Below are 288,358 nucleotides of genomic sequence, written 5' to 3' on the forward strand. Positions count from 1 at the left end.
TGTTACCGTCGCAGTCCTGAGTGTAAACAGATCATGGGAGAGATCCTTGTATCGTCCCCTCATGTATTTATACATAGTTATTTGATCACCCCTTAACCGTCTTTTTTCCAGGGTAAATAATCCCAATTTGGATAGCCTCTCTGGGTATTCCAGTCCCGTCATTCCATGTATTAGTTTAGTTGCCCTTCTTTGAATCCCCTCAAGCACTGTGACATCTTTCCTGAGCACCGGTGTCCAGAACTGTACACAGTATTCCATGTGAGGCCGGACAAGTGCCTTATATAGTGGGAGGATAATGTTCTCGTCCCTCGCCCCTATACCTCTTTTAATGCACCCCAAGACTTTATTAGCTTTTGCAGCAGCTGACTGGCATTGGTTACTCCAGTTTAGTCTATTATCCACTAATACCCCCAGATCCTTTTCCATATCACTTTTCCCTAGTGGTACCCCAATAAGTGAATATTGGTGACATCCGTTTCTCCTGCCCCTGTGCATAGTCTTACATTTATCAACATTGAACTTCATTTGCCATTTTTCTGCCCAAGCCCCCAGCTTATCTAGGTTCGTTTGTAGCCGCACATTGTCCTCCGTTGTATTAATTATATTGCATAACTTCGTATCGTCTGCAAATATTGATATTTCACTGTGCAGCCCCTCTATCAGGTCGTTGATAAATATATTGAACAGAATGGGGCCCAATACTGAACCCTGTGGCACCCCGCTAGCGACGGTGGCCCAATCAGAGTGTGAACCATTTATTACCCCCCTCTGCGAGATCCGTGCATAAATAGAGAGCTGCCAATCATTGGCTGGAGGGCGGAGTGGGTGTGGCTAGCCTGCAGCTCATGAATATCCAGGACTACTTAGTCCTCTATACATGTGCTGCTACTGATAAACGACAAGTTTCTCCCAAACTACTGCACAGATTCACGTAGCAGATGTATCACTGTAATCAGTGTGACAGGCACTACCTTATGATGCTCCCAGTGAGGGAACAGTGACAAAGTCACTTTAATTTGGGCCTTAAAGCTAAACACATTTAGATGTAGATTTAGATGTAATCCCTGTAAGAACCCTGGGATGTAAAGAATAATGAGATGTGATACTGACAAGGGTTGCCACCTTTGTCACCCAAAAAAACCCCAGCCAAGGTAAAAATAAGGGGTGTGGCTAGAGGCAGGGCTTATCATAATATATGCATTCACCTCTATTATTTCAGTGGCTCCAGTACTAATGGTGCCCCCTCTTAGTGGCGAAAATAGTTAAAGTGCCCTCTCTCAGTGCCCCAAAAGTAATAAAGCCCCTCTCAGAGGCCCCAATAGTAATAGCACCCACTTTAGTGGCCCCAGTAATAACAGCAACCCCTTTATTGGACTTAATAACAATAATACTGTTTAAGTGGGCTCAGTAATAGGGCCCCTTTTGGTGCTCTCCCCTCTGGCTGGGCAGTAACCCTGTGATCGAGCGCTGTAGTAATTCATTGTGAAGCTCCAGTCAGGACGGGACACTGCAGCGCTCAGAGGAGATCCTAACGCTTCCCCTAGAGTCTGTTCTGTGTACAGCATATGCAGGGCCACAGACGTCAGTGCAATGGGTGAGGATCTATGGAAGAATGTATCAAGTGTGGTACCACAAGGCTCTGTTCTAGGCCTGTTGTTGTTCAACATTTTTATGAATGATCTGAGGTGGGAATTGATGGGAAACTGATCAAATTTGCCGATGACACAAAGCTAGGAGGGATAGCTAACAATAGGGAAGAGAAAGAGAGGATTCAAAAAGATCTAGAAAAGCTTGAACAGTGGGCGGCGACTAACAGAATGGTATTTAACAAGGAAATGCAAGGTCCTACATCTGGGCAAGAAAAATGAAGAAAGCGCATACAGAATGGGAGGAATTGGGCTAAGCAGCAGCACATGTGAAAAAGACGGGTATACTAATAGATCACAGACTGAACATGAGTCAACAATGTGATGCAGCAGCCAAAAAGGCAAACACAATTCTGGGATGTATTAAGAGAAGCATAGAGTCTAGATCATGTGAGGTAATAATCCCCCTCTACTCTTCCTTAGTCAGACCTCATCTGGAATACTGTGTCCAGTTCTGGACACCCCACTTTAAAAAAAGGCATCAACAAACTGCAGCAAGTTCAGAGAAGAGTTACCAGGATGGTGAGCGGTCTGCAAATTATGTCCTATGAGGAACGGTTAAAGGATCTGGGAATGTTTAGCTTGCAAAAAAGAAGGCTGAGAGGAGACTTAATAGCTGTCTACAAATATCTGAAGGGCTGTCATAGTGCAGAGGGATCAGCCCTATTCTCATCTGTACAAGGAAAGACTAGAAGCAATGGGATGAAACTGAAAGGAAGGAGACACAAATTAGATATTAGACAGTGAGGGTGATCAATGAGTGGAACAGGTTATCACGGGAGGTGGGGAGTTCTCCTTCAATGGAAGTGTTCAAACAAAGGCTGGACAAATATCTGTCTGGGATGATTTAGTGAATCCTGTACTGAGCAGGGGGTTGGACCCGATGACCCTGGAGGTCTCTTCCAACTCTACCAGTCTATGATCTACTGTGAGCTGCCACAGTGTCCTCTCCCAACCAGAGCTTCACAATGAGTTACAGCACTTGATGACAACGTTGCTGCAGCCGTAGGAGCTTACATCAGCTAATTATTTTTTACTGGCATTTGTAGTGGCCCAGAACACCATACTGGTCCCCTCCATAAATGTCATACATGTTTTGTCCTATGTGGATGTGCTGTGCAAAGCTGTCATGTCATTTTCTGTATGCTTGTTGTACAGCTGCAGTGTCTGAAGGGTTAACTTCAATAAAATCATTGCATGCCTTTAAATGTAACAGTTTGACTTGTCATGTGGTACAAGTCAGGATATAAATGAGAGAGATAGAAAGCGGGAAGAGGAGTCCATCTTCAGGAGGAGTGTGTGCTAACACAGAGTCGCATGGAAGCACCTTCAGCTTCCATGTAGGTGAAGATGGAAGAAGAGGAACTACATCCCATAGTGTGTGGAGAGTGGATGTGAAGGAGTAAGCCCCCAGAGTGAGAGAGCCCTACCAAAGTTCTTAAAACAGGTACCCGTTCACAATACAGGCATTTTCCTGTGCAGCCATCCAATGTTAGGATCACCGCACAGAGGTACTTGATTGTGACACCCATGAGTATGCTGTGCAGAGTGTATCTTGGCTAAGCCTTTCTTGAATAATTGCCTGCCAGAGAGTCTGTGGAGTGACCCCTACCCCCTTCCTCCTCTGGAGTGCTCCCAATCCAGGACCCGATGACATACAGATGACGTGGACTGTAGGACTGTATTCATCCTGTGTATCCTCCCTGCCTCTGAGCTATAGCCTGTCATTACGTAAAGTGAATTGTACCTGTATTGCCTGTTATACCAATTGTTCTTAAGTAAAAGTTATACCGGGCCTTAACCACTCCTAAGGACCCTCTGAGGTACTACACACAAGTATCCGTGTTTATTACTCCGCCACATAGAGTATCGGTGTGTGGGAACGGTGGCATCACGAGTGATACATACTACTACAACCCCCCTCATTCCCTTTATTGGCACTCACTGCCAAAGGAGTGTCGAAGCTGGCTTGCAATCTACACTGGCCTTGGCTGCGTGTCATCCCTCCGGGACCAAAGCATGGTAAGTGCCACCGTGATGAGACAGCACTTATCCCTCCCAGCTCTTCGCGTTAGCCAGGGGCCCAGGGTCACCCCTCTGGGGTGTTACAGCCTTTAATAGAGTAAATAGTAAATTACTGGCCAGTTGGCAACACTATACAGACCCCAGACCAGACCTCAAAATACATACAGACCCCAGATGAATACAGACTCCAGACTTAACCTCAAAGTGTTTTCAGACCTCAAGTCCATTTTCATTTTGATTAGATCCTTGCATCTCTGAATGGAGATGATGTGAATTTACCTGCAGCTCTATGCAAAACCAAAAGTACTAAACAGCTCAGCTCTGCCTCATTTTTTCCTATTAACTTATATTAAAGTCTTGCTGTTTCTTTATGAAGGAATCGTAAAATGGTAGAGTTGGAAGGGACCTCCAAGGTCATCGGGTCCAACCCCCTGCTCAGTGCAGGAAGATACCACCTACATTTATCCTTAGTCACCAGAGGCGTAACTTGAAGCTTCTGGGCCCCAATGCAAAACCTGTAACAGGGCCCCCAACTATAATGCTTTATTCATAGTACTGGGCTCCCTATATGGAGAAGAGAGGCCTTATGGGCCCCCTAAGGCTCCTGGGCCCGGGTGCAACCGCATCCCCTGCATCCGCTATAGTTACGCCCCTGTTAGTCACTCATTATCAATCCCCCCCCACCCAGGCAGAGATGTTAGAATATAATGAAACTTTCTCTGTGCGATTGTAAGGCTGCATTCAGACGAACGTATATCGGCTCGGTTTTCACGCTGAGCCGATATATGTTGTCCTCGTGTGCAGGGGGGGAGGATGGAAGAGCCAGGAGCAGGAACTGAGCTCCCGCCCCCTCTCGGCCTCCTCTCCGCCCCTCTGCACTATTTGCAATGGGGAGAGGCGGGCCGGGGGTGGGGCTAAGTTTCATGAATTAGCCCCGCCCCCATCCCACCTCTCCCCATTGCAAATAGTGCAGAGGGGCGGAGAGGAGGCCGAGAGGGGGCGGGAGCTCAGTTCCTGCTCCTGGCTCTTCCATCCTCCTTCCCCTGCACACAAGGGCAACGTATATCGGCTCGGCGTGAAAACCGAGCCGATATACGTTCGTCTCAATGCAGCTTAACTCTGATATAAGTAAGTGATTGAAATATCAGAGCAAAAAGACCCCTTGTAGGGAGGCTCTAGTACCCTGTTCTACCGCCGCTAGCTTGGATACAAGAGGCGTTACTAGCAGGCATGGAGGCTCTAGTACCCCCTTGTGCCGTCTCTACCGTGGATATAAGATGTGATATGGGCGGGCATGGAGGCTCTAGTACTCTGTTGTACCTCCTCTAGCTTGGATACAAGATGTGATACAGGCCGCCATGTAGGCTCTAGTACTCTGTTGTACCTCCTCTAGTTTGGATACAAGATGTGATACGGGTGGGCACGGAGGCCCTAGTACCCCGTTGTGCAGTTTCTAGCTTGGATATAAGATGTGATACGGGCAGGCATGGAGGCTCTAGTACCGTTTTACTGCCTCTAGCTTAGATACAAGATGTGATACAGGCCACAATGGAGGCTATAGTACTCTGTTGTACCACCTCTAGCTTGGATACAAGATGTGATACGGGCGGGCATGTAGGCTCTAGTACCCTGTTGAAGCCCCTCCAGCTTGGATATAAGATGTGATACGGGCGGGCATGTAGGCTCTAATACCCTGTTGAAGCGCCTACAGCTGCGATACAAGATGTGATACAGGCGGGCATGGAGAATCTAGTGCCGTGTTGTACCGCCTCTAGTTTGGATACAAGATGTGATACAGGCGGGCATGGAGGCTCTAGCTTGGATACAAGATGTGATACAGGTGGGCATAGAGGCTCTAGTACCCTGTTGTACTGCCTCTAGCTTAGATAAAATATGTGATACGGGAGGGCATGGAGACTCTAGGACCCTGTTGTACCACCTCTAGCTTGGATGCAACATGTGATCTAGGCGAGCATGGAGACTCTAGTACCCTGTTGTATCGCCTCTAGCTTGGATACAAGATGTGATACAGACAGGCATGGAGGCTCTAGTACCCTGTTGTATCGCCTCTAGCTTGGATACAAGATGTGATAGGGGAAAGCATGGAAGCTTTAGTACCCTGTTGGGCCTACTCTAGCTTGGATGTAGGGTGTGATACGGGCAGGCATGGAGGCTCTAGTACCCTGTTGTATCGCCTCCAGCTTATATGTGACAATCTTTCATTGGTTCAGTGGTCACTCCATTTGCTGTGACATCATTTGTCACAACAATCACAGCGCCTCCTACGGGACCACAGTGGGGCTGCAGCGCTACATCCCGCAGGAGGCGGGGGTTTAAGTATACTTGACTTTATTATTTTAATACAGAGGGTCCTATTGAAGCGGAGTAATTCAGTAACCAGGAAACCCCTTTAATTACAATCTCTTCGGGCCGCCACTGGCGAGACGTCGAATTTCTGTGGATAAAGCCCACCATAAGTACTGCGCTGTGTTCTCTTAGGCTCCTTTAAGATGGCATGTTTGTCGTTTGCACACGATAACGAGCTGCTGACGTCATCCCCAGGTCGTTCGCACTCGTACAGCCGGTTTAGACAGGCAGATTCAGCGTTGACTCATTCAACGAGAATCGTTCACTTCTCATTCAGCGTTTCACATTCGTTATGGGAAACACTAAACGATCAGCGGTTAATTGGAACAATAAGTGAATTTCAGGTGTGATAGAGACTCGGAAGTGTTACCCATTGATTTAAATGGGAAAACCCGGACTCACATCACACGGCATGCGATGCATTAAGGGTCCCATATGACTCTATTCAAAAGAATGGGGTTCATATTCACATGAGATTTGTGTGTCTCACACTACACAAATCTCGCGTGAGTTTCTCGGCCGTGTGAAAGCGTCCTTAGAAATAGTTTGGCAAGATTTTGGCGGCAGTTATACTACCAATATCCACTAGATGGCGACATTGCTACACCTATCAAAGACATGCAATAAGAAAAAAATAATGCCATTCCAGAGAACAAAGGGTGTGCCCGGGGTTAATGTAGAGCAGCGGCTATTAGTAGTCGGGGTTAATGTGGAGCCGCGGCTATTAGTAGTCGGGGTTAATGTAGAGCAGCGGCTATTAGTAGTCGGGGTTAATGTAGAGCAGCGGCTATTAGTAGTCGGGGTTAATGTAGAGCCGCGTCTATTAGTAGTCGGGGTTAATGTAGAGCAGCGGCTATTAGTAGTCGGGGTTAATGTAGAGCAGCGGCTATTAGTAGTCGGGGTTAATGTAGAGCAGCGGCTATTAGTAGTTGGGGTTAATGTAGAGCCGCGGCTATTAGTAGTCGGGGTTAAAGTAGAGCAGCGGCTATTAGTAGTCGGGGTTAAAGTAGAGCAGCGGCTATTAGTAGTCGGGGTAATGTAGAGCAGCGGCTATTAGTAGTCGGGGTTAATGTAGAGCAGCGGCTATTAGTAGTCGGGGTTAATGTAGAGCAGCGGCTATCAGTAGTCGGGGTTAATGTAGAGCAGCGGCTATTGGTAGTCGGGGTTAATGTAGAGCAGCGGCTATTAGTAGTCGGGGTTAATGTAGAGCCGCGGCTATTAGTAGTCGGGGTTAATGGAGAGCAGCGGCTATTAGTAGTCGGGGTTAATGTAGAGCAGCGGCTATTAGTAGTCGGGGTTAATGTAGAGCAGCGGCTATTAGTAGTCGGGGTTAATGTAGAGCCGCGTCTATTAGTAGTCGGGGTTAATGTAGAGCAGCGGCTATTAGTAGTCGGGGTTAATGTAGAGCAGCGGCTATTAGTAGTCGGGGTTAATGTAGAGCAGCGGCTATTAGTAGTTGGGGTTAATGTAGAGCCGCGGCTATTAGTAGTCGGGGTTAAAGTAGAGCAGCGGCTATTAGTAGTCGGGGTTAAAGTAGAGCAGCGGCTATTAGTAGTCGGGGTAATGTAGAGCAGCGGCTATTAGTAGTCGGGGTTAATGTAGAGCAGCGGCTATTAGTAGTCGGGGTTAATGTAGAGCAGCGGCTATCAGTAGTCGGGGTTAATGTAGAGCAGCGGCTATTAGTAGTCGGGGTTAATGTAGAGCAGCGGCTATTAGTAGTCGGGGTAATGTAGAGCAGCGGCTATTAGTAGTCGGGGTTAATGTAGAGCAGCGGCTATTAGTAGTCGGGGTTAATGTAGAGCAGCGGCTATCAGTAGTCGGGGTTAATGTAGAGCAGCGGCTATTGGTAGTCGGGGTTAATGTAGAGCAGCGGCTATTAGTAGTCGGGGTTAATGTAGAGCAGCGGCTATTAGTAGTCGGGGTTAATGTAGAGCAGCGGCTATTAGTAGTCGGGGTTAATGTAGAGCAGCGGCTATTTGAAGTCGGGGTTAATGTAGAGCAGCGGCTATTAGTAGTCGGGGTTAATGTAGAGCAGCGGCTATTAGTAGTCGGGGTTAATGTAGAGCAGCGGCTATTAGTAGTCGGGGTTAATGTAGAGCAGCGGCTATTAGTAGTCGGGGTTAATGTAGAGCAGCGGCTATTAGTAGTCGGGGTTAATGTAGAGCAGCGGCTATTAGTAGCCGGGGTTTATGTAGAGCAGCGGCTATTAGTAGTCGGGGTTTATGTAGAGCAGCGGCTATTAGTAGTCGGGGTTAATGTAGAGCAGCGGCTATTAGTAGTCGGGGTTTATGTAGAGCAGCGGCTATTAGTAGTCGGGGTTTATGTAGAGCAGCGGCTATTAGTAGTCGGGGTTAATGTAGAGCAGCGGCTATTAGTAGTCGGGGTTAATGTAGAGCAGCGGCTATTAGTAGTCGGGGTTAATGTAGAGCAGCGGCTATTAGTAGTCGGGGTTAATGTAGAGCAGCGGCTATTAGTAGTCGGGGTTAATGTAGAGCAGCGGCTATTAGTAGTCGGGGTTAATGTAGAGCCGCGGCTATTAGTAGTCGGGGTTAATGGAGAGCAGCGGCTATTAGTAGTCGGGGTTAATGTAGAGCAGCGGCTATTAGTAGTCGGGGTTAATGTAGAGCAGCGGCTATTAGTAGTCGGGGTTAATGGAGAGCAGCGGCTATTAGTAGTCGGGGTTAATGGAGAGCAGCGGCTATTAGTAGTCGGGGTTAATGGAGAGCAGCGGCTATTAGTAGTCGGGGTTAATGGAGAGCAGCGGCTATTAGTAGTCGGGGTTAATGTAGAGCAGCGGCTATTAGTAGTCGGGGTTAATGTAGAGCCGTGTCTATTAGTAGCCGGGGTTAATGTAGAGCAGCGACTATTGGTAGTCGGGGTTAATGTAGAGCCGTGTCTATTAGTAGCCGGGGTTAATGTAGAGCCGCGACTATTGGTAGTCGGCCTTGGTAGACTATGAAGATACTACAGGGCATCAGGAGGGGAAGGATACAGACGCCAACCTGAGGCACCAAATAAAAATCCAGGAGCATGTGCCCATTTTGCTAGGGGTTGGCAATGTACCCATCACAACCATGCAAAATAATAGCCACTTTATTAGAGCCCCGGCCCTCTCACGATTCGCGCTTCCCTATGTGGTGATTCTCCCCGTGACCCCGGAGTGCGGCATAAAATCTTGGGACAAGTTTTCCGTGGATCAGTTTCATGTGAGAAATCTCTTAAACCTGCGATTTTAACCTCCGAGTGTAACATGTTTTTCAAAAAAAATAATGGAATTGGAAATAATGGATGCAGCCATTTTTCTACCTCGGACTGTCAGTCCCAGAGAAAAATCACTTGTTAGCAAAAAAAAAAAAATTCAAATCGAAGCGTTCTTTCCACGTGCGAGTTCATATCGCAATTGGATGGAACGTCTGTGTGAAACTTGCCCATTTGATTGCACTCTGAGGGCTTATTCCCACGAGTGTATATCGGACGGCATTTTCATGGCCGGCCGATATACGCTTCTATCTGAGCAGTTCCTCCCCTCCCCGATTCTCTCCTCCACTCCGGCGTTTGCAATGGGAGGGGGCTGAGCTAAGCTCCTCCCCCATCCCACCCACTCCCATTGAAAACCGCTCAGAGGGGAGGAGAGAGGCAGACAGCCGGTGAGGGGGGACTACTCAGATGAAAGCATATATCGGCCGGCCGTGAAAACGCTGGCCGATATACACTCGTGTATATAAGCAAGAAAATCCACCGATCTGAGTGACTTCCAGCGCGGCCGGGTCATCGGTTCCAGACTAGCCGGGCCAGGATGTCCCTGCCAGCCTTGTAGGGTTTTTTTGTGTAGCGGTATAGAGTATACAAAAAATGGTGAGATCAGGTAAAAACATCCAGAGAAAGGGGATCCTGTGCATGGAAACAGATCATGACTAAAAGGGGTCCGAGGAGGATGTCAGGAATCATTCTAATGAACAGGCTGTGCACAGGCAAGCAAATTGTGACCAAATATAATACTGGTGCTTCAAATAATATGTCCAAACTCACAACTCAACGTTCCTCAGCCCGGATGGGCTATAACAGCAGATGACCGGTCCCAGCGCCATTGTGTCTTAGTGAAGCAGAAAGATGAGACTCCAAGGGGCAAAAGAGCGCAAAACTTGTGTCACTGAGCAGCGGGACAAACATCCCCTGGCCAGGTGAATCCAGATTTCTGTTGCACCGTGTTGATGGGAGGTCAGAATTTGGTGCAAGCAGCATGAATCGATGACCCCTTCCTGTCAGCTGGTCAGAACATGTCAGCACCTCTATCTAATCTGCAGTAACTACAAGATGCTTCCTGTCCGCAGGGGCCGATATTCCTGCAGAATGATTTCAGACCGTAGTGGGATCTACACCATGAGGAATTTCTACAAATGCTGAAGGCCAACAGAGGTCCAACGCGCTACTAGATGCGGGTCTCTAATAAAGTGACCATTTAGTGTATAGCACATATCTAATACAAAAAAAGTACTGTAAAATGTATGTAAAAGCGCCATTCAGTGCGCAGTACGTTGTGCAGCATTTGCATATGCTCGTTTGAAACTGCCCTAAAGGAAGGACTTTGACTTCTCCTTCCGTCTGGATTCATGACTGGCGGTGCGATTCCAGCCCAGGGCGGCTTCACAGGGAGCGGATTTACTACAGATTTTGTCGCAGATCTAGAAAAGATCTCACCCTTTCAACTGGAATTCGATTGAAAGGATGAAATCTGCGGCAGATTCACTACATGCAATCACATGGATGGTGATAAACGCTTCCACCCAAGATGGGCAACTTCTTCCAAACCATGACGACCTTGGAGCAATCCGAGGACCGGTAACTGTCTGACTCACAGTCCAACCAGTCCCAGTAATGGCAGAAAGTGCTGCTGCAGGGACGCCAGGCTGTGCCTGCTAAGAGCTTTTGGGTTGCAATGTATTATGTTTCTGGCAGCTTCTTGCTGCCTCCTGTTGTTAGATGTAGGGACTGCATTCCTTGAGCATCAGACACTTGCAGAGTATTTTTCCCTATGTGAGTTCATGCACATCTTAATGGTGAAAATTGGACTTTCACTTTCAATCAATCCTATGATGCATCAACTTGAGGCTGCATCAGCTTGAGGCTGCACCATTTCTGCCTGCTGGGGTGAAGACACTTTAATTATCATTACTTTTTATAGTCACCTAAATAATATACAGAGCGTAAGTATACAGTCTGGAGGATGATCTCCTCTATTATAACTGTGTGGTCATGAGTAACTGACAGGAGATTCAGTGTCCCCCTTCCAGGCAGCTTCTGTGATAGATTCACATGACAGCATCACACAAACTGAGACATTGAGTAGGAACTTCACATCTAAAGCCAAGTAGATCTGAGCTGGTGAGAACTGAAATCACATGGTCAGCTGAGGAGAAAGTTTTAGGTAGAAAGTAATAACTAACCAAAGTAACACAAGCTCACTTGTATATACACTGGGGCGAGTGCTGCAAAATAAATAGAGGGCAGGGGGGAAAATCACCGGACTGGCCCTTTAAGGCAATGGAAAGACACATGACCCTAGGCCAGATGGTTGCATACCAGAGATAGGCGGTAAATAGTTGCACAAGCACTGCAGTCTGTTCACTGAAGGCTGGTTTAGACAACAATTATCGCTCAAAAGAAAAAAAAATTTTGAGCGATTTTCGAGCGATAATTGTTGTGTTCTTTAACAGCGCAATGTGCGCTCCGAGCGGAGGATACAGAAGACAAGTGGGGCCATTTGGCTTCTGCATCCAGGTGTTCCCCGTTCGCAACGCCCGGGTGTTATACAGCCAGGCGCTCTGAGCGAAGGATACAGAAGACAAGTGGGGTGGCCCCGCTTGTCTTCTGTATACAGCCGTTTTCTGCACAGAGCTCCCGGCTGTTATACAGCCAAGCGCTCCATGCATGGTATGGAGAACAGAGCTGGACCGTTGTGTTCTCCATACCCAGCCCGTTATCAGGGAGCGGGATACAGCTGAAACAATGGTATCAGCTGGATCCCGCTGAGAATCCGATAGCTGATCTTTCAGCACGCTGAAAGACAACAATGAGCGACGGCATAACGAACACTGCACGATGTCAGTGCAGTTACACATGATTATCACTCAAGAGACGGCTTTGAGCGAAAATAGTTGTCTAAAAAGGGCCTTAAGGCTCATTAAAATGGGGCAGAAACAATTTTGGGTCATGTAAAATAGACCCGTTTCACCGCATACGCGCGTTTGTAGAAACAGAAACAAACGACGTGTGTCATCCGTTTTTCACCCGCACCAACAAAAAAACGTTAAAGCCCAATTGAGGTCACTTTTTTCACTGGCTCCTGGCAACGTGTGCAAAATGCATAGTGCCCGCCCCTGTAACATCTGTTTGCGCCAACTGTTTTATAAATACAGCCATACTTTGTCACTGGTGAGTCTGGTCCGTTAATATGTACCACAATAGGGATTTTTTTTTTTTTTTATACACAGACCATTGTTTTTTGTAACATTCATTGAGCTCCATATTCCACAGCCATAACCCTCCACAGCATACTATGGAAAATGATTCTTCATGCACACAAGCAAAAACAAGTTGTGGTTTCCGCTTGCAGATGAAAAAAAATCGTGGCCTACTCCATCTTACTGTGGTTCATATTTGCAGTCAATGGAAGCCGTCCGATCCGTGGCCCCCTAACGCAATGGTCATTGTGGACAGGCCGCGGATTCTGCAGGAAAAGCAGGGGTTTGGGAAAAGAAAAAAATAAATCTGTACTGCGAATGTGCGCAGGCTGGCACTGACATATGCAGGGTCACCGGCAGAATTCGTGTGTGTCCGTAGACACGAGGCCTAAACTGAACAGATTGTGCAGGCACCCCGCCCCTCCATTCACCCAATGCCAGTGATCACCAAGTTTAATTGCTTCAGCACTCTTTGCGGCCGTCATTGAAGTGACTGGATCATCAATGTGTGACCTCCGCGCCATTCACTAGGGGAAGGACTGGACCCCATTTCACGTTATAGTTCCAATAACATTGCATGCAGTTGGCAGTGCCCTCTGGCCCCGGCCCGTCCGCCACCAATGCTTAGGCTCTTGGGAAGTCGCTCAGAGCGACCGATTTTCCCATCTAATGTGGATTCACATGAAAATGAGCCATGGAAAACTTGTCCCATGACTTTATGCCGCACTTCGGGGTCACGGGGAGAATCTCCACACAGGGGAGCTCCAATAAAGGGGCCAGTGTGTATACCATGTTGTGTAATAGAGATTTTGGCTAAAAGCACCTTTTAATAGAATGATCCAAATGAGGGAAGTTAAACAAAATAATCATTTGATCTAAAGGCAAGCCAACAATGAATGAGAATCCTGCGCGGTTCATTGGATGCAAACATAAGAGTAATCCTTGGCTCATTCACTGCATTAAACCGCACTTACAGATTTCTCCTATCTGCCCATAATAAACTGGCCGTCCAAGAACAAACGAGATCGCGATGACAACACTGCTTGTTCAAATGGTAATCGGCTCCCTATAAGATATGAGGCCGAGGGCGTTAGTATGCAAACCGCTGATTGTTTCCACCCAGTCTTACATCTCAGACCTCTACCTGCTGTCCTTCCAGATGCTAAACAGGTGAACAATAGGGAGCAGTGAAGGCCACAACTGGTTGATAAAGAAGTGGCACTGTAGGCTTTGTATGAGGGGAAGACCTAATCTGATTATCAAAAGTTCTTTCAACCCCTCCAAGGGCACAGTTTGTATACAAAAGGCATCAGAGACTGTTGCCTTAACACAATACAGTTCTCCAGACCGGCCTAGAGATATATTGTGCCCCCACTGTCAGTGAAACTCCTGTGTTTGTTACCCCAATGGGGACCAATTAAAGGGCCATTTACAAGGGATGATTAATGTTCAGATTCCCACAGAAATCTGACAGATAGTCGCCCCACGTAAACACATGCCGCAGCGACAGTTTAAGGCCGGGTGCACACAGCAGGGCCGGCCCCCGCAGGCAGAATCCACCCTGGGCGCAGCGGTATTTGTGTGTATTAGTGTTCAGCTCCCAAATGTAAAAGCTTTTCTCCTCCCTTTAAAAAAAAAAAAAAAAAAAAAAACTATAAATGGCCAAAAACTTTTCTACCCCTTCAGCACATTCTGGATAACAGATGCCCGAACAGCACAGTGTCCCCACATCATACAGACTACAAGCTGCCCAGACCACAAATAGTCAGCACTCAACTCCCGTACCATTGGGCACAGATGCCAGGGAAGGGAGACAGGCTTAAAGGGAATGTGTAATCAGAACATGGCGCAGTTAACAGTTTTGAAATGCGAGAAGCTGGAAGGTTGGGCAATTCTTTGCTACATCACTTGGTTCTGACCAGACTGGTAGGAGGTGTTGGGACCAGTGGATGTGTGAGGGCACACAAGGTGACCGGGCTCAGGACGCCCCCTACAGACCACCAGTAGAGAGTAACGTCTGACAAGCCTAGGCAGCTCCAGCTGTTTTGTTGTCCACCATCCAGAGACAGGGGGCGCCATCGTTACAAGCTTGATTCAAAGAATCTTATCTAAACCAGTGTTCCCCAACTCCAGTCCTCAGGGACCGCCAACAGGTCATGTTTTCAGGATTTCCTCAGTCTTGCACAGGTGATTTATTTGCAGTGCCTCAGGCAGAAGGGGTGTAATCTTACACAGATCTGCCCCAAAACCCAGAGCAAACCCGCTAGCCATGAACACACCCCAGGCCTCGCATATCATCCCCATTCACTAGCGATTAAGGAAATCTTGCAGACAACATTTACTTTTGTTTTTCCGTTTTTATTTTTTTGTTTTTTTTTGTTTGTTTTTTTTAATTTGTTTTTTGTTCTCCTTTTTACAGGCAATTTTATAACCCTTTCACGGCCAGAGGGAGCTATGCCAAGCACCGCCCTGTCCCAGTGGCTGAGAGGGTTGAAGACTTCCCCCAGCAACAGAATGAAGAGAAGAGAAAAAAAAGTAACACAAATAAAAGACAAAGTAAACAGTTAAAAAAAATAATAAAGTTGGGAAAGCAGTACTGTTGTGGGAGAAATAACCTTGGGAAAATTCTGAACTGAAGCCGGACCGGCAAATGGAAGGGCGGGGATTGAAAAAAAAAAATGGAGGGGAAATATAGGGGGTCCCCATGGGGTCCTCTATAGCTCTGCATCCCCTCAACCCCCTCAATACAAAATCCAGGAACAAAGACCATTGTAGGAAGGGGTTGAGAGGGACTAGTCCGGAAATAAAAGCTACCCATACCACCCTGATCCTCCCCCCTGCTTGCCCCCATCCCAATGTCGACCACCCCTTCCTCTGTAGCTCTTCGCACAGATCCCACCATGGTGGAATAAAGAGCAGGTAGCGCAGGGGCAGCCAGGCCGACGCGGCAGAGGGCTCAGGAGGACGTGCTGGTTTCCTTCTGTGATGGTTGGATTGCATTTCTCTGCTGCCCCTTCTGATTTTCCAAATCTCTAAAGTGTTTTTCAACCTAAAAAGGTAGTAGAAATGCAAATTAGAAGGTATCAAGTGTGCGCAGAACATGTGCATCATGTGGAGCACTATGGGGGCCAGGAAAAGGAACCAGGGTATTGTATGTATTGGGCCCAAACACCAGATTTCAGGCGTACAGAAGTTGCAATCATGGTACCAGAAATTGTGCGGGTTTGTATCGTTCACCAACACTGAAAGTGGGCAGGGGCTAGAATTAGGGGCAGGCCATACACATGCCATTAGATTTACTGGCATTTTAGTATTTACACTGGAAACTGGCCCAAGTTAAAATAGAAAACGACTCTGCTTGTAACGAACGTACATATAGCCGCCCCCCCCGGGGGCAGGGATCTGCCGCAATATGTAAAGTGTATTTAGCAAGGAATCACTTCTTAAGGAGAGCTCCTACAGGGTGAGTGAAGAGACTTTAAGGCCATGCAAGCTCCTCTGGGAAATGTATGCAAATAAGGAAGATGTTGCAATACCTCTGCAGCGCCACCTATTGGATGGCAGTATTCCTGCAAATCAATGTCCGACCCTTTTATACAGGTCTTTGGAACAATGATTGGTTTTCTGGCTTTTGGTCAACTCCCAATCATTGTTCTAAAGACCTGTATAAGAGGGCCAGGCATTGACTTGAAGGAATGCTGCCATCCAATAGGTGGCGCTGCAGAGGTATTGCTCCATCTCCCTTATTTGAATGCATTCAGAGGCTTTAACCTTTGGGGAAAAAATATACTCAGTCATTTGCTTCGTTTCAGTGAACTGAAATAAAGATACAATTAATGAGCAATTTCTCGCTCAGTGTACAAAGGAAAAGCCCTCTGATGCGCTCCGCCTGACAGAATGACTATCGGTCCTGTGAGATGGCACAGGAGGAATCAGTCTTTGGGCGACTGTCGGCCACCCATGTGCCCGACAGTCCTGTGTAAAGCTGCCCTCAGGTGGCCCGACAGTCGTCCCAGCAATCATCACTGCTGTGCTTTCACATGGGAGGGATGACTGCTCACTGAATGGAGGCGGAGCGCGACGAGATCTGGTCCAGCCAAGAGTAGACTGGCAGCTTATAGATGGACCGTTTACACGGCTTATAGAGTCGCCTGGTTTGTAGAAGAGCTAAAACCAAGTGACTCCAACAACTGAGTGATTCTTGCTCTTGGGTCCCGTGTCTACATAGAGGGACGGTCCTGTAATGACCCTTTTAAGACCCTTGTAAAAGTACCCTTAGGCCGTTGTATGAAATGCCCTAGGTAAATATATTGTCTGCATGCAGCAGCTGTGAGGGAATGGGAGGGGGACAGAAGGCACCTTACGATAAGCCATTCATGGTAGGTGGGGATGCACAACCCCCACCGCTCAGCAGAATGAAGGGGCTGCGGAACCACTACAGTAGGGTAGGAATCATTGTGTGACTGGTGGAAGGAAGGGGCCATCAATGTGTATTCCCGCAACCCCTACAGCCAGAGGTAAACAGGCTGAAACAAAGAATGGCCATTTACATAATCAAAAAGTAGATTCTTGGAAACAAGTGTGATCAGGTGGGAGTTACTCACTATTTTGCGGACATGGCTTAGTGCGCTGCCTTCCTTTCCTTTGCAGTGCTCCACTTGGTAGGGTGGAGAGATAACTACCTCTTCCATAACTACTATATTTTTCTCTTGCCATTTACAGTCCTTTATCCTGTAGAGAGACGAACAGTCATTTACACAGATCACCACAATACTAGGAGCCCATTATAGACGGGAGGAGGGCGGATTAATGCCCCTCTGAACCTTAAGCTACCTTTACACAGGACGACCGCTGCCCGAATTCACACCAGAAACAAATCAGTGTGAACTGCCAACTGCCATGGCAGCCAGCGATCTAATTGTGGTGGGCAGTGCAGGACCTCCCAAACATTGATCAGGGCATTTAAAGAGTTAATGGCTGATCAGAAGCGAACCCCTGAACCTGCAGGACGCAACTGTACATCTTGTAGCATTAAGGGGTTAAAGCAACCCTCCAGTGCCGGACAAAAAGACGGCCACACCGCTGCTCCGACTACACGATGCACAACACATGGTCAGGCCAATAGTATACACACGGCTTTGATTGGCCGGTGCTGCCCATGTGAGTACGACCGGCCTGTCAGAGCTGTATCTTAGACCGACGAAGCAGATGTCTGTCCGTTTGCAATGTGGGGCATAACTTTCACTCATACTGTACAAATATGGCCTTCATGATCCCCCAACTTGTGCAGAACTATAACTCCCAGCATCCCATCTCTTGATTAGTCAGGGCAAAGGGAACTTATTCTGCTGTTGGCACCAAGAGGATTCGGATTCCTCACCGGCTGCCATGACCTTAGGAGCGCATCCACACATAGTGGCATTGGTGCAGAACTGACTGTGGCCCCGCAGCGGACATCACCCCTTCAATTAAGTCTGCTGTGGATCCACGGTAAAAAGGGTGCAAAAATCCACCAAACTTTGGTGTGTGAACTTCTGTCTTAGGCCGCCTGCAGACGGGCGGGTCGGATCCGACGGCGAGGATTCTCGCCGCGGGAGCCGACCAGAGCGCCTGCAGGGACCAGCTCGTACTCGCCCGCTGGCTCCGGCTGTTTGATGTGTCGGTTTGCCAGGCAGCCAGCGCATGCGCAGACCGGAGCAGGCGGCGGGTGAGTGACATTTCTGTGCGGGGCTCTGCGAGCCCCACACAGAAAGAGCATGCCGCAATTTGTTTGCCGCGCGATATTTAGCGCGGCCGTCTGCATAGGATGGCATTTGTTAACGCAACCCTATGCAGGCTTCCAGCAGCGGAAATTCCGCGGGAAATCCCGCCGAGGAATTTCCGCTCGTGTGCAGGCAGCCTTAGTCATCTCTTTATATAGTGAAATTCTACAGTTTTCCAATATTACTGCAGTACAAAATCCTCCGGGCTTTCTAAACCTCTGCTTGCTGTCATTCAATAGGGACCTTCATTGGATTCCAATCCATCATGTGACCGATATTCACACACGGCTCGTTACAAGACAACTGATCATTTCGGGCTTTGTTAAAAAAAAACAAAATTTTGCATTCTGGAACACTGCAGCCCTACAAGTGGATTTAGAGTCATTCAACAGGGCGAGTGTGGGCGGCCACCAGCGGAATGCCGAATCAAGAGGTGACATGTCGGTTCATTTCGGTCACCCCTGTAAGTGGATTTAAAGTCTGCAAAATATGAGCTGTGGGGCAGAATCACTCTGAAAATGGGACGTGGAAGCCGAGCGGATTCTGTCCCCGCCGTGTATGAATGAGCCTTATTGTAATACATGTGGAGTCCCCACTCCAGATATCACCGCATTAGCCAGAACCACCAATGGTTACATTGAGTCATTCCTCTGAATGGTCACCATGTAATCCTACATCTTGGGTTTTCCTTGGGGGTTCTGAAGCCTCAATATTGGGAAGCCATACTGAGACAACCCATAAGGTTTAGTGCAGGGCGAGTTCAGACATTGCACCAAACTACAAGGTAAGTGAATGGGGATTTAACGAGCCCCATTAATACACAGCAATGCATGAAGTCTGCAACGAAGTCAAGTGCAGATATTCAGATAGTGTCTCCAAGGTCCGCACATACCGCAGCTGATTCATTCCACTATATCGGTCAGATGAGAACAGTCATCCGATCCCTCTGGGTTACAGTTTATTAGTACTACTTCTTACAAGCCCGCTCTCCCTCAGACAACTTACGTCTTGTGGATGGTCTGGAATAGCTGCTGTCCTTCCACGGAGACGCCGGCACTGATGGCATAAGCCTGGCTCATCTTCTCTTCCTTCTCCAACCGAGCTCTGCTTGCCAGCTGCAAAAGACAGAATGAAGACTCATGACACTGGAAGCCTGGCACTAGTGCCCACCAATGCCCACAGTGGGTACAATGAGGATGCCATTACTAACTCCACCGCATGGCACAACTACACTGATCTCCATCCTGCCCGGACTAAAAGCATGCCAACACGGGTCAGCACAAGGTCCTCCTGACAACACTGCAGCCTCTCAGTACTATCGGTGACTTCTAACTGCGTAATTCTTAATGGGTTGTCAGAGTTTAAGAAATGAACACCTTAACAACCTAGGAAGTATCTGTGAGGCTGCAGAGTAAGGTATGGAGTGGGCTTGGGAGCCGTGCTTGTGCCATACCTGGCTGCCATAGAATTCACTCCAATGGCAGCAACGTAATTGCTGATGACAGCGCCCAAGCAGCTGGCCTGAGGAGGGGGCGATGGGTCATTATGGCAGCCTGGGGAAGGGGGCGATGGGTCATTATGGCAGCCTGGGGAAGGGGGCGATGGGTCATTATGGCAGCCTGGGGTCTTGTGAAGTCTGAAGGGCTGGCACAGATTGCAGACCATTAAGCCCTGCCTACAGCACAGCTTAATAGGCCGCCAGTAGAAGCAATATATATTACGATACTGAAGTATTTCAATATGTTGAACATGTCAAAAAAAGTTGGAAAGAAAAAAGTTAGAAAAGAGGTATTAAAAGTAAAAAACGCACACAGTCAAGTCAAAAATCAAATATCGCATTATTTAGCCCGTTCAGCTAAATAAAGTTTTGACTCCTACCCGTCGAAGCGCCGCGCTTCTGCTCTGATATTCCAACTTTCACTGCGGCAATGATGAGCCGTACGCAGTTACTGCAGCCAATCGGTGGCCTCTGTGGTGCTAGCATTTCAAATATGTGACTGCGATTGGCTGCAGCCGTTACATATATGAACGGCACATCATGGCTCCAGAGAGACCAGCAGAACAGGCAAGACTTTTTTTAACCATTTCCTGCAACCATTTCTTAGTTTCCAGACACTAGATATAATCAGGGCTTTAAAAATGGACGACCCATCCTCAAAATAGGTCATCAATCCCAGATCACTCAGGATCTCCACCGATTGAAGAACCCGCGGTGCTCGAGAGAGTACTGCAGCCTCATTGATGTTATATCCAAGAGTGATCCCGTCAATCCTCTGAACGCCATATTTGTAGCGGCCGATCCGAGTACCGCAGCACCAGCGCTAGTATCCAGTCCTGTAGTACTCAGAACAGCCACTATTGAGAGAACTCTAGGGTGTTCAATGCGCTCATGGGCTGCAGCGCTCCTATGGGCACCGGGTCTCTTCAGTCAGCTGGGGTCCTGAGCACCAGAGGCCGCTATCCTGAGGCTGGGACGGCCATTTTTAAAGGCCAGATAACCCCATTTAATACATTTCCCTGACAATACACCAGGCGGCACTGACATGCCACCAGCGGACAATAGATCTACTCTGTGGTCATTGCAGACTGGAGGACATGAAGGCACTTTTCACACAGGACATATTACACAACAGCGCTGAGGAATCTGCAGTCCCTGAAAACCACACCAAAGTCCACACGGCCCGCTCTAGTTCTTTGCAAATTGGAAGTTCTATGTCAAGAAAATGCTGGAGCTGCACAAGAGACATTCACACGGAATATACCGCACAGCGTTGGCTTCCTCCGGCACGGTCAGCCCCGACATCTGTGCAGCTAATGTGCGGAATCGAAAATGGCAAAATCCAGCAAGCATTTCCGCATCAAAATCTGCACATTAGCGTGTGGACTTTGGTGCGGATTTCAGGGACTGCAGATTCCTCAGCGCTGTTGTGTAATATGTCCTGTGTGAAAAGTGCCTTCATGTCCTCCAGTCTGCAATGACCACAGAGTAGATCTATTGTCCGCTGGTGGCATATCAGTGCCGCGTGGTGTATTGTCAGGGAAATGTATTAAATGGGGTTATCTGGCCTTTAAAAATGGCCGTCCCAGCCTCAGGATAGCAGCCTCTGGTGCTCAGGACCCCAGCTGACTGAAGAGACCCGATGCCTATAGGAGCGCTGCAGCCCATGAGCGCATTGAACACCCTAGAGTTCTCTTAATAGTGGCTGTTCTGAGTACTACAGAGTGGATACTAGCGCTGGTGCTGCGGTACTCGGATCGGCCGCTATAAATATGGCATTCAGAGGATTGACGGGCTCACTCTTGGATATAACCATCAATGAGGCTGCAGTTCTCTCGAGCGCGCCACGCCACACAGGCGAGTGGGCCGTGCCACGCCACACATGATCCAAGGGTGCTCAGGTCCCGTTCTTGAGACAATTGTGGGACACACATACGATGCTCCGAGTTTGGGGTCATAGACCCGCGGTCAGGCTAGGACTACTCACGAATTTCGTACGTAGAACAGATGCTATAATAGACAGTGTGGTTAACCCCCTTATGGCGCATCCATAGGATAGGCCATAAAAGCTCAGATGTGCCTACCCTTTTATAACAGGACGTCATCTCCTATGAGGCTCATAAACTGAGGTAATGGGCTCAGGAGACGTGGCAGCACGTCTGGGGATGCCCTTCCTATACTTCCCTCCTTTGCACCATGCAGACTACTCAGGCACACGCTCATTACACGCACACGCCCAAGTAGTCTGCAAGATGGGAACGTCTAACAGGCACCCTGCTGCTGCACATTGGTTTATGGGGCTCACAGGCGATGACCTTTCCTGAGGGCCTCAGTACGTTGTGGAGGTTCTCACGGAGCTGCAGATCGTGGGACCAAATTGTGTGGATTTCAGATTATACATTGCAGAGAATGAAATCTGCATCGAAATTCAACCCAAATCCAAACCAACTTGGGTGGATCTCCCGCAAACATCATGCACCCTGCGGGCAACGGTGCGCTAGAGGGACACTACTGTAAATGCTGCAGAAGATCCACAGCGGATCGTCCGTATTAACGGACCCTCAGAGGGCATCACCCCTTTATGCAACGCTTCATAATCTATCGATAAGCCCGCCCATAACGCGAGGCTCATGGAGGTCAGACGGCTGCGGTCCTCCTGGTCCTGGAAACGAAGGTTTTAGAACCGCTGAATGAGGAAAGTGGTTCGCACACGTTCCGTCTGTCCCGGGGAGCTTATGGTCACCAAGTCAGCCGCACGCGTCCCGTCCGTCCCGGGGAGCATACGGTCACCAAGTCAGCCGCACACGTTCCGTCCATCCCGGGGAGTATTGGTCACCAAGTCAGCCGCACGCGTTCCGTCCGTCCCGGGGAGCATATGGTCGCCAAGTCAGCCGCACACGTTCCGTCCGTCCCGGGGAGCATACGGTCACCAAGTCAGCCGCACACATTCCATCCATCCCGGGGAGTATTGGTCGCCAAGTCAGCCGCACACGTTCCGTCCGTCCCGGGGAGCATATGGTCGCCAAGTCAGACGCACACGTTCCGTCCGTCCCGGGGAGCATACGGTCACCAAGTCAGCCGCACACATTCCGTCCATCCCGGGGAGTATTGGTCGCCAAGTCAGCCGCACACGTTCCGTCCGTCCCGGGGAGCATACGGTCACCAAGTCAGCCGCACACATTCCGTCCATCCCGGGGAGTATTGGTCGCCAAGTCAGCCGCACACGTTCCGTCCGTCCCGGGGAGCATATGGTCACCAAGTCAGCCGCACGCGTTCCGTCCATCCCGGGGAGTATTGGTCACCAAGTCAGCCGCACGCGTTCCGTCCGTCCCGGGGAGCATATGGTCGCCAAGTCAGCCGCACACGTTCCGTCCGTCCCGGGGAGCATATGGTCGCCAAGTCAGCCGCACACGTTCCGTCCGTCCCGGGGAGCATATGGTCGCCAAGTCAGCCGCACACGATGTCAGACTTTAGCCAGTCTCACACGACCGGATTTGGACTGCACGTACGATCCGCGGTATTCCGCATCCAGTAACCAGAATAGAGCATTGGAACGCCCGCTCACAGGACTGGACAGCGTTTCCGATTTCTGCTTACGGAAATAAAGTCGCAGCATGCTCTATTCTTGTGTGGATTCTGCACGGTTGGCTTCCATTGAAGTCAACGGAAGCCGTCCGACCCGCGGCCCATCTGCAACGGACATTGGGACGGTACGGGAAAAACAACGATTTAAAATCTCTATTGCGCATGACAGATGGCGAGCCACCGGGCCCATCCGCAACACGGATAAACATTTCTGAGCGGACTCTGGCTGCAGTCGCCTGCATGCAGTTTCCGACCCGTTCGTGCGCGACTGGCCTTTATGTAAGAGGAGAGCAGCGGCGCCATCTGTACCGCTCCATCATGGAGGGTACTCAAGGTAAACAACCTCCTGCACCCTCTACGGAGGGACGGTTCATTACTGACGAACAAGCCCCCTCCCCAAACTGCAGATCACTTCTTGTCAGCGCTTCACATTGTATGGAAAATGCCGAGCGTTTAGACGTAGCGAGAAGTGAGCGAACCAGCGAAGATCGTAAAGGCCCGTTTACACGCAACTTTTGTTGCTCAAACAAAAGTGCGCAATAATAGTTACGACTAAAACACAAGACATCGCGCGCTTTTATTTGCTCGTGCGCTCGTTTAACACAAGAGGGTCATTATGGAGGCAGAAACCGAGGGGCAAACAAGAAGTGCGCGACTGCTCGTGTCTAGAGGTAACGAATATTGGGCACTTCTGTCTAAGCGAATATTGAGCGACACCAATTACGTGTAAATGGGCCACTACACCGCCCCTGACATATGCCATATAGGGGACCACAATTTGAAGGAGACATTCGTTCATAAACTGATCAACAATGGCGCCTGCTGAAGTATCCTTTACACAGCGGTCCGCCTTGCGACAATGTCGGAAACGTTACAGCAAAGAGCGCGGCGTGTGTAAACGGTAAGACTTACTTGAACAAGTGGCGATTCCACGTAGAAGACCTACCTTGCTAATGTTGAGGGAGGCTAGAGGAGGGGGGGTCTGCGTGTGGTCGTTCAGCACCTCTACGTCCGACACGTACTGCAGGTTCAGCAGGAGGATGTCAGCATGGTTGGGTTTTCCGCTAGTCGAGGGACACTCTGGAGACATGTGATTAAGGAAAGTACAATGCGCCAATCTGCAGACCCGCGTCGTACCAGCCACGGGGGGTTACAAGCGATCAGGAGCGTGCGCCGTAATGCAACTTTACCCAAAGCTGAACCCGCTGGAGTTTTTGCAATTGACGGTTCTCCGTTGCGGCAAACGATGAGATGCAAAGCGACTGCGTTGGTTTCCGTTATTTTGGAATCGCTACAGCTGTGCAACCCTGCAGTGTTACGGAGGCCCAGGGACAGTCATCGGGATTAGGAAACCATGGTGGCTTCCATCCCCAAACAGCGCCACACCTATCCACAGGTGGCATATGGTACAGCAGTTCAGCCCCATGCACTTTAGGCCGGGCTCACATGGGCGCATATTGAAGTGTGCAGGCTGTGAGATATACGCAGCGCTGTGTACGGGCCGCTCACCGCCATGTACTAAGTGTCATGTAATAAGCGCCACGACAGAACACGCTGCGATATTAGGTTACCTATTTCACACAGGTACGATGCGCGGGTGGGTCATGTGGATTTCCGCAGCGGATGCACTGCAATGTAAATTGACCTTATTGGTAGCAGGAAGTCGCAGATTGCGGTTTTCCCCACACGGATGCGCTGCGGATCGTCTGCGCTGATGAAAGCTGCTACCCCCCCCCCAAACTCCCATATAGATGAATGGCGCCCGTCCGCGGTAAAACGGAGCGTGCTGCGATTTATTATCCGCCAGTCATCTGTAACACCTGCGGATTTGATTCATTTGACGTGCGGGCGCCCCATGCCTCCCTAGGGGCAACTCGATACGCGGACCACAAATGGTGCATCAATGCACACGCTCAACTGCCCTCCACAGGGGCTCCGGACCCCCATTCCAGAGGTCAGCGGGGTCCCGGTGATCAGACATGTATCACCCATCCTGTGGATAATGACTGGCAGCCCGACACCCCAAGACTGAACCCCATCCTTTATATACAGGACAGCGGATCTCAGCAGACCCCAATCTACACAGTAAAGCTCAATGGCAACACCAGCAGGTTACCTGTAAATGCCTACTACACCAGTTTACCCGCAGTGAACTGATGCCAGTCATACAGAGACCTCTCAGAAATCACTTCTCTACCAATGATGGATCCCGCCCGGGCGACGGGCACAGCAGCAAGATCCCTTGAAGGAGAGAAGTCACATGCCAACGTATTTGCCAGCAGAATTACCACCCTCATCACAACCCCCAGTGCCAACACCCCATGGGCACCTGTGCATCACCTTGTGCCAGCTGATAAGAGCGGGCATCACCCCTACGATAGGTTCCACACTAACATGTTTGCTAGCAAGATTACTACCTCCAGTGCCAAACACCACATCATGGGCACCTGTGCCTTACCCTGTACCAAACTGCTGACTTATCAGTGGGCATCACCCTTATGAGAGGTGCCACATACACACCAATGCATCTGCCAGGAGGATTACCCCTCCCATCACCACAACCAACACACCGCATGGGCACCTCTGCATCACCCCGTGCCCAAGTCAAAAGGTGGGCAACACCATTGAGAGACGCCACACAGCCAGCAGGATTACCGCCCTCATCATCACAGCCCCCAGTGCCAACCAACCTCTGCATCACCTTGTGCCCCCTGCTGAGTCAAGAGCGGGCATCACCCTTAATAGGGCTGCCACACACCAATGTATCTGCCAGCAGGACGACCACCATAGCCCCCAGTGCCAACACAGCAGGAGGCAAACCCCATCACGTGACCAACACCTGAGCCCAGCAGCATGGCACAGCGCTCCCTGTTACCAGCTCTGCCGGGCACCTCCACCATGTGTTGTGATGCAGCACCCCCCGGTGGTCACCTCCCGCAGCTGCAGGCTACACGCTGTCAGCTCTCCCACAGCCAGCACTTCCAGTGAACTGCCCCCCTCCCCCCGCCGGCTCTTCCTGCCGCTGCTCCCCTCCGACCTCTCGGTACTTTCAGGATACTGAGCGCCAACATCTTGCTCTGGTAGTCAAACGCCACCACCTCGCCCTGCAGTCTCGTCTCCTGGCAGGTCCTACACGACACCTGGGAGCCGATGCTGAAGTATTCTCCAGGAGCGGCCATATTCTCGCCGGCCTGTGCGTGACGTGCTCTATCGCCCCGACCTCAGCGCGCAACCTTAAAAGCCAGCGTCAGGCGTGGGGGCTGCCGGGAAATTACCTTGGTGACGCGGCCTGGCCACGCCCACCGCAACGGAAATAACCGTCGCCATGTTGGAAGTGGCAAGCTGTTTACCTCAGGCTGTTATAGTCGCGCGCACTTCCGGGTGGAGGCTGGTATCGCCATGTTGAAAAAGGGCAAATGTTTCAATAAACTTTATTGAGAGAGAACAAATGCTAAATATATATTTCTGGAGGCTGTAGAGGGAGGTGGACGTGCATGTCTGCATGTAGTAGTTGGGTTAGGTCAGGGGTTCTTTAGCTGCTGCTACCAGTTGTGGCTTGTACTGCTTGGAAACACCTTGTTGTCATGGCAACACATTATTACAGTGAAAAGCTGAATATTAGCCATATTATTATCCACATGTTGTTGTGAAATGGAGTTATTCATACACGAGCGATGGTTTTCCGCATGGCACTGCGGGAAACAAAACGTGGCATGTCCTATATTCCTGCGCTCTCTCACAGTGCCCATTGTCATCGATGGGGACGGCGGCGGCAGCATTCGCGGCACCATATGACGCTCGCCTCAGTGAAGATAGCCTAAGGCCGGATTCAAAGGGTTGGTGCACATGCACGTATTTGGCGTGTGCATTTTGATCGCGCAAGAAAATACGCAACATGTTTTATTTGCCTGCGAATTTGCGCAGAGAAAACGCATCGACAACTCATTAAACTAATCGGCCATTTTAATAGCTGAGGTGCATTTTTTTTCGTACGCAGAAAATACAGTAAAAACCGCTATTGTGCATGCAGATATGCAACACTCAGTACGTTCCACGGCCCGATAACGCACTTACCTTTGTGAAGTTAGTCTTAGGCTTCTTTTTACACGCCATATATGTTTTTACGCCCGTCCGATCGTGGCTAAAAATCGCATGAATGAAGAATAGCTGTAATGCACCAGATACCATCCGCCTACTGCAGCGGAAGAGAGTATCCAGGGGGGTTTCAAATCCGCAGAATCAGGGCTCAATTATACGAGGGAATTTGCGCATAAAAAATTGCGCCTATTAGAACCAATGGCTGCCTGTGGAAACATTCAGACAAAGGGATTTTAGGCACAAAAAAAAAAACATCGCACCTAAAAAAAAAAAGGACATAAGCGACTGAAATTCAGCAACTTAAATTCCCTGCTGCGCAAAAGTATAGGTCTTGATCTTTCTTTGGTGCAAAAAACGCAGGGGTTTCCATAGACTCCTAAGGGAGCTGGAAAAAAAAGAGGTGGAAGCACTTTGTCCCCACGGGGATGAAGGGAAGCCCCGTGGAGGGGCACTCCCTTCATCCCTGCAGCCGGGCTCCCTTTCATCTACTCAGGGGTTCCCTTCATCCCCGTGGTGGGGCTCCCTTCCATCTACTCAGGGGTTTCCCTTAATCCCCGTGGCAGGGGACTCCCTTCATCCCTGCAGCAGGGCTCCCTTTCATCTACTCAGGGGTTCCCTTCATCCCTGTGGCGGGGGACTCCCTTCATCCCTGTGGTGGGGCTCCCTTCCATCTACTCAGGGGTTTCCCTTAATCCCCATGGCAGGGGACTCCCTTCATCTCCACGATGGGACTCCCTTTCATCTACTTAGGGGTTCCCTTCATCCCTGTGGCGGGGGACTCTCTTTATCCCTGTGGTGGGGCTCCCTTCCATCTACTCAGGGGTTACCCTTAATCCCCGTGGCAGGGGACTCTCTTCATCCCTGCAGCGGGGCTCCCTTTCATCTACTCAGGGGTTCCCTTCATCCCTGTGGCGGGGGACTCCCTTCATCCCTGTGGTGGGGCTCCCTTCCATCTACTCAGGGGTTTCCCTTAATCCCCATGGCAGGGGACTCCCTTCATCTCCACGATGGGACTCCCTTTCATCTACTTAGGGGTTCCCTTCATCCCTGTGGCGGGGGACTCTCTTCATCCCTGTGGTGGGGCTCCCTTCCATCTACTCAGGGGTTACCCTTAATCCCCGTGGCAGGGGACTCTCTTCATCCCTGCAGCGGGGCTCCCTTTCATCTACTCAGGGGTTCCCTTCATCCCTGTGGCGGGGGACTCCCTTCATCCCTGTGGTGGGGCTCCCTTCCATCTACTCAGGGGTTTCCCTTAATCCCCATGGCAGGGTTCTCCCTTCATCTCCGCAACGGGACTCCCTTTCATCTACTTAGGGGTTCCCTTGATGAAAAATTGCGGCTGAAGCTCGGGACTTAGGTGCTGAAAAGTCATCTGTTTATAGGATTTTCAGCAGCTACAGTTGCGATTTCTTGCGCAGCCAACAGCTGCGTGGATTCCCCGCCCGTGTGAATGAGCGCTGACTTTTTGTCACCATGCAGTTAATTCATTACAATGGGTGACTTTAACTGATAATTCACATCAAAATCTACACACTGATTTCGGGACATATCTCGGCCTGTGTCACATGGGCGTCAGCGCACATTCATGCGACACAGGCCTTAGACCTTAAGCATGTACTATCTTGGCGCATATTACGCGCACATACCCGCCAAGGTCGTACATGGCGGTGGGCGGCACGTGTATATATGGTATCCAGCACTCTGCGTGATACGTTCATGTGAACCAGGCCTATTTTTACTTGCGCAATACACAGTCCTGTAATCCCATTCAATAACATCGGCCACAGAGACCAGCATTTTTCTCATTTGTGTGAAAACAAACTGCAACATGTCCTTATGGCAGTGCTTATTACACATGTAATAAGTCCATTGTAGGCTATGGGGGTGTAAAATACGCAGCAAATACGCATGCGTATTTTCTGTGTACTGAGTATCATGTGCGTGCAAATACGCCCGTAATACGCAGACCACATACGCCCGTGTGAGTGAGCTCTTGCCTTATGCGCAATTATTATCAGGCGCACATTATTTTGCAAGATGGACTATCCCGAGCAAACCTTACCTGGGAGGAAGGTCGTAGCTTGGATTATCAGACTGCGTAAAATTAGTTTGGTTCATCCAGTGTTACCATAACGTAGTGCATGTTCATACGGCGGAATTCGCCATGTTCATGTGACGCGGGCTTAACCTGTCGTTCACACGATTTGGCCTCATGTCTACGGCCGTATCGGTAAAACGCTGCGGTTCTCCCCGCAGCGTTTTACCGATTTTGCAAACTCTGGGTCTGCCAGCAGATATGGCGTATGCGGGACTTTTTTTCTTATAATTCCCCGCTGTGTTTTAGAGCAGGTTGGCGTATAAAAGCTCCGCTCATACGCAATGTTTCATAAACTGCCTACACAAATATATGTCTGACGCTGCGCGTTACTCAGACCATGCTGCGATCTACTTCTCATGCGTATTAGCACGCAGTGTCCACGAGCACATGTGCATGGATGAATGAAAGTCCATTGACTTTCATCGACTACATTCACTATTTATCACACAGCCGTGCGACGCAAGCGCCATACGTGGTGAAATTTTTGTCATTTTTGCCCCAAAAGAGGCACAGTGTCTTATTTTCGGTGGGTGTCTTATACTCACCTGGCCCACTGCGTCTGGGTCCCCCACGCTGGTCTCCGGCTCTGCGGCAGGCTGCAGTGTAATCCTCAGGGTTGACACAGCAAACTCCTTCTGGTAACAGGGCTTTGAATACCCCACCTCCAGCAAGCGAGTGCTGTGATTGGATCACGAGCGCCGCTGGCTCAGCCAATCAGAGCCAGCGCTCAATGAACCAATCACAGCCATTCAGTGTGGTAATTCACTGAATGGCTGTGAATGATCAAGCACCGGCTCTGATTGGCTGAGCCAGCGGCGCTCATGATCCAATCACAGCACTCGCTTGCTGTAGGCGGGGGACTCAGATGCCGCCGGTTAGGTATTTCTGTTTTTTTCATGTAGTGTAGTTTGGGCTTATTTTTGGGGAGGGCTTATATTTCTAGCCTCTGCCGAAAATTGGGCTAGGGCTTATTATCGGGGTAGGGCTTATTTTCTGGGAAACACAGTACTACTTTATACCCCCCATAATACACTGAAACCATAGTTATATTTTGTTGGATATTTTGGCCACAGCAGCCTTTTTATTTAACAAATAACAATATATTAACTCTTTATATACGGAGTGGAGGTCCTAGGAGCCACAACAAAAAACCACACATAAAACCGAACCTTGCCGTCAACCTGGCATTGAGACACCCGGCTTTGAGACACCACTAGCTGCCCCCCAATAGGGGGCTAGAATATCAAAAGATGATCCAGGCCACCCGGGATCCCCTCCCTGGCCTTACCCAACGCACCAGACCCAACCACGATGAACCAAAAGGGGAGGGGGGAGTCTTAAAGGTGAGGCCGTACCCACCAAACTTCCTCCACCCAATATAAAAAACCCGGCTCCAAGGACCCCCACAACAGGAAAAAACACAATTCTTACTCTCCATACTCGTATGTCTTGGACTTCTTGAAGCTCCTGTAATGACTTTCTATCACTCTGTCACTTCTCCAGAGAGGGGGGGGGGGGTTACTCTTCTCACTTTTCTTTCCTAAAATCGCGCACCCGCTTAAAACTTCCACCTTTTCTAACCTGCTCTAGCTCATTACCATAACCCCATCTCCACTAGCAACTCTGTCATGTAGGGCCTCCCCTTGGGGCCCCATGGGCCCCCGTTTCGACCGTATACTTTTCAATGGTGATCCGCACCAAATGAAATCCGCTTGGCGGAAAAAGGTGACGTCACTTACTTGACACAGATTCGGCATAAAACTGAAAACCCACGTAAAATCCACTTGTTAAATAAGAAATACGCGGTTCCACACATTGATTTATGAAGCGGATTTGCCTTAAAATGTGTGTCAAATTTTTCCTACAAAAGTTTTTTTCGTGTGATCGCATTTCTGGTTATATTCGCACGCGATAGAATTGCTCGTGCTTCTACTTTTCATTCACCAACAATTGAAAATAACAAAGAATGTGACGTGCCCAATCATAGAATCATAGAATAGTAGAGTCGGAAGGGATCCTCCGGGGTCATCGGGTCCAACCCCCTGCTCAGTGCAGGATTCACTAAATCATCCCAGACAGATATTTGTCCAGCCTTTGTTTGAACACTTCCATTGAAGGAGAACTCACCACCTCCCATGGTAACCTATTTCACTCATTGATCACCCTCACCAGATCCTTTAACCGTTCCTCATAGGACATGATTTGCAAACAGCTCACCATCTTGGTAACTCTTCTCTGAACTTGCTCCAGTCTATGTCTTTTTTAAAGTGGGGTACCCAGAATTGGACACAGTATTCCAGATAAGGTCTGACTAAGGAAGAGTAGAGGGGGATAATTACCTCACATGATCTAGACTCTATGCTTCTCTTAATACATCCCAGAATTGTGTTTGCCTTTTTGGCTGCCGCATCACATTGTTGACTCATGTTCAGTCTATGATCTATTAGTATACTCAAGTCTTTTTCACATGTGCTGCTGCTTAGCTCAATTCTTCCCATTCTGTGTGTGCTTTCTTCGTTTTTCTTGTCCAGATGTAGGACTTTGCATTTCTCCATGTTAAATACAGTTCTGTTAGTCACAGCCCTTTGTTCAAGCTTTTCTGGAACGTTTTGAATACTCTCTTCTCTCTCTTCCCTAGTGTTAGCTATCCCTCCCTGCTTTGTGTCGTCGGCAAATTTGATCAGTTTCCCATCAATTCCCTCCTCCAGAGTATTTATAAAAAATGTTGAACAACACTGGGCCTAGGACAGAGCCTTGTGGTACCCCACTTGAGACATTCTTCCACTTGGATCTGCAGCCATTTATGACCACTCTTTGAGTATGATCACTCAGCCAGTTGTGAATCCACCTAACAGTTGCCTTGTCAATCCCATATTTGGTCATTTTTTCAATATGTATAGTATAAAATACTTTGTTGAATGCTTTACTAAAGTCAAGATATACTATATCCACTGCATTTCCCTGATCAACCCAGTCAGAGATTCTGTCATAGAAGGAAATTAGATTTGCCTGCTATGACTTGTTTGTCACAAACCCATGCTGGCTCTGGTTAATTACTCCATATTTATCCAAGTACTTGCATACATGCTGTTTAATATTTTGTTCAAAGATCTTTCCTGGTATAGAAGTCAGGCTCACAGGGCTGTAGTTTCCTGGATCCACCTTCTTCCCTTTTTTGAAGATAGGGACAACATTGCCCTTTTCCAATCTTCTGGGACTTCTCCTGTTCTCCAGGAATTATCAAAGATTATGGTGAGTGGTTGAGCAATTACCTCCGCTGCTTCGTTTAGTATCCTAGGATGTTATTCATCTGGACCTTGAGACTTGAATTCATTTAAGTTAGCTAAGTGTTCTCTCACCATCTCTCTGCTTATAGATAGCCTGCATTCTTTTATTCCCCCAATAGCACAGGGAAGATCAGTTGATGTTTCATCTACTTTCTGAGAGAAAACAGATACAAAATAGGAATATAAAAGTTCGGCCTTCTCAACATCATTCTTAACCAATTCACCATTTTCATCTTGTAAGCATCCAAGAGCACCTTTGACTTTTCTTTTGACATACCCCCAAAATCCTTTTTTATTGTTTTTGGCTTCTGTTGCAAGTCTCAATTCATTATTAGCTTTAGCTTTTCTGACCCTTGCCCTACAGTTTCTGCAGACCCCATTATATTCTTCTTTAGGTATTCCCCCCTCTCTCCATTTGATAAACATATTTTTCTTCCTCTTTAACATGTGTGCAAGTTCTGTGTTCATCCATCCTGGTCTCTTTAAATGCTTCCCATTCTTCCTTCTTTTAGGGATTGTTAACGATTCCGCTTTGAGAATCTCATTTCACAATATTTCCCATTCTTCTTGGACATTTCTGTCCTTAAAAACATCCAGCCATTGGGTCCTTCTTACCCTCTTTCTGAGTTCATTGAAATCTGCCTTTCTGAAATCCAACCTTGAGGTCTGAGTTTTCTCAGGTCGTCTACCCCTTTTTATCCAAAATTCAAGGACAGAATGATCCCTGCCTCCTAATGCCCCAGCCACCCTTACTTCCTCAACCATTCCATCCCACCATTGCCTAATATTACCAAAATCATATATCAATCTAAAGCCATGGCACCATGCGATAAACGTGCTGCGCGTTGTCACTAGTTGTGTGGTGCCAGTAGACGTAGCATAGCATAACGGGGCAGACCATTCAAGAGTCTAACATTAGGGCTACATGCCCTTGGTCATGTGATTCCAAATCGCGCATCACAGTCGCATAACTTTGCCCAAACTTCTGACCGCAGGGACCCCGAGGGATGGAATGGTGGTGAGCATGTATGACCACAGCTCCATTCACTTCTATGGGGCTGATGGAGACAGTCGAACACAGCGCCGGGCTGTCACCATAGATAATGAATGGAGCGGTGATCACACATGTGGAACCGCTGATCCGTTTCACTCATGGGACGCGCTGTTCTCAGGATCCCTATTGGTCCCAGCGGTTGGAAAAATGGGATAACCTCTACAATGGTACGTCCTGCAGCAATGATAATCCAACTTGAATTGTTTGCAGTCTTTATTTCTATATAATTTGGTGATCTCGCGCACCATAAAATAAAGGCGTCTTTACGGCTCAGAAATGTAAAGAAACAAAGGGGAAAAAATGCTGCATAATGAAGGAGTTTAATGAGATTTTAAAAGGACTCCGGTCACGCAGGGGTTAATCACTCTCACTATACTCGCAGTCACCTGAGGTGTCCATAAGCTCCGCCCTCCAAGCGGCCGCCTAGGTCACGTGGTTTATTGAACACGTCACACGCTATTGGGCGTGTTTGACTGTGTGGAAGCCTGGGAGGAGTCAGCATGTTCGTGACGTCGTAGATGGGCGGGACTTGAGACGTGTCAATAACCAAGGAAGAGCGTGAGAGAGTCATTCAAACTGCCGGCAACTAACTGCCTGTCTGCTCCGCGAGCCGGGTGAGAGCGGTAGGTGGGCGTGGCTAGGGGCGGTCACGTGGCGCTGGTCCGTTTCTAGGAGACGGAGGAGACTGGGATTGCGCAGTTTAGGCAGTTGTGCGCGCGCACCGAGTAGTGCGGGACTACAACTCCCAGCAAGTGCTTCCACACACTGGCAGGACGTGCTGAGACCTCTACACCTGTTCCTCTCATTAAGGACCGGGAGCAGATAGTGCTAATTAGTTCTATAGAGCAGTGGGAGGCCATAACTGGAGTGTAATGGATAGCCTTATGACTGACCCCCAGGGGCCGGCGCAAAACATCACGGTACGGTGCCACGCCGCGGTTAGGGGGCCTTCCACGCGCGGCGGGATTAGCCCACCTGGACATTTTCGCGTCACATGCATCCTGATGGAGCTTGAATTCCGCACCTGTTAAAATTTGGCGCGTCTCGCGGAATGGTAGTGAATTTCTGGTGTACCGGAGATGTAGCTCTGCCAATGAAGGCTGCGGAAGAAACCGCCAGACGTTCTGCATTAAAGACTCTACGCAATCCGCACGAATTGACAAAACGCAAACCAGTGCGGCGGACAGATCCGTGCCGGTCGCTAAGCCGGATTCACACGATCGTATTTGTGCGCGCAAGATGCGGCGAATGGAACCGATTTAGTTTAATGGGTTCGAATAAGCGCTGCGGGCGAATGCGCATGATTTCCGTGCGCTAAAAGTACAGTAAAATGCTCGCAAGTAAGCAACGGGCGCGGTGTAAATCCGCTTACGCCCACGTGATGCCCAGCCGCAGGTTACACTGGGTCTACAACTGAAATGGAGCATGCTGGGATTGTTATCCCGCACGTGCGATCCGCGAAGACATCCGTACGTATCTAATAACCTGCAGATGCCCAATGAACGGGCGTACTGAGCTGCGGGTCATCCTCACAGATTCTACTGCCCGCGGACATGAGGCCCCAGCGTGCCACCTCACAGGCGGTTGCGTTTTTTGGGTGGGCAAATGCGTTTCTGCTTTGTAAAGTGCGTCTTTCTGCCTTTTTTCACCCAAATCGAACAAACGATGGCTTCATATGGAAACACACATAGGTGCAGGAAAAGGCGATAAAACACGGCGCGATTTTTTGCTGTCGCAGGAGTAGAGGACGCCATTGACATCGGTTTCATAAATCTGCTTTTTCACTCACCCTCGCATAGAGCAAAAAAAGCGCCGTTTTAGCGTTCGTGCGGTGGCGCCCTGAGGCTAGCTCTAAAATGCGATTTTTGCCATGATTTTCTTGCGCCGAAATCACTGCTAAATCGCATCCTTGTTCCGTTGACTTTTGAGCCCCAGCAATGCTTTCTTTTAGGCGTGATCCCGCATCGCCGCCGCGATGAAATTGGCGTGAAAGTCAATAGGACTTCTAATGTTCAAATCGCATCACGAAGCAAGTTTGTGCGCAATAAAAAGGAGGCTGCAGAGGGAGATAAGAACATCGCAGAGAGACGGCGAATGCCCGCCGCCGGGTCGGATTCCGACTGCCAGATCCTGCCCCCCGGCGATGACCCTTGGGTACCTGTCATGTTGTCTGTACACCGGCGATGAGGCGGATCCGCGGCGACCCGTAACGGGACGAACGGCTTTCATTGACTGCAATGGAAGCACTCGGTGCGAGGCGCGCAATAGAATAGGACATGCTGCGATTTTCCACCCGTGAGTGGAAAATCGCAGTTGATTTCTGCTCGTGGGCAGTATGTCCTGCGGGATCCCGTGGCGAACGCTCGCTCCGGATCCTGCAGTGCAGATGCGCCCGTGTGCATTGCGCCAGATAGAGCACGCCGCAATTTTTTGTTCTCGCAACATCGCTAATGTGAAGGAAACCATTGAAAACCATGGGGTTCATAAATCTGCTTTTTTGCTCTAACATCAAAAATCGCGAAATTTAATGAAAATCGTGTGAGGTTTGTGTGTTGCCAGACGCACAAATCTCGCACAGATATGAAACATTCCTTTTAATGGGGCGCATCCCTATTGAAAACAGTGGGACAACCCGGAGATCCTCCTGTGACGGGCGCCGCGGGGATTCCTTCATCCCTGCTGATGAAAACGCCTCGCATCCAGGGGTGTCACATGGATGGAGCGGGCGATATGGAGCCGTGGTGCGCCGACGTTCCTTATAGGAGTCTATGGGGTGACTCAAATGCGCACCTGCGGGTATTCGCAAAACATTGCGTAAATCCACGAACACAGACACCTCATAGGTCTAATTAGCCCTTTAAATCCGTGTGGAGGCGATTCCCCCACCGTGTGAACGAGTATTTGCGCAGGCGCACAGAACACTTCTTTGATTTCCATGACGAATTGAGTTTGATACGGGCTAATTGGCGCGTAATATGAACCACGATGGGATGCGCCATTGTTTTTTTCCCCGCAACCGAAATGCACATGACAGACACAATATAACAGAACCCGTTGGAATCGCCGCGTTCTCTGCTCTGCGTATTGCGCTCGCAAATGCATTCATGTGAATAAGCCTCACGGCCGCGTTGTAACGTGTTTTTCCTAGGCGAGGAAAAAAAAAACGTCACACACAGATGTAAAACAGCGGACATGTAAGACACATGGATGTCACACGGACGTACGCGGGTGTACAGGGCCTTAGTGGAGGGTCACAACTTGTGGAATTTCCATTGCAGATTTTGGCGCAGATCTGTGTTACATACGGATTTTGGCGCAGATTTCAACCCCTCGTTGGAACATCCACAGCATAAATTGATATGTGGGTTTAACCCCTTAGTCATACGGCCTGTTTTGGCCCAAAGGGCGCTCTGATTTTCGGGGGATTTTCATCTCTTTCCCCGTTCCGATGCCGTATGAGGCTTGGTTTTTGTGGGATGAACTGTATGGGGCGCATCTAATGGATTGTATAACGTTCATTAAATGGGTTTTCCCGTTCCTGTAACGGATCCCCTCTCCACTGGATAAGGAATAACCAGCTGATTGGTGGGGCCCGACTGCCAGGACTCCGGAATCTTCTGCGCTCTCATTGATATGAGTGGAGCGCAGTGCGACTGCCCAACCTGTACTTCAATCATCCCCCTGATCAGTGGTCAGACCCCAACCGATCAGCTAATTATCCCCTACACAGTGTATAGGAGATAACTTGTAGGAATTGGAAAACGCATTAAATTTTTTTTTTAGAGGGCAGGAAAAAAAAAACACCTAAATTCTGCTATTTTTGGTACAGCATTAGGGCTTGTTCACACGGGCGTATATCAGCCAGCATTTATATGGCCTGCCGATATATGCTACTATCTGATGCATTGGATTCCAATGCATCATATCACACAGGCGTATTCCCGTGGCGTAAAAGCGCCCGGCTGGGCGCTTTTACGCCCCTCAGGAAAGATAGTCCTGGAACTATCTTCCTGGCCGGACTACGGCCTCTGCCATAGACTCCTATGGGAGCCAATGACAGCGCCCGGAGAAGAGATGTGGGAGGAAGTTTAGCAGCGTGACTGCTAAATTTCATGCCCCTTCTCTTCTCCTCTCCGCCCCTTGCCACTGTTTGCAATGGAAGGGGGTTAGGACAGGGGTGGAGCTAAACCTCGCCCCTCCCATTACAAAAGCAGAGAGGGGGCGGGAGCTCAGCACATTAGCTCCTGCCCCTTCTGCCTCCTCCCCTTGCAGAGAGACAGTGAGGGGGAGGGAGGACAGCTTAGCAGAGCTTAGCTGTCGCCCCTCCGCCCGACGGCATATACGCCGAGCCCGTGCATCAGATCGTAGCGTATATTGGCTGCCGTTTTCACAGCTGGCATATATACGCTCCCATCTGATGCATGGGATTCCAATGCATCAAATCAGACAGGCGTAAAAACACCCGGCCGGCCAATATAGCGCCGGGCGCTTTTATGCCGAGCAGGAAGGATAGTCCTGGAGCTATCTATCCAGCCAGAATACGTCGGCCGCTGCATAGACACTATGGGAGCCAATGCTAGCTGCCGGAGAAGGGAGGTGGGAGGGAGTTTAGCAGCGTGGCTGTTTGCAATAGGGGGGGCGGGGCTAAGCTCCACCCCTTCCCTTCCCATTGCTAGCTATGGACAAGGGGAGGGGACGGGACTTTAGCTCTGCCCCAACCCCTCCCATTACAAACAGCCGGAGGCGAGGAAAGAGGCAGAGAGCAGGCTGAGGGAGAGGGAAGGGGGAGACAGCTTAGCACTTAGCAGAGCTAAGCTGTCTCTGACCGCCCAACGGCATTGCGGCCTCGCCGTATATGTGCCGGGCCTGTTCCGTCTGAACTGCAATGCATTACCGCTTATCATCATACACAGGCCATGGCAGACAAACGCCATTGACTCCGAATGGCATGGCAACCGCTCTGCTATTACATGGTGTGAGGTCCAATGACGTCACAAAGAGTGTGCCCTCCCTGGAGCAGGAAGGGGTTAAAATCCACGCTGCAAGTCAATTTCCTGCTGCAGGCTTTTTCTTCTACTATAATACGCTGTGGATTTTCTTAGCCAATTCGATTGCGAAAAATTTTCAGCTTTTCGACTACTTGTGAAAATAGCCTTATACTGGTCAAAAAGCAGATCCCGCAAGTGCGCCCTCTAGTGTTAATGGGTCAAATTCCCTAATGGAGTGGAGTCTATTCCCGTCATGTGACTTCTGTTTCCTGTGGATCGGCTATAGCTGACATGCTCATCAGGTCTTCTGTCTTCCAGATGGATGAGTTACACAGGGCCGGCGTGGCGCTGGCCGCTTACCTGCAGGAACACCTACATGGCACTGAGGAGTTCTGGCTGTGGGTGACCTACCTCGGGGATCCCGGCTTCATATTTCTTTTCTACTTTCCTCTGGCATATGCTCTCCAGCACCAACTGGGAGTAACTGTCCTGTGGCTGGCCGCCATCAGCGAATGGCTGAATGTAGTCTTTAAGTGGTGAGTATAAACCAGGGTGACCTGGAAGACTGGAGCAGTATATAAACCAGAGACTATACACAGCCGCAAAAAGCCTGGAATATTGATATTCTGGGATTTCTTTTAATCAATCACCTATCCTCTGGATAGGACATCTGTAGTTGATGGATGAGGGTCTGCCACTTGTCTCCTCAGGTCCCCGGCAGACTTGCTTGTAGTTTTTACTCAGCACTTCCTGGTCAGGAGTTTGAAAAATCCCGCCTCCAGGAAGCACTGCCTCTGAGTGGCTAAGCCGTGGCCTGGAGAACCAATTGGAGCCAGCACTCGAGAACCAATCAGAGGGATTCTGGCTTTGGATGGCTGGCATTGAATGACTCTGATTGGTTCATTGACCGCTGGCTCTGATTGGCTGAGCGTAGCGCTCAAGGAGACGTGCAGCGGAACCGGACAGTGCCTCTTAGGTGATGTTTTTTTTGCAGGTTGGGCTTAAACCCCCTCCCTAGCCCCCCCCCCCCCTTTACCAAAAATCCCAGCAAAAGAGCGCTACAAAGAGCTTTCTGAAGGCTCCCAGGGCTGCTACTTCAGATTGCCTTTTGGTATGGCTCGATAGACTGCCTGTCATATTATGGTATAATGTAATACTGCGGTGTTACATAATGCTGCAGGAGCGATCAAATAATCAGAAGTTCAAGTCCCCTATGGGGAATAGAAAAAAAATGTAAAAACAAGTTTAATTGTTAAAAAAAAAAATTATAAAAGTTAAAAAAAAATGTTCCCAGATTTCTAATAAAAAAACAAAAACATTTAGTATTTCTGCATCTGTAAACGTCCGTTCTACCAGAGTAGCACATTATTTACTCTGCATAGTGACCGGCTTTAGAAAAATAATACACATTGTCAGAATTGTGCTTTTTTGGTCACCCTGTCTCCAAGAAAAATGTAATAAAAAGCAATCAAAACTTCGTATGTACTGCAGGAGAAACGGACGGCGCACAGAGAATGAGCCTCACACAACTACGTCAATGGAAAAATAAGAACATTCTGCATGGCAGAAGAAAATATTTTTTTTCCCAAAGATATTTTTTAAATATCTTTAAGAAAGATATTTAAAAGCAAAAAAAAAAAATCTACATAAATGTTGTATCGTCACAATCGTACCAACCCACAGAGTAACGCTATCATGAGATGTTTTACTGCACTATGAACGCTGTAGAAACAGTGACCACCCCCCCCCCCCCCCCCCAAAAAAAAAAGATGGAGGAATGATTTTTTTTTTCCAGTTTTACTCCACTTAGGAGTAAAACTGAAGGTGGGGAAAAAATTGCGGTATGTCCGATCTTTGTGCGTGCTCTCGCATCGTAACTTCCACTGTTTTAAACGGGACCAGCAGTAGCATCTCGCCACGTTCTTGGTGCATGCGATGCGATGAAAGCAATGGGAGAAACTCCGCGCTTCACTGAAGTGATGCGAGGTGGTTTGGTTACAAAAACACCTTTCATCCGCGGAAAAATCATATGTTGGCGAGCGCGATATCAGGCTGTGAATCACAGCCCGATATCGTACTCGCCCGTGTGAAGTTAGCCTCAGTGCTCATGTCCATAACCGTGTTTTCACCACGTATTACGCCTGCGTAGCATGGCCGCATGATACGTGGTGAATGGAGTCAATGGACTTTCATTGATTCATATACGTGCATGTAGACACAAGAGAAATAAACTGCAGCATGTTCTATATCTCCGCAGTGCACACGCTACCATACATGGTCTCTGCCGGCAGAGCGTATGTTTCCAAAATGGGTAAAATGCTTTGGGTAAACCCACAGCGTTTTACGCATACGCCCGTGGGCATGAGCCCTTGGGCCAAGGGCACACCAGCGTAATTTCAGTCTGTGTGCCATCCGAATAGCACCCGGCTGTATGTAATGTCGGTCTGTAAAAACCGCCTCATTTTCCCTATGTGTACTACCTGCTTTTTTTGCTCCATATGTGCGTTTTTTTTTTATTATGTCGCAACCGTTTGTCACCCATTTTTCATGCAAGGAAAAATAAACAAGTAGGGCGCAAGTGATGCCACTTTTGCTACAAACCACGTAAAACTGGGTGTGCAAAGAAACCCTCGGTGAATAAGGATGCTAATGAACATGGTTTATTTTCACAACCAAAGACTTTAAAGGGGTTTTCCACACAAATACTATTGATAACCTATCCTCAATCAGCTGATTGGGCGCCCGCTGCAATACACAGTATGAAACGAAAGATAATGCTATGACCCCTGTGCAGTGGCCGGTCGCGTGTAACTACAGCCACATGTCTCATTAAAATCAGTGGGAGCTGCACCTGCAGTTGCAAGCACCAGCCACTACACTGGGGTCGGAGCAGCAGCTTCCACTCCAACCCCCGCGTATTGCATCGCTGACAGCGGGCGCCTGGTCAGCTGATCGGCTGGCATCCCAAGCGGCAGACCCCAGCCAATCAACTACTGATGGGCTATCCTGAGGATACGTCGTCAGTAGTATTTTTTTCCTGGAAAACTCCTTTAATGGGCGATTGTGATCCCTGAATACGGACCAAAATAAGACTGGTTGTGATTTGTATTCCACGCGCACCAACAGTCCACATAAAAAGGCCCATCTGAAGACTCCAATTTAATTCATTGGGTCAGTGTGTTGTCTGTATTCAGAAAATATGCTAAATGGGCTCTAAGGATGCCTTCACACTGGCAATAAAATCGCGGGTTTTTCGTGCAATGCGAGAGTGAATGAAAACGCAGAATTATGAAACCAATGATTTTCAATGGTTTCCTTCACATTTGCGATGTTTTCATTCATGCGATGTTGCGAGGATAAAAAGTCGCGACATGTCTTATCTTTCTGTGTTTTGCTCTTTTTTTAATCCCCCATATTATCTATGGAGCCTCCTTTTTATCGCATCGCAAAACCTGAATTTGCGATTTTCGTGCAATGCGTTTTTAACATTTAAAAAATTGCGGCAAAATCCCAAGTGGCAGCGATATTTTTGTGAGAAAAAGCAGCGCTGATGCTCAAAAATCGTGTGAAAAAAGTTGCGATTTGACCACGATTTTCTCGGAGCGGTACCACGATCGCCAGTGTGACGGAGCGCCTAGTGTGTTTACACTAGTAGAATCTGATTCAGAGTTTTCACCTTCAAAACCATGGCGTATATCCACCTGCATTCCCACAGATTCATCCATAGATTGAGCCCTTTAAGGCTGCCTGTCCACGGGCGTTTTACATTGCGTTCCCCGCAGCGATAATCCGGCCCCGGGGAACGCAGTGAACACTTTCCTATGAAAAGCGCAGCCCCCAGTCCATGAGCGGAGAATCATTGTGATTCTCCGCTTGCGGTCTGCAATTCACAGCATGCTGCGAATTGCCGCGATTCTCCGCAGTCAGCCTATCTATCAGATAGGCTGACTGTGGAGATCCGTCTGCTGGCTCCTGCTCCCGGGCTGTGGACAGGCAGCCTTAAGGTGCGTTCCATGACAAAATCCGCAGCAGATTTTGCAGTGTGGATTCGCACCAAATTTCATCTCAAAATCCACAACACTTGGTACAGATTGTGACGCAGTGTTTGCCACGGATCTGCAGCACATTTCACTCTTTCAATTGAAGGGGTGAAGTCTGCTGCGGATCCACATCAGAGTCCGCACCAATGGTGTGAAGTTAGATGCAGTTTTTGGTGCAGATTTTTGGATGCAGAAAAGCCACACTAATTCCGCCATGTGTGAATGTACCCTTCAATGGGCAAATTCATTCATGGATTTCCTGATGTGAAATCCTTGTTTAGAACGATTTAGCTCTAATAACAGCAGATACTCTCTGTGGCATAGTTTCTACTAACATCTCATACACTTCAGCTGGTTTTTCCCTCCATTCATCCTGTAAACGTCTGGCAAGTTCTCTCAAAGAAGATGGACGCTGTTTATATTTCCTGATCAACATTCCAGTTCTCCCCAAAGATGTTCAGTAGGGTTCAGGTCAGACTGCAGACAGTCCAATCATGGTACATCCATAGCCTCAACCCAATGTAAAATAGTGTTGGATTTGTGACAAGTCTTGTTGGAAGTATGGCCGACCATTCCCAGAGTATTACCACATTGTCAGCAGCACATTATTGTCTAGAATGTCAGGGTACACCTCCGTGTTTATGGTTCTTGTCACTACAACCAACAGACCGAGACCATGCCATGTAAGACATTCCCAGATTGTAACAGAACCTCTGCCGTACATAACTGTTGGCACAACACACTCAGAAGAGGTTTCCTAGGATCCTCCACATCCAGCTACCTGCATCTGATGTGAAGATGGAATAGCGCGATTCATCACTCTGTAGAACGTTCTTCTATTGCTCAACTGTCCAATGACAACGCTTCTTGCACCGCTGTAGACGGACTACTCAGCTACTTAAGAGTTTATTAGCATGCAAATGAAGCATTTCGCTGAATGCAGATAACAGCTGGAGGTCTGTCATCTGTATTCAGCTCCTTTGTTCTCGAGTGAGATAGCAGCTGAAAGAATACTATTAGTGCTATCCTGCTGAGAACTCAGCATGCATTCTGATAAAACATATCACTGACTTCAAGCAGGCTTTTGAGCGATAATGGTTGTGTCTAAATGTTCTTCAATTATATAAATAGTAAAGAGATAAATAATGAAAATGTTGGCCCCATATTAAAAAAATGTAGGAAAAATAGTAGCGGGTGATGAGGAGAAAGCAAATCTATTAAATAACCTTTTTTCCATAGGGGAAAATGAAATGCTTAACTGGAGCAACCAGTGTCAGGCAGCTGCTGCCAAGGCAAATAGGATCATGGAGTGCATCAAAACAGGTCTAGGGGCGCATGATGAGAGGATTGTTCTTCCTCTATACAAGTCACTGGTCAGACCACACATGGAATATTGTGGACAGTTTGGGGCAGCAGTACTCAAGAAGGATATATCAGAGCTTGAGTGGGTACAAAGGCAGCCAACTAAAGTAATAAATGGAATGGGCGGACTACAATACCCAGAGAGGTTATCAAAAATGGGGTTAGTTTAGAACAGACGGCTGAGGGGCGACCTAATAACTATGTATAAGTATATCGGGGGACAATACAGAGATCTCTCTCATCATCTATTTATACCCAGGACTGTAACAAGGGGGTGCACTCTTTCTAGAGGAAAGAAGGTTTCATCACCAACACAGAAGGGGGTTCTTTACTGTAAAAGCAGTGAGACTGTGGAAATCTCTGCCTGAGGAAGTGGTGATGGTGAATTCAATGAAAGAGTTTGAGAGGGGCCTGGACGTCTTTCTTGAGTGATACTTTATTACATCTCATAGTCATTAATAACTTCAGATGGGTCGGTGATCCGGGGATTATTCTGATTGCCAGATTGGAGGCAGGGAGGAATTTTGTTCTTTTAAATGAGGCTTCTACCTCATTGGAGTTTTTTGCCTTCCTCTGGATCAACTTTGGGAGGGTAATAAGCTGAACTGGATGGACATGTCTTGTTTCAGCCTTACATACTATATGTGTTTCACTGCACACATGTAGTTTCTGTACGAGCTCCAATGCACTCTGTTACCTTCTGATCTCATACTTCCCTCTAACTGTCCATCCACAGGTTTCTGTTTGGTGAGCGACCATTCTGGTGGGTCTATGACAATGGTCTACATGACATCTACAATTTGAAGCAGTTCCCTTCCACGTGTGAGACGGGCCCTGGTCAGTGCAGACAAGATTTTTTTCCACATCCTATATAGCTGAAATACTTGGCACTAACCTTATATTCTGTTCTCAGGAAGCCCCTCAGGACACTGCATGATCACTGGAGCCGCATTATGGCCCATAGTAATGTTCTGTACTGCCCGGTTACCGAGGTAAGACACAATGAACTAGCACTTTGCTCTATAGATTTTCTCAGGCTGTGAACACATGGCTTATTTATCCCATATGCAGGTTTCTTGTAAGGGGAACTCCAGCCACAAGCTGAAAACTTTGGGTGGAGTTTCCAGTCACGTATAACACCCTCAAATTCTAATTTACGTGAGAACATTACCTCCCATGTTTCTTCTGCCTCCTGGCTTTCTGCATAGTCACATTGGCAACACATACAGCTCTCTTGGGCCTTAGAGGGATTGTACTTGCTGATCGGTGGAGGTCTCACTGCTGAGACTCCCAGCAATCCAGAAGGGGATCCCAGATCTTGTTCACCCCCCTCTCTGCATTTAGGAGACTGAATGGAGTGCAGGTCACGCAAGCGAACTGCCGCTCCATTTTCTTTTGGACTGCTGCCAAGCACTTGGGTGTTTCCATAAGCCCCATTGAAATGAATGAAGCGGATCACTCGTGAACCTGGTACAACCCCTTTATGGCCCCCACATATGCATTAGACATCGCATTTAGGGCCGGTTGCGCCAACATTTTGATTGGCAATCAAAAAGAGGTGATCACTGATCAAGTACAAAAACATTGCACCAATGGTGTTTAGCCTATGATCTGGGTTCAAAGGCGGCGATCAAAGTACAACTGGCGAAATCCAACTCGGCGCACTAAGCTGACAGGCTTTTCTTGAGTAGTGAAATTACACCGTTTGCCGTTGGTAGCGGCCATCTCTTTACTATCGCTACGAATGCTGGAAGATCACCTGACTACAGTTACCAATCACCGCGCATGATACATTTCTTCTAGGTTGAGCCTTTGATAGAAGAGCAAATCTTAGATCAAGGGGTGTTGCTGCAACACTTTTTTCTTAAACCTAGTTCAACAGCTCATCACCGTTTACTTAAACTGGGATCAACATCTTGGTTGGTGCAACCGCCCATTAGTCATCCAAACTGCCCGATAACGGCAGGGCCTATGACTGTCTAATGTGTATGGAGGGAGCCCAACTTTTCCCCTATAGATGATGTCAGGAAAAAGAAGGATCGGGGACGCCGAATTTCACTGCCTAATCCTTTGGGTTCCCCAGGATAAAAACCGGCATCAGAGCGGTGTAGATGTGGCTTACCCCCCTAAACATTTGAACCTTCAGCCAAGCCAAACATTTGTGTGTATGAGGGAGCCATCGGTAACAGCTGGGGGTCTTTAGTCTCATATATACCACTTTAACCCCTTGAGTGGCACGCCCGGAAAAGTTCCGTGACGAGCTCCACTGCTCATAGCAACATAGCCCGGAAGATTTCCAGGCTGTGTATCACTATGGGAGCTGCAGAGCACAGTGCCACAAGCTGTGACAGTGTGCTCTGCCTGCACAGTCCCACAGAGAACAAAGCAAGGGCTTTGAAAAACCAGCAGAAGATATTGCCGACATGTCGGCAATGTCCTGCTTTGTTTACAGGTTGCCATAGAGACCATCGGCTTGTCAGAAGCAAGCCGATGGTCTCTGTGGCAGGGAGAGCTGGTTGTTAGCTGTCAGAGGACACCTAGGTACCAGCTCTTACAGCAGAGATCAGAGAAAACCTCCGATCTCTGCTGTGTTAACCCTTTACATGCTGCAGTCTATGTGACTGCAGCATGTAAAGGGCTGTCACTGCAGCATGTAAAGGGCTGTCACCATCGGACCCCTGGAATGTGATCAGGGGTCCTGATGGGTCCCTGTGGAAGTCCCCTAAAGGGACAAAAAAAAATAAAAAAATTTAAAAAAAAAAAAAGGAAAAAAATTATTAAAAAAATAAAAAAAACACTTGTCTCCCTTTACTTTGTAAAAAATCAAAAATACAATCACACATGTGGTATCCATGTGCGTCGTAATGACCCAGAGAAGGAAGTTAATACATTATTTAACCCCTTAATGACATGGCCCCTTTTTTCTTTTTTCCCCATTTCTTTTTTTCCTCCCCCCTGTTTAAAAAATCACAACTTGTCCCGCAAAAAACAAGCCCTTATATGGCCATGTCAATGGAAAAATGAAAAAGTTATGGCTCTTGAGACGCAACTGCAAAACTAGTTGAAATTCAATGATTAGACCATTTTAAAAAACCTGCCCTGGTGGGCACGACAGGGTGGTAGGAAACCTGCCACTCAAGGGGTTAATAGATGTTAACATACACTTTTCTCTTCAGGGGGATGATCCGCGCTCTGCCTCTCATCCTGTACAGTGTGCTGATGGGGGGCATCGCAGTCTCCAGACTCCTTATATTAGCACACTTCTCCCATCAGGTTGTCGCTGGCCTCCTTACAGGTAAATGGTAGCACTGTGTCGTTAAAGGGTTAAATTTAAACTTCAAGTGCTCTGAGCAACCGCCTCCTCTCTGCCTCCTCTCCACCCCCTCTCCGCCCCCCTGCACTATTTGCAATGAGGAGGCGGAACGGGGGTGGGGCTAAGTTCCTGGAATTAGCTCCGCCCCCACCCTGCCTCTCCTCATTGAAAATAGTGCAGTGGGGTGGAGAGGAGGCAGAGAGGGGGCGGGAGCTCAAAGCACTGCTCCCGGCTCTTCCAGCCTCCTCCCTCTGCAGAGAGAGACGCCGTATATCGTCTGGGCGTGAAACCCCAGCCGAGATATGGCCGTATGAAAGCACCCTAAGGGCGCCTTCAGACGACCGTATATCAGCTGGGTGCCTATATACGGCGTTCCTCTCTGCAGAGGGAGGAGGCTGGAAGAGCCCGGAGCAGTGCACTGAGCTCCCGCCTCCTCTCTGCCCCTCGTCACTATTTGCAATAGGAGGGGCACAGAGAGAGACGCCATATATCAGCACCCGGCCGATATACGGTCGTCTGAAGGCGCCCATAGTTTTATTTGAGATACAAAAAAAAAAAACTTTCAAAGTTGGGTGCTGCAAGGCTCCCTTCAGTGTTGTTTAGGCCTCATGTCCGCGGGCATGCACGGTTTCCAAGTATGGAATCCCGCAGCGGTTTCCACTTGTGCCCGCAGCCATGAGGCCTAAAAATACATTTTCCTACCTGTACAGCTGTCATGCGGGTCTTCTTCGTCGCAGACGGATTTTCTTTCTTCTGCACGCATGAGCCGAGCTTTTTTTTTTTTTTTTCAAATCTCCTGCTTTCCCACGGAAAGGATGCAGTGTCAGCTGCGTCTGTGCGGCAGATCGAATGGCTTCCATTGACCTCAATGGAAGCCGTCCGTGTGGGAAACTGCAGAAAATGGAGCATGCTTCAGGTGTTTTCCCACACATGCGATCCGCACACTTAGAGAAAATGACATCCGCAGGTATTTAATTACGTGCGGATGCCCAATGAATGTCTATAGGCATACTGACCTGTGCATCATCCGCAATTCAATTTCACACGGGTGAGTGCGATTTCCCCGTGAGAAAATCGTGGCAATATTACATATTTGCTCATGCAATGTCTGAGCATCAGCGATGCTTTTTTCTGAAAATAATCTCACATCGCTGCCGCCTGCGATTTTCTCATGGGCTTCATGTTTCAGCGATCGCAAGTGCTTTCACATCACTGGAAAAATCACCCATGTGAAACCGGCCTGAAATACGTCATACTGAATCTGGTAAGCTTCTCCAGATAGGTTCAAACAACAGAAGGTTCTACACCAACATAGAGGGGGGTTCTTTACTGTAGAGCAGTGAAACTATGGAACTCTCTGCCTGAGGACGTGGTGATAGCAAATTCGATAACAGAGTCCAAGAGGAGCCTGGACGGCTTTCTTGAGCAATACAATATTATATGTTATAGTCATTAATAACTTCAGAAGGGTCGGTGATCCAGTGATTATTCCGATTGCAAGATTGGAGTTGGGAAGGAATTTTTTCCATTAAAATTGGGAAATTTGGTTTCTACCGCATTGTTTGTTTTTTTTTGCCTTCCTCTGGATCAACAATGGGGGGTAATTAGCTGAATGGATGGACATATGTCTTTTTTTGGCCTACCATACTATGTAATTCTGCAGCTGCATCTCAAGTTTGAAGCGCCTGCCACTAGGGGGGTCATCCAGTAGCTTTGCAATCCACTGCCTGCAATTTGGCTTCTTTAGTAACTATTGACTACATGCAGCAGCGGGGCGGACATGCAGAGGCTGCCTTGCAGCTGATTGGAGCAGGGCTATGCAAGGCAGCATGGGAAGAGGAAGTCCCAGCCGGTACAGTACTGGCAGAATAGCTGCTTAAGACGCCCCCTACCTGTAAGTGGACTGCAAACAGCAGGGCAACTGAACAAAATAGGAAAATCGACATGGCAAATTGAATTGTTTGCACCCAATTTGAGCTCTTTCAACAGCGACCAATGAGAACCTGGGCTGCTTCTGAAATAGTTTTTTTTTTTGTTTTTTTTTAAACTCAGGTCCCCTTTAGGGCTGTGTTCACACATAGCAGACATGTTGCAGAATTTTCTGCTGTGGAAGATTGGGCAGAAAAATCCACCAAATTCCACATCGGAGAGTCAACCACTGCAGCACTCCCAAATACTGTCTGTACCCAGAGCACAGCGGGGACTACTGCTGGGCACCGCAGCTCCTGGAGCTTTACTGTGACACAATCATGATGTAATGTTAATCGCTCTCCATTTCTCTCACCTAGGTATACTGTTAGGATACTTCTTGCAGCGTAATACTCCCCTCGGCCGTAGTTTTGCCTTTTTCGCATGGTCTTCACTGTGTCTGCTCCTTGGGGCTGTCCTTATATACTGGGGGATGAGCGCTTTCGGACTGGATCTATCGTGGTGAGTGGGACATTGACATATACCATAGAAATGTTACTGATTTTCCTATGGTTACTTTACACTGTGACACGATACATTGCATTTCATAATTTACTTAAAGTATTCCCTCAAGGTGCTTTTATATGGAAGGATTATAGTTTGGATTCCTGCGATTCAGCGAGAATCTGAACAATAAGCATTCAGTTAAATACATGTATCGACTGAGCGACGAACGAGAATCGTTCATTTCTGGCTCGTCGTTCAGTCTCTGCATGCAGAAAACTGAACAACGGATTGTTCAGTGTAAACAGGCAGCATCAAACTACTAACAACTACTTGACCACGAGTATGTATGTTTTTTTGTATAGGTGCTTCTCATGCTCAAACCCCGGTGACGTCATTGCAGGTCCTACAGCGTATATAAAACACAGAGCCTGACTGACAGAAGAACAGCAAAGTTAGGGCTTTTGGAAGGGGAGGACAAAAATTACAAAATGAGAATATAACTAAGCCATTATTATGTCAGACACAACTCAGCAGTCCTGACAGAAGACACCGAGCTACCACCACAGAGATCTGGTGGGCTGAAGGACCTGCGGTGACGTCACTGCAGTTTGGTAAAAGAGATCCGGGGGGCTGAAGGACCTGTGGTGATGTCACTGCTGTGGGAGGAGCCATTGTGCAGTTTGGTAGAAAGTACTGGATAAGCTGACAGCAGCCACAAGGACCTGTGATGATGCCACTGTCATGTGATCACCTGTGTGGGTGGAGTCAGGGCTAACATGACCAGGGGCTGATCACTGTATCCAGGAGTCTGCTGAGCTGGTGATGTCTGGAAATCAGCATGGATGTACCACAGTTGTGTGTGTGTGTGAATCAGGATGCATGTAGCAGAGCTGTCTATGTGATGTGTGGGGATCATAATGGATGTACCATGTAGCACAGCTGTGTGGTGCATTGTGCCACCAGAAACACTGGTACTATAAATTTCCTACTAATTACTAGTCACATATGAACGACTGCTTGCTGGCTGTGAATGGAGGCGGGCAGGCCAGAACAATCCCCGGACCACTTCACCTCCATTCAGTCAGGGATACACTTTTCTGTGTAAAAGCACAGGAATGACTATTACTGGGATGGCCTGTCAGGCATTTGTTGCCTGACAGGTTGTCCCATGTGAAAGCACCTCAAGTGGGTGAAATGCCATGTGATACCATCTTCCAAGACCCACTGTATCACAAGCAATTCACTCTAAGTGGAGAGCAATGAGGGGAGTGAGGCAATCACTAATTACTTTATGTTCTTTGGTTGGTGCTAGGTCGATCCATCTAGCAAATAAATGGTGCTCAAAGGCAGAATGGATAAAACCGGAAACGAGACCCTTTTCATCAGTGACAAGGAGCGCAGGGAACGTTCTAGGACTGGGATTTGCCTTGCACTGCCCAATCTTCCGCAGACTGCCCAGAGACCCGCAGATGCCCCTTTCACGCCTGGTTGGTCTGCTAATGTCTTTTCTGTTACTCAAGCTCCAGCAAGGGCTCCCACTTCCATCATCTTCCCCTCTGCTCTACTACCTGCTGAACTTATTGCGCCATTGTCTCTGTCCTCTAATTGTCATCAATTTGTCCCCCTATCTCATAAGGGACTTGTATTTGGGGGCTGTGCGGAGAAGAGACTGAGGCAACCCCGACTGCTCCGAATAAGATATTGAGCGTTATATTTTGCAGTGTTTGAAGGTTGTACTTGAATTTTCTTAGTTTGTTCCTTTTTTAGAAGTTCAGGAATTTGAAACATTTCACTTTCTATTCTACTGAAACGAGAGTTTGTATCCTATAATTTATATTGACAATCACACAAGAGGGTACATACTTAATAGGTACCTGTCAGCAGGTGTTTTGGTGTAGAAAACAAAGTAGAGACTAACTGTTATATATATATATATATATTAGTGTGGATCACCACCAAATCAGCTGCACATGAATGCACCCTAACAAACAGTCAAAGCATCTCAGGTGTATTGTCTCACGTGTGGAACCTGCACTTCTCTCTAGTTCTTACCCCTATTCCCACCAACCTGACAATGCGGGGACCGCAGGGGGTCAGGACTTATTAAAGCAGCTGAGCGGGCAGCACTTAAGGTTGCCACCTTTGACACCAAAAAGTACCGGCCAAGGTAAAAGGGCGCATTGTTTTGGAAGCGTGGCCCATCACAACATTTGATTTTACCTCAATTATTCTGGTGGCCCCAGTAGTAATAGTCCCGGCTCTTAGTGGCCCCTGTAGTAGCAGTAGTGACCCCCTCTGTGCTTTCCCCACCCTTTTACCTCCAGCTGGGTAGCAACTACACTATGAAGTACTTTAACTCACTCTCTAGGTTCGGTCTGGCTGCTGCTTATGTAATCAAAAAATTCTGACCCCTCTCCCCAGCATCTGTGCTGCATACAGGATGTGAAGGAGCACAGATGCTGGGTGAGGGGTTAGAGTCTCAGATTACATAAGCGACGCCTAGACTGGAGTGTTGCTGCCCAGCTGATTATTTTTTTACCAGCTGGTAAAAAATAAACAAACATCGGCACCAAACTTTGGATTTAATTACCAGCCGCGCGTCAACCTCATCAGCGCTACACTATTTCCGTAATTCCCATAGGAGGCAATGAAAGTTATGGAAACAACGAAGCACAGCAGGTCCAGCCAGCGCATTCAGCCAGACCAGGACTGGAGGTAGGTGCTGGTCCCGCAAGGTGGGCATCACAGCTATCAGACATTCATGGCATTTCCTGTGGATAGGCCATGAAAGTTTCAGATGGCAGTACCCCTTTAAACACACACTTAGCACCATTTTCTTTACCCCTCACCCCAAATCAGACATACACAGAGTTTCCTGCAAGTCTGAGCACATTTTTATTTATACAAGGACAAACAGGACATATTACAAAATACTCAGATGAAAATTCATACCCACAGCATGTGAGGGAGACATAGAGACACACAAAAAAGGGAGTTTACAGTGGACCAGCCTTTCACGGAGTCCACCCAGAGCCCCCGACTCTGCACGTAATACTGCCGAACAACATGTGAGGTTTTCTTTATTAATTTAGAAAAAAATATATATATTTATTTACACGACAAATTACGAGACAGTTGCACAAGTCCACTGCGTGTGATGGTGAGAGGAGTCGAAGCCTTAAGACATCATTTTTTGTTTTTTTTTAAAGGTATATCCACCCGCACCTGATCCCATCTCCCACCCCCCCCATTCCGAAATGTTCTGGCCTTAGTAAGAACAAGTACGCTGTAAACAATGTCCAACGTTACCAAATCTTGTATTGATTTAATATGTTGAGAATCCATTAAACTGATATTGTACTTGGATCAGAACACTTGGCCTGAAGTGTAAAGTATGGCGCAAAATGTTGCCCAAAGCAAGCAATCCGATCAATCCTGTCCTTTTCTATCCTGCACTGGAAAATATGAGCCGGGTCTAGTTTCTATCAGCGACACTGTCCAGGTTTTCTGTACTAGTTTTTATACATGAGGCACAATATGTATCTGACGGGTGCCAACTTGATGACAGACACCAGACGGACCCGACCGGTAAGTAAAGTGCATGATTTAGGGCAAACCAGGACATGCCACTGGCCAATCAACGCTTCCCGTGTCATCTGATTGGTAGAGCCAGTGATCACCTGACATATGGCACCTAAGTCCTAATAAGTCCAATGCCCTAATAACAGTAAGCTGGTGGATGCTACTGTACTACTGAACATCCAATTAGGGGTCATACTGTCTGCTATTTTGTAACCACTCAAGAGTCATCTTGGCCCCGAATGAGCCATACAGTGATGTGATTATATAGTCAGCTAGCCAAGAGGGATGCAATACGTAAAGCGTTTCCCAGGGAAATACTATTGATGATCTATCTGCGGGATAGGTCATTAATGGCTGATCGGCCGGGGTCTACTGCAACACACAGGCATACGGAAAGGAAGCTGCTGCGCTGACCACTGTGTAGTGGTTGACGCTTGCAACTGCAACTCCCACCGATGTGATGAGAGCTGCACCGGCCTCGAGGATCAGACCAACAGCTTACACTCCGTAGCCCTATGTGTGGCAGCATGGACAGCGGGCACCCGATCAGCTCATTGGCCGGGTCCCAAGCCTATCAACTATTGATGACCGATCCTGAGCATAAGTCATCCAGTAGCATTTCCCTGGAAAACCCTCTTTATCGTACAAGAAGTGTCACGCAAACACATCGCAATTCCGCATGTGTATCCCTGTGGATGGGGGATAATTTGTAGGAACTAGAAGACCCATTTAAAAAAGGGACGTATGGAGCCATCTAGTCATCGTCCGGTCTAGTAGGAGAGCCAGCGGTGCTTTATGTTTGGGGACGTTCAAGGTCATGTTACAAAATATCCTGCCGCCTTGTTTGTGCAATGTGCATTTCATGTAAGACGCAGCAGAAGGATCCAATGAGGCTCAGAATAAAGAACCTCCAATAAATTAATAGGAAAGGAGTTAAATACAAAAGTGTTACAGAAGAAGCAGCGGTTGGTATATACAGAAAACTGTGTGAAATACCAGAAAGTTATATTCTGTCTGTGTGGCACAGTGGGACGGATTTATTAGTGTGCCCTAGACTGACAACTGGCACAAGAAGGTGCTCAAAACTCTTGAGCCATATGTTCAGCCTCTCCGAGACGTCTCAGATACTTCTGTCGGCTGCAGACAACACTTACACTTTTTCTTAGGACGATTTTGATGCATGAAACTCATTAGTGCAAATTAAAGGGGCTCTACCATCATAACCCCCCCCCCTTATTACATACAAGCACACCAGCAATCAGCTGGTGGCTTTGCATGGCACCCATTCTAATGAAGAGGCACCAAGTGCGGCTAGTCTAGCAGACCACAAATAAATTACGCCGTAGATCCACAATGAAATCCTCGCAAGATTTTGGTGCAGAAATAGCTACGGAATTCATTCATTCTATTGAAATGAATGAAATCTGAGGTGAAATAGTCGCAATGGTTCGCCAAGAAAAACAACAGTGCGCTGCGGACTTGGAACTCTGCTACATAACTCTAATCCACAGCGGATTGTTTTTCACGATTAGTAAATGGGATTATTTAAAATCCCATTCACTAACATTGTACTGTATGTAGTTGTGGGGTTTCAGTGCAGCCAGTACACAGTGTGTGAAACTGGCCTAAGGTCTCAATCACATAGAATTCAGGAAGAAATAGTGTTACACATAGCGTTATTTTGTCTCGAAAAATGTCAGAGGGCGAAACGGAATCAGGACAGATAATATAACCAATGGGATCCGTACTGCGCCGTTGGAGTCTGGCGTATGCCAAACACAACACTTCAGGTCTTACCATTGTTAGATTCCTAGAACAGGGCCGAACAATGGAATGACACAGCGGCATTGTGAACAAGCCTTAATAGATATGCTTTGCAATGGCTCATCAGTCTTGCTAATGGAGGCCCCTTAATGGGGGTCTTCTGGGACTTTTATTATTGATGACCTAACCTCAGGATAAGTTGTCATAGTTGATCGGCAGGGGTCCGCTGCTTGGGATTTCACCCACCGCTGTCGATAGTGCAGTGACCAGTTTGGTACTGCAGGCACAGCTCCCATTGAGCTCAGTGGGAGGTATGCTTGTAGTACCAAAATGGGCCACTGTATTGTTGACAACGCTATCTGCTCCCAGTAGAGATCCCAAGTGGCAGCCCCTTGCCAATCAACTATTGATGACCTATCCTAAAGATAGGTCATGAATAGGACAAGTCCCAGAGAACCCCTTTAACAGACACCCATACAGAGAGGGGCTTTCCTGTCTCTCGGTACACAGACAGCACCGAAATTACAATCTTTTCCCTCGTTTTTCTACCAATCTTTTCTCTTTTTCGATGGAGTGGTAGGGACCTAAACTAGGCATGTGCAAGTTATCGCTAAGGCGGACATAACATTTTGGGTCACTGGGACAGGAAGTGGTTGCTAGGCAACACAAAAGTATGCAAAAACAGAAATACAAATTGTGAGACGATACGTAATAATAAATAACGGCTACACTAATCCTATACACGTTTACTGACTCATTACTGTTCCCAGCCTAAGAAATGGCTGCATAAGAAATAGATCTCAACATATTAAATGGAAACCCAGGTGCCCATAGAATTGTGTAGTGTGAACAAGCCCAAAAATTCTAAAAATCGGAGCCCGGCATCCCATAGGGTCTTCTAAAATTGCTAGAACCAGAGGCACTACACCTGAAGGCTACATCATAGTGTCATAGAGGGGCCGACTTGCATAGCAGTCAAAGAGTTTCATTATTAACATAATATATGAATCAAGGGGGGAGGGGAGTGGGGGAGGGGGGGCGGTGAAAGTACAGAGAGAAACAAGAAATATCTCAAAGAGTACAAGAGCGAAACCCTTCGATAGACGCAACCGTTTCAATTTGGTCCTTGGCAGGATAATCTTCTCCAATCTATAGCTGTATGAGCTGTGTGTATATGTTCACATTAACACGAACACACATACAACTGCTACGTTTGTCAACCCCAGGACAACATTGTAAATGGATGCACATATACACACACGCATACATGCAGAGGGGCCCCAGCATTATTCTGATGCCCTGTAGGGATTGGCGTCAAATGGTCAGTTGGTTCATTATAGACTTGTCAGTTACAGCGGTTGCCTAGGTAAGACAACTTCTTGCCCTTTAGGGCAATTTTTTTCGAGAGGTGGAGCAGGGCCGGGACAAGGAGTAGGCACTCGCCTAGGGCGTCATCTCACCACTTAGCTTCATAAACAACCAGTGCTTCCATTACTGATAGAAACGTTCATTGCTACAGGAAGCCCGGGGAGTGGTGAAAGTGGGCATGATCTAAAGTATTACCCACCGCTTCTCCAGCTGCATTAAAGGGGTTGTACCAGAATGACAAGTCATTCCCTATACGCAGTATAGGGGATAACTTGCTGATCGATGGGAGACTCAGCGCTGAGACCCCCACGATCTTGAGAACGAAGGTCCCATGTCTTCGTCACAACGGGGTTACTGCACCTCATGCAATGAGGAGAGGACTGAGTGAACCGCTGGTTGTGCAAGCGCACCAGCACTCCGGTCACTTTTAATAGGACTGCCGAGATAGCAGCACCAGCTTGGGTATTTCCTTCACTCCCATTGAAAGCAATAGAGACCCCTACTGACCAGCAAGTTATCCCCTATCCTATGGATAAGAGATAACTTATCAATCTGGTACAACTGCTTTTGGTTCTGACGTCACCCATTGTCATGACCTAGTGGGTGGCACCCCTAGAAGAGGGCCTAGCATATTGGCGGCGGCTCCTCTTCAAGCTACTGCTTTCAGACCAGGACCCAGTGCAGTGACGCCAGTGCCTGGAGGAGGAGAGGGGAGTAAATTTATTCTTTTGGTCTAGTCTGAAGTTTCAAGTAACTATGGGATTAATTATGGAGGCTGTGCTGCCATGTGCATTTTTAGAATTTGAGGGGGTGCAATTTGCTTGATCTGACTAGGGCACCCAATCACCTCGTCCCAGCCCTGAGGATTAGTGTACTCCAATCAAGACTCCCCTTGAAACCCAGAGTAGAACTATGGCTTTCTGCTCTGGGGGGCAGAAAACAATTGCTACCCACCAGCTGATACTGGCACTTAAAACGTTGCCCCTCACATTCAGCTTGTTAGAGATCTACAATATCAGATGGTTTTGTCCAAACCAGTCAAACCCTTCAAAGTGAACCTCTCATGGCTGGAGATATTAATACGCATGTAGTAAACAAATCAATGCCTTTCAAGGCCTAAAGAAGAGGTCGGCCATGTGCAGAAGCACGACTCAAGATCCGTAGGTTCGTCAACATCAAAGTCTCACGCCATGACAGGTTCTCAAGTTCTGGAACATTGTCAAAAGTTGAAGCATGTACAATCAGTGGTGGCGGTCATTTTCTAAGCCTGCAAGACTATCTCAGTATAAACTTCAGGGCACTTGAAGATGGTGTCCCTCTATAGACTTAGCAGTCAAGTGGTTTCCAGTCCCATGTCTGATTGGGAACAGCCCGTACTCCAAATAATCCGGAGTCCCAGATGCTGGAGCTAGCCACTGGCCAGACTTGTATTGTGGGACAACATCTTTAAGGATATATTTGAAGGATAATTTGCCATAAACACAGGTAAGTAGTCAGAAATGTGGTCGCACTTGTCAGGCTTTGTCATTCCCCTGTCCCCACGTGTTTATAATACTGGGGGGAATTCATAAACAAATTTATGCAAGAATTCTGGGATGAAAAAGTTTCAAATTTTACACTCGCCACGTTTATTTTTTAAAAGTGGGTGGGGCTTGGAAGGTGGAGGCGTGTCAAATTCACTATAAATTAAACCAGAAATGAGCATAAATTATAGCCTAAGACTTCAGTTGGTGCACGGCCGGTCTACGATGCACCAAATGTAATAAAAAAGTTTACAGTTCTTATTAGATTTGGTGCATTTTACTCCATCGTCTCTTATAAAATCCGCCAGGGATTCCCCAGTATTTGATAGCGCAGCCTGCATCACCATTTCTGCAGGATGCTGCCACAAACCTGACCGATTCAAGATTTGTCGGATCCATTTGTAAAGGAATCCAGTATACTTGTCATAGCACTCTTATGGACAGAAGCCATGGCATCAATTTGGACGGAGCCCGAGGGCCCAGACGTAGTGAATTGCGTTGCAGATTCTGCACTGCACGAATTTACAGAACAATACAAGTGAGGGAGTGTTGGAGACCCCATCAGTATGTACCAGAAAGATTCTACATGGAAATCACAGCATGTTCAGCCTGATTTTCATAGAAGATTTCACCTAAAAGATGAAATTTGTGGCAAAAATCCACATATAGGGTATGTTCACACGTAGATGAAATGGCGCGGATTTGCAAGGTATCAATGGGTTTCCACAGCAGCTGAAAGTCTGACAAAGGCCTCCATGTCTGCCATGTAACTCAGCCTATTAGGCCCTGCCTCTGGCAGAGTCTAATAGGCTGCTATCATAGGCTTAGTAGAATGCAGTACATAAGTAATGCAGTGTACTATCAGGCTTCCGCTTGCTATGAGAAGCCATTGGTACGGTGCAACTGCACTGTGGGATGTCGAGGGGTGACTGAATGAGCCCCCTTCCTCTGTGATCGGCTTACATGCTGCAGTTGCTGTTGATAATTATGGCATGTAAGGGGCTCAACTACAAGGATCTGAGATTTCTCCGCATCTGGTGGTTAGAGCAGGATCCTGGCTGTCAGTAGTCAGCCAAGCCACCACCTCAAAAAGATAAATGTGCCGGTTTAAAGCCCATTAGTGAGGTCAGTAAAAAGGCGTATTGTGTCACAAAGGAGTTAAAGACTAGAAATACCTGTGTTTAGGCAGCACTATCTCCAAACCCCGAGCCGACTACAAATCTGCGTTAGTGGGGGAAAAAAAACAACAGTAATATCGATACTCTCACAAATGGCGATTTTTAGGAATCTGAGAAAAACAGCATCTCTGTTTTGGGGTCGGGGAGGTGTTCTATAGGTGGCAATAAAGTCAGGATTTAATGGAGGGTCGATACAGTGTCTGAACCCATTGGAAGTAACCATTTGGGGAGGCAAAGGGTATTCATTATGTTACTTCCTTGGCTTCTAGTCCTCAGTTAGATGGGATCAGATCAAAAGATGGCTGCCCGGACAGGTGATGGTACACTCCGAGATTTGTGGCACAAATAAAGGGACCTTATGCGTGCACCGGTGACGTACGAGGCACAGATCAATGAGACATTGGCAGTAGCATTTAGTGTTAACAGGAGACCAGACTGAGCATGGCGTGTAAGCTAAAGTGAGGGGTCCCCGAGGATAGGGAAGGGTGGGTGTGCTAGTCTTGCCCGCTGGGACACATGACATCTGACCCATTGAGTTTTCTTGTGTTTATGATTTTTTTTTCTTTCTCGTTTTTTTTTTTTCTTTTTTTTGTCCTTTTTCTTGGTTTTAATAGAAAAAATAAACCGATCACCATAACAAAAACTAAGAAAGGAAAATAAAAAAAGGATTGTGGTGTGTGGAGTCCCCAGGAGGGGAGGGGGGATTAGGCCGCCGGCTCATCCTCCATGGGCTCTTCCAATGGTCTGTAAGGACACAGAGGCTAAATTAGTACTTGCCAGGCAATTACAACAGACCATTATAAAGGGGTTTTCCTAAGTACGAAACTTATTGTTCGACCGCTGAGACCCCCAATGATCACGAGAAGTGGTGTTGTGTCTCCTCCTTTGAGTGGTCGCACTTGTTCACTACCACTCTAGTCAACTCTATAGGACTTGCGGAGATGGTTGAGCACGCTTGTTGCCCCTCCACTCAACTCTATAGGCCTACTGGAGATAGCCGAGTGCTATACTTGGCTAACTCAAGAAGTCCCATGGAACTGGAGCAGCAGTGGAAACGCAAAACCACCACTCTACTCCCAAATAGGGGACACAGATCCCCCACCCGTTCTCATGACTACTAGGGATCCCAGTGGTTGGACCGCCACCAATCAGGCACCATGGATAGGGGATATGTATTATTTGTGGGAAAACCCTTGTAAGAATAAGGTGCCATATATATATATATATCACCCTCCTTGTTACCTGGAGATACAGTCGGTATTGCTTTGCTCTGTATCTACGGATAATGATGCCAATGCGCTAACGGTTTCCGCGTCCTCCACCTCACCTCGTTGTGCTTCCAAAAAGGAGTGGCTTAGAGCAATGTTTTTTAAGGAGCTCCAGTGCTTGCCTATGGGGAGAAAAGATAGTATTTTTGTCTCTTGCAGTCCTCCCAGGATTCAGTTAATATACTAATACCAGTTGATCCATTAACTGCTTATGGTCCAAACCAATTTAGGCTTTGAAGGTTTAGTTTCATGAAGACACCTCTTTTTTTAAAAGCGATCAGGGGAGGCCACATCTAGGCACACGTTTCCCCCGCAGTGGTTACATTAAATACTGGCCATTCAAATACATGGCTACCCACATCATGCATGGAGTCACCAGGTCTGCTAGAGCAGCGCTTGGTCCTGAGACAATTGGGCATATGGAGACATGTAATTGATGTCATTGATTTCAAAGGCGCCGGCTTTATTGGGAACAATGAGCGATATTGCAAAAAGAAAGGAGATGCTGCGATTTTTTTTCCCGCACAGCATCGCAGGAGTGAAAATATCGCAAATGAGAATAAACCCATTGAAAATCATTAGTTTCATAATCATGCGTCTTCACCCACTCTCGCATCGCGAGAAAATCGTGTTATTTCCTATCCACCCTTCCTGAGAACAAGGGCCTTTGCATCCTTCTTCTTATCACTGTGGGGATGCTTCTGCTACCCGTATTGGCGTCACACTAAATGGAGTGCTGGCCGGGGCTGCGCAGTTTGTGCTCCATTCAGTTCAATGGGGCTGACAGAAATATCCGAGCGCTTGGCGATTTCCGTTGTTCTGTCCAAAATGAATGGCACGGCAGTGCGCTTGCATGACCGTCACTCCATTCATGCTCCTCCTCACAGCAAGGAGGACGGAGGACACAAGACCCCCTGTTCTTAGGAATGGTGGCATTCTCAGCGGTGAGACCTCCACAGATCAGCAAGTTATCCCCGACCCTTTCGATAGGGAATAAGTTGTAATTCTGATACAACCCCTAATATACCAAGCTTCACCCTTTACTTTTCTCTTTCCAAAGCAAGGCCCCCATGTCACCCCCAAAGAAGACACTCACTCTGGATAGTGATGACTCGCTCTAGAGTGGTCACTGCATTGGCGCTGGGTCTCTGCTGCAGGACACTGTTATCAAATGGTGCAGGCTAGAAGCAAGAACAGAAGGGTTAACAAGAGTAATCTCATCACCATGTCTCATGAACTTCCTCCATCCCACCATCCCGACTCACCTCCATACCCAGAAGAGCCGACACACAAGCCTCAGAGGCATCACAGATGGCAGTTAAGTCATGTCCTCCTTCTAAAGCCATGACAACCCTACCTCCGGCCAGAGTCATCAACTCTGTGGTAAGGTGACCAAAACCTAAAAGTGAAACACAAACATAATGGAGGCATTTACAGAATGGAGAGGAGTCTATGAAACTCAATAACAGAGCGTACTACTGGTCAACAGGCCAGTTGTCTCCATTCTTGGTTTGAAAAGATCATCATAGAATACTAATAACAATTTGTCATCGAAGTGAAGGATTGTTATCCTGTTCCATCGTAAGCTACATAATTCAGGTAAGAAGCCGATGGTCAGCAGCTGTTTTTGCACTGGTCTCAGGTTGGGTAGACTGTAAGTGGCATAGCTATGCATGTTGTACAGGTAGCGATGACAACCATTACCTAGACCTTGGTGGACCACATCACCATAAGTAGCAGGACAGAGTTGTGATAGTCACAAAGTATGTTAGGCTAAATGAAGAGAATGTCCATCTACTTCAGGCTGTTTCTATCCCTGTTGATCCAGAGGAAGACAAAAAAAACCCCAATGAGGTAGAAGCCAATTAGCCCATTCAAGGGGGAAAATTCCTTTCCGCCTCCATAATGGCAGTCAGAATAATCCCTGGATCAACGTTTGAAAGTTCCTACCTGACTCCAAGACCCGGATCAACAACCCCGCTGGTCCCTAATGTCTATATCCTGTAATATCGTAGCGCTCTAGAAAGACATCTGGTCCCCTCTTAAACTCCTCTATTGATTTTGCCATCACTACGTTCTCAGGCAGAGAGTTCCACAGTCTCACTGCTCTTACAGTAAAGAACCCCCTTCTGTGTTGGTGATGAAGCCTGCTTTCTTCTAAACGTAGTGGATGCCCTCTTGTTACTGTCGCAGTCCTGGGTGTAAGCAGATCATGGGAGAGATACTTGTATTGTCCCCTCATGTATTTATACAGAGTTATTTGGTCGCCCCTTAACAGTTGTTTTTTTTCCGGGGTGAATAATCCCAATTCGGATAGCCTCTCTGGGTATTCCAGTCCCGTCATTCCATGTATTAGTTTAGTTGCCCTTCTTTGAACCCCCTCCAGCACTGCAACATCTTTCCTGAGCGCCGGTGTCAAGAACTGTACACAGTATTCCATGTGAGTCCTGACAAGTGCCTTATATAGTGGGAGGATAATGTTCTCATCCCTCGTCCCTATACCGCTTTTAATGCACCCCAAGACTTTATTAGCTTTTGCAGCAGCTGACTGGCATTGGTTGCTCCAGTTAAGTCTACAGTCCACTAGTACCCCCAGGTCTTTTTCCATATCACTTTTCTCTAGCAGTACCCCATTTAGTGTATATTGGTGACATCCGTTTCTCCTGCCCATGTGCATAACCTTACATTTATCAACATTGAACTTCATTTGCCATTTTTCTACCCAAGCCCCCAGCTTATCCAGGTCCAACTGCAGTTGTATATTGGCCTCTGTTGTATTAATTATCTTGTATAATTTTGTATCGTCTGCAAATATCAGAACTACATGACTGCACATAGGAACAATTCATTTCCAGTTTTTGTGGTTGCCATACGGTGGTGGTCTTCATCTATGCCACCACCAGAACTAATGTTTTATGTGGCCAAACACTGACTTAATCATAGCAAGCTGCTTAATACTAAGACTTTTCAACTGCAAACAATAAGCCACGTAGCCAAAGCTCTTTGATAAGATATGGGCCTATTACAATAAATAGCAAAGAAATAAGACAAAAGTATATCAAATGACTTCATTGGTATTTTTTTTTTATTAATGAAACCTGTCTGATGTTCTCCTAAAATTCTGGTTCTTTCTTATTAGCTCTGGTTTAGAAGCTCAAGTTTAAAATCTCATTAGGTAGTAGATTTTAACATTTTTTTGACATTGATGCTTACATTTGGCTGTAACAGAGTAGCCTCCAAGTGGGCTTTGGTGCCCCTCAACTGCATCAAACCCGGCTGAGACTAGGACAAGGTCTGGAGAAAACTCCTTGGCTATAGGCATGACCACTAACCTGAGGAAAAAAGGAGGAGACATGTTAAATCCGAATGATAAATCAATTAACAAAACCAAAAATGGAAGTAAAATTTTGGGGGTTTTCTGTCATTAGGTCTACTATTTTATAGGGTTCTTGATAATTTCTTAACTTATTCAATCAACAACAATCAAGAATATGGATATGCTACATGGATGGAATCTGTAGCAGGTCTACATTAAAAGGTAATAATGGAGAGATGTTTTCAAGATGTTCACCGATGACCATAATGATGGACTGGGAGAAGGAGCCCCCACCAAAATCTTAGGGATAACCATATTATACTCCCTTTAAAATGGGATTGCAATATAATGACACCTGACTTAGAGAAATATGACCTAAAGAAGAGTCTTCAAATTTGTTACCATGGTTACCATGAATGGTCAATATTGGCCCAGCAATGGATGATTTCAATGGTCTACTGAACCAAGAAAGGGTATAGGCACTTTACAAGAAAAAGATGTGAAGCATTGAACAATACCTAAATGCAGCCAGATACTCTGCGTCCCCCACAGGCGGCTCCACTCCTCCTGTCCATGCGATGTTCACATTAAATCCAACTCCACAACCAGCACCCACCTGTGAAGGCCAGAAACATTGTATACAAAGAGATTTCATGCCATGAATCATTGTCTAGAGGTAATCCATGTCCACGTAACTCACCTCCTCCGGAGAGCCACTGCCAGGAAAGAAGTTGCCATCATCATAACGATGGAGAGACACATACAGGACATTGGGGTCACTGTAAAAGGCTTGTTGGGTTCCATTACCATGGTGAATATCCTGTGAAGGGGATACAGTAGAGTTTAAGTAGAGTCATCTCTCGTCATCATGATGGCTGGTCATATTGTTCTAACCTTGGCAACTCACCCAGTCGACTATAAGGATCCGACCCACATTCATCTTTTGACGGAGAAGTTTGGCGGCAATGGCTACAGAGTTGAAAAAGCAGAAACCCCTAAATCACAAAAGGAGAATAGGGTCAGTGAGCTATATTAACAGACTAATCCTCGAAAAACAAGTCTACAGTCATCTTCTGAATGGATTTCGCAAATGGCCACTAATGATCCTCCTGATTTTTTTGAGGACGAGGATTAGGCATGGGGCTTGTTCTACAGCCGAATATCAAAAGATTGTATGTTGCCCAATGTTGTATAACACTTCCCTCTGTCTAGACCCTCCATATGATACTTACATGGCAACGGACTCTTCTGCATGGTGTCCTGGTGGACGGATTACAGCAAATCCATTCTATGGGATTACAAAGAATGGAATTCAATGGTCTTAAAGTTGACTTAGAGTCCCCTCTCCTCATACTAGAACATGATTTACCTTCAGTTCTCCAGATGCTACTTTAAATGTCAGCTCAAGCAGAGATCCCACAGCCGTTCTGACTGCCGGTGGAGAATGGAGCTCATTCCATACGGTGTCACTATCTACCTGTTGTTCGAGAGATAATGAATGAAATCAAGAATACTAAAGTAGGGACTTAAGCTACTAAAATGGACACAATTGGGTATAGTCAGAACTTACTCCAATGCCACCGCAAGGCAGGACTGCATACATCTTCTGGGAGAGCGGACCTGTTGGATGGTTGGAAAAGAAAGTTGGAAAGATGGATGTTAAATACAGAAGAAAACAAAAAGTGTGACCCACCATTACTATGCTCTATCCATGACTATACCAATGTTTATGGATATTTTTATGTAGAAAGAGACACTTTGGTGCTCTGGTGTAATGTCCATTTAAGTCCCTTGTCCCCAATTTCCATAAAATGTTCAGCCCCTTCTCTGCATAATATCACCCACCACAACACCTTCTTGTCACTCTTTTGCCCTCCCCAAAATTTTACTACTCAACCCAGCTCTAAATTTTACTACTCCATTTGCATTCCCAGTAGCAGGTCCTCTTTCTTCAGCCCCTCACCCAGCAGGTTCTTGCTCTCCAGTTTGTGGCGGCTTTGCGGGCTGGTCCCATACAGGAGGGTGTGGTGCTCTGTATGTACCGTCTGAATCTCGTCCAACGTGGCCTTCCTGCCCCGCACGCGCTGTGAGAGGGACATCATGTCACTCTTAGTGTATTTGACCCCAATGATTGCCTCTAAGATATGTCCCCAAATGCTAAGTGACAACCATACTTACACACTTCTTGTGCACACAACAATACAGGTCTCATCATATGTACACTCTGAGCGATGAAAATCATTCTCTCCATGATCCATCCCATTGCACCCCTTTGTGCGATTATGTCCTACCCAACCATTCCCATATGATCCTCCCAAATATTACTGCCATGTAAATCACCTGGCATTTGCTTAGTAAACCAGTCTCCTGTAGACGGGACCAGATACTTTGTATTCTCCCAGCATGCTCTGGGTGGTTATTGGTGTCTCCACAAGTGCACTGGTGTTTCAGCATCAGAGTGTCGTAGACTAAACCTGTGAAGGGAAAAAAAAAAATTTAACTCCCTTTCTAATACCCTTTTCAGATAGAGTTAATATAAGATGGTACCTTGTTCTTCCATCAATTAGCTGGAGCAGAGAGCAGCTACAAAGTCTCTCTCTCTCTGGAGGACCTAGCATGTCTATGCATTGCATGGAAAGTCCATTGACTACAATAGGCACTGTGTAATACCTAATTTCCCCTGTGGTGGTGCTGTGGGGAAATTGAGCACTTACTGCGAGGTTCCACTGCAGATTACAGCGGATTGCTGCAGTAAGAGACTCTGTGATCAACCTGTTTCCTAATGAAAAAGGAATGTAAAAAGTGGACAACCCCTTTAAGGGTCTCTTTATTGGCTAGCAGTGGAAAAATATTCCCAATTACGAAGCGATCCCGTTCTTACATCTCTACTCAATATTTCTGAAAAGAATTTTAAACAACTTTACAGAAGAGGACATATTTACTGGGGGGTGACAACTGTACAGGGAGAACAAACCCAGGTGGATCCGCCAGAACAGACGGCTGAGTGGAAAAAGCATGACACAATAATGCGGCTTATTAATTAGCCAGGAATTCAACTATTCCTTAGAATTAGTCATTTCCTACTGTATTAATAGGCTTCGTCATGAGGTCATTGCTTTCTGGTAACTGGCTAGATTTCTCTGGTGAGCAATATTACGAACCACAAAAAGGGCTATAAAGGCTACACATGCTCTGGCCTCAAAAATCATCAATCACCCCTTTGTGCAAAAGTAATGACTGTTAAAGGGGTTGTCGCATCTGGGCAACCACTTCTCTAATTGGTCAACTGATTACTTTGGCAGCTGAATCTCCCAGGCATCACCTGTGATTTCCGGGTGAAGCTGCAGGTAGCTGCAGGTTTCTCCTGCAGTGGCCACTACAGGTGAAATGTGGCATTACATTGTGCTCATTGAAATAAATAGGCCATTATTTAATATGATTGCAGTGAGTCCTCCAGAGTGAGATGTGCCATTTGTAACAAATTTCCTCTATGGTTAACAGAGGAAGATCCTGAGTGGACAAACCTCTTTTATGACATTCATATACATATGGATATGCGCTGTCCTACGGCAACAACCAATGCGGTTCTGTTATAACATACGGTACCATAATCTAGCAGTTTCTGTTACAGACTCTGTGGGGAGCCCTACGACATTACGTTCAGGTGAATCCGAATACCTGTGGTGCTGAGAACTCTGCGTCGCGGCTCTGAACTGATGGCGGTGAGCGGAGCTGCAGGAGACGACTGAGTGCGACTTAAAGCTGAATGAGGAAGGGAACCTTGATACAGAGGCAGGGTGTCTGGGAACATCTGTAAAAGACACAATGACATGCTAAGATCAGTGACGATAGATGGGCTGATCAAATATTTAGATCACTGGTAACACAGGACAAAAAACAAATATATCAAATATATGGTAGTGGGACATAAGTTTGCAATACACAGAAGACTTCCTGTTATGACAGTTAGGACCTCCCCTGAGGTCTCATCGGAATCTCAATGAATTTTAGGGGTCTGACGTGCCGTCTCAATGAGTTTAGAGGACTGATCTGGAGTCCAAATGAGAGGTCTTCATTAAAGAGGTTGTGCCATCTCAGCTTTCGTTGGCAGGGATGAAACCCACGGCCATTTCCTGAATACCTCGCTAAGTGTGGGGGAAACAGCCAAGGCGGCGGCCTTACGAGGTTTCCATAACTCCTACTAATGTGAATGGGTAGACAACATGCAATGCTGTTTCCGTAACATCCGATGAGGTGATCAGAAAACAACTGCGTATTTCTCACCATGAAATGCTGAGATGGGAATACCTCTTTAATTTGGGGGTTTGACCTTAATAGAATAAAAAGGTACCTTTACACAGTATGACTGTTGGGCGCAAAACCGCCTGACAACGGTACCAGTGACTATTGCTCCTGAGTGAAAGGCAGTCATTCAAGTGAAGAGGCGGAGCGGTCTAACAATCGTTCCGACCAACTACCTCCATTCACAGTCAACAAGCAGTCGCTCATAGATTTCTCGCTCCGTGTAAACAGGAATCGCTCAGCCGATCAGCAGTCGTTCTGACTCAGTGTGCCGAAATGGAATGACTACCGACAACTGAGCAACTTCTTGCTCTCTGCCCTGTCGGGGGCAATGTGGCGTAAAACATATCGGGCAAAATATAGACACCTGTCCGATATTCATGGACCATGCACAGTGCATGGGCTACTCAAGTCCGTGAAAACAGAGGAGAAAAGGACATGCAGTGACCGTTTGAATAACCTCACAGGCTACCATGGGGCTGGGCGCGGTCCGTGGAATACTAGTTGAGTACACCTGTTCTAGCATATGTGCTTCATATCTAAGATACCCATATTGGCCAGCAGAGGTCCTCCCTTACTGCAGTTACGTAAATAGAGGAAACAGTGGGCTCCTTGATGGAAGGGGGCCTCACCGCTGAAGTACAGACGCCATTTTAACCCACTAACATCAAATATTAAGACAATGTTCGCAAAACCGCGACATTGTACTGCAGTTGGCGTATGAAGTGGGACTTCATACGATTTACAAAACAGCTGCTAACCTCTAACGCATATGCAGAAAATTCACAATATAAGATACGAGTGTTACAATGAAAAGGACGGTTCTAGCCTTGATGGTAGACCAATCTATAAAACTCCAATCATAACCTAAAAATGACAGACAGTCCAAGAAGTTGAGATACATGGACTTGTTTGACATGGTCCTCACATTGGACAGCTGAAGGTCACTAGTCATATTCGTTCTGATTAAAGTTGGTCATACATACCATATACCTACAGGTCAGAAGTGGTTGAGCAATAGTTATCACCCCCGAGTCTCTTAACTGCCAAGCAAGCTCAGCTTGGATGAACATGCATGAAGTACCTATGGAGGAAGCTACCAGATGCTACGCTCGGCGGCAGCCCAGGTTGATATTGCAGTCACTGTTCCATTGGCCCATGTAAAGTCTATGGAGTCATCAGCTTCTGACTCCATACACACTTGCGGCCCAGCAAATAGCTGGTCACCACGGGTTCCAAACGGTGGACTCTTGACGATCAATTACTGACGATCTATCTATCCTGAGGATAGGTCACCAATAGTTCCGAAATGAACAACCCCTTTAATCAAACATTCTATTCCTAAAGCTTACATTGCTATTGTATTCATTAGGGTAGCAAAACCAATGTTGAGAGCTAGCCCTCCACTGTCATACAACTCCCCATATCTCAGCTTCCTATCCCAATGAACCAAAAGATTAACCCTGACAAAGTCTCGTCATACTGTATCTCAGCTACTTGACCACTGGTGAAAGATTTACTGTTATCCACCAGCTCTCCGATGTGAGGACCCTGCAAAACCACTTCCTGTATCTCAGCTTCCTGACCCGTGTTGATCATAAGGTTTTCAGTGTGAAGACCCTGCCAAAAGCTGCACATATCTCAGCTACCTGACCACTGGTGAAAGAGATTTACTGTTAAAACCACCAACTCTCCAGTGTGAGGACTCTGCCAAACCACTTCCAATATCTCAGCTCTCGGCTCCTATTGACCACAGATTTTCGCTGTTGGGATCCTGCCAAAAACACCTTATTTTTCTACGACCTGACCCCTGGTGGAAGAAAATCATTGTTGACAGCTATCCCTGCAGTGTTAGGACCCAGGAAAACTACTCTTTATATCTTAGCTTCATAACTCCTGTTGACCACAAGGTTTCCAGTGTGAGGGTCTTTCCAAAAGCTCCTCATATCTCAGCTACCTGAATATTAGTAGAAGAAAAATATTGTGGACAACTATCTCTGCAATCTGAAGACTCTGCAAACCAAACATTTACAAATACTCCTTATATCCTAGCTACCCATCTACTAGTGACCACTTAGTCTCCAATATGATAATACCACAAGTCAACTTCTCATATCTTAGCTTCCTGACCACCAGTAACTAGCTTTTAAGTCTGAGGAGCAGCCTATTAAATCACTCTCAATATCCCAGTTTCCCAGCCCCTGTGGACCACAGGTTTCCAGTGTGATGACCTTCCCAAAAGCTGCTCATATCTCAGCTACCTAACCAGTGGTGGAAGAAAATCACAACTATTTCTACAGTGCGAGGACCTTGCAAAACCATTCTTCATATCTCAGCTTCCTTACTCCTTGTTGACCACAAGGTTTCCAGTGTAAAGACCTTCTAAAAGCTCATCATATTTCGGCTGCCTATCCACCAGTGGCCATTAGCTTTTCCAAGTGAGAAGACTACAAATAAACCTCTCATATCTCAACTTCCTGACCAGCAAGGACTTTAGGTCAAGACTGAGGAGCCTATCAAACCAATCCCCATATCTCAGTTCTCTAGAGTCTGTTCACCACTAAAAGCTCATAATAGCCCAAAGTACCTGACAACTGGTAGAAGAAAATCACTGTAGAAAACTATCTCAGCAGTGTGAGGACCCTGCAAAACCATTCCTCCTATCTCAGCTTCCTGACCCTTGCTGACCACAAGGCTTCCAGTGTGTCGAACGTGCCAAAAACATCTCATATCTCAGCTACATAAATACCAGTAGAAGAAAAACATTGCTGTCAACTATCTCTGCAATGTGAGGACCCTGCAAAACCACTCCCCATATCTCTATCTCCTGACCCCTGTTGACCACAAGGTTTCTGGCATGAAGACCTTGCCAAAAGAGCCTAATATCTCAGCTACCTGACCAGTGGTGGAAGAAAATCACTGTTGACAACCATCTCTGCCTTGTGAGGACCCTGCAAAACCATTCCTCCTATCTCAGCTTCCTGGCTCTTGCTGACCACGAGGTTATCAGAGTGAAGAACTTGCCAAAAGTGCCTCACATCTCAGCTACCTGACCACTGGTGGAAGAAAATCACTGTTGACATCTCTGCAGCATAAAGAACCTGTTGAACGCAAGGTTATCAGAATAAAAACCTTCCCAAAAGCTCCTCATAACTCAGCTACCTGTCAACCAGAAATTCTATGTCTCCATTATAAAAACTCTGTCAAACCACTCCCCATATCTCAGCTTCCAGGCCTGTTCACCAACGGTTGCCAGGGTGAGGATCTTCCAAAAAGCTCCACATATCTCAGCCAACTGACAACCAATGCTCTCCATTGTGATGACTCAGCCAACACACTCCACACATCTCATCTTCTAGGTCCCTGTTGACCACTAATTTCTACGGTGAGGAGCTTCCAAAAAGCATCTCATATCTTGGCTACCCATCAACCAAAGACTCCAACTCTCCATTGTAAAGCCGTATAGCCAAACCACTCCCCACATCTCAACTTCTAGGCTCTGCTTAACCACTGGTTTCTAGGGTGAGGACCTTCCAAAAAGCATCTCATATCTTGGCTACACGTCAACCAATGACTCTAGCTCTTCGTTGTGAGGCCGTATTGGCAAACCACTCCACGCATCTCCTCTTCTAGGTCCCTGTTGACTACTACTTTCTAGGGTGAGGACTTTCCAAAAAGCCCCTCAACTACTTGTCAACCAAGGACTATAGTCTTCCAATGTGAGGACACCGCAAATCAACTTCTCATATCTCAGCTTCCAAGAAGCAACAGGATCTTGTGTTTAACTGCAAGTACCAATTTTTAGAAGTATATGAGATGTGTAATTTGCAAATAATCCGATGTAGCAAAGCTCAGCCCGTCTCCTGCATCATTTGGTTACAGCTCATGATGCAGATCAGCGTGCGGTTGAATAATACACATTTTGCGCTCTGCAACATTTTTCATTCACAAAAACACTCTATTAGTTTCAACCTCCATCTAATAAATCTCCATCCTTCTTGGTACCTGCAGCCCCTGTTGCCTTTCACAGCAGGTCAAAAAGAGGGATGGGGTGGGGGGAGGAATAGAGCGGTCTGACTCACAGGAAAGGGGGGAGAAGGAGTAGGTGAGTCATTAATGAATGAGTCATACTCTGCTCTCCTCATCAATGAACTGTGTGCTCTGACATCAAAACACACAGCGTACATACGGCAAACATCGCTTCCTCCACTCGCCACCCGCAGAGCATTCTTCCTCCTACCCTGCAACTGCAGAAGCTTCCAATAATCTGAATGATCTTAATTCCTTTGTTCTCATCCACTGTATCACAGACTGATTGGGACGGAGGGTGCTAGACCGACCATATACATTTTAATTGCGGTTGGTAAAAATTGACCTACGGCTATGAACCCTGATTCCCCATAAACATGCATGCTTACAAAAAACGCAGCTTATCTCCCGATACAGTTTAATAGATTTCTAACTGGATATACCTGAGAGAAGAAGTCTAAAATTTACCTTTACACAGGGCAATTATCATCCAAATGATGGTTGGTAACCGACAGGAAATCACTCACTTATGCGTTTGACAGGTGACATAAGGCCCATTTACATGGAAAGATGATCGCTCAAACGACAGTTTGAGTGAAAGTTTTAAGTGAGGATCTTTGCATAACTCTAAGTAGTTAATTAGCTACTTAAGAGTTAATGCACGCAGAGCGGCATACCACCGTGATAGTGGCTTTTGAGCGATAATCGTTGTGTCTAAATGGGCCTTTAATGTGTATGGCCACCTCAGCAACAATTGAAGGGATTGTCCAGGGTTAGAAAAACATGTCTGCTTTCTTCCAAACACAGCGTCACCCTTGTCCATGGGTTGTGTCTGGTATTGCAGCTCAGCTCCATTGAAGTCAATGAGAACTGAGCTCCAATACCAGAGACAACCCATGGACAATGGTGGTGCTGTGTTTGGAAGAAAGCAGACATGCTTTTCTAACCATGGACAACCTATTTAATAGACCCAACTTCTGACAAAAGATTCTAAAGAGAAGTTTTGGAAGATAAAGTTTTGCCTTCCCCTTCCTCACATCCCCAAATCAAACCTCCTAAAATAATATACAGGCCAGAAACCTGACCTCTAAACAAGTGCAGACCCTATAAAAGACACACTAAACATACTGTATATAGACCTTAGATCGCTTAAATACATCCAGACCAGACTTCATTAATCCAGACCCTCCCCCAGACTACAAACCCCGTCAATCCAGACCCCCCAACTAGAACACCCATGAATCCATACCCTATACCAGACCTCATTAATCCAAACCTCAGGCTAGAACCCTCGTCAATCCAGACCTAGACCAGACCTCATTAATCCAGACCCCAGATTAGAACCCCCATCAATCCAGACCAGACTCTAATCAAATACAAAGTCTACATCGGAATCCTCAAACTAATACTTCCCACCCCGCAAACAGGCCCGAGACCAGATGGGCAGAAATTAAAGTGGTTTTCCAGGACTTTACTACTGATGACCTATCTTTAGGATAAATGATCAATATTTGATTGGCGGTGATCAGATGTCAGGCCAGCTGTTAGTGGAGACAGAGCCGGAAGATGATAGATCCATTCCCAAAGCAACGGCCCAAGTCAGTAATTGCAGGCACAGCTCACACTGAAATCCCCGGACCCCGTTAATCAACTACTGATGTCCTATCCCGAGGCTAGGTCATCAATACTAAATATCCATAGAACCCCTTTAACCTCTTCCTGTTCCTGCCGGCCTTTCCAGGGCCTTATTGTCTTCAGTGGTGGGTGGGAGTGAAGAGAGGTGCAGGAACGAGGAGAGGGTCTTGCTCTTCTGGGAGCCTAGGAGATATTTCGGGAGAGTGGCCAAGTATGTTCAGTAGTGACTCAATGGGACTCATTGAAACCGCAGGACAAAGTAGACAACACTCAATGATGTCAATGGTCCCGGTCCTAATAATTACAATCTTTATTTCTATAGCACCAAAATATTTTGTAGCAGTTCACAGAGGACCCATGTCCAGACAACAGATATTACATCCAGTACTGAAGAAAAGGGGTGAGAGTCCTGCTCACAAGAGCTTACAATCAATGAGGAAGTAGGGGGGACATAAGAGGCAGCAGTGCTTGTTCTGTACAATGGTCCGGCCTGGTCTATCAGTAGGGTAGTATACCTAAAGCTGTATGAGCCGCTCACCAGCCAGTGTCTGTGTACGGATATGAGGTGTGTTAGGGTCTATGGGGGAATACAGTGGGATGAGGGGGCTGAGTTATGTAGAAGGGGGTAAATGAAGAAAAGTTAGGGAATGTGATCGGCCTCCCTAAAGAGGTGGATTGTAGCACTGATACTGCAATACATACTCCGCATCAATAGACCCTTCGCCCCCAGACGCACGCACGTATACGCGGATCAATACCGTTTACATTAAAACAGGAATACAAAGAATGAAGAAAAAGTAGAATATTTCATAGCAAATTCAATAGGATGTCTAGTGCACACGCCCAGCCTAGGTACGCAGCAATGCTTCCCAATAAATGAAGCGTCTGTATCCCTATGACAACACTTCCTGGTACACATAGCAACCAAATGGAAATTTCTAGAAAACAGTAATATTTCATCATTATATAAAGCATCCAGGGCCACAAACAGGAGGTACCAAGGAAGTAAACCAGCCAAGCCAGCATCTTCCAGTATCTGTCCATACATGGCGAAGTGCCTCAGCAACACCTACAACAAGCCCGGCTCAGATACCGAGTCAGCAGCAGCACAGCAGTGGGTCCAAAGCTTCCCCTTTAACATTGGGCCACATATAGTTACCTTAAAGCGACCCTCCGATGCTGGACAAACAAAGATGGCCGCACCGCTTCTCTGACTACCTGATGTACATGGTGTATTAAGGTGCATTTACACACAAAGATGATCACTCAAAAGATGGCCTATGAGCGATCATTTTGCATAAACTACTACCTGGTACTAATGCCTATTAGTACCAATTAGTAGCGTGTGAGCTGCTGGGAGTTGTATGCAGGGAACAGACCACCCGTTGTTCTCTAAATGAATTCCCTTTGTTCTGCCACGGGGCTGACAGCTGAGAGAATGTAATCAGCTCTAATCAGCACTCCCAGGGCAGAACACAGTGAGCGGTCCTGCTTATCAGCTCTTCTGCTGAATGATGGATTTCATACCGAACTGAAATTTATCGTTTGGCAGAAAAGTGAAAGACGGGCACATTTACACCTAACGATTATCACTCAAAAGATGGCTTTTGAGTGAATTTTGAGTGATAATCATTGTGTCTAAACGGGCCTTTAGTATACATCATTAGTCTAAAACACTAAACGCTGCTTTGATTGGCCAGTGCTGCCCATGGAAGGCCAAATGCACACGGCCGGGTGGGATTCCGCATGCGGGATCCCGCCCAGAGACCCCTGATTACCTGTCCAGATCTGTGCTGTGAATGTGCCGGCCGGTTGGGCCGGGCACATGCACAGTACAGATTGTGCCGCTCCGTCGCTAGGCGATGATGCGGATTCTGCGGCCAGTCCGCAGTGTTAGCTGCAGACGGGCTGCGAAACGGACAGATTCCATTGACTTCAATGGAAGCCATCCACACGGAATCCGCTCAAATAGAGCATGCTGTGATTTTCCATCCGCAAGCGGAAAATCGCAATTGATTTCCACTGGTGGACAAGAAGAAGCATATCTATGGGCAGCATTTGCTGCAAAATATGGAGGCGGACGCCCGCCCCAGATTCCGCAATGCAAACATGCCAATGTGTATTAGGCCTTAGTGTGTTGGTCGTCCAGGACTGGAGGGTCATTTTAAAAAGGAACACAATATTTTTCAGTTTTCTATGTCAGAAAATGCTATTGCCGAGGGTCCGATGCTTCTCCCCCCGACGTCTGCCATCAAGGATGAGTTGGGCGCTCTCATACACGTCATAGTTGGCCCGTCGGTCAGAAACGAGCAGGTTCAGCCAACTAATGCAGTATTACATGTATGGACATCTTAAAAGTGACCCTCTGGTTTCAGGACAAAATTTTGTCCTGGGATTGGAGGGAGCGGTTATACTACCTGCTGGGGGTCTTTTGCACTGATGTCCCCCTGAGTTGTCGGTTCTGAATGTCACCTTCAGCTGTTCAAAATGGCCAATGCGATCTTCAGACTACCTAATCCACACATTGGTAGCATTAGACTATCATTGCACTATGCCTGCTCTCCAATTGGCCAGAGCTGATCATGTAATCCGTGCTGGCCAATCAGAAAGCAGTTCACGGTGTGGATTAGGTAGCTACAAAATTGCAGTAGCCATCTTGGATCCCGAACTGATGCATTGGAGGGGTGGCAGAGAACAACAACAGCAGGTAACATACAGGTTATTACAAATCATCTTCCCGATGTCAGACCCCATAACTCTCGTTTACTGACACTCAGAAATTTGATATCAATGGAAAAACTCAAAAAGTTTCATTTAGCAAAACCGTCTACCATAAGACGTCCCTGTTGCCCATAGCAACCAATCACAGCGCAGCTGTCATTTCTCAAGCTGCTGAGGTAGAATGAAAGCTGCGCTGTGATTGGTTGTTATGGGCAACAAGGACGTCTTATGGTAGACCGTTTTGCTAAATGAGGCCCAAAAAGTTTTATTCTAACGTAGTCATTGCTAGGGGATAGGAGATAATATGGCTGCCAACGAAGACAGGATTTCTGAGGACTTCTTGTGAAACCTGCAAGTTTCACAGGAAGTCCTCAAAAATCCACCGGCGGAGCAAGCAGAGAATTGGTCGTCCCACTGCTGACTGTGTGGAGGATTCTGCGCAAACATTTGTGATGTTCTCCCTACCCATTGTGATTATTCCCGGCCCTGAGAGCGGACGACAAAGCGCAGTGACGTTTTTTTCTGTGAGAGTCTGCAGACTGTAATGGAAAGCGATGGCTTCATGGAGTCTTTAGTGTTTAATGATGATGCCGCCTTCCAGCTTTTGGGCAACAAACGTAATGTCAGAATCTGGGGGGAAACCCACCCAACCCCACCCGTCTGCGTGGAGATGTGCGATTCCCCCGAGTCGTGCCTGGACGCTACAAAGATGGTTGTTCCGGCTGCGGCAGAAGCAAATCCCAGCTTCCATCTTCCAACAGGACCCCCCACCCCATTATCACAATGAAGGCAGCAGTGAGCCGCGACTACCAAATACATGGATCGGCCATTTAGGAGGTGATGATCGTGAACTTCCTTCTTGGCCTCCACGTTCCCCGGACCTTACACCTTGTGATTTCTTCCTCTGGTGGAGTGTTCGGAACAGAGGCTACATGCCCCTCTCACCACCCGCCATGATCTGCGGCATCCCAGAAGCCATTGCATCAGTCAATCATGATACTCTACAACATGTACGGCAGGAACTTGACTACAGGCTCCATGTGTGCCCAGTGACAAAGGGTGTCCCACCGATCACCTCCGATGGGGGAAACATGTTTGATGTTGTGCAACAAAACTTTCTGAGTTTCTGTTTCCATTTATATCAAATTTTTGTATCCGAGTGTCATTAAGCGGGAGTTATGGGGATTCCAAATCAGGAAGATCACTTGTAGTAGCCCTGTACTCTCCTCACTCCGGTCCTGGGAAAGAATTTTATCCCCAAACCGGAGAGGTTCTTCAAGGGTGTATAATCTTGCTTGCTCTGCAGTTGCCATGGCAGTGTCAAGAGACATTGTGCGTAGACTTTCTGACATGTGACTTCCACTTTCAGGAACAGAACCTCTTAAAGCTCTTTAAATATTACAAAAGAAGTAGCTCTGAGTTTCAACGGAAAAATCTACTTTTAAAGAATCCACAAATTTAGTCATTTTCCAGGATTAAGGGTCCTTTTATACAGAACAATTAGGTAATCATTGGGTTGTGCCAAACTAAACGATTGAACAACAAACGATAATTCGTGCACGCATAAACACCGAACAATTATCGTCTTGTACAAACAGGCAGTTAATTCATCCCCCCAGCCTGATACTAATGACCTATCCTGAGGATACGTCATCAATATCTCAAGGTCCATTCACACAGGAGTGCCAAACACTCAACCCAAAGATGATCACTCCTATGCTTTACACAGGGACTATAATATAGCTATGGTGCTCTGGTGAGCACTGCGGTCTCTTCTCAGGCCACTTAAGCCACATGACGAACAAAGTTGACGTAAGTGCAGTTCGGTCCCATTCAAATTAATGGGATTGAGATGCTATACAAGGCACCGCCATACCGAAATGTACGGGACTAAGCCTGGTATGCTGTAAACAGGCTCAGTACCGTACATTTGCCGCAGACTCTTCGAACGCTTGATCAAGTGGGGTTCCCAGGCAGTGGACTCCCACCAATCTGATAATGATGACCTGTCCAGAGGATAGGTCATCAACATCCCAATCCTGGAAAACCCCCTTAAGAAAATGTAGAAAAATTCTATAAAACACATGTCCTAAAGTTCCAGAGAAGTCCTTTTATGAGGAGAGTCTTTCCGAGTCATTCACCTTTTACCTGCTATTTCTGTGAATTGCGTAGACTAAATTTGGCCATGTCTATGTCAGTGTCTCTTCAAGAATTTTCCATGTGATCACTAAATGTTCCACTGGAGCCTCCAGATAATACCAAACTTTTGCCTTGACCAAGTAAATGCACTTGAGCCTTCTTTTCACACAAGAGAAGAACGAAGCATATTCTTACCTTCTTAAATGCAAGTTCTGCACCGTTGGTCCGTCCTTCTTCACTATCATCCTCCTCATCCTCTGCACCTTCTTCCTCCTCTTGCGTTTCTTCGCTCTCTGTTCCACCATCCAGAGTGAAGATGGCACGGCACCTCTCAACTCCATCCTGCTCTGTCAGTTCCTCCTCGGTTTCTTCAGGATGGGTCGGTGGCTGGCGTATTCCTTCCACGGTCTACCACATAATAAGAGGTTTATCAACAGGAGAGCCGACCAAGATTTAAACCAAAGAATGACCTCTCGAAAGCCCTACTTACTTTGCTGAGCTGTTGTTGGTCAAGATAGTGCTGGTGTTGAAGGACCAGTTGTTGGAGGGCCTGGGGACTTTGAGGGAGAGGGGAGGACTGTGTGCGGCTCAAGGGACGATGTCGTGGGCCCTTTGTGACTGTGCGAAGGGAAGTGGATACACGCTCTCCTCCCACTAGAGGTGATTGACCATGTAGTGGGACTAAAGCAGAAGCAAGAAGAATTTTGGAAACCTTAACACAAGCAAGTGTGAAAACCAAGAAAGACCATCACACCAAATATTACATAGAAGAGCAATAGGGAAAAATGAAGGAAAAGTCAAGAAAAGCCCAAAAAGAGATAACCAAAAGACCAGTAACCTGTTATAAGCGCACTCTGCTGCCTGGCTTGCTCCAATAATAATACATGCTGCAGAAGTGAAGGAGCCCCCAGACTTATCTCCCCTCCATCTAGTGTGGAGAGCGAGTTGGTGGTGAGGAAAGGCCCACCAGGTCGTAGGCTTTGGCGCTCCGCTCCCTCCTGTGGGGTGAACTGACCCTATAAAAAAAAAAAGATTCTACATGTAATACAACCATGTATCCTCCATTACAGCTTTTCTTTACTATCCATGTCTTTTAAGATGTCTCAGAGTCTAAAACCTCCCGTACGTTTTATGAAGTGGTACTCACACTGAGATTGCTGGCGCTTCCCTGCAGGCAGATATTGGGTAGTGAAGGAGATGTGTATAGGCCTAGCGGCCCTCCCGTTCCATCCAGAGTGAGAACTCTCTGCTGGGGAAGCATCTGGAGAGGAGCATGAAATAAAACATCATTCATCCCCTTCATTGCTGTATCCGTATCATTAAATGGGACTGAGCCGCAGTACCAAGAGCAGCCACCAACCCAACCTGAGGCAACGCAGCCCCTTCATCCACCCGACTGGCAGGGGTGTTGGGAGTCAGACCTTTGCCATCAGATACTGATGGTCTAATCTAGGAACCACTGCTTAAAGGCTCAGCCCCTCAATATTTTTCATCCCTTTTAGGTCTACCGGGCCAATGCCTCTTACCTCACTAGGAATATTGGGCACACTCCCTGTCAGTCCGTTCTCACAGATGGCACTATTTGAGCTGTTTGGAGAGCTGGGTCCTGATCCGGGGGCACTATTACATACAGAAGAAACTACAAGGGGCAAAAAATACATTCATGATGAGCACTTTGGGCAGCTACTTGGCCATAAGTGAACAGAAGGGTATAATGACAAATAGTGGGGGAATCCAAAAAGCATTCTACGAATAATGAGGGAAGTTAAGATGGAAATAGGAGGAGGCAAGATGGATGTATACCCTGAATCTCAATCGCTCTCTTCTTAAAAGCACTGATGACCGTGCCATCCTTCCTACGGAGAAGTGGACTACTGCGCCTTTCTGCAACCTTCTGCTTTAACCGCGAACGAACCTTCAAGTTTGGTTCCGAGGCTATATAAGTGAAACAAGCATGCAGAAAATGTTATACGCTATAAGGCATGGGTTCATCTGCAAACCCTGCACCCTTTATAGACAGGCCAATGATAATATGGTTTATCAGTTGACCATCCTCTGCCAGGTAAATTTTTAGAATAGTTACCAGTCTTGCGAAGGGGAAAGTCATCTCGGCCATCACAGGTTCCTAGAAGAGGCATCTTGTATGAAGGAGGTGTAGCTGGTGACCCAGCCTGTGGTGGGGAACTGTGGTCCAATGAGGTATGGTGAGTTCCCCTGGAAGAAAACCAAAAGTGGTGAAATGCCAAGAGGGTAGATGTAAGTGAGGTTTCTTCACATAGACCTAATCTGCTTTGCAGCTCGTGCAGATGAAGGACAATCTCAAATTGACTCCATCTGGTTTCTACATGGGTTGCATGGACCTTTACAAAGTTCCAACTTTCTGGAACTCATACAATGTTAAACAAAACACAATAAGGGAAGGAACAAGCTTGAGGGTCATTCCAAAATTCTCTCATACAAACAGTAAGGAAGTATGGACAACTACTTAGCAGTTTATCCCACAACATAGTAGGAGTGGGAAGGGTACCAGCTTAGAGTTTTGCCAATTCTCTCCTCAGCTGACCTGAATATCTATGGACTCACCAACATTTGGGGTGCTGTAAGATGGAATGGTTCGCACTCCCTGGTACCTCCTTAGATTTGCTGAGCAGAAATTCCTGAAGCTTAAGCTTCACCTCTGTACTGGCTATGGCACCTTGGAGGAACACAACCAGTTAAAGGCCTCCACAAGATGAAGGGTCTAAACATAAGATCACCACCACACTTCCTTGCCCCTTGAGTGTCTCTTACTTTCTTTGCTTTTCTCCTTGTTCCTCAGTATAAGGAGTTGCTGTTCTAGCCTCTGTTTTTCGGCCTCCTCTTGTCTCTGCCTCTCTCGTTTTCTCTGTTGCTCCAACTCTTGTTGTCTCTTGGCTGCCAAAATCTCCTGCTGTTGCTTCATACAGACAACAGAAAAAAATAAGACTCTTCCTTATTTTACCGGTGGGTAAAGTGTAGGGATAATATAGATTTCGGAAGGGGAAAGGAAATCTAATGAATGCATTACATGTCTTGATCAAGGAAAAATGTGATGTCATCAGTGTAGGAGTATTTCAATACCAGACAGAAGGAAAACCCCTCAGATTTAGACTATCCTTAAGCAGAGCACGCGGGCCCACATTAAAGGGGTTTTCTAGGACTCTATATTGATGACCTGTCCTTATATTAGGTTGACTAACAAAGGTCCACCACTTGGGACCTCCAGTCCTCCACCAATTAGCTATTTGAAGAGGCAACGGTACCTATGTGAGAACCATGGTCTTTTCTCAGGCCTGTGATATCATGTTCATCAGCTGTATGGCCTGAGAGCAGCTTAGTTCCATTCAAGTAAATTGGACTGGGCCGCTACACCAGGCATAGCTACTATACAATGTAACACGCTATGCCTGGTATGCAGTGAAGAGGCCATAGCACTCACGCAAGTGCTACAGCCTCTAATCAGCTGATCGGTGGGGTCCCAAGCAGCGGACCCCCACTAATCCGATATTGGTAACCTATCCTAACGCCAGGGTGGGCATCAACCGAGCCATTAAAATGTTGCAGCATTTTAACGCTCACAAATTATAAGAAAAAGATGTACGTTTGCTCATTGCCCACCAAATTTGGAGAGTAATGAGAAAAACAAGCCCCCACAGGAAACGTAGTTTAGGCCAGATTTATTTTTTGGTTCATAGATCTGAATTGACAATGTGTAGTGCTTAATTTCACCTGTGGAGGCAGTGCAGAGAAACTGAACACATACTGCCAGGTTTCTCCACAGATTACAGTTTCTTGTCAAGCAACCTTTCTAACAGCAAGGGTTTGTCCAAAGTAGAGAATCGCTTTAACGGGACTCAAGGACTGTAGTTCACTTTCTAAGTAAGCCATACATGACGGGGGTCCTTTAAATTTCTTAAATCACCGTACGGTAAATGAGGATTAAGGTTTAATGAGCAGTAATTTTCCTTTTTAATGAGCAGTAGATGACTCCGAAATAAATGTCATGTGCTGCTACTGGGACAGATTATGTCTTTGTGGTGAAAGGAATAAGGAAGGAATAACCACTATGGTAACGGGAAAAGAACAGAGGAAGAGCAACAAGAAGATGTAATGGAAGATGAAAAAGGGTATTGTTTCTAGCTGATGAAAGGCGTCAATAGTAGCATTCACTACAGCAGTTGCTGGATAATTCGGCAACCTAATATTAGAGGGGTTGTCTAAAGATATATAAACTTATCCCCTACCACCAGGATCCCCACCAATCCCCAAGTAGGAATGGAGTGGCAGTTGAGCATGCTGTTGCTCTACTTTTCTCTATGGGACTGCCGAAAAAAAGCAGAATGCAGCACTCAGCCATCTCTAACAGTCCTATGGAGATGGTGGGATCACTGCTCCATTCAGTGGGGTCACTGGACCACCATTCTCATGATCACTGGGTTCCTGCGGTTGGACCGCCACCAATCAAGCACATTCTTAATCCTGTGGTAGAAGATAGGTTTAAATCTTGGGCAATCCCATTAAAGCGAAGGATGAGGCAGAGTCATAGGAACTTGAGGATATCAACGTGTGACTTATAGAAGAACAAGTCCCACCTTGAGGTGCTTCTGGATCTGGACCTCATGCTGTCTTGTCAGGTTTTCATGTTGCTTTTGGAATTCGGCAAAAAGTAGTTGCTTCTGAAGTTGTTGCTGCTGTTTCAGTAGAAGAAGTTGCTGCTGAAGGTGCTGCTCCCGACTCAAGGTGTCCATGGGCACTCCAGGACCACTCGCTGCTAGTGGCTCTTGCCTCAACTCCCCGGGACTTGGGGGGAGGCTGCTTGGAGATGGCACAGCTGCAGAGAGGAGAGGGGTGACCTCCACTATTTGGAAGAGATGAAAGGTAGATGGTTAGAAAAGCTGCCACGGGGGAGTACAATTTAGTAGAAATAGCCGAATGAGCAGAAACACCACCAACCCCCCTAAGGCTACATCTGGTATTGCAGCTCAGGTGAATGGTACTGAATGGCATTGAGTGACACTGCATATGGTAGTACAAGATTTTCTATTCCCGTACTACTACCCCTTTAATTGCTGACCATAGCATGTGAATCCAGCGCAAATACAAGAAAAATGACCAGGAAATAAGGAAAGCTGAATGGATATTTCTTTTTGATTATACATCGATTATTGCTATTACATAGAGGGTTATAATGGCAAGGGCTGGAATGTTGGCAATCGATGGGTGGGGGAGATGGTCAATAGCGTGAGGATAATAATAAGGCCCCAGCATGCACTACAGCAATTCTATCCCCCTCACCCACGATGTGTGCTCAATATCACTGATTGCTGTGCCATGAAATGCTATGTAACACCTAATGTCATAATGGGTAAATTGATGAATTTTTGGGTCAGGGTGATATACTCCTTGAAAGATGCAGATGATTGTACCAATAAAAAAGTCCTAAAGTTGTGAGGAGGAATCCAGTTTTGAGTCTGGCATGACATTAGACAATATTAGTGGGAATAATTAAGATATGCCAACCAACAATTAAAGGGGGCTTCACTCTAGATAGTCTCTACTTGTTAGAAGGGTCCTTTAACAATAAGCTGATCATAAAGTGTCCTCCTGCTCGGACCTCCAGCGATCAACTGCAATCTGTGGGGAAATCTAGCAGTGAATGTTCAATTTCCCTGCAGCGCCACCACAGGGGAAATTAAGCATTACACACTGCCCATTCAAATCAATGGCTTGTCTGTGTAATACAGGATAGGATGGGTCCTCCAGAACAAGAGAGATGCTCTTAATAACTGCTTCAGCCAACAGATCGGGATCAGGAACAGAGGACTCCTTGTATTAACTAGTTAAAGTATATGAAAACGGGTTCTCTAAACTGGACACTTTAAAAATGTAAATGGCATCGCTGATGTTATCATGTGGAAAGTTGATATTTCAGTTACAATGATTTTAGATGTACTTCCCCTTTAAAAAAAAAAACAACCTCTTTCTTTACGGAGCTTTTGGTAGTCGCTGACATATTTGATCTTAAAACAAAGTTGATTCAGGGCTCGTACCCACTGGCAATAGACTTTACTGCAATGCGAGAGTGAGTGAAAATGAATGATAAGGAAACCAATGATTTTCAATGGTTTGATTCTCATTTGCGATGTCTTCACTCAAGGTTCGCAGCCGTAAGAAAAATCTGCGCTATCGCCCATTGTTTCCAATGGAGCCGGCGGCAGCAGCGTCAGCCCCATTAAAAAAAAAACATAGGGAGTATATTGCGTTCCCCTGACACATCCCTTGCAGCAATGATTTTCGGAGGTGGAGTGGGGCGACTTGAAATATAGCACTCAGCCAAAACAGAGCCAGAGCGTTCTGAAGGTGGGGATTTTTCAATCCCTGGCCACCAAAGACAGATGAAGACTGACTGGGACGGAGAGTAGAGCTGAACTGCTCTTCTAGGTGAGTTATTTTTTTTTTTTTTTTTTTTTTACAGCTAGGCATTATTTTCAGGTTATATTTTAACTCCCTCCCTGAAAATCATCGCTGCAGGGAATGCTTTCATTTCATTGCTTTCATTGGGGCAGCAGCAGCGCCGGCCCCACTGAAAGCAATGGGATAGTATCGCGGACCTCTGCCACAGCTGTGGTAGGGGATTCCTTCATCCCCGAGGGGATGAAGAAATCCTCTGCCATAGCCGTCACAGCTGTGGCAGGGGAGCACAATGTACTCCCTATGTTTTCAATGGGGCCAACGCTGCTGCCGCCGGCCCCATTGCAAACAATCCGTGAAAGCGCAAATTTTTCTTAGCGCTGCAAGCATTGAGTGAAGACATAACAAATGAGAATGAAACCATTGAAAATCATTGATTTCATAATCATGCGTTTTCACTCTATCCCGCATCGCAGGAAAGTCTATCGCCAGTGGGTATGAGCCCTCAGGGTCCTTTTTACACGGGACGACTGTTGAGCGCTTAAGCGCCCAACAGTCTCCCAATGACCATCATACAAGAGCAATAACCGCTCGCTGAATGATGGTTGAGTGGGCTGGAGATAACTTCAGGCAGTCCTTCATAGGCCGATTATCGTCAGGTTTTTATACATGCATAAACTGAATGATGACCGACTTTTGGCACTCTAGTAGAAATCCATTCGCGGGACGACCACAATATGAGTGCGTGAATATATAAATAGCTGGGCTAGTTTTCCGTGGCCCACCTTGTACATAGCTGTATATATAATATATGGTGCCAGACTCCTTTTCTTTGGCCTCCCCTGTAGATGCTATGGTGATGATGAGTGAGTGTGAGGCATAGCATGTAGTGGTACATAATGCATGCTTTGATAACAAACCGCACTACAGTGTGGGGTTTGACCACTGGGCCCCCACCGTATCCCAAGAACAAGGGAACCGATTCCCCGAGAAGAGGTGTGAAAGGGAACTATGGAACTCTTTATTTTGGGGTGTTACACCCCAGCGCCTTCTAATATCACACAAGTAACCTGCATGGCATAAAGGGCTGGTCATGTCCTCGGCCAATAGGGTGGGCTGCATAGCTTTGCTGACTCTATTGCAGATTTTCTTTTCTCTCCTCCCCCGTCCGTTCTGAGTACCGTTAGATTCCGCTCCCGACGCTTGAATCTGTCAGGCAGATGGTTTCCATGGCTCACTGTCAATCAAACTGGCATCATCCATTGATAATAAGTGGTGGAGACCGCCCACTTGACAGATTCAAAGCATCGGAAGCCAAATCTAATGGGACTCATAACAGGAGGGGGAGTAGAGAGAAGAGAAAAGCTGCAACAGAGTCAGTGCGGCAGCAGCTATAAGGTGGGCCCCGCTGACCTGGGGGCATGACCTGGGGTCCTCTTTAATCTATATGTGCATCTTCTTGTAACCTAGGAGCCTGAGAAGAGATGGGTGCTGCCACCATGATGTGATACAATCTGATGTGACAGGCGACGACTCAATAACAAAGACTGACATCAATGACAACAATCGGTGACAGTGTAAGTACGACATAATGACGTGGCGCTAACAGGCGAGGGACGGATGAGATATAGGACTTATAGAAGAGACCGGGAACGGAGGGAGGACGAGACGTGAGAGGAGGGCTGGCAGGAGAGGAGACACAAGAAGGCCTGTAGGGGGCGCTCATCCCCTTTTACCACTTTCATTGTACCACTCTGAAAAATAGAGCTAAATCTAGGTAGAAGAAATCAGCTGCACGGAGAAAGTGTGAGATGGGAAGAGTGCATGGGAATTAGAGAGCATCGCCGTCAGGAGAACAGCTACACAGATATACACACAACTACACGTATCTATAGGTGTGATATACTATTATTATATAATTATGCAAGTACATGGATACCAACATGTGTATGTACAGTATAAGATGCATGCATATAATGCATGCACATACAAATGGTATATGGGAAAGATAGAGCAAGCGAGCGCGATATCAGAGACAGAGAGAGCGAGCGAGCGAGCGCGATATCAGAGACAGAGAGAGCGAGCGAGCGAGCGCGATATCAGAGACAGAGAGAGCGAGCGAGCGAGCGCGATATCAGAGACAGAGCGAGCGAGCGCGATATCAGAGACAGAGCGAGCGAGCGCGATATCAGAGAGAGAGAGCGAGCGCGATATCAGAGAGAGAGAGCGCGCGCGATATCAGAGAGAGAGAGCGCGCGCGATATCAGAGAGAGAGAGCGCGCGCGATATCAGAGAGAGAGAGCGCGCGCGATATCAGAGAGAGAGAGCGCGCGCGATATCAGAGAGAGAGAGCGCGCGCGATATCAGAGAGAGAGAGCGCGCGCGATATCAGAGAGAGAGAGCGCGCGCGATATCAGAGAGAGAGAGCGCGCGCGATATCAGAGAGAGAGAGAGCGCGATATCAGAGAGAGAGCGCGCGCGATATCAGAGAGAGCGCGCGCGATATCAGAGAGAGCGCGCGCGATATCAGAGAGAGCGCGCGCGATATCAGAGAGAGCGAGCGCGATATCAGAGAGAGAGAGAGCGAGCGCGATATCAGAGAGAGAGAGCGAGCGTGATATCAGAGAGAGAGAGAGAGCGAGCGCGATATCAGAGAGAGAGAGCGAGCGCGATATCAGAGAGAGAGAGAGCGAGCGCGATATCAGAGAGAGAGAGAGCGAGCGCGATATCAGAGAGAGAGAGCGAGCGCGATATCAGAGAGAGAGAGAGCGAGCGCGATATCAGAGAGAGCGAGAGCGAGCGCGATATCAGAGAGAGCGAGAGCGAGCGCGATATCAGAGAGAGCGAGAGCGAGCGCGATATCAGAGAGAGCGAGCGAGCGCGATATCAGAGAGAGCGAGCGAGCGCGATATCAGAGAGAGCGAGCGAGCGCGATATCAGAGAGAGCGAGCGAGCGCGATATCAGAGAGAGCGAGCGAGCGCGATATCAGAGAGAGAGAGAGAGCGCGATATCAGAGAGAGAGAGCGAGCGCGATATCAGAGAGAGCGAGCGCGATATCAGAGAGAGAGAGCGAGCGCGATATCAGAGAGAGAGCGAGCGCGATATCAGAGAGAGAGAGAGAGAGCGCGATATCAGAGAGAGAGAGAGAGAGCGAGATATCAGAGAGAGAGAGCGAGCGAGATATCAGAGAGAGAGAGCGAGATATCAGAGAGAGAGAGCGAGCGCGATATCAGAGAGAGAGAGCGCGATATCAGAGAGAGAGCGAGCGCGATATCAGAGAGAGAGCGAGCGCGATATCAGAGAGAGAGCGAGCGCGATATCAGAGAGAGAGCGAGCGCGATATCAGAGAGAGAGCGAGCGCGATATCAGAGAGAGAGAGAGCGCGATATCAGAGAGAGCGAGCGCGATATCAGAGAGAGAGCGAGCGCGATATCAGAGAGAGAGAGCGAGCGCGATATCAGTGAGAGAGAGCGAGCGCGATATCAGTGAGAGAGAGCGAGCGCGATATCAGAGAGAGAGAGCGAGCGCGATATCAGAGAGAGAGAGTGCGATATCAGAGAGAGAGAGTGCGATATCAGAGAGAGAGAGCGAGCGCGATATCAGAGAGAGAGAGCGAGCGCGATATCAGAGAGAGCGAGCGCGATATCAGAGAGAGCGAGCGCGATATCAGAGAGAGAGAGCGAGCGCGATATCAGAGAGAGAGAGCGAGCGCGATATCAGAGAGAGAGAGCGAGCGCGATATCAGAGAGAGAGAGCGAGCGCGATATCAGAGAGAGAGAGCGAGCGCGATATCAGAGAGAGAGAGCGAGCGCGATATCAGAGAGAGAGCGAGCGCGATATCAGAGAGAGAGCGAGCGCGATATCAGAGAGAGAGAGCGAGCGCGATATCAGAGAGAGAGAGCGAGCGCGATATCAGAGAGAGAGAGCGAGCGCGATATCAGAGAGAGAGAGAGCGAGCGCGATATCAGAGAGAGAGAGCGAGCGCGATATCAGAGAGAGAGAGCGAGCGCGATATCAGAGAGAGAGAGCGAGCGCGATATCAGAGAGAGAGAGCGAGCGCGATATCAGAGAGAGCGAGCGCGATATCAGAGAGAGCGAGCGCGATATCAGAGAGAGCGAGCGCGATATCAGAGAGAGCGAGCGCGATATCAGAGAGAGCGAGCGCGATATCAGAGAGAGCGAGCGCGATATCAGAGAGAGCGAGCGCGATATCAGAGAGAGCGAGCGCGATATCAGAGAGAGAGCGAGCGCGATATCAGAGAGAGAGAGCGAGCGCGATATCAGAGAGAGAGAGAGCGAGCGCGATATCAGAGAGAGAGAGCGAGCGCGATATCAGAGAGAGAGAGCGAGCGCGATATCAGAGAGAGAGAGCGAGCGCGATATCAGAGAGAGAGAGCGAGCGCGATATCAGAGAGAGCGAGCGCGATATCAGAGAGAGCGAGCGCGATATCAGAGAGAGCGAGCGCGATATCAGAGAGAGCGAGCGCGATATCAGAGAGAGCGAGCGCGATATCAGAGAGAGCGAGCGCGATATCAGAGAGAGCGAGCGCGATATCAGAGAGAGCGAGCGCGATATCAGAGAGAGAGCGAGCGCGATATCAGAGAGAGAGCGAGCGCGATATCAGAGAGAGAGCGAGCGCGATATCAGAGAGAGAGCGAGCGCGATATCAGAGAGAGAGCGAGCGCGATATCAGAGAGAGAGCGCGATATCAGAGAGAGAGCGAGCGCGATATCAGAGAGAGAGCGAGCGCGATATCAGAGAGAGAGAGCTCGATATCAGAGACAGAGAGAGCTCGATATCAGAGACAGAGAGAGCTCGATATCAGAGACAGAGAGAGCTCGATATCAGAGACAGAGAGAGCGCGATATCAGAGACAGAGAGAGAGCGAGCGCGATATCAGAGACAGAGAGAGAGCGAGCGCGATATCAGAGACAGAGAGCGAGCGCGATATCAGAGACAGAGAGAGAGCGAGCGCGATATCAGAGACAGAGAGAGAGCGCGCGCGATATCAGAGACAGAGAGAGAGAGAGCGCGATATCAGAGACAGAGAGAGAGAGAGCGCGATATCAGAGACAGAGAGAGAGAGAGCGCGATATCAGAGACAGAGAGAGAGAGAGCGCGATATCAGAGACAGAGAGAGAGAGAGCGCGATATCAGAGACAGAGAGAGAGAGAGCGCGATATCAGAGACAGAGAGAGAGCGCGATATCAGAGACAGAGAGAGAGCGAGCGCGCGATATCAGAGACAGAGAGAGAGGGAGCGCGATATCAGAGACAGAGAGAGAGAGCGCGATATCAGAGACAGAGAGAGAGCGAGCGCGATATCAGAGACAGAGAGAGAGCGAGCGCGATATCAGAGACAGAGAGAGAGCGAGCGCGATATCAGAGACAGAGAGAGAGCGAGCGCGATATCAGAGACAGAGAGAGAGCGAGCGCGATATCAGAGACAGAGAGAGAGCGAGCGCGATATCAGAGACAGAGAGAGAGCGAGCGCGATATCAGAGACAGAGAGAGAGCGAGCGCGAAATCAGAGACAGAGCGCAATATCACAGAGATAGAGAGAGAGAGCGCGATATCACAGAGATAGAGAGAGAGCGCGATATCACAGAGATAGAGAGAGAGTGCACGATATCAGAGAGAGAAATAGAAAGAAAGAGAGCATGCAATATCAGAGAGAGAAAGAGAGCAAGTAAAATCAGAGAGAGAAAGAGCGTGCGATATCAGAGTGAGACAGAGAGAGAGAAAGAGCGCGCAATATCAGAGAGAGAAAGAGCACGCAATATCAGAGAGAGAAAGAGAGCGTGCGATATCAGAGACAGAGAGAGAGCGATATTAGAGAGAGAGAAAGAGAGCACGCGACATTAGAGAGAGGGACAAAGAGAGCACGCAATATCAGAGAAAGAGCACGCAATATCGAGAGAGAGAGAGAGAGAAAAAGAGAGAAAGAGCACGCAATATCGAGAGAGAGAGAGAGAAAAAGAGAGAAAGAGCATGCGATAGAGAGAGAGAGCGTGCGATATCAGATAGAGCGCGATATTGATAGAGAGAGCGCGATACAGAGAGAAAGAGCGCGCGCGCGATGTCAGAGAGAGAGAGCGAGAGCGCGCGATGTCAGAGAGAGAGCGCGCGCGATGTCAGAGAGAGAGCGCGCGCGATGTCAGAGAGAGAGCGCGCGCGCGATGTCAGAGAGAGAGCGCGCGCGCGATGTCAGAGAGAGAGCGCGCGCGCGCGATGTCAGAGAGAGAGCGCGCGCGCGATGTCAGAGAGAGAGCGCGCGCGCGATGTCAGAGAGAGAGCGCGCGCGCGCGCGATGTCAGAGAGAGAGCGCGCGCGCGCGCGATGTCAGAGAGAGAGCGCGCGCGATGTCAGAGAGAGAGAGCGCGCGCGCGATGTCAGAGAGAGAGAGCGCGCGCGCGCGATGTCAGAGAGAGAGAGCGCGCGCGCGCGATGTCAGAGAGAGCGCGCGCGCGCGATGTCAGAGAGAGAGCGCGCGCGCGATGTCAGAGAGAGAGCGCGCGCGCGATGTCAGAGAGAGAGCGCGATATCAGAGAGAGAGCGCGATATCAGAGAGAGAGAGAGCGCGATATCAGAGAGAGAGAGAGCGCGATATCAGAGAGAGAGAGAGCGCGATATCAGAGAGAGAGAGAGCGCGATATCAGAGAGAGAGAGAGCGCGATATCAGAGAGAGAGAGAGCGCGATATCAGAGAGAGAGAGAGCGCGATATCAGAGAGAGAGAGAGCGCGATATCAGAGAGAGAGAGAGCGCGATATCAGAGAGAGAGAGAGCGCGATATCAGAGAGAGAGAGCGCGATATCAGAGAGAGAGAGCGCGATATCAGAGAGAGAGAGCGCGATATCAGAGAGAGAGAGCGCGATATCAGAGAGAGAGAGCGCGATATCAGAGAGAGAGAGCGCGATATCAGAGAGAGAGAGCGCGATATCAGAGAGAGAGAGCGCGATATCAGAGAGAGAGAGCGCGATATCAGAGAGAGAGAGCGCGATATCAGAGAGAGAGAGCGCGATATCAGAGAGAGAGCACGCGATATCAGAGAGAGAGCGCGCGATATCAGAGAGAGAGCGCGCGATATCAGAGAGAGAGAGCGCGCGATATCAGAGAGAGAGCGCGATATCAGAGAGAGAGCGCGATATCAGAGAGAGCGCGCGCGATATCAGAGAGAGAGCGCGCGCGATATCAGAGAGAGAGCGCGCGCGATATCAGAGAGAGAGCGTGCGCGATATCAGAGAGAGAGAGCGCGCGATATCAGAGAGAGAGAGCGCGATATCAGAGAGAGAGAGAGCGCGATATCAGAGAGAGAGAGAGCGCGATATCAGAGAGAGAGAGAGCGCGATATCAGAGAGAGAGAGAGCGCGATATCAGAGAGAGAGAGAGCGCGCGATATCAGAGAGAGAGAGAGAGCGCGATATCAGAGAGAGAGAGAGCGCGATATCAGAGAGAGAGAGAGAGCGCGATATCAGAGAGAGAGAGAGAGCGCGATATCAGAGAGAGAGAGAGAGCGCGATATCAGAGAGAGAGAGAGAGCGCGATATCAGAGAGAGAGAGCGCGATATCAGAGAGAGAGAGAGAGCGCGATATCAGAGAGAGAGAGAGAGCGCGATATCAGAGAGAGAGAGCGCGATATCAGAGAGAGAGAGAGCGCGATATCAGAGAGAGAGAGAGAGCGCGATATCAGAGAGAGAGAGAGCGCGATATCAGAGAGAGAGAGAGCGCGATATCAGAGAGAGAGAGCGCGATATCAGAGAGAGAGAGCGCGATATCAGAGAGAGAGAGCGCGATATCAGAGAGAGAGAGCGCGATATCAGAGAGAGAGAGCGCGATATCAGAGAGAGAGAGCGCGATAGAGAGAGAGAGAGCGCGATATCAGAGAGAGAGAGCGCGCGCGATGTCAGAGAGAGAGAGCGCGCGCGCGCGATGTCAGAGAGAGAGCGCGCGCGCGATGTCAGAGAGAGAGCGCGCGCGCGATGTCAGAGAGAGAGCGCGATATCAGAGAGAGAGCGCGATATCAGAGAGAGAGCGCGATATCAGAGAGAGAGCGCGATATCAGAGAGAGAGCGCGATATCAGAGAGAGAGCGCGATATCAGAGAGAGAGAGCGCGATATCAGAGAGAGAGAGAGCGCGATATCAGAGAGAGAGAGCGCGATATCAGAGAGAGAGAGAGCGCGATATCAGAGAGAGAGAGCGCGATATCAGAGAGAGAGAGAGCGCGATATCAGAGAGAGAGAGAGCGCGATATCAGAGAGAGAGAGAGCGCGATATCAGAGAGAGAGAGAGCGCGATATCAGAGAGAGAGAGAGCGCGATATCAGAGAGAGAGAGAGCGCGATATCAGAGAGAGAGAGAGCGCGATATCAGAGAGAGAGAGCGCGATATCAGAGAGAGAGAGCGCGATATCAGAGAGAGAGAGCGCGATATCAGAGAGAGAGAACGCGATATCAGAGAGAGAGAACGCGATATCAGAGAGAGAGCACGCGATATCAGAGAGAGAGCGCGCGATATCAGAGAGAGAGAGCGCGCGATATCAGAGAGAGAGAGCGCGCGATATCAGAGAGAGAGCGCGATATCAGAGAGAGAGCGCGATATCAGAGAGAGCGCGCGCGATATCAGAGAGAGAGCGCGCGCGATATCAGAGAGAGAGAGCGCGATATCAGAGAGAGAGAGAGCGCGATATCAGAGAGAGAGAGAGCGCGATATCAGAGAGAGAGAGCGCGATATCAGAGAGAGAGCGCGATATCAGAGAGAGAGAGCGCGATATCAGAGAGAGAGAGAGCGCGATATCAGAGAGAGAGAGAGCGCGATATCAGAGAGAGAGAGAGCGCGATATCAGAGAGAGAGAGAGCGCGATATCAGAGAGAGAGAGAGCGCGATATCAGAGAGAGAGAGAGCGCGATATCAGAGAGAGAGAGAGAGCGCGATATCAGAGAGAGAGAGAGAGCGCGATATCAGAGAGAGAGAGAGAGCGCGATATCAGAGAGAGAGAGAGAGCGCGATATCAGAGAGAGAGAGAGAGCGCGATATCAGAGAGAGAGAGAGAGCGCGATATCAGAGAGAGAGAGAGAGCGCGATATCAGAGAGAGAGAGAGCGCGATATCAGAGAGAGAGAGAGCGCGATATCAGAGAGAGAGAGAGCGCGATATCAGAGAGAGAGAGCGCGATATCAGAGAGAGAGAGCGCGATATCAGAGAGAGAGAGCGCGATATCAGAGAGAGAGAGCGCGATATCAGAGAGAGAGAGCGCGATATCAGAGAGAGAGAGCGCGATATCAGAGAGAGAGAGCGCGATATCAGAGAGAGCGTGCGCGCGATATCAGAGAGAGAGAGAGCGCGATATCAGAGAGAGAGAGAGAGCGCGATATCAGAGAGAGAGAGAGCGCGATATCAGAGAGAGAGAGAGCGCGATATCAGAGAGAGAGAGAGCGCAATGTCAGAGAGAGAGAGAGCGCAATGTCAGAGAGAGAGAGAGTGCGATATCAGAGAGAGAGAGCGCGATATCAGAGAGAGAGAGCGCGATATCAGAGAGAGCGTGCGCGCGATATCAGAGAGAGCGCGATATCAGAGAGTGAGAGAGAGATATATATCAGATAGAGATATCAGAGAGAAAGAGCGCGATATCAGAGAGAGAGAGATCAGAGAGAGAGAGCGATATCAGAGAGAGCGCGCAATATGAGAACAAGCGCAATATAAGAGAGAGTGCGCGTGCACAATATGAGAACGCGAGAGGTATGTAGATAGGTAGCACACATAACAGAACCAGGGCCGTAACACGATGGTCTCTTTCCCACCCGTATTTCTGGAATGCTGGTGGACATTATAGATTTTTGTAACCACTTACAACCTATTTGGAGAATGGCGGCTTCATATTTCTTCTGGGCACACGCATATACACACATACAGGCGTGGGGAGGGGGATTAGTGGGGGATGCAGAATCTGTGCAGCATTCCTCCTGTCTGCAGACATCAGAGGAGCTAAAAATACACAGCTGGAATTATATATAGATCATCACACACAATCTCCAGCACACGTGTGTTGTGCTGCATACATGTGGTATTCATACACTGCGGACATGTGCACAAACATATACTACACGCCTAGCGTCATACAGAAATATAATACACATACATCAATAAGGTGTGCAACTACATACACACAGTATAAATACATACAAAGGTATGGTACAGCACGATACATACATATATACACGCAGTATTCAAACATTAATAGATACATAAAACAAATATATACACACAACCATCGTATACAAACACTCAATATAAACATACATATTATACACACTACAGAAAAGTACACATACATAAATACAGACGTACAGAAAACACATTCACTAATACATATATAGATAAAACTATGCATACAGCACATATACATATATACACACACATACATATATACAGTATACACACACAGAAATCCATCCACAGGCAAATGTCTCACTGGGAATTATGGAGGGAGAACGTATATGAATGGATATTTGGTATAGTTGAGAGGTGCATGTTCCAGGTACTGCTGTGACAGCTGCATGCCTGTATATAAAGAGGGGACAAGTGTATAAGGAGAGAGACATGTGTCCTAATGTCTGCATATTCGGAATTCTGTATATGTACTCAGGTACCTATAAGTAAGTACTGGGGGTTGTATGTATCCTTATGTGAGCGTATTAGGTTTATGTGATGGGTACATGTTATATACCTGTGTATTATGAGGGGGGGAGGTGACACATGTATGCCCTGATACCTGTGTATTAGCAGGAGGGGAGATGACACATGTATGCCCTGATACCTATGTATTAGGAAAAGGGGAGTTGATACATGTATGCTCTGATACCTGTGTAGTAGGAGGAGGGGAGGTGATAAATGTATGCCCTGATATCTGTGTATTAGGAGGAGGGAAGGTGATACATGTATGCCCTGATAGCTGTGTATTAGGAGGAGGGGAGGTGACACATGTATTCCCTGATACCTGTGTATTAGGAGGAGAGGAGGTGACACGTGTATGCCCTCATACCTGTGTATTAGGAGGAGGGGAGGGGATACATATATGCCCTGATGCCTGTGTATTAGGAGGAGGGGAGGTGATACATGTATGCCCTGATAGCTGTGTATTAGGAGAAGGGGTGGTGACACATGTATGCCCTGATGCCTGTGTATTAGGAGGGGGGATGGTGACACATGTATGCCCTGATGCCTGTGTATTAGGAGGAGGGAAGGTGACACGTATGCCCTGATGCCTGTGTATTAGGAGGAAGGGAGGTGACACATGTATGCCCTGGTACCTGTGTATTAGGAAAAGGGGAGGCGATACATGTATGCTCTGATACCGGTGTATTAGGAGGAGGGGAGGTGATAGACGTATGCCCTGAGAGCTGTGTATTAGGAGGAGGGGAGGTGACACATGTATGCCCTGATACTTGTGTATTAGGAGGAGAGGACATGACACGTGTATGCCTTGATACCTGTGAATTAGGAGGAGGGGAGGGGATACATGTATGCCCTAATACCTGTGTATTAGGAGGGGGGGAGGTGACACATGTATGCCCTGATGCCTGTGTATTAGGAGGAGGGGAGGTGACACATGTATGCCCTGATGCCTGTGTATTAGGAGGAGGGGGGGGGGGGTGACACATGTATGCCCTGATACCTGTGTATTAGAAGGAGGCGAGGTGATAAATGCATGCCCTGATGCCTATGTATTAGGAGGAGGGGAAGTGACACGTGTATGCCCTGATACCTGTGTATTAGGACAAATTATATGTCACAGATCTACAAATCCCTTTGTATTAGTAGGAGCATACACACAGCTACATATCACATTATCTATATATGTATAGCATAGTTGATAAGTTTTAGCCCTGATCTCTGTGTATTAGGAGGACCGGTCATTTTAGAAGGGTTGATATCCTGACATCTCTATACAAGAGACATGAGGAATGTTATCTAATGTGGAGACAATGGATGATAGTAAATAATGTCCTAATACCTGTGTATAAGGAACTAAGAGATGTGTGACCTAAACTTTGTATTATAAGGAGACTGGAGGTGTACGACCTGATACCTGTGTATTAGGAGGGTGAATACATATACAATGTCTGACACCTGAATATTTTAAGCAGCATATAGTTATACAATCAGATACCTGTGTATTACAAAGAGGATATTTTTATATAAATCTGAGACCCGTGTTTTAGAAGGAGGATGGAGCTATATGTCATGATAGTTGTATATTAGGAGGAGGATAGTTCTATATGATCGGAGACCTGTGTTTTAGGAGGATGATGGAGCTATATGTTCTGATACTTGTGTATTAGGAAGAGGATGTTAATGTACGGATACCTGTGTATTAGCAGGATGTTAGAGGTATATGTCCCTATACCTGTCTATTATGGAGGATGCAGGCATTCTGGATATCCTGCTACCTGTGTTAGGCAGAGGAAATAAGTATATAGTGTAGTACCTGTATATTAGCAGTAAGATACGGAACAATTCTGCAATACCTATATATAGGAGGTAACAGATTAGAGGTATATGACCCAATATCTATGTATTAGGATGAGGTACAGAATATGCTCTGATACCTGTGTATTAGGATAGATGCATGTGCTCAGATAACTGTCTATTAGGGCAGATGCATATGTCCTGATACCTCTGTATTAGCACAGATGCATGTGCTTTGGTATCTGGGTATTAATTAAGATGTGTGTGCCCTGATACCTGTCCATTACGACAGATGCATGTGCCCGATACCTGTGTATTAGGACATGGGTACTAAACTGCTGTGTATGCACCCTGATAACTGAGTATTATTCTTGATGCATATGCCTTGGTACCTGTGTATTAGCACAGATGCATGTGCCCAGATACCCATCTATTAGAATAGACACATGTGCCCTGATACCCATCTATTAAGACAACGGTCTGTGCCGATACTTATGTATTAACACAGATGCATGCGCACTGACACCTGTGTATTAGGACAGATGCATATGCACTTGACTGCTAGGCATGCACCCCGATACCAGTGTATTATTACAGATGCATATGCCTTGGTACTTGTGAATTAGTACAAATGCATGTGCCCCGATGCCCATCTATTAGGAGTGCGGCTGTGCCCTGATAGCTGTGTATTAGTACAGATGCATGCAGCCTAATACCTGTTAACACAAGATGCATGTGCCCTGAAACCTGTGTATTATTACAGATTCATGTGCCTTGGTACCTGTCTATTAGGTCACATGCATGCACCCTGTTACCTGTCTATTAGGATAGATGTATGTGCCCAGATACCTGTTGCCTGTGCCCTGAGTCATACCTGTGTATTAGGACAGCTGAATGTGCTTTGAACGGTGTATTAGGAGGTTAGCTTAGGTTCTGATACCTGCGTACTGGCAAGAAGATACACAATCTCCTGATACCTGTGTAGAAGGTTTAGTACCCCTCTGGTATCTGTATATAAGAGGGAATATAAAGGTATGCGTATACAGCAGGTTGGATGGTCTGCATACTAAGGCTACTGTCTGGAGAGGCTGCAGTATAGAACATAAGATGCAGCCGCCACCATATACAGATGTCACATATGTGAGCATAGAGTTATATGAGGATCCTGGCAAGACGTCACAATATAGAGAGAGATGGAGAAGTGAAGGCGAGGAGTAGCAGTACATCAGCAGGATAGTCTGAGACGATGAAGCTACATGGTGACCACTAGTGACAGGAATGTACTGTAGAATTTACATGGTGACCACTAGTGACGGGGACAGACTGTAGGGTTTACATGGTGACCACTAGTGACGGGGACGGACTGTAGGGTTTACATGGTGACCACTAGTGACGGGGACGGACTGTAGGGTTTACATGGTGACCACTAGTGACGGGGACAGACTGTAGGGTTTACATGGTGACCACTAGTGACGGGGACGGACTGTAGGGTTTACATGGTGACCACTAGTGACGGGGACGGACTGTAGGGTTTACATGGTGACCACTAGTGACGGGAACGGACTGTAGGGTTAACATGGTGACCACTAGTGACGGGGACAGACTGTAGGGTTTACATGGTGACCACTAGTGACGGGGACGGACTGTAGGGTTTACATGGTGACCACTAGTGACGGGGACGGACTGTAGGGTTTACATGGTGACCACTAGTGACGGGGACGGACTGTAGGGTTTACATGGTGACCACTAGTGACGGGGACGGACTGTAGGGTTTACATGGTGATCACTAGTGACGGGGACGGACTGTAGGGTTTACATGGTGACCACTAGTGACGGGGACGGACTGTAGGGTTTACATGACGACCACTAGTGACGGGGACGGACTGTAGGGTTTACATGGTGACCACTAGTGACGGGGACGGACTGTAGGGTTTACATGGTGACCACTAGTGAAGGGGAGAGACTGTAGGGTTTACATGGTGATCACTAGTGACAGGGACGGACTGTAGGGTTTACATGGTGACCACTAGTGACGGGGATGTACTGTAGGGTTTACATGGTGACCACTAGTGACGGGGATGTACTGTAGGGTTTACATGGTGACCACTAGTGATGGGGATGTACTGTAGGGTTTACATGGTGACCACTAGTGACAGGGATGTACTGTAGGGTTTACATGATGACCACTAGTGACGGGGACAGACTGTAGGGTTTACATGGTGACCACTAGTGACAGGGACGGACTGTAGGGTTTACATGATGACCACTAGTGACGGGGACTGACTGCAGGGTTTATATGGTGACCACTAGTGACGGGGATGTACTGTAGGGTTTACATGGCGACCACTGGTGATGGGGGTATAATGCATGGTTCTAGAGTGGGAACAAGTCTGGGAAATAACATAGAGAAGTCTATGAAGATGGCAAGGAAGCCCACTGTGCCACCATATGGGGCAGTATGGATAGGCATCTGATCAGAAGTTTGGTTCAAGACAGAACAAGCGGTAAGAACAGTACTGAAGATTACAGTAATGTGTGCGGATGGATGGCAGGCATGAACATCCCTATGAATGGAGTAAGGAAATGCTTCTCACCTGCAGCGGGCATCGCATGCCCCTGTGCCCGGCTGAGGAGCTCCAACGCTGGCTCTCGCCCCTTAACACCATCTGCAGAGGACACACAAGGCTCTGTCTCATAAATAGTCTGCAGCATGTCAGGCAGCGCCAGGGCTCTGGGAACCAGCAACATTCCCGGACCCCCCTCTGCTGCCAGCTACCAGCCGACCTCCCCTCCCCGCTTCCCGAGAAAGCACACCCTAACTCTCAACAACTCCTCCACTTCTGGGTCTTCTTTACGAGAGGCTCAGTGTGTGCCCACCGAGGGCAGATCATCCATATCCAGAAAGGAAGGAGGTGGTGGGCGACAGTGCCAGAGGGTGCTGGGAGGTTTAGTTAGGCCCGTACCCTGCCCTCCCCCTCCTGCCTAGTGAACGTTGGGCTGCAAGTGGAAGGCTCTGCAGCAGAGCGACTGAAATAGAACAGTAGAGGAGGAGTCAGATATAAATAGACAGGAGAGAGAGAACGAGGGAGAAAGGAGAGAGCTGGGGGGGATCAGGAATAACAGAGCCCGAGTGTTACACTAGACATGGGCAAATGTAGCAATATAGGAGAGAGAGCAGCAAAAGTGCAACATAATAACAGAACAGTAATACAAAGTAGCAAAGAAGAAAACAACACGGGATAAAGGAAGAGCAGCAGACAAGGATGATGAGACGGAAAGAAGATGTGTGAAGTGGAGAGGAAAGAAGAGTGCGCAGGGAATGATAAGAGAGCAGGGCAGGTGGGGGGCACTGGCACAGTACAAGCGGGCAAGAATGGCCATAGATGTAGTGATCAACAAGAATCGTTACAGTAATGGAAACCCAACATCAACATTTTCCCTATGGTGCCCACCATGCAAGCAGTTCTTTACATGGTTGCATTAAGACGTCTCTTCAGATGTATGCCCAGTGGGCATCAGACAGAAAAAGATTTGGGAATACTCATAAGATCTGGGAAAGGGGGGAGTAAAGACTACTCCTGTCTTGACCAGAATACTGAATTGCCACTTTATTAGAAACCCCCATCTAGTAGCATGTTGGACAACCTTTGGCTTGCAGAACTGTAGCATTTTGTCGTGGTGCCCATTTACAAAGTAGAGGACCCAGGGTCTGCCAAGAAAACCTTCCCCACACCATTAGGCTGGGTTCACACAGGGCAGTGGCCACAGTGTCCGCCTGTGGCCACTAATTCTGGGGTTGACCAGCCATGTGGACGAGATTTGTCAAAAATCTCATCCACATGGGATGGCTAATCCGTCACGGCAAAGCAGATGCTGCGGCGCTGATTCCTCGGCCGCAGCATTTCAATTTTTTTTTCTCCATGGGAGTGCCGGCCGCAACGGAAAAGCGTGCAGCCGAGCTGCTACAAAACCCGTGGCTAAGTGCCGTAGGTTTTGAAGCAGCGCTTTCCCGGCGGAAATCTTACTTTTTTGCTGCGGCCAAACTGCAAGATTTCTGGTGGGATTCTGCCCCGTGGGAACCCAGCTTTACTGCACCTCCACCAGGAAACGTTCATCAATTCATGCTACTTATGCCAAATTCTGACCTCCTATCAGCATGGTGCAACAGAAATCTGGACTCATCTGACCAACCAGGAGAGGTTTTTCCACAGCTCAGTGATCCAATTTTTGCACCCTTTTCCCACTGGAGTCTCGCCTTTCTGTTTCTCTTAGACACAATGGTGGTGTTATATCCCATCGGTGCTAAGGAACTACGAGTTGTGTGTTCAGACACGTTAGTTAGAGCACCACATTGTACTTGGCTGCACTTTACTTGACTGTGCAGAACGATTCCTTACATCCTCCTCTGACCCCTTTTGGTGATTAGCTGTTTCCGCCCACAGGATCCCCTAGATCACACCACTCTTGGTATACTCTCCACAACACTGCACAAGTAAAGCCCACACGGTTGGCAGTGAAGTCCCGGCCCCGGCTAGCCTAGCACTGATGACCCGGCCCCGTTGGAATCGCTCAGATCGCTGGATTTTCCCATCTAATGTGGATTCAGACTGACACTGATCCACAGAAAACTTGTCCCGTGATTTTATGCCGCATTCCGGGGTCACGGGGAGAATCTCCATACAGGAAGCTCCTATCATGAAAGAACAAGGGGGCTCTAATAAAGTGGCTATTCAGTGTATATTCTGATATGTCATAGAAACCAGGGCTGGCATCTGCATAGGTCAAAATTGGGCAGATGGCAGGGACAACCGGGGGTGCGCGAACAGGGTTGACAGTGGAGCCCATAAGGAGCAAGACCCTCTAGAGGCACTTCTGATGGGGATTCATGAGATTGGACCCTCAATGATTAATGAATGTAGATTCATTGATTTTCATAGGAAGAATGAGGAGCTGGCTTGGTAGTTAGACGATGTATGGGAGATAGGAGTATGCAGTGAGCAGGGGATGACGGCTACAAGTGGTCTCTAAGGGTACAGCTCGCAGTGGATAAGAGTAGACACTGTGTTGACAGCTCCAGTGGCAGGAGATGACAAGCGTATACAAGCCATATACATAGTAAGGAAAGCCGTATCTCAAGCTAGACAGAACTTGAAAAGATCAGAGCTGGAAAATGGTGAGCGACCGTGTGTTCAATGGCTATCCCCATGTGTGCATCTGCCAACAGGGAGAGTAATGCAGAGGTCGGAATTGCACCCAGGACCTTGTGAATGAAGGAACTCAAAGACACCAGTATTACATACTATCCTACCAAAAGTAATTGGACCCCTGAGCAAGAATCAAATGTAGTATTTATTTCCATATGTTAATACTTAGTGGGGCTCCTTTGGCGCTAAGGACATTGCATACGCTTTGTGGCAAACTTTCTACTAACATCCAATACATTTCCGCTGGTATTTCCCTCCATTCATCCTGTAAACTTCTGGTGAGTTCTTCCAAAGAAGATGCATTGGTCCATCTACAATAGTACAAACGGTCATTGGACAGTTGAGCAATGGAAGAACGTTCTATAGAATGACGAATTGCGCTACTCCATCTTCACATCAGATGGAGGTACCTGGGTGTGGAGGATGCTGGGGAATGCCTTTTGCCTGAGTGTGTTGTGCCAATAGTTATTAGGGTGAAGGTCTTGGGATGTTTTACATGGCATGGTCTCGGTCTGTTGATTGTACTAGCAAGAACCATGAATGTACCCTGATATTCTAGACAATAATGTGCTGCTGACAATGTGGCAATACTCTGGGAATGGTCGGCCATACTTCCTATAAGACAACGCGCCTTGTCACAAATCCAACAGTGTTTTACGTTGGTTTGAGGACATGGATATTCCATGATTGGACTGGCTGCACAGAGTCCCAACCTGAACATCTTTGGGAAGAAGTGGAACATAGGATCAGGCAGTATGAACATCGTCCATCTTCTTTGAGAGAACTCAGACATTTGCAGGATGAATGGAGGGAAATGCCAGCTAAAGTATATCAGACTTAGTAGAACGTATGCCACAGAGAATATCTGATGTCATTAGGGCTAAAGGAGCCCCACTAAATATTAACATATGCAAATAATACTACTTTTGATTCTTAACCCAACCGGGTAAATACTTTTGGTAAGATGGTGTAGATGGCACATGGTGGGGGGTCTGTTACAGATTTTGCATTGTGTTCAGACATTGATGACATATAAAATCCATGCGCCTTTGATTTTTATGGTGGACAATCTCTTTAAAGGAGATTCTTCAAATTTAAGCAAGAAAGGATGAAAAAAAAAATTAACCCGAGCGATGATATAAACACCTAATAAAGCTGCACAGTACAAAACACGTCTATTTATAAGCCTGAAGGAATCCAGACTGGTAGATAGGTAGAAAACAGAGCGCACGGACCTGCACAGTATCATTAAGATGTCACTCTGAATTCCCCACATAAATAGCAAGATGAACGTTATTATTAGACATGGTGGAAACATATATATAGCCGGGACCTCACTGTAGAGGCATCTCATTAACCAGAGCGTGACCTGCCGGCACTCCGGGAGCAGGGTTATCACAAATGGACAGGGCGCAATGTACTGCAAAAGTCGCAGAGAAGTGTAATCCCACCACCAATGTCATAAGGTCTTCCCATAGAAGCCACCCCATACTGGAGGGTTGAGGTTCTAGTTTTAGTGGCTGCATAGGTGGCGCCACCAGCAGGTGACAGTACCGGTCGGCGTAATCCTATGGGAGTCTGAGGGTGTCATACGTAACACAGCAGAAGGGCTGGTAAAGAGGTATAGATCCTCATGCATCCCAGTGCCCCATAATAGCAGTCTATCATGGGGGCTCCCTCTAGGTTGTACTGTTAAAGGGACCCTCCACAGTTTCATGTCAAAATTCTGTCCTGGGAGCAGAGGGGTGGGTGCCACGATTTTCTAGTTACCGATTGCATACTGTGCATGGCTCTCTGATTAGACGGTGCTGATCTGCTCCCGGGGCAGAATTTTGTCCCAAAAGGTCACTTCAATGGCAGAACTGCCCAGCTAGCACTGCCAATGGACACTCTACACCCAGTACTGTTGATGGGGAAAAGGGAGTGCAGCTCCCCTCCCGACACCGTTGATGGGGAAAAGGGAGTGCAGCTCCCCTCCCGACACCGTTGATGGGGAAAAGGGGGCGCAACTCCCCTCCCGACACCGTTGATGGGGAAAAGGGGGCGCAACTCCCCTTGACACCGTTCACGGGGAAAAGGGGGCGCAACTCCCCTTCCGACACCGTTCACGGGGAAAAGGGGGCGCAACTCCCCTTCCGACACCGTTCACGGGGAAAAGGGGGCGCAACTCCCCTTCCGACACCGTTCACGGGGAAAAGGGGGCGCAACTCCCCTTCCGACACCGTTCACGGGGAAAAGGGGGCGCAACTCCCCTTCCGACACCGTTCACGGGGAAAAGGGGGCGCAACTCCCCTTCCGACACCGTTCACGGGGAAAAGGGGGCGCAACTCCCCTTCCGACACCGTACACGGGGAAAAGGGGGCGCAACTCCCCTTCCGACACCGTTCACGGGGAAAAGGGGGCGCAACTCCCCTTCCGACACCGTTCACGGGGAAGGGGCGCAACTCCCCTTCCGACACCGTTCACGGGGAAGGGGCGCAACTCCCCTTCCGACACCGTTCACGGGGAAGGGGCGCAACTCCCCTTCCGACACCGTTCACGGGGAAGGGGCGCAACTCCCCTTCCGACACTGTTCACCTTAAATAAGCTACAGAGCATAAGTATGCAGTCAGGAGAATGAGCTATGATCTCCTCGATTATAAACTGTGTGACAGAAGCTGTGTGATCACCAGTAACTGTGTCACCCTGTAGGCAGCTTTTGTGTAGATCCATGTAAAAGCATCACACAGACTGAAAGATTGACAAGTAGATCTGAACTGGTCAGAAAGGAGATCACATGACCAGCTGAAGAAAAAGAGGCCAGGAGTTTCAGATAGAAAGAAATAACTAAGGTAACACTAGCCAACGTATATACTGGGGGGCTAGCTACATAATGAATGGAAAAAAACAAAACACTGAGTGTCCCTTTAAAAATAAAACCGCGAGAGGCCAGTCCGCCTTCCAACACAAAATCTGAAGAAGCCCTTAAACTCCATTTTCTAGAAAATTCTTAAAGATTGTGCAGTCAAAACAGAGTTCAAGGGCAGTCCTAAAAATAAAGAAATATTATCGGCCGCTGATAGTAAAAGTATGCATGCTGGAGGTCAGCAGTAAATGTCATATAGCGCTGCCATGTAATGGGTGCAATGACTCACTTAAAGGGATACAGCTGCCAAAAACACAATAGTCAGCTTCACCACCCCGGGCAGAGCGGTACACATACTATCCTACTATTTGTCTAGTACTGATTATAGGGTCATTTAGGCGGTAACTTAAGGCCCATTTGGACACAAGGATGATCGCTTACAATTCGCTCAAACGTCAGTTTGAGTAACAGTATTGAGCGATCATTTTGCATAACTCTTAAGTAGCTACTCAGCTACTTAAGAGTTTATTAGCATGGAAATGAAGCCTTTCGCTGAATGCAAATAACAGCTGGAGGTCTGTTACCTGCATTCAGCTCCATTGTTCTCCAGCGGGATAGCAGCTGAAAAAATACTCAGCGCCATCCCACAGAGAACTCAGCGAGCTATTATCGCTCAAAGGATGGCTTTTGAGCGAATGTTCAGCAATAATCGTTGTGCCTAAATGAGCCATTAGCGGAGAGCACTGCATTGCACAGGGAGCCACTGAAAAGAAGTCGGCACCACACACGCTTATAAAAACTTGTCTTAAAGAAAATTTGTCTATTGCCCATAGCAGCCAATCACAGCGCAGCTTTCATTTCTTCTACTACGGAGGTAAAAGGAAAGCTGCGCTGTCATTGGTTGCTATGGGCAACGAAGATTTTTTTTTTTTAAACAGCTTTCATACCAGTGTGGTGCTGCGCTACTTTTCGTGGCCCATCCTGTATACTAGTCCCCGCATTGTACAGTATACAACAGAATAGGCTCATACACATATGGGGAAATTTATTAAGACCGTCATTACACGCTCCGGTCTTTATGTGCTTGATACATCGTCAAAAATACTATAAGGAGGCGCTATCGCTTTGTAATGACATGCATATACGCCAGCCATACGCAATGTAATTGCATACGGGCGGCGTTGATTATGCATCCAGAGAGAACTACTGACTTCTGCGATTAAAAAAAATTGCGCAATTCTATCGCAGGCAGCAGCGATGCAATGCTAGATTATTCTAAAAAAACAAAAACAAAACAACAACATCACTGATGCTCAAAAATCATGGGAACAAAGACGCGATTTTCTCGCAGCAAAATCCCAATGGCCCGTGTGAAACTAGTCTAAAGACGACGTGTTGCATAAAAGTTGCATGACTTGCGGTCTATTTCAGAGCTGCGATCCGGCTATTTAAAAAAAAACAAAAAAACAAAAAACAAAACACAACTCACAGGAAAGACACGGTTGCATGCGACTTCCACTAACTTCAGCACCCCGACTTCCACCGATCCAAACATCTGACACGTCAAAAAGTTTTATAAAACTACTGAGGGGTCTGCATTAGTGCAGTAGTCTTACATCTACAAATAAGTCTCCAGTATATGTTCAACATCGGCCTCTAGTGGAGAACAAAATAACTGAGAGGTGCGTTATAATGGCGGAAGAGGGGAGATGTGGATAAAAAAGCAGCTATGCTATAATAATGTGCGTAGGTCAGTGTACAAAGGCACAACAGCACGATGCGGCGGCTTCTGTGTACAGAGCAGTGAAATCTGATATATACACATATAAATAGTATATATAAAAATAGAATGTGTGTATGTATATGTGTGTGTGTGTGTGTGAGAAGGGTAAAACTGGAAGCCCTAATGAGAATAGCGGTCCTTGTCGCTGGATCACAATACATTATACTCATGAATGTTCCATTATACTCCAGAGCTGCTCTTCATAGAATCCTAGAATGGTAGAGTTGGAAGGGACCTCCAGGGTCATCGGGTCCAACCCCCTGCTCAGTGCAGGATTCACCAAATCATAAAAGATAGATATTTGTCCAGCCTTTGTTTGAAGACTCATATTGAAGGAGAACTCGCCACCTCCTGTGGTAACCTGTTCCACTTATTGATCACCCTCACTGGCTAATATCTAATCTGTGTCTCCTCCCTTTCAGTTTCATCCCATTGCTCCTGGTCTTTCCTTGTACAAATGTGAATAGGGCTGATCCCTCTGCACTGTGACAGCCCTTCAGATATTTGTAGACAGCTATTAAGTCTCCTCAGCCTTCTTTTTTGCAAGCTAAACATTCCCAGATCCTTTAACGTTTCTTCATAGGACATGATTTGCAGACCGCTCAACATCCTGGTAAATCTTCTCTGAACTTGCTCCAGTTTGTCTATGTCTTTTTTAAAGTGGGGTGCTCAGAACTGGACACAGTATTCCAGATGAGGTCTGACTAAGGAAGAGTAGAAGTGGATAATGGCCTCATGTGATCTAGACTCTATGCTTCTCTTAATACATCCCAGAATTGTGTTTGCCTTTTGGCTGCTGCATCACATTGTTGCCGCATGCTCAGTCTATGATCTATTACTATACCCAAGTCTTTTTCACATGTGCTGCTGCTTAGCTCAATTCTTCCCATTCTGTATGTGCTTTTTTCATCTTTCTTGCCCAGATGTAGGACTTTGCATTTCTCCTTGTTAAATACCATTCTGTTAGTCGCTGCCCACTGTGCAAGCTTTTCTAGATATTTTTGAATCCTCTCCCTCTCTTCCCTAGTGTTAGCTATCCCTCCTAGCTTTGTGTCATCAGCAAATCTGATCAGTTTCCCATCAATTCTTTTCTCCAGATCATTTATAAAAATATTGAAGACTGGGCCTAGGACAGAGCCTTGTGGTACCCCACTTGATACATTCTTCCACTTGGATGTGCAGTTATTTATGACGACTCTTTGAGTACGATCACTCAGCCAGTTGTGAATCCACCCAACAGCTGCCTTGTCAATCCCATATTTGGTCATTTTTTCAATAAGTATAGTATGAAATACTCTGTCAAATGCATTACTAAAGTCAAGATATACTATATCCACCGCATTTCCCTGATCAACCCAACCAGTGATTCTGTTATACAAGGAAATTAGATTCGTCTGGCATGACTTGTTTGTTACAAATCCATGCTGGCTCTGGTTGATTACGCCATTTTCATTCAAGTACTTGCATACATACTGTTTAATAATTTGTTCAGAGATCTTTCCTGGTATAGAAGTCAGGCTCACAGGCCTGTAGTTTCCTGGATCCACCATTTTCCCTTTTTTGAAGATAGGGACAACATTTGCCCTTTTCCAATCTTCTGGGACTTCTCCTGTTCTCTAGGAATTATCAAAGATTATGGCGAGTGGTTCAGCAATTACCTTTGCTGCTTCCTTTAGTATCCTAGGATGTAATACATCTCTACCTTGAGACTTGAATTCATTTTGGTTAGCTAAGTGTTCCCTAACCATCTCTCTGCTTATAGCTAGCCTGTATTCTTTTACTCCCCCAATAGCACAGGGAAGATCAGTTGATGTTCCATCTACTTTCTGAGGGAAAACAGATACAAAATAGGAATATAAAAGTTTGGCCTTCTCATCATCATTCTTAACCAATTCACCATTTTCATCTTGTAAGCATCCAACAGCATCTTTGACTTTTCTTTTGCTTTTGACATATTCCCAAATCCTTTTTTATTGCTTTTGGCCTCTGTTGCAAGCCTCAATTCATTATTAGCTTTTCTGACCCTTGCCCTCCAGTTTCTGCAGACCGCATTATATTCTTCTTTAGATGTTCCCCCCTCTTTCCGTTTGATAAACATATTTTTCTTCCTTTTTAACATGTGTGCAAGTTCTGTGTTCATCCATCCTGGTCTCTTTAAATGCTTCCCATTCTTCCTTCTTTTAGGGATTGTTAACGATTGTGCTTTGAGAATCTCATTTCGCAATATTTCCCAACCTTCTTGGACATTTCTGTCCTTAAGAACATCCAGACATTGGATTCTTCCTCTCCTCTATCTGAGTTCATTAAAATCTGCCTTTCTGAAATCCAACCTTGAGGTCTGAGTCTTCTCAGGTCTTCATCCCCTTTTATCCAAAATTCAAGGATATCATGATCACTGCCTCCTAAGGTCCCAGCCATTCTTACTTCCTCAACCATTCCCTGTTGGTAAGAAATAGGTCCAAGATAGCAGATCCCCTTGTTTTCTCTTCTACCTTTTGGAAGATAAAGTTGTCAGTAAGAGTTGATAAGAATTTGTTGGACCCATTACTTTTTCCTGAGGGAGATTCCCAACAAATGTCTGGATCGGTACAATCTCCTATGATCCCTATGTTGTGCTTCTTTGAGAGTTTGGCCATTTGATGTAGAAAGAGTCCATCCATATCTTCTGCTTGTCCAGGTGGCCTATAGTAAATGCCTACAATGGTGTATTTTCTGTTGTTCTCTCCTTGTATTCTTGCTCTTCCTTCTATAACGGATGGCAAGACATTATAACCAAAGTCCAGAGTCTCATAGCCAAGTCTTTTGGACACCGGGACATCCACCTTCCATTTTTTGAATGAGCAAATAATATAAAGACAGCCAAAAACATAACTCAAAGCTCCTCAGCCCCGATTGAAAATGTGTAACCATTGAAATCAGTGGTTTTGTTTCGTACTGTTATGCGGCCGTGATTATCACTGACGCACAACGGGACAAAATCACTTCCATGTGAAGAAGCCCTTATCTGGTCTCCTAGCAACTTGCGTACAAATGTAATTGCGTATCTACTGTGGATCGAATGCATCCATAGAGATCAATGGAACTCATACGCTTGGACTCTGAGGTAAAATAGAGCATGTCGTGATATTTCTACAAGCAAGTGTGAGCGAAACGGCGAAAGTCAATGCATCTCAATGCCCGCATATCATACGCACGGATGGTAATCGCGAAATCCGCAATTAAAAGTCATTTATGTGAGACCGACCAAAGGCTGTGGCTAGAGGAAGTAATCAGGATAAGGTGCTGCCCGTCCACTGATCACCAAACTTACAAAATAGGGCGTAATAACTGGGCTGAAATGTACTGAAAAGTCATGGAATAGAGGTGCAACACTTATAATAAATTAATAGGAATATTGCAATGAGTGATTAAGCAGATTCTGCTTTATTAGATGATTAAAAACAGCCAATATTAGAGCCAATAAGAGAGGGGACCAAGAACCCAATGGTCCCTGACTGACCCCAAAATATCCTGTGTGCAGATGGAGAAACCTCCAGAAGGTCAATCATCACGGCATCCCTTCACCAGTTGGGGCTTTATGGCAGAATAACCAGAAAGATGCCCCTCCGCAATAAAAAAAACACATCAATGCCTGCCCGGAGTTTGCCAAAAATCCCCTAAAGAGTCTCAGACTGTAAGAAACAAGATTCTCTGGTCTGGTGGAACCAAGATTGAACTTTTTGGCTTCAATTCTAAGCCTTAAGTCAGGAGGAAATCAGGCGCCGCTCATCACCTGCCCAATACCATCTCTACAGTGAAGCCTGGTAGAAGCAGCATCATAGTGTTCAGCAGTTGGGATAGGGAGACCGGTCTGGGTTGATGAAAAGCTGAATGGAGAAAAGTACAGAGATATTCTTAATGAAAACCTGATCCAGAGCGCAAGGGACCCCAGACCTTCCAACAAGACAACTAAGACAACACCGGAGGGGCTCAGGGACAACTCTGTGAATGTTCTTGAGTGGCCCATCCAGAGATCAGACTTGTACCCAATTGAACATCTCTGGAGTGACCTGAATATGGCTGTCCACAGACGGCCCTCATCCAACCAGACAGAGCTAGAGAGGCTCTGCAGAGAAGAAATGTAGAAAATCCCCAAATCCAGGCATGAAAACCTTGTGGAATCATACCCAAGAAGACTGGAATCACTGCCAAGGGTGCTTCAACTAAGTACAGGGTGAGAATACTTATGTCCATGCAAAATGCTAGTTTTTGGGGTTTTATTTTTAATTACTAAGATTTCTAAAATTCTCTTTTCACTTCGTCATTATGAGGTATTGAGTGCAGAATGATGGGAAAACTTTTTTTTAAAATTTATTTACACAAGGCCACAACATAACAAAATGTAAAAAAGTGAAAGAATCTGAAGACGTTCCAAATGCATTACATATTTTGCACTGATATGCAGTCTGCCTGTATTTTGCTTGTGCACAGCAGTATAGTCACACTAGAACAGCTCAGTGGATAAATGCTGTGCCAGAACCAAGCACATAATATAAATACAGCACCAGAACCAAGATAAGTATATAAATACAGGCTCAGAACCAAGCTCATAATATAAACACAGTAGAAAAACAAAGCAACTATATCATAGGGGCGCCAATGGGCTGACAGCAGTGACTTGGAAAATCAGAGGGGACGAGACAGAGCCAGGAGAAGGATGATTCATGTAGCTTCCAAAATCCTATCACACGGAGAAAGAAGATAATCTAGCTAGGTGGACCTAAGGGTGGCAATTGTCCCCAGGCTACATCTGCACAGGTCACACATAGGTAAGGCTGGCTATGCGTCAACAGCGACCACCGATTGACTGCAGTGGTCATGTGAAGAATGAATGTCAGGAGCTTCTGAGAGCGGATAGATGTGGTGGAGTATAAGCACCATGACCCAAGGTGAAACTTCTACCTTTGCACCTCCTACATCTACGCCCCTGCAGGGAGCACTACTGAAGCAAAATAGTCCACAAGTCTGCTCACAGGATCGACAAATGTGAACTCCTCCAATTTGAATTATAGGAGGAATCATTAAGTATCTTTAAAGTGGCATGAAATAAAAGGGCACCTGCTCTACAAGCGCCTGGAATCTACATTAGTATCTCTGCGGCTATGCCAACTTTTGCCATTTTTCTACATAGCTTTCCATGCAAACAGTATATCCAGGGGTGTAGCTATAGGGGTGCAGAGGTAGTTGCACCACACCCTGCTGCCAGAGGCTGCTCTATCTCATACATATTATAAATGGTACATGGGGGACCTATTACAGATTTAGCACTGGGGACCAGAAAAGTTACACCTTAAATAACAGTTCTCCAGTAGGGAAAGGGACTTGTTATTTGTATAGCGCCAACTTATTCTGCAGCACTTCAAGATATTTTTTTCCTTCCATTTATTACCCCCAAGCAAGCTGGGTACTTATTTTACCGACCTCGAAGAAGGCTGTGTCAACCTTGAGCTGGCTACCTGAACCACGCGGGGATTGAACTTGCAACCTTCAGGTCGTGAGTGAGAGCTTAGGACTGCATACTGCTGCCTTAACACAACGCAACAATTTTGATCAGTCTGACGTTGGGGTTAATTAAACTCACCCTTTTGGCACAGATAGCCTTTAAAAGTGTTGTCTGCAATGTCTTTTGTTGGATGGGCCCCTGATGATAAGTGAATAACAGGCCATCCTACTTCTGGGAACCCTAGCGATCGGTTGTAATCAATGGGGGAACCTGGAAGCAAGCTTTCAATTTCCATGCAGCGCCACCACAGGAGAAATTAAGTATTACACAGTTCGCAGAGAGACTCTTTACTAGTAGGCGAGGATCCTAAATGATCCCCCACCTGTATTAAAAAGGCTTAACCACCAAAAACATTTATATCCTATCCACAGGATAGGGGATAAATGTCTAATTGCTGAGGTCAACCACTGAAACCCCCGGCAATTTTAAGGACCGTGTCCCCGAATGCTCTGTGAATGGAGCGACTATGCACATGTGACCACTGCTCCATAAACTTCTATGGGAAGGATGGAGATTGCTAAGAGCCTCAATCTCCACTTTCCCCGTAGAAGTGAATAAAGCAGCAATCAATCATGTGCACCACCACTCCATTCACAGGGCATTCAGGGCACACAGTTCTGAAGACTGTTGGGGGTCCCACCAGTTGGATCCCAGCGTTCAGACATTTATCCCCTACCCTGATAGGGGAAACATAATTTTGGTGGTTAAACTCTTTTAATACAGGTGGGGGATCATTCGGGACTCTGACCTACTAGTAAAGAGTCTCTCTTGCTCTGGAGGACTCACTACATCCTTGCATTACATACACCGGTCATTGAGTGCCCTGAGAATTGTGTAATACTCAATTTTCCCTGCGGTGGCGCTGCAGGGAAACTGGAAAGAGGTTTTAATAGGAAAACCCTTTTAACTCAGAAATCAGTCATAGTATAAGACCAGAGTTTAACGACTCATATTTGCAAAATCGAAGGCGGTCACCAAAATCCGTAGAGCATCCAAAATGGCGACACTCCGCGTACTACAGAGGTCTACCAACGTTAGTGGGGCTTGTGTCGGAGATTTCCAGTAGCGAGCTCTCCAAACAGCAGAGAAAGATGCTGTGGCCCCAAATGAGGGGTTCAGGGCCCCCAATGTCATCTCCGCAGAAGGGCTTGTGCTGGAAGTATACTTTAAACACCAAGTCTATACGTCTGCCTATAGTTAATTGTGTGGTCATACAGAACATATCGGCTCTGCCATACAAAGAAATCCAACCTAGGTCAACTGGGAACCGCATTTACCAATTGTCAGAACTGCAGGGAAGTACGGACATCAATAACATCCACTGTGCTAATAGATTTCTATCAGAGTCATGCGTTGCATCTGGGGGACCCAATCAAGAAATCCCCCCACTGCAAAAAGCAGATTATGCAGAAATCATATAGGAATAGGACCAACCTGCACCCTCTACCAAAAATTTCCCATCATCAACTAATAATTACCCCGGACTTACCAGACTGGGTTGGAAGGTTCATGCCGATGTCCACTGGTTGGACGGACATGTAGAGGGGACACGGACCCCCGCCCAGGATCTGCAACGCCCAGGACTTCTTTCAGGTGGAAACAAAGATGGCACCGCTAAAGGAATCAGTCCAGCGGGCGCATCCCTCGACTTGTGCTGCCCTGTAAGTGATACAGCAATGTCAGTGTGGCAGTAATAGCAAACCGTCTATGTCTTCATGGAGAAAAGTTGAAAGAAAATATCTCTGATTCATAAGCAAATCATGCTAGGAAGGAGCAGCGGTAATTATCCCCCTTGGGGTGAAAGTCTACATCACTAGAATGAATTATAGGGCTGAGGAAATCGCATAATGCAAAACCTAAACCGAGCGTCCAAAATAAGGGGAGGATATACGGAGTAATAGGAGGAGATATAGGAGGAGGATATATAGAGTAATAAGAGGAGGATATATGGAGTAATAGGAGGCAATATAAGGATTTTATATGGACTAGTGGAAGGAAATATAGAGGAGGTTATAAAGAGTAATAGGAGGAGATATGTAAGGGGAGAGGATATATGGAGTAATAGGAGGAGATATGGGAGAGAGGTTATATGGAGCTTTAGGAGAGATATAGGGGAGGTTATATGGCGTAATAGGAGAAGATAGAGGGGGAGAGGATATATGGAGTAATAGAGTAATAGGAGGAGATATAGGAGGAGGATATAGTAGCCAATAGAATGATTTTATATGGACTAGTGGAAGGAAATATAGGGGAGGTTATAAAGAGTAATAGGAGAAGATATATGGGAGGTTACATGGAGTAATAAATGAAGATTTGTAAGGGGAGAGGATATGTGGAGTAATAGGAGAACATATAGGGGTAGTTATATGGAGTAATAGGAGAACATATAGGAGAGGATATATGGAGTAATGGGAGGAGATATAGGGGAGGTTATATGGAGTAATAGGAGGAGATATAGGGGAGGTTATATGAAGTAATAGGAGAACATATAGGGGAGGATATATGGAGTAATAGGAGGAGATATAGGAGAGGTTATATGGAGTAATAGGAGGAGATATAGGGGGGGTTATATGGAGTAATAGGAGGAGATATAGGGGGGGTTATATGGAGTAATAGGAGGAGATATAGGGGGGGTTATATGGAGTAATAGGAGGAGATATAGGGGGGGTTATATGGAGTAATAGGAGGAGATATAGGGGGGTTATATGGAGTAATAGGAGGAGATATAGGGGAGGTTATATGGAGTAATAGGAGAACATATAGGGGAGGATATATGGAGCAATAGGAGGAGATATAGGAGAGGTTATATGGAGTAATAGGAGAACATATAGGGGGGTTATATGGAGTAATAGGAGGAGATATAGGGGAGGTTATATGGAGTAATAGGAGAACATATAGGGGAGGATATATGGAGTAATAGGAGGAGATATAGGGGGGTTATATGGAGTAATAGGAGGAGATATAGGGGGGTTATATGGAGTAATAGGAGGAGATATAGGGGGTTATATGGAGTAATAGGAGGAGATATAGGGGGAGGTTATATGGAGCAATAGAGGATATATAGATGGGGGTTACATGGAGTAATAGGAGATATAGGGGGAGGTTATATGGAGTAATAGGGAGGAGATATAGGGGGGTTATATGGAGTAATAGGGAGGAGATATAGGGGAGGTTATATGGAGTAATGGGAGGAGTTATATGGGAGGTTATATGGAGTAATAGGAGGAGATATAGATGAGGTTGCATGGAGCAATAGGAAGAGATAAAGGCTGGGATATATAGAATAATAAGAGGAGATATAGGGGGCAGATATATGGAGTAATTGGAGGAGATAAAGAGAGATGATATGGTAGGTTGTATGAACAGTGGCTTAATGATTGTAGTTGCAGGAGATGTGACTGTGACCAAGCCCAAAGAAGAAAGGCGGCCAACCACTTTCAACTCTTACTCACATGCTCAAGATGCAAATGCAGCTGAAAATTACGGTGGAGTAGAGAGCCACTTACCTGCGCACACGGAGGACTTCAGTGACCCGATGCAAATGATGCAATGGCGTCACTGCATCGCGCCACAGCCAGCATTAAGGGAACGCAGCTGCTCATTGTGAGAACGGGATTAGCTGAGGGGGGTAATTTGAATGTGGGGGTACACTTAAGATATTACTAACATTACTATTTGGCGACTAGTCAGTGGATGGGGAGATCTACGTGACATAAACAGCCATATGAATTAGGGCAGTATTCGATGCAGTCATCCTATGTAATAGCAGGAAACGAGTGAGAAGAAGCAGAATGACCGTCCCTCTGCAATCATTGTGCATTCATCTAGCAGCGGCGGAGGGTTAAGGCTGTCTGCACCCCCATACTGCTTGGAGATCACGTCTCCATGCGTCTGTGACCCTCAGCACCAGCACAGTCATTAACATTCAGAAAACGCAGCGAGTGTGGGAGGGAGAGCGCCGTATGAATGGAGCCGCAGAGAAGAGGGAGAGAAGGTGGGAGGGAGAACAAAGTATGAATGGAATATACAGAAAGAGAGAATCATGAATGGACCTGTATCACAAGCAGACCGAACGGAGAAATGACCGCGCCGCGAAGAAAATAAGCGCAAGAGAGCCTCTACCTAGACAGGCATGTTGAAATACGACGATAGAAGCGAGGATGAGGAGGGACAAGAAGAAGAAATTTGCTTTAGAGTGACTTACGCAGAAAGAGGGAGGCAATGATATATTACCGCCAGTCACCGCAGCACGGCTGTATACACGTCAGTGGTGCATATAAATAGATGTACACTCACTCATGTATGCCGCGCTGTAGTGCCGGATCTCCTGGCATTTTAAAAGTTCATGGTTTTAGGTAAATGGAAAAAGATTATAATACAAATGCCAGATGTACTTCCTTGTAGCGCGCCATCACTATCTAGATGCAAGCTCATTTAAAGGTTCTGCCATGACGGGTTTGCGGACATCAGCACGGTGGTAGGACATGGGTACAATGCCAGTATTTCATACACCTACACACATTGAAGTAGCGGAATCAGTTTATTTTTCGATGACAGCAGTAAAGCCCAATGTTAAAGGGGCTGTAAACCCTATATTAAGGAGGTCCTTCATCGGGGAGAGACAGACAGCTCCTTGGTTTCAATAGTCACTATGCAATGCTTCATTTCTCCTGTGGCAGCGCTGCAGGAGAATTTAAGAGTTGATGCCAGATCCCTCTGCGGATCTCTAGGGGGACTTTGCAGAGGAATAACCTGGGATCAGCTTGTGAAGGGGGTCTTTCATGTTGCAGAGTTAGTTGAGAGATAGAGCACAGATTGCAATCAACAGTCTTTACTTGTTAGCTGATCAGCGTATGGTCACTTTAACTTGGCACACCGTTTCAGAATGTTGCAACAGTTTCAGTTGAAACACTGTAACGGCTTGCCAATCCTCGCAGAATTTAGTAGTCTTTTTGCTATGCAGCAATTTCTTTGCGCATTGTCACAACCTTTGGTACTTATGATACACGCTTGACGTCACCACCCATGCGGAATACGTCCCAGTTGCTTTACAATCATAGTCTCTTCATAGTCATGGTCTCTTAAGGGTGTAAAGCCCCATTTACACGCAACGATTATCACTCAAAATTCGCTCCAAGGATGTATTTTGAGCGATAATGGTTGCATGTAAATGCTACTATCATTTGCTTTTTGTCCGAAAGATGATTTTTAGTTGAGTTTAAAATCCATCATTCGGCTGGAGAACTGATATCAGAGACCGCATGCTGTGATTCTCCACGGGAGCGCTGATAACACTGTATTCAGCTGCAGTCCTGCAGCAGAACAAGAGGGGCGGTATGCAGATAACATACCACCTGCTGTTTTCCGCATACAGCTCAGCGAGGCTCATTTACATGCAAATGGAGATAATAAGCTGCTAATGGGCATTAGTGCCCATTAGCAGCTTATGCAAAATGATCGCTTAAACTGTTATTCTCCCTATCTTTCGAACAAATTTTGAGTGATCATATTTGCGTGTGAATGGGGCTTAAGGCTCTCTCTCTAACTGAACACTTCAGGGGGTCACCAATCACAGTTACAATGGTCTGAATGCCGGGCACTCTTATCTTCAAACGGGAGGCTCCGAAGCTTCTCTCAAAGCTCACACGTTCAGGCTGCATCTAAACAGTTCCACGGGCATTTCAGGGCCCCTCTCTCAGCACACGACTACTAGCCACAGCCAATTTCTTCTCAGACCTCATGCACCTCTTGGGCACCTCATCAGCATAGCAAATACAACCATGACTGATCGAGACGGCTTATGTCCATGCAGGCCACAACAGAGACTATTACACTGTCCTGACCACACCGTTACACATAATGCTCATCAGCAGCTTGTACAGTAACCATCAGTCACCATCACATTTTCCTAATAACAGCATCATTAACATAAATCAGTAACATTATACACATTTACCATATCTCATATACTTCTGCAGTGAACATGCTAAACCTTAAAAGGGGTTTTCCAGCACTAAACCATGATCTATCCTCTGGATAGGTCACCAGCAGTTGATCGGTGGGGTTCTACCACTTGGGATCCCTGCCCGAGGAATAAAGAGGCTGCGATGCAAACCACAGCCTCTTCTCAGGCCTGTCACGTTCATCAGTCACATGGCCTGAGAGCAGCTGAAGCCTATTCAAGTGAATAGAACGGAGCTGTAATACCAGGCATAGCCACTACACAACGTACAGCACTGTGCCGGGTGAAGACTAATCAGATGATTGGTGGGAATTCCGATTGGTGGACCTTCAGTGATCAACTATTGATGACCTATCGCGAGGATAGATCATTACTTTTCTAACTCTCTACAAATACACTTTAGCAGTAACAGCATTTGACTAACCAGTCTAGGTTTATCTTTCTCATCTCCTTGCTAGCTTATTTTCAGGGGTCCTTCTAAAGAAAAAAAGTGATTTTAGTAAGAAAACCTTCTACCAGGAAAGTAATATTCTGGTGGTCCTATACCCCTAGCTGCCAGTGATGCCACACACATTGTACATGGAGAATTGGACCTATACATAATAGGAATACAGGCAGTTCTCTTTAGAACAATTACATCCTTCTGCCATTAGAATTATATATGTGTGCCCATGTGCACTATTGTGGGGTCTATGTGGCATGAGGCGTTAGGGTGGAGCTGGCAACAACTACAACCCCTAACCTCACCATGAACTATAATCCCCCCAACCCCATCACACCATCAACTATAAGGCCACACCAGCCTTATAGTTGCCTTCAAAGGGCCATTTGTAATTGTAAGATTGGATTTTAAAGGATATATTAAATGGGAAGGGGAGAACAGATGGATCAGAGCAAGGTACTGGTCCAGAAACATTAGGGCACAAGTCTCCCAACATAGACACAACTCTAAACTGCCAGGTAGTCAGAGAAAAGGACAAATCATGGGAGTTTGCAAAACTTGGGGAAAGTTCCTAAAAACTTCCTTAAAGCAGAGCTGTAACTCACTGCGTCAAGCAGCAGTAGAACACAACGGTCCTCTCTGACCCGGCAGCAGACTCAGGGGATATGGATAGGTAGGCTGGAACAGACTGTCCTCCGCAGGACGGTAACAAGCGCCAGCCGGGATGTACAAGCCGCCTCATGGTCTGAGCCCCGGCAAGCAGTGCTGTACTGCAGGATAGACTCAGCAGGAGAAGCAGACAGCGGATGACACACCAAAGTTTGCGGTAACAGCCACAGCACTTAGTCCGCAGCACCCAATATTGCAGTGTAGGGACAAGATGGCGACTGTAATCCGGATACTCAGTGGCAGGCAGCAAATGAGTCCAAAATATGCAAGAGCGTCTTCCCATCACAGCTCAGGACCCTCCAATCTAGAAGAGGCTCTTCTGTATTTGGACCTCGCAGGCCATATAAAATGACGCGGCGGTCTGGATTCGGCCCGCAGGCTTTTAGTTTGACACATGCTCTATAGGTATAGATTCAGTCCAACAGAACTAGGTATAGAAAGACCTAAGAAGGGCAACGAAGAACCATATGGGTGACAATAGAACAAAGGAAACCAATACGAATGTTTATACAAAGCAGCCAATTTGAACTAGCAGAGCTGCAGTATAAAGCATGGTGAAGGGACAGACCAGCTGACCATGAGGAGAAAACATGTGGATTTTAGACTCCCTTAAGCTGGCCTGCAAAACTTCAGCAGGATCAGCCAAGTATCTGATGTTTTTCGGGGCCTCTCAACTCCCCAACAGCAGATGATAGGAGGATCGGACATGCGGGATTTCAACATGCTCGATCCTTTAGCTTGCCAATAGTGGTGCGAAGATGAACAGCTGAGCTAAACGGGTTTATGGTGAAGTCAAAAGGAATGGCTGTCAGCTACTGCAGGTAAGCTTCTGAACATAGCGGAGCCCTAACGGAAGGCTTTACGGGGAGAAGCATCACAAGCAGACGCAAAAGATTATCGGCTTACGCTATTCGTTAACTAAAGCAGTGTCAGCGTGAACTAATTATCAGCATTTCTTTTACTGATGTCTCAGAATATCTTCTTGATAACAGCTCAAGACACAAAATGGTCCGACATTACAGCATCCAGAGGCCTGACTAGAAGGAAAAGCAGAGGAAAAGGTGTTCGGCTCTCTACTACCAGCTGGTGGCAGCTCACCATACTGCAGACACTCAGTTTTTATAATGCACTACTGCTTTTCATAAAATGTTGGATATGCCATTTCAAAAAGCTAAAAAGGGACCTGCAGGACATTTTTCTCCATCCACAAAAACAGAAACTGGACCGAGTGGAACTTACTGTTTTTGTTTAAACACCCATTGTTCTCTATGAGGGCGGACAGAAACAGAAACTAATCCATTTGTGCCCGTTTGGGCTTCCGTTTAATACCAAGTGTGCGGTTGTAGAATAGCGCTACATTCAAAACGCTGCGTTAATCGTGGTAAAAAGCATCAGTGTGAGAGAGGCCGAGTCTCCTCTCAGCCGCCTTCTTTGCAAGCTAAACATTCCCAGATCCTTTAACCGTTCCTCATAGGACATGATTTGCAGACCGCTCACCATCTTGGTAACTCCTGAACTTGCTGCAGTTTGTCTGTCTTTTTTAAAGTGTGGTGCCCAAAACTGGACACAGTATTCCAGATGAGGTCTGACTAAGGAAAAGTAGAGGGGGATAATTACCTCATGTGATCTAGACTTTATGCTTCTCTTAATACACCCCAGAATTGAGTTTGCCTGTTTTGCTGCTGCATCACATTGTTGACTCATGTTCAGTCTATGATCTATTAGTATACCCAAGTCTTTTTCACATGTGCTGCTGCTTAGCCCAACTCCTCCCATTCTGTATGTGCTTTCTTCATTTTTCTTCCCCAGATGTAGGACTTTGCATTTCTCCTTGTTAAATACCATTCTGTTAGTCGCCGCCCACTGTGCAAGCTTTTCTAGATCTTTTTGAATACGCTCTCTCTCTTCTATAAGGTTAGTTATCCCTCCTAGCTTTGTGTCGTCTTCAAATTTGATCAGTTTCCCCTCAATTCTACATTTACCTTTGAGTTTCCATTCTTTTGTTCCGTTACAGGAATGGAAATACGGAAACTATGCGGTAAATGAATCTGTCCCATGAGTTGAACGGCGCTGGATGGATACCATTGGCTATAAGTGTCTGCCCAGCTTTCGTTATGCCGTCTGGCATTTTCCTGGACAAAACTATGCCAGAGACCCTGAATGGAGCCTCCAACAGAGATGTGAACCGAGACCCAGTCTTTTTTTCTTCAATCCCAAAAAAATGGAAACCGGACAGAACAGAAGCCAAGTGATACAGAAAGCTAAGACAGTGTATGGAGTTTGTTGGCGCGCAGCAAGTCCACAATGCACTGTGCTCCTGCGTGGGAGATACATGCGCAGTGCATTGCCAAAAACGCTCGTGTGAGAGAACTCTCAGGCTAGTGTCACATGGGCGTAAGAACATTTTCACACACATTTGCGCAATGGGGGTTGCATACTTGCGCAAGCATGTGCGTGCTTTACTGTACTTTTACTGCATGCACAAAAAACACACAACCATGCTCCCATTCATTGAAATGGGCAATTAGTGTAATTAGTTCAATATGTGCTATATTTATGCGCAAGAAGAATAGAGTATGCTGCATACTTTTTTGCGCAAACTAAAACACATAAGCAAAATATGCTAATTTGAACAAATCCATTGAAGTCAATGGGTTCTATTTGTTACGTATTGCGCAAGCCAAATGCTGGGCAAATACACCTGTGTGACCGGCCTAAGGCTCAATTCACATCTGTGTGCGATTTACCTTCATGGGGTTCTTTTGCTTTCATCTGGATCAGCAGAAAAATAGGCTAATCTAGATGGACACAAGTCTTTTTGCAGCCTAAAATACAATGTTGCTATAAAATCACATCTACACTGCTCTGTACTGCAGTATAATATGAGCTATGATATGATGTCTGTGTGTGCTACAGAGACGTAGGGTGCAAAATCTGCAGTTTTCGCAATGTGCTGTGTATGTAGCCTTCAAAACAATCTATTTAAGTTGCCCTAAAAAACTGAGAAGTGGTAAAAGCAAAAGACATATTACTATTAACGTCTAATGAGACGGTGCAAACGTAGACTAGACTGTCAAGACGTAGGACTGTGCTGGATGATAAATCTGGTGCAAGAATGGGCATGGGTCTACTTGGGTAGTGCGAATGAGCATGAGCAGCTCCAGAAGACCCGAGGCCGCCCCACACGCAGCTCCAGAAGACCCGAGGCCGCCTAACTCGCAGCTCCAGAAGACCCGAGGCCGCCTAACTCGCAGCTCCAGAAGACCCGAGGCCGCCTAACTCGCAGCTCCAGAAGACCCGAGGCCGCCTAACTCGCAGCTCCAGAAGACCCGAGGCCGCCTAACTCGCAGCTCCAGAAGACCCGAGGCCGCCTAACTCGCAGCTCCAGAAGACCCGAGGCCGCCTAACTCGCAGCTCCAGAAGACCCGAGGCCGCCTAACTCGCAGCTCCAGAAGACCCGAGGCCGCCTAACTCGCAGCTCCAGAAGACCCGAGGCCGCCTAACTCGCAGCTCCAGAAGACCCGAGGCCGCCTAACTCGCAGCTCCAGAAGACCCGAGGCCGCCTAACTCGCAGCTCCAGAAGACCCGAGGCCGCCTAACTCGCAGCTCCAGAAGACCCGAGGCCGCCTTACTCGCAGCTCCAGAAGACCCGAGGCCGCCTTACACGCAGCTCCAGAAGACCCGAGGCCGCCGTACACGCAGCTCCAGAAGACCCGAGGCCGCCCTACACGCAGCTCCAGAAGACCCGAGGCCGCCCTACACGCAGCTCCAGAAGACCCGAGGCCGCCCTACACGCAGCTCCAGAAGACCCGAGGCCGCCCTACACGCAGCTCCAGAAGACCCGAGGCCGCCCTACACGCAGCTCCAGAAGACCCGAGGCCGCCCTACACGCAGCTCCAGAAGACCCGAGGCCGCCCTACACGCAGCTCCAGAAGACCCGAGGCCGCCCTACACGCAGCTCCAGAAGACCCGAGGCCGCCCTACACGCAGCTCCAGAAGACCCGAGGCCGCCCTACACGCAGCTCCAGAAGACCCGAGGCCGCCCTACACGCAGCTCCAGAAGACCCGAGGCCGCCCTACACGCAGCTCCAGAAGACCCGAGGCCGCCCTACACGCAGCTCCAGAAGACCCGAGGCCGCCCTACACGCAGCTCCAGAAGACCCGAGGCCGCCCTACACGCAGCTCCAGAAGACCCGAGGCCGCCCTACACGCAGCTCCAGAAGACCCGAGGCCGCCCTACACGCAGCTCCAGAAGACCCGAGGCCGCCGTACACGCAGCTCCAGAAGACCCGAGGCCGCCGTACACGCAGCTCCAGAAGACCCGAGGCCGCCGTACACGCAGCTCCAGAAGACCCGAGGCCGCCTAACTCGCAGCTCCAGAAGACCCGAGGCCGCCTAACTCGCAGCTCCAGAAGACCCGAGGCCGCCTAACTCGCAGCTCCAGAAGACCAGAGGCCGCCTAACTCGCGGCTCCAGAAGACCCGAGGCCGCCTAACTCGCGGCTCCAGAAGACCCGAGGCCGCCTAACTCGCAGCTCCAGAAGACCCGAGGCCGCCTAACTCGCAGCTCCAGAAGACCCGAGGCCGCCCTACACGCAGCTCCAGAAGACCCGAGGCCGCCCTACACGCAGCTCCAGAAGACCCGAGGCCGCCCTACACGCAGCTCCAGAAGACCCGAGGCCGCCCTACACGCAGCTCCAGAAGACCCGAGGCCGCCCTACACGCAGCTCCAGAAGACCCGAGGCCGCCCTACACGCAGCTCCAGAAGACCCGAGGCCACCCTACACGCAGCTCCAGAAGACCCGAGGCCGCCGTACACGCAGCTCCAGAAGACCCGAGGCCGCCGTACACACAGCTCCAGAAGACCCGAGGCCGCCGTACACACAGCTCCAGAAGACCCGAGGCCGCCTTACACGCAGCTCCAGAAGACCCGAGGCCGCCCTACACGCAGCTCCAGAAGACCCGAGGCCGCCCTACACGCAGCTCCAGAAGACCCGAGGCCGCCCTACACGCAGCTCCAGAAGACCCGAGGCCGCCCTACACGCAGCTCCAGAAGACCCGAGGCCGCCTTACACGCAGCTCCAGAAGACCCGAGGCCGCCTTACACGCAGCTCCAGAAGACCCGAGGCCGCCTTACACGCAGCTCCAGAAGACCCGAGGCCGCCTTACACGCAGCTCCAGAAGACCCGAGGCCGCCTTACACGCAGCTCCAGAAGACCTGTTACTATACATACAGCTCCAAGATATCGGACAACACCATATAGAATACCCGACAGCCCAATACATACAGCTCCAGAACTAAAGGACATCATATATAGAGCCACAGCAGGCGCACTGCTCACTACAAGACATGTATCCGTGTTGGTCAGAATAAAAGTTTTCTGCCTTTGGATATAAACAAGAAAGTTTCCATTCAATGACGGCAACCAAAGATCTTGAAAATTGTGAAAGACTGAGAAACAGAATCTATTGTAAAGTTACATAACAATTCACATTAAAGGGGCTTTTCTGGACTTTGTTAACCTTTTCCATTGATGACTGATCAATAGAGGATTGGTGGGGACCCGACGCTCAGATTCCCGCTGATCAGCTGATTCTCGGTGCCGTTGTCCCTATGGTCAGTGGAGGAAGCAGAAAGATCTGACCATAGCGCAGTGGCCCCGGTTGGTATTGCAGGCGCAACTCCTATTAGACTCAATACAATACCAAACCGGGCTGCTGAACTATGGTCAGCTCTTTCCCCTGACCATAGTGACAGCAACATCGGGGATCAGCTGATCGGCGGGGATCGTTGATTGTCTATTAATGACCGAATAAAAATATTAAGTCCCGGAATGCCCCTTTAAGTCTGATCAGACAGAAATCACAAAGCATACGGAAGAAGGATTAAAAATATAATAAACATATTAGACCACGTTTCAAACTCACGGCCAGCAGACCGAATCCGTCCCCCAATGTCATTTTATGTGGCCCACGAGGTCCGGGCACAGGAGGACCAATTATCCAGGAGGACGAAGCCAGCACTTGGCAAAGGGGGCAGTGCCAGAACACAGAGCGGGTGCATCTTGCACCTCCGCAGCGCTCTGTTCAGCAGTACACAAGCGGTGGCACAGCTCTGCCAGCCCTACCTGGGCCCCCCAGCAACCCTCCAAGACAGGTGGAAGAGGAGAAACCCCATCATAGTGCAGAGAGCTTCATAGTCATGGTAAGGAGGAGTTAGGGCTCACATGGATGGATGCAGTATCGGGCCATGAAATACACGTTTTACCAGTGTGTATTCACCATGCATTTGGACTTTCGGGTTTTTTTTTGCGCACGTATTCATTGTGCGTCCCATAGATATTACCTGCGTGAATACACGGTGTATAAGTATGTATCATGCGTATTCATCGCATAGTTACGTAATCCCATTGACTTGAATAGGGAATTTCGGTCCATAAGACACACGAAAATAGGATGTACTGTGATTTTTTTTTTCACATGCATAAAACACACGCATGAAAAACACATGTCCGAGTACCCCAATGCAGATCAATGGGTCTTAAGTGGTCTGTATTGCACACGCAAAAAATATGCGTATGTGAATGAGCCCTAAGGTGTCTTCTCACACCCCTTCTGGGTGATCTCCTTTGGGAAATATGATGCCATCCCCCGACCCACTCGCCCACTAGGTGTCTCCACACACTTTGTGGGTGCTCTCCTTAAGGAGAGGCGACGCCCTTCTTGACTCACGTCACAGGCCTCTCACCAGCCAAGCCAGAAACCAACTACACACTGATGAGGGGCAAACACCCTGAAACAGCTGTCTGTGTATGGATTCTGGCTTGGTTTCCTATTCCCAATCATTGTTTTACAGACTTATTATAAAGTCATGCATCGATTTGAAGGAATGCTGCCATCCAATAGGTAGCACTGCAGAGGTGTTGTTCCATCTTCCCCATTTGCATAAATTACCCAGAGGAGCGTGCATGGCAGTATAAGTCTCCTCTCCTCTCAGGTGTCTTCTCACACCCCTTCTGGGTGCTCTCTTTGGGGAGAGACGACACCCCCCTTGACTAATGAGCCCCTGGTGAAAAGGAGTTTGACACCCATGGTCTAGATCCACACTACTCAAAAAAAAAAAAAGACTATATACCGGAAAAAAAGGGACTGCTCTGCGACTGATAGCTAAGCAGTTGCATCTGCACTATCAGCGATTGTGGATAAGGCATTACTGCACCTCATGCCTCAGGGTTTCTCTACTCAGTATGTCGGGAGGGGTATCGCCTCTCCTTAAGGAGAGCACTTATAAGGGGGTGTGAAGACACCTAGGAGGTGAGCGAGTAGACTTATAAGGCTATGCATGTTCCTCTAGGAAATATATGCAAATAAGAAAGATGGAACAATACCTCTGCAGCGCCACCTATTGGATGGCAGCATTCCTGTAAATCAATGTCAGACTCTTTAAACAACTCTTTAAAACAATGATTGGGAATGGAAAACCAAGCCAGAATCCATACACAGACAACTGTTTTGTGTTTTTTGCCCCTCATCAAGGTGCAGTAGGTTACTGGCTTGGCTAGTGAGAGGCATGTGACGTAGGTCGGGAGGAGTATCTACTGAGTATGATAATGCCATGTACTTGTGGGCAACATTGTGGAGCTCTAGCCTTACAGACTGCTACAACTAAAGAGAAGCGGTCACCAGTTTTTCACCTACTAAAGGGAAGCAGTCACCAGTTTTTCCCCTACTAGAGGGAAGCAGTCACCAGTTTTTCACCTACTAAAGGGAAGCAGTCACCAGTTTTTCCCCTACTAGAGGGAAGCAGTCACCAGTTTTTCCCCTACTAGAGGGAAGCAGTCACCAGTTTTTCCCCTACTAGAGGGAAGCAGTCACCAGTTTTTCCCCTACTAGAGGGAAGCAGTCACCAGTTTTTCCCCTACTAGAGGGAAGCAGTCACCAGTTTTTCCCCTACTAGAGGGAAGCAGTCACCAGTTTTTCCCCTACTAGAGGGAAGCAGTCACCAGTTTTTCCCCTACTAGAGGGAAGCGGTCACCAGTTTTTCCCCTACTAGAGGGAAGCGGTCACCAGTTTTTCCCCTACTAGAGGGAAGCGGTCACCAGTTTTTCCCCTACTAGAGGGAAGCGGTCACCAGTTTTTCCCCTACTAGAGGGAAGCGGTCACCAGTTTTTCCCCTACTAGAGGGAAGCGGTCACCAGTTTTTCCCCTACTAGAGGGAAGCGGTCACCAGTTTTTCACCTATCAAAGGGAACCAGTCACCAGTTTTTTACCTACTAAAAGGGAAGCGGTCACCAGTTTTTCCCCTAGTAAAGGGAACCAGTCACCAGTTTTTCCCCCTAGTAAAGGGAACCCGTCACCAGTTTTTCCCCCTAGTAAAGGGAACCCGTCACCAGTTTTTCCCCCTAGTAAAGGGAACCAGTCACCAGTTTTTCCCCCTAGTAAAGGGAACCAGTCACCAGTTTTTCCCCCTGGTAAAGGGAACCGGTCACCAGTTTCTCTATCTCTGTCACATCACTAGAGCACTATAAACTAAGACATGGTGCTATTAGGGAATGTAACAGGGAATCGGGTGATACATTTTTTATATTCACCAGCTCCTACAATCAAGCAGTGTCTAACGCTGAAGATCAGGCCAGAACTGCAAATCTGACTCTTCACAGTGCAGTGTGCGCACTCTCCTATAGACTTGTATAGGAAAGAGCACACACAGCACTGTGAACAGACTACGATTTGCAGTGCCGTGCGATCTTCAGAGGGGGACATCGATGGATTGTGGGAGCAGGTCATTATAAAAAAAATAAATAAAAAAAAAACCCTCACCCGGCTCCCTGTCACGTCCCCAGCAGCACCATAACTTAGTTTACAGTATTGGGGGGACAAGACAGGTTCCCTTTAAAGCCTCGACACCATTTAAACAATCTAATGGGCATCTTTAACCCCTTAGTGACCAAGACTGTTTACGCAAATTTTGGAAATCTGACATGTATCACTTTTACATAGAATAACTCCGTAAAGGTTTTGCATATCCAAGTGATTCTGACATTGTTTTTTCACCACATATTGTACTTCATTTAGGTGGTGAAAATAGTCCGATAGAATATATGTGTATATTTATTAAAAGTGCCAATATTGGGGACATTTTGAAAAAAAATTGTCATTTTTTTTCACATTTTCAATTGTAATATATCAAATATGTGCAAACATACTGTACATATTTTTGCCAGGATATACATTTCCATCTGTTTACTTTATTCTGGATGCACATTTGAAAAAATTGTGTTTTTTTAACCATTTAGGAGACGTACAAAGTTAACATTACTTTTCAGCATTTTGAGGAACACTTTGTTTTCCTACATCAAGCCAAGATTGCAAAGGCTCACGGGTGTCAGAATGATAGATACCCCCACAAATTACCCTATTTTAAAAACTACATCCCTTAATATATCCACTGAGGGGGGGGGGATCAGGAGTGTTTTGACCTCACAGTTTTTTTTTTCAGGAATTAATTCAATTTAGAGGAGAAAAAGTAAAATTTTATATTTTTGCAAATATACCATTTTAAATACATTTTTTCCTATAGTTTACATGAAAATGAGGATTGACACCCCAAAATGAATACCCCTGTTTGTCCTGTATTCAGAAACATACCCATTGTGTCGCAAATCTTATATCTGGATACACAACGGGACCCAAAATGAAAGGAGTAGTCAGTGTCTTTCAGAACATAACTTTTGCTTGAAGCCCTTTGATGCCCCATAGCACACATGTAGAGCCATTGAGCGCCCAAAACCATAGAGAACCCCCACAAATGACCCCATTTTAAAAACTAAACCCCTTAACAAATTCATCTACGCGGTGTACTGCATATTTTAACCCTACAATTTTTGAATAAATCTAAGCAAAGCAGTATTTTTTCGGCAATTGTACCAATTTAAAAACAGGTTTTTTTTGTACAGCACACATATAAATGAAGACTTTCACCCTAAGACGGATACCCCTGTTCGTCCCGTGTTCAGAAACATACCCATTGTGGCCCTCATCTACTTACAGGACACATGGCCAGGCCTATAATGGAGGGAGCACCCGTTGGATTTCAGGGTACAACTGAATAAATTCCAAGTCTCATTGCCCACTTGTAGAGCCATTGAGCGCCCAAAGCGATAAGGAACCCCCACAAATGACCCCATTTTGAAAACTAGACCCCTTAACGAGTTCATCTGGGGGTGTACTGCGTATTTTGACCCCACAGTATTTGAATGAATCTAAGCAAAGCAGAAGGAAAAAATTACGATTTTCATTTTTTTGGCAATTGTGTCAATTTAAAAAGTGAGGGAGAGAGATGGGAGAGAGATGGGAGAGAGATGGGAGAGAGATGGGAGAGAGATGGGAGAGAGATGGGAGAGAGATGGGAGAGAGATGGGAGAGAGATGGGAGAGAGATGGGAGAGAGATGGGAGAGAGATGGGAGAGAGATGGGAGAGAGATGGGAGAGAGATGGGAGAGAGATGGGAGAGAGATGGGAGAGAGATGGGAGAGAGATGGGAGAGAGATGGGAGAGAGATCGAGAGAGGACTGCCACTACAAAATGGATAGCCCTGTTTGTCCCGTGTTCAGAAACATACCCATTGTGGCCCTAATCTACTTGCAAGGCCTATAATGGAGGGAACACCCGTTGGATTGCAGGGTGGCGCTCTGTGTGAGTGATCTCACACAAAAGGCGCTCAACAAGCTGCTCCTGGAGCTGCAGGAAGGCGAACGTTCCCGGGGCTTCTTATAAATTACGTATTACAGGTAGCGATCGGAATAACGCCGGGCTCACGCGGCCGTATGTGGAATCCGCTTGCGGAAGCTGGCAGTGGAACCCAGCTGTGAGCCAGTCGTGGCGCTGCATACAGACGCATAATGTACTGCGCATAACTGCGTACTCACACAGGAGGTCACGCATCAAAATGTTTGTATTTCCCGCATCGTCGCTTAGCGATGACACGGGTAATTTCTGCCCGTACACAATGTAGTTGCGTATGGGCAGCGGGTATATCCGCGACTATGGAGCACAATGGTCTCTATGTTGCGGATATCCACAGTAAAATAGAACCTGCTGCGTTCTCTTTTCTGCGAGTGGATTACGCAATTCCAACCCGCTAATGTGAGCGGAATTGTGTAATCCAATGTATTTGATTGATCTGTGTATTACCGCGGATCAGACGCATGCGGAATCCGTAATTCCTATCCGGTCATGTGAGACCGGCCAAAGGTAGATCGCTGCCTTTTTATCATGTGACCGGCGACCGCTCAACAAGGTCCCTGCTCCAGGCTCTCGGCGACCGTTGGTCGCTGGAATCAGGGAGATTCTAAATTTCCTGTGCTCCCCGACTCCTGCTCATGTGTCCGGTGTTTTCCCGGTGGTTGCATGTGCAGAATCTGGGTGAGGATCACGTCAGGGTTCAAATACGGAGGCCTCTGGTAAAAAGTTTCATCTCCTCTCACCAATCGCATCGGTAAGGGGAGAAGAAACTTCAATTTTTTTTTACTTTTACATGATCGCCATTATCCATTGGATAACATCGAACACGTGACCAGGAACCGCTCACCGCGGCCATCAGTGAAATCTCCCAGCTCTTGGCTACGTTTTGTAGCCAGGAGCACGGAGAATTTAAATTATCCTGGCAATCCACGGCTTTTGCGCATGCTTCTGCCGTCAGCGGATAAATCCGGGGGCCTTAGGTACGTTACTTCATCCTCCCTCACGGATCATATCCGTGAGAGGTGATGAAACGTAAGCTTTTTAAACTTTTTTAAAAATACTTTTTTACACTTTTTTTTTTTTTTACTTTAAATGGTCACTGTTGTCCGTTGGATAACAGTAATCATGTCACCGGGAACCACATGCAGCAGTCCCTGGTGACATCTCTCTGCTCCTGGCTACACATGGTAGCCAGGAGCAGAGGGATTTTGAATTTCCCGGGGCGCGAGCCCCTCTGTGCACGTGCCTGATGAATGACATCGGGCGCGTATGCGCAGAAGGGGACTTCAGGTCCCAGAAGACCGGGACATCGCGGAGGACCTGAGGTGAGTATTTTCACCTCCCCCATGGATCCGATCCATGAGGGGAGCTGAAACTAGCCTTTTTTTTTTTTAAACTTTTTAAAACTTTTTCATACCGGGGACATCTCCTGGTTCCCGGCTGCCTTCATCCTTCTGGTGCACATGCGCAGAAGGCCAGCGTCTGGTCCTGAAGGAGCAGATTAGCGGGGGACAGCACGGAGGATGGGGGTGAGTAATCTCAGCTGCCCCCATGGATCCGATCCATGAGAGCAGCTGAATCTTTAACTTTTTAAAAACTTTTTTGCACTTTAATACTGATCGCATTGCCGGGAGGGGGGGCTCCCTGCAGCCCGGGATGACAGCTCCAGGCTGTCAGCTACCTGCGGGCACCAACAGCATGGAGCTGTCATGTCCATAGCCCACGTGGCTTTAATCCCTGCAGGAAGCATGTTTCTACGTCCTAAGGGATTAAAGCCCACTTTGCTAAGACATAAAAACACTATGGGCTGGTCACTAAGGGGCTAAAGTTACTTGGTTGGACACCCAGTGTCAAGCATACCCGTTGAATTAGGGTTTTGAAGCTTCCCGCACCACATGCAAATTACCGGCGATTGGTCCAGTGGGCAGGCTGGACCATCTCTGGGTACCTCCCCAAAACTGCCCCCATCTCTGCCTTTGACATGTTCTCCATGTCATCAGTGCTGCAGTCAAAATCTTGCGCATGCTGCGTGAGTTCTGGCACCAGTGTAAGCGCAGTTCATAGGTCCCTGTTGTGGGCAGGTTTATTAACCCTTTCCAATCTTTTAATTTGTGGGACGAGTTCTATTTTTTTTATAGGAACCAATTTCGGGTCTATATAATATACTAAATAACTTTTATTAATTTTTTTTTTTTTGCTGGAGGCAATGGGAAAAAAAAAGCTAGCCCGCTATTGTTTTTTGGGGATTTATTTTATGGCGATCACAGTGTGGTATAAATATTATGTGACCTTTCTTCTACAAAACAGCACGATTATCACAACACCAAACTTATAAAGGGTTTATTAGGTTTTACGACTTTTGCGCAATTTAAACACTTTATTTTTTATAAAAATATTTTTAGGTGGCGCCACATAACATATTCTTCAGTCGACAGCTGTACCAGGGGGTTTTTGTGGGACACCCATATATGCCAGCTGTAGCTGTTTACATTGGAATGAGCTCTGTTAGTCCAAAAGTGTAATATGGTCTTCCTGCAGAACAAACACAGCTCGTGCCCAACAGTAGGGGGGTAAGGAATCTCCTTATATTATAGAGCAGCATCGATTAACATTATAAAGGGTCGGTGATCCGGGAATTTTTCCGATTGGAATCAGGAAGGAATTTTTTCCCCTAAATGAGGAAAATTGGCTTCTAGCTCATTGGGGATTTTTTGCCTTCCTCTGGATCAACATTGGGTGAGTAATAGGCTGAACTGGGTGGACATATGTCTTATTTTAGCCTTACATGCTATGTTTCTATATTAAAGCGACCCTGCAGTTCCAGGACCGGAGGGGGAGGGAGGTTTTATAACCTGCAGGTCTTCTCTGCTACCCCTTCAATTTGCTAGTTTTGGGGTCCTGTGTTCAACTATCCAAGATGGCCAATGCAATCTTCAGACTACCTAATCCGCACACTGAACTGGTAGCGAATGACTACCAATGCACTATACTATATATCTGATTGGCCAGATCTGTTCATGTGATCAGCCCTGGCCAATCAAAGCAGTGCAGTGTGCATTAAGTCGGTAGAAAATTGCTGCAGACATCTCGAATGCTAGAAAACAGGGTTCAAATCCACAGATCGGAGGGGCAGCAGAGAAGAACTGCAGGTAATATACCCCCTTCCTCATCTTAAAGTGACCATCTAATTAAAGTGACCCTCCCTGGAACCGGAGGGTCACTTTAATTACCCTTGTCTTTACTTACTGCAGTATGTGAAAAATAAATGCCTCCTAGAAACCATCAACAAGCAGGTCAGAGACTGATGATGGATCTTACATAGTACTGTAGTCAGCAGTTTTCACCAGCCCCATAGACATTGCATGGTGGGGCAGAGTGCATTCATGATCACCCCTCCATTCAACTCCTACTGTGGTCATGCACTGAGAAGAAAGGGGGTCTCGGGACCACATGATCAGTGGGGATCCCAGCGATCAGCCATTTATCATCTACTCTATGGAAAAGTGACAAATGTCTTGTGTTGAACAGCCTCTTTAAAAGGGGTTTTCCAGGCATTTCCTACTGATGACCTATCCTCAGGTTGGGTCATCAGTAGCTGATCGGCTGGGCTCCACTGCTCGGGACTGCTGCCGATCAACTGATCCTTAGGCCGGCTATCTGTGCAGCCGAGGCAAATGTCTGCATTGGGGTCAGAGTTGGATGTGTAATAGAAAGGCTTCCAGTGGGAGTGAAGCTCTGACCCCAACGTGGACATCCAGCTCGGCTGCACTGACAGTGCCGGAGGATCAAGTGATCGGCGTGGATTCCAAACGGCAGACCCCTGCCGATCAACTATTGATGACCTCTCCTGAGGAGGGTAAATCCTGGAAAACCCCTTTAAGTTACTAATCAGCCAATCAAACTCAATGCAATAATATTAAAACACAAACAGATAACAATAGGCTCGGCAGCTTGCTGATAGTTTCCACCTACCAAACGGTATCAAATGTTGTGAAAATATATCTACATTAAACAAATATTATATATACACACACATATATATATATATATATATATATACACACACACACACATATATACATGCAACATTACACAAACTATATATATATATCTACATTACACACACTATATATATATATATCTACATTACACACACTATATATATATATATACCTACATTACACACACTACAGTCTAAACCTACATTAACCAGAAACATAATCTAAAATTAAAGTTGGTAAGTGTAATCCCCGTCATCCCCGCTCCGCTTCCGCTGCTGAACCCTATAAAGCCCCTTTTATGTTAGGATTAGCGAGAGGACAAAACACTGCTCTGGCTTTATTCTCACCCAACTGGCATCCTCCACATCACCCTATACAGAACTTCTTTCATTAACCCCGTCCTTCCCAACTCTGTCCAGTGAAGTTACAATATTTCCATCCGCTGATAGGCTGCATCATTACACATCATCGCTTCCACCATAAATCCCCCCAAATGGGGAGTATTCCGTACATCAAGCAAATCTTTCATTCTTGCCATCTACAACTCCAAAGTGCTGCGTATAGCACGGTATACTCATGAGTGAAAGATATGGAAACCATATCGCCAGACCGTACGCCCAGTAAGGCAAATAGGACCATAGAGCCCTAGAAAGATACAGCATGACCTATAGGGCATCACAATCCTTGCAACCTTGCACCGTGGGCCTAGTCACATGGGCGTATATAGCCCCGTATTATGCGTGTAATACGAAGCGCCAAAGTTGCATTGGGGAAATACGTGCATGAAAAATAGGGGAGCGTATCCTATTTTGGCCCGTATTATGGACCCGAAATAGCCCATTGAAGTCAACGGGATTGCCTAAATGCGCAGTGAATACGCCTGCTACATGGGTATATTCACTGCATGTGTATGGATGTAATCAATGGACCCGCTTGCGGTTTTTTTTGACTAACGTGAAAATAATGTGAACATGCACGCACAAAAAAAGGCAAGCAGGACCATATATGTAGGGAATACATAATACGCCCGTGTGGATGAGCCCTGAGACCGCACTCAATATTGGACCGAGAAAATCAGACCGATATCAGCCGTAAACGTGCGTTTTTTCTGAAGGTATTTCTGCTTTTAAGACACATCACATGACACGGTTGTATATGTGATTTGGACGGACTCACAAGTGAGGAGAACACCTGTATATCAGCAGAAGAATTGGCGCACTTATCTATATTTTGACTAAAGAATCATCCTTTCTTTTCCAATGGAAGTCTGGGAAAAGAAATTAATTTTGGCGCGTCCCGCGGAACGCATCGCCTGTCGTTTTCAATGGGGCAGTGAAACACATCACAGGCAGGCCAGTGCGATGGGATGTTTACTGCTGAAATCAATGGGAAACGCTTCGCAATCCTCCATCGCGCGCAAAACAATTTCACAAAAAGCAAGAAAGCATGAAAAACGCCTCGCAACCAAGGGTTTAACGTACATTGAAAAAAGCGCGATATCGAAACGGGTTTCTCTCCAATGTGAAGGATATGATGTGAGGCGTTCCGAGGGAACGCCAAAAGATCGGACATGCCGCGATTTTTTTGCTGCGATGTGGGAAAAAAGAAAAAAAAAAAACGATGAGTATGACCTCATACCGCGCGTTGTGCTTGCGGGTGCGATACCATACTTCCTACTGAAGTCAATGGGAAACACTTGCGATCCTATCGCGCACATTGGCGAGCACGATATCAGGCCGCGTTTCTTCGGTGCGTGCATTTTTTATGCACATATAAAAAAAAAATCTGTATCTTTGTTCGCTTTTTTTATTTATGGTTTCCATGGCAGGTCTGTATTTATACGGACAGTTTAAAAGTTGCGCCAAAGATTCAACTTGCACTAGTCAGCACACAGACACCTCATCCGTGCGCCGTCTGACGAGCGGGATGCTACACATTTGTACGTACTCTTCTTGTCGGGAGTAAAAAAAAAAAAAAAGCCCTCGTGAAAACATCCATTCAAGTAAACGGGTTCTGTTTCCAGACGGAAAAACGGAAATATTGTTCGAATGCGAACAATCTCACCTGCCTTAAAATCGGATCCCAGCCCATCACGCAGGTGTAATCCGAGTTTTTATAATGCAGCCATAGAGTTCATTTCCATTGGATTTCGGACCAACTTCCGCCCGTTGGGGCTCATTCCCACGAGCGTGAATACGTCGCATATGATGTGCGTATTTTTGGCGTCTGTAATACACAGCGAATAGAGCCCTTTGTGCAATCATGTAAAAAAAACACGCGGCACGTCCTATCTGGGCGCGCATTACGCACCGTAAAAGCCTGCGTATTTGTTGCATAGTTACGTACAAACCCAATGAGGTTTTGCGTGTTCTTTTTTAACGTGCGTGTAAAAAGACGACCGACAGGCTGAGTAAGCAACATCGGATTTCCGAAATACGTATATGCCTTAATTGGATGGAAGGAAGTGTGCAGAACCCAATGTGTGCGAAAAATTGGACGCAAAATGGATAAATATCGCATCTAAAAATCTCAGAAATGCATAAAAATCACGCAAAAAATACCTGCCCGTTTCTTCAGGGCTGGAAAAAAAACAAAAAACACGGTGTGTGAATATACCGTAAACCAGTGAAATCTCCCTCTCTGGCTCTGATCATTTCTCATTACTACAGGTTAGCCGGTTTCACACAGCCAAGAAAAATCGCACAAGATTTGCGCGCTGTGAGATGCGCGAATATATGCCTGTTCTTTTGAATGGAGTTATGTACACGAAAGATGCGGGGGGAGGGGGAGGGGGATTGTGGCATGCCCTAACTTTTTGCTTTCCTCGGATCGCATCGCCCATTGATCTCAATGGGACCCTTAATGCCACACATGGCTCTCTGCAGGCCGTGCGATGCGAGGTTTCTCATTGAAGTCGATAGGAAACACTTCCGATTCGCCATGGCGTCAGAAACTCGCGCGAGAGGAGCGGAACTGCACCGATGAAAGTCATGTTTGCCTGAAAGAAAAAAATAAATAAAATCGCCTCGCATCCGCTGGTAATTCGCACATTCACGAGCGCGATATTAGGCCGCGTTTCACGTGTGTAGGTAGCCTAAGGCCGGCTTCACTCGTTGCGTTCTCTGTAGGTAGCACAGGCGTTCAGCGACATCAGCGGGTGAGATGGGGCTGCAGGCAGGATTTATATCACAGCTGATCGGGGGTCCCAGAAACAGGGAATCCTATTCTGGTTCGTCAACCAATAGTATCCGCGCCCTGCGGCCCTGATCATTCCCGCTGTCACACCTACGTTAGGGTCAGTTCGGGGCTTCCATTCTATCCTCTGTTTGGATGGAAACATAACGCTGCAGACTGCGCCATTTTTACATCCTATAAAAAAAAATAATTTTTTCTTTAAACCCCAATAAAATCTGTGTTGAAAAAAACTGATCATTTTTTCCCCGTTTTCTATCAGTTCCTCTCCTGCAAAGCAAAGAGGCGGCAACCCCCGAACTGACCCTAACGGAGGCGTGAGAGCGGTCTAATGATACAATGTGGCAACAAGAAGTCCCCACGGTGACAATGACAGGAATGCATCATAACAGGTGGCACCAACCTGCACTCTCTGGGAGGTCTCTGGCAGCAGCTAGCAGTCTCTTTCTGTGGCCCAGGGTCTCTCTCAGCCCTGTCTTGTGGAGGGCTGTCTCTAGTGGTGGATGGCTGCTCTCTCTTCTAGCACTCTCCTGTCTCCTCTGCTGTCTCCTTAGAGGGAGTGTCCATAGCCTCGTACATCAGCTGTCCTGTGACCGGGCAGCAACAGCTCCTCACTCTCACGCCGCTTCTCCGCCCATCCTCACTGCCCCTCACTCTCTTGCAGTCTCTCTCTCTCCGGCTGTCTCTTTCTCTCTCCCTTCCCTTCTTGCAGTCTCTCCACCAACAACAACATTCAGTGACGTCACCCGCATCACGTGACGCGACTGGGCTAAAAATAGAAGCAGTCAGAGAAGCAGGCGTGATATGCAAATAAAATGGGCGTGGTCGAATGAATAAAGAACCTGCATCACTTTAAAGGGGCCGCAGCCGACAAAATCTGCTTCCGACACCCGTAGTGCTGCCGAGCTGCGATGTCCTTCTTGTAAGATGCTGCCGTTCTTATTAGCGGCTGCATCTCTATCTTGAAGGCAGGTTTAACCCCTTAGTGACTCGACTTCTCTCGCTCCTAAGGACAGGATGATTTTTTTGTGAATTTTCACCTCCGCCTCTCAAAAACCATAACTTTTTCTTTTCTGTCAACATGGTCATGTGGGCAGTAGATTTTATTGGGATCATTTTGGGTACATATACCGCGATCGCCCATGCGAAACTACCCTATAATTTTATTCATTTTTTTTTTCGGAAGGGCAGGGAAAGAAAACATCAATTCGCTCAATACACAGTATAAATCACTTGATAACTTTTTTTCTGCGGGTCAGGACGATTGCAATGAACCCAAAAATATTTTTTTCCACTTTTGCAAAATAAAAACCCTTCTTTTTGGGAAAAAAAAAGAATATATATATATATATATATATATATATATATATATATATATATATATAAAAGCATTGGAAGACCCAGAACTCGTTTTACTTTCCCCCCGATAGACCAGCTTGTTTTTGCATGAAGAGCTCTATAGTTTTTAATGGTACCATTTTGGGGTACATATGAGTTTTTATCACTTTAAAGCTAGCTTCACACGGGCAATCGCGATTTGGCCGCAAAAAATCATGGCAAAATTGCGTCTTTGTTCCCACGATTTTTTGAGTGTTAGCGATGCTTTTTTTTGGAGAACAATCTTGCATCACATCACCGTCCCCACGATAAAAAGGAGGCTCCATAGGAAAACATGGGAAATGAAAAAAAAATGCACATCGCAGAAAGATAGCGCACGCCACGATTTTTTATTCTCTCAACATCGCATCATTGAAAACATCGCCGATGGGAAGGAAACTGTTGTAAACCATTGGTTTCCTAATCTGCTTTTTTACTGAGTATTGCATCAGGCAAAAATCGCACGATTTTCTCACTCGTGTGAAACCATCCTAAGGGCTGCTTGCGATAAAATCTTGCGATGCAGGAGTGAGTGAGAACGCAGAATTAGGAAATCGATGATTCTCAATGGTTTCCTTCACATTTGCGATGTTTTCACACATGCGATGTTGCGTAAACAAAAAATTGCGGCATGTTCTTTCTTTTTCCGATATTTCCATGATTTTCTTGTGGCTAAAACGCGATCGCCCATGCGAAACTACTCTTCGTGCTCCTTCACACTGGCGAGGGTGACATCAGGCCATGAATCACGGTCCGATATTGCCCTCGCCATCCATGTGAAACCCATGGATGTGAGTCGTTCACACGTAAAAACAGACCCAGATGACTCCAGGGCTGAAGGATTTCCCCGGCGTGGCTGTCACAGCCCAGGATCGCTTTTCCGCTTTTTTAATAGCATTTGCCACACAGGATAAAAAGTATGTTCAATTTATTGCACAGGTTGTTACGGATGTGAAGATGCAAAATGTGTTGTTTTTTTTGTATTTTGCTTAAACCGAAAAATGTGCAAAAAAAGTATTTTTTCACAATTTTTCTATGTTTTTAATTTTTTACATTTTTCGTCCCTGTATGGGACTTGAACCTGCGATCGCTCAGATAATACGTTGCAGTATTTCTTATCATAGCAATCACAGGCCAATGTCAGACCTGAACACCATTGAGTGGCATCTGGTTGCTATGGCAACTCATCGGCCCTCTGCAGTTTCATGACAGAGGGCCGATGATGTTACTGAGGGAGCACCCTTCCTCTGTTAACCTTGTATGTGCCGTGATCAACAGTGATTGTGGCAGTCAACAGCCGGGATCAGTGTTTTCGCCGTGGTGGCCGTAATTTGAAGTTTTCACCCATACTCTTGTGGGTGAAAACAGATAGATTTCCCAGTCGCAACTCGCATTGCACAGCAGACGGACACACATCCACGTCTGTCTGATCTATAGAGACAGTGGACATTGCATGTCCCATTCTTCTTCGTGATAGACAGTCAGACATTGACTTATAGGGAAGCTACCTTCCAATAGGTGGCGTTGCAGAGGCATTGTACCATCTCCCATTTGCAATCAGGACATAGGCCAAAAGCCCATCAACGGATTTGTAGCTTTTCTGCCAGCCAATGCAGACACGCGGAATTTTACAGCGGATTTCCGCAGCGGGAAATAAATCGCGGCATGTTCTACTTTCCGCAGACTTACTCAGCGGGGGGGTCTCCATTCATATAGTATTAATGAAGACTGCAAAAAAAACAAGCGTTTTTCTGCGATCACCAGCAGGCGCATTTTGTTTACCGCCACGGTACTACTGCACCGTAAATTCTCAGGTGTATCCCGCGACGGTCGTAGGCATGAGCCCATATGCTTATTGTCAAAAACAATCCCGCCCTTAGAAGAAGTTGTTTTGCTTCAGAACCCGGCATGCAGTTACATCTCAGCAAATATGCAAATGATTCGAGTTGCAGTGTGATTAGATGAACGGTCTAAGATAGACGCCTCTACGACGCACAGAAGAGGTGTCACCGCCTTACCAGGGTCTGAGAGGGGCGCATTATTGGGAGGTGAGAAGTACAATCATCGCATTGCCAAATTGTCCGCCACTTGGGCTGTTCTGGCCAGGCTGTTAAAGGTTTGGGACCAATGGATGCATAAGGGTGAACATACTGCTGGTGTGATGGTCTGGGGGGGGGGGGGGGCGCATATGACAGTAGGTCACCCCTAGTAGTGGTACAAGGGGTGATGACAGCTCAGTGATATGTTCAGGACATCCTGCAGCCACATGTGTGCCTCTCATGGCGGCTTCCAAGAGGCAGCAGGATAATGCCCGGCCGCACACACAAGGGGGTCACAGGAATGTCTCCACAACATTATTACACTTCCGTGGCTGCCCGGTTTATCACCAATAGAACATGTATGGGACCATCTGGGATGCCAAATTTGACAACATGCAAGTTTGCATGATCTAGAAGCTCAATTTCAGCAAAAGTGGAGCGATATGCTGCAGGATACCATTTGGAACCTGTATGCCTCCATGCCCCACAGTATCACATCTTGTATCCCAGCTAGAGACAGCCCAACAGGGTGCTAGAGCCTCCATGCCCCCCCCCCCCCCCGTATCACATCTTGTATTCAAGCTAGAGGTGCCCAACAGGGTAGAAAAGCCTCCATGCCTGCCCATATCACATGGAGGAATTTAAGAGGGGACTAGATGTCTTTCTAGAGTGGAATGATATTACAGAATATAAATTTTAGGTGACCAGCGGGTTGTTGTTTCGGGTCTTACAGACAGGTAGGAACTATCAGAGGTTGATCCGGGGATTAGTCTGATTGCCATTAGGGAGTCGGGAAGGAATTTTTTCCCCGAGGGGGCTTCTGCCTCCTGGGGTTTTTTGCCTTCCTCTGGATCAACAATGAGGTTAAAACAGGCTGAACTATGTCTTCATTCAGCCTAACATACAATGTTACTATGTTACATCTTGTATCCAAGCTAGAGGTGGCCAAACAGGGTACCAGAGCTTCCATGTCCGCTCGTAACACATTTTGCATCTCAGCTAGAGGCAGTACAACAGGGTACTAGAGCTTCCATGCCCACCCGTATCACATATTGTATCCAAGCTAGAGGCGGTCCAACAGGGTACTAGAGCCTCCATGCCTGTATCGCATCATGTATCCAAGCTAGAGGTGGTACAACAGGGTATTAGAGCCTCCATGCCCACCTGTATCACATCTTGCATCCAAGCTAGAGGCAGTCCAACAGGGTACTAGATCCTCCATGCTCACCCGTATCACATCTTGTATCCAAGCTAGAGGTGGTACAACACGGTACTAGAGCCTCCATGCTCGCCCGTATCACATCTTGTATCCAAGCTAGAGGCGGTACAACACGGTACTAGAGCCTCCATGCTCGCCCATATCACATCTTGTATCCAAGCTAGAGGCAGTACAACACGGTACTAGAGCCTCCATGCCTGCCTGTATCACATGTTGTATCCAAGCTAGAGGCGGTACAATAGGGTACTAGAGCATCTATGCCTGCCTGTATCACATTTTGTATCCAAGCTAGAGGTGGTACAACAGGGTACTAGAACCTTCATGCCTGTCTGTATCACATCTTGTATCCAAGCTAGAGGCGGTATAACAGGGTGCTAGAGCCTCCATGCCTGCCTGTATCACATCTTGTATCCAAGCTAGAGGTGGTACAACAGGGTACTAGAGCCTCCATGCCTGCCTGTATCACATCTTGTATCCAAGCTAGAGGCGGTACAACAGGGTACTACAACCTTCATGCCCGCCAGTATCACATCTTGTATCCAAGCTAGAGGTGGTACAACAGGGTACTAGAGCCTCCATGCCCGCCAGTATCACATCTTGTATCCAGGCTAGAGGTGGTACAACAGGGTACTACAACCTTCATGCCCGCCAGTATCACATCTTGTATCCAGGCTAGAGGTGGTACAACAGGATACTAGAGCCTCCATGCCTGCCCATATCACATTTTGTGTCCAGGCTAGAGGTGGTACAACAGGGTACTAGAGCCTCCATGCCCGCCAGTATCACATCTTGTATCCAGGCTAGAGGTGGTACAACAGGGTACTACAACCTTCATGCCTGCCTGTATCACATCTTGTATCCAACATAGAGGCGGTACAACAGGGTACTAGAGCCTCCTTTCAAGGGGTCAGTCCTCCACAATAAATGATCCTTTTTCTCTGATATTGTAATCACTTATAAAAATGTAACAATCACCCAAAGTTTCATTTCCTTCCGACAACTTCTAGGGGAGGGATCCTGACAGTGAGTGTACAGAGGTAATGATCCACAGGTGCAGTAATGTGGATGAAGTTTAACTCAAGAGCTTTCAGGTGTGCAAGGAAAGGCTCGGACAAGGAAGAGGTGGAGTAGGCGGCTGTCCTTGAGGGAAGCAGAATGTTCACACAGTAAAAAATGCTTTTAGGTTCCGCTGATATGCTGCAGTTGATCTTTCTCATAATCCCTTGGGGATCCAGCAGTCAGATCCACAATAAGGGTAAGGGACTTGTTATTTGTATAGCGCCAACTTATTCCGCAGCACTTTCATGTAATTTGTATATCACGGGCACTCATTTTACCGACCTCGGAAGGATGGAAGGCTGATAGAAGTCAACCTTGAGCCGGTTACCCGAACCGTGCGGAGATTTAACTTGCAACCTTCAGGTCGTGAGAGAGAGCTTAGGACTGCATTCTGCTGCCTTAAGACTCTGCGCCACACGAGGCTCAATTATTTATCACCTAGGTACATGATTTTGGTGGGATGACCCCTTATAATTTGAATCTAGGAGATCGTAATTAGGTGAATGATGGATAATAACTATTGGCACAGGTCTTTAGGGGATCTGGACCCACCAATACAGCACTAGCAGTTCCTATCTGCAGGATAGGTTATCAATAGTAGATTGGTGGGGGTTATGCTGCTTGGGACCCCTGCCGATCAAGTGTTTGCCGGGTCGGTGTGCTGATGCACTGAGCTGATTTCTGTAGGATGCAGACAGCTTTATTCTTAATGTAGTGGCCAGGCTTGGCATTGCAGGCTTTGAAGTAAACTGTAACTTTGTCTCAAATACCAAATCTGGCCACTACAGTAAGAACGGAATCTTGCTGCAGCAATCAGCTCAGTGCATAAGCCTTACAGCCCAGCAAACAGCTGTTTAGCAGGCTTCCCTGGCCATGAAAACCTGCCAATCTACTACTGAGGATAGGTCAACAACAGTTTACAACTGGACAACCTCTTTAAGATGTTTGAAGTCACAAGCCCTGAGACATAAGTTTTGCCTGAACCCACCCCCAAAAAATTCATACTGTATATATTGACTACTGCATCTTTGACACAACTTTTATAACACGTCAGGTTCACCTGTAGCATATCAGCTCTTGTATACTTGTAAATAATGCAGTTACCATATAACAGCCAGATACCAGCTGTAGACAGTGATAGTGAATGCAGTGCAGTTATCTCCAATAATCACAGGTGATGTCTTCTCTGATTGGAGCCTTCTCCCTCCCTTTTCTTCTCTATCTGGGCCAGACCACCATGAAGATTTCTTCGATGAATCTCTGCAGACTCTTCCCATCCTGTGGCTACCCCCAATGCACCTTCCCATGCCTCCACAAAGGAGTAATGGTCCTTCTTTCCCCAAAAAGACCCTCTGTGGTCCATACAGGTCTGCCATTGCCTGTGCCCCTGAGATTCCTTATAGCAAGAAGTTGAACATCCTTCTTCGCAGATCAACCTGACAGCATGACAGGGTACATATAGCATATTGCGACTCCTCCTCCTGTCTCAACTGTTTCAGAGTAGAGGAGTTGGGAAATGTTGTATGCACACCACTGTAAGGTATATTACTTTTGTAATGTGTATCTTCCTTTAAAATGTTGTCTGTTTGGTTCATGTTTCTCTATCTAGGGCAGCAGTGGGCGGTCTGAGGAACCAGAACGAGAAGTTGGTCAGTGCCATTTAGTATGGTGTACTAATGTTGTTGAGAAACATATGGCGAGACGTGGGGAAAGAGTACCCCCTTTTTATTAGTGTAGACGTTTGTATACCAAATGGCCTACTAGCAAGTGCTACATAAGGACAAAGTGAAAGAAACATACAAGCCCTGTGGAGTCACAAAGATTGTCTTCCAGTGTCCCAGTTGGCCCAATGGCGACCCTGCAATATGGACTTCTTCCGCAACCTGCTTGGAGAGAGGACTAATTTGACCTTTTAGGATATCGTTGCCCATCACATGCAAAGTGGACTTGCACTGCCAGAGGAGAGAGACCCTGATTCCACTCTTGGGGTTAGCAAACTGGAAAATAAACCATCTTGGCCTTTTTCTTGATCCAAGAAGGGTTACTGCTGTCAAGCATTGCGCTTAGCCATCATGCTATCAGAGTGATCTGCAAGTAAGGAAGCTCAACCTCCTTCTATAAGGCTGTGGTCATACAAGGCGTAAATCCTGCGGAAATCTCGCGGCTTGACCGCAGTGGGACTGCACTGGAATTGCACAAGATTTCCGCAGCAGAAAAGCAGCTTTGCTACCTGTATTCCGCTGCAGCCATCTCTCCCCATAGAGAAAAGAGAGCCCGCAGCAGAAACAGCAAAAAAAATTGACATGCCGCAGCTTTGAATTCCGTGTGGCATGTCAGTTTCATCACGGCTTGTCCACAGCTTTTGGATGAGATTTTCCAAGAAGGTTGGGAAATATTGCAAAATGATATTCTCAAGTACAATCGTTAACAATCCCTAAAGGAAGGAAGAATGAGAAGCAGTTAAAGAGACCAGGATGGATGAACACAGAACTTGCACACATGTTAAAACAAAGAAAAATATGTTTATCAAATGGAAAGAGGGGGGAATACCTAAAGAAGAATATAATGCGGTCTGCAGAAACTGTAGGGCAAGTGTCATAAAAGCTAAAGCTAATAATGAATTGAGGCTTGCAACAGAGGCCAAAAGCAATAAAAAAAGGATTTTGGGGGTCAAAAGCATAAGAAAGGTCAAAGATGGTATTGGATACTTACAAGATGAAAATGGTGAATTGGTTAAGAATGATGCTGAAAAGGCCGAACTTTTAAATTCCTATTTTGTATCTGTTTTCTCTCAGAAAGTAGATGGAACATCAACTGATCTTCCCTGTGCTATTGGGGGAATAAAAGAATGCATGCTATCTATAAGCAGAGAGATGGTGAGGGAAGACTTAGCTAACTTACATGAATTCAAGTCTCAAGGTCCAGATGAATTACATCCTAGGATACTAAAGGAAGCAGCGGAGGTAATTGCTGAACCACTCACCATAATCTTTGATAATTCCTGGAAAACAGGAAAAGTCCCAGAAGATTGCAAAAGGGCAAATATTGTCCCTATCTTCAAAAAAAGGAAGAAGGTGGATGCAGGAAACTACGGGCCTGTGAGCCTGACTTCTATACCGGGAAAGTTTTTTGAAAAATTATTAAACATCATGTATGCAAGTACTTGGATAAAAATGCAGTAATTAACCAGAGCCAGCATAGGATTGTAACAAACAAGTCATGCCAGACTAATCTAATTTCCTCCTACAACAGAATCACCAATTGGGTTGATCAGGGAAATGCAGTGGATATAGTATATCCTGACTTTAGTAAAGCATTTGACAAAGTATCTCATACTATACTTATTGAAAAAAATGACCAAATAGGGGATTGACAAGGCAGCTGTTAGGTGGATTCACAACTGGCTGAGCTATCATTCTCAAAGAGTGGTCATAAATGGCTGCACATCCAAGAAGAATCCATCAAGTGGGGTACTGCAAGGCTCTGTCCTAGGCCCAGTGTATTTTAACATTTTTATAAATGATCTGCAGGAGGAAATTGATGGGAAACTGATCAAATTTGCAGATGACACAAAGCTAGGAGGGATGGCTAACAGTAGGAAGAGAGAGAGAGTATTCAAAAAGATCTAGAAAAGCTTGCACAGTGGGCAGCGACTAACAGAATGGTATTTAACAAGGAGAAAGTCCTACATCTGGGCAAGAAAAATGAAAAAAAAGCACATATAGAATGGGGGAAATTGGGCTAAGCAGCACATGTGACAAAGACTTGGGTATACTAATAGACTAGAGAGGGGAATTCCGCAGCAATTCCATGCAGTGTGAACCCAGCCTAAGGAGTCTCTTACAGTGGTGAGGAGAGCCTTTAGACCCATTTAAGCTCCCATTGCAAATGAGACCCCTGCAAAGTGAATTGCATTGTCCATAACCTGCATGGCAGCTGTCCAGAATAAGTATAACCCAGAATATGTATTTTGTATGTAGTTCTGTTGCTCCCTCCCAGGCACAAAGCTACTACAGGGAAGCAGCCATCCAGTATTATATATATATATATATATATATATATATATATATATATATATATATATATATACATATAATACTGGATGGCTGCTTTCCTGCAGTAGCATATATATATATATATATATATATATATATATATATATAATACTGGATGGCTGCTTCCCTGCAGTAGTATATATATATATATATATATATATATATATATATATATATATAATACTGGATGGCTGCTTCCCTGCAGTAGTATATATATATATATATATATATATATAATACTGGATGGCTGCTTCCCTGCAGTAGCATATATATATATATATATATATATATATATATATATATATATATATATATATATATATATATATATATATATATATATATATATATATATATATAATACTGGATGGCTGCTTCCCTGCAGTAGCTTTGTGCCTGGGAGGGAGCAACAGAACTACATACAAAATGCTCAAATCCTCTTTAAATCTACACCCATTCATTGCAGATTTTTCCAGTACGTGCAGCAATTTTTTTTTATATACATTTTTTTCTTGTTCCTTTTATACTATTTTCACTCACACTCTTGTCTATCCCACCGCAGAAGGTTCTGGGAACTTGCTGAGTCCGAGAGCCGGTTTCCATGGTAACCAGAACAGTATTTTTTCTCTCTCATGAAACGCCCAGTCCTGCTGGAAAAGGAGTGAATGTGAGAAAGGAGGAGAGCGGACGGCTGAGCCTCCAAGGGGGAGATCTTGTTGAATAGAGTTGCTGCCAACTTGAAATCCTAATTTTTGTTCACAACACGTAGCGAGGCTGTGGATTGTTGCGGGCAGCCAAGTAGGATAGGACAGGTTAACGTGACACCGGGCTTCATTCATCATTGCATCATCACATAAGCCGCTACATATGCCATGGCTTGTGATGCCGGAACATAATAGCCACTCATTATGGCATCAAGCTTTAATTGTTTGTAGCATCAACTATAGTATGAATGCAGCCTGATGGCCACCTTATTGCAGGAAGGTAAAAACCAGGGCTATCACTATAATGGGTGTAGAGGATGTCACCCTGGAACCTTAGGAGGTCCATAAGGTCTCTCTTCCTGTTATTAGTACTACCCCATTTCCCTGAAAATAAGACATACCCTGAAAATAAGACATAGCATGGTTTTCCAGAATTTTTGAGGATGCAAAATGATTTTTCAGGCTTTTTGAGGATGCTTGAAATATAAGCCCTACTCCAAAATTAAGCCCTGCTAACAGGTAATTAAAAAAGTCAATTTAAATAGTGTCCAGGCAGCTATACATGTAAAAAAGTTAAACCTTTTTGAACAAAAATTAATATAAGACACTGTCTTATTTTCAGGGAAACACGATAGTACTGTAAATGAAGCATTATACACTTTCCTATCTTAAGTAGTATTTATTTCCACATGCTACTACTTAGTGGGGCTCCTTTGGCCCTAATAACATTGGATACTGTCCGTGGTATACGTTCTATTAATGCAGATACATTTCAACTGGTATTTCCCTCCATTCATCCTGCAAACATCTGGCGAGTTCTCTCAAAGAAGATGAACGCAGTTCATATTTGCTGACACAATGTTCAAGTTCGTTCTAAATATGTTCTGTAGGGTTTAGGTTGGACTTTGTACGAGCCAGTCCAATCGTAAAACATCCATATCCTCAAACCAACGTAAAATAGCGTCAGATTTGTGACAAGGCACGTTGTCTTGTTGGAAGAACTAGGGAGTCAGATAGAGGGCTCTGTTCCTCTTCTTCTTGCTAGGGTATGGTAGTTTGAATCATTGAAAAAGCTTACTAATGGAGGTTGGCGCATCGGAGTGCAGTAGTCTGTGGGCTGGATGAGTGTGCCAGTCCTGATACAGATACCTGTGTGGGAGGAGCAGTCAAGTCCAGGGTAAAGAGTCCAAGTCAAGAGTGGAAGCGGCTTCAGGGCAACCTATACCACATAGATCTAGGTTTTAAGAGTCAGTGACCATGATTATTGTGCAGCTATCAAGCAGATAAAATGACACTGCTCCCAAATTTGGCCGTACCAGCCCTATAATATTTAAAACAATATCTTACTGTTGAGCCCAGGGTAAAGAGTCCGAGCAAAGAGTGGGAGAAACTTAAGGACAACCTCGACCACGTAAATCCAGGTTGCCAGACTTAATGACCATGACCGTTGTGCATCTATCCAGCAGAAAAGATACAAACGCTCCCAGGCTTGGCTCTACCAGCCCTGTAATGTTTAAGACAGTTCAAGCCCAAGATAAAGAGTCCGAGTAAAGAGTGGGAGCAACGTGAGGGCAACCTATACCACATAAATCTAGGTTGTCAGAGTCAGAGACTATGACTGTTGCTTAGCTATCCAGCAGATAAAATACCACCGCTCCCAAATTTGGCCGTACCAGCCCTATAATGTTTAAGACAGTGCCTTGCTGCGTGACCAGTTTCCGCATCCAGTAAAGAACCACATTTGCAAGTTGCTAAGTTTCTATCATCCTTTGTACAACAACTCTGCGTCCAGCCCAAACCCCTGCATACAATGGGCTAGTTTGATAGTTCATGGCATGCATTGCCTAGTCTCATAGGGATCACTATCACCGTCAGCCCCGATGGAAGTCAGCAGTCTGTGTAGATGCACAAGCGTTGAGAGTGCCTGCTTTAGACATTCATCTCATGTCCTGAGCAGAGGTCTTGACGCTCGGCTGTTTGGCGGTGACTCACTGTGGAGTCTGACTCACAGTGTAGGGACAGGCTCTCACACTGGCATATACTGCATCATATTAGCCTGGCTGGAGAGTTTACAAATAATTGCCTATTATGTCAGACTATTATATGCCATTCAACCCAACCTGCAGAGAACGCTGGCAGGAGACGGGTCTGTAGTTCTCACTGCATGCTGTACTATGCAAAAATCATGATCCAAATGGTTTAGGTGCCGGATGATCACACGATATCTGTTAGCATAAGCTTTACAATAAGTTTCCATAACTTCCATGAACTGCAACATTGATGTCACCTACAACATTCATGTGACTTCTGCCAATCAGTGGCCTTCGTGATCTCTTGCCATACACATTGATTTCAACTGCCCCGGATTTGGCGGGAACATCCTGGATTCCGACAGCTGTCCCGGAAGGGCATGCCACTGTCCTGTCCATCACTGTATCCCCCCCCCCCCCTCTGCTTACTCCTTCCACCCAAAGTAAAGGCACCATGATCATATTCACAAAAGTGCCTAACAGTGCACCGCTCACAGCATAGCTTCTCTCGCCCCCTTCGCTCCTGCTGTTATTACTGTTTGTCCACAGCCATGGGAGGGGGAGTGAAGCTGTGTTGTAAGCTGCGTACTGTCAGGCAGTCCTACGAGGATGACCATAGGTGTAAGGAGTCAGTAGTTGAAAGGAGTCAGTAGAAGGGAAGACCCGGCGGTGGTAGTGGTGACATTATAAGTCTAGCCACAGGGACTTAATATGACTAAGTGGGACCACAGGGGGTCACTATGACTAAGAAGGGTCACAGAAAAGGCACTATAACTAAGAGCAGATAGAGAGGAGGCATTGTATCTAAGAGGGGCCACTGAAGTGTCACTGTAACTAAGAGGGGGCACTATAACTATTGGGGCTACAGAAACGTCAGTATAACTAAGAAGGGACACAGAGGGATCGCTATAAATAAGAGGGGGCCACGGAGGGGCACTATTACTTTGTGGTGCCACAGAGGGGTTACTAGAATTAAGTGGCCCACAGAAAAGGCACTACAATTAAGATGATCTAGAAAGAGGGCACTGTAACAGAGGAGGCGACAGAAATGGCATTAGAACGAAGAGGAAGCACTATAAGTAATGGGGCCACAGATAGGTCAGTATAACTAAGAAGGGACATAGAGGGGTCACTGTGAATAAGAGGGGCCACAAGAAGGTCACTCTTACTTTGTGATGCCACAGAGGGGTCACTATAACTAAGTGGGGTGACAGATGTGCCACAGAGGAGGCACAATGACTATTGGAGGTGGGGTTACTGAGAAGGGCATTGGGGGGTAGTTACAGCATGGGGAGAGTGTGAAGAGATGACTAGTAACTGGAAGAAGTCTACATGACGGTCTGGACCCAGAGAGGGGAAAGAAAACGCTAATCAGAGAAGATGTCATCAGTGATCACTGGAGATAACTGTGCTGCAATCCCTGTGTGTAACTGGTATCTGACTATTATTTAGAGGCATATTAGTACTGTGAGGGGTCCCTGAGAGGCACTATTACTGTGAGGGGAGCATAAAAGGCATGGTTTAGCACAAAAGGGGCCTAAAGTTGCCTACAAGTTGTTCCTCTTTTCCTTGTTCAAACATTGGGAGATATGGTTTACATGCAAATGTCCCAGCTGAGGCCAGTGATTGACAGCAGCAGTCAATGATATACAAGACGTCATCACTCCTTTATGCTCGGCTATCTCTGTCTGCCCCATTGAAATGAATGGCGCTGCAGCTGCGTATGTGTAGCCAGCAGCCCATTTGCTACTATATTATGGAAATAGAGAGAAGAGATCCTGCATTGCGAAAAGGGGGTTCTCTATTTTTGAGACCGTGGGGGTCCTAGCAGTCGGACCACCATTGATCTATCAGTTTTCACCAAAAATAGAATACCTTATGGCACTTAAAGGATATACGCATCACTGTGATTTCCTGCTGCCGCTTCCATCTTCACCGCTGGTCTTCGTTCACTTGGCTGCAGAAGTGATGTTCCGTATTCACATGTGACACTGCAGCCATCAAGACCACCGAGCTAGTGATTGCCAGCAGCAGTCATGTATTCATGCAGACACATCATGTCACGGCTGCAGTTTACAAACAAAGACCATCAGGGAGCATGAGTCTAAGTTGGCTACTTTTAATTGTTTCTTTCCCTCTCCAAACTTTTCATTACCTTGGAAAGCCCCTTTTAGTCCTGTTTTGCATATTGTAGTTTTGCAATCAGGAATGTTGGCATGTGCTCAGAATTGCAAAATATCTGCAGTCTGTCTTCATGGGTATAATACACTGCAGTCCCCGCTGTCCCAGCTGCTCGGTGCACTCTGTTCAAACATACCTGCATTGGCAGAAAAGGCAAAGAGTATGGGTAATATTTATGAGGCCGGGCTAATACGCAGCCTTTTACCGCGGTGTGAATCGGAGTATCCCCGCGTATTAAGCGGTCTTTGCCTACGCATGACTACACACACTGTCATGTGCAGGCTTCCTGGTTTCATTTTTTTTTTAGATTTCCCTCTCCTCCTCTGTAATTGCGTATGTACAGCGTTTTGTACGCACCCATAGAGAAAAATAGGGCTCTATGACACATAAGGACAGCTTTAGACGAGCATATCGCAAAATATGCTCATGTGATAGACATGATGATTAGTTAGTATAAAATGTCTATCGATTTGTACTAAACTAGACGTATTATGTGTGTTTTGTGACTTCAGCCTAATGTGGAACTCTGCTGCATAAGGAAAGAGTTAAATCACAGTGTTATATGTCATTGCTTGTGTTCATCTTGAGTGTTTTCCCAGTCCTTCCCCATCCCCCCACACAGAATCTTTTTCAACAAAGAGATACTTACTTTCAGTTTTGAGCACATGTTTGTAAGACAAAGACTTGCTTATACATTGGACTTGAGAGAAGGTGGGCAGGAAGGAGGGGGGATTCTATATGATCCGACAAATGAGAATCCTATATGTTACTGATGTAACCTGTTGCACGCCCATTGTATGCTTTACAATAAAAGGGGCTGTCTGGGTGTTTCTGACCAGAGAGCCATTTTGGATATGAGATTGATAGCTTGTGTCTGATCTGGTCGATGATGTGTGCACACTATACAATTTGGAAGCTACAAAATACCCCGAAACCTGCTGGAGAAAACCATATCCAGTTCACTCACTCTTGCGGAACTTTTTTGCACAGAGAATGAGAGTATTTTGCGCGTGTCCAGCAGCCTGACACGGATTTTGCGTTGGAACCGCTCTGGAAATTGACATATAAATTATTTTTTCTGCAATGCAGATTTCGGAATTTCCATGCAGAAAAATCTGCACAATATAAACTACAGCGCAGATTTCTATAGCATTCAATGGAATCCTAAAATTATGTAGATTGAGGGCTCTTTCACACGGACGTATTTCTGCGCATATTTGTGCACGTAATACGCAGAGATTAGAACCCATTGATATCAATGGGTTTGTTCTCATTTTCTGCATTTTGCACATGTATATCTCAGGTGCGCATTAAAATAGAGCTGCTTCATTTCGTGCGCATTTACGCACCAAAGGGTCCAATGGAAGTCTATGGCGGTGCGCAAATGTACACGCAATGCAAAATGGGATATGCAAAATTCCCTTTTAAATCACGTGGGGGGATGTCCGGCCCATGTGAACATGAGCTGAGAGCGCATAAAGTACAGTGAAATGCATTGATATGCGTGAAGAAGTACCTTGCTCACAGCGCAAATGTGTTGCGCTTCGGCGCTCGTAAAGACGTATACTCTTGTCTGAAGGGGCCCTTTAGTGCAGATAGATCTGCTGTGTGGACAAGGCCTTAGATTTCTTGCTACAGTTGCAGAAATCTAGCCACTCCTTATGATTTAAACAGACTGACACATTTTGCCTGCACTGATACATTGTAGCAAAATAGCAGGACGGGAGAGTTTTGTGCTCCTGACATATAAGAGATATCCCATAAGTGCGGCCATTGTTTCCCATGTACTTTACATCTGTTCATGAGTCGTATTATAACTGTCCCACAAAGAGATTATCCTCACACACTGTAACCATACCGGCAGGTTAATGCCACCGCTAATCCTACTAATCCACCGAGCCGCACTGCGAATTCTAGGAAAAAAAGCATTCCTGACCTGAAGTGATGGAAAATAACGAGAGCGTCCCAGGAAAATCAGGGCACGACTGCTTAAAGGAGCGCTATACGGGCATGCCATAAAAGCGTAAAGCTGGAAGCTTATCAATGTGCATCTTAGGAGATAAGCGGCTAAAGCCAGCCATACATGCATGGTAATGTCTCTAAAAGCTTTTAGAAATGGAGATGTGTGAAATAAAGAAGTGACAGTCGGGGAGGGATTTTATTCTGGATATCCTTTTAATTTGGTCAAACAACTGTCAGACTAACGATCTGTAGCTGCTCATAGACATTCAACAGCTGTCAGACTAACGATCTGTAGCTGCTCATAGACATTCAACAGCTGTCAGACTAACGATCTTTAGCTGCTCATAGACATTCAACAGCTGTCAGACTAACAATCTTTAGCTGCCCATAGACATTCAACAGCTGTCAGACTAACGATCTGTAGCTGCTCATAGACATTCAACAACTGTCAGACTAACGATCTTTAGCTGCCCATAGACATTCAACAGCTGTCAGACTAACGATCTGTAGCTGCTCATAGACATTCAACAACTGTCAGACTAATGATCTGTAGCTGCCCATAGACATTCAACAGCTGTCAGACTAACGATGTATAGCTGCCCATAGACATTCAACAGCTGTCAGACTAACGATCTGTAGCTGCTCATAGACATTCAACAGCTGTCAGACTAACGATCTTTAGCTGCCCATAGACATTCAACAGCTGTCAGACTAAAGATCTGTATCTGCCTATAGACATTCAACAGCTGTCAGACTAGCAATCTTTAGCTGCTCATAGACATTCAACAGCTGTCAGACTAACGATCTGTAGCTGCTCATAGACATTCAACAACTGTCAGACTAACAATCTGTAGCTGCCCATAGACATTCAACAACTGTCAGACTAACGATGAATAGCTGCCCATAGACATTCAACAGCTGTCAGACTAACGATCTTTAGCTGCTCATAGACATTCAACAGCTGTCAGACTAACAATCTTTAGCTGCCCATAGACATTCAATAACTGTTAGACTAACGATCTTTAGCTGCCCATAGACATTCAACAACTGTCAGACTAACGATGTATAGCTGCCCATAGACATTCAACAGCTGTCAGACTAACGATCTTTAGCTGCTCATAGACATTCAACAGCTGTCAGACTAACAATCTTTAGCTGCCCATAGACATTCAATAACTGTTAGACTAACGATCTTTAGCTGCCCATAGACATTCAACAGCTGTCAGACTAACAATCTTTAGCTGCTCATAGACATTCAACAGCTGTCAGACTAACGATCTTTAGCTGCCTATAGACATTCAACAGCTGTCAGACTAACGATCTGTAGCTGCACATAGACATTCGACAACTGTCAGACTAACGATGTATAGCTGCCCATAGACATTCAACAGCTGTCAGACTAACGATGTATAGCTGCCCATAGACATTCAACAGCTGTCAGACTAACGATCTTTAGCTGCCCATAGACATTCAACAGCTGTCAGACTAACAATCTTTAGCTGCTCATAGACATTCAACAGCTGTCAGACTAACGATCTTTAGCTGCCTATAGACATTCAACAGCTGTCAGACTAACAATCTTTAGCTGCCCATAGACATTCAACAACTGTTAGACTAACGATCTTTAGCTGCCCATAGACATTCAATAACTGTCAGACTAACGATCTTTCGCTTGTCATACACATTCAACAACTGTCAGACTAATGATCTGTAGCTGCCCATAGCCATTCAACAACTGTTGGATAAATCTTTTGCTTCCCATAGAGATTCTACAACTGTCGGACGAACAATCTTTAGCTGCCCATAGGGATTCAATAATTGTCAGACAAACGATCTTTAGCTGGCCATAGACATTCAAGAGCTGTTGGATGAATGATCTTTAGCTGCCCACATTCAACAGCTGTCAGATGAACGATCATTTGTCCGACAGCTGTTTCTCATGGTTGCCCAACACACGAATATTTGGCTTGGCCAAACATTCGTGTATTTAGGGAGGTAAGCCACAGCCAAACAGCTCTGGTAGTGGCTTATCTCCTGGGAAAATAATAGTATCAGCCTTCCAAAGTCAACAAGCACTATCCGACTTTCACCTGACATCTGTCACGGGAAAGTTAAGTCGTTCTCATACACATTAGACAGCCGTTTGGCCCTGCCGTTATCGGTGGGCTAGGACAGTTAAAGTCTTATCTATATGAAGACCCTTTTTGGGAACATTCTTTTAAAGGAAGGCGGTTTATGGAGAAAAAAGGTTTGTGAAAACAAAAGATCTTTCAACCAACTATTGGGCCCAAAATTCAAGTGCAGCCAACTGATTTCCAGGCTCATGTGGTGCAGAGTGTAAGCTCTCGCCTACAACCTGAAGGTTGCAAGTTCAATCCCCCCATGATTCAGGTAGCCAGCTCAAGGTTGACTCATCATCCTTCTGAGGTCAGTAAAATGAGAACTCCGCTTGGTGGTAAATAATAATTACATGAAAGTGCTGTGGAATAAGTTGGCGCTATACAAATAACAAGATTTATTTAATGTCAGTCTGTCATCTCTCAGATAAAATGATTGTACAAGTGTTACATTTTATCTGACGAACAATTGTTTTAGTTGAAATCATCCATTTCCATCAATTTAGTGTAATGTGTATGGGCACCTTAAAGGGTACTTTACATGGGGCGATTATTGCCCCAATTATCACTGGAAAAAGCTACTTTGAGTGATAATCCTCTCATGTACAGGCGGCCGCTGATCTGAGAATCACTTGGTTTTCAGCAGTGACTGTCCGGCCGTGTAAACAGTGGCTGCTCCATGTTTGAGCGGCTCCTGTTTACTATGAATGTAGGTGGGTGGTCCGGAACTATCCCAGCCCACTCTGTGATAGACATGATGATTATTTATAAAATGTCTATCGATTAATATAACCCAAATGTATTTTGTTGTTGTAATGACTTTTAGCTCAAGAGTTTAAAGGACACACACACAATCTAATCATAGTATTTGCTAGACAATGGATGTCTGATCTAATGTTAGTTAAGTACATAGAAGTTACACAAGTTGCACAACCAGCTTCTAAGAGTTAAATCACAGTGTTATGTTATTGCTTGAGTGTTTTCCCAGTCCTCCCATCCTCCACACACAGAATCTTCTTGAACAAAGGGATATCTACTTTCACTTTCAGATTTGGACACATGTTAAAGACAAAGACTTGCTTATACATTGGACTTGAGAGAAGGTGGGCAGGAAGGAGGGGGGATTATATATGATCCGACAAATGAGAATCCTATATGTTACTGATGTAACCTGTTGCACGCCCATTGTGTGTCTGTACAATAAAAGGCCCTGTCTGGCTGTTTCTGGGCAGAGAGCCATTTTGAGCATGAGACTGATACCTCGTGTTTGACTTGGTCAGTGTGCGCATACTGCTTCTACACAATACTCAATTTGGAAGCGACAAAATACCCCAAAAGCCTGCTGGAGAAAATTATAATCCAGTTCAGTGGCGTCTCCTGGGTGGACCGAGTTAAGAGATTTTGATTTCTTTCATTCTGGAAAAATACAGAGATCGGTGGATGGCACGCAGAACTCAGGGGCCCGAAAATCTACAGAACACGGTAAGATTGCTTTATGTAAATCTACCGATGTGATCTGGGTTCTGACTGCTTTTCTGCCTGTTCCTGGTCCAGAGTGATAAATCAATGAAAGGCAGGTAATATAGTTCTTTCTTACTCGGAAAAGACCACCGTTTTAACCTGCTTAAGGGGTATTTTGTATGCTGTGGCTGTTATGTCTGAGACGGTTAAAAATTGTTTATGCAAGACCAAGAGATAAATTCTGTGAGGGTTAATGTGTCGGGAGGGCGGACTCGGCTGTTTAAGTCTGAGGGAACACGCCAGTGACACGTGCTCCTAGGTAAAACTAGTGTGAGGTTAGGAAGATTTATGATACGTATACTTACCATATGATTGAGCGTGTTATGTTCTCATATGTGGAAAGGTATTTACGGGTGAATATAGCCGTGGTGTGACGGCTGATTTCTCCAGAATATTGTTGAAGTTTTGGTCATTGAAAATAATCGTCAGTCTCTGTGTATAGCTAAATGTCCTGTCTAGATCGTGTACAAGGAGTGCTCTTGGGGATTACTAGACGGTGGGTTGTTAAAAAAGGTAGATGAGATATATACCTTGGGTTGATATAAAGGTGGATATATATATATACCTTGAGCCGTTGTGGGTATTCTCCAGTAATCCCGTCTGTCTGCTATTATAGAAAGAATGTGCAGTGTTGATTATTGGGGGAGGGGTGCTGGTAAGAGAGTGGACTGAAGTTAAGCCACTAAGAGCACTTCTCAATTAACCCTTTCTGTTTACTTTGTCTTTCCCTGTGTTTTATAGAATTAATGCGTATTGTAATCTGAGTGGGAAAGAGGTTATATGGGAAGGATTTGAAGAAAGCAGATTTTACAAGAGAAACACTACTGTGTCTTCGAATAGAATGAATAGAAACTTTGAATAGAATAGAATAAGCAGGTAGCATAGAGTTGAGCAAAGTGAACAAGGACAAAGGTCATAGAGCTTGTGATTTGGTTGCTGATGGGAAAGGATCAGGAAAAGTTGCAGAAAGAAATGTCAGGTCATGGACAGATAAGATAGGCTGTAGAAAGTTTCAGAAGATGAGCAGGAAGCCTAGCAGAAAGAAAGGTGTTTTTAGATTGCTAGGAGAAGGTATAACGTAGTCAAGAGATTGAAGAGGGGAAAGCATGTAGGGGGGTATGTGTATTGCTAATGAACAATGTAATGTCTTTGTGTTGACTGCAGCCCCTCCTTGTAATGGCGGCTGGCTTGCAATGTTTACAATCCAACATAGTGTGACTCTGCAGTAAATGTAGTGAGGCCTGCCCCCACCCTGAAGTTACTCCCCCCCCCCATGTGCTCACTTTCAGGGTGTGTGATGTTACTTCCGGTCCCTCCCCATCCGGGACAGGACCTGGCCCCGCCCCTTCCTCCTCCAGCGGCCATCTTGCCTCACCTGGACGTGCTGCTACTCAGCAGCCATTTTGCCTCACTTGGGAGATTTGTAGCCCCGCCCCTTTCTGCCTCTGGCGGCCATTTTGCTGCATTTGGGAGGCCTATATTCCCCAATGCCACTGTATCCAGTGCTAACATCATGATTGTCTGAAGTAAGGTTTTGTTTGACCAGACTTTGTTACGCTCCAAGATGTGGCCACTTTGGATGTGTGATAAGTTCAGGGAAACAAACCTTTGTGAAGATGCAGCTTGGGACATAGTAGATGACTAAGCTGGTTTATAGTGCATGGAAGATTGGAGTTGATGCATGGGGGGCAGAGACCAGGAATACATGACAGGGGACGCTCTCTCATGTTCCCAGGGGCTCTGTTTTCCACTGCCCGCTTCTCCAATGGATACTCAGACAGATGATGTTATGGAAGGCTCCTACAGATGGAATAATTTCCCTATAGTCACCCAGCAAACTTTTTCATGCAATTTGGTGAATTAATTTTACTTTTTATGTGAAGAAAGAGGGACTGAATTGCCCAGAGTAGGATGTTAATTCATCCGTATTCTTTAGTTTTTTTTAAGTCTTTTGTATATTCTAGTGTCAGTCTACACTGAAGCTATAATTATATTCCGACAGGAGAGTAAAAGCTAAACGCTGGCCATACCCTGAAATACTATTACACTGGGTGACGTAAAATTTGAATTGTGTGGCGCCCCCTTGTGTTAAAAAATGCTAACTGCAACCTGAAAGGAAAAAAAAATTTTTTTTGTAAGGAGATTTTTGCTCAGACTTCGCTGCATACAATGTCACCTTGACCTACAAAGTGCTTGTTTTTGTGCCTCTTGGTTTACTAGTTTGAACGCAATGACTCTTTTTGCATTGAGTATTCCTGTTCAAAAGGGGGGAGGCAGAGGTGATCTGGGTCATAGATGATCTAGGTGTTGTAGATCAGCTATTGGGTTTGAAAAAAAAATAAATAAATGATTTTGTGCTACAAGATTCCGAGCCATGTGAAATAGAACATCAGAACGATTATTTAGTACTAATTCAGTAAGAAACTGCAGGTATGCAAACAGTTATCAGAACCTCTGTTGATAATGCATATGTTGAGCTTTTTGCAGATGGTATCAGGGTGAGGACTGATGACTCCACATCGGATATGCAGTGGTCACACAACAAGATGTCCTAGAAGCAGAAGCTCTGCCTCCGCATGTCACAGTACAAGAAGCGGAATTGGAAGCCCTCACTGAGGCGTGTAGAGTGGCGAGAGGTAAGACCGGCAATCCTTTACACTGACTCCTGGTATGCATTTGGCACAGCTCATGATTACGGCCCAATATGGAAGGCCAGACAGTTTTTTTACCTTAGCAGGACAACCAATTGAGTATGGTGCAGCGGTACAGAGTCGCATGGAGGCCCTACTTCTACCTGACAAAGTTGAGAGTTCGCACCGATTCCTACACTGGAGAGGCGAGAGACGACACCCTCGCTGACAGCGCAGCAAAGGCAGCGGCCCTCAAGCCGTGGAAGAAAGAAGAAAGGTACTGACAGCATGAGTCAGTGGCAAAAAACTTTGGACATTGACAAAAATTTGGACTTTGATATGCTAAAGACTTTTACAGTTACCAGCCAGCAAGGAAGGAAAGAATAAATGGACTAATATGGGAGCAGCAGAAACAGGACAGCGTGTGGTGACCAGTCAACAGCACTTGCCCACCACAGTTCCTGTATCCCATGATGGCCCAGCTGATGGACGGAAAGACCCACCTAGTAAAGCAGTAATGACGACGACGCTTGAAAGAGGTTGGGCGACTTCTAGATTCTCTGTAGCTGCTGCATCATTTGTCCGGTTTAGCATGATCTATGCCATAGGTGAGACAGGGCAGAAGTAAATTTGCCACATCACACTTGCCGGGACCACTCTACCCATTTCAGGGATTGCAAATTGACTACGTTCAGCTCCCACTTGTTGGGAAGTATGAATACGTGCTTGTTGATGTCTTTGCAGGTTGGAGGCCGACCCTGTTACCAAGGTAAACAAGTAGGTAACCGCAAAGAAGCTCATGAACGAGGTAAACTGTGAATATGGGGTACCAGAGGTGATTCAGAGTCAGACAGAGGTATAAACTTCGCAGGTGAATGTAACATGTCATGTCTGCTCTGGGTGTATCCCAGGCCTTTTACATACTGTACCACCTTTAGTGTAGTGGAAAGGTGGAGAGACGTAGTGGCACGCTAAAAAAGTAAGATACTTAAAAATGACGCCACTTTGGAAAGACTGTCATCCAATAGCCTTATACAGTGTTAGATATGAACCCAGGGGGGATTATACATTATCTCCCTATGAGATTGTTTGGGCTAGCCCCAAGGCTAGGTCGTTACTATCCTCAGTGGTTACAATTACAATCTGATGTGTTGACTGAGTATGTGATTTTCGTTGTTAAAGAACTAACCAAAGCCTATGCACAGGTGTTCTCTTCCAGACTCAGAGGCAGACACTGGGACACATATCTTGCAGCCTGGGGATTGGGTGTGCGTCAAGAAGTTCCTCAGGAAGCACCCTCCTGAGCCCCGATTTGATGGCCCCTACCAGGTGCTTCTGACTACTGCCACAGCTGTGAAACTAGCCGAAAGACTTACATGGATCCGTGCTTCATACTGTAAGAAAGCCTCAGATCCGGGAGACCAGTCTTAGTTGTGCCAAGGACATTACTCTGGTTAGGGCTAGTGAGAGAGGAGGGTGGCAACTGGAATCCTTAGTCGGAAGAATATGGGGGTATGGTTACCTTCTAGTATAACTCGTCCAATGCTCAAGTAGCCGCATATTCCTTCGACTATTGTACTGTGGTCCCGTGTCTAGGCGCAAGATCCCACCGCAGGCCAGATTTAGCTCAGTCCAGCTGGTTATATGACTTATATACCCGGGGAATACAATATGTTTGCGCCACTGATAACGTCTGGGGAGAAGACTGCCGTTATTGGGGATTAGTGGGATGTAACACAGGAATAGACTGGTCCTATAAACCGCGAAGTGCCTTAAATAAGAAAGATAAGAGCGGGAAATCCCTAATTAGTCGTATAACCCTCCTTGAGAATAATAAGGACAGCAGGTATTGGAAGGCTGAACTTAGTATGTTGCTTGGTTTTAATGCGGTTTTTACATTAACCATGGGAGATCCAAGCCCGGGGGACGGGGAGACTTATAGTCTGGGGACATACCAGTACGGGAGGACAGATCCCTTAGGGAAGTTTAAAATAAGGGATATGGTAGATGCAGCCGAATGGAAGCCTTCACTTAGTCCCGTGCCCATAATTAACCCCCTCCGCCGTAAGATAAAGACCTTGACGAACATGATGATCATAGCCGACCCTACCTTTTGAGGACACCTTGACAGTAGCGACTGGCTACTCTGACCAGAATCTCTGGTTGGAGTTGATGAGGTACAATGCTAATAGGAGCAACAAGTCTAACTGTTGCGTGTGCGGTAGTGCCCGACTACACTCGGGGATGGTCCCCCTAAATCTCCCTGTAGATGCTGAAGAGTGGTTTATTAGTCTCTTCACGAACATTTCCGCTAATTACACTGTCCGTGAGAAATGGAAGAAGGAATACTCTATAACTACTTAAGTGTTTTGCACCGGAGAGAGTATTACTGACTACCCTGGAAACTACACCTGCCAGGCAAATAGGCAGGGTAGAGGGAGATTTTTGGGGAACTCACCAATATTTCCCTTGTTTAAAAAAGATGAAGAGCCAGTTCCGATAATGCCAAACACATACGCTACCAAAGAAAAGGAGAAATGTACTAGTACTGTGCCTGCCCCGATCTCCTAAGATGGATTGTCAGTGGAATTCCCATTTGCCAAGGGATAGTGCAGAAGACCTTAGGTTCCGGCGAGGGCACACCCTGTGTGGTGTTAACTTGTACAGATAGAGGGTATGGATGCCCGGAAATGAGCCCAGGGAATCCATGGCCTCCCTCTGAGGTGAGGTAGGGATTCCCCCCCTCCTAGGAGTAGGGACTTACGGGCAGTGGGAAAACCCTGACGCAAGGGTGAGGCGACCTGGACGTGTTCACCATTAGGACTATCTCCAGGAGGGACATTGGTGTGGGTGAAGATTAGGGAGTCCCACGCCGTGCGTACCTGTGCATGCTACTAGTATTGTAACATTATACTAGAGCGAGAAGAGAGACCCCTGGTGGTAGTTTTGATCTACACGTATACATTGACATCATAGGATAGCCAAGGGGGGTACCTGACAAGTTTTAAAAATTAGAGATCAAGTTAAAACTAGATTCGAGTCCATTTTCCCGATCATTATGGTAAATAAATGTTGACTGGATTAATTATGTTTATTATAATTAGCAGCGGTTTATAAATTATACTAGAGACGCCTTATAGGGACTAGTCGACCAATAGGACCTACCTCGTCTATGACTTTTTTTTTTAAAGATAGAGTGACCTTAGATATGACTTTAGCTAAAAAGGGGAGTGTCTGTAAAGATGATAGGGGAGACTTGTCATACCTACATCCTAGACGACACGTGACCCGCGGGTAAAGACGCAGTTGTCATTAAGAAGCTGACTGCACTAACTAAAAAGAGCTAACTTTTGGGACCAGCACTCGCCATGGATGAGCGGGTGGTAAAGGATCCTGGCACAGACGGGCGTCGCTGTTGTATGTGAACTGATGGTTACCCTTTCTGTTCTAGTCTGCTGTGTTATCCCCTGTGTCAGAGAGACCTGTGAAACTGATGCTGGAAAAGCCGCTCCCACCATGAGTTTGCTGGATGCATCCCCAGAAGGAGTGGACAAGTCCTACACCCCCTTGAAGACTCTAAAACGAACCTTCAACGCGCTCCAGTTATAGGCTCACGCGCAGAAAACTGTGAAAATTAGATAGAGAATTAGAGGATAGACATTTTAAGGGGGGATTGTGATAGACATGATGATTATTTATAAAATGTCTATCGATTAATATAACCCAAATGTATTTTGTTGTTGTAATGACTTTTAGCTCAAGAGTTTAAAGGACACACACACAATCTAATCATAGTATTTGCTAGACAATGGATGTCTGATCTAATGTTAGTTAAGTACATAGAAGTTACACAAGTTGCACAACCAGCTTCTAAGAGTTAAATCACAGTGTTATGTTATTGCTTGAGTGTTTTCCCAGTCCTCCCATCCTCCACACACAGAATCTTCTTGAACAAAGGGATATCTACTTTCACTTTCAGATTTGGACACATGTTAAAGACAAAGACTTGCTTATACATTGGACTTGAGAGAAGGTGGGCAGGAAGGAGGGGGGATTATATATGATCCGACAAATGAGAATCCTATATGTTACTGATGTAACCTGTTGCACGCCCATTGTGTGTCTGTACAATAAAAGGCCCTGTCTGGCTGTTTCTGGGCAGAGAGCCATTTTGAGCATGAGACTGATACCTCGTGTTTGACTTGGTCAGTGTGCGCATACTGCTTCTACACAATACTCAATTTGGAAGCGACAAAATACCCCAAAAGCCTGCTGGAGAAAATTATAATCCAGTTCAACTCCACCTCCATTCACTTGAAGACTATCGCTCATGTGTAAGCACAAGAGCGATAGTTGGGCGGCAGTCAGTGGGACGGCTGTTGGGCGGTTACCTGCCCAACAGTTATCCTGTCTAGATAGGACCTTTAGTCAGCAGGAGGTTCAACCACTTCCCAGGCTTAGAATGACTGAATACAGGGAACAATAGCTTGCATATCATTGCCCTTTCTACATGCCACAGCTTTTCAAACTAACATGGCCAGGCCGCGCAGAAACTGACATGCGGTGCAGAAATTAAAGCCGCGGCATGTCAATTGTTTCACCGTTTCTGCAGCGGCCTCTCTCCTCTCAGATGACACAGCCGGTGGGGCCGCATATTCACGCAATACTTCCACTGTGCTACAGCGGAAGTATAGCGCGACGGCTGGCTTCCATTAACTGCAATAGAAGCCGTCTGCGCGTATTCCCGCGGCATTTATAACATGCCGCGGTTTATTTCACGCTGCAGAATTCCAAGGTGGAATTCCGCAGCGTGAACATTGAGCTATTGGGTTCAATAGAACCTAATATTTGCAGGGCAACGCCGCGGATTTCCGGCAGAAATACGGCCGTGGGCATTAGCCATAAGGGCAGCTTTACACTGGCATATTTGTGGACGCAATACATTTCCGTACTTTGTGCGCGCATTTGTCGCACACAGAAAAGAAAAAAAAAGAACATGCTCTATTTTTCTGCGTATTTGCACACCAAAACTCCCCATAGAAGTCAATGTGGGGTGCGCAAATGTGGGCACAACCCGGAGGGACATGCCAAACACTGCGTAATTCCACTAAATATAAGAAGACATCCGGCACCATTTCAATCGGTGCATCATTTTTGCCGTGCGCCAATGAACACGTCTTGAGGGTGCAAAAAGTACAGCAAAATACGCCGTTGCGCGTGCAAAAAAAGAGCATGGTTCATTCTGCAAAAATACTATACAAATCCGCATACGCTCGAGTGAAGCCGGTCTAAGTAATGGCGTGTCCTTGTGATTTTACGTTTGCGGCTTCAGTTGGTGGTCTTGCTGCAGCTAGTAGTACTAATGAGCGGGTTTACAAGCTCCATATATCTCGACTAGCCCTGAATTACAGTAAGTACGTGGCCAGCTGGATGCCCTGTAATAAGAAAAAAGGTAAAAACATCATTTTTTGCAGCCCTAGTATTTAAATGGAGGCGGAGCCAAACGGCAAAGTTTTGTATCTTGCGGCAACAGAATTTTGAATTCCAAATACCGGAAGTGTGCGTTCCAAACGCCGGAAGTGTGCACCCGGAAGCTATCTCCGGCCGAGCGAACAGCGCTGGAGTCGTCGTTCACTATTGGGCTGATGCTGCGGCAACTTACACATATGAAATATGGTGAATTTCCTTTCTGTCCTCTCTGACTGATTGTAGCAGTGGTTACTGTACTGCACACTGCTTTTCTGTATACGTTACTAGGAACCTTCTGTTCCTCTCTCTGGGACGGGACTGTAAAAGTCGCCGCCATGAATCCTCACCTACTGATATTAGCTTCCTTAGGGCTGCACATGAGATCTGCTTAAACTACTGCAAGGGGAGAAGTGACCAGAACAACCAATCAGAGTGCAGCTTTCATAGTTCAAGGGTCGTCAGTAAAGTGAAAGCTGCAGCCTGATTGGTTGCTATGGGCTACTACCCTGCTGTTGCTAAGGGCAGCTGCTTTGCTGTTTTAGGCTGTTTACAGATTGTCCCCTATTGTGTGAATCGTAACACCTGGGCGCCCCAAACATAATGCGCCATTTATAGAACTGATCTTCTCATATGCTTCACAGCAGCACTTTTTACGTAGGTCTCATTGCAGTGAATGCAAACTATGGAGACGGCGTAGCGTTGAAGCGCCCGTTTATTTTCGTGGTTATCGGCCAGGTGGGAATACGCCTTTAACTCTGTTTGAGTTTACAAAAAACATGGCTGCTTTCTTCTCGTAAAAAGCGCCACACGTGTCCGCAGGCTGTGTGTGGTATTACAGCTCGGCTCTATTCACTTCAGAGGAGCTGAGCTTCAGTACCAGACACGACCTGTGGATAGGTGAGGCGCTGGCTATGGAAGTAAGCAGCCATGTTCTTCTAATCCTGGACAACCCCTTTAAGGGTGCGTTCACACGATGCAGAAACGCAGCAAAACCGCAGGTTAGAGGTACAGAACAGCTGCCGCAGGAAATCCGCAGAATTTGCTGCAAGGCCCCTTCACAGGAGCGTAAATACGCAGTGAATAGAGCCCATTGATTTTGGGTTCTTTCACAGCTGCGTATTTCTCACCAAAATAGCCCATTGCAATCAGCGTATTTACGCATTAAATCAGTGGGATTTCATGTGCTTTTTTTTTTACGCATGTACATACGCTGCGCATTTACGCCACATAAATAAACTGCCGATCAGCAGAAGCGTGCGTAGAATTGGCTTATTTCGTTCTATGAATACTCTGTGTATTTGCACACTGAAATCCGCGTACCCCTGTGTGAAAGAGCCCTTAACCCCTTAAGGACCAGGCTGCTTTGTACCTTAAGGACCAGCCACTTTTTAGGGATTTTACCCATGTGGCGGTTTAAGCGCTTTTCAGCTACCAAAATTATTTATGCTGTGTTTTTTTTCAGTGACATATAGGGCGATTTTATTTATTTTTTAATTTTTTTAAATATCTTTTTCACTGACTTTTTTCCCCCGCTTTTTTTATTTACTATATTTACACTAAAATAAAATTTGAGAACGGGTTCCTCATTTTGTTTCGGATGTCTTCATATATAATATGTATGGTTTTGGATTACAGGGCGCATACTGCGACGGTTTGGGGTTATTTTCTTTCTTATGTTTATATTTTTATTTTATTCTGTAATTTTGTCCTTCTTATTTAAGTAATTTTTTTTTTTGCTATGTCTGTTCCCCATGATGTCATGTAAGACCTCTGGGGAATAATATCCAAGAAAGGCGGCAGCATCAGCGGTGTAGAAATAGTAGAAAAATTTTTTTGATTGCTCCATAAAAAATGGCGACGTTTCAACTTGTTCCAAGTCTTTCTCAAGCCCTTGGAACAAGTCGAAACGTCGCCATTTTTTATGGAGCAATAATTTTTTTTTTCTACAGCGCTGATGCTGCCGCCTTTCTTGGATATCATTGCTTATACCTGGGGTTAGGTTCATGACCCCATAGACGGCTGGGCATACTTTTGCTGAAACCTCTGCACGAATGTGCATGTATTAGATGTGCTGCGGGACTACTCTACAATTTTCTAGTAAGACCTCGGGGGGCGATTCACATGTTTTTGCGTTTTTTTTTTTTTATTTGACACTTTCCTACTGTAGCTAGGGCATCCATAGGACCCCCACTTACAGGGAAAACATCCTCCTGTAGTGACAATAGTCACTGGCAGAGCTGATCAGGGTCTGCTGTGCCCCCGTAGCTCTGCTGTGCCAGGAGCTCCCTGTAGTCACGTGATCGCTGACTCGCGAAGTGGAAGAAACGCTTTCCCTTTTTTAACTTTTTAGTACGTAGCGCTCATTGAGCGCTATGTTCCCGGGAAAGGAGAAGCGAGAAGCAGTTAAATACCGCTTCTCCCTTCTCATTGTTGAGACCCCCATGATCAGACTTTCATCACCCATTCTATGGATAGATTATAGAAGTCTATTCTGGGACAACCCCTTTAACAGAGTGCGCCATCCATAGAAATAAAGCGTCCGTGCATTGATCCCCCTCCCCACCTACAGCTGCAGTTTTTGAGGTTAGAAATGCGAAATGGTGTATGTTAAAATAATTGACGTTTTTACTGTAGGAGGAGGATAAGCCGCTGACGGACACCAGCGGGAGCGCCACAGCTTGTACACCGCGCAATTGTGAAATCCCCTCCGTGTTTTACATGCCTTCCATACTGATTGACACTTTTTTGTCCCCCCAGGCTTCCCTCTTCTGCTCCGGGTCGGATGATTTTGGGTTGGATGATTTTGACGATGAGGTAATCGTGGTCGCTACTCTTCACCGCGGTTTTTGCGCACTGATGTCCATGCCTAGCTCAAGGATCAGAAGAAGGCGCTTAACTAACGGGTGTGAAAATCACGCAACATTTGTGCATTGCGAGACGCACAAATATGAAGTCCATTCTTTTGAATGGGGTCATACACATGAGCGATGTTTTCCCATATGGCGATGCAGGAAACAAATCGCAGCATGTTGTATCTTGTGTGCACTCTCACATTTCACCGCCCATTATCTTCAGTGGCGCTGGCGGCAGCTTCGCCCCACATGCTAGATGTACGCGATGCAGTGCGAGGTCTCCCATTGAAAGCAATGGGAGAAACACTGTGATCCTCCCACCGTGCCTGACAGCCACAGCGGAGGATCGCTACATCTCCGAAGTGATGCGAATCGGTTTTGACATAACGCCAAGCATCCACGGGGAATTCACATGACGGCGAGCTGCTTATACACAGAACGACTACCATAAGGCGTCCTGACTCTTTCTCTGATGGCAGATCTTAGGTGAGATAAGGATCTGGCATTTGGATGTAAACTGCCTTAACCTTTCGTTCTAGGGAGATAAGCTGTTGTCAGAGGTGTCTCCTGGCAGTGGCTTTCTCACCTGTGTAGATTCAAAGCACATGAATGGTTAGGCGAGTGTGCATGTATATGAGGGTGACGGATAAGAGAACTGATGACTGCTGTCTCATTTGTATGGGTAGCTTTAGTGTTGCTAGGTCTGCATTGCAATCAGACCGAGCAGTGGAGATCAATTTGTGCTGCAGTGAGTTGACTTCTAGTTCTAAGACGATTAAGAACCTGCAACAAGTCTGTGTTGTATGGAAGGACAGCCTATTATATAGCAGATAGAACTTCCTGTGGACTCTTCAATCAGAGTAGTTATAGTACATGCACTACAGTAGTAATCAGCTAGGCAGGAAGTTAAATGCTCAATAGGGTTGTCCAATTGTGAACTATTGATGATCTACCCTCGGGATATATTATCAATAGTAGATTGGCGGGAGTCTGCAACGCAGGACACCCTCTGATCAACTGTTCACCAGGTCAGTGCGCTACTGCACTGAACTGATTTATGCAGGAAGCAAATAGCTCCATTCCAACTGCATTGGCCAGGCTTGGTACTGCACATAGCGTTCCCATTCACTTCATTGCCTGCAATACCAAGCCTGGCCACTACAGTGAGAACAGAGATTGCTTCCTGCAGAAATCAGCTCAGTGCAGAGAATGGTTTATTGGTGAGGGTCCCATGCAGCAGACCCTTGTCAAGCGACAGGGTTATTATAAATGATCTTCCCGATTTGAAATACTCACAACTCACATTTAATAACACTCAGAAACATACATTTGATATCAATGGAAACAAACTCAAAAATTTTCACTGAGCAAAACTGTCTACCATAAGGCATCCTTGTTTCCCATAGCAACCAATCACAGTGCAGCTTTCATTTCTCAAGCTGCTGAGGTAGTATGCCCCTCTTGCCACCCGCCATGATCTGCGGCATCCCAGAAGCCATTGCATCAGTCAGTCGTGATACTCTACAATGTGCATGTCAGGAACTTGACTACAGGCTCCATGTGTGTCAGTGACAAAGAGGGTCCCACCGATCACCTCCGATGGGAGAAAACATGTTTGATGTTGTGCAACAAAACCTTTCTGTGTCCATTGATATCAAATTTCTGTATCCTGAGTGTCGGTAAACAGGAGTTATGAGTACTATTGATGACCCTCCTGAGGATAGACCATCAATAGTTTATAACTGGACAACCCCTTTAAAGGATAACTCTATATGCTGTTCAGCAGCAGCCTCATGGGCCATAGACACAGAAGGGGACCCATTGACTTCTGTAGGAGAGAGCTGTGGACTTGCACTGTGACCTGTGCAGGGAGAGGAGGAGGTGAGCTGTGATCATCTCCTATAGTGAATTGTGGATCCTCTGTTATCTATATATAGTTATTACCTTCCAGTGTAATCCTGCCTGTGATCCTAACGAGATGAATGCTAAAAAGTAATCTTTACAGAATAGGAAGTGCTAGACTATTGGGCTCAGCGGTCAGTGTGAAAACTGCAAGATTCCAGTACAAAACTTCACTAAAAATTCTTAAAAATATATATTTAACATAAAAACTCGATGAAAACAGTGGGTAATTTTCTGGCAATGCAGTGAACATCATTTTTAAAGGCATTTATGAGATTAGAAAACAGCGCCACTGTTGTCCATGGGCCATATATGGTATTGCAACTTACATCAGGTGGGGCTCGCACCTCTGAGACCCCTATCTATCAAGAGACCGGGAGCTTTTTTTGGTTTTCTTTCGCAATACCCTGGATGCGGTTGCCGTCAGTTGTGAACCATGGGTCGGGGGTCCTCCGTAGTCTGAACGTTGGGGGGACCAGAGACCCGAACCCCACCTATCAGACATTTATGACCTGTCCTGCTGTATGTTATATGATTATTCATGTCATCCTTTTTCTTTTGTAGGATTTCCTGTCTGTAGTGGAGGGTATAGAGCGTTCAGCTACAGAGTCCAGTCATGTCAACCGCGAACCTGCAGCCGTCTGTCTCAGACCTATCCCTAAAACCACCACCGAAGACTCTGCGGCAGGAAGAGAGTCTCACCATACCAAATCCTTACTAGTGCAGCAGGCAGCTATTGCAGAAAGATGCTTGGAGTCTCCGGAAACTGTAAGTGCCCCCGCTGCACCCCAGGACATGGATGATGAGGAGCTGATGTCTCTGTGCAGCGAGCTGGAGGATCAGGCGTCTCGGGAGCAATGTCGGGCTCCACAACCTCATCCCAACCAGACTTTACCAAAGAATGGAAAAGACCTGAAAAGTTCTTCATTCCAGTTGCGTCCACCTCGAAGTAATCCGGACGTGCGACCCCGACATTGTCTGAGCGACATCACTGCACAGTCACAGCATACACATGTCAATGCTAACTTTCCCAGTTCTCATCTAGCTGGAGGAGCATTTCATTCACCAGAACCCACAGCTAAAAGGCCATGTTTAAGGCCTGGTGTGGAACCACAGACTGTTACTCCCGGACGAGGTGGAACCTTCACCAGCTGTTCAAATTCTACATATCCACGTTCCAGTTTATCGCCCGGTGCAAACATATGGCAGACAGGACCAGCCAACGCTCCACCAGCAACAAAATCTCCCCTTGCATCTCCCGGCCCGCACCCACCCAGTACTCTACAGACTCCAGTGGTAACCAATCATCTTATACAGCTAATGACAGCTGCTAATAAGACCCCCAAGAACTTGCCATGGGAGACGCCTCCACCCAAAGAGAGGAGATTTCCGGGACCGGCTGGACTCCTTCCACAGCAGGTGACCCATCCAATAGATGCATTAAAGCCCCATTTACACACACAGATGATCGCTCAAAATCCATGAGAAACTGACAGTTTTGAGCGATCATTTTGCATTAGGTACTAATGGGCTAATCAGTCCATTAGTAACTAACTAGCTTCATTTGCATGTATTTAGAGAACAGCGAGTGGTCTGTTCTCTAAATACATTGCTATTGTTTTCCAGCGGGACAGCAGCTAAAAGAATGTTATCAGTGCTGTCCACGGAGAACTCAGCATGTGGTCCCTCTTATCAGGGTGACTGATTTTAAGCTCAGCTGAACTCAGCGATGGGCACACATTTACACACAATGATTAGCGCTCAAAAGATGGCTTTTGAGCAATAATTGTGTGCAAAAGGGCCTGAATGCTTGTCAAAATGGATGCAACGTGACAGTCTGGTCCTGGACGAACAAGGAGGCCATACCAGCTTCTCTGACCGCCTGATGAACACTGTGCATTACTATGCATCACTAGTCTAGGACATTACACCGACTTTGATTAACCCCTTTGTGACCACAATATGACATTTTACTGACCTCACTGATGGGCTCTAAACATCATCTTTTTAAGGCGGTGGTTTGACTGACTACTGACAGCCAGGTTCCTGCTCTAATAGCCAAGAATGGAGCAACCTCAGATTCTGGCAGTTTAACCCTTTACAGGGCACAATCAGTAGTAACTGCAGCGTGTTATCAGATGACAGACGTAGGAGGCTCTTTCTGTCACCCATCGGCACCTTACAGTGTAATCGCAAGATACCAATGGGTTCCCATGGCAACTGCAAACCTGACAAAGGACTCGATGTTGCCATGTAACTCAGCCTATTAACCCCTTGAGTGGCACGCCCGGAAATTTTCCGGGACGAGCTCCACTGCTCATAGCGACATAGCCCGGAAGATTTCCGGGCTATGTATCACTATGGGAGCTGCAGAGCACAATGCCACAAGCTGTGACAGTGTGCTCTGCCTGCACAGACCCACAGAGAACAAAGCAAGGGCTTTGAAAAACCAGCAGAAGATATTGCCGATATGCCGGCAATCTCCTGCTTTGTTTACAGGTTGCCATAGAGACCATCCGCTTGTCAGAAGCAAGCCGATGGTCTCTGTGGCAGGGAGAGCTTGGTGCTTGGCTGTCAGAGGACAGCTAGGTACCAGCTCTTACAGCAGAGATCAGAGAAAACCTCCGATCTCTGCTGTCTTAACCCTTTACACGCTGCAGTCTATGTGACTGCAGCATGTAAAGGGCTGTCACTGCAGCATGTAAAGGGCTGTCACCATTGGACCCCCGGAATGTGATCAGGGGTCCTGATGAGTCCCATGGAAGTCCCCTAAAGGGACCAAAAAAAAAAAATTTAAAAATTATACAAAAAATAATAAAAACCGTTGTCTCCCTTTCCTTTGTAAAAAAAATCAAAAATGCAATCACACATGTGGTATCCATGCGTCGTAATGACCCAGAGAAGGAAGTTAATACATTATTTAACCCCTTAATGACATGGCCCCTTTTTTTCTTTTTTCCCCATTTCTTTTTTTCCTCCCCCCTGTTTAAAAAAATCACAACTTGTTCCGCAAAAAACAAGCCCTTATATGGCCATGTCAATGGAAAAATGAAAAAGTTATGGCTCTTGAGACGCAACTGCAAAATTAGTTGAAATTCAATGATTAGACCATTTTAAAAAACCTGCCCTGGTGGGCACGACAGGGTGGTAGGAAACCCGCCACTCAAGGGGTTAAGGCCGAGCTTCTGCAGAGTCTTAATGGGCTGCTGCCATAGGCTTAGTAAAATGCACTACATAAGTAATGCAGTGTATTATCCCAATCCCAATCGAATAATTGCATCCTTAAGTCTTCTTCGGGGACTAAAATGAGCATAAAAAGTTTAATACAGTTTAATTTAAAAAACAAACAAAAAAACCCTCATTTTTCCCCACAAAAACATGCTTTAAATGGATAAAATACTCCTAAAAAATGTTTTTAAAAAGCAACACATAACAGGTACTATCACATTCCTGACGACCCAATGAAAATATTTTAGGTCAGACAAGAAGTTATGTTGTTTTTACGGAATGGTGAACGCTGTGAAAAACCAAAAACAATGGTGGAATTTCTTGACCTCCCCCCCCCCCCCCCTCAAAAAAATGGAATAAAAGTTCTACAACACATTTTAAGGGCCCCAACTTGTCTTAGAAAAAAAAAAACCTCACAGGGCTGTCTCAATGAGTTATGCCTCTTGCAATACAACAGTGAAAATTGCTTTGTCCTAAAGGCACAAAATAGGCTGGTCACTAAGGGTTAACCAGTGCTGCCCGCACGAGCAGTGCTGACCAGCATGTAGTGCCTTAGACTAATGATGCATACTAATGCACAGTGCATCTGGATATAGGTTGATGTGGACGTCTGCTACATGACGGGTATATCTGCATCCGTAATGTATTGTGTAGTTTACACGCTGACAACCAGCACTTGGCGCTGCGATGTGAGTCACTCGCCCTCCTGTGTAATCAGTAGTCTGTAATTCGCTACCTTGCACAAATTGGCACATTGCCTTTTGTGAAGAGCGCTGAGCTGATGACGTCCATCAGTACAAGTGGCGGATAGCGCTTGCCTTTCACTCAGGTTTGATTAAGCAGAAAATTGCATCTGGCGGTCGCATACACTTGTGTTGGCGGACATGTTAAAAGGTCATTTAACCCCTTAAGGATGAGGCCCTTTTTTTTTTTTCCATTTTCGTTTTTTCCTCTCCCCTTTTTTTTAAAAAAAATCATAACTACTATTTAATGTACCATAAAATGTACTGAAAAACCGCCGCCATCTTCTGACAGCAATAACTTTTTTTATTCTTCCATGCGAGGGCTGATTTTTTACAGGACGTTATGCGGTTTCTATGGAACCACTTTGGAGTACGTACCACTTTTTGATCGCTTTTTATTACATTTTTTCTTGGAGACAGGGTGACCAAAAAAGCGCAATTGTGGCCTTATTTTTTTTTTTTCTGACGACATTCACCGCGCGTGGTAAATAATGCGTTACTTTGATAGATCGGACTTTTACGAACGCAGCGATACCAAATATGTTTTTTGTGTTTTATTATTTAGATTCTTTTATTATAAATATGGCAAAAGGTTTTTTCTAAAACATTTATGACTTCTTTTTTTTTAATTAATAAAACTTTTTAAAATTAATATTTACATTTTTTTTTTTTTTTTTTTAGTCCTCCAAAGGGAACAAGAACCCGTGATGCTTTGATCGCTCCTGCAGTATTATGTAATGCCATAGTGTTAGATTATAGCGCGATCTGACAGGAATTCTATCAAGCCACACCACAGGCATGGCTTGATAGGCGATCTGCAATGGCAGCCCTGGGGCTTTTCAGAAGGCCCTCGGCTGCCATGGCAACTGCACAGCAACCCACGATCTTATCGCAGGCAGCAGTGCGGGACTTCTGAACATCAATTGGGGCATCTAAATGCGCTGTCAGAATTGATGGCGGTATTTAAAGAGTTAACGGCTCCGATGATCGGCCGTTCTGATTGGAGCTGTTGCGGGCAGGTTGCCGCCTGTAAGAAACAACCGGCACCTACATTGTATCTAGCGGGATCGACCCACGATCCCCTTCTATACATATCCCGAACCTGCAAATTGTAACGCTACGTGCTGCCTCTCCACACTGCTGTATGAGAAAACCCCATAAGTAATGGCTGGTGCTTTACAATCTTGTGCCGCTAGTGCCAGTGGTCCAGTCTGCCATCTGCTGGTAGGAGGGATCATGCCAACACTGCAACCCGATAAACTTTATATGTCCTTGAATAAACTTTCAACTTCCGTCTGTCCCTAGGGCAGCTGCAGAAGGCTGGATGAAATCCTGGTGTCCACTCCTCGTCTCCCGAACCACGGGGCTCGTGCTAAGCTGCACAGTAAGGTAGGTCTTCATTCTACAACTCAGCTGATCATTCCTCCCTCTCTCCCTGCAGTTCCCGCAACCGCCATTCATTCTTCATCTACTTCCATCAGTCCAGGTATAATTCGGAGGCTCCTCATTTAATTTTTTTTTATTACCCGCAGGAAGGGGCTTCTTCACAACAGCCAGCAGAAGAGCAATTTATTAGGGGTCCCTGGGCCACTATGAAAGCGGAGCTGTTTTTGGATGAAAACGACCCCACGTGTTTCCTCCGGTCGTACAGCGTGGTCATGGTCTTGCGCAAGGTGACCAGAACTCCTCTTCCTTATTCAGTACGCTGATGTGCCAAAAGTGATGGGATAGCAGTATGTAAGTTGGTTATGAAGTGGCGTCACATCAGGGACGGCTTGGGAGCGTCTGCACCTGTATCAGTTGTGATGTGTTAGCTTGTGAGGCTGAACACCGGCCAGCGTGCTCATGGGAAGGTGATGTGAATCATCAGAGTGTGAACGAGGCATGACAGTGGGCGCCTGACGGGGGGACATTACTTTTCCGAAGTCGTGTGGATATTTCACATTCCTCGATCCACAATGTCATGTATATCAGGAATATATTATAGAAGGCATTACCACCCACAGTGGTCGCTCACAGGTACTTAATGATCACAGCCAGCAACGTCTGGCTAGAGTTGTCACATCCACATTCAATGCAGGAGACCCCACAAACACATATCCCGCAGGTTAGTGTATGGGATATGAGAGCAGAAGACCCACCAGAGAACCTATGTTAACACCACAAAACCTCACCTGGACTCGTGAGGCTGCTACCTGGACCCTAGAGAACTGGCAACATGTTGAATGGTCCGATGAGTCACGGCACCAGTTGTTTCAGGTTAATGGTAGGGTTTGTGTGCGGCGCAGACCCCATGAAGCCATGGACCCCAGTTGTCAGCAAGGTACTAAGAAGGCTGGTGGTTCCATACTGTTGTGGGGTTTGTTCTCATGGCATGGGTTGGGTCTGCTTGAGCGCCTAAACATGTCTTTGACCCGTGCCTCTACGTTTCACTGCTTGATGACCATTTTGCAGCCCTTCATGGACTTCATGTACCCCTACAACGATGGGATATTCCAGCCGGAAAATGCACAGTGCCGTCAGTCCCAAGTTGTGCAGAATTGGTTCATGGAGCATTCTGGAGAGTTTCCACTAATAGTGCGGCCTGCACGTTCCCCCAACATGAGCTCAATCGAGTATTTATGGGATGTGGTGGAGAGGTCCATTCGCAGCTGAGATTTTGCACCTAGAAATACCACGGAGCTGTGTGGGCTATCCAGACCATATGCCACGTTGAGTTACACGTTGGCCTAGAAGAAGTTCGACATATTAGTTCCTGTCCCATGACTTTTGGCATGTCATTGCATAATCTTACTTACCTCTGTGATCTAATAAACCGCTGTTCTTCTTCCAATATTTACAGGCAGCTCTTAGGCAACTGCCAAAGAACAAAGTCCCAACGATGGCAGTGGCCCTTAAGGTATTAACTCTGGCCAATGGAGATGCTAGCGCAGTGTTCAGAGACCCAACAGGTATTGTGAGCACTATTCCTGCAGTATCTTACTCTGCCTTTTGGTTCATTCCTATAACTTACTGATTACTCATTCATCTTCATCTTTGGTCTTCACGGTTATTTTACATTGAATGTGACTGTATTTGCTCTCTTCTAGGTGATATTCAGGGCACCATCCATCATCTGCTATTAGAGGAGCGGGAGAGTGAGCTGAAGATTGGTAGCGTCCTCCTGCTGCAGCAGGTAATTGTAAGACTGGGTTTCTTAGCCTAATGGGAGTATATACCATAAAAGCAGACCAACGACTGTTATAGGGCCCTTACAGAGTGGGGCCCAGCGTGGTTGTTCTATCTCTCTTGCCATTGGTTTGTGAAAACTCCAAGACACTCCTATATAGAGGAACTACGCTGTTACAACAAGGGAATGAGGTATTGGCCCAAAGATTTTAAAAAGGGTGTGGAGTGGGAAGAAACGCCCCTCTGTCCTGGGTGGCAGACCTCTAAACCACAATGTTTGCAATGGGATTCCTTTCCTTGTATGTACTCCAATCTGCCATACAGGGTTAAACAGGTTTCCCAGGCAAAAAACTATTGAGGACCTATCCCCATGATAAATCCTCAATAGTTAACCACCGGGGACCCACCGCTGTTGATGCGGTAGGCCAGACGTCATCATAGGGAACAGTAGTGCCATAGCTGGCTTCACTCCCATTGAAATCAATAGGCTTTCACACTTCCGGCACTTCTGCCTCTGACACCTGGGTCGGACTCGGAAATGTAATAGTCACTTCATCTCCCATTGATTTCAGTAGGAATGAAGCCAGCTATGGCACTTCCATTCCCATCCCCTATAATAACGTCTAGCCCCATTGCACCGACAGCGGGCTGGGCGATCAGCTGATCACCGGGGTTCCCCAAGCAGTGGGTCCCCAGCGATTAACCACTAATAACATATCATATATATACATACATACATACATTTTAGGAATTAGACTCATTGTCCCTTTCATGTGATCATTTTTAGTACATCATGCCATACAAATGTCATTTATACCAACACTATGAAGCAAGCAAGATGATAATGGAAGGAACTTACTTCACTGGGGGGGTGGTGGTGGTGGGGGGGGGGGGGTGGATGGAATTCAACTCCCAATCCCGACCCTTCAAGATTCAGGTCTGCAGAAGGTAGCAATAGGTGGATAGACGGAGCCGGTCTTCGTCCAAATGTTTACTAATAGTACAAGTAAAAACATACAAGCAGCGCATTTCGGGGTGCTCTAGACCCCCTTCTCAAGCTTGTTTTTTACTTCTACTATTAGTAAAAACTTTGACAAAGATTGGTTCTGTCTACCTGGATCTTGGGGGTGGGAGGGAGTCGAGTCCATCCAAACTCCCCTCCCCAGGGAAGTAAGTTCCCTCCATTATTATCTTGCTTGATACCAAGTAGTGCAAGGACTCGTGTTCTTGGGTCCACTGAAGTGACCCTGTGTATATTATTTTAGAAAGTATGTTTAGGATTCTGGAACCGGGCTTTCTGGAGGAAGACGTCACACGGGCCCTGAAAAAGTTACCGAACAGGAAAGCTTCGGGCGTTGATCACATACCAGCTGAACTGCTCAAACCAGTGTCAGTCAAGATCCTAACCGACCTATGTCAAAAGACCTGAAGCTCTAAATCGTGGCCCATAGCCTGGACAAGATCTGTCTTCGTTACACTTCCAAAAAAAGGTGATGCTTAAGAATGTTCCAATTACCGCACCATCGCGCTCATACCTCACGCGGGCAAAGTTCTGTTAAAGATCATACAAAAACACATCTCGACAATTGTTGAACGGGAAATGCTGAACGTTCAAGCTGGCTTCCGCAAAGGTCGTGGCACCACAGACTAAATCGCGAACCTGCGCTGGATCATGGAGAAGACCCGGGAGTATCACAAAAACGTGTACATGTATTTCATCGATTACAGCAAGGCATTGACTGTGTGGAACCTGACAAGCTTTGGAAGTGTCTGAAGCAAATGGGCGTCCCAAAACATATTGAACAGCTTATAAGGTCGCTTTACAACAACCAAGAAGCAACAGTCAGGGCAGTTTATGGAAACACGGATCGGTTCGGAATGGAGAAAGACGTACGGCAAGGCGGCATTCTATCACCAGTACTCTCCGATCTGTACGCAGAAACAATCATGAGGCGATGCAATCTGGATGAATTAGAGTCAAAATCGGTGGCAGAAATGTCAACAGCCTCCTATATGCAGATGACTCCACCCTGCTGGCGGAAAGTGAAAGGGACCTGGAATACCTTATCCAACGAGTGCAAAAGGAAAGCGAATGCATGGGACTGAACCTCAACAGCAAGAGAACGAGTCATGACCACGGTAGGCAACGGAACAGTGAACATAAACATTAACATCAAAGAAGTCGAGTCGGTCCGAGATTTCATCTTTCTTGGATCCCAAATCGATTGCAACGGACAATCTGGACCCGAGATCAAGAGGCGGATTACACTTGGCAGGAATGCAATGCGAGGAATGGAGAAGAGCTGGAAAAGCAAGGATATTAGCATTGCAACAAAAACCAGACTGGTCGATGCAATCGTCTTCCCCATAACTGCGTATGGCTGCGAAAGTTGGACTGCAGGGAAATAGACAGGTGGAAAATTGATGCGTTTGAGCTCTGGTGCTGGAGGAGAATTCTATGTATACCTTGGACCGCCATGACAATGAACAAGGTAGTGTTAGATCGCGTCAAACCGAAAATATCACTAGAGGGCAAAATCATCAAACAGCGGCTCTCTTTATGGCCACGTGATGTGCGCGAACTCACTGGAAACAGGACTGATGCTCGGCAAGGTCAGTGGGAAGAGAAGATCAGGATGACAAAGAACAAGATGGCCGGATACAATGAAGGCCGCCACCAACCTGTCAGTAGCGGAACTGAAAGAAGGTGAAAGACAGAAATGTGTGGAGAACATGGATCCATAGAGTGACCGATAGTACGGATAGTCATCATCATATTTGGGTTAAATCTTGATGTATACAATAGGCCATTTTCTGACATCTTTCCTTTAATAAGAGGGTGTTTCAGCAGGTAAGTTTTTTTTTTTGTACAGTGAAAAGCCATGCAACGTTTTGTTATCGATGTCTCACGGTTTCCAAGATCTCTGCTTGCTGTCATTAAAGGGGTTGTCCCGAGGCAGCAAGTGGGTCTATACACTTCTGCATGGCCATAATAATGCACTTTGTAATGTACATTGTGCATTAATTATGAGCCATGCAGAAGTTATAAAAAGTTTTATACTTACCTGCTCCGTTGCTGGCGTCCTCGTCTCCATGGTGCCGACTAATTTTCGCCCTCCGATGGCCAAATTAGCCGCGCTTGCGCAGTCCGGGTCTTCTCCTGTTCTCTATGGGGCTCCGTGTAGCTCCGCCCCGTCACGTGCCGATTCCAGCCAATCAGGAGGCTGGAATCGGCAATGGACCGCACAGAAGCCCTGCGGTCCATGAAGACAGAGGATCCCGGCGGCCATCTTCAGCAGGTGAGTATGAAGACGCCGGACCGCCGGGATTCAGGTAAGCGCTGTGCGGGTGGTTTTTTTAACCCCTGCATCGGGGTTGTCTCGCGCCGAACGGGGGGGGGGTTTAAAAAAAAAAAAACCCGTTTCGGCGCGGGACAACCCCTTTAAGTCAGAGGCTGTTTACATCCGGAGGCTGGAGGTCTGACCCGGCGATCACACTTGCTGCAGTCCAGTTATCTGAGCCGTCTGGTGAGACTGGGCTTCCGCTCTGCGGTAACCACCTGCCACGGGTGGGTGGAGTTTCAAGTCCATGCGGTTATGTAAATCAGGAAACCCAGCCTAATTGTGGGATGAATGGAGTTTATTGGGCCTTCACATTGCACACACTCAGCTTCCACATTTCCTCTTTTGCTTTCGCAGGTCGGGGTTTTCTCACCATCTCATCGTAATCATTACCTTAATGTGACGCCGAGCAACGTGGTGAAAATCTATCCCCCTCTGGAGGAAGGCGTGAACACCAGGGTAAGGAGTATTACTTGGGAGGATCCTAATGCTGGTCAGCGCCCCCTGGACCCCCATGTAATTGCCAACAGTGTTATAGGTGGTGTATATGGTGTCTTTATGGCCCAGAAAAGCAATAGGGCAGATTTATTATTGAGAAGTTGAGTTTTCTGATGCAAATTGCACCAAAAAACTGTTACCATGCTTTGCACCACATTTATGATGTGTTTTAGAAACTTTCAGACACTTTTTTTTTTTTTGTAACACTTCCGACAAAGGAGCATGGCTTCGTTAGAAAAGGGGGCATAGCCCACATGTATCGAATTGCACCAACATTTTGGCAAATTTTTGGCATAAGCTACTCCAGCTAATAGAAGTAGACCGGGGAGTCGAAATATGTCAGACTTATCATCCAACAGAGTCAAGTGTGTTCAATCTGACACATTTAAATATTGTCTAGTCTAAGTTTTCAATGTGTGACTATTAGACAGGATTAGTAAATCTGCCCAAATGTTACTTGTTGCCCCCCATTGATTTTATCTACATCCAAAAGAGACCGTATTAAATAGGTCCTAGCAGCTCTACTTACCCCTATGTTTTAGTAAATACTTGTATTCCCTCTAGAACGATTATGAAGCATCTTTTCTTAGAACTATGATTTTGTTCCTCAGTTACTCCTCTTGGAAATGTATGAAGAAATGTATGCCTTTGTGTTACCATTCACCTTGTCAATAAAGCATGTCACTACACCATCTGACATTGTGCAATCAGTGCTGATAGTCTCGGGCAGTGTGTAGACACATTCTGTTGTCATTGATAATGGTAAACATCTGTTTTTAGATTTGGGTATATTTCCAAGAGGAATTATAGAGGAACAGAATGATGCAGAAATCCGATGGAAAAAATGCAATTCTTATTGCTTGAGTAAGACATTAATGCTTATGTCTACATTCAGGTGTCCGCACCAGACAGCGAGGTGGATATGAGCAGCCCCCGGACACGGTCACCACTTCATCCCTCCTCCAGTACTCCATGGACATCCCATCCCCCTTTGTCCGGCACATCACATGTTGAAGTCCCGCATCCACCATTATCTCGCCCATCCTCAAAAAGTCCTCACCCTGCAGGACCTCCTACATCTTCCAACACTACGTTGCCAAGAATCACCCAACCAACAACTTCTCACTTATCATTCAGCACAAAGCAGCTAGAAGGCCAACAGACAGACTGGGATTTGGGTGAGTGAAATAATGGGGTTACCTTTCACATACGCTGCTCTTAAAGGAGCTGTCCATGATATGTTTTACCTGTCGTGCAGATATCCTAGCCACTGCTTAGCCTGGGTGGCCACGCAGGCTCACCACCGCTGCATTCCCTTCAATGGGACCGCAGCAGATGGCCATTTAAAGGGGTTGTCCCGTGAAAGCAAGTGGGGTTATACACTTCTGTATGGCCATATTAATGCACTTTGTAATATACATCGTGCATTAATTATGAGCCATACAGAAGTTATTCACTTACCTGCTCCGTTGCTGGCGTCCCAGCCTCCATGGCACCGACTAAAGCTGCTTCTTAGTCGCATGAACAGTCGCGCTTGCGCACCGCAGGATTCTTCTTCTGTCTCCCTCCGGGCTCACGAGCTGCGTGCTGGCTCCTCCCTCTTCTCCGCGTCATCGTAGCTCCGCCTCCGTCACGTGTTGCTGATCAGCCAATGAGGTGGCTGTATCGGCAGTGGAACGCAAGACAGGAGAAGAAAATCCATGGTGCACCATGGGAGAAGACCCGCGGTGCACCATGGGAGAAAACCGCGGTGCATCCTTGAGAAAGGACCGGTGGCCATCTTTACAAGAAGAAGCTGCAGAACGGTGATGCAGGTAAGTGATTTTTTTTAATTATTTTTTTTAAATAACAAAGGGATTGTTTTTAACGAGGCACAAGGTGGGGGTATGTTTAAAAAAAAAAAATTTGCATTTCGGCGAGGGACAACCCCTTTAAGCTATCTTCGGCAGTCCCATTGAAATAATGGACTTGTAGTGTGTATGTACGACAAATCCTTTAACCCCTTAAGGACCAGGCGCAGTAAGTATACATAAATACCGGTAAATACTAGAGATGAGCGCGCATCAGTCTTTTCGAGTAACTGATTACTTGTGCAAGCACCATGCGAGGGGGAGAGTAAGGCCTCATGTCCACGGCTATATTAATATTAAAAATCTGCAGCGTTTTTCCTGCATGCGAATCCGCGCCCCATAGGGATGCATTGGACACCCGCAGGTAGTTAAATACCTGGGATGTCATTTTTCCTTTGAGGCTCGGATCCTCGTGCAGGGAAAAAAACGCAACATGCTCCACTTTTGTGCGGGTCTCCCACGGGGACGGCTCCCGCAGGCTTCTATTAAAGCCTATGGAAGCCGCCGGATCCGCGGAACACCCGTACCAGAATTAAAACTCACCTGTCCGGACGCTGCGGCTCTTCCCCCCCCTATGTCGCGGCCGGATCTTCTTTCTTCGGCCCGGCGGATGTGTCCGGCGCATGTGGACACATCCGCCGGGCAGATTCGACTGCCGGCGTGGGTGAGCGGTGAGTTGTGGGAGTGAGCAGAGGGTAGAGTGTGAGAAACAGATCTCTCCTTTGTTCCTCCCCACTCTCCCCCGCCGCTCCCCGCCGACAGCCAAATCTTTAGAAACGAGCGGGCAGGTACTCACATAAGGCACTACTCGCTCGAGTAGTTTGCCTTAGCGAGTATGCTCGCTCGTCTCTAGCAGTAATGCTTTGGAATGCTAAGTATCCTGAAGCGTTAAGTAGGTGATCAAATCACCACAACTTGGAAAATAAAATGGATGGAGAAAAAAAAATATTTTTTGAAATTAAACTATTTCTTTTTTAAGTTAAAAAAATGCCATTGTTACAGCCAATCATAATGAACTATAGAAAAAAGAATACATTATCCCCTTAAACTTCTTTGTATATGGCAGAATTGAAGTTTCTTTTGCACACCCTCCACCACCATAGAAGTCATACAATTAATTAAACGTTCCACAAAATGATGCTAAAAAAAAAATAAATTATTTTTTCTTGCAGATGACCTTGACTCGCTGCTCTGTGACCTTCCGGAAGACATGTGACTTTCGAACCAGAATCTTCAGAAAAGATGTCACTAGTATTACAGCATTAACCTTTGGATGAAATATTAAATGGGACTTGTTAATAAATAAGACTAATGGCCACAAAGAGGGGTGACGGAAATATACAAAACTTTCACTAGATAATTGATAAAGAGATCTGGTCTATAATCAGTCAGATAACTAGACACTCCAAATAGGATTACAACAAAAAAATAAAAAGGGCCAAACTTGACACTATAGTTTAGTCATGTAACCAGTAGATGTGAATAAACATCAAATCAACGAGTCCTTGTGCAAAATAATAAAAAATATCACCGGCTTACTTAGTTCTTGAAGAGCATACTCATCATTTTTCATAATTTTAATATACTCAAAAATCTACGAAGGGATAAGAAAGCGAGCCCCTTTTTCAGCTAGTATTACCTAAAACATATAGGGTATCTACCCTGACAAGGGTGACCCCATCCACCTATTGAAGGAAATTGCGGGAATCCCTGTGTGCTTCAGCCATTGATAAAATAAGACTCATCAAGGGCAATAATGAAATAAGAGCGTGTAAACACCAGTGGGTGTAGAGTACAGCTGCAAGTAGAGACGTCCAGGGAGAAAACCGGCAGCCTGTTTATGGCAGTCTCATACTTTCCTCTTTCCGGAGGTCAGTACTGTCATATTTTCCATTATTTCATGCAAGGACTTGTTGATTGATGTTTATTCACATCTATTAAGTATATGACTGATGATTTCATCCATTTTGGCCCTTTTTGTGCGTTTTCATATTTTTGGTTGGTAACCTTATTATGAGTCTCTGATTGCGGAGATTATAGATATAGTTTTATCAGTTATGTATTTTCTTCACTCTGCCGTGTGGCTGTTTGACCATTATTTTGGTGAAGGCATCAGCACTCCCCTCCTTAATATATAGGTTAGTAAATACAACTGGTATAATATTCTACACGGTTAAGAACGTCCTCTGAGGATGCGTCAGCCCTCATGTGATTGGACTCTTCAGGCGGTATTGCTCTACCCACAGAGCTGCGGACTGATAAGACAAGGAAGCAGCGCTTGTGTGGTCCAGTCCTTAATACATTGACTCTCTGCGTTCATATGAATTGAATTTGGGTGTCGTTGACAGTGAAAGTTAAGAATCCGTATATTTCAGTATATTTTGTGTTCTGAGCTGTTATAATAAAGAGACTGGAGACGTCATGATAACACTTGAGACGCCCTGTATTGGGGATGATGGTCGTACTTTATAATCGCTCTACGTGCGTCGTCACCATAGTGAGTCACATTAGTCACCTTCCAACCATTTTATCAGTGTATTCGGGGGAAATCTAAAATGTGACGGCTGCATAGAGTTTCATTGGATAGAGCAGTGGTTGGCGCTCCGGAGCTGCTCTTCCTTATCTGCCCCTGCAGTCTTCTGCTTGTCTGCTCCATACAAGTATATCCTCTTCCATCCTCCTCCTCTCTTCATGTCTGAGTCTTCTGTGTTACCGCATTTACATCTCCTGTAGGCACAGACCGACTGCTGTTTTGGACTACACTAGAGATGAGCGAGCGTACTCGGAAAAGCACTACTTGCTCAAGTAATTTGCTTTATCCGAGTATCGCTGTGCTCGGGTCTGAAGATTTGGGTGCTGGCACGGAGCGGGGAGCTGCAGGGGAGAGCGGGGAGGAACGGAGGTAAGATCTTTCTCTCCTTCTCTCCCGCCCGCTCTCCCCTGCTCCCCGCTGCGACTCACCTGTCAGCCGCAGCGGCACCCGAATCTTCAGGGACGAGCACAGCGATACTCGGATAAAGCACATTACTCGAGCGAGTAGTGCTTTTCCGAGTACGCTCGCTCATCTCTAGACTACACCCATCAAGGTCACATCATCTTTTGGGGTATATTGTGGTTTCTGTAAACCAAAAATATTTGTTTGTTAAGTTCTACTATTTTCCAATATCTTCTATACACATTCAGGAATTCAGCTGGCTGTCATAGAATAGAAACCTTTACTCTTTTACTTCCTGTGGATGAAATCTCATCCTGGTCATAATGGGCTCACAGCGCTGGTAACTAGTATGAGCGCTGCACCCTGGTGTTCAGCACATGATCGGGGCAGATTGCTATCTGATGGAAGTGAACAATAAAAGTTCTATAACAGCAAACGGAGGTCTTGAAAACCACGAGAATTTATACTGAAACTATGGGACACATTTATCTAAGACCGGGGCTTTACACACTGCTCTTAAATGGATAACAGAAAACCCCTTTAACCCCTTGAGTGGCAGGTTTCCTACCACCCTGTCGTGCCCACCAGGGCAGGTTTTTTAAAATGGTCTAATCATTGAATTTCAACTAATTTTGCAGTTGCGTCTCAAGACCCATAACTTTTTCATTTTTCCATTGACATGGCCATATGAGGGCTTGTTTTTTGCGGGACAAGTTGTGATTTTTTTTAAACGGGGGAGGAAAAAAAGAAATGGGGAAAATGAAAAAAAGGCGCCATGTCATTAAGGGGTTAAATAATGCATTAACTTCCTTCTCTAGGTCATTACGACGCATGGATACCACATGTGTGATTTTATTTTTGATTTTTTTTTACCAAGTAAAGGGAGACAATTGTTTTTATTTTTTTTTTATAATTTTTTTACTTTTGTTTTTTTTTTTTTTGTCCCTTTAGGGGACTTCCACAGGGACCCATCAGGACCCCTGATCACATTCCAGGGGTCCGATGATGACAGCCCTTTACATGCTGCAGTCACATAGACTGCAGCATGTAAAGGGTTAACACAGCAGAGATCGGAGGTTTTCGCTGATCTCTGCTGTAAGAGCTAGTACCTAGCTGTCCTCTGACAGCCAAGCACTAGCTCTCCCTGCTACAGAGACCATCGGCTTGCTTCTGACAAGCCGATGGTCTCTATGGCAACCTATAAACAAAGCAGGAGACTTAGAAGCAGGAGATTGCCGGCAGATCGGCAATATCTTCTGCTGGTTTTTCAAAGCCCTTGCTTTGTTCTCTGTGGGACTGTGCAGGCAGAGCACAATGTTACAGCTTGTGGCATTGTGCTCTGCAGCTCCCATAGTGATACATAGCCCGGAAGATTTCCGGGCTATATCGCTATGGGCAGTGGAGCTTGTCCCGGAAAATTTCCGGGCGTGCTACTCAAGGGGGTTAAACAAGAGACGCTGACTGGAGTCCCAGCCATCAGTTATTTATCACCTACCCATTGTGTAATAAAACGCATTCATAAAACGGTTCACACCAGATTATGGCTTAGGAAAAGTCACAAATTTTTATACAAATCCCCAAAATGTTGCAACTTTTCTGCTGCACTCGCCACTTTGGTAAAAGGTAAGCAGGGCTTGGCAGGAGGACGTGGGACCACCAGCAACCCATGAAGTTAACTATAATTTATGCCAGAAAAAGGTGGAAATCTACAAGAGGTTTTATGTGCCGTAGACTTCAGCAGGTGCCATATTATATTTGGCTTTCGTCCTAGAGTATGCGCTCCCTGCTCCAGGTGAAGAGCAGCCGGCAAGATCACTATCAAGCCTGGAGGTAAGGGATGATATCCAGGCCGCTGCACCGTATTACCCAGACCCGTACTGGCGCTCGGAGGAGCACGAGAAGATACCTCCTCCTTAACCACTAGTGGTTCAATTCTCAGAGAGCGGAGAAACCGCCCCTGACACACTACAATGGCAACAAGCATCGGGGGGCTCCGCAAGTGATCCTGAAAGCAGGGTTCTGTACAGCTGATGGGGTGTAGAAGTACCGCTCAATACAGGGCAGTCAGGCACCACAGGAGAGAGCGGACGCTGACCCCTCATGTAGACGTGATGCAGGGGCAGAGGCTCATGCCTCTTCACTGTTAATACAGAGACCGGCACTTCATCATAGGGTTCCTGGAGATAGCTTCCCACAACATTCCTGCTTGGGGGTTCCCGCAAAGGGAAGCCAGGGCAGGGGAGATGGTCACAGAAAAGGAGGGGGATCCACAGGACCTTGAATTAGATAACGAGGGAACTAACCTCTGACTAGCCAACCTTCGAGAAGGGGGTTACCAACCTTCAGAGGTATACAGATGGGGTCAGCAGACTAACCCACACCATTGGCCCACATGTCCCCTGACTAGGTTGAGTAACTCAGAACCACGGATACAGATGACCATAAGGTATAAAGAGTGGGTCCCTCACCCCAACCACATAAGAACGTCATGCTGCCCTGACACCCCAGTGGAGTCCCCCAAAGACCTACAGGGGAGCTCCCGGAACCACAACAGCCTCTGAGGATTTATGGTCTCTCTTATTAACATTGTCTACCAAAAAAACACCTTGAATCCTTAATCCAACCTATGAAAACCAAGTAAGAAAAAGTCTTTGCATTGATCAAATCCGAGCTAAACTCCGTCACACAAAGAGTTTTTAAACTACAGAACAAGGTACATCAGTGATGGAGTCAAGGATGTCCAGATTAGAAGAAACACTAACCGCGCAGAGTGCCTTTAACAAAGCAATCTTACTACAACTTGACGACCAGGAAAACTGAAACCGCAGAAACAATATCAAATTGCGCAGAATTCTGGAAACCATCCTCCCACTAGACCTACATAAATCAGTGACAACCATCCTTAACAAAGTTCTGGGTAGAGCGGTATTCACAGAGATACACATCGACAGGGTCTTGGGTCTGAATCGCTCTGACTCCATGTCACCAAGAGATGTCTTGTGCAGAATCCACTTTTTTAAGGAAAAAGATGAGATCATACAATGGGCCTGGAGGCCAGGAACTATAGACTTTCAAAACACTACCGTCCAGAAACTACCTGATGTATCCCGTCAAACCTTGGGGATGAGGCGCCTGCTAAAACCAGCTCCATGAAATGGAAGCGACCTACAGATGGGGCCACTTGTTTCATCTAGTCGTATGGAAGGATGGGTCTACCTTCAGCTTACACTCTACAGACCAATCAAGAGTACTAGCCCTATTCCTGGGAATAGGAGATCCATCCATTCCTGACTGGTTGGAGTTTCCCCTGCCCACAACGCAGCAGTATCCTCTGCCACAATGAAACAGACCCTCCAGATCCTGTTGTCTAGGCAGGTCCAACGGATCTGGACCTCGGGGGGTCCTGTCCCATTTCCCAAGAAGAACGATGGACACTATCTTTGATAGGCTAAGGCCCCTGTTAACTTACAGGTCCAAAGGCCCAGCCCAATGCATGCATGGAAGCGAATATAAAACGATAGGCATTAAATTGAAATCTTAAAGAGAACACTACCTCTCAATCCTGTGCTTTGCAGACCTCACTTACAGGTGGGGCCAGATATAAACCCCACTTCTCTATCTCTCCTTTCACTCTATACCCAATGAATGGTAGCTGAATCCATCTTTCTCTATCTCTCATTGATCCGCATTAGCTGAAGGATCAATCTCAACACCTGAGTGCTCCCTTACCCCACTTAGCAGAGAGGCGTCCCACCATTGATTGCTGGGGGGGCCTAGAGTTGACCCAGGGATGGTCTCTGGTGTCGGCTTGACCACTTCCCTTAGGGCTGCGTCCCCTAAGACTCACTAGTGTGAGTTGTCTCACTGCTGTAACCCTTTACTGACTGCTCCTGGACTAGCCAGGACCAGTTTAGGTCCTGATCCTTAGTGCTCTGCACTCTTTGTTCTTCACTCTTACTGTTTTGATTATTTTCCATTGTCTACCCTCGTGTATCTTCCCCTTTCCCCCCTTGTTTTTTTTTTTTTTTGTTTTTACCTCTTTCACCCTCTAGGAACCAGGATAAGTCATGGATATCTTTCCCCTCGCTGCGTTAAATACTCGAGGTCTCAACCAACTGGTGAAAAGAATGTCTGTCCCTCCTTTGACTGCTTTGGAGCAAGAGGGTCCAGATTGCCTTCCTCCAGGAGACCCACTTTAAAGATGGCTCGATTCTTGCTCCTCGCTCCCCCAGATACGCTGACGCATACTATAGCGCTTACTCTAGGATGAAAGCCAAGGGGGAGCATGCTAATCTCCCAGGTAGTACCATGGGAACTACTAGACCAGCGCATTGACAAAGAGAAGAGATTCATATTTGTTAAAGGGAGACTAGCAGGCCGCACATACACCTTTGCAAATGTGTATTTACCTAACTAACCAACTTACTGCATTAGAAGGTATCCTATCTCAACTGAAGGAGTTCTCGGAGGGAACCCTAATGGTGGGGGGGACTTCAACCTCGCCCTGGACCCCATCTCTGACATCTCAAGAGAAACATCCCACATTGCCTTCTCATATCTCGGACGTGTGAATCATCTCCTACAGTCACATCAATTAATGGAAGCGTGGCGTATGATGTTGGAAGACATCTGGCAGGGTATTCTTACTGTATATTAATGGCCACTCTGTTGTTGGGGGCCTCTCCAGCATGTCCAATACCGCAGTACTGGCTCTATCCAGCAGATGGCGCCATTGTATAATGGCAGAAAGAGAAAGCCCCCAACAAAATTGGATTGCAAAGGGTAATGCCCACAGGCAAAACACCCGGTCCAGATTGTCTGCCAGCCTCTTACATAAATTTGCAGACTTGCTCATCAGTTTACTGACATTGGCCTTAAACTTGATAACGGAGGGCTGCCCTTTACCCCCTGAGATGACCAGCTCCCAAATTGCAGTAATACAAAACCAAGACAAAGATCCCACTCTATGCGCAAATTACCGCCCCCCCATTTCTCTTTTTAATGTTGATCTTAAGTTGTTTACAGACGTATTAGCAATGCGCCTCTCCTCTACTGTTTCATGCTCTTGTGCACTCTGACCAAGTGGGCTTTATTCCCACTAGAGAGGCTAGGGATAATAATACCAAAGTGCGGAATATCATACACTATGCTAAAATTAAATCTAAGGCATTTGACTGAATAGCCTGGCCCTTCCTTTTCAAGCTACTTCAACATATTGGTCTGGGCACAACTACGAGGACTTGGATGGAGTCCTTATATTTGAATCCGACGGCCACCACTAGATGGACTAACCTCGGACGATGGAAGGTTACCTTGCAGAGGGATAGCCCATCGCTCTCACTAGACCAAAAAATAAGATGTCAGTACTAAGAATCTAAGTTCAAAGATTTAGTTTTATTGTTGCCTCCACATGAGGGATTTGTTTGTCATATACCTGAAAAAGTTTAACCCCTTAGTGACCAAGCCTGTTTGTGCCTTAATGACCAGGCCAAATCTTGGAAATCTGACGTGTCACTTTAACATAGAATAACTCCGTAAAGGTTTTGCATATCCAAGTGATTCTGACATTGTTTTTTCGCCACACATTGTACTTCATTTAGGTGGTAAAAAAAGATTGAGAGAATTTCTGTATTTTTATTAAAAGCACCATAATTGGGAAAATTCTGATAAAAATTGTCATTTTTTTCACATTTTCAAATGAAATATCACAAATATGTGTAAACAAACTGTACAAACTTTTGCTAAGATAAATATTTCCATCTGTTTACTTTATTCTGGAAGCACATTTGAGAAACTTTAGTTTTTTTTAACCATTTTGGAGACATGCAAATTTAACATTAATTATTAAGATTTTGAGGAACATTTTGTTTTCACCAAGCCAGGATTGCAAACGCTCATAGGTGTCCGAATGATAGATACCTCTACAAATTATCCCATTTTAAAAAAATATACCCATCGATATATTCACTGAGGGGGTCATGAGTATTTTGACCCCACAGTTTTTTTTTCAGGAGTTAATGCAATTTAGAGGAGAAAAAAAATCACATTTCATATTTTTACAAGTATGTCATTTTAAAGACAGTTTTTTCCTATAGTGCACGTGAAAATGAGGATTTACACCCCATAATTGATACCCTTGTTTATCCTGTGTTCAGAAACACATCCACTGTGGCTCTAATCTTATATCTGTATGCACAACGGGGCCCAAAACGAAAGGAGCTTGAAGGTATTTTAGGCCCCATAGCACTCTTTGTAGAGCCCTTGAGTGGCCAAAATGATGGAGAACCCCCACAAATGACCCCATTTTGAAAACTAGACCCCTTAACAAATTCATCTAGGGGTGAACTGCGTATTTTCACCCCACAGTTTTTGAATGGATCTAAGCAAAGGAGAAGGGATTATCATTTTTTTGGCCATTGTGCCATTTTAAAAACAGGTTTTTTTGTACAGCACACATATGAATGAAGACTTTCCCCTTTTTGCCCTGTGTTCAGAAACATACGCATTCTGGCCGCCATCTGCTTACTAGACACATGGCTTGGCCTATAATGGAGTGAACACCCGTTGCATTTCAGGGCCTAACTAAATAAATTCCAGGCCCATTGCTCACTTGTTGTGCCATCATGCTGCCAAAATGACAGAATGCACCCCACAAGTGACTCCATTTTGAAATCTAGGACCCTTAGCCCATTTATCTAGGTGTGTACTGAGCATTCTGACCCCACAGTATTTTGCAAAATTACATCTGAAAAATGAAACTGTCATGAAAGTGACATTTCTTTGTTTCAAGCAGGGAAAACTGGGGAGACGCACCCCAAATTTTATAGCACTAATTCCTCTGTGTTCAGCAACACCCCCATTGTAGCCCCAATCAATTTACAGGACACATGGCTATAATGGACGGAACATCTGTTGGATTTCAGGGCACAATTGAATAAATTCCAGGCCCCATTGCTCACTTGTGCAGAAAATTGACTCTATAAAAATATTCCCCCCCCCCCCCCCCCCGCGCCCTTTTTGGTGTTCCCTAAATTTTAGATAAAAGTAATAATTTAAACTGTGTGGTTTGTCCGAATACAGGAGTCATTAGGGGGGCTGGTTAGGATGGGCACATGGGGAAATAAAACCGGGTATCCCTCCTCCTCCCATGCTTTTTTGGGGGTATTTCTTGCCCCCAGCGGCAGGGATGGGGTGTAAAAAGTGGTGCTCCGTGAGGCTTCATAAGCTTGCTGCGGTGCGGCGATCTCACACAGAAGGCGCTCAACAAGCTGCTCCTGGAACTGCAGGAAGGCGAGCGTTCCCGGGGCTTCTTGTAAATTACGTATTACAGGTAGCGGTCTGCATCACGTTGAATCACACGGCTGTATGTGGAATCCGCTTGTGGAGGCCCTCAGTGGATCCCAGCTGTGAGCCCAGCCATGGCGCTGCGTACGGCCGTGTAATGTACTCCGCATAGCTGCGTACTCACACAGTCAGTCACGCGCAGTATAGCTTTTTCTGTTTATATTTCCCGCGCTATTGCTTAGCGATGACACGGGTACCTGCAGCCTGTACACAATGTATATCCGCGACCATGGAGCACAATGGGCTCTGTGTTGGGGATATCCGCTGTAAAATAGAACCTGCTGTGTTCTGTTTTCTGTGAGTGGATTACGTAATTCTGACCCACTAATGTGAGCGGAATTGTGTAATCTAATTTTTTTGACTTATCCGTGTATTACCGGGGATCAAACGCATGCAGAATCCACAATTCCTATCCGGTCGTGTGAGACAGGCCTAAGGTAGGGGTTCAAATGCAGAGGCCTCTGGTACGAAGTTTCATCTTCCCCCACCAATTGCATCAGTGAGGGGAGATTAAACTTCAACTTTTTTTTAACTTTTACGTGATCGCCATTATCAATTGGATAACATTGATCATGTGACCGGGGACCGCTCAACGAGGTCACCGATCACTGCTCCAGGCTTTCGGCTACCTTTAGTAGCCAGGAGTAAGGAGAGTTTAAATTTCCCAGGCCCTCTCCAGCTTCTACGCTTGCATCTGCCATTCTGCCGACGGGCACATGGGTAGAAGCTGGGAAAAGGACTACGGACCTCGCCGGAGGTAAGTAATTTCACCTCCCTTTACAGATCGTATCTGTAACGGAAGGAGAAACTTTTAACTTTTTCTTAACTTTTACATGATCGCCGTTATCATGTGACTGAGTGATTATGCGGAGATCATGTGACTAGGGTCCGCATACTGCGTCCCCTGTAAAATCTCCAGGCTTTCGACTACATTTGGTAACCAGGAGCAGGAAAACTTTAAATTACCCCGACAATCCATGGCTCTTGCGTATGTGTCCGCCATTTTGCCAAAGAGGGGAAATGCGAAGAACCCTGCGGATAAATCCGGGGGGCCTTAGGTATGCAATTTCATCTCTACTCATGGATACGATCCATGATGGGAGATGAAACAAACTTTTTTAAACTTTACATGATCGCTGTTATCATTGGATAACGGCGATCATGTGACCAGGGACCTCATACCTCGGTTCCCGGTGACATCTCCCTGCTCCCGGCTACTCATGCTAGTCGGGAGCAGGGAGATTTTAAATCTCCCAGGCTCCCCGGCCTTCTGCACATGTGCTCGACATTTTATATCAGGTCCTGGAAGGACCAGAACAAAAGAACCAGAGCTGGAGGACGGAGGTGAGTACTTTTAGCTCCACTCATAGATCTTATCCGTGAGGTGAGCTGAAACTTTAACTTTATTTAACTTTTTTTACACTTTTATGCAATCTCAGTTATCCATTGGATAACGGCGATCGCGTGACCGGGGGTCGCTCACTGCGGCCCTCCATGACAGCTCCAGGCTATCGGCTACCTCTGGCATCCAAAAGCAGGGAGCTGTCACATACACAGCCTCCGTGGCTTTAATCCCCAGGGCGAGCGTGTTTTTACGGCCCTGGGGATTAAAGCCCACAAACCCAGGACATCAGAAGCGCTACCTTTACCCCAAAGGACTGGCAACATGTGGCATGGTCTGATGAGTCACGGTACCAATTGTTTTGCACTGATGGTTGGGTTTCTGTGTGATGCAGACCCCCTGAAGCCATGGACCCCAATTGTCAACAAGGTATTTTGCAGGCTAGTGGTTTCATACTGGTGTAGGGTGTGTTCTCTTGGCAGGGGTTGGGTCCATTGGTCCGTGTAAACACATCATTGACCAAAGCCCACTACATTTCACTGCTTGGTGAACATTTGCAGCTCTTCATGTACCCCCACAAGGATGGGATATTCGAGCTGTATAATGCACCACATACTATTGAGCTTTCGTTGTCTATAATTGGTTCAAAAAGCAATCTGGAGAGTTCCTATAAATGGTGCAGTGGGAAACTTCCACCTGGCATGAGCCAAATCGAGCATTCATGGGATATGGTGGAGAGATCCATTCACACTAGAGATCCTGTACCTACTAATACCACAGAGCTGTTGGGGGCTAACGAGATGGTACGGCTCAACATCTCTCCAGACGACATCCATGCACTTGTGGAATTGATGCCACATCAAGTTGCTGCACTTCGCTGGTCTAGAAGGGGTCCTACATGATATTAGTTTCTGTCCCATGACTATTGGCATGTCAGTGTATATGTAGAAATATTTGCACGTGTTCAATAGTGAGAACACGGTGACTGTACGGTGAATAAGGGACCTGATAGGGACAGGCGACCCCAAAATTCTATTCAGGAAAGTGACACTGCAAAAATATGTTTACCATGTGAAGAAGCAGCGATGCCAGGGTTATAAATAGGACGGCGCTCTTCTCGCTTGCAGTCTCTCTCTGCAATGAGAGCGAGTCCAGGACTGGAAGGGAATGTTAAAAAACTCATATAAAATGGCCAAGGAGACCTTTCCCTTCTCATCTGCCACCCTACGATCCCTGCAGCAGCAGCGAGAACAGCTGGAGGACGAGGAACGGAGAAGGGCGGTGAGGAGTCAATGTCTCACCCGCAGGTTCCTGCCTGAGTGCCGCCCTTCAAACCCACCTGCCAACCGAAAACGCCAATATTGCCGGGATGCTGCCATTCATAATGCCCTATACACTGGGGATGTGGAGAGCATTAAGGGGATATTCAAAGAAGACGGTTCGGCAGAAGTGTTAGTGGAGACGGTCACTGAGGAGCTCCAGTGGTCCCCGGAAATGGGTGAGAGTGTCTATGGGGTGTTCTGTTCTCTGTAGGATAGGAAGGGTTAAATCTTCGGAGCAGATGCCACCATGACCAGATAGCAATGCCAGCTGCGAGGATACTGGAAAATATCCAGACACGGAGCGGGAGGCGACGATGGGGATGGATAGAGAGACATGAGTTAGATATGAGAACTCACATGGGGTATGCGGGGGCACCAGTTTTGAGGATGCTGTGGGTCCCAGTGGTTGAACTCCTAGTTATCCCGAGACCAGCGCACCTGAATGCCCCATGTGAATGCAGCGGTGGTGCACATGTATGACCACAACTCCATTCATTTCTGTGTGATGGAAGATGATTGCCGAACACATTAATCTCCACCTGCCCCAACGAAGTGAAAGAGCGGTGGTCGAGCATAAACACCCCCTCTCCATTCACATGAGGCATTTAGGATTGATGGCGATCCCAAGGGTTGGACCCCCAGCAATCAGGCAGGGGATAAATGTCTGTGATGGTAGAACCCCAATAATCAAAATATTGTACCTATGTCAGTATATTTGTCTAGACTGCGTAGGCTTAACCCTTAAGAACCAGACACCGCTTAGCGATTTTATCCAAGTTGTGCTTTTATGCCCTTATTTGTTTTTTGGAGCAATTATTTTTGCTGTTTTTTTCTGTGACATGTGGGGCTATTTGAATACCTTTTTTCATAGATTTTTTTTTCTGCTTTTTTTATTTCATTAGATGTAACGTACAAAAAGTAAAAAAAATAATAATTGTTGAGTTCTCTATTTTTAAAATTAATATATAAAGTACAGGAACGGGTTCCCCATTTTGTTTCAGATGTTTTGATATATAATTTATATATTATCTGATTACAGTCCGGATGTGGCGACGGTTAAGGTTGTCGGGTTGTTTTCTTTTTATTTTAATAAATTTATATTTTATTCTATGAATGCTTACTACTTATTTTTATAACTATTTTTTTTAACAGCTATGTACCTCATGACCAGTGGCTGGCAGGCAGATTGTACTCTGCGGAAGAACGTACATGCAGCACTGGCCCATGAGCAGAGGACCACCCTAACATTGGAAACACATGGTGCAGATATTCACATGCAGACCAACCATACTCATACGCTGAGGCCAATGGCAGCACAAATTACTGCCAAAATTGTGAGGCCAGCGGAGCCAGCTGCTGTGTTTCTACTTGTAACCTGTTTATCTGTTTAATATAAATATAGCCCTAGAATATACATATACAGCAAAACCGAACGTATAACATAAATACAGCACCAGAACCAAGCTCATAGCATAGATACAGCACCAGAACCAAGCTCATAGCTTAGATACAGCACCAGAACCAAGTTCATAACATAAATATAGTACTTTAAATAAGTTAATTATTTAAATATAGCGTAAGAAGGATATTCTTTCTCAGGACAGTTTCAGAGAAGCGTATTATATGCACATTTTTGCACCCATAATACAGAACAGTGTCCTGGCCTGAATACAGATCTACTGATTCAAACTCCCAGCAACATACAGGAGCTTCCAAATGATAGGGGTTATAGAAGCCCAATATTCCCACCATACAGTGACCATATAGAGGTAGGTACCAGTTCTAGACGGGTTCTCTGAAGACCATACAAGTGATTAGAGAACAGTTATGTTTAGTGACTCACAGGTGATGTCCTCAGTGGAGTTCACTTTTCCCATTTGGCCCAGACCACCAAAAAGGATTTCTTCCAGACCCCTTTGTGCTCCTACACAGAAATAATACAGTTTTTGAGTCATTGCATACTAATAATGCCTAGTGTCATGCCACCTTAGTAGTAATAGTGCTTTAAAGTGCCCCCTTAATAGCAATTATGCCCCCATGTGACCCTTAGTAGTAATAGTGCCCCCAAGAGCATTTTTCATAGTAATATTGCTTCCTTAGTATCAATAGTGGCCTTAACTGCCCCTTTGTAGTAATAGCGACTCAAGTGCCTCCTCAATAGTATTTGTGCCCTCAAAATAGTAAAAATGCTCACATGTACGACTTAGGAGTAATAGAACCTCCTTAAAAGTAACAGTTCCCCCTTAATAGTAATTATTCCCACAAGTGCCTGCTTAATAGTAAGTGCCCCCTTAGTGCTATCTGTTTCTCTTAATATTAATTGCTGTGACATATGCAATAGCAAAAAATAAAACTATAGTTATCCGTCCTCGACCGGCTCAGAGTCCTCTTTTGGCCCGACGCAGGCAGTGAGATGGAATGATGTCATTGTGCTGTTTGCGTCAAGCTGCTGAAGGGCCCAGCTGTGTTCCATATAAAGTTGTAGGCTGCAGGGCCACCGGGTGTCCAGACTTCCGCAGCGGCTCGCAGCACAAGCCAGTATGCTGCTCAGAGGGAAGCGGCTGCGGCGGAAGTCCAGACGCCGGGCGGCCCCAAACAGCTGCTGTGAGCCCAGCCTAGGGGTCACCTGCCTTCCTGCTCCCCGGCCCAGCGCCAATGACATTATATAAATAGAGATGAGCGAGTATACTCGTTTCGAGTAATTACTCGATCGAGCACCGCGATTTTCGAGTACTTCCGTACTCGGGTGAAAAGATTCGGGGGGCGGGGGGAGGCGTGGCGGAGCTGGGGGTAGCAGCGGGGAACAGGGACGAGTCCTCTCTCTCTCCCTCTCCCCCCACTCCCCGCTACAACCTCCCACTCACCCACGGCGCCCCCCGAATCTTTTTGCCCGAGTGCGGAAGTACTCGAAAATCGCGGCGTTCAGGCGAAAAAGGGGCGTGGCCGAGTAGGTTCGCTCATCTCTATAATATAAACCTCTGGGGGACGTTCACAATGACATGTTTTTCAATTCATAGTTTTGCTCCATAGCTGAGGCATCTATAGGAGCAGCATCCATAGGAGCCTGAGTTACAGGAGAGAATATTCCCCTATAGTGACAGTAGCCTAGCAGAGCTGATCAGGGTCTTCTAAGACCCAACATCGTCGCCGCTTCCTTTATTTACTACATTGAGCACTATATAGCTTGGAAAAGAGAAGGCAGAAGCGATGAGGAATAGTTTTTGTCTTCTCCTCCGGGTCAAAGACAGCCGAGCACCCGACTTGCTCCTTCTAGATTACAGGAGCTTTAAACCCGTGCCGTATTTTTAATGTCGGCCGGCATTAAAGCCCAGGACCAAGCACCGTATAGTTACGACTTAGTCCTTCCTTCCAGGGCACTTTAGATTTAGACCAGAGTTCGACCAGAGTTCCCCCAGTAAGTGTGAATACCATCAGCCAACGGATTTGGTCGAAGTCATGAGATGATGACCATGAGGCATTTTACTTCTGCTGCTAAATATACAGTACAGTAATAAACCATACGGAGAAAACATTCTAGGGTGAAGCAATGGTGGTTGTGAAATGACACCTTCTGCTGCTGATCAGCGAGGCGCGGTTACCTCATGAGGTTCTTCATAAACTTCTGCCAAGAGAAGATGTTCTCTTTTGATCAGGACATTATCAAAATTAAACTAGAGGGTGCAATTGTGCCCACCAAATACCCCCTCTACCAAACCACCAATGACGGAGGTGTGAGTGTTGCCACCATAATATGTCCATGTAACCAACAAGATATTACTAATGATTTCACCTCCTTCCCATACTACCGATATTTATTTGTTTTCTTCCCAGGTCTCTTTTCGTTGATACCTAAGAAGTCGCACACCAGTCCGCTGCGCATCACCGCCAGTCGGGGGTATTCTGAGTGCCTGCGACACTTGATATGCCGTGGAGCAAACCCCAACACTCTAGCGGGCGGACGTGGTGCCCTTCATGACTCCTGTGAGGGTCACCATACTGAGTGTACTCAACTGCTATTAAGCCGGGGAGCTGACCCCAATCTACAGAATGAAGATGGTCAGGCGCCCCTCCACCTCTGTACCACCAAGGAAACACTGGAGTAGGTGCCTGAGATGGGGTGGTGGTGGAGATACTAGGACACCTGAGCAAGAATCAAAAGTAGTATTTATTTCCATATGTTAATACTCAGTGGGGCTGCTTTGGCTCTCAACATCTGATATACTTTAGCTGGTATTTCCCTCCATTCATCCCGCAAACATTTGGTGAGTTCTCTCAAGGAAGATGGACGCTGTTCATATTTCCTGACACAATGTTCCCAAAGATGTTCAGTAGGGTTCAGGTAGGGACTCTGTGCAGCCAGTCCAATCATGGTACGTCTATATCCTCAAACCAACATAAAACAGTGTTGGATGAGTGACAAGGCGCGTTGTCTTGTTGGAAGTATGGCTGACCATTCCCAGAGTATTGTCACATTGTCAGCAGCACATTATTGTCTAGAATGTCAGGGTACGCCTTCATATTCATGGTTCTTGTCACTGCAACCAACAGACTGAGACCATGCCAAGTAAGCATCCCTTGACCATAACGGACCTCCGCTGTACTTAACTGTTGAACCCCCCCCCCCCGTCATCCTCCACAACCAAGTGCACTCATCTGATTTGAAGATGGAATAGCACTATTCTTCACCATGGAATGTCCATCCATTATACAAATATCCTATGACGATGCTCCTTGCACCATTGTAGACAGGATGATGCATCTTCTTAGAGAAATTCAGATATTTGCAGGATGAATAGAGGGAAATACCAGCTGTAGTGTATAAGACGTTAGTAGAAAGTATGCCAATGAGAGTATCCGATGTCATTAGGGCCAGAGGAGCCCCACTAAGTGTTAACATATGGAAATAAATACTACTTTTGATTCTTGCTCAGGTGTCCAATTACTTTTGGTAGGATAGAGTATGTGAAATGACGATAGATCATTATATTAGATATCTGACCACGAGGAGATTCCGGTAACACTGTAGTCAATGCAGCACAATATACACTGAATGGAAACCTTATTGGAGACCCCCATCTAGTAGGATGTTGGATCCCCTTTGGCCTTCAGGACAGCAATGGTTCGGTCTGGTGTTCATCCACAGGTACCCAGGGCCTGCCAAGAAAACCTTTCCCACATCTTTACTCCACCTCTGCCAGCCTGATAGGAATGGTTCATTGATTTATGCCAAATTCTGACCTTCTCATCAGTACGGTTCAACAGAAATCTGGATTCATCCAATTTTTGCACTCTTATGCCCCCTTGGGTCTCAGCTTTCTGTTAAGACACTATGGTGCTGGAAATGGTCATCTGCTGTAATAGCCCATCCGTGCTGAGGAATGACAAGTTGTGTGTTCTGACATGTTAGTTGGAGTACAGCTTTTTATTCGGCTGTAATTTGCTTGACTGTGGGCTGCCTGTTCATCAGAACGATTCCTTACACCCTCCTCTGACCCCTTTTGTCATTGAGTTGCTTATGTCGACAGGATGCTCTTTCGGTGAATGTTTTTCCTCGATCACACCATTACAAGAGAAAACCCCACAAACTTATCAGTGACATCCCGGCCCCGGCTAGTCTAGCACCGATGACCCTCATTGGAATCGCTCAGATCGCGGGATTTTCCCATCTAATGTGGATTCACATGAAACTGATCCACGGAAAACTTGTCCTATGATTTTATGCTGCACTCCGGGGTCACGGGGATAATGTCCATACAGGGAAGCTCCAATCATGAAAAGGTCAGGGGCTAATAAAGTGTCCATTCAGTGTATGACCGGTGTTGGTCATTGATGACATTGTGTTACAGGGCTATTCTCCCCCAGACACAATGTATTCATCTACCCCGACTATATAGCTCTCACTGTTACATCCTCTTCTCCTTCTTTTATTTCAGGTGTGCAAAATTGCTTTTGCAATATGGTGCTCTCGTCAGCCTTCCCTGCCATCAGACCCGTGCCACCCCACTACACGTGGCATCTGTCCGAGGTCTGGAAGAGCATGTGGCGTTATATCTGAGCCTTGGCGCTGACCCACGTACCCGCAATCGTGAGGGCGAGACGCCTCTCAATGCAGCGTGTGCCGCTTGTGATTCCCCTCAACAGTATGGTCGTTATTTGAGGGTGGTAGAAATGCTCCTGAAAGCCGGAGGTGATGCTGAGATGCCAGGGAAGAAGGGCCATGGACCCCTCCATAATGCTAGTTCCAATTGCCACCTTAGGCTAGTACAGTTGCTTCTGGACCACGGGGCATCTGTTAATGTGACCAACAGTGCTGGCTACACGCCTCTGGACTGTGCTTTGCAGGTGTGCACTGATTATCCTGAGTGTCAGCCCCATCAGTTAATACAGGCTCTACTCAACCATGGTGCTGCGCCCCCTAGTGTCAAGGTAAGTGTAAACCATCATTGCAAGTAGGATGCATCGGGAAAAAAAATTACCTTGTATTCTTCACCTCATCATTTTGCATTGTTTGGGTTTGAGGCCAAATATCCATTTGAAGCAGTTGGGTGGTATACGGTATAGCGCTGCGGTGGAAGAATGTAACCGTCTATTGAAAGTGTCAAAAGCTGTTAGAAATTTATATTCCCAAATTCTTCTATGGCTTTGTGACTTATAAGAGTTATGATACTGAAGGGTGATTTTATCTCCTATGTCGTGTCCGTGACTAGAAAAGTGACCGGCCACAGGTAATGCTGTCTTTCCCTGTTTGTGTTGAGGTGAGATCTCATCCTCGCTTTAAGTTTTTGTCCTGTTTCTCCAACATAAATGCCCCCAACAGGACATTTACTGCACAGGATCAGGTACACAACATCAGACATGGAACATGTGACTGTCCCTGGGATCTTATAGTCCTGCTGTGTGTTGGGGATCTGTATCCCGTCTGCTGTCAGTATATGTGAGCAGGTCTTACAGCTCCTTACATTACAGGGATAAGTTCCTTTTTGTGTGTCAGAGGGCAATGAACTCCTGATTATAAAGTTCCTCAAGTTAGGAGGTTGCCTGTAACACAGAAGCGGAGGGTCCAGGAATATGGTTTTCAGATGGCCATCCTTGTGTAGAGTATGATGGAGTTTGTTTCCATCTTTCCTTAGCATCTCTAGCTGTGGATTGTAGGTCACTACTAGAGGTACACGATTGTTTCTTTCCTTCTCCTTGTATTGGAGTAGTTGATTCCTGGGTATCCTGGTGGCTCTGGTGATTTGGTCATCAATTGAGGTGGGATGGTAGCCCTGATTTATAAATGCCCTTTTAAGATGGTATAGATGTTCCTCTCTGTCTGTTGGGTTGGAGCAGATCCGGTTGTATCTGATGGCCTGGCTGTAGACAATGGACTTTTTGATGTGTTTAGGATGGAAACTGTCCCATCTGAGGTTTGTGGGCCGATCAATCGGTTTTCAGTATAGGGATGTCTGTACTGAGTTGTTTGAAATTCTTATGGTGGTGTCCAAAAAGTTGATTTCGGTATGAGTAGCTTAATGTCAGGTTTATGGTGGGGTGGAATGCATTAAATCTCTCGCGGAATTTTATTAGTTCTTGTTCGGTGTGGGTCCAGATGATTATGATGTCATCAATCTAGTAGAAGTTGGCCAATGGTGAGCTGGAGCAGGAGGTTAGAAAGTCACTCTCCAGTTTTGCCATGAAAAGGTCGGCATATTGCGGTGCCATTTTACCGCCCATGGCTGTTCTAGTGAGTTGCAGGAATATTTCTTTGCCAAAGGAGAAATAATTGTGTGTGTGTGTGTATGGATCTTGTCAGTTGTAACACAGATTCAGAGGCAACACCATTGGCCTGAAGGTACGCCTGGCAGGCGGTCAGTCCATCTTCATGTGGGATGTTAAAATACAAGGATTCCACATCCATGGTGGTCAGAATGGCGCCATCGGGGAGGGGGACCTGTATGTATCTTGTCATAAGTATGTTAGCAACTTTTGACACTTTCAATAGAGGTTTAAATTCTTCACGAGGATTCATGCGGGAGTAGGAGGTATGAGAAATGTATAGCACAGATAACACTACTGGCCTAGTGGCCCCAGCCTTCCCCAACAGTAATTCAGGCAGCATACAACTTTCACTCCCTTATCAGTGTCTAGTTAAAAATGTTTGCGTTTCTGTTGCAGTATTCCTTTAAGTGTCAACCAATTACATCCATATTATATATATATATATATATATATATATATATATATATATATATATATATATATGCCTCTTCAGAACTATTTCATTTAAGCCTGTGGAAGAACCCTGCCTTAGTTTGAAAGCTCGATGTAACATCATGTATTTTTGTTAACTATTTAAAGGTATCATATCTACAACCTTACTTGGTTTCTCTTACTGAGAACAATCACATTTTGGTCTACTGGCTAACACCATACCAAACCTTTTTTTTTCAAAAACACATCAGACTAATTAGACATTTCAATTAGTACGTCTGTGCTCAAATGAACATGCCTTGTGCTTCAAAAAGTACCATAAAATATGCCAATGCACGTAAAAAAAATAAAATCATTCATTACGCAAAAATGCCACGCTCAGGCATGTGTAAATACACATACACCCGTGTGAAACTGGCCTAGAATGCAATAATAACAGTGCTCTTTGATCATTAACGCAGCATAATGAAACAATCACATTTCGTTAATAAAGAAGTGATCCTGCACAGCTTGCGGAATCCAGAAACGATTTGCGTAGACTGTACTGTGTCCACCAATGTCCAGGCTCGATTCCGGACAATGTCCCATCAATAGTTCGCTACTAACTAGTTGAGCCTTCATGATACCAATACTGTCTACATAAATTGTTATTGATTATTTGCTACCCTGACAGCAGGCCTGCTAACTAAATGCAGAGTCCTTAATGGTGAGCAGCACACCTAATGTTATCGGCCCCACTTACATCTTGTTGGGGAGAGGTACAATGTCAACTAACTCTGGCTGCTGGTGCCAGGAAGCGTCACACTCAACCCTGCTTCTCATTGCAGACCCCATGTGGCTTTCTCCTGCAGTCGTTCCAGCTGCTCTTTAGCTCCAGGATGCCAGACCTCAATCTTCATCCCCCGGTCATCAAAACCCTTATGGTCCACTTGGCTGCTCCTGCAAACAGTGGCCTCCGCCACTTCACCGGCTACTCTAGACTGCTGTGTCACTCCTTAAGCTGCGTCACACACACCTGTGGTGCAGCTACCGGCTTTTTAGATGTGCCTGCAGGGCACCTAAAATATTCTCGAACATTCAGAAGAAAGGCAGGGCTTTGCGGTGTCGTACTAGTCATGTCACCGCAGACATCAGGGAGGGGGCATAGTCTCCTCCACAACACTTCTGTGTGCTTTCACTTTCTGGTGATCGAAGCAACTTCTCAGTATGTTGTTTTGTAGCACCCATTTCTTCAGCGTTATAAGCACTCTGAGCCCCCGGTAATCATCCGGTTCTCCACTGCTTTTCGTTCGTAGCCATGCCACTGGGCGGTGGAGTCGTCTCTTAACAATGCTGCAAGAGCTTTATTTACTAGTACTGACAAGCGCCTTTCATGTCCCCCTACTCTCCTCCATTTCAGACCAGAGGGGTGGGACCTAATACGACCGCCTGTCCGAGCAGTGTAGAAGGAAGTGCGGCGCACCGCTCCTCCTCTTCACATTCATGCTACTAGTAGTTGTGTATTGGTGGGGTACGATGCCAGTCATACAGGCTCTTTGCTGTTGCTGTAATCCTAGGCATTAACACCAACATAAAAAAACCTATTTACGACTAAGTGTAATAAAAGAGTAGATACAATGAGGGATATCATAGATATTTTCTCCAGGTGAACATACAGATGTGCCCGTCTCATATCTATAATGTGCCCGCAGATGTGGCGATGCTGTGCTGCTTCACCTCTGGCCTTTGAGATCCTTCTCAATTCATATGACCGGATTCCACCAGGGGATTTTTGGGTAGAAGTCGTGCCCACCGAGATATGGGAGGTAAGGAAGACATGTTTTATTTACCGTCTTCAGAAAAGTCCGTACCAAAACTGCTATGTGACCATACCCGTAAAGCCGGTGACCCTGCGTACCTCCATTAACTGCATTGCGAATGACCGCAGAAGCACATAGTCATGCGCAGTATAGTTTCTTTTTTAATTTGTATTTAGTGTTTTACCGCGGATCATTCGTGCAGAATCCGCAATACAAATCCGCTCGTGTGATCCGGCCTAAGCTGGATTCATACATGCAGTTGTATTTAGCGGAAGCTAAGAGTGGAGTATGAAATACACGCATAATGTGGACAGCGTTAAACCTCATAGACTCGCATTGGGGTACTCAAACATGCAGTTTTTACGCACATGAAAAAACTGCAACATGTCCTATTTTGGTCCTTACTAGAGATGAGCGAGCGTACTCGGAAAAGCACTACTCGCTCGAGTAATTTGCTTTATCCGAGTATCGCTGTGCTCGTCCCTGAAGATTCGGGTGCCGCTGCGGCTGACAGGTGAGTCGCAGCGGGGAGCAGGGGAGAGCGGGCGAGAAAGATCTCCCCTCCGTTCCTCCCCGCTCTCCCCTGCAGCTCCCCGCTCCGTGCCGGCACCCGAATCTTCAGGGACGAGCACAGCGATACTCGGATAAAGCAAATTAGGGCTTTTCCGAGTACGCTCGCTCATCTCTAGTCCTTACTAATCAAATAGTGACTCAACGGAAGTCTATGGGAGCATTAAAAATACACAATGATTGTACAGAATACATGCGTATTCCCTGCGTATTTACACATGAAGGCTGGAGAAATCCTTTGGTCCTTCCTGCGTTTTACTCCATTATCAATGAATGGGAGTGTCGCTGCATGTTTTTTTGCGCACGATTTGCGTACTCAAAGAGTAGAATAAACCGTGCACAGCAAAAACAAAAAGGCAAATTAAAAAAACAATGAAATCTTTTGGGTCTTGAAGGGGTTAATCTTTTGGCAAAGGCCGCCCTACTCTTCGTCACCAGCTTTCCGAGAAACAGATGTAAAGAATTACAGCCGCACGCTGACTATTCTTGTGATGTCGCAGACGTAAGCCCTGAATAACCCGTTTTCTTACCTGTTTGCAGGAACATCTCCCATTGTACGAGTCCGCCCTGCAAGTGGCAAATCAACCTCGTCGTCTGCAGCACCTCGCCCGTTGTGCTGTCAGGAAACTATATAACGGGCAGTGCCACCGCGCCATCCCAGCCCTAAGACTGCCAGCTGCACTCGCTGCATACCTGCTGCTGCTTCCAGAGGGCCTCATCCACTAAATGGTATTACATACAATTGCCTAGTGGACTGTCCACAAGGGGGCGCTGACATGTCAAAAAGAATAACTATTACTGTATCTTCTCAGTTGTCAAAGTCCAGGAGTGCCCAACATTATGTATTAATTCTGAATCAAAATTCGGTGGATTTTTGGGACTGCAGATTCCGCTACTTCCTGCGGAACAATTCGCCAAACGCAGAAGGGACAATTATTATTTGCATGATTGCCTCCAAGTATTCCGGTTTCCTCCCAGACCCCAAAAACATACTAATCGGTAAATTTGGAATGTAGACTGTGAACCCCCAAAGAGAACAGAGACTGAAGGTGATAATCCACGTCCAGATATGTGTGCGCTATACAACGGGGCTACAGAAATCTATGACATTCAGATCTGGGTCCCCTAGAATAATAGGTCAGAGGGACTGTAAAGAGAAAAATAGATATTAAAGGGAACCCATCCCCTCCCAAGGCGGTAGTTGAATTAAACGCCACTGCTCGGCAGGAAAACCTGACTCCTTTCAGATTGCCGTGCACACGCCTATAGACATGTATAGAGGAGCGCACAGCAATATGAAAAGTCAGATTTCCGTGTGCAGACCTCAGCGGGTAATGGCGCGGGTTGGGGAGGGCGGTTGAATATAAAGAATACATGCGCTGGCTCGCTTAGCTTACGGTGCTGTAGGGACGTGACGGGTTCTCTTTGAAGATGGTAACTTGTAGCTTTTCTAAGGGTAGCGATAGCGTGTAGACCTGGAGAACCAGGAAACTATAGGGTTAAATTGTAATGTGACAATAAACGACTGTGTGAAGAATACTTGATGAGTCCTGTGTGTCACGGGGAATTCCCAGCTTGCAAGGCATTCAGACGTCACAAGCAGTACAGGCAGGGCGGCGCTACCAGACAGCCAATCAGCACGTGCGCATTTATGACCAGACTTCATCCAATATTCCCATCTATCCTCACAAATATTGCTGACAATGACATTAAGAGACTTACTACACTGTTTAAAAACTTTTGTCATGTGAGAGTGAGGATCCCGATGTCGAGCCCCTGCTGATTGCTCAAGTGAAGGGGCTGCAGAACTCACCCGAGTGCTGAACTCCTTCAACGAAGTGCGCTACCTGTCAGCTCATCCCGGCAGCTGAAGACTAGAACTCTATAAGCATCTATTCGCCTGTCTTCAACTGCTGAATGCCACCGACAGGCGGCAAAGACAGCCCAAATGGCACAGTGCTTGGACGAATGTTGCAGCCTTTTCATTTGAGTGATCGGCAGGGGTCTCAGGACCCGGATCCCCACTAATTAAAAGTTTGACATGTCAAAAAGTTTTTAAAAAGTGCAGTTACTCTCTTTAAAAGGAGTTTTTTCCCTTTATTTCAACTGCTGGCCTATCCTCTTTAGACAGGGCATTAGTAGTTGATGGACAGGGGTCCGCTGCTCAGGACCCCCATACATCAGCCAACCATCCGTCCTGCTGCACTGGACAGCATTGCCATTGACAGGAGAGGAAGTGGAAGCTGCAACTTTACTCCCATTCAAATCAATGGGGGCACAGCTCTGGTACTCCACTTCCTGCACAGGACAGGAAGTCCGTAACAGCAGCAGGAAGTGTAGGAGCAGCGTGGCGCTCCCGCTGATTTCAATGAGAGTGAAGCTGCTGCTCCCACTTCCTCCCCTGTCAGCTGATGACAGTGGGCCGGATGATCAGCTGATGGACAGAGGTCCTGAGCGGCGGATCCCCGTCAATCAACTACTGATGACCTATCTACAGAGGATAAGTCATCAGTTGGAAAAAATTAAAAAAAAAGGGGCAGAAAACCCCTAAAAGGAAGTCCTCCACAGCCCCTCCCCTTGTTAATCAGACAAGGGGAGGGGCAGACGTTCCGGATTAGAATGTACTGCAATACTGTCCACTGGACGGATTGCAGTTGATTACATAGAGAACCTACAAAAGAATAAATGGAGGTGCAGTCGTGCACAAGACTATAACACCAATGTAATGTTGATGTATCGGCTGTCTTCCAACATTAGTATAAGAAAGTCACCCCCCCCCCTCTCCCCCCCTCCCATTCCAGTTATTGATAAAAGCACAAAACTTGATAAAAGTTTTCATTCAATAATAAAACTCTTTTAATTTAACATAGAAAAGATAAAACCAAACAAACATTGTCCACCAAGAGGACTGCGGGAGGAATCCTCATTCAGTGGTGCAGCCAGCAGAGTAAAGCAAAACATGGTGGTGTGGGGGGTGTCTGATCATCGGGCCGTGTAAGAAGCGGCTCTTTATACATAAGTGCTGTCAGGTAGTATAGCTCAAGTGATTGGAGCTGACCTGCAATACCAGATACCACCTATAACAGGAATGGCGCTGTTTCAAGAAGACAAAACAAAACAAAAAAGCAGTAATGCAGCAGCTGCATTTGGAAGGAGACGGAGGCAGAATCTGCAGTGTAAATGTTCTGCACCCAAGATACATGTATAGGATTAAAATGTAACTAAAGATTGTTCTGACCAAACACTAAGGGTTAATAAACAGAACCGGCTCTTTGGTCAGTAATTAAATTGCACTTACCTCTAAAATACAAAAAAAAACAAAAAACGACCATTAAATAGAAACTCTTAAAGGGAACCAGTCACCCTCTTTTTGCACCCCACTGAGAGCACCATAAGGTAGTGACCATCGTGCCGATTAGGAATATGTCTGCTTTACGTACCTGTGCAGTAGTTTGGGAGAAACTCGCATTAGTAGCATGCATATTCATGAGCTACAGCTAGCCACACCCACCTTCCACCCAAGGATTGTCAGTTCTCCTATGCACTGTAATACACAGACAGCTGTCAATCATTGGCTGGAGGACAGGGTGGGTGTGGCTAGCTGCAGCTCATAAATATTAAGGACTAGTTCTCTCTGTGGCTGCTACTAGTAAAATGCAAGTTTCTCCCTAACTACTGCACAGATACATGCAGCAACATGTCACTACAATGAGTCTGAATGTCACTACCTTATGCTGCTCTCCATGAGAGTTGCAAAACAATGGTGATATAGCGTCCTTATTTCTAGGAAAATTAATTGACAACCAAAAAGACCGCCATGAAGGACGCCGCAGGGCTTGTATCTATAGACTAGTGTGCCGTTTCACTTGATCTGCTAATCAGAGAAGAGATACATGGCTAATTCCTTTCAAAAACAGCACCACACTGATTCACAGGTTGTATGTGGTATTGCATCTCAACCCTATTCACTTGAATGGAGATGAGCTGCAATACCACACGTAACCTGAGGACAAGTGTGGCCATTTCTGCAATGAAGAAGCCACGTTCTTCTAATTCTATTCAACCTCTTTTGGGTTCATATAGGGCTTATACATACAAGGGAACGGCATGTGGAAAATCCGCCGGGTTGACAGTACTAGCAAGGCGGATGAAATTTTACTAAATACCATCCTCGTGTAACCCACCGTGTAAATAGACCTGCAGTGCGGATGTTGAATCTGTACCGCGGTCAGTCTATACTGTGGATTCTTTGCAGCGGATTTCACCCTTCGCTGACTAAATTCACCCTATGCATTGCGAAGTCTACAATCATTGCAGATTTTCCGCTGCGGAAAAATACCTCCCAAGCGGACATATCCTACATGATCTTTTATGGCGGCCATATTGGTTGTTGCTTAGCTTCCCTGAAACAGGTACCACTAACAAACAGCAGGATAGAATTGCTAGATTTGACAGAAGAGGGCGCCGTCACAAGATTTGTGTTCTCTGCATATTTCGAACATGGTGTTGTTGAGATTTGGCGCAATGACTGCTTTTAAAGTGACTAATACAAAATCATCAATGGTGACTGTAACATAAAGCGGCCATCAAAATCCTTTCCACTTGTCATGACCAGCACTTCCTCGGAGGTCCAAGGTCGTTAAGCAGCAGCAATAGTAGTGTGGAAATGGCCGACACGTCCCTGAGAGGGTCAAGGAAAAAAAAACACAGGATCTCGTAATCAGGATCAAGTAATAATGCTCTTCTGTATTAGCTACTTAAGCAATTGTCCAGATGTTCATTGATCTTGGCTTCTATAACCTTCGCCCCACACACCGGGCAGTTCACAGTCTTACTCTGGTTGGGGTTAGAGGAGTCGGAACCATCTATGATTATGACTGGTTCTTCCCTAAAGGAGTTGCCTCGTGGGAAACTGTCCTTTCTGATTTCGATGTCCAGGCGAGGTTTTTTCAAAGGCCGGCCTTGACTTTCATCCTGACTTGATCCCTGTGAGGTAGACGGTGCACCCTGAGATGAGCTGGGCACGACAAAGGAGAGCCTCTTCTGGATAAAGCCGTCTAGAGTCCCAGGCTTTGACCCTGATGCTTTGGAAACGTTTCTGCCGTATCCTGGGAGTTTTATCGGGGATCCATTAATGTTTGTGAAGGCTTTGGTATTGGCCACGGACACTCTGGGCAGGTTGGGCCTTGGGTTGTTGGTAACAGAGGACAAGGCACTGTTGGCCGGAACTGGCTTTACAGGAGGACTTGATAAGGCTTTACTGGAAGACATAGGGGTGCTAAGGACCTTCACCGGGAGAGATACTTGACTGGACCCACCGAGTCTGTAACCGCTGCCGCTAAATGGGAAAAATGAACGTATGTCGCCTCCTTCTGGTTTTCCTGCAGAAAAGAAAATGTCATTAGGTCACATGGAAAAAAAAAAAAGGTCTGAAACCACATGTCCCAAGATGTCTTGCTCAGGCATCACCTCAAAAGCGGTAATTACAGAAATCTCAAAATTGTGAGCAGGTTGCTGAAGGATCACAGATGCGGGTCTAACGAACCAATTATAGGGCTGTATGACGACCCCTGAACAAGATCTGCACAGGCTGATGCACTCTGCGTTGGGAGCGAACAACTGCCAATGCAATCATTGGTTCCCAAGAGAATCATCGTTGTTTGCAGCACATCCTCCGTTCAGATGGAATGCTGTGCAGTTGACAATGATGGGTTTATTCTGGCTGCATAAAAGATGTGATCTGCTAATGAACGAGCATCTGTGCATTTGTTGGCCAAAAGATTTGTAGGAGTGCTCATTTGCCTAATTATTGCACTATGTGAAGCTGCGCCAAAAGTCACTGGGGCAGAGAAGTCAAGAATTCAATGGAAAACGCCCTTCACAGAAAAGCAATGTAAAAGGCCCAGGAGAGGCTGCAGACTGTGCCCTGCGCAGCAGCATGCATGTCACATGCAGCGTGCACATTTCAGCCCAGTGCAGGGTGAGGCAGAGATGACTGGTTGGTAATAGCCATCCATCATGTACTGGAAATGGGAGGCTGTTAGGAGGGGACTCAGTGACAACAGCAGACTACATGGGGGCGGTGGAGATTTGTGATGGTCACCCAGTACATGCTACAGAGCAAACACACGGTGTGAAGTTCCAGTATTCAGAAATCCCTAAAAATAAAAGCGTCAAATGTAAAAAGGGACAGAGGAGAGAGGTGGGGTAAGACCACTACTGCGCATTAATTTCAGTACACCACCCAGAGTCCATTTTTTGGAAATAAAGAAAAGTTCCTGTGGTATGTGAGGAATATGGATTCATGTGTTATCCTTATACACATGGTTTGCAAATTAATTGAGACTTGATTTCCTTACATTTTCCTCTCATCCAAGTATCCACCCTCAGCAGTGCATACACGCAGGGCGTTCAGTCGGTCAACTTGTCTAAAGTTTTAGTAGCAACTCCTAAACGCCATTTTGGCTCGTAACTTGCATATCTTAAACACACCTATCCGGATTATCCCAAAGGAGTTCGACTGGATTGCGATCTGAACTCTGGATGGCCAGACAGTTTCTCAGCATCAGTTGTCGGTCTTCAGACAGAACGTACTTCTTGCACAGACTGGATGATGTATATCTTGAGGTTTTTGTCAGCCATCTTCCTGTAGTGTGAAATCACAACCAATACGCTGGGTGCCAGTATGGTGCACCAGGATGTTGGCGAAACACTTGGGAGTCCATGATTCCTCCGATTTTTCGTTAAGTCAACAACCGCACCACCTCGGAAACATCTTCAGACCTCAACAGAACCTCTTCCACAAGCAGGAAGCTGCTGAACAACAAATGAACCTTCACCTCTTGGATCCAAATATCTCAAACTTCGATTCATCTGTGGAAAGAACCTTCTTCTGCTGACTAGTGGACCGGCTCCTGTGCTTTTTAGGCCACAATGCCCTCTTTATTACTGTGTCTAGGTAATGGTTTTCATGCTGCAACACATCCCTTCAAGCCAGAAGACAGCATTTTGACGGTCACAATTGCACATTTTCTACCTCGTTTCCATCAGCGCAGCACGGATCTGTCCAGCTGTTTTGAATCTGTCCTGTTTGAAACACTCCGATTAGTTTGTCCTCCTGGTTTGAGGTCACGTAAGGTTGTCCTTGTCATGGTCGATCACATACGCTGAACATAAGAGTATCTCTTGATGGTTTACTGCACCCCCCAGGAGAAACCTTCTCCAAATGAGCACTAACTATGCTCTGCGTTTCTCAAAGCCACTCTGGATGATCATTTCTGTGTGATACACATGGATCACATTCATCCTTTACAGAGAAATCAATTAATCTGGAGATATTAAAATTAATGAGCAGTAGTGTAGAGTTACAGAAGTTTTCCAGGGAAATATTGATGACCTGTCCCAAGGATAGGTCATCAATAGTTGATCAGTTGGGGTCTGCTGCTTGGAACCCCTGCCAATCAGGTGCCCGCTGTCAGTACCCAACACATGGGGTACGGAGCAGAAGCTACTGCTACTCCAACTCCTGTGTAGTGGCCGGTGCTTGTAACCAGAGGCGTTGCTGTCAATAAAATCAAAGAGAGCTGCGCAAGCAGCCACAAACTCCCTCCACTAGAGAGGGGTCGGAGTTATCTGCTTCCGCTCTGACAGTAGCCACCCAATCAGCTGATCGGCCAGGGTTTTGAGTGGCGGACCCCAACCGATCAGCTATTAATGACTTATTCTGAGCACACGTCATTAATTGCATTTCCCTGGAAAAACCCCTTTAAGAAAGAAAGGGTGTAGATGACAGGAAGGACGCCCCCATGATCCCCAAATACCGTTTCCTCTCGGATTTTTGCTAGGCTGAACGTCCGAGGACTCTTCCTTCTTGTCTTTAGCAGTTTTCTTCTCCGGCTCCTTCACTTTTATAAATGTGCCCCCACAAGATCTCTGATGTTCAGCCCACCAGGGATCAAGCTTGGATGGAGCTCTGTTCATCGCACGCTTCACATAACCGTGATATGGAGCCCTTTGCCGACAAGGACCATTACAGCGCCACCAATGTTTTCTGTATTCATCCACCTCATCATGGAAACTATGGAAAACCTGTTAACACAGAACAAGACATAGCATATAAGGGTTAAAGAAATAAGAATATCACATGTATGAGTATACAAGGCACACACACTTGATAGAGGCGTTCCTCATCATAAAGAGTTAAGTAATGACACCAAGTACAAAATGTGATGTTCTCAGTAAGAGAAACCAAGTCATCTTGTAGATATGATAGCTTTTAATGGCTGACAAAAATACATGATGTTACAGCGAGCTTTCCAACATACTAAGGGTTTTTCCTCAGGCTCAATGGAACTGGTCTGGAGAGGCATTATTATATATACACCAAATTGGTGTTATGGGGTCACCAGGCCAGAGTGTTACATCTGCTATAGATTTCTCATATGCTGCATTCTACCATGAAGCTTCTTGAGAGTGTCAGGATGGTAATAAACTTGTCTCAAATTTTTCTATGATGTAGAGATTTGAAGTTGCCTTTTAATATAGTAACTTTCATGTGTTCTATGTTGTGTCCATCACTAGATGGACATCACTGTCTTTCTGTCTTTAATTGCGTGGTGATGAGACCTCATCATCGTTTTAAGCACTGAAAACGAATTGATCGGCCCACATACCTCAGATGGGACATTTTTAAATCAGGGCTACCATCCCACCCCAATTGAAGACCAAATCACCAGAGCCACCAGGATACCCAGGAAGTCACCAGAGCCACCAGGATACCCAGGAAGTCACCAGAGCCACCAGGATACCCAGGAAGTCACCAGAGCCACCAGGATACCCAGGAAGTCACCAGAGCCACCAGGATACCCAAGAAGTCACCAGAGCCACCACGATACCCAAGAAGTCACCAGAGCCACCACGATACCCAAGAAGTCACCAGAGCCACCACGATACCCAAGAAGTCACCAGAGCCACCACGATACCCAAGAAGTCACCAGAGCCACCACGATACCCAAGAAGTCACCAGAGCCACCACGATACCCAAGAAGTCACCAGAGCCACCACGATACCCAAGAAGTCACCAGAGCCACCACGATACCCAAGAAGTCACCAGAGCCACCACGATACCCAAGAAGTCACCAGAGCCACCACGATACCCAAGAAGTCACCAGAGCCACCACGATACCCAAGAAGTCACCAGAGCCACCACGATACCCAAGAAGTCACCAGAGCCACCACGATACCCAAGAAGTCACCAGAGCCACCACGATACCCAAGAAGTCACCAGAGCCACCACGATACCCAGGAATCACCAGAGCCACCAGGATACCCAGGAATCACCAGAGCCACCAGGATACCCAGGAATCACCAGAGCCACCAGGATACCCAGGAATCACCAGAGCCACCAGGATACCCAGGAATCACCAGAGCCACCAGGATACCCAGGAATCACCAGAGCCACCAGGATACCCAGGAATCACCAGAGCCACCAGGATACCCAGGAATCACCAGAGCCACCAGGATACCCAGGAATCACCAGAGCCACCAGGATACCCAGGAATCACCAGAGCCACCAGGATACCCAGGAATCACCAGAGCCACCAGGATACCCAGGAATCACCAGAGCCACCAGGATACCCAGAAGTCAACTACTCCAATACAGAAAAGGAAGGAAACGATTGTGTACCTCTAAAAGGGACCTACAATCCACAGCGAGAGCTACTAAGGAAGACTGCAAAGAAACCCTATCATACCCTACACAAGGATGACCGTCTGAAGACCATATTCCCGGACCCTCCGCTTCTGAAAACACGTTTCGGGGACGAGTCCTTTTGTCAGTTCGGCTGGATTAAACACAGCAGGATGCCTGGGTGCGACACTATTCCAAAGGCTTTTGGATGTGCCAGGCGTCCTGTACATGGCAGGGAGACAAGGAGGAAAGAAGTGCTTCAGCGTCCCCGAAACGCGTTTTCACTTGCTGATTTTTTATTTTCCATGCGGATTTCGCCTCTAAAGCCACGGCACAAATCCACAGCCAAGGTGCAGATTTCTGTTGTGCACTTTGCAGCTTATCTGCACATGAACTTAGCCCGGTCAATGGGCAAAGTCCGTGCGTGGCGGTTCCGGCGCATTTCTACATTAAATAATGCCAAGTTAGTTCTTCGTACAGATCCACACAGAAACGTCACAAATTGCGCACGCAGATGTTGCCTATAAATCCACAAGCGGATCCACAGATTTCTGCCGCAGTTCTAGAAGTGGAATACAAACTGCTAATTCCACATCACAATAAGCCATGTGAACACACCCTGAAGATACCCTAAGGGTGCGTTCACACATAATGGAATTGGTACCGATTCAAAATCCGATTTTGCAGCAGACTTCACTCCTTCTAATAAAAGGGACATTGATGCGGATTTTCCACGCCATTTCCGCTACGTGTAAACGTACCCTTACTCTCGGAAAACCCCTTTAACACCCACTTCCTAGTGTGCACCCCTGGATTTACAAAGCACGCTACATCCAGAGGGCACTGAGGTTCTGCTTACCGATATCTTGGCACCAGTGAGACCGTTGATGCGATTCATGTGCTTGTGGAACTGCGGCCCGTGGCCATCGTGGTCTCTGTTGTTGTCAGTGACAAACAGGAGGGCGTGAATCATCTCATGGAGAAGCGTCTGTGATGGAAGAGGAAACCAAAAGACACCATCAGCCTCAGAGCCTCGCTCCTACACAACGCTCATTAGTACATACCATTGTTCTATACTCTCAGGACCGTGGGGGGGGGGGGGGAGCATTTCAGATTAGCAGATTTTCTGATTTATTGGATCGTTCATTGAAATGGCAGGATTTTATATCTTGAATCAGGGTCATAACCCTTCCAAATAGTCCACGCCAGAAAGTTTATATTAGCCTTGCAGTCCCTTTAATATAACAATCCTGAAGAATATTTTCTTTTAACTCTAGTGTGTGGTCCTCTGCTATTCCTCCTGGAAGTTTATGAATAAATTGACAGCTGGGCATTACTATGTTGAGGAAGGGGTGTCCCTACACTAGCTGATATTGATAGCAATGTCAGCTATAGCATCAGAGTGCAAGGACAATCCCCTCCGCAAGTGGTAAGGCCCAGATGGCAATTTACTTGAAAATTTCCAGGAGGAGTAACAGAGGAACAGCACTACAGATAAGAAGAGAAATTCCTGAATTGTTAAATGCTGCAGCGCAATTTCTACTGAGCATTTGCACTGCAGAATGCAAATATAGAAAATTGCGTTTCCACATCAAGAAGTGACGTGTCATTTCTGCCAAAACGCGGCCATTTTTCGTATGTGGATTTTATTAATTTGCAGCGCTGAATGTACGTGCAGAAAAACTGCGGCAGAAAGAAGCTTATTTTGCGGAATCCATATGGAGAATTCTGCGGTGTGAAGCCTCCCCTTATAGGGCTCAGCCCACCTACAACACTTACCGCCCCTCCCCGGTGTAAGTATGTGATTGGTGTGATCCGACAGTTGAGAGGGTCCTGCATGAATGGGCCGGCGGTCCTGCCTGCGAGCCACCACTCCGTTCATTTCCGTGTGACGGCTGCAGATAGTCTAGTTTAGTCATTTAGTCCCACTGAAACGAACGGAGTGGCAGCGCGCAGGTATGACCGCTGCTCCGTTCATTCAGGGCCCTTTGAGACCCCCATTCTCGGGATCTGCGATAATCCTGGTTGTCAGACCCCTCTGATCAGATAACTGTCTTGTGGAACAACCCCTTAACCCTTTCCAATCCACTGTCAGACCTCTGAAGACATTATGATTTAAGGCTGTACAGCTCCGATGTTGGAAGACATCCGGCAGGGTTCTCTTACTGTATATTGCCAGCCTCTCTGCTGTCGGAGCCTATCCAATGTGTCACCTCATGCAGTACTTGCTTTAGCCAGCAGATAGCGCCGTTGTATAACGGCAGAAAAAGAGTAAGCCCCCTAGGAAAACCAGGATACAAATTGGATTGGAAAGGGTTAAAGGTAATTCTCTAAGGGCTCATTCACACAGGTGTAGGCAGCTTAGTTCCCTGAAAAACGGACTGGTTCCGCTGCGTATGTACGTGCTCCATGCGTTCTTATTGTGTATGTGCCATCCGACTTTCACGAACGCAAAAAATACGCAAGAAGGCCCAACGCCTTTTTCACTTTCGCCTGGCCACATGTGTAAAGAGTGCGTCAGCATGTAAGATCCGTGTGCAATGCCTTGGGGTTTTTTTCCTAACACTTTTACGATCATGAATACAGACCACGATAGGACATGCTGCGATTTTTTTGTGTGCAATGTCGGTCCACTTAAAAAAAATACGCATGTCTGAATGCACCCAAGGGTTTTTCCAGGGAAACCCTATTGATGAAGTATCTTCAGGATCGGTCATCAATCGTTGATCAGCTGACCGGGCAGCAATTTACAGAGGGTTAGAGTGGAAGCTGCAGCTCCGACCTCGGCGTAGTGGCCGGCGCCTGTAACTGCAGGCTGGGGTCTAATTGCAACCAGTTTCTCTGCTTCAACACGGGGGTCAGCGGGCGCCCGGTCAGCTGATTGGCGCACTCCAGCCGATTAACTATTGATGACCGATCCTGCAGATTTGTGATCCATAGTATTTTCCGCAGTCATTAGAGAATACGCCCGTGTGAGCGCGCCGCAGACGCCGGGCCGTTTACCTCCACCAGATCTTTCCTCGGTCGGAGCATCAGGAGCGGCTTGCTGAGCCGGATGGAGCACAGACCTCCCCGCCCTTCGTACGAACAGACTCCGGCGCATCTGCGGAAACGGGGAAAAAAAAGCACAACGCAAGTCAAGGAGGGGTTAACCCAAATATAACGGGCTGCGCAGCATTGTGGGAGATGTAGTGCGCTTACAGCGTCATCCTGGGGCTCCACTTCACCTCCACCCCCTGCAGCTTCCCCCAGAAGAACATCTCATTGAACTGGAGGAAGAGCTCGTGGATATTGGGGTTGGGGTCCAGCAGCTCCCAGGAGGGGTCCACCACAGCCGTGAGCGGGGGCTGAGCGGCGGGGGAGACATGGCGGCTGGGGGGCTTCCCTGCGGCCTCCTCCTCCCGGTTGTACTGCTCCTGCAGCTCTATCGCCAGCAGCAGGTCTGCGTCCATCATTCTTCCGCCATCCCCAACAACAGTGACTGACAGGCTCCGCCCACTGCCGATCACATGACCCCAGCGGCATAACTTCCGGCCCGCGCTGATGACGTCGTACTGACCACGCCTACTTCGGTCGCAGTCTGTCTGACGCCACGCCTTCCTGAGTCGGGTGGTCTGGATTGGGACTGTCAGCACCCCAGCGGTGGCCGGCGGTGAGTGACGTCATTTCTTGCCTCCCTCTGACGTCATTTTGTAGTGTTTGCTGTGCTGTGGGGACGGTTATATCGTAGTAAACATGGCGCTGTGAGGGAATACATATATATATGTATACAGGGGAGGCCCGGGACACCTACAGCTCCTATAGGGAGCTGGGAACTTCTAGTGGGCAATGCTGGGAGTTGTAGTACTACGCAGCTGTAGTAGCGCAGTGGTTGATCTTCAGTGTCTGATTTTTCTGAACATTCGCGCGTTTATCGCCATGGCGTCTGACGTACGGCTATAGCAGCTTTCTGATGTTCCGGCTGGTTTCTAAGACCTCTGTTTGCTGTCAGTGAATCAGTTTGCATTGGCAGAGGCCTGGTACTTCTCACAGCTGAGGATCCGCTACAGTGGTCGGTAACCGGATGAGGCTGCCGCTTCCGTCGTTTGGACCCGTTGTATATATTATGATATAATGGGGTCCGCCATGACACCTAGTATTTTAGGGTGCGTTCAAACGTAATGGAGAGTTTGCACCAACATCTGCAGCGTTGGCGCAGATCTGGACGCGGGTCCACGTTTAACTTCACGTCCTCCATTGAAAGGGTGAAATCTGCTGCCGATCTGCACCAACTCTTGTGGATTGTGGTATGGATCTGCGCCAAAACCCGCCACGTGTGAGCGCACCCTACCTTTATGTTCACGCGGTGGACTCTGCCGCGGAATTTTCCGCATGGAATCGGCCTGTAAAACCCGTCAGAAATCCGCGGCTATTCTACTGCGGTTTGTACCCAGTCGGTGGGCGAAATCCACGTGCGAAATTTCTGACGCATTTCTGCACAGATTCCACACGGCCATTTCTGTTGAAATCTCTATGTGGATCCGTAACGAAAGCTGCGGCAGAGCAGCCGTGGCTTTACAGGAGGATTCCATGCGGTAAACGTACCCGTACTGGATCAAGGACTCAAGCATAGACATTGACAGATGCGGCAGGGGAATCCCTTCATCCCCGCAGTGATGAAGGGATTCCCCACAGGGATGAGAAAACATCCATGGGGATTTCTCATGGTGGTAAATGCAATATCGCCCTCGCCCGTGTGAAGGAGCCCTCGGGCCGCACTCTCACAGCTCGCTTTTTACCACAATTAGTACGGCATTTGAAACGCCGCGCTAATCGCAGTACAACGCCTTCAATGGGGATTCGCAGACCTACTCTTGAATGCAGCATTTCTAACCCCGCGATTTTCGAGCGCTGTCTGCTCTATTTTCGCATGTTTTAGCGCTTTTTAACGCTCTCCGTCATGATAATGGGGTCCGTTAAAAAACGCCGCCAAACATTGTAGAAAGCGTTCAAAAGCAACTGCTCGAAATCGCTGTAAAATGCAGTGATTTTGAATGCGGCGTTTTGTGAACATGTGTGAGAGCGACCTTAGGGTGGTTTCCCATCTGCAGTGGGGATTCCATTTTTCTGCTCCGTTCGGGGAGCAGGAAAGGGGAATCCCTGTGGCCAAACAGCTCTGTCTCTGGATGGAACAGTGTAGCGCTGACGGGCCCCATTGACTATAATGGGGTCCGTCCGCATTCTGGCGGAAGACGCAGATGGGACACCGGCCTTGGGCTCATTTAACCTCCGTGTTTGTCGGTTCCATCGTAGGACCGTAACGCCAGATTATAAAGGGTCTGTGGGGTGCTATTATTTTGCCGGCGAAAAAAATGGCACTATGCTATATTTGATTGACTCTTTGATCAATGCAGATGTGGTCACAGCCTAAAACTGAAGCTGGGGCTGAATAAAGATTTCCATTCACTGACAGCAAGCAGAGATCAGACTTTGCCTGGAATTTTGGTACACTATCAACCCAACCCAGTTATACTTGCCTTGTCTCCTCCTGCCCGGGGACTGTATCAAAGGATGATAGGTGTTGTAGTGCATGTAATAAAACTGCTGCTTGTTTAAAGCAAAACTGTGTTCTTAAAGGGGTGTTCCCAAAATTAGATTTTTACTTGGCTGTTCCCATCAGCTCCCACTGAAATGATGCTTTTGGGGTGCATGTTTGACCTCCGCTCTATTTTTGCGGGGACCTTTGGGATCAGTTGGGTCCTCAGCGGTCGGACCCTCAGTGATTATAAAGGTATGCCCATCCTTTATAGCTAAGAGCCGTTCTACCAGTCTGTGGGCACTCTTTCATACTGATAGGATATACCTAGCTAGTGCCCTGCCAGGACCTTCCACCTCTGTGGCAAGAATTCTTGCAGCAGGATGTGACCCTCGGCTCCCCTCCTCCCGGCATCTTCTCCGCTGTGCTATGTGCCGGCTGCCGCCCAGCCAGTACATGCGCAGACCAGAGCCGGTGCCTCAGAGGTGACATTTCCGTGCGGGTCTCTGCAAAGCTCGCACAGAAATAGGACATGCCGCGATTTGTTTATCGCGGCTGTCATCATAGGATTGCATTATTCTGGAAATCCTGCCGCAGAATTTCCGCCCGTGTGCAGGCGGCCGTAGTCTGCCATCCTCAGGGGGTTTTGGAACTTCTGAACCGTCGGACAGGTCTGCGTGCAGCTATCATCTGGTATGTTTACATGTTTGAGTACAGAAAATCCGTAATGTATTCCAGTACAAGCCAGGCGGATGTGAGTGGTTGCAGATTCTGGAAGTCAAAGTCCATCACAAAGTTTGTCCTGGATTACCTGCAGGGAGAGACCGAGCGCAGGACCTCGCTTATCAAAACTAGGTTCAAAGATAGTGGAGTTGGTGCGGATTTTTCACCAGCGTCGTGGAGTTGGTAGAAATGTTGTACCGCCTCTAGCTTGGATACAAGATGTGATATGGCCGGGCATGGAGGCTCTAGTACCCTGTTGTACCGCCTCTAGCTTGGATACAAGATGTGATATGGCCGGGCATGGAGGCTCTAGTACCCTGTTGTACCGCCTCTAGCTTGGATACAAGGTGTGATATAGGCTGGCATGGAGATATACAGGTTCTGTATGGTATCCTATGGCATATTGCTCCACATTTGCTAGAATTGAGCCTCTAGATATGCAAACTCGTAGGCTGTTGAAATTGGCGTCCCAGATGGCCCCATACATGTTCTGTTGGCGATGACTCTGGTGACCGGGCGGCCACGGAAGTGTGACAATGTTGTGGGGACATTCCTGTGACCCCCTTGTGTGTGCGGCCGAGCATTATCCTGCTGAGCCCGGTCACTTTGTGTGTCCTCACACATCCACTGGTCCCGACACCTCCTAACAGTCTGGTCAGACGCTCCTCTCTACTGGTGGTCTGTAGGGGGCGTCCTGAGCCCAGTCACCTTGTGTGCCCTCACACATCCACTGGTCCCAACACCTCCTAACAGTCTGGTCAGACACTCCTCTCTACTGGTGGTCTGTAGGGGGCGTCCTGAGCCTGGTCACCTTGTGTGTCCTCCCACATCCACTGGTCCCGACACCTCCTAACAGTCTGGTCAGACGCTCCTCTCTACTGGTGGTCTGTAGGGGGCGTCGTGAGCCCGGTCACCTTGTGTGTCCTCACACATCCACTGGTCCCGACACCTCCTAACAGTCTGGTCAGACGCTCCTCTCTATTGGTGGTCTGTATGGGGCGTCGTGAGCCCGGTCACCTTGTGTGTCCTCACACATCCACTGGTCCCGACACCTCCTAACAGTCTGGTCAGACACTCCTCTCTACTGGTGGTCTGTAGGGGGCGTCGTGAGCCCGGTCACCTTGTGTGTCCTCACACATCCACTGGTCCCGACACCTCCTAACAGTCTGGTCAGACACTCCTCTCTACTGGTGGTCTGTAGGGGGCGTCCTGAGCCTGGTCACCTTGTGTGCCCCCATCCACTGCTCCCAACATCCCCTAACAGTCTGGTCAGACGCTTCTCTCTACTGGAGGTCTGTAGGGGGCGTCCTGAGCCCGGTCACCTTGTGTGCCCCCATCCACTAGTCCCAACACCCCCTAACAGTCTGATCAGACACTCCTCTCTACTGGTGGTCTGTAGGAGGCGTCCTGAGCCTGGTCACCTTGTGTGCCCTCACACATCCACTGGTCCCAACATCCCCTAACAGTCTGGTCAGACGCTCCTCTCTACTGGTGGTCTGAAGGGGGCGTCCTGAGCCCGGTCACCTTGTGTGCCCTCACACATCCACTAGTCCCAACACCTGCTAACAGTCTGGTCAGACACTCCTCTCTACTGGTGGTCTGTAGGGGGCATCCTGAGCCCGGTCACCTTGTGTGCCCCCATCCACTAGTCCCATCAACCCCTAACAGTCTGGTCAGACACTCCTCTCTACTGGTGGTCTGTCGGGGGTCCTGAGCCTGGTCACCTTGTGTGCCCCCACACATCCACTGGTCCCAACACCTACCAGTCTGGTCAGACGCTCCTCTCTACTGGTGGTCTGTCGGGGGTCCTGAGCCTGGTCACCTTGTGTGCCCCCACACATCCAATGGTCCCAACACCTCCTAACAGTCTGGTCAGACGCTCCTCTCTACTGGTGGTCTGTCGGGGGGTCCTGAGCCCGGTCATCTTGTGTGCCCTCACACATCCACTGGTCTCAACATCTCCTAACAGTCTGGTCAGAACGGCCGGTGGGGACAATTCATGGATATGGCCATCCAGCTTTTCACCTCCCAATAATGCGCCCCCCTCTGGTAACGGGGTGAAATCTCTTCTTTGCATCATAGAGGCGTCTAGTGGACAACAAGCTCTACACAAGTGGAAGAAGAGGTCACTACACACAAGGAGCCTCCGAGAGCCTCTTATAGGCCAAGGGAGGGACTGCATGCCGAGTTCTGCAGCAAGATGACAAGTTCTTCTGGGGTGGGATTGGTTTTTTTGACAGAGTGTATTAAAAATATGATCTAATTAAGGCCGCCTGCAGACGGCCGGGTCGGATCCGGCTGCGATAATTCTCGCAGAGGGACCCGACCCGAGCGCTTGCAGAGAGCACCACGAACTCACCCGCTCCCGCAGCTCTGGCTCTTTCATGTGCTGGCTGCTGGGCAGCCGGCGCATGCGCAGAGTGGAGCCGGCGGCCGGTGAGTGACGTTTCTATGCGGGGCTCTGTGAGCCCCGCACTGAATTAGAGCACGCCGCGGTTTGTTTGCTGCGCGGGATTTCGCGCAGACAAACCACTGCCGTCTGCATAGGATTGCGTGTAGTAATGCAATCCTATGCAGGCGTGTATGGGCGGAAATTCTGCGGGGAATCCCGCCGCAGAATTTCCGCCCGTCTGCAAGTGGCCTTATTCAACACAGAATTTGTTTTATATTTCCTTTCACGGGTATTTAGGAAAGTTCGGAAATGTCCTATAAATATGTTGTATTCATCTCTGCCCCTAGAACATCCATTATTGCCTTTCCTCTCCATTAGACTAATTATTCTTGGGCCGTATTTACATGGCCGATCGTTAGTCGCCTGTGTAACTAGACCCGGTGTAAATAATGAGTTCTATTTCTGTGTGTCTCGCAGCGCACAAACCTGCCCAATAATACCAGCCGTGTGAATACGTCTCTACGCTGCTGCTTCAAGGCTTTTAGTTAAGAGAAAGCATGAGTCCTACATGAAGGAGTCTGGGAGGATGGAGGAGTCCGAGGTTGGCCTTACTAACTCCACAGTAATTAGTCCCAGCCCGGCTTCCATTTCTGGAGCTGCTGTGGTAAAGTGAAAGCTGAGCTCTGATTGGTTGCTATGGCAACACAAGTTTGATAAATGAAGCCTAGTGTGCCTCCCTACTCCTCAGCCGGTCTCTCTTGACCTCTAATGGTGAAGTCTCACATTGACTCCTCAAGACATCATCCGGAGAGACTAGTGGGGGTGCAGGAAAGCGAATTCACAGGAGCGGAGAGAATATTATCTGTGCCACCGCCAATCCACCCCGTGTCAAAGTACCCCTAAGGCTGCCTGCAGACGAACGAGTTTGAATTGCGGAATCCGCGATCGTCTCCCACACGTACGATCCGCGGCATTCCGCACATATTCAAACCAATAGAGCATTCGCATGTCCACTCACACAAGCGGCTGCGGAAAAGAATTGCAACATGCTCTATTTTTTTGCGGATTTAGCGTGGACGGCTTCCATTGAAGTCAGTGGAAGCCGTCCGACCCGCGGGCCTTCCACAATTGATGAAAGGTCGCGGATTCTGCGTCATCGCCTAGTGATAGCATGGGAAAAGCAAAACTGTACTGCGCATGTGCGACGGCGAGCTGTGTGGACCATCCGCAGTACAGATGATTCAGGTACGTGCAGACACCGGCCACGGGCAGGGTCGGACTCTGCTGCGGGCTCCTGCATGCGGAATACAGCCCGTTCGTGTGCAGGCGGCCTAAGGCGTGTTCACACGTCAGATTTTGGTGTGGAATCTGCACCTAAATATGTTTACAATACTCCTGCCACTCATTTGTCAGGGACACGACGGCGCCATGCTGATAGCGCCATGCTGCCAACGCAGAGTTTTCGACTTCAGATTTCAAGTCTGCGTTGCTGAAAAAAAGTGACGTCACTTCTTAAGGTGGATCCGCACGGAATCTGTGTCAGTGGATTTTGCCCATAGACAAGGGCTGTTTGCGGATCTCTGACACCCGTGTAAATATACCTCCAGGGTTCAGGTCCATCCTCCGTTGCGATCACCATATATACCAATAGAAACTGGCACTTCCGTGGCTTAAAGAGCTCTCCGGGCCTGGGTAAATAAAGATGGCCGCACCGCTTCTCTGACTACCTGATGCACTCTGTGTATTAGTAGCATTGGCAGTCTTAAGACCCTACATGCTGCTCCTACTGATCAGCTCTGCTCATGTAGCAGGGGTAATGTCTTAGACTAATGATGTTATACTAATATACAGCGTCCTTCAGGCAGTCAGAGAAGCTGTGTCACCATCTTTGTTTGTCCAGGACCGGAGGGTCGCTTTAAAACTTGACTTTGGGGTAGCATGGAGCTTGGTGATGCCTCCTGGAAGTTACATAAAAGTTTTATATAACGTAATTTTCCCTTCTCCCCATAGGACACGGGCATGGAGTCGCCCCCGCCCACCATGATAGAGGGGCTCGGCGATGAGGTGACTGTTGTAGTGGGAATTTTTATTTTACTCCTAGCATTAATTCTAGCATGGCTGTCCACGTACGTAGCCGAAGGCAACGACCCTCTACTGGGTAGCCTGATACCCACTGGACGTAGAGAACCCCTTCTAGGGCTCAGTAACCCAGTGCCCCCAAGCCCAGAACCACCAAGGGTTGTAGAACCTCAAGTGGAGAAACCGGAAGAAGGGGAACAAGGCCAAGGAGGCGAGCAAGATCCAGACTCCGAGAATGCCACCCTTGATCAGATGCTGGATATCCAAGGAGTGCCTAAGCGTAGTCAGCCGGTGCCCCCTACGTGTGAGGAGGACGAAGTACCGGGGGCAGATGATGCTGAAGGGCAAGATGGTTCTCAGGGAGTAGATACAAGTAAAGGTCCAGAAGAAGATGAAAGTAAAGAGACAGATAACCGAATGAGGCAGCGAAGTATAGGCAGAGACCATGAATGGAGGAAGAAAGCTAGCACAGTCCAGGAGCAGAGTCAGCTGGAAGAAGGAATGATCACCGTTAGGCTCAAGTTCCTGAACGAAACCGAAGAACTGGCTTTGGTGAGGCCGGATGACACCATTGGGACATTAAAGAGGTGAGGAGGCCTTGTCTACTTTATAAAGTTTGTCTCTAACTTTGGCACAAGTTGACACTCTAGTTTATAAGTAGTTCTTGGATAGACAGATTATTTCTTGCTGACCATCTTCTAACTCTCTTAAGTCTATGTGGTCACATTATGCTCTCCTCTATGCTTGGTGAGCTTTGGGTGGCTATGCCAGTGTACTTCATAACCCAACGGAGGGGTGTAGAAGACCTTACTGTGCGCACCGCATGTTTTCACAACACACATCATTGTGTATACTTAAAGTGTTGTGAGTTTTTTGCCGAGTTCCTTGAAGAATGTCGACAGACCTGATATCATTAAAGGCCTCCAGATAGGGAGGTGATGAGGTCCGTCATGTTCTACATAGTTATAGAATAGTGTGGAGCCTTATTAGATTGAGGGGATGACATGGGTTAAATCGGGGCAAATGCTTGCAGCAAGGTAGCCAAAGTGTCCAGCATGCAAAGAAAGCAAAGGCAATTGGCATAGTAATAGGGATTTATGTTGCTACTGCATTGTTCTCAGCAGCCGGCTGCTTGCATGTAGCTTCCTGCCAGCAGAGGGTGCTTGCAGGAGGTAAGTACATTAGAGGGAGGAGCAAGATTCCTTGGCGTGACTACCAGGTCAAGGGTTGGTCTGGGGGAATCCTGCTGTGACTATTGGAAGGGAAGGGGTGGGCTGCCATTAGTTCTGCTTGGGAAAAGCAGGGAGGCACTGCTGTGACTAATGGGAAAGTAGGAGGAAATACCAGCTGTGACTACTGGGGACATATAGCTACAATCAAAATTATTCAACCCCTATTGCAAATTAGGTTTATTTACTATGTTTCTAAACTTTCAGCTATTTGCAAAAAAACTCAAACAAGAACAAATTTAAATAGCGCAATGCAACTAATATAACACGTGGTTTATCCAAATTCTACACAAAATGCCATTTTAATGACTACTGTAGTCTCAGTATTATTCAATCCCTTGAATAGTATCCCTCATAAAGGCACACCTTTGCAAGACAGGTGTTGTCTCAAGCACACCTGATGTAACTAATCAAAGTTACATCAGGTGTGCTTGAGATACAACACATCAAATATCTAGACTGGCTAGGGCTTTGCTGACTGTGATATTTAATTGAATGTTTGAAATATGACTTAAGCCCAGAGAGTGCAGCAAAAAGTTAAGATGAGACGATCTTCTTGCTCAAACAGGAAAGAGCATACAAAAAGATAGGAAAGGCACTGAATGTTCCTAGAGATACAGTTGGAAGCATAAAGCGCAAGTTCAAAGTTAAAGGTACACTAACTGGCTGCACTACCTGGATGTGGCAGAAAGAGGGAGCTATCATCGTCTGCCACCAGATTCATAAGGAGATAGGTGGCCGAAAACCCGTGAGTGACCGCAAAACAGCTGCAGCGAGATTTGGTGTCAGTAGGCACTGAAGCTTCTGTTTGCACAGTAAGGGATCATTCACACGGGCGTATGCGTAAAACGCTGTGTAAACATTGCAGCTTTTGAATACGTATTGTTCGATTTTCTTTGCATATGATCGCGTATGCATTTTTTTTTTGCACGCATATACCTGTGTATATTACGCACGCAAAAAAAGCGCAAGCAGGAAAAACGGCCTAGAATTTTGTTTAAATTCATTATCCTGTTTCCTAGCAACATGCATGAAAAATACAACTGCTAGTACTTGCGTATTATATGCACCAATAGAGAACAGTAGGGCCTTTACATGTAATACGCAATAAAATAGAGGATGCTGCAATTTTTCTTACGCTCGTGACATACGCAATGACTATACTTAAGTGTGAACAGATCAATGAAAATCCATTTACTTTCATTGACTCTATTTACCGCGTATTACGCACGCAATATACACGGTCAAAGTATACCCGTGTGAATAAGCCCTAAGGCGCATAGTAAATGCTGGAGGTCTTCATGCCCGAACTCCAAGACCTCTACTGACTTCAATAACAGAAGAAAAGTCACTCTAATATGCTCTATACCATATACATGAGCCACAGAAGCCACTGGAACTTTTCGGGCGTATGGATCATACCTCAAGGTCCAACAAGGTTTGAATTCAGAAGAAGTCCTGGAAGATTCTAGAGTGGCCGTCATAGTTCTCCGTCTTGAACCCCATGAAAAAAATCTTTGGTGGGATGTGAAGCAGGTGACTGCAATAATATTAGTGAACTGGAGGCCATTGCCCATGAGGAACGGGCTAAGACTCCGCAGAACACTGTCAGTAGAGCATCTTTTGGTGTTCTGACTTGCTGCAAACGGGATGCATAGCTATTCACCAGCTTCTAAGTACCTTGTTTCCCCCTGAAAATAAGTCATAAGCTAATAATAAGCCGTATCCCGATTTTCGGGGGAGGCTTGAAAAATAAGCCCTAGCTAGACTACATGAAAAAAAACAGCAATGCTCACCTAGCTAACGGCATCTGAGTCCCTTGCGCTGGTCTTCGACACTGCGGCAGGCTGCCACGTCCTCGGTGTTGACACAGCACTCTCTTTTTGGTGACAGGGCTTTGAATACCCTGCCTCCAGCAAACGAGTGCTGTGATTGGATCACGAGTGCCGTTGCTCAGCCAATCGGAGCAGGCACTCGATCATTCACAGCCATTCAGTGAATGACATCACTGAATGGCTGTGATTGGTTCATCGAGCGCCGGCTCTGATTGGCTGTGATCCAATCACAGCACTCGCTTGCTGGAGGCGGGATATTCAAAGCCCCATCACCAGAAAGAGAGTGCTGTGTCAACGCTGAGGATTACACTGCAGCCTGCCGCAGCACCGGAGACCAGCGCGAGGGACCCAGACCCCGCGGGCCAGGTGAGTATAAGACACTGTGCCTCTTTTGGGGCAAACATTAATATAAAATTTATATACAACACTTCTTTGTTGGCACCTAGCCCCCACCAGAGTTGCACATGCGGTCCCTGGTTACTCTAAAGACTGTTTCCGGGATCGTTCATCCCCAGGAGACATGCTCCACGTATGGTGGTCCTACCCTAAGGTTAAAAGACCCTGGATTAGGACATATTCTCTAATCTATTCAGTAACCTACCACAACCTGCGCAAAAATCCCTGGGAGGTTGTGTTGAACAAAAAGATCGCAAATATATCTCCAAAGTCCAGAAAATTGATCTCTCTCTTTTTTATTTTTTGCCGCAAAACAAACTATTGCTCACTTTTGGCGAAACGCCTTTTTAGACTTTTCTTAAGTTCAGCGCCATATGAATTGGTACTAAATGAACGAGAAATTTACATCGATAACAGAAGACAAACACGATACATTTCTTAGAATCTGGACACCATGGATAAATTACACCCTCCCTGCAACGGGCGCCAACCTACTATCACTTCAAGTTTTCTGGAATTGAGCGATCAGCTGTTATTAGCGCAGCTGGCTGTTATCACAGCCGGCTGCGCTGATACGATTCTCTGTGCCTGTGTCCTGCTGTGAATTCGGAGCGGGGCACAGGCTGTAAGCATGCAGAACAATACAGCTGTTTGCTTATGCAAAACAGCTGTATTGTTCTATTAGTGGTCATGGCTGTGTCCCGCTCCGGCTGCATAACTGTATAGTAGCTGCTTAGCTACTATAAGGTATGCGCGGATGATCGCTCAAAGCTGTCACTCAAATTGTCTTTTGAGCGATCATCTGTCAGTGTAAATGGGGTCTAAAGCGAGAAACATGACAACATTGGAGAGCGACTATTTTAATATGCGTAGCCTATCCAGTAAATACAACACTTTGTAGCTATGCCATTATATATATGCCCGTAAAATTGTGTATTTTGCTATATTCTCTTACATATCTGAAAACTTTCAATAAAAACTATTGTTTAAAAAAAAAAAAAAAAAAGATGCTTGTCAGGAAGGGGATGAATAGTTCCGAGACTGTAGGAGTCATTAAGAGTGGCACTTTGTGTTGAGTTTGGAAAAGCCACTTGTTATGTTAGGGTGGTTTTACATCTGCATCCGTCCCTCAGCCTTTGTTTTCCATTTTTGAAAATTTTTTTATAAAAAAGAAAAGCGGGAGCAAATTGGACCCATAGGGAGCAATACGTTTTTATGCTCTATTTGCATTCAGTTTGACTCCGTTCTGTTCGCTTCCAATTTTTCTGAACAGAAAAAAGTGCAGCTTGAAGCGTTATTGTTCCTGTCCAAAAAAATTGGAAATCGAACGGAAAGCATATTTCCGTTTTCTTTTTTGCATTAAAGTTAAGGACAGAGGTAAGCAACCTGCAAGGCTTCCGACTGCCTTCAGTGTTGAACTGATCCTTTTTATCAGTACACTGCAAAGTAAATGGGTGACTGGAGAGGGGGAGGCAAGAGAAGCAAAATCCCAGGAAAAGGAGGGGGAGCAAAAAGCAAGGGGGCGTTGGGTAATAGATGGGGAGAAAAAAGTCCAGGGAAGAAGAAGAGGAAGGAGAAGCCCAAGAAGCCAGGAAAAGATGATGGGAGGAAAAAGTCAAGGGAAGAAGTCCAAAAATCTGAGGAAGAGGATGGGGGAGGGAGAAGCCTGGGAAAGAGGATGGGGAAGAAGGGAAAAGCCTGGGGAAGAGGATGAGGGAGGCAGGGAGAAGCCTGGGGAAGAGGATGAGGGAGGCAGGGAGAAGCCTGGGGAAGAGGATGAGGGAGGCAGGGAGAAGCCTGGGGAAGAGGATGAGGGAGGCAGGGAGAAGCCTGGGGAAGAGGATGAGGGAGGCAGGGAGAAGCCTGGGGAAGAGGATGAGGGAGGCAGGGAGAAGCCTGGGGAAGAGGATGAGGGAGGCAGGGAGAAGCCTGGGGAGGAGGATGAGGGAGGCAGGGAGAAGCCTGGGGAAGAGGATGAGGGAGGCAGGGAGAAGCCTGGGGAAGAGGATGAGGGAGGCAGGGAGAAGCCTGGGGAAGAGGATGAGGGAGGCAGGGAGAAGCCTGGGGAAGAGGATGAGGGAGGCAGGGAGAAGCCTGGGGAAGAGGATGAGGGTGGAAGGGAGAAGCCTGGGGAAGAGGATGGGGGAGGGAGAAGCCGGAGGAAGGGAGAAGCCTGGGGAAGAGGATGGGGGAGGAAGGGAGAAGCCTGGGGAAGAGGATGGGGGAGGAAGGGAGAAGCCTGGGGAAGAGGATGGGGAGGAAGGGAGAAGCCTGGGGAAGAGGATGGGGGAGGAAGGGAGAAGCCTGGGGAAGAGGATGGGGGAGGAAGGGAGAAGCCTGGGGAGAAGCCTGGGGAAGAGGATGGGGGAGGAAGAGGATGAGGGAGAAGCCTGGGGAAGAGGATGAGAGAGGAAGTATTCTGGGGAAGAGGATGAGGAGGGAGAAGCCCAGCCACCACCCACGAGTGTGTATTGTGTGCGTTTTGCTGGGTTGGAGGAAGACCTCTGGCAGACTACCCAGAATCAAAATTATGGAGTGTGCAAGGACCTGCATATCCAATAATTAGCCGCTCTACCCAGAAAGGTATTTGCATGCATCAGTTCTGATTTCAGTTTGTAATCAGTCTACATTCAGTTAAAAACCAATCCGTTTTAAAAGGACTCCAAACGCAGATGTAAAACCACCCTTATCGTGTTAAATCATCTATATTGTTACCGTTTCTGTTTATTTGCCAAATTTAAAAAAATTTCACATGTTTGCAAAAAAATCAATTTGTAACGGGGGGAGGTAGAATAATTTTGATTGCTACTACAGGAAAAGTCCGGGTCTGCCCTGCTGAAGTAGAGAGGAGAGAAGAGGACTCCGATTTTACTATTAGAGTGGGGTCACAGCTGTAAATATTGTGGGGAACTCTATTCTGATTAGTGGTGGGGTACAAATCTGTAAGCGACATGTAAGGCCAGAAGCTCATCAGTTCCACCCAACCCTATGGTAAGATTATCTTCCATAGCTGTTAAGGTGAGGCTGATCATAGAGCACAGTCAGGGGATGAGAAGAGTTTGTATATTGCTTGTTCCGTGTACTTGATACTCTTGGTTCCACGTTTTGTACCCTTTATCTCACTCGCCCTTCTCATTCTTTTTCTTGCATCAGTAAATACTTCCCCGGTCAGGAGCCACAGATGAAGCTCATCTTCCAAGGACAGCTTCTTCATGACTCGACCCAGACCTTGCGCTCCCTCCATATCACAGACAACTGTGTCATCCATTGCCACCGTTCTCAGGCCACCGTCTCTTCCTCCCCAGTAGGACCTGAATCGGGAGGGACTTCCCAGGAGCACGCTGGCCTCACCCCACCCATCGGGAACCTGATGATCCCTGTCTTTGTGGTCATGTTGGCACTGATCTGGTACTTCCGGATCAACTACCGCCAGTTTTTCACAGCCCCAGCCACTGTCTCCTTGGTGGGGGTCACCGTATTTTTCAGCTTTTTGGTCTTTGGCATGTATGGACGATAAGAGAGAGACTGGGCAATGAGGGTTCAGGAACATTGGACTATTGGGTCGAGTTATGGGATGAACCAAGAAAGCCTCTGATATGTATTCAGTTTACCAGTACCTTAATCAGACATAATCCGGCGGTACTGAGTATGATTTTATGTGATATAAAGTTATTGTGCGGTATCGGATATGCCTATTGTCACGGTGCCCCGATCTATCCCTAAAGGCCTTGTTCAACAGGTCCACGTTACGCCATACAGCCATCACCCCGCAACCTTTAAGACGCAATGCTGGCATTGAGGTCATTGCTATGCTATTGAGGAAGGAGCAAGGTTTTCTATCGAGCAGGCAGTGTCCCGTAGATATGGTAACATGAGCGGTCTCAGACGAAAAAGCATCATCCTACGGCACCCGTAAAAGTGGAATGCTAGTCATTAAAGCAATATTTCACAGTCTAATTGCTAGGTGTCACTTTAAGAGTCAAGTTCAAACCATTATCTTTGGCCCTCACACATGATCTATTGGAAGATCTTGAGTTTTTTTTGCCACATCTTGTATGAAATTTGGATGGTGCATGTCAAAGTGAGCAAACCACAGATTTTCGGAAGTTGTGTGCATGTCGTGATGCACTTTTTTAGGACCCACACAGATTTTATTTTAGCAGTATCTGCACCTCTCCTTGGTGAGAAGACTTCTTACAAAATACGGGAGGATAAGTCCATTTAAAGGCACTGCAGCCCCAGTAATACTCAGAACCATTTGACCTACCACTCTTGAAGGATCAACCAAGCACCGGTGAGGTCACCTTTTTACAAAAGCCTGGTGATCCTGGTATCACAATCCCGAGTCCGTCAATGAATCGTCTTACAATCTGATCTTGTGATTATTTATCCGTGCTGTATTGTCCATGGGAGTGAAAAGCGGTAAGACCCGTAGATGTTTCCACGATGGACAAGACTCAAGAGCTTTGCTGATGAGAAGGTTGCATCACCCCGACTTGCTCCCGACAAATGACAATTCTGCACAGGGGTGGTCGGGAGGGAGGGGGGATGGGTTTGGTTATTTCCATCCTATTTTAAATATAAATCTACAGGGTTAATATATGAATGAATAAAATAATTTTGCTTCTTCATGAACTGGACTTGAGGGTCGAGAGCCTTTTTTTGTCTGTAGAGAGTGACAAGTTAATAAGGTTGTCCATTGTCTTCCATCCACCCTGTAAACGTAACAGAGTGGAAGGCCTTACTAGATTATCTCTTGGCTCCAGTGGCTAACAGATGTCCATAGAATACATGAATGCCAGTTGGGTCCAGTAGGCACTTTGTCATTATTTAATGCACCTAGCATCGATTTTATAAATTGCTGTGTAATACCCCCTTAGCCCACTTTCTGACAAGAGCATTACAGGCAACTGTCCTGCTCCAATTTTAAGTCTCATGACTCGATCTCTATGATTCTGTAGTTTTGGGTAAGTAGACCCACCGTCGGGCCAGGATACTTGTGCGTAATACACTTGTCTGTAGATAGATTTGAGAGAGGGCTACACAGTGACGTATTGTACAACATCAAGTACAAGTTGTGCAACCAAAAATGTTTGTGATTCGTCTGCGGTTCGACTACCCTATCCTACCAAACATAATTGGACACCTGAACAAGAAAGTAGTAGTATTTATTTTCATATGTTAGTACTTAGTGGGGCTCCTTTGGCCCCAATGACATTGGATACTGTCCGTGGTATACTTTCTACTAACATCTGATACACTTCAGCTGCTATTTCCCTACATTCATCCTCCAAATGTCTGGAGAGTGCTCTGAAAGAAAGACGATGTTCATATTTCGTGACCAGACATACCAGTTCACCCCAAAGATGTATCGGCCTGTCTACAATGGTGCAAAAAACATCGTCATTGGACAGTTAAGCGATGGGAAAAAAAAAGTTCTATGAAGTGACGAATCGCGCTGCTCCATCTTCAAATCAGATGGACATACCTGGGTGTGCCAACAGTTAAGTACGGCAAAGGTTCCATTATGGTCTGGGGCGGATTTATGTGGCAGAGTCTCGGTCTGTTGGTTGTAGCGACAAGAACCATGACCACGGTGGTGTACCCTTACATTCTAGACAATGATGTGCTGCCGACAATGTGGTAATACTCTGGGAATGGTCGGCCATACTTCCAACAAGACAACGTGCCTTGTCACAAATCCAACGCTGCTTTACGTTGCTTTGAGGATATGGATGTTCCACGATTGGACCGGCTGTACAGAGTCAGACCTGAATGCATTGTGTCAGCAAATATGAACTGCGTTCATCTTCTGTGAGAGAACTCGCCAAATGTTTGCAGGATGAATGGAGGGAAATACCAGTTGAAATGTATGTGACATTAATAGAACGTATACCACGGACAGTATCCAATGTTATTAGGGCCAAAGGAGCCCCACTAAGTATTAGCATATAGAAATAAATACTACTTTTGATAGGGAAGTGTATAATGCTTCATTTACAGTACTAGTCTCCTAATAACAGGAAGAGAGACCTTATGGACCTCCTAAGGTTCTATGGTAACATCCTCTGCACCCATTATAGTGACAGTCCTGGCCTTTACCTTCCTGGTACTGATTGTCTTTAGGATGAACTGTAACATCGTATCAGAAAACATAAACAGCGTTTATCGTCTTCGAGTCAACTTGCCAGATGTTTGTAGGATGAATGGAGGGAAATATCAGCTGAAGTGCATCAGACATTAATAGAAAGTATGTCACAGAGAGTATCTGATGTCATTAGAGCCAAAGGAGCCGTAGGATATGGAAATAAATACTACTTTTGATTCTTCGTCAGGTGTCCAATTCGTTTTTGGTAGAATAGTGTATTTTAGTGCTAAAAGTTACAAAATCTGTAGATATGTTGCCAGCGAGTTGCACACGATTTACACTGTCTGTGGTAGAAAAGTTGCTGGAGTCTTGTGACTAAAATTCCAAGAGTTTGGGTTACTTCCGACAGTCACGGCCCATCAAGACACGACCACATAAGACAATCACTAGTTGCAGTGTTACTATGTGACTGTGTGTTGTGTAGCCCTAGCCTTGTATTGCAGTTCACTCACTGACAAGCATCAGGCCACTCGCACACATCCGTTTTGAGCACCGTGGTACAAGACTCCCATTGATTTCAATGGAACCTCGCGGACCTGTGCTCGATCGCTGTCTGTTCTATTTTACCTCCGATTTAACGCACCTCATCCCCCTCAGAATGATGGGGTGCGTTAAAACCCGCCATCAGAGTCAGTAACCTGCGTCCAATAACGGCGGTCCAGTTGTGGCCTTTTGCCGACGGCATGTGTGAAAGTGGCCTTAAAGGGGTTGTCCCGCGCCGAAACGGGTTTTTTTTTTTTTTAAACCCCCCCCCGTTCGGCGCGAGACAACCCCGATGCAGGGGTTAAAAAAACAAACCGGGTAGTACTTACCCGAATCCCGGCGGTCCGGCGTCTTCATACTCACCTGCTGAAGATGGCCGCCGGGATCCTCTCTCTCTGTGGACCGCAGGGCTTCTGTGCGGTCCATTGCCGATTCCAGCCTCCTGATTGGCTGGAATCGGCACGTGACGGGGCGGAGCTACACGGAGCCGGCATTCTGCACGAGCGGCCCCATTGAAGACAGCAGAAGACCCGGACTGCGCAAGCGCGGCTAATTTGGCCATTAGAGGCCGAAAATTAGTCGGCACCATGGAGACGAGGACACCAGCAACGGAGCAGGTAAGTATAAAACTTTTGATAACTTCTGTATGGCTCATAATTAATGCACAATGTACATTACAAAGTGCATTAATATGGCCATACAGAAGTGTATAGACCCACTTGCTGCCGCGGGACAACCCCTTTAAGAGTTTATACAGACCTTGCAGAGTAAATCTGCGCCAAAATGCACGTATGACTTTGTTGCGAATTTCGGAGTGGCTTTCACTCATCGTGCTGCAGCAATTTAAAAGTCGCAGTGAAATTCAGTTTTTTTTTTGTTTTCGTGGCTGTGACTAATACTGCAGTTCAGCCCCATTTAAGTGAATGCAGAACCAGGAACAGCCCATGGCGCTTTATATAGACACTGAACCAGCAGGAAGCCGGTAGAATCTGGAATGCAGCCCTGGCGCAGAATGGACTTGAGGTAACTCAAGGACAGTAGAGGAGAAGTGAAGTAGACACACAATGTTACAAATGGATTATACACTAATTGGCCACTTTATTAGGGACCCCCATCTAGTAGCCTGTTGGACCTCAGGACTGCAGCACTTTATCACAGGAATGTTGGCCCAGAAGCGGCTACTGGTTGCTACAAATTAGACTGAGGTGCTGACAGGAAGGGGTCATCAAGTCATGCTGCTTGTGCCAAATTGTGTCCTTTCCATCAGCACGGGGCAACAGAAATTTACAACCATCGTGAGCAGGCGATTTTATTTCAGTGCTCAGTCATACAGTTTTTATGCTTTTTTTGCCCACCAAAGTCTCGCTTTTCTGTTACGTCCATGTGAATGGGTCCTTATAGTATTCTCAGACTGTATTTTTTTTTTACTGATTCAATGCAGACCCATTAGATTAGTAGGTTCAGACTTTTTTTTAACACGGCCCAATGTTACGTGAAAAAAAAAAAAATAGAAAAAACACAAAACGTGTCATATTTTGGTCTGGATCCACAGTCCAAAAATTGCCTATTAAAGGTCCAGCCCAAGCAGCGCATCTCTGAAGAAAACCCAATGTAGGTAATGTATACATTATGGGTGGGGAGGAAGGGGGGGTTTAGCCAAATATTCCATTCAAGGTGCCCAGGAAGAATATAAGGTTTTTGTAACATATCTATCACAATATACTTCCTCCAAACGATACATAAGATTAATGGAATTAATACATTCGTTCAAGGAAGGTGCAGCTGAAGATTTCCAGTTGTTGGTAATTGCCAGATGAGATGCAAGAAAGATATGGCAGATGATAACTGAATAAAAGATGGGCGTTTACCTGTATACAATATACAAGGAGCCAGCTCTGGGTCCATGGGCACAAAGATGGCATCATATAGTATAAGCAAAATCAAAGAGAACGAATGACAGGGCAGGACCACCACATGTTGAGGCGGGTACCCTTGAGGGCATATCCTCTCAAACATGCTTCAGTGAAAGAATTGTTTATTTTGGCGAGTCTAGCAGGAGTGAGGGCCCATTTAGACCCAACGATTCATACTCAAAATTAGCTCAAAGCCGTCTTTTGAGCAATAACAGTTGCGGCTAAATGCGCAGCCATCGTGCACTGTTCGTGTATCCCTTACTTTTAGCTTTCTAGAAATGAGTGATGACTCTTATCAGCGGCGCTGGTTGATATCTCAGCCCATGGTGCTAATGAGATTCTTTCAGCTGGTATCCCGCTGGCAGATCTCAGCAGGACACCAGTTGAAAGCGCAGAGAAGAAAGAAGCTGTATACAGAAGACAGGACTCCCAGCTGTCTTCTGCATACCCCGCTCAGAGCCGTCAGCTGTATACCAGAAGAACAGCAGAGAACACAGCAGCTGTATACAGAAGACAGTGCTCCCACTGTCTTCTGTATACAGTGGGAGCCTTCATTTACACACTAATAAGCTCTTAAGTAGCTAATTAGCTACTTAAGAGCTTATGCAAAATTGTGACTCAAACGTTTGAGCGAATTTTGAGCGATAATCATTGTGTCTAAATAGGCCTTTAGATACCAATGCATAAACATAATTATATGTTGCCTAGTTGTCAGTCCCAACACCCAGGAATTGAGACCTATTATACGAAATCTTTCCAAAATCAGAAACTACTGATTGGGCCCGTTTTAACCCCTTCATGATGCGGCCCTTTTTTTTCCCCATTTTCGTTTTTTCCTCCCCCCCTTTAAAAAAATCGTAACTCCTTTATTTATCCATCGACGTCGCTGTATGAAGGCTTGTTTTTTGCAGGACGAGTTGTATTTTTTAATGGTGCTATTTAATGTACCATATAATGTACTGAAAAACATTTACAAAATTCTAAGTGGAGTAAAATGAAAAAAAAAACCAAAAACACATTCCGCCATCTTTCAGTGCGTCTTGTTTCTACGGCGCACAAAGTGTAACACAAACGACATGATAACTTTATTCTAGGGGTCGGTAACGATTACTATAATACCAGACTTTATAGTTTATTTTTACTATACCATACATTTTTTTTCAAAGACATTCTAAAATGTTTTTCAATTATTTTCTGCCACCATCTTGTGCGCACAATAACTTTTTTATTTTTCCATTGACGTAGTTCAGCAAGGGCTCATTTTTTTGCGGGATGTCCTGTAGTTTCCGTTAGTACCAATTCGGATTACATACGACTTTTTGATCGCTTTTTATTGCGTTTTTTTCTGGGAAACAGGGCAACTAAAAAAGTGCATTTCTGTCTTTTTTTTTTCTTCAGACGACGTTCACCGTGTGGGGTAAATAATGTGCTACTTTGATAGATCGGACTTTTACGGACGCGGCGATACCAAATATGTATTTTCATTTTATGATTTAGATTTTTTTAATTGCAGATATAGCAAAAGGGGCGCGATTTAAACTTTTATTCCTTTTTTTTTTAATTTTTTTTTTACAATTCATATAATTTTATTTATCTTTTTTTCACTTTACTTTTAAGTCCCCCTGGGGGACTACAACATGCGATACTTTGATTGCTCCTGCAGTATGATGTAATGCTAGAGCATTACGGCATACTGCATTTTGACAGGCAGGCTATCAAGCCACCCCACGGGGATGGCTTGATAGGCGATCTCCCAAGGGTTAATAGCCGCGATCAGCCGAATGGCCGATTGCAGCTATTGTCCGCGGGTGTCAGCTGTAGTAAACAGCTGAGGCCCATGCTGTATGCATACATACCTGTACGCTCCAGGATGTAAATGTACATCCTGGAGCTGGAAGGGGTTAAAGAGGAGATAGAGTCCGTTAAAGCTAAGATGACATCATCTGCATATAGTCCTCCTTTGTATTTCTTATGTCCTAATCCTTCCTTTGCTATTCTTTGTTCTAATCTGTTGAGTTAGAGGTTCCATAAGAAGGGCAAAAATAAGGGAGGAGAGAGGGCACCCCTGTCGAGTACCATTAGAATTTGTAAATAAAGGGGGAATTGGACCCAGATGAAAAAAAAAAACCAATGCGGATGATGCCGACCATCACAGATTTAACGGGACCAGAGGAACCACATTTCTCTAAGGTAGCCTCTAAATAGCACCTGTGAAGCCGGTCAGACACCTTTTCTGCACGTAGGGCTTAGAATAAAGAAGTATACGACCAAGTACAGCAGTCTTAATGAGATTCAGGACCCGGCCGGTTCCAGCAGCAGCCCGTATCCTTGGGACAAAACCTACTTCATTTGCAGCAACCAACGCTGGAAAATAGAAAACTCTGATGCTGAGAATCTTAGCATAAATTTTTACATTAGTATTCAATAGGAAAATGGGACAAAAAAAATGAAGAAAATTTAAAAAATATTTTTAAAAAACAGAAGCGCAATATCATAGTATTCACCTCGTGTTCACTGCATTTCAAGTAGATAATATGGGGGTAACATATCCAAAAACATCATGAATAACTCCATAATGCCAGTAAAGTATTAAAGCAAGACAAAAACTGAAATGTACAAAAAGATAATGTCATCAATAAAGTGCTTATCAGAGGACCAGTCTTGTGTAATCCAAAGGTGAAGGCCTACGTTGTTGATGGAGGTGCAGCTCGATCAACAGGAATGTCCCACTTCTTTGCGAAGGACAGACCATCCATCACCAATGCTGCTACATAGGACGTACCATATCTTGAGATGAGAAGCTTAGTAGGGTTGCCCTATTTAATGTTGGCACCACAAAGTGCCTGTAGGGAGGCCGAAAAACTTCTTTTGAGGACCTCTGGAAACAGGACTATGAGATGAGGAAGAGCCAGTAGAGGAACATTGTGATGGACAACTTCGTTCCTGAAAAGTCGCTACTGTTGGTTCCAGTTCTGAGCTGTGATTATAAGAATCCACATCTCCACTTTCGGCCGATGGGTCTCACCTGGTGCTCAGCAGGGTCATCTGCTAGTGATAAACAGGGACTCCCTGCTGGCACTCCAAATCTCGGGAGCCTTCTGAACAATGCAGCCCTTCAGACGATCCACAGTGCATAGAGAGCAACAAAACTAGAAATGCCCCACATTGGTAGTGTTCCCTTTGTGGATTCTAGAAGGAAATTTATCTCCAGCAAGTTACTCTCATGCTCCACCCATGGACAAGTCAAAAAGGTCCATTATACCTATTGCAAAAAATGACAAAAAAACAAATTTGCATAGGTCTGGTTATGAGCTGCTTTGGAGCCATAAATGATCAAGAATGCAGGTTTCAAATCGCCCATGGCTTTATGTGATGTTGTAGTCTCACACACCGCGGCTTAGTAAGGGAAAAAGAAGTTTGTTTTCAATAGGCGCAGCAGTAAGGGTCTCCCAACGTGGGCTGAAACCCATTACACAAGCCCGTCTTTTTTTGGGGGGTGTCAAAAAAGGTTGGCTGTGAAGCCCTGGCCCCGGCTAGTCTAGCTCCGATGACCCCGGCCTCGTTGGGAGTCGCTCAGATCGCTGGATTTTCCCATCTCCTTCTTGTAGGGAAATTAGAAGTTTCTGGTATTCTTCCAAATAAGAATAAGTGTTCCGAGTATAATGAGGAGAGTAATACTACAAGACTTATCACACGGCTTTATTACACATACAATTTACAGAGTCATATATGCAACATCCTATTTCTCAGGAGATCCAGCATAGGTGAATGGATCCCCTTATATACAGTACATGAATTATATCTTACAGTCTTGATAACCATTTATATCACGACCTGCAAATGTGTCCTATCGACTAGAACTAGCTGTCCATTCCACAGGAGAAACAAGCAGCCACTGTGCATGCCATATACATGCCAGGCAATCCAGCCATTGGTCATACTCTATGTACATAGAATAGTGAGAATTATCTTGTCAGCTACACTACAACAGCTGTAGTTTTTGCTGTAGGCAGCTAGGGGGCAGAGCAGAGCAGGGTTCAGCTTCGTTCTTTAAACATTTTTGAAAAAATTTGAAGACTGATTGGTTGCCAGGAGGTGAAGAAAAGATATTTTCTATTGGCATTGGATGCTCGGGTAGGTGGTGATCGGGTATAAATATGTCCAATGCAAGCCTAGATGGGTAGATGGGAGTTTATCTTGCCCAACTTTTGATATGAGGACCATTATGTACTATATATTGTATTAAAGCTTCTTTAGATATTACTTTTTATCTAAAGTTGAGTTAGCTGAAGTCTAACTAGACCTAGTATGAACCACATGGTCTAATTATACATGCAAGCTCGCATAGGCCACAGTTTCAAGGTAGCTAATGTAACAGGCCAAGCAAGCCTCTATCAGACGATCCTCCATGCAATATCGCGATTGTTGGGAAGATCACTATCTAATCCTCACCCAACCCCTATTACGGACCATGAAGCCCATGTCAACTCTGCAGTAACATAGCACAGGAGCCTATAGGCTTAGCCTCTGACGGAGCTGTATCGCATTGTCTTAAATGGCTTAATAAGCACTTAAGGAACAGCTCAGAGTAAACGTCTTAAAGGAGGTTCTGAAGTACTTCTGAAAAAAAAAAAAAAAGGCTTAAAAAAAAGGGAACCAGACACATTGTACATACAGTCCAGGCTGCAGGTATCATGTTATAGAGCTGAAGGAGCTGAGTGGGTTGATATACAAATGTGTAAAGACTTGGTATAACTTGTATATTATGCATTTGAAGCTCCACTCTAATGTTTAGGAGTCCAGTGGGCGGTTCTATCAACTAGTTAAGATAGAAAGGATAAAATAGGCAGGGCTACCCCTAAGTGGAATACATAGAGCCTAAGGGCTTGACAGGGTGAAGAATGGAGAGGATATTGAATGTTCTCCAACAAAACAGGCTGCTCAGCTTCTCCTCTCTAACATGCTACATGTAGATCAAGGACCAAGTTCAACATGATGGGTTCCCCCTTTAGGTCCAGCATTTTGTACTTCTTAAATTTGATATACTACACATATAGCTTCATTTTTGGAATAAGGATTTACAAATCCCCTGCAGCTACAAATAATAAAATTCTGCCTGCAGCCACCACTAGAGGGAGCTCACTGCTTTAGTATTGAGTCCAATGTACACGTTTTATGGAATGAACTCCCCCTAGTGGTGGTTGCAGGCAGATGGAATTTTATCATTAGCAGGGGCTTTACACCAGAAAAATGGAGCTCAAAACAACTAGATTAATATATTAAATTATTACAGGCTGTTGAATGTGGCTAGGCTTTTGGAAAAAAAAAAAATTTGGTCCAAGTCTGGACAATTTCCTTTAAAAGGGCTTGTCCAGGTCTGAACTATTGAGGTCCAATCCACAATAGTTGATGATTGGGAATACACTGTTTGGAACCTATTGAGGGCCTATCCTCAACAGTTGATTGCTGGGGTCTGCCGCTTAGAACTTCCAGTGATGAACTCTTCGCCAGGCCAATGCAATGGAAACACTGCCTGCAATACCAAGCCGGGCCATTGCAATTTGTACAGAGCCGTCATCAATCGCTCAGACTTGGACAACCCCTTTAAAGCAATTGAACCATACAGGATCAGAACGCAATGTTATAATCCTGTGCAGCTAGAGGATGATATATCACTATAAACATTGACATATAGCCTTACTTCCTTCCAATCAGACATGATCCTGTTTTTTTTTTGACACAATATATGGACACACTTGCAAAGTGCACCATCAAGGTTAAAAGGGTTAACCTAGCAGGCACCAAGACCGGCCAGGAAACCTTCTATAGCCCAGTTGAATTGGACAGCTGAGCACACAGCCGCGTTTCCCTCTCATGTGCGGAGCAGCTGCAGCATACAGCCACACGGGGGCATCCTATACCCACCCGGCTTATACCGTACCAGTCTGAAAGCAGGAGAGCTTTAAAAGGCCATTTAAAGTCTGCACTATTACTAATATAACATCTCATGAGGCTCTGCAGACAGGATTGCTCAACGTTGCATCATTGACTGTTTGGTGAAGGAGCATCCTGCAGACGTCACCGACAAACACTAGTGCAAAGGAAATGTGCAGCACTAGTCATAGCAACCAATCAGCTTCCACGATCAGCCACCTACAGCAGAGATAAGCGGCAGCAGGGACCTCCCTCATCTTACTATGTATCTTACCAAGTCCTATGAATTGTTGGCAGATGCTTGTGTCATACTACACTTCTGGCTTCTTAAAAGGATCGTCTTAAGAAAAGAACATTACATAGCAAGATTGGATTGCTTGAAATTACAGGCCCAAAGCCTGAGGCTGCACTACTGAGAGATTCCCCGTCCTGATTCTGGGCATTATTATAGAGATTGGTTGTGGCTACTTTTTCCATCCATACTTACACTATCCAACCAAGTAATGAGCAAGAATCAAAAGTACGAAGGGGTGCTGATAAGTATTGAGCCTTACCCAGAAGAGGGGGTACTTGTCTATATTCAATGACGCAAATAAAAATCAACTACCTGTGATTTTAACTTATCTTTTTTCTCCAAAGACGTTCGGTGTGGAAGAGCATAGGGCCACAATCAAGCTCCTGTTTCTCCAAGGGAGAGGTGCAAAGCAGATCCATGATGAAATGTCACACACTTTGGGTGACAGTGGCCCTTCATATGCAACAGTTAAATGTTGGGTTGTAAAGTTCAAAACTAGCCATTTCGGTGTCGAAAATGAGAAACCCAGTGGAAGTCCTGAATCCGTCTCCTTGTCTGCAAATGTGAAAGCCATCCATGACCTGATCATGGAGGACCACCGAATGTCAGCCTAAAGTATTGCTACATATCTGGGGATATCACGGGAGAAAGATGGTGGCATTATCCACAACGACTTGAGAATAAGAAGTCTTACAGCCAAGTGGATCCCCAAACTTTTTACAAGCGACCAGAAGAGGAGACGCTGGTGGCCGTTTTGGAGCATTTTGCAAGAAATTAGTCAGATTTCCCGGCCAAACTGGTAACTGGTGATGAGACATGGATCTACAAAGGACCAGTCTAAGGAATGGAGGCAGAGTGGTTCCCCCAGGCCAAAGACGTCCGTGTGCAAAGGTCAGCGCAGAAGCAAATGGCAACCATTTTTTGGGATAAAAAGAGAGTTCCACTCGTGGACGACCTTCAAAAGGGTTCAACCATCAATGCAATATATTCCTGTTCATTAGGAAACTGTTGAGTAAAGCTCTCCAAAAGGTGCCAGCCTGTTGCATGACAATGCCCATCACACACTGCAGGTACCACTAGTGCAAAAATGACCTCCTTAGGGTTTCAAATTATGCCCCAGCCATCTGACCTGGCTTTCTCTGACTACCATCCATTCCCCAATCTCAGAAAAATAAAAAACACATAAAGGGATAATGGTTTGGGAGTGTTTTGGAGGCAACTAATGCTGCAGAGCAGATGTCACAAGTGTATTGACATCCTGGGGGAATATGTAGAATAGTGGGGCAGTTTCAGCTTTCTAGCTCAATTTTTTCTGGGTAAGGCTCAATACTTAGCCCCCCCCCTCGTAGTATTTATTTCCACATATTAATACTTAGTGGGGCTCCTTTGGCCCCAATCACATTGGATACCCAACATGGCATATTTTCTATCAATCTCCGATACCTTTATTCGGCATTTCCCTCCATTCATCCAGCAAATGCCTGGCGAGTTCTCTCAGGGTTCATGCCCATAGGGCAGAAATTCTGTAATGGAAACTTCCATGGCAAATTACGCATCCAGAACAGATTTACAATCCAAAACACTGGTGCAGATTTTGACTCGAAATCAGCTGCGTATCCGTAGCCAATTTTGGCAGCTACAGCGCTCCCTTCACCGCCTCTGTTTTGGATGTGGGAATGCTACAGAATTTTCTGCTATGGAAATTTCTCAGCATCTCTACCCCGTGGGAACATACCATCAAAGAAGATGGACCCTGTTCACATTTCCTGAGCTGATGTTACTGAATATTTTTGGGATGAACTGTAAGTTTCAGGTCGGACTCCATACAAGCCAGTCCAATCATGGAACATCCCTATCCTCAAACCAACCTAAAACACCATTGGATGTATGACAAGGCACGTTGTCTTGTGGGAAGTATGGCCGACCATTCCTAGAGACCATAATTTTACTGTTGGCACAACACACTCAGATAAAAGGCGGTCCTTAGGCTTCTCTACACCCAGGTACATGCATCTGATGTGAAGATGGAGAAGAACGATTCGTCACTCCATAGAACGTTCTTCCATTGCTCAACTGTCCAAGGACGACTCTCCTTTCACATGGTAGTTGATGTATTTGCTTTGACAGAACTCTGACGTTTGCAGGATGAGTGGAGGGAAATACCAGCAGAAGTATATCAGACATTAGTAGAAAGTATGCCACCGAGCGTATCTGATGTTATTAGGGCCAAAGGAGCTCCACTAAGTGTTAACATATGGCAATAAATACTACTTTTCATTCTTGCTCAGGTATAAGATTATTTTTGCTTGGATAGCGTATACATGTACACACATATTGGAATAGAAACATGAATGACAAAAAGTAAATCATGAAAGGTTTTCACTAGAATCACTTAGCAGTGCGGCCTTGAGCTTCAAGACAGCATATCCCAGCCTGGAAGACGTATATTTAAAGGAAAGCGGTCACATCCGATAAGCACCATAAACTAAGTTATGATGCTCACAGGACAGGGAGCATTGAGTCTGGGGATGTACTTTCTATACTTTCCCCGACTACCTGTTACCGTATCACCCTTGGCAGGCATTGCTCTGTCTGCGAGTGCGATTCTTCTTCGGTCAGTGCACGCGTACAGACAGCTCTGACTTCCAGTGGTCCCAGTGAGAGAATGGGGCAAGTATTACACCCCTGGACTCCATGTTGCCTTTTCTACAAGCACTATAATTAAGTTTATGGCGCTTGTTGGATGTAACAGGTTCCCTTAAATGTACGGTACACTCAAAGGTCTTTTATACCTCTGGTAGGTCTCCTTTAAGCAAAGCAGAGAAAATAGATAATTATCCACAATCCCACAGACAATATAAGGTCTATAGAGGTTACCAGACGCTTGTCCAACATCCGATGTCAGGAAAAGCTAAATCCTAGTCCTATCCTGCCACTGGTGACTACTCGTCTCTGTTATTACAAACCCATACACCCTTTTTAGCTAACGCTGAATTAACATGGGGGCTCTCTGTCCAAGCGGTTATAGAGTCTCTTGCTCTAAAAACGACCTATCTTTTCCAGGGTTACACAGACAACCCATTGATATGAATGGATACTGTGTAATACTTCATTTCCCCTGTGGAGGAGCTGCAGGGAAATGGAATACATTGTCTGGCTTCCCCAAAGATGTAAGAGGACACTTTGTGATTACCAGACCCTTCTAAAAACTCTATAGAAAAGCAGAGGACCCCTTTAATCTGCACAGACAAGGAGACTGCCAGCAGCCGTCAAATCATGCTGGTGGTTGTAGTTTCACCACAGTCATGGCTTCTCATTCATATAATCACCGACCGCACAATGGCCACCTTTTACCTATAAACTTTCTCATCAGGCCACACCAAAAAGTTGCATGCCAGTGACAGGGACCAGAACACTTAAGACATGTGCAATATAATGTCCTGTATGAACACTGTCAGCCGGCGTGCGCTTCCCTCAACCAAGGAACGAAGCTGTGCCGTCTCTTTGCCCTTAGAAGACGCTCTTGAAACAAAACACATCAATGTGACGGATGTTCCCACTATATATATATACATTTACAACGAAGCAGATCTGCTTGCAAGGAAATACTTAGTGTGAATTTTTAATACGTGCAAGATATCCTTCTACCTTTCACTTGCCCAAGGCAGAAACACTTGATCGCCCCATGGGCTTCGGTTGGGGCCAACACCCAAACACCTAAAACACTTCTGTGGCTGAGAAGTGATGAGGTCACACGTGGTTTTTATTTACCGTGTTTTGTTTTTTTTTTTCTCGTATTTTTTTTTCTTTTTTTTGGAAAATCTTCAAGTTTACGGTCTCACATACCGGAAAGTTCCAGAGATGCAAGTTCTAGCACGGGCAAGATGGAGTCCCGCAAAAGTCCAGTTATCCACCGAAAGACCCCGAGTCTCCATTCAACTCAGCAGCAGGGGTCTAAACACTTCACGACTAGGTAAAATTCTCAGCTTAGGACTCCATTGTAACCTCCTTTAGGTTTTGAAGCCCCCTCCCCCTCACAAACTCCTCCCATTATAGTTCTGACACCACACATGACATCACCGGCAGCCAGGCAGCACAGATGACATCACACATGACATCAGCGGCAGCACAGATGCAGCATACAGAACATGGCAGCACGCAGAGATGCCCGAAAGGGTGGGAAGGAGTAGACTGCCTCGCGTTAGGCATTTTCCTTTGATATAGAACAGGTTTTATATTTTTTCACAGTAGATGGTTAATTGTGGCGGGAGTGTCGGGTTGAGCCTGGTAATAACCATTTGCAGCGAGTGGGCCAAGCAGGCAGAGGTAAGAGCCCATGTAGGCACAGGCTCGCAGCGATTGGATCCATGACACCACAACGTCTCTAGGTCTCAGTTGAGTTCACTGTACATGCCCGGCGTTAGTGGTGCGGGAGCTTTGGGTTTCTTCTTTTTGCTGGCTCCACCTGCGCTACTCATGTTGATGTGACTTGGCTTTTTCTTCTTGGGTTTCCGTGTATCCGAGTTATTTGTACCTGAGGGTCAGATAATAAGGACCGGTCAATTTATATATCCCTCTATGACATGCAGCACTTAAACGGGGCTCTGCTGCAATACCAAACTATACCTATAGATAAGAGTGGCGCTGTTTCCAAGGTATTATGGACTTACATTATTACTTTAAAAGGGTACAGACGTCATGAATGTATTGATTTTCCATAGAAGAAAAAAAACTCAAAATATCTACGTCAAAACCCAAACCATTTGGTGGCGAGCCACAGCTGATTGTACCTCTTCAACTGAAGGGGTTAAATCTGCTGCAGATCCTCAACTGGTTTTTAGCTGTATTTGGGTTGGAAAAGCCACAAATTCGCCAAGTGTGAACATACCCCAAGGGGATTCTGCAATTTTTTTAAATTTATTTTTTTTAAATTTCCCGCCACTCCAGTCCCCAAAGCTGGGGACATGCAATTCCTTGTTCACATGACCAATCAGTGTTCTCAGTGGTCACACACCGCTCCATACACGACTGCTCAAGCCAGTGCGCGCGTGACATTGCAGAATTGTCCAGTCTTACTCAAATGAGCGTATGGTAGCCATATTTACTTGCCCACAATGCGGATGGGTCTCTGGGTCTGACTACAAGCATCAGTTTCCTAAGATGCTTCGAGTTCAGATGAGGAGACCTGCGGTCAGGCAGGAACACTAGCCCAAATCATGGACACCTATACGTATCCACAATACCTTTGTCTCCCAACAACCCTCTATACTTCCTTTTAACTGTCCTGTATCGTTAGACCCCGGTACTCCAATCCTGGAAGCTCCTGCAGTGGTCATACATTGTTCATGTGACCGCTCCAGCCAATCACTGCCCTCAGCAGTCACATGCTATTCAAGCACATGACTGTTGAGGCCAGCGATTGGCTGCAGCGGTCATGTAAACAGCCTGTGACCACTGCAGGGGCTGCCAGCATTGGAAAACAAGGTAGTAGAGCAGCAGGACATTTAAAAGAAGGTCATTTAAAAAAAAAATCCTTTATACACATATCTGCTCTCAAGAAAATACAAATTTGCTTTAGTTTGTGGCTCTTTTGGGTTTCACAAAAATGCAGCATGCTCTGGGTATGGTGTCTTTTTCTAACATTTTTTTCCCATGGGCGGACCCCGCCAACATCCTGAGGATAGGTTATAAATGGTAAGTGCCCGGAATACCCTTTTAAATATTGATCACCCATCCACAGGATAGGTGATAAGTGTCTGATCACTGCGACACCTACCAATCACGAGGATCCCATTTCTTAGGTTTGACTAGACGTTTTCATGCACACATTAACGCTCTAGTCAAGGTCTATGGGAGTGAGGGCACTGGGCTTGGCCAGCTCCATCAACCCGTTGATAGCAGATGAATAATGGTTCTGAGCACGCCCCTTTAAATCTGTGCAGTGTAAATAGCTTCTTGAAGTCAAAGTATTTCTGTAAGCCGATATCTACTAACGCGAGTCACTAAGCCTTCTGACTAAACCTCTTACTGGCTTTGGAGGAGGCAGAATCAGATGGAGAGATATCAGAGGATCCATCCCACGGCAATCGACTCATCAACGCTTGTCCTTCCACCACGTCAAAGCTGTCGTTATCCGTACTGCCGTCAGGCTCCGGGAGAGAGCTGCGTGGGAATGGAGAGGGATGTGAGCAACGGCCCAAGTCTCTGTACACATCACATTGGGGGCAGACGTATGACAGGTTTGTATATAGTGGGGGAGGGGGGGGGGAACGGTAGTCAGACCAAGTTGTCCTCTTGAGCTGCATTAAAAGACAACACTAGGTTTAAGTGGATTGACGGGGCTGCGGTGCATCAGCAGAAGCCGCTGATCCTTCCATCTGTTGATCCCCTTATCTTAAGGATAGGTCCTCAAAGCGAGATCACAGAAACCCCTTGAAACAGCAACAGTATGGCCCAAATGTGATGTGAACAGAGTCCAACGCCTAGGAAGGACTCTGAGATAGGCGTGAGGGAACCCTACAGTATCAAGTGCCAGTCCGGTTTATTGCATGGCACTAGTTCTGCTCCTAAGGGCCTACATTTTAAAGGCGTTCTCTGGAGAGTCACACTTACCCTGATTCAGTCGGGGTCCAGTGGTCCCGGAACCTCAACCACCTATCCGGTTCGGACATTCGGTCAATGTGGTATAGACTTTGAGGTCAGCTGTGACATCATGGCAGGGGAAGGGGAGGGGGGGGAGAGACGACAACTGCCTCATTTCAATAACTAAGACAGCCTCCTCCTCTGTAATGGCCAATAGAGAAGGGGCCAGCTTAGTTATTGAAATGAGCTGAAGAGCCGACACCCTACAATGATGTCACGATAACATTCCACATCATTATGACCCAGTGTGCGAATCGGGCCGGAGGTGCCGACACCGCTGGATCCGGACTGGATTAGGTCAAGTGTATCTCCCTGAATAACCCCTTTAAACATATTTTGTTTTTCACTTTTCCAGCTCCAGTCACACTGGGAGTACACACAAGTCTAAGCATTTGATTACAGGTTCACAGCACCATACAGAAATCACTTACGCCGAGGATCCCAGGAGGTAAACCCTGACTGACCTCCGCTGGTCATCTGTGTGTTGGGGGCAGCGTAGTGACCTGGTGCACATCTTCTTAGTATGCTCTGATATTACACCACATTGCTAGGAAAGAACAGAAACACCTACATATTACACAGTGTTGGCGAGGAACACACAAGAGTTGGGCATGACGATGCCTGCAGTGCCACACCCCAAGCCTCAGTAACAGGCTATAAAAAGGTGGCATCAGGTTTGCCATCTAAGAGGTTAGCGCTGTAAGCAGCAGTAATAGCGGGTGTATCTAATAGAATGGGGTCCCTCAATCTTCTGAAACTTAGCCACACAATGCAGTTGGAAGCTGAACACCGATTACAGTATTGCTGGATACCTAAAAGCCGGAAGCCCTTCATAAAAGTCTATATCAGGAAGTGGGAGAGAAGAGACTATGGGGAACTGCTGCCTTCTAGATGAATAGAAGTTTGCAGAAACCACTTAAGAGTTGTGCCAAGTTATAAAGTTATTCAGAGACGGGCACAACTTTAAGATCGCTGGAGAAGCAACTGCTGGGACTCCCAGCAATCAAGAACAAGGGTCCCTGCAGGAACGAAGGGCAGTCGTGCACCGAGGCTCCATTCATTTCGATTACAGCGCCGAGAGTGCTCGTACTTGGCAATTTCTGGCCCTGTCATTGAAACGAATGGAGCGGCGGCTTGCTTACGTGTCCTCCGCTCCATTCATGCTGGGACACCTGTTCTCAGAATCATAAAGTTGGACCCCCACCAATCACAAAGTTATCCCCTATACTGTGGGCAGGAGAGAACTTGAAGGGTGTATGATGCGAAAGGTGTCAATAGCTGACAACTGACAGCAATGGCCATGATTGGAATTAGCTTTAATTCCTTAAAAACTGCGGTCAATGCGGTCCACTGCATCTAAGAAGTGAGAAGGCTCCTCTGCAATGTGATTGCACAGGGTATTGCTGGGTTGGCATGGCAGCCCAGGGACGCCATGCATGGATGCTCATTAAGCCCTGTCTGTGGCAAGGCTTAATAGGCAACCGTAGAAAGTATTATATACTGCAGTACAGAAGTAATACAGTATATGGTGAAATCGGTCAAAGGATTGCAAGTTCCTTACCCCTAGTGAAACTTAAAAGAGAATGAACCCATTCAAATTAACGGGTTCTTATCCCATGCGAGTTCCGTCAGTCTCTGAATTGGACAGAAAACACCTCTGTAGCCAGGGATTGGTATCAAATTATTACCGCAGCTAGCTAATCAGAGACCCGTTAAGAGACCAGAAGCACTTCGGCAGAGGAGTGGGAGGGGATTTGTAAAATTATTTTTGGTTATTTTATACCATTATCAGCCGTTTCTAAAAAACAGCAAAACTCTTTAAACTGGGGTGTGCCTAAGGGGCAACCCCTGTGCATATGCCCCATTACTTCATGGAGCGGGATCCCACACTTCTCTGTGACAAAATGGAGAACTCGTAAGTAATAGAGGCTGGAGATCGGCAGCCTTTATACCGTCCTTGTATTACAAGACAACCATTCATCTGAATGGTAATTCTGCTACACTACATTACATTACCCCGGCAGCTGCTGCAGCTTCCCCGACAAATTCAGCTGTCTGCCAGAGTTGCTGGAAGCTGGACTCAGCTGTCAGCTGTTCGCGCTGGAAGCCAAAATCTGAAAGGCGCCGTGTCCGATGGCGCGATCCCCCCTGACTGTATGCTCCAGATGAGGCGCCGTGTCCGATGGCGCGATCCCCCCTGACTGTATGCTCCAGATGAGGCGCCGTGTCCGATGGCGCGATCCCCCCCGACTGTATGCTCCAGATGAGGCGCCGTGTCCGATGGCGCAATCCCCGACTGTATACTCCAGATGAGGCGCCGTGTCCGATGGCGCAATCCCCGACTGTATACTCCAGATGAGGCGCCGTGTCCGATGGCGCAATCCCCGACTGTATGCTCCAGATGAGGCGCCGTGTCCGATGGCGCAATCCCCCTGACTGTATGCTCCAGATGAGGCGCCGTGTCCGATGGCGCAATCCCCCTGACTGTATGCTCCAGATGAGGCGCCGTGTCCGATGGCGCGATCCCCCTGACTATGTGTTCTAGAGGGGGCGCCGTGTCCGATGGCGCGATCCCCCTGACTATGTGTTCTAGAGGGGGTGCCGTGTCCGATGGCGCGATCCCCCTGACTATGTGTTCTAGAGGGGGCGCCGTGTCCGATGGCGCGATCCCCCTGACTGTATACTCCAGATGAGGCGCCGTGTCCGATGGCGCGATCCCCCTGACTGTATACTCCAGATGAGGCGCCGTGTCCGATGGCGCGATCCCCCTGACTATATGTTCTAGAGGGGGCGCCGTGTCCGATGGCGCGATCCCCCTGACTGTATACTCCAGATGAGGCGCCGTGTCCGATGGCGCGATCCCCCTGACTACATGTTCCAGATGAGGCGCCGTGTCCGATGGCGTGATCCCTCTGACTATATGTTCTAGAGGGGGCGCCGTGTCCGATGGCGTGATCCCCCTGACTATATGTTCTAGATTAGGCGCCGTGTCCGATGGCGCGATCCCCCTGACTATATGTTCTAGATGGGGTGCCGTGTCCGATGGCGTGATCCCCCTGACTACTTGTTCCACACGAGGCGCTGTGCCTCTAGTTTGCTTTATGAACTGAGATACACTCTAAAGATGCCAAGAAGTGCGCCCGACAAGTTGGGTGAGGTGATAGGAAGGTGGAAACGTTGGCATTCTTACCGTGGTTAGAAGCGTATGTAATTCTTCTGGACCCAGATTTTCATAACTAATTCCTGAACTGCTACTGTACTGCTGCAGAGACAACAATATACACAACCGTCAGCAGCGGCACAACACTCCGCCATCACATCTTTGCTCATTTTAACAGTCGGCAATTCATAAAAGTGAAGGGATCGAATTAAAGTGACCCTCCGATTCTATGACAAAATTCTGACCCAAGACAGCAAGGGAGGGGGTGGGTGGAATATTACCTGCAGTCCTCTGCTGTCCTGTTTTTGGCTATCCAAGTTGGCAAGCAATTTTCAAACTGTCTAATGCCCACAGTGCACTGGTAGTGCCAGACTACTATTGCCCTATGCTGGCTCTCCGACTGGCCAGAGCTGCTCATGTGATCATCACTGGCCAATCAGAGAGCAGCATGAATTAGGCAGTCAGAAAATTGCTGCAGCCATCTTGGATGGCCAAAAACAGGAGCTCAAACAGGTACACTGGAAGGGTGGCAGAGAAGAACAGCAGGTACCATACCCCCTGCCACCTCCAGCCCTGGTACAGAATTTTGTCCTGAATTAGGAGCCAAGGTATTTTGCAACAGCGGCACATAGTTAAGCGGGATGTTGTTTAAAAGGGAAACTGTCACAAGATCTTCAGCCACCAACCCAAAACCATCCATGCCCATTATACTGCTGCGGTATAGCTTCCTAAACATGCGGCCGCTACAAGGGAGTTACACCTTGCTTCACTGTGCTGGCTGGCAACGATGTCTCCCAGCCCGTGGGGCGTTGAGCTGAGACGCTGGCAGTCCAGGACCACCCAATCATTATAGAGTTGGCTACCGGCCGGGAATGGTGGGCGTTATTAAGGATCCTACGTATTTGCCCCGACCAGATTTTGACGTGGCGCCATCTAGTGCCACATATCTCCCAGGTAATCCCAACTTCATATGTGTTCTTTCCTATTAGCCATTTGACTATTTCTTCAGGACCGCCCACATGACACTTCTTAGGTAATTTACATACATTAAATGTATACATAATGCTAATATGAACTCTTAACGAGGGCATGTTTAGAAAGTTATTCCCCAGCAATAAATTGACATTGTGGTGCTGAAACTCTAGTGACCGGTTCCCTTTAAAAAGGGACAAAATTAAAGTGACCCTCCAGTTTTGGGTCATAATTCTGTCCTGGGAGTGGAGGGGGAGGAGGGTATATTACCTGCAGTAGATGTTCTCTGCTGTCCATCCGATCCTCTGGTTTCGGGTTCCGTTTTCGGACGTCCAAGATGGCCAACACAATTTTCTAACTACCTAATGCACACTGCTGTCCGATTGGCCAGCACTGATCACATGAGCAGCTCTGGCCAATCATAAAGCAGATATATTGCATTGGTAGTCTAACACTACCAATACACTGGGGAGATTAGGCAGCCTGAAGATTGGGTCACCCATCTTGGACAGCTGAAAATGGGACTGGGAACAGGTGATCAGAGGGGCAGCAGAGAATAACCGCAGGTAATATATCCCTTCTGGCCCCAAGACAGAATTATGTCCTAAAAAAAGCGGAGAGTCACTTTAAAAATCTCCATTTGCTCCGCAGTTGAAAGCATTCTTCTGATCCCTGCTCAGGGTAGAGAGGTGCCAACTGTAAATCACCACCCTAGTGGCTGTGTTCGGCATTACAGCAGCTTCTTATAAGAGTTATAAAAGTTTAAATCGCCCCCCTTTTGCCATATCTTTTATTAAAAAATCTAAATAAAATAAAAATACATATTTGGCAGCGCCGCGTCCGTAAAAGTCCGCTCTATCAAAGCAGTGCATTATTTTTCCCGCACGGTGAACGTCGTCCGAAAAAAAGAAATAAAGAACGCCAGAAATGCACTTTAGTTACCCTGTCTCCCAGAAAAAATGCAATAAAAAGCGATCAAAAAGTCGTATGTATTCTAAATTGATACTATCGGAAACTACAGGACATCCCGCAAAAAATGAGCCCCTGCTCAACTACATCGACGGAAAAATAAAAAAGTTATCGCTCGCACAAAATGACCGCAGAAAATAATTGAAAAAAATTAAATGTCTTTGAAAAAAAAGAAAAAAAATTTAGTATAGTAAGAAAAAATCTATACAAGTTTGGTATCGCAGTAATCGTACCGACCCATAGAATAAAGTTATCAGGTCGTTTTTGTTGCAGTTTGTGCGCCGTAGAAACAAGATGCACTAAAAGATGTCGAAATGTCGGTTTTTTTTCATTTTACTCTACTTAGAATTTTTTTTAAGTTTTTCAGTACATTATACTGTACATTAAATAGCACCATTGAAAAATACAACTTGTCAAGCAAAAAACAACAAGCCCTCATACAGCGACGTCAATGGATAAATAAAGGAGTTACAATTTTTTTTAAAGGGGGGGGGGGGGGGGGAGGAAAAAAAAACGAAAATGGGAAAAGAAAAAGGGGCCGCGTCATTAAGGGGTTAATCGACTCATTTTTTATTTTTCTGATTATTTCTAGATTGGTAAAGAACGAACTGGAAGCTACAAACTTACCTTAAAGGGGTCTGTGGTAACGGAGAGGTCTCCTAGGAGAATTGGGAGAGAAGACAACATATAGTAAAACATGCAGTCCTGGCTCCAGGAAGTGAATACCCTCCACATGTACTAGGACTAGGTTTCTCCCCATCACATAGAGCATGCTAGGAGCTCTAGTTGCTTACAATGAAGGAGATCAAGCGCCGTGGGCCGCTGGAAACGTACAACTTACCGTTTTTGTGTTTTATAGATTTTGACCTCCGCGGAGAGTTTGGATTCTGAAAGGTGAATGAGATTATTACTATATTAAAAGGAGTTGTAACAAAATATTAAGGTGACCCCCATCCACACGTTAGGAAATAAAACTTTATGATCGTTGGTTTTCTGACCACCAAGACGCCCACTGATGCTAAAAACGGGGGTCCTGAAGGCCCCCCACATGAATGATGCAGGTTGGGGGGGGGGGTGTCACACATGCACGCCAATGATAGTGCATACGCATCAATTCCCAGCAGTCATTAAAGTGAATGCCCACATGTGTGACCACCATTTCATTCATGCAGGGACCACCGCGACCCCAGTTCAGGATTGGTGAGGGTCGTAGCGATCGGAACCCCACAGATCATAAAGTTATCCCCTATTCTGTGGATAAGAGAGACCTTTATATTTTGGTACAACCCCTTAATGCTATCCCCCAAAAACAAAAGGAGGGAAGAACTATCGTGGGGGTTGAACACCAGCACCCACAGAGTTACAAGAATGGGAGGCCAGAGCATCCGGCTACAAACGCACGGGCAACCACCGCTCCATTTATTTCAATGGGACTGCAGGAGACAGCAGAGAGCTTGAACTTGTCTACCTCCGCCGGTTCCACGGAAAGGAATGGTAGGGTGTAGCACTGTATTCATTGCAAACACTGCAGCCCCCTGTGTTCAGGATCAGTGGGGGGTCCAGCAGTTAGAACCCCATGGATAAGCAAGTTGGTGGATGGGATATAACTTTATTTCGCGGGATATCCCATTATTAGTCTATGAACAAATCAACAGCGTGTGTGTATATATATAAAATAAATAAAAAATTTATATATATATATAACCCCCCCCCCCCCCCCCCTATAAATTTTGATACTTGAAGATAATCTCTTACCTTTTCTGATTTTCTCTTCTTTGCTACAGAAGGAATGATGGGGGCAGATATAAAAAGAAGAGAATGGTGTATAGGGCAGAGATGTTTAGCAGACATGAACCCAGAAGGGCAGAAAAAGATGACAGATATGGAAATAAAGCAGAGAAAAAAAATGTTTGGGGATGGGGAGACAAGAAAAAGAAAAAAAGAAAGTCTTTAGTTTCGGGCAATGAATCCAGATGCAGTAATGCAGTATAGTAATAAAACACAGTACGTTAGTTACCTCCGGACTGACTAAACGCACCTTTCTTCTCTGATCCATATGACCAGTCATTATCATTGACATCATCGTTGTCTTCCTGGTCGCTCTCGGATTTATTCATATTGTTGCTGCTTGCAATCCTGGAAATCAAATACAAATCAATCTAATCAATCTATAGTCGTATATAGTAGCCATCTATAGGGGACAAACTCCTGCCATCAGCCTGGGTTCAGGCACTCTTGTGAAGATGCCGACAGTCATTGGCATTACTGGTGGGAACCTACAAGAGGTGCCCGTACACCTTCATCGGTTGAAGGTCAACAGCCATTTCTTTCAGCTCTTCCATATATAAGAATGCGCAGCTTGGCTAAGAGATCATGTGATTTACATTGGGACGTTGCAGAAGATCAGTCAGATATCTCTGGCAGCCGCTTATCTCCGGGAAGAGGGGGAGCAAATGACTGGCATTGGACTACAATGTGCCCAATAATTTTTTCTGACATCATAAGATGTCCAGTCTCACTAAAAATCGGTGGGTTCGGATGACTAACTTCTAAGTATGAGGGAAGGGGGTGGAGGTTTGGGATAACTTGTTGCTGTGAGAACACCCCTTTACAGGGGTAATCCAGGACTAAAATATCCAATATTGGATCAGTTTGGGGCCCGGCTTCCAGTACCCGTACCGACCAGCTGTTTGAAGTGGCCGCAGTCTTTTCTCTGACCTATGTGTACCTCAGTCCCATTGAAGTGAATAGGATAAAGCTGCAATACGAGGCGTAGCCAGTAGAAGATGTATGGTGTAGTGCCAGTGAGAGTGCCGCAGTGCTCACCCCAACATTGTATCCTCTTCACACAGCTCATCAATGAGGGTGATCCAACATTAACCCCTTAAGGACACGGCCTATTTTGGCCATGAGGACGCAATGATTTTTTTTGGGGGGGGGGGGATTTTAATCTCCACTTTTCAAAAGCCATAACTTTATTTTTCCATCAACATGGCCGTATGAGGGCTTGTTTTTTCGTGTGGCAAACTGTAGTTTTTATGAGCATCCTCTCTGGGTACATATAAATGTACTAATCATCTTATGTTTTTAGAACAGGGAGAGAAAACGCATCAATTCTGCCTTTTTTTTAAACAGCGTTAGGCCTTCTGCACACTGCAGAGCCGAATATCGTGTGCGGAATCCCGTAGCGTAATCCGGCTCTGCCACCAACGGCATCCACGCGTACCAGGTCCATTGACGGAAAAATCTGCACGGCAGATGGAGCTGGCAGCTCGCCATCGCACATGTGCAGTACAGAGGTTTTTTATAATTTTTCTTCCTGCGCTGTCGCTAGGTGGCGACGTGAAATCCACAACCTGTCCGCAAATCGGAAGGCTTCTATTGACTTGAATCTGCAGAAAAACAAAGCATGCTGCGATTTTACCTCCACTTGCAGAAACCACAATTTGTTTCCGCAAGTGTGGAGGAAGAATCGATTTCCCATAGCATGCTATGGATGCCATTGGCTGCGGACCCGCAGTGTAGATGCCCGCTGGAGATTCCACAGCAAATATCCATCTGGGAGCAGCATAAATGATAGGACACTTTATTTCTGCTGGTCGGTATGATTACAAGGAAACAAAAAAATATTAGAATTTTTTAGGTTTTCCACAGGAAAAAAAAATAATTGTTTTTTAATTATTTTTTTTTTTGGGGGGGGGGGGGGGGGGGGGGGTGGAATAATTATTTTTACATCGCTGCATTCAAAGTCCCATAACACTTATTTTTTCATGGACGAAGCTCTGTGAGGACTTGTTTTTTGCGCAACGAGTTGTAGCTTTTACTTGTACCATTTTGGGGTACATAAGGTTTTAAAAAAAAACAAACACTTGTTGCTTTTTGGGAGGTAAAAAAACAAGCATTTTGCCTCCTTTTTTTACTATGCAGGATAAATAGTGTGTTCAATTTATAGTACAGGTCATTACAGACACGACGGTACCAAACGTGCTGTTTTTCATAATTATATATATATAGAAAATGAGCAAAAAGGGTTTTTGTGTGTTTTTTTTTTATACATTCTTTATGTCTTGAACCATAACAGCTATGGTGAGGTGTTGTAGGACTTCGGTCCTGTAACGCCTTATTGCTTGTAATGGCGATCATAGACAATGGCAAAACAGGACGCCTGTGTCTTGTGTCCTGTTGCCATGGTAACCCATTGGCCATCCGCAATTACATTGCAGGGATCCAACGACGTCAGAGGAGGCACCCTCACTCTGTGAACCCTTTACATGCCGCAATCAACATGGATAGAGGGTTAACAGTGGGGGAAGGAAGGGGGGGGGGGGGGGTGTCACTGTCCTTATGTTTTTGGAGCATGTGCTGTCTATGTACTCCACAGACAGCTCATGGCACCCATGACAGCCTACAAGGCTATACAAAAGTGATTTTTCAGACAGACCAATGGTCTGGTCTGTGCAAAAGAAAAAACATAGTTGCAGATCGGACAGCACAAGGTGCGCTAATGGGAGTGCGCCCGAGAACTGACAATATGACCATGTGAACCCAGCCTGTTGCAAAGTCTGGTGCAAAATTTTACATAGGCCAAGATAAACGTCTGCATCCAAACGTTGCCATCATAAGCGTTGCTACCAGCTTTTCCCATCACTAGATGGGCCATTCAGAAAAGCTGAGCGACAACCTTCCGGAAAGCTATAATGGAAGCCATACAGGTGGTCACTTGGCTTTCCTAGGAATTATATGTAAATGAAACCACAACTGAAGAACTTCACACCTTTACAATTGGAGGAGGGGTGAGCGCGTTACCATTACAGACCACCAGCATGATCCCCTTTTGTTCCACTCACCTTCGATTTGCAATGCGGCTACTATTCCGGCCCATCCCTAAACATTTCTCAAGGTGGGGGGCGAAGCGGGAGGCGGCTATACTGCGATTACAGTTGGGGCATACACATTCTTTGCTCTTCCACTGATTATAGACCTGGCCAAAGATGTCCACGCCCGGCTGGTCTATTATTTCTGCAAAAAAGGAGGAAAGGAGCAGAAACCCTCTTTAATTAGGTTAACGTGACAATCTTTTCTATAAACTTTATGCTGCATTTGGACCTAATGATTATCATTCAAACGAGCGAAAGTGCGCGATAATCGTTCGGTTTAGACGCAAACCAGCGACGAACAAGAATCGTGCACTTTCTCATTCGTCATTCGGTTCCAGCCATCATAAAAATCATTGTTGGCTCGTTAACTTATCGTTGCAACGTGAACTACTGAATGATTCTAAACGACGATCTGTCCGTTTAGCGTGCGAACGAGTTAGCGGTAACGTCACTCGCTCAGACAAGAGTTGGCTCATCTAGAAGGGGCCTTAGACCAATCTCTCTCCTGACCCCCCCCCCCCCCCCCCCCCCCCATACATACTGGTCTTAGCCAAGCATACATATGCTTTTATCAGGGAGAGGGCAGCAACCCGGTGCTAAACACCTCTAGCGGCAGCTTATCTGCCTTGACAAGAAAAGGATCGGTCTTGTTGGAATCCAACGTGCCCGATTCTCCAAAAAAAGTGAGTGCGCACACCTCCTGGGAAAGTGGTTGGAGAAGGATTACCTTGTTTACACCAGGCGATAACGAATCAACCAGCGACTACTTTTAGGTAAGCTGAAAAGAAGCGACTAGTGAATGAATTCTCGCTCCTTTACGAATTATGCTTACATTCTCTCTACCGAGCAACTATACTTGTCCAATATAGAACCTCCCTGAGTGTGCGATCGGGTAGCCCACAATTAAATGGATGACAAGAGTCTCTGCATCGCAGCTCTACTCCAGCTAATAAAGAGGGGATATGTTTGCACAGACCGGATGGGGTACAAGCCCAGGAAACCTTTCTGTGAGGTCTTTCCCAAGGACTGTGGACCTTCCCCCGCTACGCAGGAAGCACAATTGTGCTCTCCATAGTCCAAAAATATCCGCCGGCGACTGGTTCCCTTTAAAGTAAATCCTCCTTCCTGCTTACGGCGGTGACTTATATGACACATATAGTAAGTAGCTGCATACCAAAATCCTTCATACTTTCAGGGTCTGTCTCATCCAGTAAGAAGTAGCCGCACTTTACAGCTCTGTGGACCTCAAAACTCAGCCCCAGACACGTGTCGTCGACCAGATCCGTGTAGATGTCATGAGCGAGAGCCTAGGAGAGAGCAAGAGTCAGTAAGCATGGCAGATCTGCATCAGTGATGGAAGCCGCGTCTGCGTTTCCACGTAGCAGCGGTTTATGGAGTTATAATAGTAAGTGCGGCCAGAACTTTATTTATAAAAGTCCCCAAGAACATATAAAAGGCGTATTCCGGCCCGTAGTCCACGCACAGATCATCGGGCTTCATTCCAGAAAGGGACCGCTGTAGCGAGACGACGGCTTCAGGGTCTATTTGCAGAGACTTTTACTAAGTTTTTCAAAGTCATGGCAAAAAAATGCCCCAAAGTATGAATTGAAGTGATTCTCTGGGAGAAGCCATTGGTGACTGAAGATAGGACAGGTGGGGGTCCGCAGCTTGGGACCCCCACCTGTCCCAAGCTGCGGACCCCCACCGGGAAATACAAATATTGAAAATAAAAAAAAAACCTGTAAGCGGCCATCCGCATTACAGTAAATCCAGGAACGCCGACAGGCTCACAAGCTGCTGCGGGCCTCCCACATGCAGAATCTGATCCGCCCATGTGAGCCCGGCATAAGGAATCTACAGTTCATCAGCTACAGTCCACAACTTGGGATCCCCGCCGATCAGACGCCCGCTGTCAGCGCTGCAAATACATCGTGCGGAGCGGAAGCTGCTGCCCCAACCCGAGTAGTGGCTGCTGATTGTTACTGCAGGCTGGGGTCAGCGCAGCAGATTCCGCTCCGTGTATTTACAGTGCTGACAGCGGCCCCTAGTCACCTGATCGGACCCCCGCCAATCCACTATTAGTACCAATAGTATTTTGCCTGGTAAACCCCTTTAAATGTCTTGTGGCAAAAATTGGAAGCCATTTAAAGGGGTACACTGTGTCTAGTGGGGTCCAACGCCTGAGACCCCCACCAGAAAGAGGGGTCCCGTGTCAAGCATGGACGCTGCCGCTCCATGCATTTCAATGGGAGTTCAAGCATTCAGTGATCCTCCATTGAAACGAATGGAGCGGCAGCATGCAGACCGCTATTCGAGGACCACCAGGACCCCCGATCTCAGGACCGCGGTGGTCCCAACGCACTGATAGTTATGCCCCTCACCTCCAGTTTACTGTTATCCAGGCCAGACAGAGACATGTCTTCCATTCTCATTTGCGTCCAGTCCTTGGGGGATGAGGAAGCCCGGACAGGCAGAACACGGGCAGCCGCTGCCCCCTATCTGTGGAAGGAAGAACAACACATCAGTCACACGGACACCATAGAAACGTGCCGCAAACGGGAGCAAGAGACGTCCGCAGTGGCCGATCCGGATGACCCGCGTCAAAGCGGCGGAATGAAACAGCTCGCCGTATTAAAAACTCTCGCGCAGCGCCAAACGCGGCCGTACCCACCGCAACACGAAGCCACCCAACGACACTTGCCACCCACTAAAAGTCACAGACGGATTACAGCGGAGGAAAGACAGACGGCGTGACGGAAACTGCATCACCAGGCGACAATAAGGAGGTTGCCGATCGCTCCCTGCAGTGGAACTACAAGTCTCAGCAAGCACTGAACATGCCATGCTGGGCTTTGTGGTCCTCTCACAGCCCAGAGGACACGTGGGTATGGTGACTGGACTGATGCCATGCTGGGCTGCCCACTGTGCTGCCAGTCTATTGAGGAGGCACAGCTGAAGACCAAGGCAATACACAGTGCAGCACTCACTCCCCACAGATACAGCGCACCCCGGCGGCCGATACACATGTATACGACATGTCGCCGACAGACTTCATTGTTCGTACCCAGCATTACCCCCGCTTGCCTCTTCTGTCCGCTCCTCAGCACCTAATAGCTTCATCCGCCATTTTACCTTGCCAGGCGGACTCAATCGCCGGCTGAGAATATCGAGCGCGAAGCCACGCCCCCTCTGGGCGTGCCAGTAAACAGCAGCATCAACATCCACGCTCGGCGATCCATCCACTGCGGGAGGAAACTGCAGCACTAGGGAGAAAGGCAGCCAGCCAATCAGAAGGCGGGGAAGGCGCAGAGCGGGAGTGGTGGTGGCGGTCGTCATGGAAACACGGCAGTGAGTTCTGTGGCCGCGGCTTCGTCCGTGATCCGTCCCTTCAAGTGCCGCAGGAGTCCTCATTGCCGTGCAGCCTTGTTGCAGTTATTTTTTAACCCTTTTTTGACCAGGCTGGTTTTTCTTATATTATTATCATTTATTTTTGTGCTGCCGTAGGAGTTTTTGGCTTCTTTTTATATTTTCCGATCGTACTATAAAAAATGTTCTAGGTCGGCTGCGCACGGGACTAAGCGTATTGTGCGCACCTTAGCGCTGTGAATTAGCGCAATGAACTGTGCTTTTTTTGCACGTGCATCGGCGTATTTTACAGTACTTTTGCGCTCACAAGGCGTGCTCATTTGTGCGCGGTAAACAAACGCTCCCATTGAAACAGCTAATGGGGGCGGTCATGCCGTACGAGGCGGTAGTCGACTCTTGAGCCCTCACACAGAGCGGTAAAATACTGCGTTTTCTGCATACGGTCGTGTAAATGAGCCCTAATGAAGAATATTTCGGTGTCCATGAAAGCACCTTAATGCGTTCTATGCAGCGCCATTAAGCATCCCGCCATTTTCACGGACGCAACAGAGCAGCAGGCGGTGCTGGTTTGTCGGGGTTTTTCATGTACATCAGAGATGAAGGCTTTGAACGGAACGTCCAACGCTCATGCGATCGCATCCTTCGGTAGGCGTCGCACGGGTGTATTTGCACGCGCAACACGCAGAGAATCAAACATTGATTTTAATAGTTTGTCCGCGATTCCGTAGTGCAAAAAAAAAATACAACGTGCGCTATTTTTCCAAGTGTTTGCGCACCAAAGGTCCTTATAGAAGTCAACGGCGGGTGCGCAAATGCGCGTGCAGTACGCAAAGAGATGCGTGAAACACCGCGGAATTCCGCCATTAAAAGAACACATCTGGAACTCATTAGTTATTTCAATCGGTGCGGCTGTTTGCCGCGCCAATGAACACACCTTGTGAGAATGGGAAGCCGCGCATGCACTTCGCACGCCGTGCGATGCTCTACCGGCCCCATTGTAAATAATGGGCGATGGGATGCGAGGGAGCGCCCAGAAGTAGGACATACCGCAATACTTTCCTGCACCAGCGGGGGGAAAAAAATTGTTCATATTCGTGCGTCTCGCCAGACAGAAACCTGGCGCGTTTTTCTCAGCCGTGCGAAACCTGCCTAAAGGGATTGTTGGAGTTATGTAAGGGGCATCTCAATGGGTCGCCCATGGTGTAAAACAATGCAGCTGATACCCCTCCTGCTTGTCCCCCGCAGGGGGCGTCTTTGGTCTCCAACTGTGCTGTTTGTTTACAGCGCTGCAGGGAGCGCTATCAGCTGCATTGTTGTTTACACCATGGGGGACCAATCCAGACCCCCTTTACATAAAGCCCAGACAATCCCTTTAACATAGTAGTACAGTAGCAGTTTGGACTATTTTCCTCATGTGAATACAGTAACGCCCGCTTACATGGAACCATCTTTGTTCCGTTTAAACACAAAGCAACGACTGAACTACAAGCGAGATTTGTGTGGTTCTCCCTCGTCGTTCAGTTTCAGCCGGCTTAAAAATCAGCCTGTTGCCGAGCAGATTAATCGCTGAGCGTTCAGTACTTTAGGGCCTAAACACTTGGATGTGTTTTTCTCCCCTTAGGCCGGCTGCACACGGCCGTGACGGGCTCTGCGGGGAAGCGTTTTCACGCTATCTTCCGCTGTGCTACAGCGGAAGATAGTGTGACGGACGGGCTTCCATTGACTGCAATGGAAGCCTTCTGTGCGTACACCCATGGCAAATAGAGCATGCCGCGGGTGAGGATGGATGATTTTACGGAGCGGAATTCCGCACCGTGAGCCCCGAGCTATTAGGTTCAATAGAACCTAATAGCTGCGGGCAACGTGGCGGAAATCCGTCCGTGTGCAACCGGCCTTAAGGTGGCTTCACGCGGTTAAAAAAATTGCGCAATTTTCGCCTGATGCGATAGTAAAAAAGCAGAATATGAAACTAATGATTTCCAATGGTTTCCTTCCCGTCTGCGATGTTTTCACTGATGCGATGTTGAGAGAACAAAAACAAATCGCGGCATGCTCTATCTTTCTGCGATGTGCGATTTTTTTTTTTTTTATCTCCCATGTTTCCCTATGCAGCCTCCTTTTTATGGCATCGCTACGCAATAAACATGCGTTGCGTTTTTAACTTAAAATTAGTTCTTTCTTGGAATGGGTGGTAAAAGACGCAGCGGGAATCGGCTCGGTGATCCGTTAGTTGGCTGATTTCCTTTGCGTAGGTCCAGTGAGTCTGCCGATTTGTGCGACTCTTCTTAGGACGGATCAGTAGGTGACACATTGTTTTGGGTTGCCATTGACACCTGACAAGACGGAGGGACTGTCGATATGTTTTTATTTTTTCGGGTGTTACCATCGACATGGAGGTAATGGATTGCAGGCTGCCAGATGACAAATTGCAGCAGGAGATGCCTAAGGCCCGGCGGGCTAATAAGATTACGCTGCAGGCTCCGCCATCATTATTGGGGAAGCTGAATTGTGCGTGTCTTATAATGCCTATGGAAAGAGTTTTTTGTAGGAGGTTGGCGTCCGCTATGGCGGGAGTAAAAGCGGGGCATCATTTTATTTGTTTCAGGAGAGATCACAAAGTGGATTGATTTGGAGGTGTGGTTGTCCTTTTCGCGACGTTATAACGGGAAGTCAGTGATAATAGTTTAGACAATGAGAAAATGTCACGTACTCTGTACATGACCATGGGGGCGGCCGTCTTCTCTGTGTTTGACCGTGGAGGTGGCCACATTCTCTGTACATGACTGTGGGGGCGGCCACCTTCTCTGTACATGACTGTGGGAGTGGCCACCTCTGTACATAAGTATGGGGGGCGGCAATCGTCTCTGTACATGACGATGAGGGTGGCCGTATTCTCTGTACATGACTATGAGGGCAGCCATCTTTTCTGAACATGACTGTGGAGGTGGCCATCTTCTCTGTACATGACTTTGAGGGTGGCCATTTTCTCTGTACATGACTGTGGGGGCGGCCATTTTCTCTGTAAATGACTGTGGGGGCAGCCATCTTCTCTGTACGTGACTGTGTAGGCGGCCATCTTCTCTCTACATGACCGTGGGGGCGACCACCTTCTCTGTACATGACAGTGGGGGTGGCCACTTTTTCTGTACATGACTGTGGGGGTTAGCAATCTTCTCTGTACATGAATATGAAGGCAGCCATCTTCTCTGTACATGACTGTGGGGGCGGCCATCTTCTCTAGATGACTATGAGGGCAGCCATCTTTTCTGTACATGACTGTGGAAGCGGCCATCTTCTCTGTACAGGATTTTGGTGGCGTCCATGTTCTCCATACATGACCGTGGGGGTCACCATCTTCTCTGTACATGACCGTGGGGTTGGCCACATTCTCTGTACATGACTGTGGGGGCGGCCACGTTCTCTGTACATGACCGTGGGGGTGGCCACATTCTCTGTACATGACTGTGGGGGCGGCCACGTTCTCTGTACATGACTGTGGGGGCGGCCACGTTCTCTGTACATGACTGTGGGGGCGGACACCTTCTCTGTACATGACTGTGGGGGTGGCCATCTTCTCTACATGACTATGAGGGTGGTCACCTTTTCTAAACATGACTGTGGAGGTGGCCATTTTCTCTGTACATGACTGTGGGGGCGGCCATTTTCTCTGTGCATGACTGTATTGGTGGCCATCTTCTCTGTACATGATCGTGGGGGCAGCCACCTTCTCTGTACATGACTGTGAGGGCAGCCACCTTCTCTGTATTAGACATTGGTGGGAGGGGATTTTTTTCTGAACATGACTATGGGGGCGGCCATCTTCTCTACATGACTATGAGGGTGGTCACCTTTTCTGAACATGACTGTGGGGTGGCCATTTTCTCTGTACATGACTGTGGGGGCGGCCATTTTCTCTGTACATGACTGTATTGGTGGCCATCTTCTCTGTACATGATCGTGGGGGCAGCCACCTTCTCTTTAGTAGACATTGGGGGGAGGGGATTTTTTTCTGAACATGACCGTGGGGGCAGCCACCTTCTCTGTACATGACTGTGAGGGCGGCCATCTTCTCTGTACATGACTGTGAGGGCGGCCACCTTCTCTGTAGTAGACATTGGGGGGAGGGGATTTTTTTCTGAACATGACCGTGGGGGCAGCCACCTTCTCTGTACATGACTGTGAGGGCGGCCACCTTCTCTGTAGTAGACATTGGGGGGAGGGGATTTTTTTCTGAACATGACTGTGGGGGCAGCCACCTTCTCTGTACATGACTATAGGGGCGGCCATCTTTTTACATGACTATGAGGGCGGCCATCTTTTTACATGACTATGGGGGCGGCCATCTTCTCTACATGACTTTGGAGGCGGCTATCTTTTCTAAACATGACGGTGGGGGCAGCTATCTTCTCTGTACAGGAAGCAAGGATTGGGGGGCTTTATGCAACTATGTATTGGTTCTTAGAGGAGACTAAGACCGGTATCACACAAGTGTATGCGTATTGGCACGCGCAGTTGCACATCAGGCATTGCTTATTTGTTTATTTTTACTGTACATTTGTTGCACGCAGGGCTTGTGCAATTGCGCACACAACAAGACATGCGCTGCTGCTCTCGGCTACTGAAATCACTAGTTAGTTTAATGAGTTTTTTTCCTGTGCAAAAGTGTTTGTAAATAGAGCACGTTGCGTTTGTTTCGCATGACGCAATTGCGCATGCAAAATATGCACTTGTGAATGAACCTGTTGAAATCAATGGGTTAAATTTTCTGCGATTGGTGCGCACAAAATTTCCGCGCACAAATACGCTGTGTGACACAGGCCTTACGCAGACAGTAATATATGTCATGTACTTTGTGCTTTAAAGGGTTTGCTGGAGTTATGTAAGGGGCATCTCAATGGGTCCCCCATGGTGTAAAACAACAATGCAGCTGATACCCCTCCAGCTCGTTCCCCTGCTGAGCGGCTTCAGTGTTCGGCTGTGCTGTTTGTTTACAGCCTGCAGGGAGTGCTATCAGCTGCATTGTTGTTTTACACCACAGGGGACTCATTGAGATGCCCTGACAATCCCTTTAACAGATCAGCAGTACAGAAGCAGCTTGTGGATACAGTAATGTCTCATTTACACAGAATTCACTGGCCTACAAAACTACATTTTTTTTCTTTCACAATACAGAATAAAATAAAAATAGGAGGGGTTGCTGATGAGTCTTTGGCTTTGTGTTCTTTTTTTTGTTTCTATGGTAAATCTTACATCACATGAAAGCCTTAATGTTTTCAAAATGTTGTGTTTGTAGCTTATGGCAACAGTGATCTAGGCACGCGGGAAAACAAAATGGCGGAGTCTAAGGCGATATTCACCAGAAATGAGAGCAGAAGAGTGATAAAATTCTTGTTTCTGCATGGAAAGTCCGCGAAGGATATTCATGGTGATATGTCGCAGACATTGGGGGATCAATGCTCTTCATATTCTATAGTTAAGAACTGGGTTGCCAAATTTAAAACGGGCCACTTCAGCACCAATGATGAGGAACGTCCTGGATGACCGAGAGAGGTTGTTGTTCCGGAGATCGTCGATGCTGCGCACAACCTCATACTGGAGAATCGGCGAATTTCCGCTAAAGGAATAGCAGACATCATGGGGATTTCTGGTGAATGTGTTTGTGTCATTATCCATGAACATTTGAACATGAAGAAGCTATCTGTAAAGTGGGTCCCCAAATGTTTGACAACAGATCAGAAGAGCATGCGAGTGAAAACTTCCCGGTCCATTTGTCAGCTATTCCAGACTGATAAGAACTTCCTGGATAGACTGGACACTATGGATGAGACCTGGATTTAGTTGTATGACCCTGAAAGCAAGGCACAGTCAAAAGAGTGGAGGCACAGTGGTTCTTGCCCAAAGAAGCTCAGGGTGCAAAAATCAGCCACAAAGGTGATGGCGTCTGTGTTCTGGGATAAGGAGGGCGTGCTGCTAGTGGACTACCTTCAAAATGGTTCCCCCAGCAATGCAAGGTATTACATTGAACTTTTGGACCAACTGAAGGCAGCTCTGAAGGCCAAAAGGCACCGCAAGCTGTCCAAAGGAATCTTGTTTCTGCAAGAGAACGCCTCCGCTCACACTGCACAAGCGACCACGGCAAAACTGGTGGAGCTAGGCTTCCAGTTGGTTGACCACCCACCTTATTCACCAGATCTAGCTTCCTCCGACTATCGTCTGTTTCCAAACCTGAAGAAACACCTCAAGGGTAACAAATTTCACACCATTTCTGATGCCATGGCTGTTACAGATGACTGGTTTGAGGCACAACCGAAATTCTTTTTGCAAGGCTTACAGAACTTGGAATACCGATGTAAGAATTGTGTTGACATGAGGGGAGAGTATGTGGAATAAATGTAAAGTTTCATCTTCCTATTTTGTTTCTTTCTGGGTAAAGCCAAAGACTTATCAGCAGCCCCTCGTATATATAAAGTAAATGACCCAACGCCATCCAAAACCATTGCCATGTGTGCCCTGTAATCCAAGACTATACAAATTATATATCAAAGTGTTCAAAACAAAATGGAGGAACCCATCCCATATGTTATTTTTGTGTAAATTTACCAATTCTAAAAAACGAAACTGAATTAAAAAAAATATATAATTTTTTTTCTTTAGCTTTTTAGTTTTTTATTGGGGGTAAAAAGAATGGAAAAAAAACTGAAAAAAATATAAAAAATAGCTTTTTATGTCACAGAAAAAAAAGACAAGAAAACTCAGCAAAAATAATTTTGGTGGCTGAAGAGAAAAAAAATAGGACAATAAAACCACCACATGGGTAAAATCCCTAAAAAGTGTCTGGTTCTTTAGAACCAAAACACTGTGGCCCCTAAGGGGTTAAAAGTAATGCTGGCCACGCATTAAAACCCTGTTCTTCTAGTAAAGATATTTATGCCATGTATGGTATCAGGCTTCTAAAGACTGACTTTTCAATTCTCCCTAGAGAGGAGGACCTCACTTCAGATAGTCAAGGACTAAATAGTATGCAGATCTATGGATATTATGTAATGAGAGAAATATCTAGCACTGGCTATATCTACGGCTTTTGTTGATCCCAGATGATCTGTTTGCCAGGAATGTGAGAGATAAAAGAAAGGGGAGGGGTTATAAATATTTTTTGTTTAAAAAATGTCAAAAAAAGGCAAACCTTTTAATAAGAAGCATTTAATCAACAAAATTTGGATTTTGCCAGAACTTCAAAGAACTTTGCCATGTGAGCCCTTAGTAGGTGACAGAAGGGTGTAGTAACACCAAATAAGCATTTGGTAACCCCCCCTGACTGGGTAACAGCTTCCACTTCAAAGTCATCGGAACACCAAGCCACCCGCGCTACTTCATGCATCCATCACATTATATAGCTTGCGCTGTTCCAGTGCTTTATGGATCCATTTGAGACGTTTCTTATCCGACAGTTGGGACCACTGTTTTCCAAGGGCATCTTCACATCCTTTGTACTGGCCTGAAACAGAAACAAAGTGGCTGACCTATTCATTCCACCCAAGATGACCACCAACCATGGAAAGCTCTTGCACTTACGTCAGGCTTAATTTTAAGGTAGAATTGTCTCTGTGATTGTACCACAATTGTTGGGGGGGGTCTTGGGTTTCTCGGGGACCCCAGATTTCTTTGAAGCCATGAGGTCTGGATGCTCCTCTCTGTGAAAATTATTGAACATCAAATACAAGCGACTGATGAAAAATTGTAACTATGGGGAGATATGTTCATCACATGACTCACCTGAATTTTGCTAGGTTCTTCTCAAATTCTTGGTTCTCATCCTGGAAGTCTTGAATGTATTTCATCTGGGTAAGATGCACATAACGGGTCAAATGACAAAGAACCAAATCCATCACTGTTATTCTTCGCTCTCCAGAGATTTATCCGTCCCGTCTTCTCAACCCCAAGACCTATATACTAATCTGGAAACCTCAACATACCTTTTTCTTATCCGGTAACTCCTTATACTTTTTGGACAGGATCTTGGTTAGGTCCAGGTTGCTCATCTCTGGATGTAGTTTGGTGTATTCGGCCCTCTTCTCCATGAATAAGTGGAAATAGGGTATGAGGGGCTTCTTGGGAGATTTCGGATGTTTCTGTAAAGGAAGATAGAACAAGCTGGTTATTATGGCTGCTTTGCAACATAGTGCAATGGCTTGAACTTTGAGCAAGTCACTATCAGGCTGGTGTTTGATGATCACATTACTACTGACCTTCAGTTTCTTTCCTTTATATGGATTCTTCACATGTTCTTCTACATCATGAACAATTTCTGTAAGAGTCCGGAACTTTCTGACCTAAAGGAATACAGGTTTAGCGTCACTTGCTTGCTTATAGTTTCATCAACCAGGTGGCACCACATGAGCTGGCACCAAATCTCAACCCACTTTTGACGACACATGGGTCCTGTAAAATTCTTGAAGGCCAGTTTATTCCAGTCCATGTGAGACTCTGTGGTTTTGAACTTAGAACTATCCTGGTTGGGAATGATGGACTTCATGATTTCCAGGAGAATGAGCATGTCCTACTGAGACCAGGTTTCTGTAACAAGAGACAACATATGAAATGAGGTTGGGCAAGAAAGCCTTTTTGGACCTGGACTGAAGAAGCCAAAGTCTAATCTTCTTACCTTGTTCACTTGGGGCAGTCATGGTGGTGTTGGTTTGTTCGTTGCCAGCTGCTCCGTTCATTCTCTACTGAGTAGATCCTTCACACTAGTCCAGGAGACTCTGTGAGTTGGAAGATGCCAACTTAGGGTGGAGATATGGGCATATCACTTACACTACTGTGTCACTATATAAATCCAAATGATATGGAGCACACATCAACCCCCACCTCTGGACACATCTCCCTCTGCAGGTACACAATAGGTATGCGTTACTGTGTTTTACAATGACTGGAGGATTTTCAGGGACTATTTATGGTGCTGAATAAACCGTGTAGATCAACTGCAAGCACTCTCTTTGAATCAATGCAATAAGATTCTGATATTCTGCTATAAATGCAGCGAGAAGTAAATAGATGCACCAGCCCAGTTTGGTCCGGATCAAGACCTTGTAGTCATCAGAAATATAAAGTGTAGACCAGGCAGCATCGGATGTAGTTTGAAGTAGTTTTCAACCTTTATTCCTCCATTAAAAGAAGACCAGCGACGTTTCGGCCACTGCTTTGAAAAAGGCCAAGGCAGTGGCCGAAACGTCGCTGGTCATCTTTTAATGGAGGAATAAAGGTTGAAAACTACTTGAAACTACATCCGATGCTGCCTGGTCTACACTTTATATTCATGGTGCTGAAGCTCATCCCAATAAGAGCTACTAACGTATAGCCTTGATCATATATTAAGAGATTTTCAACAAGCATAGCAGAACAGGAGAGATGTCCACATCGGGGGCACATTGGACAGCCTGGCCAACAGTTATTAGCCTTGATTTCCCCCAAAACAAGCAAGGCATAAAATGTAAATGTTATTTACAAAGCTGAGAATCTACCTGATTGTGGGGCCACCTACCTCCCTGGGAATAATGGTATCAAACAGGGAAAACCAGACCCCACAGTCATTAAATATTGGAGGATCTGTTTGTAGATGCAGGTTTCCCACAGACACTTCTATATCTTCTGACCAAAAGCCATTTGGCAACTATTTACCAAGTACAACCCCCAACTTTTAGAAAAGAGTGAATCGTGTCTGGAGGTAGTAAGCTACAACTATGTGCCCCCTGGGTTTCACCAAACACTCATAGCATACTACAGCCAGCCAGGTGCAGGGAACATTTCCCTCAACTCTGGCCCACCCAGTACTGCTCCCTACCAAAATCTCCTATCATATCAAATCACCCCCTAGCTCAACCATTATCCCCCACGCCCCTCCCAACTCGTTCAAATGCACCCTATGGAACCCCCAGTCTGCGTGCAATAAACTCCCTACTATCCATGACCTCTTCACCCCCAAACATCTCAACCTGCTCGCCCACACCGAAACAAGGATACAGCCGTGGATACAGCAGTCCGATTCTACCTCCCATGCTGCATTGTCCTTTGATGGCCTGCAATTCTCCCACACCCCCAGATTGGACGACAGGTGTGGCGTAGAAGTAGGCATTCTTCTCTCACCAAACTGCATCTTTCAGGTCATTTCCCCGATTCCCTCGCTTACCTTCCAGTTCGAAGTCCACACCCTACGACTCTTCTGCCCACTGTCTCTGCGCGTCGCTGTTATCTACAGGTCCCATCCACGTATTCCTCGATCATTTTGCTGCTTGGCTCCCCCACCTCCTATCCTGTGAAAACCCAACCCTCATTCTCGGTGACTTCAACATCCCCACTAATGACCCCGTCTGCCCATCTGCCTCCCAGCTTTTAACGCTCACCTCCTCCTTCGGCCTATTACAACTCTGAGTCCCTCACTCACAGAGACGGCAACACTCTCAACCTAATTTTCCTCCGCGTCTGCTCTGCCTCAAACTTTCCCCCTCCACTCTCGGATCACAACCTCCTCTCCTTCTCCATCAGGCACATTAGCATCTCCCCAGACTCACCCACCTATCACACCTCTAGGAACCTCCAGACTGTCTGCTCCAAACATTTCCCTGGGACCTTACAGTACTCCCTGTCCCCTATCCCTGTCCTCTTTTGCCTCAATATGGCTGCCGAGCACTACTCCACCACCCTCAGACACGCCCTGAATGAAGCAGCACCCCCTGTGACCCGAGCCGTCCACCGCAGACCACGGCAACCTTGGCTCATGCCCCAAAGACGTTTCATCCAGCGGTGTTCTAGGTGTGCTGAATGGCTGTGGAGAAAGTCAAAGCAGTCTACAGCCTTCCTCCACTTCAAATTTATTCTCAAAACCTACAACCTCACCCTACACCACGCCAATCAAACTTACTTCACCTCCCTTGTCTCCTCACAATCTCACAATCCCAAATGACTTTTCAATGCATTCCACTCCCTCTTCAGCCCCAAAGAACAGGCCCCCGCGATGTATCTCCATGATGGAGAAGTAACCGCCCATTTCAAAGAAAAAAACGAAAACATCCCAAAAGAAAGTTCTGAAAACTGCATGGCTAGCCCCGATCCTGGTCTCTTCAGCACTGAATCCATCACTCTCTATCTATACTAGAACCAATGACAGAGGGAGAAGTCTCCAGACAGCTTTCCGCTATTGCCCCACCACCTGCGCTAGCGACCCTTTTTTCTCACACCTCTTCCGGTCTCTTTGCCCGGATGTCAATATCCACCTCACCACCATCTTCAACCTCTCCCTGACCTCTGGCATTTTCCCCTCCTCATTCAAACACTCCATTATTTCCCTTCTGCTAAATAAACCGACCCTTGACCCGACCGGAGCCACCTATTGCTGTCCCATCTCAAACCTCCGCTTCATCTCAAAACTACTAGAACGTTTGGTTTATTACCGCCTCACATGCTTCCTCTCTGATAACTCTCTCCTTGACCCTCTCCAGTCCGGCTTCTGCCCCATACACTCGACCAAACCCACCCTCTCAGAAGTGTCAAACGACCTGATGACGGCGAATTCAAGGGGCGACTACTGCCTACTAATCCTCCTTGATGTCTACGCTGCATTTGACACTGTTGACCATGACCTCCTCCTTGCTATGCTCTGCTTTATCGGCCTGCACTTTCCTGGTTCTCCTATCTCTCTGATCGCACATTCAGTGTCTCCTTCGCTGGCTCTACCTCCTCTCCACTTCCTCTCGCTGTCGGGGTCCCCCAGAACTCGGTCTTTGGTCCCCTCCTCTTTTCTGTTTACACAGCCTCAATTGGACAAACCAACCGCAAATTTGACCTCCAATACCATCTCTATGCTAATGACATCCAGTTATACACCTCTTCCCGTGACATCTCTGAACCATTCCTCTAAAATATCACTGACTGTCTGTCCGCTGTCTCTAATACTATGTCCTCCTTTTTTCTCAAACTTAATCTCTCTAAAACTGACCTTCTTGTCTTTCCACCTTCCAACCGACCTCCCCCCAACATCTTCATTCCAGTGTCTGGCATCATAATAATCCCCAAACAGCATGCTCGCTGTCTAGGGGTCACACTGGATTTTGACCTCTCCTTTACCCCCACATCCAATCTTTGGCCCTAACATGCCAGCTGCACCTCAAAAGTATTGCTTAAATCTGGCCATTTCTCACCACGGACGCACTAAGGACACTCGTGATCGCCCTCATCCACTCCCGACTCAACTACTGCAACTCACTGCTCATTGGCCTTACTTGCACCAGACTCTCCCCTCTCCAATTCATACTAAATGCGGCAGCTAGACTAATTTTCCCATCCAGCTGCTTCTTCAAACACCTCCACATTATGCCAGTTGCTGTACTGGCTACCCATACACTACAGAACTAAACTCAAACTCATAACCCTCACCCACAAAACTCTCCATGGCGCCGTACCACTGTACATCACCTATCTCCTTTCTGTACACAACCCAGCTCGTGCATTCCTATTAGCCAACACATTGAGATTAAATGCCCCTCTCATTCGATTCTCACATGCTCGCCTCCAGGACCTCTCTAGAGCAGCACCAGTCCTCTGGAACGCACTACCCAAAAACATCCGGACAATCCCCGACGCACGCAACTTCAGACACACCCTAAAAATGCACCTCTTCAGAGAGGCATAGCAAATCTCCTGATCCAATCCCCCAGCCCCCTCAACCCCACAACATGCTCCCTGTCCCTGCCCCACCCTATGGCTTCCCACATCTTCCACTTTGCCTATCGTATACATCTTTTGCCCCTATACCTCCTTATCACACCCCTCTTCTGTTTCCTAATAATTTAATACCATATGTAATTTTCGTACTGTTTTGTGCTCCCCCGTGCCTCCTCTCCTGCCCCTTTACCTCTTGAACACTCCCCCACCCCGTCTCTCTCCAAATAAGGGTATACCACATGTAACTGTCTTGTTTTTGTTTCCTCATGCTTTGAAAGCGCTGCGGAATAAGTTGGCGCTATACAAATAAAGATTATTATTATTGATATAAGTGATTAGAATATCAGAGGAAAAGTATAATTTATTGCTATAGTACCCCGTTGTACCGCCTTTAGCTTGTATACAAGATGTGATATGCAAGGGCATGGAGGCTCTAGTACCCTGTTGTACCATCTCTATCTTGGATACAAGATGTAATATGGGCAGGCATGGAAGCTCTAGTACCCTGTTGTACTGCCTCTAGCTTGGATGGAAGATGTGATACAGGTGGGTATGGAGGCTCTAGTACTCTGTTGTACCACCTCTAGCTTGGATACAAGATGTTATTCGGGCGGGCATGTAGACTCTAGTACCCTGTTGTACTGCCTCTAGCTTGGATACAAGATGTGATACGGGTGAACATGGAGGCTCTAGTACCCTGTTGTACCACCTCTAGCTTGGATAGAAGAAGTGATACCGGCGGGCCTGGAGGCTCTAGTACCTTGTTGGGCCGCCTCTAGCTTGGATACAAGATGTGATACAGGCAGGCATGGAGGTTCTAGTACCCTGTTGTACCGCCTCTAGCTTGGATGGAAGATGTGATACAGGTGGGCATGGAGGCTCTAGTACTCTGTTGTACCACCTCTAGCTTGAATACAAGATGTTATTCGGGTGGGCATGTAGACTCTAATACCCTGTTGTACTGCCTCTATTGGATACAAGATGTGATATGGTCCGGCATGGAGGCACATAGGTTCTATATGGTATTTTGTGGCATTTCGCTCAACATTTGCTATAACTGAGCTTCTAGATCGTACAAACTCATAGGCTGTTGACGTTGGTGTCCCAAATGACCCCATACATGTTTTATTGGCCATAAATCTGGTGACCGGGCAGCCATGGCAGTGTGGCAAAGTTGTGGAGGCATTCCTGTGCATGCAATGAGCTAAACGCTACACCCTGCTGTACCTTTGTGCCTCCTATTATAATTCACAGAGAGCTGTACCTGTTTGCCAGACCCCCTCATAACACAGTGAGCTTTACTTGTTTGCCCCACCCCTCACTATAATACACAGAGGGATATACATGGATGTCCCCCCTCTGTTTATAATACAGTGAGCTGTATGCGACCCCTTCATAATACTACACAATGATCTACAATTATGTGCCCATCCCCCAATGATTATAATACCACACAATGATCTACAAGTATATGCCCCCCATGATTATAATATAACACAATGACCTATGAGTATGTGTCCCCCCATGATTATAATACTACACAATGAACTACAAGTATGTGCCCCGCATCCCCCCATAATTATAATACTACACAATGATCCACAAGAATGTCCCCCTCCCATGATTATAATACTCCACATATAATATGTGCCCAACTCCACCGGATTATAAAAACTCACAATAACCTCTATAATTGTGCCCATTCCTCCTGGATTATAAAAATAAACAATATTCTGTAGGTATGTGCCCCCCAGATTATAATACTACACAATCATCTATAAGTATGTGCCCCTTCCTTAGATTATAATGCTAAACAATAATCTATAATTTTTCCAAACATGACTTATTTCCTGCACTACATGAAAACTTGTGTTTAGCCCCTTAGGCCACTCTCAGACACACACTGCTTTTTTACCACTATTAGCATGGCATCCTTAGCACCATGCTAACCGCGGTACAACGCTTACATTGATTTTAATGGGATTACTCAGACCTGAGCTTGAATGGGCTGTTTCTAATGCCACACTTTTCGAGAGCTGTCTCTTCTATTTTTGAGTTTTCGCTTTTTTAAAGCACCTCCACACCCATCGCAATGATGGAGTGCATTAAAAAGTGCTGTCTAGCGCTGTACCATGCGTTCAAAATGCAGCTTTAAATTGCAGTAAAAATGCCATGATTTCAAGCTGCGTTTTCTGAACACATGCGTCAGAGTCGTCTTATGGTTTGTTCATGATTTTTGTTGTACTTTTGAACCACAATTAAGAAAAACATTAAAAAAAACTGCATGCAGTATTCAAAGACCACATACGGTTTTAAGAAACTGCATACACTACTTAAAACTGCACGTGTTTTTATTGCATTTTTTATTCTGTGTAAAGTGTGCAATTATATACAGTATATAGAGGGAGTTGTATAACTTATACCAGCCGTAGATAGATACCACGCTGGTCTCCGGGGCTGCGGCAGCCTGCTGTGTCCTCAGCACTGACACAGCTCTTTTTTCCTGGTGGTGGGGCTTTGAATACCCCACCTCCAGCAAGCAAGTGCTGTGATTGGATCACAAGCGCCACTTGCTCAGCCAAGCAGAGGCAGCGCTCAATAATATAGATAGATAGATAGATATAAGATAGATAGATATGAGAGAGTGAGAGATATGAGATAGATAAATAGATACAATAGATATAAGATAGATATGAGAGAGAGAGATAGATATGAGATAGATAGATGGTTAGGTATATAGATATGAAAAAGATACGAGAGATAGATATGAGGTCGATAGATAGACATGAGACAGACAGATAGATAGATATGAGAGAGATATGTTAGATAGATAGGAGAGATATTAGATAGATATGAAAGAGATAGATAGATTGTTAGATAGAAAAATGCGAGAGAGAGAGAGAGATAGATAGTTAGATAGATTGAAGTCAGTGATATCGCAGCATTAAAAAAACGCAAGTGGGTAAGAGCCTTGCCAAAGAAAAAGATATATATAACAGAAATAGCTATAGATAGATATGAGATAGATAGATATAAGGGTGGATTCAGACGACCGTATAGCGGCTCGGTTTTCATGCCGAGCCGATATACGGTGTCCTCATCTGCAGGGGGGAGAGGATGGAAGAGCCAGGAGCAGGAACTGAGCTCCGGCACCCTCTCTGCCTCCTCTCCGCCCCTCTGCACTATTTGCAATGAAAGGAGGCGGTGCAGGGCGGGACTAAGTTTTGAGAATTAGCCCCACTCCTGTCCCGCCTCTCCCAATTGCAAATAGTGCAGAGAGGCGCAGAGGAGGCAGAGAGGGGGCGGGAGCTCAGAGCACTGCTCCTGGCTCTTCCAGGCTCCCCCCCTGCAGAGAGAAACAACGTATATCGTCTGGGCGTGAAAACCCAGGCGATATACGTTCGTCTAAATCCAGCCTTAGATAGATAGATAGATATGAAAGGGATATATAGATATGAGAGAGATAGCTATAACAAATAGAGATAGATATAAGAGAGATAGATATGAGATAGATAGATATTAGATAGATAGATAGATAGATAGATAGATAGATAGATAGATAGATAGATAGATAGATAGATAGATAGATAGATAGATAGATAGATAGATAGATAGATATGAGATAGATAGATAATATTAAAAAGATATGAGAGAGAGATATGAAAGAGATGGCTATGAGATAGATTAGATAGATAGATAAACAGATATGATAGAGAGAGATATATGAGAGAAATGGATATGAGATAGATAGATAGATAGAGAGGATATATATTAGATACATATAAAAAGAGATGGATGGTTAGATAGATATGAGAGAGATAGATAGATGATAGGTAGATAGATCTAGATATGAAAAAGAGATTGATAGATATGAGATAGATGGGTATGAGAAAGACATAGATAGATATATACATATATAAGGCTGGACACCCACTAGCGTTTTTTTTCTTGCGCTGCGAAATTGAGTGAAAACACTCGGGGCGCAAAACAATCGCTGCATTATCGCAAAATGCTTTCAGTGGGGCTGGCAGCAGCAGCGCCAGTCCCATTGAAAGCATACTGCAGACTTCTGCCACAGCTGTCACAGCTAAGAGTACGCCTATGGGTGGAGGCATCAATGTAGTGGCTGGCACAGGGTGTAGGCATTGGTGTAGTGACTGGCACAGGACCGTGGCATAGGTATAGTAATTGGCAAAGGGCAGAGGCATTGGTGCAGTGATTAGTACAGGGCATAGGTATCTGTATAGTAACTGATATAGGGCAGATGTATCAGTGCAGAGATTAGCACAGGGTAGAGGCATCGGCACAGTGATGTTGCAGCCGTTCTGAAGTCTTCACCTGGCTTTCAGGCCGGACCAGGGTTTAGCAGTGTCTCTACCTTTCCTGGAGCTGAGGGATATGGTGAATGGATGAGTAATGTCAGTCCTCACCTGTTTCTGAGTGGCTCGGCTCCTATATAAACTATGCTAGAATTGACCTCAGTGCTGGTCAATTTTCAGTTGCTACCTGGACTGCTGAGGAGCACAGCCTGCTACAGGAGCTCCTCCACTTTGCTGCTTCAGTTAAGTAACTTTTGCGTTTATGGTGTACTGTTCCCTTTTTGCTGTATCAGGGCTCCCCGGTAGGAATTTTTAGTGGCCCAGGCACGAGTTTTGGGTCCGCACCTGTCGGAAGCGATCGGCCCGCCGAGTAGGCAGGGCCCCCTCCCGGGATAGGGGTTTGCAGGGAAAGGATTTCCCTTAGTTTTGTCTTTACATTGCACAGTTGTTCCTTTTCTCTTGTTTATTAATATTGCACGTCCATTAAGGACGCAACAGATTGACCAGCCCTTACTTACTCAGGGAGATTCTGTGCGTGTATTATGAATCCCCTTGAGGTTTTGTCGCACCAGCTTGGAGCGCTGGCTGCTGAGGTTGCAGAGGTAAAACAGTGACAACTTGCGCTGCAGGTTCCCAGCAAGGAACCAAAGATTGAGCTACCCGATCGTTTTTCTGGTAATAGGCAGAGATTCGGATCTTTTCGGGATGCCTGTAAGCTCTTTTTTAGACTACGTTCAGGCTCTTCAGGGGACAACGCCCAGAGGGTGGGCACTGTAATTTCCAGACTGCAGGGGGCGCCACAGGCATGGGCTTTTTCATTGCCCCCGACGTCTGAGGCCTTGGCCTCAGCGGATAACTTTTTGCTGCATTGGGTCTTATCTATGATGACTCAGATAAGATATCGGTGGCTGAGGGAAATATCAGACGTTTGCGACAGGGAGACTCCCCTGTTGAGGATTATTGTGCTGAGTTTCGATGTTGGGCAGCAGAAACTCAATGGAATGACCCTGCTTTAAAGAGCCAGTTCCATTGTGGCCTTTCCAATGAGATCAAGGATGTACTGGTAGGATATCCAGTACCCCGCAGTCTAGATGGGGCCATGTCTCTGGCTATTAAAGTTGGGAGACGGATCAGGGAGAGGCATCAGAAGCTGTCTATGGATCCTGGCTTCTTACCTGCAGGTGTGGAAGAGCCCATGCAGCTGGGGTCACTAGCTGGCGGGGTTAGGAGGAGAAGGAAGGTAGAGTTTAATGGCCAATGCTTTGTCTGTAATCACAGAGGTCATATGGCTCACTTTCGCCCACGTCATGATGCTCAGTCGGAGAAACTAGATGGCCTGGAGGTTAGAGAGAAGGTTCCTCTAGGCCATCATGTTGCTTGGGTATCATCCTCCAGGCTGGTACTTCCCACTGAGATTCTTTGTGGCAGGGTTGACAGTCCCATAAGAGTCTTTCTGGATTGTGGAGCTAGTATTAATTTAATACATCAGGAGACGGTCCAACGTTTAGGCTCAGAGATGAATGCTTTGGATTTTCCTATCCCTGTGTCCGCCATTGATGCTGCTCCACTATCTCGGAGAAGTCTGAGGTTTTACGCGCCTAATGTCCATTTAAAGATTGGGCTGTTCCACACGGAAATTATAACATATGTCATGGAATCCCTCCCTACGCAAGTAGTCTTGGGGTTGCCTTGGCTATGCTTACACAACCCAGTAGTGGACTGGGAGAAGGGGAACATTGCGAAATGGAGCCCTGACTGTCCGGTTGCATTTCTGTTGATATAGCTTCTATTCAGGCAGAAGAGTTGCCTGAATTTATTGCTGACTTCTCTGATGTGTTTTCCCAGGAAGGGGCAGACAAATTACCACCGCACAGAAAGGGGGATTGTGCAATTGAACTTCTCCCTGACTGCAAGTTTCCCAAGAGTCGCATGTACAACATATCTGCCCCTGAGAGACTGGCGCTCAAAGATTATATCCAAGACAGTTTGAGAAAGTCATATACGGCCATCTAATTCCCCACTAGCAGCTGGTTTCTTTTTTGTAAAGAAAAAAGATGGCGGGTTACGTCCCTGTGTTGACTTTAGGGAATTGAACTAAATCACGAAACGCAATCCATACCCTCTTCCCCTTATTCCGGATCTTTTTTCGCAGTTGAATGGCTCCAACTGTTTTTCTAAATTAGACTTACGCGGGGCATATAATTTAATCCGAATTAATGAGGGGGACAAGTGGAAGACTGCGTTTAATACCCCAGAAGGGCATCATGAGTCTGGTGATGAGTTTTGGTCTCACTAATGCCCCTGCTGTATTTCAGTCCTTGATCAATGAGGTTCTCTATAAGTTTGTGGGCAGATTTGTATTAGTATACCTGGATGATATTTTGATCTTTTCCCCTGATTTTGAGTCTCATGTTTCCCATGTTCGCTAGGTCCTCCAAGTTTTGCGCGAGAATTGTTTGTTCACCAAAAGAAAAAAATGTTTGCTGTACCAGAGATCCAAGAGGGTTTCAAGATGGATCCTGAGAAGGTTCGAGCAGTGCAGGACTGGGTCCTATCAGAGAATGTGAAATGCCCTACAAAGGTTCTTGGGATTCGCCAACTATTACACAACAAGTGACTGCCATAGGGCAGAGGCATCGGTGCAGTGCCTGGCACGGGGCAGAGGCATTGGGGCAGTGACTAGTACAGGGCATCGGTACAATGACTGGCCGAGGGCAGAGGCATCGGTTCAGTAACTGGCACAAGGCAGAAGCATTGCTACAGTGACTGGTACAGGGCAGAGGCAACAGTGTAGTGATTTTCACAGGGTAGAGGCATTTTTGTAGTGGTTGGACAGAAAAAATTGAGCCTGGCTGCTGTGTTTAAGATAAATCGAAGTAGGGAAGAATGATTAGTAGTGAGTTAGGCTCATTTCACATCTGCGCTGGATGTGAAATCGTAGATCTGGCACAAAATACCGGAAGCAGTAGTGTGGCATGGAGCGCCTTTTTGTCCAGTAAAATGCCAAACAGCTGAGCGGAAATGAAACAGACCTCATTATAATCAATGGGGTCCATTCAGCACTGCTCAGTTCGGTCATAAGACAGACCCGTTCAGCCAGGGGATTCCCCTTTCCTGCTCCCCAAATGGAGGAGGAAAATGGAACCCCCGACGCAGATGTGAAAGCAGCCTTGTAATCAAAATGAAAATCTATCAGGTCAACAATAAGACCCAATGTCCACATGCAGATTTTAATTATAAAGTCCGCGCGTGTCTCCTGCATGGGAGATCTGCAGCTCTAGCCGCCCATAGTGATACATTAGCATACGCAGGGCAATTTAAAGCATGCGGATATTTTTTATTTTTTTTCCTGGTGTGTGGATCGCACGTGCGCAAAGGAATCACAGCATGCTCCATTTTGTCTGCAGATCCTGCGGGACGCTTTCCATTCAAGTCAATAGAAGACGTCCTATTTGCGGCACAGCTGTCACTGTGGCTGTGCCATGGATCCGTGGGAAAGCAAGATATTTTTCAAAAAATTGCTCTGCGCATGCGTCCGAAGAAAGAGTCACAAAGCTACAATGGAAGGATTGAGAGAGTGCCATAACAGACAACCAAAGTGTGAGTGTTGGCTGGTATGGAGAGTGAGAGAAGTTTCCCGTGAGAGTCGGCTTACAGATAACTTGGACTATATGCACCAAGATGCCCCCAAGTAGCCTCCCTACCTCCTCACAAATAGAAGTCATCTGGGAGAGTGATCTTACAGATAACGAGGACTGTATGCACCAAGATGCCCCGAGTAGCCTCCCTCACAAATAGAAGTGGTCCTAAAGCCAATTCTCCATTGGAAGAACTGTTGTGTATTATCCTGTTGGATGTTCCTGTAAAGGCTTTACTGACCGTTTCTGGTTCAGTCTATTTAATGTACAGCCCTGTGTGGACTATTTATTGCACCATCGTTGGAGTTCACCTCAATGGAGGGAACAGTGGCGTCACCCGTGACAAATACCGAAGTTTTAATGCAGAGTTTTATACAGGTAATCACATCACTAGCGTTGCCTGGAGAGGCCTGCCAGGGCCTTGGTAAAGGGTTGCACATGTCCCTCAAGGTGGGAGATACTAGTGCCACAGTGACATCCCTTTCAGCTACCCCGCCATCTCCTCAGCTGTGAGCCCTGCACCTCGGTCACTGCACATACACCGCGATGGAAATATCAGGTTTAAGTCAGTTAATATGGTAGATTGTAGAAACACAAGAAGTTGAGTTTTTGAAAGCTTTAGTTTCAGATAGAGAGAGGACATGATGTTAGAGACAGCGGACAGACTGCCACTATTACTATTGGGGTCACTTTTACTACTGGGGACAGTGCTACTGTTGGGGTCACTACTGGTGGTCCTGTTACTACTGGGGCCACAACTGCAGTCCCTGTTACTATTGGGGTCACTGTTATTTCTGGGATCACTACTTGGGCCACTATTATTGCTGGGGTCATTGGGGGCCTTGTTACTATTGGGTTTACTAATAAGGGCCCTGTTACTGTTGGGGACATTGAGGGGGACACAATTACTAGCTGCAGTCACTACCATAACAGAGGTAAAACTATAAGTCATTCCCCAAACTACACCCTCCTTTACCTCGGCCAGTATTTTTTGTGATAAAGATGGCAACCCCAGTCAGAAGGGGTGCAGTTTCTCCTTATGAAGACTGTTAAGTAGGTGTGAGGAGATTTTTAAGGCCATGAACATGTGCACGAAGCTGTCTGTACGCGGTCATGTTTTCCTTCTGGCACATATGCCCAGTCATGTTCCAAGGCCTGTTAGAGGGTCAGACATTGGCTTATAAGGCCGCTGCCTTCCTGTAGAGGCACTGTACTGTCTCCCATTTACCAGGCCACGTTCTCACCCTAATCTCCTGCAGGGTCAGGGTGACTCACAAATCCCCCCCCAATCTGCTCCTCATTCCTTGGCTAATGCTATAGCCGAATGTCTGCTGTGTATATTGCAGTTCTGCAGCTCCCCGGCAGGTGGCTTTGCTGTGCTCCCCCGCTATTTTCTTCTGTTGTCCTGGTAACGGTTGCCTCCTTCTCAGTCTCTGCAGCTGTCCACTGATGGAGCTAGCAATGTCTCCTCACACTGCCTGCAACCAGCCTGATGTACTCTCCACAGCGGCGAATGG

At 46.5% G+C, this 288,358-nt stretch overlaps 9 protein-coding genes across 20 annotated transcripts; 4 read left to right on the top strand and 5 right to left on the bottom strand.

Moving 5' to 3' along the window:
- Nucleotides 1-14,836: 14,836 nt before the first annotated feature.
- Nucleotides 14,837-26,601, bottom strand: LSM12 (LSM12 homolog). The gene is made up of 5 exons (XM_066586283.1): nucleotides 26,403-26,601; nucleotides 24,291-24,424; nucleotides 19,267-19,376; nucleotides 17,104-17,230; nucleotides 14,837-15,548 (listed from the first exon to the last, which is right to left on the bottom strand). Exons 1-5 carry the CDS (start codon nucleotides 26,521-26,523, stop codon nucleotides 15,456-15,458), a joined length of 585 nt encoding a protein of 194 aa, XP_066442380.1. The 5' UTR covers nucleotides 26,524-26,601; the 3' UTR covers nucleotides 14,837-15,455.
- A 6,072-nt stretch (nucleotides 26,602-32,673) lies between these two features.
- Nucleotides 32,674-53,371, top strand: G6PC3 (glucose-6-phosphatase catalytic subunit 3). 3 transcript variants are annotated; one of them, XM_066586405.1, is made up of 7 exons: nucleotides 32,674-32,792; nucleotides 39,188-39,405; nucleotides 45,008-45,108; nucleotides 45,185-45,263; nucleotides 47,448-47,566; nucleotides 49,873-50,014; nucleotides 51,312-53,371. In XM_066586405.1, the coding sequence occupies exons 1-7, from the start codon at nucleotides 32,790-32,792 to the stop codon at nucleotides 51,670-51,672; spliced, it is 1,023 nt and encodes a 340-aa protein (XP_066442502.1). In that variant the 5' UTR covers nucleotides 32,674-32,789; the 3' UTR covers nucleotides 51,673-53,371. The 3 variants fall into 3 exon arrangements, with proteins under 3 accessions (XP_066442502.1, XP_066442504.1, XP_066442503.1); XM_066586407.1 differs by lacking the exon at nucleotides 32,674-32,792 and adding an exon at nucleotides 34,410-34,495; XM_066586406.1 differs by lacking the exon at nucleotides 32,674-32,792 and adding an exon at nucleotides 34,422-34,504.
- On the bottom strand, nucleotides 52,871-138,823 carry HDAC5 (histone deacetylase 5). 5 transcript variants are annotated; one of them, XM_066586401.1, is made up of 27 exons: nucleotides 138,505-138,823; nucleotides 114,583-114,752; nucleotides 100,314-100,385; nucleotides 83,435-83,700; nucleotides 81,615-81,759; nucleotides 81,408-81,519; nucleotides 80,908-81,038; nucleotides 80,628-80,759; nucleotides 80,351-80,463; nucleotides 79,972-80,085; nucleotides 79,663-79,840; nucleotides 79,315-79,505; nucleotides 79,020-79,232; nucleotides 67,677-67,809; nucleotides 66,339-66,472; nucleotides 65,962-66,082; nucleotides 65,569-65,618; nucleotides 65,368-65,475; nucleotides 65,231-65,286; nucleotides 64,906-64,993; nucleotides 64,699-64,818; nucleotides 64,517-64,614; nucleotides 63,896-64,014; nucleotides 61,948-62,081; nucleotides 61,779-61,863; nucleotides 60,657-60,804; nucleotides 52,871-60,158 (listed from the first exon to the last, which is right to left on the bottom strand). In XM_066586401.1, exons 2-27 carry the CDS (start codon nucleotides 114,629-114,631, stop codon nucleotides 60,119-60,121), a joined length of 3,150 nt encoding a protein of 1,049 aa, XP_066442498.1. In that variant the 5' UTR covers nucleotides 114,632-114,752; nucleotides 138,505-138,823; the 3' UTR covers nucleotides 52,871-60,118. The 5 variants fall into 5 exon arrangements, with proteins under 5 accessions (XP_066442498.1, XP_066442499.1, XP_066442501.1 ...); XM_066586402.1 differs by lacking the exon at nucleotides 100,314-100,385; XM_066586404.1 differs by lacking the exons at nucleotides 114,583-114,752; nucleotides 138,505-138,823 and adding an exon at nucleotides 100,534-100,670.
- A 27,744-nt stretch (nucleotides 138,824-166,567) lies between these two features.
- Nucleotides 166,568-186,497, top strand: HROB (homologous recombination factor with OB-fold). Its single transcript, XM_066588211.1, has 10 exons — nucleotides 166,568-166,671; nucleotides 169,222-169,278; nucleotides 171,783-172,637; nucleotides 176,495-176,578; nucleotides 176,722-176,862; nucleotides 178,032-178,140; nucleotides 178,279-178,364; nucleotides 182,056-182,157; nucleotides 183,092-183,374; nucleotides 185,219-186,497. Exons 1-10 carry the CDS (start codon nucleotides 166,669-166,671, stop codon nucleotides 185,260-185,262), a joined length of 1,764 nt encoding a protein of 587 aa, XP_066444308.1. The 5' UTR covers nucleotides 166,568-166,668; the 3' UTR covers nucleotides 185,263-186,497.
- A 10,309-nt stretch (nucleotides 186,498-196,806) lies between these two features.
- On the top strand, nucleotides 196,807-209,233 carry ASB16 (ankyrin repeat and SOCS box containing 16). Its single transcript, XM_066586853.1, has 5 exons — nucleotides 196,807-197,165; nucleotides 200,821-201,088; nucleotides 202,923-203,415; nucleotides 206,874-206,987; nucleotides 208,092-209,233. The coding sequence occupies exons 1-5, from the start codon at nucleotides 196,835-196,837 to the stop codon at nucleotides 208,275-208,277; spliced, it is 1,392 nt and encodes a 463-aa protein (XP_066442950.1). The 5' UTR covers nucleotides 196,807-196,834; the 3' UTR covers nucleotides 208,278-209,233.
- A 1,150-nt stretch (nucleotides 209,234-210,383) lies between these two features.
- Nucleotides 210,384-220,736, bottom strand: SPRTN (SprT-like N-terminal domain). The gene is made up of 5 exons (XM_066586046.1): nucleotides 220,441-220,736; nucleotides 220,243-220,342; nucleotides 218,099-218,227; nucleotides 215,372-215,639; nucleotides 210,384-212,932 (listed from the first exon to the last, which is right to left on the bottom strand). The coding sequence occupies exons 1-5, from the start codon at nucleotides 220,692-220,694 to the stop codon at nucleotides 212,301-212,303; spliced, it is 1,383 nt and encodes a 460-aa protein (XP_066442143.1). The 5' UTR covers nucleotides 220,695-220,736; the 3' UTR covers nucleotides 210,384-212,300.
- Nucleotides 220,737-220,775: 39 nt separating this feature from the next.
- On the top strand, nucleotides 220,776-236,048 carry TMUB2 (transmembrane and ubiquitin like domain containing 2). Its single transcript, XM_066585826.1, has 3 exons — nucleotides 220,776-220,891; nucleotides 227,880-228,535; nucleotides 234,562-236,048. The coding sequence occupies exons 2-3, from the start codon at nucleotides 227,889-227,891 to the stop codon at nucleotides 234,923-234,925; spliced, it is 1,011 nt and encodes a 336-aa protein (XP_066441923.1). The 5' UTR covers nucleotides 220,776-220,891; nucleotides 227,880-227,888; the 3' UTR covers nucleotides 234,926-236,048.
- Nucleotides 236,049-243,630: 7,582 nt separating this feature from the next.
- ATXN7L3 (ataxin 7 like 3) lies at nucleotides 243,631-265,947 on the bottom strand. Of its 6 annotated transcripts, none has more exons than XM_066587648.1 (12): nucleotides 265,886-265,947; nucleotides 265,183-265,300; nucleotides 263,976-264,108; nucleotides 262,772-262,943; nucleotides 259,942-260,060; nucleotides 259,680-259,702; nucleotides 258,766-258,811; nucleotides 258,552-258,583; nucleotides 256,014-256,085; nucleotides 253,255-253,370; nucleotides 252,210-252,343; nucleotides 243,631-250,715 (listed from the first exon to the last, which is right to left on the bottom strand). In XM_066587648.1, the coding sequence occupies exons 2-12, from the start codon at nucleotides 265,231-265,233 to the stop codon at nucleotides 250,573-250,575; spliced, it is 1,041 nt and encodes a 346-aa protein (XP_066443745.1). In that variant the 5' UTR covers nucleotides 265,234-265,300; nucleotides 265,886-265,947; the 3' UTR covers nucleotides 243,631-250,572. The 6 variants fall into 6 exon arrangements, with proteins under 6 accessions (XP_066443745.1, XP_066443748.1, XP_066443749.1 ...); XM_066587651.1 differs by having other exon boundaries at nucleotides 263,991-264,108; nucleotides 265,866-265,947; XM_066587652.1 differs by having other exon boundaries at nucleotides 259,963-260,060; nucleotides 265,866-265,947.
- A 7,541-nt stretch (nucleotides 265,948-273,488) lies between these two features.
- Nucleotides 273,489-274,922, bottom strand: LOC136588047 (nucleolar transcription factor 1-A-like). The gene is given in 9 exon segments (XM_066586943.1): nucleotides 273,489-273,641; nucleotides 273,718-273,771; nucleotides 273,774-273,795; nucleotides 273,798-273,858; nucleotides 273,941-274,005; nucleotides 274,141-274,296; nucleotides 274,414-274,492; nucleotides 274,561-274,741; nucleotides 274,830-274,922. Coding segments are annotated over 8 exon segments (702 nt in total). The 5' UTR covers nucleotides 274,722-274,741; nucleotides 274,830-274,922; the 3' UTR covers nucleotides 273,489-273,537.
- Nucleotides 274,923-288,358: the final 13,436 nt, after the last annotated feature.

Source organism: Eleutherodactylus coqui, chromosome 13 (assembly GCF_035609145.1).
Source record: "Eleutherodactylus coqui strain aEleCoq1 chromosome 13, aEleCoq1.hap1, whole genome shotgun sequence".
NCBI lineage: Eukaryota > Metazoa > Chordata > Amphibia > Anura > Eleutherodactylidae > Eleutherodactylus > Eleutherodactylus coqui.

Bases quoted from the DNA above. Each gene is read 5' to 3' on its own strand.
- HDAC5 (XM_066586399.1), bottom strand. From the start codon at position 100,467: ATGTTGCTGGTTCCCAGAGCCCTGGCGCTGCCTGACATGCTGCAGACT. The intron at 81,039-81,407 runs GTGAGTCCATAG...GTTTTCTTCCAG, and splicing joins TTACAGCACCCCAAATGTTG to GGGAACTCACCATACCTCAT. The intron at 80,760-80,907 runs GTAACTATTCTA...TCACTTATATAG, and splicing joins CTTTCCCCTTCGCAAGACTG to CCTCGGAACCAAACTTGAAG.
- ATXN7L3 (XM_066587648.1), bottom strand. From the start codon at position 265,233: ATGAGAATGGAAGACATGTCTCTGTCTGGCCTGGATAACAGTAAACTG. The intron at 258,584-258,765 runs GTAAGTTGTACG...CAATTCTCCTAG, and splicing joins ATCTATAAAACACAAAAACG to GAGACCTCTCCGTTACCACA. The intron at 253,371-256,013 runs GTAAGAATGCCA...GTTCTTTCCTAG, and splicing joins TACATACGCTTCTAACCACG to CAATGTGGTGTAATATCAGA.
- HROB (XM_066588211.1), top strand. The intron at 172,638-176,494 runs GTGACCCATCCA...GTCTGTCCCTAG, and splicing joins CTGGACTCCTTCCACAGCAG to GGCAGCTGCAGAAGGCTGGA. The intron at 178,365-182,055 runs GTAATTGTAAGA...TTGCTTTCGCAG, and splicing joins GCGTCCTCCTGCTGCAGCAG to GTCGGGGTTTTCTCACCATC.
- LSM12 (XM_066586283.1), bottom strand. From the start codon at position 26,523: ATGGCCGCTCCTGGAGAATACTTCAGCATCGGCTCCCAGGTGTCGTGT. The intron at 19,377-24,290 runs GTAGGTCTTCTA...TGTCTTTTGCAG, and splicing joins CCTCCCTCAACATTAGCAAG to CTGGCAAGCAGAGCTCGGTT. The intron at 15,549-17,103 runs GTGAGTAACTCC...CTACCTTTTTAG, and splicing joins TAAGCCATGTCCGCAAAATA to GTTGAAAAACACTTTAGAGA.
- ASB16 (XM_066586853.1), top strand. From the start codon at position 196,835: ATGTTAAAAAACTCATATAAAATGGCCAAGGAGACCTTTCCCTTCTCA. The intron at 201,089-202,922 runs GTAGGTGCCTGA...CTTTTATTTCAG, and splicing joins ACCACCAAGGAAACACTGGA to GTGTGCAAAATTGCTTTTGC. The intron at 206,988-208,091 runs GTAAGGAAGACA...ACCTGTTTGCAG, and splicing joins TGCCCACCGAGATATGGGAG to GAACATCTCCCATTGTACGA.
- G6PC3 (XM_066586405.1), top strand. The intron at 45,109-45,184 runs GTCAGTGCAGAC...TTCTGTTCTCAG, and splicing joins CACGTGTGAGACGGGCCCTG to GAAGCCCCTCAGGACACTGC. The intron at 45,264-47,447 runs GTAAGACACAAT...TTTTCTCTTCAG, and splicing joins TGTACTGCCCGGTTACCGAG to GGGGATGATCCGCGCTCTGC.
- TMUB2 (XM_066585826.1), top strand. From the start codon at position 227,889: ATGGAGTCGCCCCCGCCCACCATGATAGAGGGGCTCGGCGATGAGGTG. The intron at 228,536-234,561 runs GTGAGGAGGCCT...TTCTTGCATCAG, and splicing joins ACCATTGGGACATTAAAGAG to TAAATACTTCCCCGGTCAGG.
- SPRTN (XM_066586046.1), bottom strand. From the start codon at position 220,694: ATGATGGACGCAGACCTGCTGCTGGCGATAGAGCTGCAGGAGCAGTAC. The intron at 215,640-218,098 runs GTAAGCAGAACC...CTGTGTTAACAG, and splicing joins TCACTGGTGCCAAGATATCG to GTTTTCCATAGTTTCCATGA. The intron at 212,933-215,371 runs GTATTTGGGGAT...TCTTTTCTGCAG, and splicing joins CAAAAATCCGAGAGGAAACG to GAAAACCAGAAGGAGGCGAC.